We start from the raw sequence: 245,390 nt of genomic DNA, 5'->3' as shown, positions 1-245,390 counted from the left end.
AGTACTTCTTTTAATAAGTAGTTTCTCAGTGTGCAACTCAACGTTTGAGCTACCCTTCCAGATTATTTCAGAAGTTACTTGGGAATGATAATGTAGAAGGCTGAGCCGCAGCTTTGACGCAACACTGGATGCAAGACAAGCAGCATTGTAAGGAGGAGTTCAGAAAAACATGGTCACAGTCTCTGTCCTGGCAAGTGAAAATGTCCTCAGAGGGATTGCCAGTTACAGTGCAGCTGCCTGCTAAGGCAAAAGTTGCCTCTCATACACCTGGAAGCTAGGCTACTTTCCTCAGAGAGAGCTGTGGTCCCACGAGGTAAAGAAGGGAATCGCTCTCCCTGGAGCAAATGTTTTTAGCCTGGTTTTCTTTTAGCCAGTTTTATATGTTCTTTTGCAAATGAAGTGTTTACGAACCTAACTGAAAAATCACAGCCACAAGTTTTCAAGTGCAGGAAAAATAACTTGCCTTTCATTCTCTTGGGCTGCCATGGATTTAAAATGTTTTCCTTCCACCTGCTTGAGCTGTCTCCCTGCCCAGTGTGCTGGCTTTCTTGGGTACTGGATGGTGGTGTGTGTTGCCTCGGACTGCTGCAGAAGCTGGGTACTGGAAGGTGAGTACCCAAAGGCAGAAATGTTTAGATTCTCGCTGTGCGGTGAAGGTGCCAGAGAGCCAGTCGTGCAGCGAGGGTCTTGAACATCAGCCCTGGGATGTGGGATGCAGTCATACCACCTTCTCCTAGGTAAGGCAGTACACCCAGTTCTAATACGAGATGTGTCAGTAAGGTCATAAAAGTGACGACAAGAATGTGATTTTAAGGAAGAAAGGTGACGTGTTTCCACTCGACCAAGTCCGTTCAGCCTGGAGAGTGGGAGCCTTACGCTGCAGCCCTGAGGAAAGGGTCAGTTTGAAGTTGCACTCAGGAGCGCAGGTCTGATGGAGGCTGGCAGAGCACTCCGAACTCCTAACAGAGGTCTTCGGTACGCCGTGCCGTGAGGCTGCCTGCTTGCCTGCCTGGGTACGCATGCCGTTCTGAACCCCTGCCTTGCAAATGGCAACGGCACGCTTCAGGTGTTGCTTGAGCTGTTTTCCTGCCCCAGTACTGTCTGTCTTAACCCAGTCAAAACTCCTGAGGGTGCTGCCGTAAATGGCTCTGCGGCCCTTCTGTTAATAACCTGCTATTTGCATGGTGACCTAGCACCTCTTTCTCCCATCTGTTGGTCTAACTGTGCAGTAATAACTTCCGCATAGTTTGGAAGTTAGGGAAAGAGGCTTGGAAAAGGAATAAGTTAATTACAAAATAAATATTCAAAAGGTGAACAGATGTTGTTTTAATATATTTTCAGCTTTGCTGTGACACTTAAGATGAATACCTGCACAAGCATTTGGAGTGGAAAACTGAGCTTTCAAGAGCTGTTAGCAGTTTTAGCAGTTTTAAACTGAGTAGCAGAAAGAGGAAGGGAAGCAGATTTTTCTGACATGACATTGCTTTGTTAACAGCTTTCAGTGCTGTAAAACTGGCAAGGTTTGCAAATCTTTCACTTCATTGTGAAAACAGGAACATGAGGTAGCAAAAGCATACGATTGGCCAAAAACCAGTTGTGGTTATAGGCTCCAAAGTTCAGATATTTGACTGGAAGATTTCTGAACAATAGTGGTGTTGGCAATCTTGAAATACTTGAATGGAAAGCAAAAGCAAAGCTTGGGTTTTTTATTCTACAGTGTGGCAGGATCAGGAGCATCTCAACTGTATGTTGCAGAACAGAGACTTGTTTGCTCTGAAAGAAATTCCTGACTAAGTTTTTGTAGGGCTTTGGTATTATTAGTATTAAGGTGGGTAGTAGGAAAAGTTAAATTTTCCTTGCTGGATCTTAACCTCTTTTTGTCTTGGCTGTAGGCATACAAAACAGCTTGTTGCCATTTTCTTTGCAACATGTTGAATGTATCTGAAGAGCGTCTCCAGGCTCTGTAGTTTTTAGGCTAAAGAATGAATCCAGCAACTCTAATTTCTACATGAAATCCAATACGTGAAGTCCTTTCTCTACATCCTGATTTTTGGTTTCTGTTCATTTTGAGAAGCTTGGGGTTTTCTGCATATTGTTCATTTTGGTCCTTGTGGTATTGCAGGCTGTCATGATATTAACATAGTGCTAGGCTTTCCTTATGCTAATCTCTGGCCCTGAATGCTATAATATTCTCTAGCATTGTCTTAATCGGCAATTAGGAGATTTTGGTTATAATTTTAAAGCCTGTACTAAATTAAGGAGGGAAAAAACCCTAACTGCTAGGTATGTGTGCCTGATGTTATCCTTCTCTACTGAGAAGTAGGCACTGGGAGTGTACAAAACTGAAACTTTTCTGTATCCTAATGATGCGGACCAGCCAGCAAATGGATTCTGAGCTAAGAGCATTCTGGCATGAAGAGTCAGGGCCTGCTGTGAACTTGTCCAGGGTGATAAGCTGGATCCTTGTTATCTGACATACTTGTGCCAACAGCAGGCACTTTGTTTAGCAGTACCTGGTAGGCGTTGATGTCAGTCGAAACTGGGGAGGTAAAACGTGCCATGCTCTCTTCTGCTAGGAAGTGCATGTTATGCTTTTTTCCTGCCTGTTTTTTCCATGTGGAGGAAAAGTCGGAGTTGACAAGGCAGCTGAAGCTAGGGGTCCAGGAGGAGAGCTTACCCTGTTTTCAGAAGCACTGAAGTGCATCTCACCTCTCCTGCTATGCACTGTTGAAGATGGGATGGTAGCTAATGCAAGATCTATGCAAGCATTTTCTTTACGTCCCAGCAGTTCTCGGGGGGGATAGGTAGTATCCTCCACAAAGCTAGCCAGAACTTCTCATAGAGTATCAGAAAAGCCTGTGTCATTCAAGAGCCTGTTGAAAGTTCCTGTAGGCATGGACTGAGTATGAAGAGTCTTTTAACTGTCATCCTTTAACTGTCACAGGTGCCAGGAGTAAGCTCATTTGCAGAAGACAACCTGAGAAATTCTGCTAAGAAAGTAAATCCCATATGCTTATGAAGAATTGAAGGGCTGGTCTGGTTCAGAGCTTTGCTGCAAAGCAAAGGAAGAGATTGCTGCGTAACTGATTCTCTGGGTGCAAAAGAATCTGTTAAAGTCAGTAATGAGGATGTTTCCTGTCCCAGTTCATTACTAAACTCAGTGAGCCATCATCTTGCATTTAAGAACTTGTCTACCTCTCCTTAGCGCTTTCAGCCGGATACTGTGGGCCTTGCAGTCCTACCAGCCGCTGGTGTGATCAGTTACTCTACCTGAATGTAAATGAAGAGGGTAGAGAGTGTCAGTATGTAATTTTCCAAAGAATAAATCCTGCTACTATATACTTCACCCTCCTGATAAGATCCTTCCAGACATAGCAGAGTTGCTACTCTAATTGTAGCTGCAGACACGGTGTGGTAATGCAATGCCTCGGTCAAAACACAGATGATAAGGTTGAGAAAGAGGGCAGTAGCAGATGCAACCTTGGCAATCCCACAATCAGGGATTGCTGTTCCAGGAAAAATCAAAGTCACCAACAAAAGAAAGAGGTTCCAAGGCTACCTGTAACCGTGGATTTTCACTGCAGATGATGGATTTGCTACAATTGTGGCTGTCTTCGGTGGTGGAAAACATGGAAGCAGCAACTATTACTGTGTCCTTTGCTCAGAACCTCTCATAGTCTATTCATGAAACTGTTAGAAAAAAAAACCAACCACCCTTCAATATGGCTATTTGTGCCTGCCTGCAAGGTTCAAAATGCTGAGAGGAAAGTATCAAGTGCATAGGTGAAGCTCCCTGCTTACCCACCAGGGTTTTCATCTTGTTCCTCTTCCCAGCTGCTACACAGAGTAACTGATTGGGTCAGCAGAAGGAAGACAAACTGGCTGCTTTAGCTGCACCGATTGGGTCCAAACAGAAGGTGAAGTAAGGCAACACTGGAGTCACATGTAAAGGAGGATTCTTCACGTGTGTGTTTTGTCTGGAACCAAGGTGGGACAGAAGAGTTCCTGTTGTAGCAGCGCAGGGGAAGGTATGCCATTAAAACCAATTATCCAGAGAAGACATGGGCTAGCCTGTAAGAGAGGAGTTCTTATGGATTTAAAACCTGAGCACAGAAGATGAAAGTGCAAAACAGAAAAGATAAAGACTTTGGGAGCAGTCTATATAATCAGGATGGAAAAGGTCTGACAGCTAATTTTGTGGGGATTGAGAGCAAGGAAAATACATTAATATCTCTACTAAAAGCAATGGGGAAAGCAGAAGAAAGTGTTCTTTCTGAAAATGGCTGAATAGTGGAAGCAGGAATCAAAACGAGTCCTGTTTCTAAGGGACAACGTATGGAAAGGGCAGGGTATACTGAGAAGGGATGGAATTAAAAGCCTCTTGGATAGCTACCAGCCGCATGTATCACTCTCAGCGGTGTGCAGAGCACCCCTGGTGCTGGGCACGTCACCTCTGTCGTGTCTGTTGTGAGAGGCTGTGCACTGCCCTTGCGTGATCACCGTTTGGTAAGGAGAGCAAGTCTGAGAGAAAGAGCTTCATAGTGATACTGACCTCTCACAAGTCTGTGTCTGTATAAAGCTCTGGTGCAAGTACAGCTATGGTCCATTTATGTACCCAGAACCATTGCAGAGCATTTTGGTGCCAGAGCTGAACCTGCTGCCCTGACCCTGGTGCCTCCTCCCAGGCGCTGCAGACCTCACTCTACAGCTGCGCAGCCACCACCCTTTTGCCCGCACAGCAGCAGATGCTGGCATTTAAAAGCATTTTGTCTTCATTTAACGCTCCTTACAAACCTCCTAGCTATGGGTCTGCTCGTGTCTCTCACCTTGGGGCATGCAAGCCCGGAGAAGCCCAGATTTGCAGAAACCTGCTATTTCAAACTGATATCAGTCTGGAATTCAACAAGTATGATGTCATGAGTATTCAGCAATGCCCAAGATCACATATTAGTGACTATATTTAGTATTATTACTTCTCCTTCACAGCTTTCTGTTTGTAAAAGGGATTATGGAAAAAGTCTGCCTGAGGTCTATGAAGTGCTTGGTACTGTAGTAGCAAGCATCATGAAAGAAGCCTTCAGAGAATAGAAAGTGCTGTGTCTACAGCAGGATTTCAATAATAGGCAGCAAATGAGGCCAGGGGTACGTACTGAATAATGGGGCTGCCAGGTATCAACTGGCGCTTCGGTGCAAACACACCTTTTTCTCTTAACGAGCCAGTGGGGTATGTGAGAGAGAGATGCACGGTGCTTCCTGGGGCTGAAGGCAGCAACCTCGCCCCTGGCTAAGGCCCTCTAGTTACGCTTGCTTGGCTGCGCAGTAAATTCAGAACTGTGTGATAAGACATAGTAAGTGGGATATAAGCTAGCAGTAATTTGTGACAGGGGAAGTCATTTTACTTTGGGCTTACCAACACTAGCAGGCGTGAGAAGGATGAGAATCTTCTCGGACCAGGTGGGACTTCATCACCTTACTCTTCTGCGTTCTTCACAATCAGGAGGCTGAAACACAAAAATGTTACATAAAAGCATATTGTAACATAGAATTCACCTGGGTCTGGGTTTGGCTAAAGAGCACACAACCTATTTGAATAATGTAGATGAAAAGAGAGATGAACTGTTCAGATTAATATTAAGAGGTGAAATCAATGACGTAACAAATGAGAGCATCCCGCTTCAACGCAAGATATGAAGTCAACGCCAACATTAATACCAAGCTTTTTTTGGGGATGTTGGGCAACCCAGGTGTCTGTACCAGTGGCAAGCTTCATTCTCTCTTTCCTGGACCTGCACGTGCAGGGCCACCCAGGCTGCAGGGTCTGTCAGCTCCTGCTAACTGCGCAGGAAATGTTTTATAGACAGGGGCTGCGTTCCCCAGCCACCTCAGAAGTGAGGAACACTGCCTGTGGGGTTATTCTGCTGCTTCATGAGTGTTTAGAGGGTGGGTTAGCTTAAGTCTTAGGCTAGGCTTACTCTGAAATCCCACTTTTGCAGCCGGGCTGCTTTTACTGAAGAAATGGCCATCATGGCTTTTCCTTTCCAGAACACTCTCTCCTGAAGAGACGACATCTTGTCTGTTGACGACAGGGTTGTCAACTGTTCAGGCAGAGATTACTGGGTATATTTTTTCACTACACATCAGTAAATATGTTCCTCCTTTTCCCATGATATTATAACCTAAATATAGTGAGGTTAATGTAATTTTGGATAGTGATTGCATCATTACCAAAAGGGGAGGCAGGATGGACTGAATGCAAGGATCCAGTGAGAAAGGAATTTGGATGTGAAGAACGACTGCTGGGTGCAGAAGAGACAATGCTGGTTCACAGCATGGTGAACCAGCAAGAATATAGATCAAGCAAAACGGACCGAAGGGCAAAGGAGGAAAGAAAGTAGGGTATGATGAAGCTAACATGTAAAGCAGAAATTGTTCTGTAGCCCGAATTTGAAGACAAGATCTCACGAAGACCTTCATCTGTGGGGAGAGAAAGAAGATGAGGGCTCCATGGACTGCAGAGAGAGGTTTTCCCAGCCGTGATGTACTGGATGGATGTGAAGAGGTGAGACAAGCAAGCCAAGGAGGAATGAATTGTGTCAGGCAAGGCAAAAGGATATTTTGGTAGCTGGTTTTGCAACGGTTTATCTGTGATAGAAGGAAATTGCCTGACGTTTGGATGCTACCTGCTTCCATGGTAGAGGATGTACTGTTTGCTCCATCCCTGTCTGCCTGCAGTCAGAGCTGTTCCTGTTCTCTGTAATAGTTGCCAGCCTCCAGCAGCAATAATTATCTGTACATGACTCAGCACTGTAACCGCTCAATTTCCTTCATGTGAGTTTCTGGAGATTAAGTGAAATGTAACTGTTGGTGGATTTCTGTGTTTTTACTGATACGTAGCGAGTAAAGATGTTATGTTGACAAGTGATAGGAGAAAGATGAACTATGTTCTGCTAATTGCAGATTTCAGAGGAGGTGAGATCTTTTTCTCTCTTACAATGGTTCATTTATTAAATATAGTATCAATGCTCAGCAAATTAAAGACCGTTCTGAAAATCTTTCTTCTTAAGAAAAAAGAGACAAGACACCAAACAGCAAAAAAATTCCGCGTCTTCTCTATTTTCTGCACTCACAAATGCATCTCCTTAAGAAAAGAAAGAGCAGATTTACTGTTTGGCTTCAGTCCAAGGCATGAATGTTGGGAAATGAGCTCTTGTCCTTTTCCTCAACCTAAATGGGCAAGGGAGACAACAGCACTGGTTCCCTCTGGGCTTTTCACCATCTGTCTCTGCCTCCCCATTTCTCCCACAGCCTTGTTTGCCTCCTGCGATGTATGGAACGTGTGGATGCAGGTGCCAGACTGACTGCTGAGAGCTCTTTTTTGACCAGGGGTGAATCTTGCAGCTCACATGACTCCTTTATGAATCCTAAGCACATACCATCTTGTACAAATACTGACGTGCCTCGCTCCACCACCTGGTTTTATAAAGGAACTTCATAAAATGTGTCAATAAATGTGTATGTCCACTTGCTTCATAAAAATATGTAAGTGCTACTGGGGGATATTTCCATAGATTTAGAAAAAATATATACATTTCAATGTGCTTTAGCAATTGTGTGTATTTGGGATGGGCCATTCTACCCCGCACTGATGCTTCAGTGTGCTGATGGTCAGGTTAGAATTCCCAGCTTATTTTTAGGGATGAAAGTCATTTGTTAGGCAAAAAGCAAAAGAAGAAAACAGGTTTGGGGCTTTCGTTTGTTTGTTTCAGGGCTTGGCGTTTTTTTTCTGGTTAAGATTATTTCTAACACTACTTGAAAATACTGAAACGCTGCTCTGAGCTGCACCAGCTATTTGGTAACACTTTTCTTTGCCCTGTCTTTGCATTGACACCGGACTCTTAACTGAGCCGGTTTTAACTTGTCTTGCAATTAAGGCAGCTTGTTGGTTGATGTTCTTGTCAGTAAAGATCGTAAAATGTCTTTCAGGTGGTCTTTCTTCCCTCCCCTACAACTGCCCAGGCATGTTCTAGGTCACCCTGTTTTCTGGCAGAGTCCCCCTGCCCATGGACAACCCCTGGGGTTAGGGGAGTTTGCCGCCTTGTTGTTTTCTCCATCCTCCTCCAGTTTAAGCAGATCTCTGGGAATCTGAAGGTTCAGTTCCCTCAAACTCAGCTCCCCTGCTTTCTGAACCAACAAAACGGGCAGAGCTTCATCCCCATGTTCCCACCTTCGTACTGATTTGGAAGTAATGAGGAAGATGATTTTTTTAAAGGTTTTTGACAAGTGGTGCTCGAGGCATATGAACGCTTATTTGACTTCTCTTCATTAGTAACAGTGGCATGCTTTTAAAGATGACTGTCTTCCTTTAAGCCAAAGAATATTGCTGTAGTACCATAATATCTCACTTTTAAGATGGGGAACAGAAACTTCAGCCTGGGCACGCTGTTCAGAAGTCTGTAGTTTCATACTTTTGAAATATCTTTGTTTTAATGAAAGTACTTTGATTAAATTGTAAATTAATCGTGAATTTGTGCTTCAGTCTTTCTTAGCATACTTTCAGTTCTCTAGGCTGTGACTAAGGACCGTACGCTTTAGGTGAAAACAGATTTTTTTTTTGTAGTGTTTAAGCCATTTTATTCAGACTTCGGTATGTCTGAAAAGTGCTGGGTATGGGATCCCATGACCTCTCCTTCAGTGCTTTCACTCGCATTGGCATGCTGTTTCTCACCATCACTGATTTCAGTTTAGACTGCCATCTCCAGTTCAACCCTGATATTGTTTAATGTGCATCTGATACGTTTAATAAGTGCACTATATGCATATGTATTTATGTGTATATAGACACACATGTAATTATATGCATGCATACATAGGTGCGTGTATGTATATTGTTTAATTAATATCTAGACTGAAAGGTGCTGGGCATGACAGTTCTCAGCTGGATTCAGTTGCTAACCAGGCATCAGCTGAAGGTCAGAGGGATGTCTGGCTCCTTTGAACCATGCTGACAATGTTTTCCAGTGCTCACAGATGTCTGCAGCCAATGTGGGTCTTGTTCATGCCCTTTCTGAATGTCCCTGACAAATGTGCCTGCCCATTTCTCGGCTGCCAGGAAAGCTGATGCAATCTTATTTTATAGCCAGGCTCCAAGGAGATTGTACATTGTGGGCCTAGAGAAAGTTATTGATCTCTGAAATGTTCAGACAGAAGAGATTTTAAGGTTTATTTTAAAAAAAAGAAAAAAAACCCAAAATAAAAAATAATAATAAAAAACAAAAATAAAAACTAAAAAACAAACAAACAAAAAAAAAAACCAAACCCAAACATTAAAACCACCACTAGTTTGGATCTTGACCCATAAAAAGATCTGGTGGGCAGAATTTTCAAACTAGATTTTTGCTGCATACTGGTCCTACCTTGCCAGGACCCAAGTTCAAGGGCATTTTTTCCTTCTGTAAAAAAACAATAACTTCATTGTACCTTCTGTTTAGTAATTCTAGTTGCTTCTACTTCCTGATTTCATTTAGCAAAGTCATCAACAGTCGTATGAAAAACTAGGAACCCTGAACTCAGTTTATAGCAAACCAATTAAGTGCAAACACTATTACAGGTGTTATTTTGAGGTAGAAACTGAGGTACCTGAGGGGCTGTGTGAGAAAACACTTAAATGAGTGAGATAATTCAGTGGAAAATCTTAGCAGAAAGGTAAAAGATTTTTTTCAAAATCATTTTTGTCCAATCATCAGCTATATTCTGTCATGTCTTGACTTAGCAAATGAATGCCTGGAGCCAGATGACGCTTAATAAAATAGTGTCTTTTCATAGTACTGAATAGTTTGCTGCTCTGACTTGTGAAATGCAAGTTTTAAGGCTTTTTATTAATACTTGATACTCCTTTCAAACAGAATTGAAAGAGAGATAATTTGTGGTAAACAGAGCCTAAGCTGTGAACTTGTCCTGAATGGCAACTTAGATGCTTCTTTAACAGGAACAACAGAAATGTGATTTGTTGTATGAGTGCACTGAGCTGGTTATGAGTCCAGATATCCTAACAGGGAATTGCTCTTCACCTAATGCAGAGATTTGGGGTTTGATATACCCTTCTTCAGTTTCTGCTTCTTCCGCTTCTTCCACTTCTTCCACTTCTGTTTTGCCGCCTGCTGCTTCTGCTTCTTCTGCCTCTTCTCATTCTTCTGCAGCTTCTTTTGCTGCTTCTCCTTCTTCTTCTACCTCTGCTTCCTCTACTTATTCTGCTGCTTCTGCTTCTTCTTTTACGTCGTCTTCTGCTTGTTCTGCTTCTTCTTCCTCCTCTACTTCTTCTGCTTCTGCTTGTTCTGCTTCCTCCTCTACTTCTTCTGCTTCTGCTTGTTCTGCTTCCTCCTCTACTTCTTCTGCTTGTTCTGCTTCTGCTTCTGCTTGTTCTGCTTCCTCTTCTGCTTCTGCTTGTTCTGCTTGTTCTGCTTCCTCCTCTACTTCTTCTGCTTCTGCTTGTTCTGCTTGTTCTGCTTCCTCCTCTACTTCTTTTGCTTCTGCTTGTTCTGCTTCCTCCTCTACCTCTTCTGCTTGTTCTGCTTGTTCCGCTTCGGCCTCTGCTTCTTCTGCTTGTTCTGCTTGTTCTGCTTCGGCCTCTGCTTCTTCTGCTTGTTCTGCTTGTTCTGCTTCGGCCTCTGCTTCTTCTGCTTGTTCTGCTTCGGCCTCTGCTTCTTCTGCTTGTTCTGCTTCGGCCTCTGCTTCTTCTGCTTGTTCTGCTTTGGCCTCTGCTTCTTCTGCTTGTTCTGCTTCTGCTTGTTCTGCTTCGACTTGTTCTGCTTCGGCCTCTGCTTCTACTACTTCTTCTTCTTCCTCTGCTGCTTCTCCTTCTGCTGCTGATTCTCCTTCGTCGTCTTCTGCTGCTGCTTATTATTTTGCTTGTCTTCTGCTTCTGCTTCTTCTGCATCTGCTTCTTTTTCTGCTTATGCTTCTGCTGTTTCTACTTTGCTGCTGCTTCTACTTTGCTGCTGCTTCTCTGCTGCTTCTCCTGCTGATTCTTCTACTCCTGCTTCTTCTACTCTGTCTTCTTCTGCTACTTCTTGTTCTACTTCTGCTCTTTCTTCTCCTTCTTCATCCTCTTCTGCTGCTGCTTCTGCTTCTTTTGCTACTTCTGCATCTGCTTCTGCTTTGGTTTTTTTGGCTTCTGCTTCTTCTACTTATAGGTCTGCTTCTTACACTTTTGCTTCTGCTTCTTTTTCTGGGTTTTGGGTTTGGTTTTTTTTCTGCTTCCCTTTCTGGTGTTTTTCTGGTTCTTTATCTGCATCAGGTTTTTTTGCTGCTTCTTCTGCTGCTTCTGCTTATTTTGCTTCTTCTGTTTCTGCCTCTGCTTCTGATTCTTCTTCTTATGCTTCTTTTTTGCCGCTGCTGCTTCTGCTTCTTCTTCCTGCTGCTGCTGCTGCTTCTGCTTCTTCTACAGCTTCTTTTGCTGCTGCTTCTTTTGCTTCTGCTGCTTCTACTTATTCTGCTTCTTATGCTTCCTATACTTCTTGTTGTTTGTTCTTCTGCTTCTTCTTCCACTGCTTTTTCTGCTTCTGCTTCTTCTGCTTTTGCTTCTTCTGCATATTCTTCTGCTTCTACATTTTCTTCTTCTGCTTATTATTTCGTTTGTTCTTCTACTTCTGCTTATTTCATTTATTCTTCTGCTACTGCTTCTGCTTCTTATGCTTCTTCCTCTTCTGCCTCTTCTGCTGCTGCTTCTGCTTCTTTTGCAGATATATCTGCAACTTCTCATGCTGCTTCTGCTGCTTCTTCTGCATCTTCTGCTTCTTCTTATTCCTCTTCTGTTCTTTTATCTTCTTCTTTTACTGCTTCTTATTATTCTCTTCTGCTTCTTCTCTGTCTCCTTCTGCATCTCCTTATTCTTTTGCATCTGCTTATTCTTCTGCATCTACTTATTCTGCTTTTACTTTTTCAGCTTCTGCTTTTTCTGCTGCTTCTTATGCTTTTACTTCTTCTGGTTCTTTTTCTGCTTTTTTCTGCTTATTTTTCTGGTCTTTTTCTTCTTTTTCTGCATCTTATTCTTCTGCTTCTTCTACTTCTTCTGCTTATCTTTTTCTTCTTATGTTAATAATTTTCCTCCTTCTGCTGCTTCTGCTTCTTCCGTTGATTATTCTGCTTTTTATGCTGCTGCTTCTGCTTATTTTCCTTCTGCTGCTGCTTCTTCTACTGCTGCTTCTTCTGCCTGTTCTCATTTGTTCTGCTGCTGCTTCTGCTTTTTCTGCTTCTTTTTCTGGTTCTGCTTTGTTTTCTGCTTGTGCTTTTTCTTCTTCTGCATCTTCCTTGTTCTTCTACTTCTTCTGCTTCTGCATCTTCTTACTGTGTTAATTGTGATTCTTCTTCTGCTTCTTTTGCATCCTCTGCTTCTCCTTCTCCTTTTTCTACTTCTGCTTCCTCTTCTTCTGCTTTATCTTGTTCTTCTTCTCCTGCTCCTTCTTTTCCTTCTTCTTCTTCTTGCTGCTTCTGCATCTTCTGCTTTATCTTGTTCTTCTCCTTCTTCTTCTTCTTTGTCCTCTACTTCTTTTACTTCTGCTTCTTCTTCTTCATCTTCATCCTATACTTCTTTTGCTTCTTCTTCCTCTTCTGCTGCTGCTTCTTATTGTCCTGCTGCTTCTTATTGTCCTGCTGCTGCTTCTACTTCTTCCGCTGCTTCTTCTGCTTTTGCTTCTTATCCTGCTGCTGCCTCTGCTGCTGCTACTACATCTGCCTCTGCTGCTGCTGCCTCTTCTACATCATCTTCTTTCTTCTCCTTCATCTGCATCTTCTGATTCTTCTCCTGCTGTTTCTCTGTCTGCATCTTCTGATTCTTCTCCTGCCGTTTCTCCGTCTGCATCTTCTGATTCTTCTCCTTCGTCTGCAGCTTCTCCGTCTGCTGCTGCTTTTGCTTCTTCTTGTTCTTTTTCTGTGCTTTTTTCTGGGATTTTTCTGCTTGTCATTCCTCTGCTGCTTGTTCTACTACTTCTGCTTCTTGTTCTGCTTCTGCTGCTTCTTCCTCTGCTTCCTCTCCTGCTGCTGCTTCTGCTTATTATTTTGCTTATGCTTCTGCTTTTTATGCATCTGATTCTTCTTTTGCATCTGATTCTGCTGCTTCTTACTCTTTTGCTTCTTCTGCTTTTTTCATAATTTTTTTCCTGCTTTTTTTTCTTTTTTTTTTCTTCTTTTTTTCCTGCTTCTAGTTCTGGTTCTTTTTCTGCTGCTGCTGCTTCTGCATCTTCTACTGCTGCTGCTGCTTCTGCATCGTATTCCCCTTCTGCGTCTGTTTCTACTGCTTCTTGTTCTGCTGCTTCTTCTGCTTATTATTTTGCTTCTGCTTCTGCATCTGATTCTTCTTCTGCGTCTGCTTTTGCTTCTTATGCTTTTGCTTCTCGTTCTTTTTCTGCTGTTTTTCTGGTTATTTTTCTGGTCTTGTTCTGCTTCTTGTTCTTCTACTTCTTCTGCTTATTGTTTCTGTTGCTTCCTCCTTTGCTTCTTTTGCTTCTTCTGCTTCTTCTGCTCCTTATCTTTTTCCTCTTTTGCTTATTATTTTGCTTCTTCATCTGCTTCTGCTTCCTCTGCCTCCTCTCATTCTGCTGCTTCTGCAACTTCTGCAGCTTCTTCTGCAGCTTCTTCTCCTTCTGGTTCAGCTTCTGCTTTTTTCTTGCCCTTCTTGCCCTTCTGCTCCTGGTTCTTCTTCTGCTTCTTCTTGTTCTTCTGCTGCTTCTGCCTCTGCTTCTTCTTGTGCTTCTAATTATTCTGATCCTGTATCTTCTTCTACTAGTACTTACTCTTTTTCTGCTTCTCTTTCTTCTGCTTCTCTTTCTGCTGCTTTTTCTGCTTCTTCTACTTCTAATTTTTCTGCTTATTGTTTTGCTTATTCTGCTGCTGCTTCTTCTGGTTCTTCTGCTTTTCCTTATTCTGCTTCTCCTTCTTTTGTTTCTTCTGCTTCTGCTTCTGCTTCTTCCACCTCTCTTCAATCATCTGCAGCTTCTACCGTTGCTTATTCTGCAGGTTCTTCTGCTGCTTTTTCTTCTGATTCTTCTACTGCTTCTTATGGTTCTGCTTCTTTTTCTTCTGCTGCTTCTGCTTATTTTTCTGCTTCTTCTTCCTCTCCTTCTGCTTCTTCCCTTTCTGCTTCTGCTTCTGCTTCTGCTTCTTCTTCCTCTCCTTCTGCTTCTTCCCTTTCTGCTTCTTGTGTTACTTTCACTTCTCTTCTGCTTCTTCACCTGCCTCTGCTTCTTCACCTGCCTCTGCTTCTTCACCTGCCTCTTCCTGTTTTTCTTCTAATTCTGCTTGTTCTTCTGCTTCCTCTGCTTTTGCTTTTACTTCTGTTGCTTCCTCTTCTGCTTCCTCTGCTTTTATTCTGCTTCTTTTTCTGGTCTTTTTCTGCTTCTATTTCTTCTGCCTCTTCTGCTGCTGCTGCTTCTTCCTCTGCTTCTGCTTATCTTCTGCTTATTATTTTCCTTGTTCTTCTGCTTCTGCTTCCTCTGCCCCTGTTTCTTCTGCTTATTCTTCTGCTTTTCCTCCTTCTTCTGCTTGTTCTTCTTATTACTATTTTCTTCTCCTTTGTCTGCTTCTGCCTCTGCTTCTACTTCTGCTTCTTCTCCTTATTCTGCTTGTTCTTCTGCTTCTTATGCTGCTTTTTCTGCTGCTTCTTATTCTTCTGATTTTTTTGCTTATTATTTTGCTTGTTCTTCTGCTGCTTCTGCTTCTTCCACCTCTCTTCATTTATCTGCAGCTTCTACTGCTGCCTATTCTGCAAGTTCTTCTGTTGCTTCTTCTGCTGAATTTTCTGCTTTTTCTACTGCTTCTGCTTCTTCTGGTTCCGTTTACTTTTCTTCTTCGGCTTCTTATTTTTCTGTTTCTCCTTTTTCTCCTTCTTCACCTCCTCCTTCTTCTTCTCCTTCTGCTTCTTTTTCTTCTTTCTGTGTTACTTCTGCTGCTGCTGCTTCCCCTTCTTCTGCTGCTTCTTCTCCTTCTAGGTACTTCTTTTTCTTTTGCTTCTTCTGCTTCTTCTGGTTCTTGTTCTGCACCTGCTGCTTCTTCAGCTTCTTCTCCTTCTGCTTCTTCTTGTGTTGCATCTGCTTCTTCTGTGTCTGATTATTCTTCCACGCCTGTTGTGTTTCTTTTGCTTCTGCTTCTGTTTCTTCTGCTTCTGCTACTTCTTCTTCATCCTCTGCATTTTCTTCTGCTGCTGCTGCTTCTTTTGCTTTTGCTTCTGCCTTTTTTTCTGCTGCTTCTTCTTTTTCTTCTGTTGCTGCTTCTTCTGCTCATGCTTCTTTTGCTTCTGCTTCCTATGCTTCTTCTACTTGTTCTTTATCTTCTGCTTCCTCTTCTTCTTCTTCCTCTGTATTGTTAATGTATGTTGTTATTAATATTATTAACATCTCTGTGTGTAGCAAGCAATAGGGAATCCATCGAAGTGTGCTACTGGGAGCCTAAAGAGGGAGGTGGACTTTGTTGGCAGCTTGGTTTTTAAGTACTTTATGCTCACTGCAAAAACACTGGAGATCCAGGAGTGAAATGTATAACATTACTGGAAAATATTAATAACTGCTGGAATTCCAGGGGAAGAAGAAACAGTAGTGCTTAAAGGAAGAAAGGCATGAAATTAATAACTATGCATTAAGTGGGCACAGTTTACAGTGTTTTGATCTTCTAGTAATACAGGGGACATAAGCAAAGCATAGCTGAAGCAACCAATACATTCCACTACAGTTTTTCAATAAAATACAGCTTAATAATATGAAAAGTTTATTATAAAGATATTTTTTTAAAAGCCCCTTAAACCACCTCCACCTTTTGTACATAAAAGGACATCATCGTAGTTAATTTTTAAGTATAAGCAATAATATTCTGGATATTAAAATATGCAGTGGAAAAAATATAAAAGTGAGAAAATGGCTTAGTTTTTTGGTTACTATAATACATAAGAGAACATAAGATGAATATTTTGATTTGTAAATAACTGCGTGATGGAATAATGTTGACTTTTTTCAGATGTGACTTATGTCAAGTATTTTTTGCCTTTATAACTGGAAGGGGAAGCTGAAATATTTGAAATGGGTTTTTTTTCTTTGGTATTGAACTAAATTATAAATGACCTTTTTGTAGTTAATCTAGTCTTAAAACTTTTGTGATTTATTAGCAGGAAAAACTTCTGCCAGTCTTGCACCAATATTCTATGTGGACCATGGTCCATTCATCAGAAGATCCTGTCACCATCAAATGCACAAGACACAGCCAGTGCTCCCCATCCAGCTTCAAGTCCCATAGCACAGTTTGGAGGAACAAATTTGGTGCCTTTGCTAACTTCAGAAAGCATCCATTTGTACAACTCCATGTTTATTTTGGTTAATGTTTTAGGTATTGTAAACATTCTGGTAAAGCTACAATGTTTTTCTCTATGATAACTTTTTCATTGGCAGACTAGAAAATCCCAGGACGGAATGGCTATTACCAGTTGGAAAAATTCGCCGGGATTTTTTGTTCTTATGGTACTGCTTAAGAAACACTAAGAATTTAGAAATGCATTTCTTAAAATGCTGGGAAGTATTATTCCAGAAACACTAGGAATTTAGAAATGCATTTCTTAAAATGCTGGGAAGTATTATTCCACTCGATAGAGATTGTGGAAGAGAGATCAAAACAAATTGCAGTATACGGTGCCTGTCTACTTAAGTATTTGTAACCCGTGTAACATAAAAAGTAGCGATGAGTTATTTTAACTGGCCCCTGATTTTTTGTCCCATTCTGTATGTATGTATGGTCTTATTTCATGGAGAAATACCTCATCAAGAGACTCATGGAAGAAGAAAAACATATTTCACAAAAGTACAAGCTTATGACCTGAAGATTATGCTTTATCCACACTGTTTTAATGAGACACATGTATTTCTTGTGCCATATAGTATCCTCCAAAGGGGGAGAGTTTTCCAGTTCAGGACTCTGATGGGCACTGTCCACACCAACACACACAAGCAAAGCTGCAGTTTTGAGTCTGTTATGTTATCCCAGCAAGACCTGCAGACAAGTAAACTGAAAAAAACCCAACCCAAACCAAACAAAACAAAAAAGCCAAGCCATCCTACAGGAGCCTTTTTTAGGCTTTAAGTCCTGTTGCATGTTGAAAACACCGCCTGAAATTCTTGTTCAAAATCGTAAAGACGTGGGAGAAGTTGCACGGCCTTTTGGCTTGCTTTTCTTTTTTTTTTTTTCCTTCGCCCCGTTTGCCCGCAGCCTCTCGCTGTTTCCCCGCATTTCATCATGCAGCTGCTGCCCGCGCCGGGAGCGGTGCTGGGGGCAGGTCCGGAGCTGCAGCCGCGGCACGGCCCGCCCGGCCCCCGCACCCCCCCGCCCCCGAGATTTGGGGGCCGCCGGGGGAAGTTTCTGGGCTCCGCTCTCCCTTGCCCGCCCCTCGGCGGCAGGAGCGGGGCGGCGGCGAGTTACAATGGAGCGCGGCTGTGCCTGCCACCCCACCCGCCCCGCCGGAGCGGCGGCGAGCGCGCAGCGGCGCGTCCCAGCGGGCCGGACCGCGGAGGGGGGCGCCGGGGGGGCCGGTAGCGCCGGGGGGGCCGGTAGCGCCGGGGGGGGCCGGTAGCGCCGGGGGGGCCGGTAGCGCCGGGGGGGCCGGTAGCGCCGGGGGGGCCAGCGGCGGCACGGCCGCTCCCCGCGGCGGGCGGGGCGTGCGGCGGGGTGGGCAGAGCCGGCGCGGGGAGGCGTGAATCAGCCCGCAAATACACGCTGGGAGGTTGTGGCAGCAGAGAGCAGGGTTTGGGTTGGTTTTGTGTGCGCTTTTTTTTTTTTTTTCCCTTCTCCTCTCTCTCTCTCTTTTTTTTTTTTTTTTTTTTTTCTTCTTTTTCCCCTCCTCCAAAAACATGGCTGAAGCTGGGACGGGCTTTTTGGAACAGCTGAAGTCTTGTATCGTCTGGTCCTGGACTTACCTCTGGACGCTGTGGTTCTTCATCATGCTCTTCCTGGTGTACATCTTAAGGGTGCCCCTGAAGATCAATGACAATTTAACCACAGGTAGGGTGCGATCCTCCCCCCCGTGCTCTCCTCCCGCCCCCTTCCCCTGTCCCCGGGGGGGCTGCACCTCTGCTGCTCTCTCGGCTACCCCGTACCCCGCCGCCTCCGCCTTCTCCGCGATCGGCGTAAAACCCGCGGTGGGGCGCGGAGGCGCTCGGCTGTCCCGTCCCGTTAAGGCCGGGGGTAGGGGAGGGGTGTCCCCCCTTCCCCGAAACGCGCCCGCCGGGGGGTGCAGGGGGTGCCGGGGGGCAGCCGAGGTGCTCTGGGCGTTTGCGCCTTCCCCGCAGCCCCTTGCGTGCTGGTGCGGGGGGGATTTGTGAGGGGCTGGCGTGGGCAACGGTAACTCGCGATGCACTGTTACTCGGTCCGGCGAGCCCAGGGAGGGCCTGCGAGTGCCCGGAGAGCTCAGCCGGGGGTTCCCTCCCGGCCTGGGAGCCTTGAAGGAGTTGTGCTGCGGCAGGAGCGGGCAGTGGGTGCCCCGGCGGCACCCAGAGGGTCCCTGTGGCGTGCAGCGAGGTGACCCGCCGGTGGGCCACCGCTCCCTCCTGCTTGCCCTCCCTGCTGGAGCCACTTACCCGAGGGATGCTGCAAAACCCTCTGCTTGGTCCCTGTGCCAGCGCACCGCGCTCTGCCTGCCGGGCTGGGAGGGCTGGGAGGCACTGGAGAAGCTTCTCTGTCTCCCTCACACCGAGTACAGGTGAAGGGATGACCAAAGCGGTATGGGGCACACTGTGGCCCATGCCCTGGCCGAGGCTTGCTGTTTTCGGGAGCTGTGTTTCACGCAGGGCTTTTGCTAAGGGAGTCAACGTCTTGACTTTTGACTGGCAAGCTCGCTGAGAAAAAATAATAATAATAATAAAAAAAGTGTTTGATTTCCAAGTACTGAACGCGTAAATGATAAATAGCAAAACTGCTGCTTCCCCCCACAATGTCATGCTTTGTGCGTCTGACTGGGAATTTCAGAGGCTTGAGCAAAAACGTGCGGCTTCTTCAATTCACAAGCCTAAGTCAGCAACAGCCAAAGTTAATTTACATCTCGTATGCGCCTGGTCTCGATGCATTTCCATAACAGGGTTATCTTTGATGTAGACCGAGTATGTAAATAAAGACCCGTCTTCAGTTGCAGGGCGCTTCATTCTTTCTGGGAGCTTTCTTAGGAGCAGGTTTGCAGTTTATGTGGCTTTCAGGGGTTCCAAAGGAAAATTATATTTGTGGAAAATTCTTTGGTTTTTTGAAGGGTGAGAAAGGACCTTGGTTGTTACGGGGAATATGTTTGGATTTGAGGAGTATATGGAGTGGAATTAATATCTTTGCCTGTACAATTTAAGTTACACTCGAGTGTTTTTTTAACAGGATTAAAACTTTTACTATGTTTCTGATGAAAACTAGCTATCAGCTTATTCTTCTGAGTTATAATAAATAGTAAGCATACAAGTCTGCTGGAAGGTTGTCACTGTTGCAATAGTCTTTGCATTGACTGTTAAGACTCACTAAGGAAGTATGCTGCTACTGTACTGAATCAGCAGTAACGTACGTAGTGTTAGCCAGTCTGAATTGGGCTGCTGTGACTTTATTTTGGAATTGCTTATTTTTCCTTCCTGATTTCTATGATCATTTAATTTTTACCCCCACCTTGGAGAAGGTTATTTGTTTGGGAGGCAGATGAGATGTAACACATGTGGCATGCCTGCTGCTGGGAAGCTGAACATTATCTGAGTGCTCTTCACCTGTCTTTCTGGCCTGTTCTCATTTGATAAGTCTTTGGCAAGTCTAGCATCAAAGAAGAATTAAAAAAAAAAGGTTCAGCATACTGCAATTTTCACTTTAAGCGTAAATGCAATTAAAATGACTTTTAAGTACAGTTTTGGTCAAATTTTCTCAATATGTCTTTGAACAAGTATCTTGTTTCTTTTGACATTGCCATATGCTGATTAGAACAGTATGTAATTCTTGTTGCTTGAGTTCTTAACAATTTATATAATGTTTATGTTCCTGGTAAACATTGCAGGCCATGGTTGTGAAGCAAAAATGTCAGAATGCTTTATATTATCATTTTCGCTATTGGAAAAAAATCACAGGCACCCATCTGATACCTAATCAAACCCTTCTGATTTTTTCCTGAGTTTCAATGAACTAATTCTCGATGTAGTTCTCATTTGAAATACTACTCCAGCCGTCTTCAGCTGAGTCATCTTGGTTTTCATTGAAATGTCCCAAAATGGAAGTAAAAGGACAGTATGAAGTCTGTAAATGGGAGAGATTTTCACAGCTGTGTGTTCTAAGCATTGAGGGGGTTAAAAAGACTGAAGAAATTACCAGAATTACCAGTAAGTCCCAAAGTGCGTGATGAAAATGAGCTACCAGGGGAGAACAATAGGCACAATATGGCCTTTATGCATCATCTGTTCCTAAATGGGGTTTATTAAAAAATCAGCACTGGCAATAACATGAGGTTGTTTTGGTTTGTTTGTCAAAGCTTTTGTGAATGGATTAAAGATGATCTGACTTATTGTGGATTATTTTTTTTCTCCAAATCGATCACAATAGGATGCTGTCATTGGTTTAAGGTTGGTCATGAGCTACCACAGCAGCTGGCCCCAGATGGGATACTAATCAAATGCATCTCAGCGATGTGAAAATAAAAGTATAAATCTCTCTAATAAAACTTCTGTGTGACGTAAAGAAATAATAAGGTGATTAGAAACAATGACCAGGCATTTTCCTAGAACAAGTTGGATCTCTTGGTGAGTTGAGGTCAAACAAACTGGTTTTCACAGACGCAGGCTTAGACAGCTGGTAAGAGAAATGCAGTTCTGCAGGTACGATTTGCACCTTGTGAAATAGTGATTTAGGAAGGTTTTAGATATTTAGATCAAACACCTTAACCTGAGTCCACAGTGGGCTGCTGTGATATGAAGGACTAGTGTGGCATGTAAGGGAGAGTACCTGCCAGAAGGACTAGCACTTCATGCTGCTGTATAATTTTTGTTTTCCCATGCCTGATGTCAGTAGTTTTAAAAGGAAGTTGACAAGTTGGAGAAGGTAGTGGAAAAATTATTTAACGGCTGGAGGGAAGCATCAGAAGAAGAGATTTTGCTTGGGAGGTGGCTTGGGTGCAGTGAGGAGGTGTTACCATGGGGGAGAAATAAATAGCCTTTTAACCATTAAAAAAATAGTAAGAATTGACAACTGGAAGCAAGAGGGCAAACTCTGTTTAGTCATAATCAGGCATTAACGTTTAACAAACCATGGACTGGCTGCTAAAGGAACCTTTGGGTTTCCCATGTCTGCAAGTCTTCAAATCAGCTGGCAAAACGCAAGTCACTGGTGTTCGTGTGGCCCGAAATGGGATTTCAGCCAGGACTTGGGCAGCGGGCTGTGCAGCGGCGGTGGTCAGGGTAGTTACGGAGAGTTTCATCAGGTAGTCCAGTGGTCACTTGTAGTGGGAAGTTTTATTAAGATGAAGTGTGGGGTCTTCCCCCCCCCCCCCCCCCCCCCTTTTTAATGTTGTACAGGTGTGCACACCCTGAGCGTTGGGTAGCTCTGGTAGTGGAAGTCAGACATCATGTGTGTTTCATTGGGCTTCCAGGCTTGAAAGTCCTCGCTGTTGGGGCAAATGTAATTTCAGTATCCTCAGTGGAGTACATTACTGTGATATAATCAAAGGGAAATCTAGCCTGTCACATAAAAATATTAATGTTAAAACTGATTGTGGTGTTTCAGGGTTTTGGTGTTTTTTCATTTCGCTCAAGCTCGATGTGCAAATCTAACCTTACAATCCTTTATCAGTAGCAATCTTTGGATGATTATAACTGTACCATACCAAGAGATGAGACTTAATATGCCAGATTTTATTTTATTTAATACAGAATAAGTAGTTGAGGAAGCAGGTGTTATAATCTTACTCCAAAATAATTAGAATAAACATGATTATTTTATATAACATGCTGTATTTCCTCCCATGTTGGCACTTGCACAATTTCTGAACGCCACATTAATCTGAACTAAGGCACACCTCTTCCAAAAATGTGCTACCCTGCTTGTTTTTCTTACATGTTTGGTTTTCTAGTCATATCTTAAGAAGGAGAGAGTCCCAGAAGTTAAACAGTTTCTGATTATTTTATTTATCCTTTCAAAGTGCAAGAGAAAGATTTAATAACCAGAGCAGTAAGTGCAACTGAGTTGTGATGAGGCAGGCAGCAGGGAAGCCTTTGGGTTGCTGAGGGTAGGAGAAACCAGAAAAAAATGGTTTCCTAAAGGTGTGAATAATAAAGGTATGGGTATGAGCTCAGGGTTGAGTCTAGCTCTGTTGGTGTCTGTAAAAAGCTTTCTGCGGGACATCCCACTTCAGCTGCACCGCACCGCGTACTGTTTCCAGTTGAACATCGAGAGAAAGGGAGGGCTAGAAACCTACAGCATGAAAACAAGCAAGGTCCTGCTGGGGCCGAGAGAACCAGAGCTGGAGGAGGAAGCCCACGTCACCTTGGTGAGGAGCTGGTGGTTGTGACAAAGTTGTGTTCTGAGGAGCACGGTGTCTTTCTTCATTATGATTTCATTATTATTATTGTGACGTTGCTCCTCGAGTTATTACCTAGGATTTTAAATAATGGGGGATTTGTGACCATGGAATAGGCTTTTCTTAAAGCCCACAGCCTGAAATGCCGTGCACGGTGCCAGCCGTCTGGAGAGGGGAAGGAAGAGGCTGATGTGCATCAACGCTTGCAGTGCTGGCCAACACCACGTTACTCAGTCAGGGTGTGGCACACACGGGCAGGAGGACACAGCAGAAGTCCTCTCTGTTCCCTGTAGGATTATGATAACAACACTTTCCCTTAGAATCTTAGTCATGTAGGTTGGAAAAGACCTTTAAGATCATCAAGTCCGACTGTTAACCCACCACTGCCAAGTCCACCACTAAACCATGTCCCTGAGCATCACATCTACCCATTTTTTAAACACTTCCAGGGATGGTGATTCCACTGCGTCCCTGGGCAGCCTGTTCTAATGCTTGCTCTTCACCCAAGAACCTCTCTGAAGACACAAAATGGATTAAAAATGAGTGAACAGCTTCGTTTGTTTGAGAAATACTGAAGGACAATTACATTTACGTTTGCGGACTTGCTGGTAGTGCTTGGCCTTCTTTCAGGGTCATCTCCCATCATTGTGATGGGTTTCCCTGTAAGTGTCTGCTTTGTAAACTACAGAAGTGAGTGTGGTGGTGTGTTCATGGAAAACCTGGGGCAAAACTCTGACACTACCAAAAGGAAACGGAAAACCTCTTAACTCCCTGCAAGTACAGTGTAGATTTTTCTTTTTTCTTTTTTTTTTGGTAAGAACTTGAAAGTAAAATTTTAAATACATGACCACTTCAGGTAAGGTCAACATTAATTCTCCATATGGATTTCACAGAATCAGTTACAGGTACATAGTTTGCCCACTGACCCCATATGACTTAATTTTTGCCATTTCTCAGAATGTAAATGAAGCCTTTCCTAAGTTTTCTGCAGTTCTAATGGAATTAAAGTAAACAGCGTTTTGTTTACTGTTAACCTCTGTCTTCAGTTGCATCAGTTACAGCACCATGAAGCACTCGTAGTGGCTGCTGAGCCTCCAGACAGGGTTTGGATGTTAGAGATCTGCCTTTTTGAGTTTTGCAAAAAATTAGTTGTTACCTGGATATAGACTAACATTCTAGAGGCTGTTTTAAAACGGATTTTAACCATTTTAAGCATGTGCATTTTCAGCACGGAAACTCTCCCTTTAATTTTTATGGAAAAGAATGTGATGTACATGAAAGTAGTGTGTTATTTTTGACAAAAATCTTTATATAGATGAAACTTGGGATTCTTGGGGAGAGGGGGGGAAGGCCCTAACAAAACTTGTTAGATCAATTTCTGATGGATGCAGTGTACAATGATACTTGTTTTCTATGAATTTTGGCATTTCTCCACGAATTTTGATTTTTTGATTGAGCTTAATTTTTCAGTCAGCATCAAATGAAGGAAACTGTAGCATTTGTAGCAAATGCAAAGTTTTCAGAAAATACTTCTTTAAGAAACTGACTTTCATACTACAAAAGCTCTAGAAGATCTGCAGCCAATATTTCAGGGGAAGTGTGTAAGCCAGAGCCTTCAAAATAATATTTGATAAAATCTTGAGTGAGCTTACTGTAACACTGGCTGATACGCAACCATGGAGTTGTACTGCCAGCTTCTAACTGAAGCCTAACGTCCTCCATGTGCTGATGAAAATCTTCAGAAGTGCTCCTAAAACTGCATGTGTGTAGTGGGATTTTCCCAAAGCATCCGCTGAGTGCCCGGATAAATTTAGCCCAAAAGAACATAAGCCCCATTGTTCACAGAGGTCATGGGTCCTAATTGTCTGGGAGGCCACGAGGATACTACAATTCTAAATTAAAGGAAAAAATTAAAATAGATTTTTTTCTAAATTTGTTTAATTTACAAGGTGTTTATTGTGTAAACAAAGCCAATGCAGAACTCCAGATCATAAATATGCGTTTGTGAAAGACACAAGTAGTGCTAAGTGGTGTCAGTGCCTACAAGACTGAAAAGAGGGAGAAATACATATTTCTGTGCCAAAGCTGCTCTCCGTTAAGTGAAAGGCAGAAGGACGTGATGTCTACCTTGAGAGCAGCACCTAACAGGAATTAGGATGATGATGTTGGATAAAACAGGGATTTTGGGGGCAACGATATGCTGGTGTTTTAAAATGGATTCTGAAAACTGCAGCATTTCTGAGAGGAGCTACGCAGAGTCTAGCAAAAACACATTGCCAGCGTAAGGAAGCTCAAACTGTTTGACTGATCACAGAGGAGCTACAGAAGCACCCTGATGGTAGCTAAGGAGGAGTAAGAGCCTTAATCTAGTTGACAAACATACTCCCAAATATTTGGAATTAAAATGCATGCATTACACTTGGCAGAATTGAGGCAAAATTATCAGTGGTCTGAAGCAGCAGCCTGGCTGTGAGAGATGCTGCGTGCAGTGCCCTCACTTTAATAGAAACAAAGAATTGAGAGGTGGTTGCACGCACTGTAAAGTATACGGTGGGAACAAACCAGCAGGTTCTAAAGTAGTCTTTAGTACAGGGGAGACAAATCTCACAAAAATGGGTGGCTGCAAGCTGAATCCAGAGGAATTCACGTACAAAGTATGTTTTAAAAGATTTGGAGATTTACGTGTTTGGACCCAGCTGCTATATGGCAAGTGATGCTCTGGCTTTGCAGCTTTGGCTATCGTGGTATTAAGACTGTCAGTGTGATGAGGACTGCTGAGCTCAGTAGTGGGGGAACTGGGACTGAAATCTAACGGCCCATGATAAACAGGAGAGCTGACTAGCAAAAACACTATCATGCTGAGATTTTAACAAAAAACCCCAACCAAACCAGCAGCCAGCTGGAAGCAATTTCTGAGGGTGTGCAGGTACATTCTGCAAGCGCAGAGGCTCCGGTAGTCCCTGGATGTGCCAGGTCTTCTGTGCACGTGTCGGGCCACTGTCCCCACCGAGGCCAAGGCTGTGCGTGTAGCTTGGCCAGCTGGCAAGCTCTGCGCTTCAGGGAGAGTTAATTTGGCTTGTTGGCAAGTGGTAAAGCAAACAAACCCGCTGAAGTGGTGACTTAACTTTGGATGACTGAGCAGTTTCTTCTGGACTACAATCTACAGAAATGAACAGCACCGTCAGAAAAAGATGAAGATGCAGTCTTTTGTGCAGCAGCCGCAACAAGTCAGGATTCAGCTTTTTAGTAACAAGGCTAGCTGTTGAAGAAGGTATTTTGTATTTAACAAAATAAGGCCCTGCTCCAGGTATTTGTTGGTATTTTGAGTACAACCGAGAGTTACGTTGAACTGTACAGGGAGAACTGAGGCACAGGGAAGTGAGACCCTGATCCTGCAAGTCTTTAATGGCATGGTTTGTTCTGCAAGCATGGGTCCAGGGGCTTGCTGCAAACGTAAGTAATATGCATGAATTCTTAACAACTGGGGCCTAAGTTGTTTACCAGGGTAGTGTGTGGGAAACCGGTAACAAAACTGGGGATAGAGTCCCCAGCCAATTTGGTCCAAAGGCAGTTTCCCCTCTTGTAATTTGATGGTCACATCTAGTTGTTACTGGTTTTTACCGGAGCTACTTCAGGAACGCATTTAGGGCATTTGTCAAAGAATTTAAGCTAAAACCTGGCTTGGTCCTGTGGCCAAACCATGAGCTGCTTGCTGGGATGTTACTCCTCTGTTGGCTGTTAAAGGGGGTGTCTGAAGGCCCTTCCACCTGTTTTTCAATTAGCTCTTTGTGGCGCTGGAGGCATCTATTGAAAGATTGTGTTATAAACTCCATCTCGTCCTCGTGCCTGTGAAGTGTCATGTGGACCAGTGATGCTGTGTAAATACTAATGAGTGAAAGTTGCTTTGTAAACTCCCAGCACAGGCTAATTAGATCTTTTTTTGTCTGTGTGTTTCTTAGTTGGGCACTGCAGAAGGGCAACCAATTTTAACACCGAGAACACTAAGCTTAAGCAATGATAATACATTTAAAGACAAGAGTTAATATCGTGCTTTCAGCAGGCAGAACAAACAAGTTGTTACTGTTAAGCCTGAGAAAAGGACCTAAATTCTAAGTCCAAATCAAATCTCGCCAGCTGCTGAGAGAAGACAAAGATATATTATTGTGGGGTCTAAACTGGAGATTTATCACTGTGGTAGATTCAATGCTTAAGTGATTAAGTGCACTTAAATATACCAATTAGAAGGATGAAAGCTATAGGGCAAAAATGAAATGCAGCCATCGTAAGATTCCTCTTCTGCACCGTGTGCCAACTTCAACCATGAGATTTAATTTCCAGCTCACTTTCTAGAAATAAACTTGGCTTATTAAATGTCAAGCCTGTTGGGTTGATATGTTAGGTCTTGTGCTTAGTGGCAAGACACTCAGATATCAGATTTAAAGCGCAAGAAATGTTAGCATTGTCATTTTGTGTTGTAAGGCTGCCATTTATTTCTCAAGAAAATATGCTTGTGACCTGGGAGTGTCATAGATACTGATCTTCACATAACTAAATGTTTTCTTGGCACTGCCTGTATCTTTCATGCTGAGGACTGAAAATTGTTTACAGCGTGGCTTTGTCTCGAGCAAGGTTATATGATCCGCTAATGCACTTAATCTTCCATGTGAAATTTCTCTTGCTATTTTTAATGCCGAAGTGAACTTGATAGCAGCCTAGCCAGCTGGTATGTTTTATACAAATCTCATCTTAAGAGTCCCAGGCTAGTAGTTTCCTCAGTTTTCGGAGAGGAGGTTAAACCAGACCGCAGTAGGAGAAGGTGTGCAGCTGGCCTGTCGTACCCTGTGCAGGGGACAAGGGGACAGAGCGCTACTCAAGCCACTTCTCGAGCAGAAGCTGATTTTGTGCAGCAGCGTGATGCTGCAGCTGAGCTGATGAGCCCTCCCTGCTGAGAGAAGGAGCTGAGGAGGCCTTTTGCAGGGCTGCACTGATGCAGACCTACAGCTTTCAGGAGCCAGAAGTGTCTCCTCGATACTGCTTAAACTTCATGGATTTACCTGCCTGCTCAGAGTAGGCTGCTGTGTTGGGTGGCATAGAAGTGCCTTCTGGTCCCAGTGTCTGTCTGTTCAGCTCTTTGGGTCAGAACAAAGGATGAGTGATACAAACACAAGAAAAAACCCCAGCAATAAATATTGCTCTACATATTCCTAACTTGGATTTCCTTCCAGAAATTGTTGTCCAGGACTCTGGTTATCAGTTATAGTGCTGATCACAGCTGTGTTAGGAGCAGCCCCAAAAGCCATGTAGTCTGGGGGAAACACAAGCCATGAGGAGCTCTCATTAGCTCCAGGACTTCTGAAGATGCCCAGACTGCAAGATTTCCCTGGACCTGGTGAGTGAGCATTTGGCCTGTGTTACAGTTGAGGGCATTTTGTCAGTGGCTATACGGGAGCCAGGGTTTTCACCCTCGATGTCGTAGTGTAGCTCCCCTGCCTCGTGTGAGGGGTAGGTAGGAGCTGTGCTGTGTGGGGCTGGAGAGATGGACAGGGCTCTCTGGGTCCCTGACTCCAGTCCTCGGTCATCTTTATGTTATCTTCCCATAAAGCACCACACCGAAAGATTTTTCCAGAACTTGATGACTCTTGATGGATAGAAACCTTGCTCTTACTCCAGCCCAGTTGTGCTTGTGGCTGGCTTGCACATGTTCATGCTCATGGCAGCTCACTCTTTTACCTTCAGGAACCGCACCACTGCCATGGGGACCGGTTCCCAGTGTACTCACGTGGGGTCTTCCCTGTTTGTCCTCCCCTTATGAGGTTGAGTCTGTTAGGCTGTTCCAGCCTGCTCTCCTGAAATGGCTGGATGTCCTCGGTCATACTAGTAATAGTCTACTTCAGTTTTCTGCCCGTTTTGTAATTGTGTAACCGGTGTTGTACATCGTATGCTAAGGTAAGGCTTTGTTAACTGCTTTATATAGTTAATCAATCTTTCTTGCCTTGCACTGGAAAGATATGTAGTCATACGGTTAAAACTGCCTGGGTTGGTGTTGGTATCTCCTTGGTGGAGCGCAACAGTATGTGGTCACGTAGTAGGTGCGGACCTGTCACACCAGCTGGTCAGCTGTGAGCAGAAGCCCTTGCTGGTCCCTTGCCCTCTGCACCATTAACTTTGGTCCAGCTTCTCTGGCAGCTCATACCAGCCACCTTCTGTACCCTTCTGGTTTTGGTAATGAAAATATTCAACAAGGTTCATTTGACAGCCAGGGGTTCTCCTCATAGCCCAGTGCTGCCAGGTAAGTTGCAGGTTTCTCCATTTCTGCCAGTTCCTTTCTCTCTTAACCATGTCTCCTGTTTTAACTAACTTCCTATGGCACTGTCAAACACTTTGCTGAAATCCAGACAGTTTAGAGCTGCTCATTTTTCTTGGCTGAAAAACTGGCTATTTTTAATAAAGAGACACATCTGGTTGGTCTAGCATGATTTATTTGTTTTGCATTTTATCCAATTTTTCATTTACCTCTGTTGCTTAATTTATCGTTATCTTTAAAATGTTGAAGTTTCACGTAATTCTGCTTTGTCAGTAGGGCAGTAGCTTGGGTCTGCATATTAAATATAAAAATATGAGATATTCTGGCATAGTTTGGGGAGTTTCATCAGTTTATTAGAACTGCCTTGGTGCTGGGCTTAATTTTTTCAAATGCCACTTCTTTCGGTAAGGCAGTTTGTGTATATCCCCTTCATCTTGCACTCAGCCATGTCTTGACATGTTAAGCTCTTTGAATTATGTCTCTCTTTCTCCTGTCACAATATCTCTTTTCTTGCACTTTTTATTATTTTTTTCCTCCACATTCAGTAGTTTTGTTCCCATTCAAAAGTGAAATAAGTATTCAGTTCGTTTTGAGGGCTATTGTATCCTATTTGTCACTTTGCTGTCTCATTATTTATGTTGTTGAAGTAATTTTACTGGTTTTCTGAGTTTTGATACATCTTAAGGGTTTTTTTATATAACTCTTAAGGTGTAACTCAGTCTGACTTTTAGCAGATACAGTTTTATTTCTGTGCCTTTTGCCCTCACCAAAGCAGAGGGGAATCTTTGAACATCCCGGGTCTTGTGGGTGTTACTTGTACATGCCTGATGATTGCTTTATTTTAAAGCCTGAGCTAACAGATTGATGTCTGTGAGGTAGAAATGGAATTTAACTTTCCACAGTTATTTTGAGAATGTCTGTGTTGCGGTTCTGGCCTCCTTGAAGCAGTCAGCAAAGTACCTGCTGACTCTTAATGAAACAACTGTGTTGCCAGGGGAGTTCTTGGACATTAGGTCCTGGTAGAAGAGGGCAATTTCCCAAACACCCCCCAGCAATGTGAAAAAAGTCTGGACGTTCGCTGCCTTCCTGTGTTTGGAACATCACAGGTATCAGGGAACTGAGAATGGATAGCAGTGCAGGTTAGGCAGCGTTTAAATAAAGATATTTAGTGAGTATTGTGTGTTAAAAAAGCTGACTTATCTAAACCTAAACTGCGAAGTTTCTCAGGTGCTTTTGTATTTACAGAGGTCTAGTCAATTCTCTTCACACACGTTTTTTTAAGCTCTTGAAGTTGCAAGATGAATTTTCAGTTTTACGAAGTATTGTAAGCTTTCTGACATGATGAATTTTACACAATATAAGCCGAAAACAGTAATCAGTAAATCACTCAGCTGAAAATTGCGTTTTGTTTCAAGTAATATTCTGCTGTCTTCTAAAACTCAAGTAGACCAAAAAATCCCAATTTTTCTATGGGCCACATTCAAGCTGGCACTGACTGGTTCTGGAACAACATCTTTATTAGGTAGTTCGTTTTATTTAGGTTTCTGAATAATTATATAGTACTGTCCCCTTGTGTTTGAGCGTCTAGGTCTATAAATACACAGCCCTACAGGTGCTCTGTAGTTGGGGTGCAGAGTCAGCGATGTGCAGGGCTACTCAGCATCACTTGCTACATCCCTTGGGTGAGCTAGTAATACAGGCTTGAAATAAATACCCTGTAATATCTTCACTACAGATCTGTTCTTCCCTAGATACGGTGGAGTTCCTCTTATAGATGGCAGAAGTGCGTGGGTTTGTATCCCGCTGGACTCTCAGCTTTGCTGCGGAGCTGCTTGGGGCCATTTTGTTTGTTGGTGCAAGTGAGAGCAGCTGCTGGTCGGTTATTGTAAGGCAGCTCGGTGGCTGTAAATGCTGATGCAGCTTGGTTCATTGGGAGGGCAGCTGCCACCCTGGGGATCACCCAGCATCTTAGATCCTCCACTCCAGGTTACAACCTCTTTGTATCTTTGCAGTGGACCCTTAGAGCTACAGGGTGAACATGGGAGACTTTCTTAGTTTAAAAAAACAAAACCAACAATCCCGAAACCGGCACAGAGATAATCTAGAGAGCCTCTCCAGCCATTGTGCTCCCTTACATACACAGCCCTCTGTAAATCACAGTCGTCCTCTTTCAGCGTGCACGTACGTGATCCTTCTGCACAGGGACAAAAATCAATAGTAAACAGTAAATGAATAACAAGAGGCCTGCCAACTGAAATCTCTTGTTTAATTTTGCATTTCTTTTCCTTCTCTAATCTAATGTGACAGAGAATCATTTAAGGGAGAAGAATGCTGAAAGCAATGAAATTTTACGAAGCCTTTTCTCACCAGTGCCTTTGTTTTGGGAGCAAAGGGGCTGGCAGTGCTCGGGGGGGCTGACATCCCCCCACAGGCACCGTGGGCTGCGGCAGAGGGGGTCCAGGGCTTAGCCTTTCAGAAACTTTCTCCTTGTGTAAGGATCAGGGGGAACCCGTTGTCTCAACAGAGCAGGTAGTGATGTGTCTTGTGCGGGATGGGCTCTGCAGTTCTCTGGATGTGTTTTCTATTTGTGTATGGAAGCAGTGCCATATACGTGTGCCCTCACCAGCTGTATCTGAGCCTGCCTTTTAACTAAGGGCTTCATCCTCTTCCTTCCCCCTCCTTCCTTAGATTTGTATCTGCCTTTGGTCTTTAAGGTGAAAATAAATTGGTATTAAAAGTATCTTCTCTCGTTGAAAGCATTAGTTTATTTGGGGTATGTGTTTTAAACATGCAGACTGGTATTAAATGTACAGGGCAGTGTCTTCAGAAGCACCCATGGTATTTCATCACCTAGATGCTTTAGTCAGCCATTAGTTTACTTATTAACATGCACTTACTTATATACTCTTTATAATAAGCATAGTAATACACCAGAAAGTGCTTTGCTAACTGAAAGAAAATATCTGATCTACAGTATATTACGTGCACATGTATATAGTGGCACAGAATCCTTTTATGCTAGTGTAATTCTGTACTGCACATTGTAGCTGTTGTTTTTGCAGGAAGTTACGCCGTCAGTTTGGAATAAAAGTTAATATTAATGAGAGGTGTAAGAACACCATAAAATAATAATAAACCAAAAATACACACCATTTCAAACAAATTTGGTTATGGTGTTTGCTCTCTGTGAATGCTGCAGTTCAGCAAGATGAACATCGGCTGATCTGGGTCCTCAACATTGTTCTTAAAATGTGGGGCCCTCTGGTCGAGGGATTGCCAGCACTGCATGGCAGTAGATGGAAATGATCTGAAATTTGAGTTTTGTTCTTAATTTATAGTGAACAAAATAAACTGCATCTTGATTTACAGAGACCGTTAACATTACTGCTTGTTTGGCACACTGCAGTTTAAGTTCAGTAGAAAGGATTCACTGAATTTGTTTGTGAAGGGGATGAAGTTACGGTTTCAACTCAGCAGATGTTTATCATGCAGAAAACTAACTAGAAGCCATAATAATGTACTTGCATTTCCCAGTGGTTGTTGTTCAGATGGAAACAGTAAGGTTAGACTTTTGTTCTATGCTGTTGGTTTGTAGGTATTTTTTTTTCCCCTTGTCTTTGTTAGTTCCTTTCCTTAGTGCTTGAGCTGGGCCCTGCACCGTGCCTTGCCTAGGCTGTCTGGAACAGATTTTGCATTTGATATGCAGTAATGTGGGCAAAAGTGGAGAAGACCATGTGCAGGTCACGCACTAGAGGGCATCCTGTTAAAGAGACAGGAGGCGATCCAGGGACAAGGAGAGGCGGCTTCGGTAATATGAAAAAAACATAGGTCTGATTGTGTGTCAGACACCTAACGGAGGGTTGTCGTCTGTTTCCAATGGCAGGCGTGTGCGCGCACAGGCAGCCGCCCCCGCAGTAAACTTGTGAATGTGATGGAGTGCCTTCGTAGGCAAGGGGAGACCCTTAACTGTCATTATATTGCATCAGGTTACCCACAGAGGAGAAGTATTAAGCTGAACACAGTCATGTGGTAGGTAAGAAATATAGTTGTAGGGCTGTCCTACAGCTGATGTAGCTGTAAGACAAAGTCCCACCTTTGACTTTTGGAAGTCTGCTTGCGACGTCATCCTCTAGATTGTTTTTGCAAGGTCAGATGGAAGGGGAGGTTCATGAGACCCAGGTCCTGGGCTGCAGTAAATTGAAGGAACAATGGTGGCTGCTGTAAGGCCACCAAAAATTTATTTGTGTAGGAAAAAAAATGGAAAATGGAGGACTAAATCAAGACTAATTACTGACTAAAGTTCTTATATTTATCTTCCTGAAGTGATTACCACAAAATAAGCTAGGCTGTGAGTTTGAAACAGTTGTGGTGATGGGTGCTGCGTCTGTGTGCTGGTGCCTGTGGAGCTGAGACCGTGAGGACAGTTCAGAGTGCTGAGGGGGTAACTGGTACCGGCCTGCCAGTCTTTGCTCAACCTACTGCCTTTGTTAAGGCCGCAAAGCATTTTTACAGACTTAATTTTTCAAGGTTTGGAAAACTCGCGCTCGTTTATCCTGCGGTGTGGGTGCAGCCTGCCATGGCGGAGGAGCTGCCCGCAGGCCCCGCAGGCCCCGCAGGCCCCGCAGGCCGCCTGCGCTGTGCGGCCGCAGCGGGTCGGGCAGCGGGAGGTGCGCCATCCCGCCATCCCACCGGGCTCACCCACAGCAGAAGGCTTTGAAGGCTTTGAAGGCTGGTGCAGAACACCTCTGCACGTACAGCCCTTTCCTGGACATGGCTCAGGGCGCTTTCTTGCAGAGCCCGTTACAAGCACAGCCTGATGCATGCCCGTCTCTGGCTGGCTTATTCTGTACAAACAGCAAAATTAGCTTAATTTCCTGGCGGTTCTTCTCCTCCCCAGTAGTTATTAGGTGGATCTTGTGTGTCATCTGTGTGACCATTTCTGTATACATTCAGACATATTTCTCAGTATTGGTTTTGTGTATGTACAAATTAAAGGTGGTGGCTCCCCCCGCCCCCACCCCAAATACAGCTGATCCATTCAGGCACCTGTTAACTGCGGACACTGATACAAGTCTTAAAACATGCCCCATTTGATTCAATATCATCTTTATAAAATAAGAATATGTGTGTCACTCATTTTTAGTATTTGACATTTTTTATTAGGGAGTTGTCAGGAAAGAAGTTGTTGCTTTACTTTGATTCTTAGGTCTGCCTTGCTAAAAGAATTGTATAGCAGCTTGTTCTTTTATAAATCATTGTTCTTTTATATATCAAATCAATCAAGCTCTAGTTCTGTTCATTCAGTTTGTTCTCTATCTGCTTTATGTTCTTTCTCTGGAGTGCCATTGATGTTTTGTGTATACATAATAGTGTCCTTCAAAAATGGAGGTGTTTGCAGCTGCTCAGACAGTTAAAACAGACTCTTCAGCATCAGGGGCCCCTGGAATAGCGCACATCTGCTTCATTGGGATTTTATCCATGAGCTTATTTGGGGAGTTTCTACTACATTGGGGCTCAGGTGACCAGTCTTTGTACAGCTGTGTATTAAATGCTAGCTCCCATCTTTATGTGATTTACCCAGACAGACTGGAGATAAATGTAAACGGTAAAAACTGAAAAATAACCCTGCAGGTATAGTTTAGGATAGGTTGCCAAGGGCTGAGCAGGTCTCAGTGTTTTGTTAATGCCAGGTCCCCACCTGCTTCCTGGTTATTAATTTTTTTTTTGTGCATGTGGCTTGTTGTAAGTGAACCACGACTTCAGCTAAGGAGACCTGTAATGAGGCATACTAGAAGCAATTTAAATACCTAAAATTTTTGTCTGTGAAGTATTTTAGTAAGAGCAACCTCAGCTGTAAATATTTGCTAATGTCCATCGAGGCAGCAGCTTAACTACAATTCGTAGAGAGATTTCAAAGAGAGAATACAAGAAAACAAATTTGTACAGCTACCAGCAACTCATATTGAATGTCAAGGGCATAGGGATAGGCTTTCTGTTGCGATGCGTCATCTCCTACATCTCTTTGCATGATATATATTTCAGGCTTTTTCTCTTTTGCATTTAACGTGGTATAAAATAATTTCAAGGGCAGTGACTTTGAAATAATAGCTGACAAGGGCAGACAAGCCCTTGACCCTTCCTTATCTTACCACATCTTCTAATGCTGAACAATGGCAAGGTCAGAAGAATTAAAAGAAGTTTACATGTAAAGTAGTTTCCTATGGAAATACTTTTAATGGCTAAATTTGTCCAATTGTATTGTAATATCTAAAGCTGAGAACATATAAGTGAATGTGAAATATGAGTGGGGCTTACTGCATATTTTTCATTAAAAACAATTCATATGTAAAGGAAAAGGCAAATAATGCCTGATTTATTGATTTATTTGTCAAACGTTAACCAGTATCATTTGAGTGTCAAGTTCTCCTTTACTCTGCAGATCTTAAATGAGTGCTAACTTTCTCACATGCTCTTCCTCCAGCTGTATTTGAATTTACTTTTTTCTCATTTCAGCCAGGTCAGCACAGCCCCTTCCCAAATTTGTGACACATGGAGGAACATGGAAGACGATATGGAAAGAGTTCAAAATCTATGCGTAAAAATTTTTTACAATTTTAAAACCAAATTTAGGTGAAAAGTTTTTAACATCTAGCTTGTAGGGAGAGCGAGAACATAACAGCTTTCCTTTCCATATTTGCGTCCTCTGTGAAACCCTTGAGGAGCCATCGCAGATGACATAAAAGGTATTGCCTCCTCGCTAGCGTTTATTTTCATTTCCTCTACTTCTGGTTGGAACTAGGCTCTCTGCTTTCCTGGGAAAGGTCCTTTGATTGAAAATAAATAGGCAGGAAGGATAGTGTTTAATTGCCATGAAAGTTCATTTCCAGTGGTCAGACACATGAGTTCATTGTGTTGTATGGGAGAATGGGAAATGATGCTTAATAAGCTGTAGACTGGCATCCAGAGGTTACCAAGAAGCAGTGTCTTTATTACCAAAACAGTGATTTTCCTCTTTTTGTCCCTTATGCGATATAATTAACACCTATTTGTAGTATTGCTGTAAAATCTGAGTGGAGGCAAAATGTTGACAGTTTCACTCCAAAGGCAGATGAATCCTTGGCTGTTGTATAGCCCTGACCTGAGAGAACAAAGAGTAAAAATCAGCTGAATAATGGTTAGATTTCATGCAGTGTGAAGGCGAATGTACTTGAAGCCTTCTGTGGGAAACACCTCATTGCTGTTGACCAGCAGACTTGTGCTGCAAAAGCAGGTATGCATCTGGACAGATGTGGCAAGATGAAGTGATCTCAGTTAGCTCAAACACTTTTTCCATAAAGTGGTTTCGCTTGGTTGTGGTTGTGACCTCAATTTAACAGTTAGGCTTGATAATCTTAAAGGTGTTTTTCAACCTAAATGATTCTATGATTCCACCCCTCAGGTAGAGCTGATGTGTAGATTGGCTTGCGTGCTGTTACACCAGCAGATCTTTGGGGCTTACCTCGGGTAGGGAGAGCAGAGACAACAGCCATTCACAGTGAAAAATCACTTAACACCTGACCTGCAGTCAGAAATACCTGTCAGACTACATTCTTAGTCTTGATTTTGCTTTTGTGGAGTGTGACCTTAGCTGGAGTAAGTGTGACAGATTGCGGTGCTAACTTGGGAAGACAAGACAGGCTCCTGTTCAAACGTAATGTAATGCATGTTGAAAACTTCTTCAGGTTAGTCTGGAAATTGTCAGTTTCCTGTTACCTGTAAAGCAAGGTTTTTAATGTGTTCTTGATATTTTCAAGCAGTCTAGGGGGTTTTGTGTGTTCTAGCCGGCTGTGCTCCAGAAACTACACGGAACAGAGAAACCTCTGTGATGGAGTCTCTCAGAGCATTTCTAGTGTTGTCTTAGGGAGATGGGGACTGATTTTTTTTCTCTTGGTGGTGTATTTTTTTTCTTGAGAATAGGTAATACCAGATGGGGATGCAGCAGACAGTGTAAAATAAGTTTTAATGAGCAGATGCCAGTTGTAATCAGCTTCTCCTCCTTCATCTCTAATTTACTTTCACATGTGAGGTTGCCACTTGGCTTTCCTTTTGTTATGCTTCTGGATAGTCTTATTGTAATTCTAACTTTGAGTTTTGCTAGTTCTTGACTTCAGCATCATCTTTTCATAAGGACCATTGCAAGTAAACTATGTGCTTAGTGAAAGCCTGTTTTCTTGTACCTTTCTCAGTTTGTCCCTTATTTTGTTGAGTGGCTGCTTTTTTGCAATTTTGCTTCTTTATTCTACATATGCTTACAGTATCTCCTCTCCTTTACATCTTATGTAACCCAAATGATACTGATTCTTTTAATCTTAACAGTTCTTATTGCCACTGCTACATCTCCCTTTGCAGTCATCTTTTTTGGGTAGGTGGTAGTACTCAGAAAGTATAAGTGAACTACTATACTTAAAAGAGATTATTTATTTCATATTCTTTGCCATTCCTAGTATTATGTTTGTTTGGCTGGTTTGAGATTTTTTGCTTTTGGGGTTTTTTTTCCTGGCTCTAGCTGCAGCTGTTCGTGAAGGGAGGGAATTCTGCTGAGCTATGTACAGCAGCACTCAGATTTTCTGCTCAGTCTGTTGCTCTGTATGGGGAGAGAAGGAAATGCAGTCATTGTGTTTTAAATTTAGTAACTTCTAGTAATTTTGATGATTGCTAAGACCACTTTTCTGATTATAAATAAACCACATTGTTTAAAAGTATTTTTGACTGGACTGAATTCTGTCCCAAAATTGGAACAGGCTGAGGAAAGTGGGAAAGAAATTACGGTCAAGTTTTTGCATTCTTAACCGTAAATGGAAACAGAAGGGCATTGACTGACCAGAAGCTTTGGTTTTATAGCTGTGGTAGCTAATAGAGAACATTATTTACTAAAAATGGTGTCAGCTTTAGTTTGTCATGCATCAGAGGTTCCTCTGGAGCTGCAGGTAGTTGAAGCCTTGGGCAAACTCTTCTGTCTGATGCTGCTTGGGCAACCGGGGGAGTGCTGAAAGCTGAATGTGAATAGGTGTTAGGTATCCTCTGGGGCAAGCGAAAAGGGTAATCCAGCATCACTGTCACTAGGAGAGTAAGGCCAAGCTGGCAGATGCTTGACAATAACCATGAGTTAATTGTCGTGAAGCCAATTTCAAGTCATTGAAAGCAAAGTCTGAGGAATTCAATGTCTGGCTTGTCCAAATTACTAGGCAAAGGCTGCAAAGTTTGATGAGTTAGCAAGGTGGTTACCTGAGCTGAAGCAGAGCTTGCCAAGCAAAAAACCTAAATCTGGTCACTGCACTGTAGCGGTCTGGAATCCTTTGGGGTGTCCCTTTGTCCTCCGGGAGACTGCTCTCCTCTGTGTACTGTGTTCACCTCTCTCTGCATGTTTCCTGAGTCTTACACTTGGGAGATGAAAATTAATCTCCTTCCACTGTCTGACCATTAAACACAATATATGTGTTAGGGTGTCACTTCTGATATGTCATCCTGGGGCCAGAACACCTCTGCTGTGAAGAAAGACTGAGAGCGTTGGGGTTGCTCGGTGTGGAGAAGAGAAGGCTCCAGGGAGACCTTATTGCAGCCTTCCGATATAAAAAGAGGGCTTCTAAGAAGGAAGAGGACAGACTTTTTACCAAGGCCTGTAGTGACAGGACAAGGGATCAGGGTTTGAAATTGAAAGAGGGTAGGTTAAGATTGGACATAAGGAAGACATTTTTTGCAGTGAGGGTTGTGAGATTCTGGAACAGGTTGCCTGAGAAGTTGGGGATGCCCCATCCCTGGAAGTGTTCAAGGCCAGGCTGGATGGGGCTTTGAGCAACCTGATCTAGTGGAAGGTGCCTCGGGCCATGGCAGAGGGGTTGGACTAGATGGTCTTTAAAGGTCCCTTGCAACCCAAACCATTCTGTGCTTCTATGATCCTGAAATTGGTCTCTGGAAAATTTTTACAACAAGGTTCCAAAGTGTTTTACAGTGTCAGGAAATTATAGATAATTGTGGATGTTAAAAGTTTGACATTGTAAAGTCATACACAGGAATGTTTCACCCATAACAAGATCTTGACTGTGTGTTGTGGTTTTGACTGCTTAATTTGTATGACATAGACATATAATGAATTTTTCCATTACTGATTTTCTCTAAAGCCAAGATTTATGCATACACCTTTTATGCACTCACTGCTAGTTTGGTGGACTTGGAAGAGTCCCTAATCTTGGAAGAGATTTCCAAACAGTAGGTTCTGCTTCTTTATCTCAGATCAGTATGTAGGACTCTATTTTAGTTCAACAGGTTTTTACCAGATGTTTGTCTTCTTTCTGCTGTTGGTTTTTTAACAGTTTCTCATCTTCAGCGTTAACCAGAAACAGAAACTTAAGGAATCATTGTTACTTTTTTCCTTAAAGTAAGTGAGCAGCTCAGGAGATTTTAGGCCTATTTATAACCATGTGTGAAATATCCCCATATAAAGTTATGAATTCTGTTCTGGTGTATGAAAGCCATTAGTTTAACCAAGATGTTAACTTGTGTTCTGGTTCACAACATTGCTGTCTCAGCCCAGATGTGATGCTTCATGGACAGTTGGGGCCAGAGGACATTTTCTGGCACAGCAGGTTACAGTTCAACTCAACAGCTTTTCCATACAAATGCAGCAGTTGCTTTCTGCCAGCAAGGCCCCTGACTTCAGAAAGTCTCCCAGTGCAATTTGGCAGAAATCAACCACACTCCTGAGCTGAGATGGATTCCTACTTTGTGAACTGCATGGACAGCAAGAGAAATGCCATTGAGAAAAGGAGGTCCCATGGGAGCAGAGTTCTTTTATCCTAATGGACAAAAATCAGAAGAGGCAAAAAGGGCTGTTGGGATTTGGGGTTTTGGGTAAACCCTGGGCTTTAGGATGCGATAAGGTCCAGCCGGTAGGGTGTGTTTAATTTATGTCATTTTTCAAGGTAAGACATTTGTGACTAGAAACCTTGTTTCATTTAGTCACTTTCTTTGGATAGATTGTCCCATGTAGGTATGAGTAGGGCAGTGGCATGTCCATACCCCTGCTCTGGGAGACATCTGCCTTAAAAACTCAGGGGCTCCGGGAGGTTCTGTCTTGAGCCCTGAGTCTGAGACTACTGGATTCTGCCAGGAATATGAGGTGAGAGCCTGTACATTAGTGATGACAGTATGTTTTCTGAGGGAATATAATTGCAAAATTAACTATGGAGGTGCAATTGCTTTTCTTATTTAATGTCCTGTTAGTACTGCCATGGAAGGCAGGTATTTTTGGAAGCTCCATGGCCTTGAAGACGAATATCCTCTTCTCCTCAGAGTACAGCAGGTACTCAAACAGGGTGTGATCTGTGGATGCGTAAATTCTAGGCAAAGACACGGATACTGTTTTCTGCAAATTCTCACGTGCAGTGTATTCTCTAAGAGAAATCCTGTTCTTTCCACTTGGCAAACCACGGTGTCAGTGGGGCAGCAAATGTTACAGCTTTTAAACATCAGACACGGTCCATGATTCTGCCCATGTTGCCTCTGTTAAGCCAGTTCTAGAAGACAGAGTATTTATAACTGTCTTTAACCTTTTGATGGAGTTGAGAGAAAATGCTTAATATAGATCAGACCATTGTACGTTTTGATTACCACTTGTGTTTTTTTTACAGAACTTACTTAATTCCAGGGTGACATTATCCTGTTACCTTTTTTTCTGAATGATCTGACCTGCTCACAGTGGTATCAATGGCTGATTTCTCACTGGCTTCTATAGGTAAAAGTTCATGGGAACATGAATAAAAGTGTATTTCCATGTTTGGTCATGAATTTGTGGTTTGAACCTAAGTTGTGTGTATTTTTGAATAATTTCATAAGAAAAATAGCAGCATAACTTTTGTTATTTCACATACAGCCTGTTCCTACTTGGTTTAGTAGAAAGAACTTAAAATCAAAAAATCATGACAGTGGGCAAAGCCAAAGTAGTAATTCAACTCAAGGAAAGAAGAAATGTAGCAGTTTAATGGGAATTTATTTGCAGTAGTACTTCCTATTTCTCCCCTAGATGCACACAGTAAGATACGTTTAGTTGATACGATGTCTTAATACCTACAAGATCCCTAAGTACAGTGGAGAGATTCATCTGCTTATACATTATATGGCAGGAGCACTTTTGCACCAAAGTGTAACGGAGTAAGTAGGGAAGCAAGGAGTAATTCCTGATTGTGACCAAAATTGCCTGCCCAGACTTGTGGGGTACCTCCATGGCCTTGGCATTTATAAAAGTGTAATTTACAAAACCTTAAATTTTGAACCTGAGACTTCAGACCTGACATCTACCCTTCTGCATCACTGACACAAAACACACTTGACTTGATTTATAAGTGCTATAGAGAAAAAGAGGAGGAATTAGCTAGTTTTTTAGAAGTACCAGGCATTTAACCTCACTTTCTGTGCCTGTGTTTTGTGCTCTTAAGAAGTAACAGGGAATTATGGTAAAGGAGACCTTCTGCCTCCTCATCTGGGATAGAAGACCTTCCTTAAGAGAATGGACCCGTGGGAATCAGTGAGAATTTGTTTGTGAAAGGCGATCTAGTTTTAGAACTATATTATCTCCTATTAATTATTTAACTTTACTTATTTGAATACCTAGGTCTGTCATGCTCCTAACATGGACAGCAGAATTGAAGCATTCGTTTCAGCAGCTGACCGAACAATGTGCCACTGAAATACAGCGTCCTTTCAGAAAGATCTCCACTTGTTTATTCGTGTTATTGCAAAGAGTCAGTCTTCATCCAAGTTTTTATTACTGCAGTTTTTTATTATTGCTGAGATTTGAAATGAAGAGCTGTGGACACTTGCTAATAGAAAACTGTTGTTTTTTATACTGTTGCTGTTCTGAATCATATTTCCTGTGCAAGGGTTGAAATATTATGGAAATGTTGACTAAGAACATTTGTTTTAAAACATATTATGCTGCATTCTTAGCCATGGATTTAAAAATAAATTGTCCACCAAGGAAAAAATGTTGGGCATGTTCCAGTTTCACAACAGAAAGTGGGGGGTGTGGTCAGATACTCTGTGTGGGCTGAAAAGGGAAAGTGCAGAGGGGCTGGTAAAAGGCATTTAATGGAAAGCCAAAGGAGTCCAGCTGCACGTCTTGCATAAGGGAAAAACTTAAAAGACTCTCGCAATATTTCTGAAAGTGGTGCAACTCTCTCTGTATAATTGGAAAAGGAGAGTGCATAGATAAAGGTGGCAAGAACTCTGTCACCAAATTCATTCTACTTTTAATTTTTATTTTTCATGTTGCTGTTTTGAGGCTTGGTTATTTTGTGTATTGAGGTCATGATACAGAGAATGGAGTTAGTCTACGGGTAGAATGCCGTAATCTGGTATGTTCCGTGTCAAGTCTAACGTATGAAGAAACTCTTCTGCGAGTGTTGCAAAAGGTGCTTTAGTACTAAATGCTTCCAGCTTTTGGACGTCATCCTTCAGCCTCTGGTTTTAATCCTAGACCTTCATAGTTTGTATGATTTCAGTGGGCATGAACGCACAGACCTCTCTGGCCTCTGCAGCATTCACTTGAATATCAGTGATAAGGGATTTTGGTAACAAATGATACGGGTATGGGTCAGTGGTATGGGTGAGCTACTGGACTGGTTAATGGCTCTAAATGTAGTTTTTTCTGAATTTCCTTGCACATCATCCTGCATCTAAATCCTGTTTTCAAGTGATGTGACTTTCTAGGAAAGCCAATGGTACTTGAATAAAGAAGTTCCTAATTAACTTTTGAAAACGGCACTTGTGTTTCTAAGAGTTTCAATGACACAGCTGAACCAATATTTAAATAAATACATGTAGGTAAGGCATGAAATGTTTTTTGAAACAATAAGAACAGTACAATAAACAATCATGAAAGGATGACTGAGAGAAAAAGACATCTACCACATGAGGAGCACATGGTATAGCTGATTTTGATAGCATTGGACATTGTTCCTGACAGGACTGTAATTTCTTTCTGTCTGCAATATGTTGTGTTTGTGGGGGGTTCCCAACAGAAATCCAGTGGCAGCAGATAGGATGTGTGTAAAGATCCTACCGAAATGAAATGAGCTTTGAGTAGCGTTTTAGACTTTCTGCACACCTGAGCAAAACACTGTGAAATGATGCAAGAACACGCGAGGCACCTTTGGGAAGTCAGTCCTGCTGGGCTGGGCTGCGGGTGCTGGTGGCTGCATCCGGGGGGACAGGCGCCCCGCTTCACACCCCTGCCTTGCTGGGCACCGAGTCAGCTGAACTGGCCAGAGCAGGGGCTTGTCGAGGAAAAAGCTTTGATGGAAACCTGACTCGCAGTGATCCAAGGTAAAAAAAAGCAGATTGAAGGCATCTAGTCATCAAATAGGGTCAAGTCTCTGGTCTGCCTTACCCCAGGCCAGTGCTCTGACCAAGGAGCTCTGAGGGGGTCTCCTTGTTCCTCCTGGCTTGCAAGCCTGTCAGGGCTTCCTTGAAAAAGTGTCGTTGAAATTCATGTGCTTAGATGCAACACGTTGATACAGCTGAAAAGGCCGCCAGCAGAAAACCCCCCCTTGTTCTTCTAGGGAGACAGTGAATAGGAGGCTACTGAGAGATATTTATTAGAATTAGTCTTATAAACCTGTCACAGCATAATTTATGCTTTCCTGTCTGTGCAGGCTATGGCTTTCCTGCTGTAAGGGTTGTGAGAAAACATAGGGCAGTCCCAGACTGGAAGAAAAACAGAGTGGCTGTGAAATCCTGTTCTCATACAAATGCTGAGAAAGATTACTTGAAAAATGTGTAGGAAGAAGAGTAACAGTGACCATTACAAATAAGAAAAAAGGTCTGAGTCTTAAGAGGACATAAACTTTGCCACATATTAAGGAAGCTTAAAAAAGGAACCCTGAAAAAACATATGGAAATACTGTGGTGGGATTTTTAAACAGTGAAGCTTGCAGTGTTGTCTGCATGGCCGTCACCATGTTCCCTTCCCACTGAGAGATCTGTGAGATTGTACAGGTGAATAAAGTGCTTCAAAATCTTCTTCAGTGGTTCCGTTTCTTTTTTCCTTTCTTCTTTTTTTCCTTCCTTTTTCTTTTTTTTTTTTTCTTTTGGTCATATAAATCCATGAGGTTCAGACACTTGTTTTTGTCTAATGCTTGGGGGGTTCTGTCCTTTTTCAGCTTTCCCTTGAGTTTACAGCTAAGGTCAAGCTAGTTTGCTTAATCATTAGCCTTTTAAAGTTTATTAAGATCTGTTCTCCATTCTTCACTTGAGTTCATGCCACTGTGCTGGCCATGTGGTCAACTTGTATAAAGTCTGCCATGCTGTAGTGCAGCTAATAGAGCGTTGCTTCTCATCACGTCAGCTGATTCTCAGAGTTTGCTGATGGCTGAGGTTGGATGTTCTTTCTTCCATCTGCTGGAATCCTGGGGATGTTACAATGCAATATTGTTCCTGGCACGGAGTGGTGAATGTGATCCTTACTGTGGGAAAATTCCTCTGACGGCCGTGCTGGTTCGGAGGAGGTTGTTGTTGATGCTCCCTCCAGTCACAGGATGTGGCTCAGGCAGCTGTGACCGCACAGAGAGGGCAGATGATGCTCCCTGCCATATTGCTCTGTTAGCCTTCTCCCGTCCTCTGCCATTCTTCTCCTGTTGCTCACACCTGTCTGTCCTGACTGTCTGTCTTTCCTCTACAGTGTGTTTTGATTGCCAGGTCTCTGGCTTTTCAGCAGAGCCTGGTCCTTGAAGTGCAGCTCTGCATTGTAGTCTTACAAACATTTTGAATTCCTGTAGCAGTGAAAGCCTTGGCTGACCTGGAAACTGATGCCAGTCTGTTATGTGGATTGCTGCCACGCAGCAATCCAGCAACATTTAGCTTGGGGTCTTCACTATTTTCTGGAAAGGGCTCTGTGTTGCACTGCTGTGATGACACTAGTTAGTCTCTTGCATAGAGGTTTCATTAGCCTGTTATTTCTGAGACAAGGCTTTTGCTGTCTGTTGAGTCCTGTGAAGGTGAGTTTCGGTAAGAACAACTTGCAGGCAGGCTTTTTAGCTCCCTGTCAAAGCAAAATCAGGGATACGGAAAAACTGGGATAGCCAAGTCCATTGCAAGGCAGTGGAGGTGGGCTCTGAGGCGTGCAAGGAGGCTCATGATGTGAGCAGTTTTTTTGGGGGGCAGAGTGAGTGATGGTGGTTGGTGAGGAATCTCTGGACCCTGGCAGGGTGGGTGCTTGTCCCCCATTCCTTGAGCGGTCACTAGTTCCTTGTCTCAGTCAGAAGGTGGTTGTGTCTGAACTAAAAATGAGGGAGGAATGGGAGCACAAGGAGGAAGACTTCTATGAGGCTTCGATCATGTCTGTGTAAAGGGCAAGTGCGTACCACATGGGAGAGCTAATACTTATTACTGCAGAAGCACATGTTAGTACTTTGTAGAGAGCACAGACTTGAAATTTGACAACCCAGCTCCTTCTGGCAGGGTCTGAAGCTTTTAAATAGAAACTGTACTGGAGCTGTTGGGAAGCTGTTACCCAGGCTGGGGGTCTAGAGGTAGGGGAGGCACTAGGAGGCTCACTGCATTCTGCAGTCAACATTTTCCCATCAGTTGTGCAGGCTGTAGGAAGAGGTCTTGAGAGCTGTGGGGTGCAAGTGGAAAGAGAAATGGTTTCTCTTTCAGAGTAGGAGCAATTAGCTGAGACTCTGAAAGGGCAAAAGCCCTCCTAAGGTCCTGCTGACGGCTTGAAGACAGCGAACTCTGTGCATTAAATAAATAAATAAATAAATAATTGGAAGGGCAGAACAGTTAGAGTGAGTGATAGATGCCTGGTGAGCTCTCGCTCTGCAGCAGGAATTCAGAGACTGCACTGGATCCACCTTTGTGGGACTGTGCTTCATTTCCCTCAACTACCTTGTGCCTTTAGACCAGCTCTTGTCGTTTGAGATGCAGTACTCCGTTCCCGTTTAGGCAGCACCTTTACATCTAGAGAACCTTATGTTTCTTTTCAAACTTTATTCAGAAATGACTTCAACCAGCATTGAAATGAAAAAGGATGTTATTATATCTCCTGTAAGACCTGTACTCTTCTTAAAAAAATAGCTTATACACGCAGTCTGTTGGTATCTAAAGGCTATATTATCCAAAGGCTGAGTTCTGCCTGTTTGGGGAACAGTATGTTAGATCTGCTGGTCTGGTATGTAGAGGTACAAAGGTGACCAAAGGCTGTATTTTTAATGAACTTGATCATGACCACAACACTTACTGCAGGAATAGCATCCCAGGCAATGGGAACCCTCTGATGCCACAGGTCAGCAAAGATGGCAGAGGCGGCCGTGAGTCAGTGGTGGCTGTGCTCTGCTGAGCAGCTTTCCACGGGTGGGCAGCAGGTCTCACCGTGTGCTCTTCCCCACATTCTGCTCAGCCAGGTCCGTTCCCAGACTGGGTTCCCCACATGCCGCTCAGGAGAGTGAGCACAAAAAGGTGGGTGTAAGGAGCACCAGCTCACGCAGGCTCAGCGAGCACATGGCTGCTGGAAGCAGGGTAGCAGTGCTGGGGCACAACTGCATGCAATAAAACAGCTCTAGCAGAGCCTCTAAAGGCATGGGTTTGTGAACTTTTGGTGCTGAGAAATACGGAAATCCATAGCTGGCTGCTGCAGAAGAGAAGAAATTATGCCACAGTATTGCCAGAAGTATGGTTTTATGTGATTGTGAAAGGAAATTAAACAACTGAGTTTTCAGTATTCACCCTGAGCTAAAATGATTCTTCTTAAAAGGATGAAAAGTTTTGTTTGTTGCCAACAGTATAGTAATTCATCTGTCAATTGGAAGAAAATACCAAAGACTTGGTTAAGAAGATCCTATTTTTCTCTGATGTTAGTGATGCCTCAAAGCAAGGAAATTCAGAAAGGCTCTTTCCATTGTTTCACAGCAAAGGGAAATAAGTAATTTGGTTGTCTGATTATTTTCAAGAAACAATAAAAAGTAATGTAACTTTTAAAGAAATATAAACTGTTACTTATTTCTGAACTACTATCTACCTATTTACTGTGCAGTACCCCAAAGTATATTATGGAAAAGTCCTTGATTTGGGAAATCAAAGGTTCTAATGATCTTCCTTTATCTGCAGAAGCTTCAGAACTGCCTGACACAATCTGTTCCATTGGGCTTGATGACATCAAAATGTTTCGTTGTGTCATCAAAGCATGTTTGTGTTTTTTCGTTAGACTGCAGTGAAAGTTGCTTCTGTGCTGTTAGGTCTGCAAACGAGTCCTGTTAGTATTGCAATTTCTAATTTTTTTAAAGATGCTAAAAGGGGGAAAGCAAAGACACACTTCCTGTGGCTTACCACTAGTATTTATTAATGTATTAAAATCTATTTATTATACAGTCTAAAACCTAACTCAGGCTAATCATTAGCATTACTGGGATCTTAATTTGGCAGAAGCTGTGGATTCTTTGTTAAAAGTTTTCACTGTAAAATGTTCCTCACAGAGATCTATGTTTATGCTTCAGTAGCTCTGCATTAGGAGAAGGCACAGTGTTGAGCTCTCGGATCCAGGCTTCCTGCTCCTTAAAACCTGCTGACTTTATTACGTGTCTTTTAACTTTAAATGCAGTGACAGACAGAATACTTTTCTTGCATGAATACTCTTGGACAGATTACGGAAGCCTGAAAAATATTCAGCTGTTAAGGCTGAGATTCAGTTTGAAGTTATTTCGAAGTCAGGTGCAAAACCCCTTGATATTCTGATCTTAGGAAAAGGAAGACAAAAAGAATCAAGTTAGATGGACATCTGCTTTAAGTGCTGTGATTTAAATAAATCGTGCACATTATTGTCTCTTTTTTTTCCATCCAAGGTGCCTCTCTCTCTGGCTGAGATGGAAGGGTATTTTGATCAGGAGATTGTGAGGAACGGTGCTGTCTGGGCCAGAGGGGCTGCAGCCTTGCAGCTGGACTGGGTACACACGTTGGGTCCCTGGTGGAGCCCAGTAGGCAGGACAAGAGGCAACAGGCGCGTGCTGAAACACAGGAAATTTTGTCCAAACATGAGAAAACACCTCTTGACTCTGAGGGTGGTCAGACACCACAGCAGGTTGCCCAAAGAGTTTGTGGAGTCTCCATCCTTGGAGACATTCAAAACCCAGGTGGTTGCAACCATGAGCCAGCTGCTGCAGCTGGCCCTGCCTGAGCAGCGGTCGTGGGCTCCCTTGTAACCTGTGCTTCTGTGCGGTCATTAGGGGAGGCTTAAAGCAGAAGATATGGAGCAAGACAGAAGAGAGGGAAGATGAAGGTTCTCCTATGGGCTTGAGAAGAGGAGGGACTTGGCTGTGCATTGGGAAGGGCTCAGTGCTCCCCAAGGGGAGGGATGAACCCTGGTGCAGCAAGAGCTCTGGGTTAGGAAGCGCAGGGCAGGTCTGGGAAGAGGAGGGCTGGGACCTGAGCTTGGCTGTGGCTGGGTAGGTGGAACAAGTAGCCACCTTGCTATTATACACTTGTCATCTAACTTGGATTTTGGCTTGAGTAAAGACCTTCGGACATGACTGTCTTGCTCTGTTTGAACCATCCGCAGAGGGTGTTTTATCACTTCACCATGACTTTTTGCAAGGGGGCTCTCCGCATAGTCCATCACCTGGTCCTGTAGGTTTTTATTTCATTTGGTTTTGTTTCATGTTTACTGCTGGTGACATAGTCATTGTCTGTTATAAACTAGTGAAGCACACTGTTTTAAATGGGCAATACTAATAACAACAGAAACCAAGAAAAATGAAAACAACCGATTTTAAAGAAAAATAAATGCTTTAACTGCAGCTTGCTAACCAGGAAATTACCCCTCCAGAAAGCTCCTGCCCTGGAGACATCTCCTGGCTCTGTAGCTTAATGCATGTAAATCTACTGCACCTTGCAGCAGAGCTGAACTACGACTATGGCTATTGCAAGTAAAACATTCCAGTTCCCTTTTGGCTTCCACAGTGAGCGTGCCACATTTGTCTGTCCGCTGCCTGCGCCAGGGCAGGCCCTTGTCAAAGGACAGGTAGGGCACATTTCGACAAGTGGGTTTTTGAAGTCTTCCATGTTGTTTCAGAGCAAAAGAGGAGTTATTGGCATTCCTTTAAGCGACTGGTATCTAACTAGCTGCATTTAAATTGATGTTAATTCAAGCTAGTAAATAACAATGCAAAGTCGGTGAAGGGTTAGATTGCTGATGAAATACATATTCACATGTGTGCTGCTTTCATTTGCATTGTAATGGAGGGCTGAAGTTGAACTGAGTGAACTATTTTTTTCATAGAATATATTCTGTGAAAATAATTGCTCTGGTAAGAAGCAATTATTGCATACAATGAAAGCGGTGTTCCAGAAGAGTCTTAACTCTCTCTGCACAGGCATGAGAAAAACAGTTGGCATAAGGGACATGTTGAGCCCATGATTAAGACATAGTGGGACTTTCCACTGGGGTCTTTTCCCTGGGTCCTGACACTGCATGCCAGGGGAGACTGTATGTTCATAGTTGGACACTTGATATCACATACCCCTTTCTTATTAAAGTCCTTAACCCTTTGCTTTTCCCTACCTGTAGCGTGTTGTACCAATTTCAATCAAACACACAATTAGCTACAAGGAAAGTAATGAAGCCTGGCGGTCTGTTTTTAACCAGTGTATAAAGAGGTGCAAGGGTCAAGATCAGGGGAGGTGCCATACTGGACCACGTTCGTCCAGTGCACTGTTTCCAGTGGTGTTTGGTGTGAGCTGAAGAAAGACACAGTAGTCTGTCATTTTTTTCAGAATACATTTTTTTGAGAATTTTCATTTGAAATGATAAAACTATTTGCACAAAATGTGTTTCTCAGGCTGTTTGACAGAAGTTTAAAGGACCCACGAGCCTCTGCCCTCGGGTTCCTGCAGCAGGGCAGTGGTGGTGTGGAGCCAGCCTTAATCAAGCGGATGCAGGAGGTGAGTCACTCTCTTGTGCTCTCTTGTGCTTGAGATTGTGTTTTGGCCAACCACCAAACCGTCTTCCACGAAGGATAAGTGGTGTCAAACACTACTTGCCTGTAGTGTAAACAGGGCCAGAGGCTAAAGTGGATAAATAACACTGACAACAAGTAGCGCTGAGCGGAGCCTGCAGCCATCTGAAGTTTCATGAAGCATCAGTGAGGGAAGCTCAGAGGTGATCTGCCCACCCTGCAGGCAGAGCAGGACCAAATGCACGTGCTCTTCTACTACAAGATGAAGCTCTTCAGTCTGGTTTGACAACTGATCAGGTGGTGTTAAGTAAACAAATCAGCTATGTCAGGAGGGCCACAAACCCTTCGACTTGAAGAAAGGAATGCATCTACGTGCTTAAATTTGTCAGGAGGAGGAATGTCTCTGACGGTAGGGAAGACAAGCTCTTTAGTGAACTGGTGCCTCATGATTTTATCCACTTTGCATATCTGCAAATATGATATCAGCATGATCTTCCTGCCTGGGCTGATGGAAGTCGATAAACTCTGTGGGCTGCCTAGTGCTGGACACAAGCCCGAAACTTTAATGACACTGAAGGCAGAGGAGTGTCGCAGTGCTTCCAAGTACCAAGACATCGGTGGCATTATGGAGATTTACGCAGCTGCAGGGATCAAAATGATGTCTCTCTCAGCAGAAACCTGCTTTTTGGGTGACTCGATGATGATGAAGTCTGGGACCTGTTCAGGGGAACCCATAGCAGAGGTCACAGTTCAAGGTGGGTTTGGAGTGTAGGGATCTACTTCTCCTTCCTTGAATTATGGGGCCTCTGTCTTCAGAATAACCTTCCCTTTTTCCTATGCTTCCCCTAAAACTCCCAGCCACACAGAAGGCACATTTATGCACATGTAGAATCTGCATCTGAGCTGCTCAAGCCTGGCTCTGTGTATACTCTCTGTGTAGTCAGCAGAGAGAAACAGGCACTGCTGGAGTTAGCAACTGCTGAACTGACAACAAAACTATTCAGAAAATCAGTCCTCTCTAATCATGCTGACCAGGACCTTTTCCTGGGATGAGTGTTGTGGAGATTAGGAGCCGCAACCTCCATGTCTCCATCCTGTCCTCGTGCTGCTGGAATACAGCAGCTCTGCAGGTACCACCACCCACCCCTCCAGGGGAGGGGCCAGGAAGGGGGATGCCACCAGCCTGGTCCTAGGCAGTGTGGTCTGCTCAGCAGGAGGCTCACATCCAGTATAAAATTTCTGAGAAACTTGAATAGTGTTAATCTCTGATCATTTAATTGCCACTAAGTTGCTGATACCGCTTATCATGCCCATCTGGCGTCATGGTTCTACCATGGTGTTCATACGTTGACCATCACCAGGTAGAAGGCATCAGCCATAGTTACTGAGGCTCCTTTGTGTTCTGGCAACATGGTGGCTTGCTGTGAGAGGAACATTGTAAACCAGTAAGTGCCGTGAGCTCCTAGTAAAGGTCTGCTGTACGTCCTAAGATGAGAGCCCACATGGAGTTGGACTTGGGAGTCTCTGCAGTGTTCCTTTGTGACTGATGCCTGGTGGAAAGGATGTTGGTGCTGTTGACTCTGCCATGAGAAAGGCAAATGCCATCAGCCTTTCCAACCTTATTTTCCTCTAACTGTATACGTAAGCCTTCTGTTATCATGACTAAATGTCAAACGTTTTCTCTAGTACTTTGTTTAGGAGAGCATTTCCAAGGCGTCTGTCAAGTTTAAGAGCCTACTTCTCCTAAAAGCTCCCAGAGCTGAAGTGCTTTGGTGGGGTGTTTCCTCTGCACTGTGCATTTGTTCCTCAGGCTGGCCCTTATCCACATGTCTGTTTTATTTGATCTCGAGAGCAGAGCCTTGCATTTCCAGGAGGGATTTCACTTTTCTGCTGTTGAGTATTCAGCAAATGAAACTGCTGTGTCCAGGCTTGCTGCCTAGAACCTGCACTCTGAGCCTCATTGATGGATGTCTGTGCTTGCAGCAACCTAACACTGATCATGCTGCAGGTTCAGGAGGGTCTCTTGCTTGGTTTGTTTTATTGACTCTTAGAAGCCCTTTTTTCTCAAGAAAAGCTATGATAATCAAGTTATCCAGCCATTTACTAATTTTTGTGGTTAATCTTTTTTTATTCTAAGGGAGGAATTTTATATCTCCAGTCTGCAGGACTAGCATTGCATGGAATCCTGGAAGGAAGTGCTGGGACTTCACCAAAATGCTGCATCTTGACCACCAAAATGCTGCATCTTGGGAAAACAGTGATCCTTAAATGACCACAGTTTTTTCCGGTGGAACTAGTGAAACAGTTTCCAGTGGACTTGGTTTCCCCACTGACTGCGCAATTGTGTTATATATATGGCTGCAATGTCAGCGCATCCACTGTTATGCACAGGAGAGTCCACATAGGAAAACAAAAAAAGTCTCTTTTTAAGTTTTTTCCTCAATTTAGGTTGGTTATGTTATGGATTCTTTTATGTCTGCTGGGGGGTCAGCTCAACAACTCACTCACTCGTCCCGCAGGACCTTCCCAAGTTATCTGTTCCCTATCTGATTCCTAGCTCTCACATGGCATGGGGGATAATTTTGTTTCTCCTATCCCTTGGCTAGGTTGGGTTGAAATGGCTGGCAGGTTCCAGAGCTGCTAAGCAGGGCCAGACAGAGCACGTTCACGTGAACAGCTAAATTCTTTGGACACCTTCTTACCTTATTTCGTGGGTATTCCCTCGTAGACTTAGAAGTCCTTCTTGATTTTTCCCATATGTACGATGAAATCATTGCTATTTATGATGTCAGATTTAATGTTCTTACTGTGTTTACTCAGGGAAGTAATTTAAATTTGATCTCCTAATCATGAAGTTTTGGCATTAGATCAAAGAGTATTAATGCAGATTGCAATGCGATGTCGGCAACGTGTACTACTCTTCTAAGTCTGCCCAACTTATTTTTTATGCATATAATTTGGATATTTGTGTTTTTTCTGGGGCACACATGTTCCCTCTGATGCCGGTTTGCATGCGGTTTATTTTGACTCGGCCTTAATCCTAATTTGTGGTCCGTCAGAGCTGCATAAAAAATGATGACAATTTGTTTATAATCTGTTTTTTAATGTGTTATCCACCTCTGTTCACACTGACATTTGAGGCTTTTGTGTGCACCTTATGTGCAGTCCTGTGGCATAGATCCTTTGAAATTACCCTGATATTAGCATACAAAACCCCCAGGTATTTCCCTCCATGTAGAAAATACACACTTTTTTCCTTCTAATATTTTATTATTTTAAAAATGCATTTAAATAGCAGGTTATTTAAATACTTAATTTAACCATAGTGCTGATTTGGTTGCTCCGTTTATTTCTAAGTTCTTAGATCACATCAAAAGGGACTTGGAAGGTAAAGTTTAACTGATGTAATAAAAATTCTTACCTATCTTTGAGGACGATTGAGGTTATCCTTTACTTGCTGTCTAGAGATTTGAAGGTGTGGGACCCTTTCCATTGCCCCAGGGGGAGACAGGTGAGACCTCCCTTGTTGAGGTGAGCTGCTTAGGGCAGTAGGGCAGGAGAACCTCACAGGTGGGATGGATTTGTTCCCCGTTCCCTGCGGAACAGGGTTTCTCCTGTGGAAAAGGAGGTTAAGCTCAAAATGAGATGTTTCTCTAGTGGCAAGAGAGAATAAAGATTTCTGGTTTAGTGGATCAGCATAAGGCACATGTACAAACCTGCCTTTGTTGGTAGCTCAAATTTCCTGCTTGCACTGGTTTCCTTGAGAGAAATTACTCTAAAGCAGAAATGTACATCTGTATAAAAATTTAACATTTCATTATCCAGCTTCTTTATTAAAACGCAAACTGTGCTTTAGGGATTAGACACACATTTCCTTACAAAACAAAGTAAAATATATACATTATTTTTCTGCAGTGATAAACTAAGGAATAAAAACTATCTGTTCCAAGAGCACATCCCTTTCTCGGGAAAACGTGACCATATAGGAGAGAGCTTTGAATAGCATATGTATTTGCTGCTTTAAATATTTCATGCTAGCTTCTGGAGAAGTGTATGGAAGTTACATTGTAAATTAATCTAAAACACTTGAACAATGTCTTGCACACATTGTAAGCGAATCACAGCAATGCCAGCACTTGCAGGAGATTTCATTTTTGCATTCTCTATTCAGTAATTTACATTAGTTTCACTGCTGTGTAAGAGAGTGAAACTTTCTCATAGGAAGAGATTAAATTTGTTGACCTTTCTTGCAGAATAAACCAACAGCAGAACTCAGGGGAGGGAACAGAAATTTCTAAGTCTGCTAGCCAGCTAGCAAACGAAAAGGTTATGGTCTTAGAAAAGCAGCAGATCAGAAACAGATTTTAACACTTTAAGTCATTTTATGAAGTGTTTTAAGTAGACTTGAAAGAATTTCAGGGAAAGTCTTTCAGTGGCCTGTCAAGAGTCACCTTCCGCACAAGGCGAAAGTGCTGACCTGGCAAGCCTAACACTAATGAAATAGATTATTACGAAATCCTTCCACAGATACCGCATGGGTTGTTTAGGCTTCTGGACTGCCTACGTGCGTCACTGTAATGAGAACTTGGCGGAGCGCCTGGGCTCTGTGACACCTTCAAGGATGTCATTGGAAAGCCCTGAGGTTTTGCATCTTCCTTGGAAACAGTGCTGTGGGAAATTCAGATCTGCTCATCAGAGCAAAACTTATTCTTCAGCCATTGCATGTGCGCTTGGGTTTGTGTTCCAGAGATTTGTGTGTGAAGATGCTGAGAGACTTCCCAGTACATAACAGACTTGTTTCTTTTGTGAACTTGCCTTGGTTGCTGGAAAGCCAAGCCAGAACACTTGCTTTGCTCCGCACACTACAACTTCTTGTCAAGCTGTTTTGACTAAAGGAGGTGTAACCAGCCTCAAATAGTCAAAGTAACTGGTTCAGTTCTGGGAACAGCAAAACTATGGTCCTTGTCAGACGATCTGTGGCACTGTCATTAGAGCACTGTGATCGAAAACAATGCGGATGTGTCTTCCTGGCGCTGAGCATCCATTGCTCAGATATTGATGATGATATTGGTGCTGCAGATATTCATGATGATTGAACAACCAGGCCCTTAATTCAGGTGCTTAAGCACAGAGGACATCTGGTTAGTCACGGCGTAAGGGTTGATTGGAGTCACTGCACGCCAGTGCGCTGTCTGCCAGCGGAGACAACAAAAGTTGCCTGCTGGGGAGTGTGTTGTGAGATGTCTCACCCTAGGGTACGGCCTCTTCCATGGCTTTGTTCCAGAGGTGAAATGCAGGTAAACGCTCCCAAAAGCCTGGTGGTCCTAAGTATTCTCATGGTGTGTGCAAAACACAGAGACCATTCAGTGTGTGGGGTGGAAAGCAGGGAAACAGTTGAAGAGTGTTTTGCACCAACAGAGGTAACCAGGAGAGGAGCTCTGTGTGCCTTGCGGGTGCCACCCACGAGGAGGGTAAGGACAAGGAGGTCAGGCTCTGTACAGCCTCTTGATCTCTCTCCTGCCGCGCAGCACCTTTGAGGGTCTGTATGGATGTTTGTGGGCACGCACATTGTATGAGCTAGGGACTGTGTTCCTCATCCCCAGGAGCAGAGGGACTGGTGTGGCTCTGGCCCATACGTTGCTTTCCAGTCTCCTCGTAGGGCAGTGCTGCCCCAGCCAACACCGGCTCGGTTCCCTAATGATTTAAGCACGTTGAGATCCTTGGGTGGCAGGGCCTGCCAGCCTTCAGTGTAACTCATTTTCCAGCCTATTGCTCATGGTGGCATTGTGTATTCTGCAAACAGCACAAACACCCTTAGCACAGGAGCATTTGGGAATGGTTAACTCGTCAAAGTGCAGAAATGGGGTCTGTGTATGTGTGTGTGTTTCCTTAAGCGCTTCACTTAATGGACTTGTATCTGTCTTTGTTCTCCTCACTCATCAGCAGTGCTTTGCAGTCCTTGCCATCTTGGGGACTGCATGTACTTGTTCAGTGAGACTTAGCAAAAATATTATTGGGTTTCCCCCCTACAGACATACATGCATCCTATGGATGGCCCCCAGTGTCTGGTAGCTTCCAACCATCAGCTTACTGCTTGGCTGCTCTCAACAGCACAAGACAGGCAAATTCTTTTGTCTGCGGGAGGAAGATAAGGAGCCAGCTTAGGGCTTTGTTTCTATATTTGAAATTTTTAAATTACTGAGCATCAGAAAAAAATAACCTCAATGTGCTGAAAAATGCACTCGCAGAGGCTAAGAAACACTAGATCTAGATGGCTTAGAAGAATAAAGAAGAAATAAGGAAAATATTTATTTGGTTGGTAGGATGCCTTTTTATCACTGAAATTGGTGTGGTTTGGGTTTTTCTTTTTTATTTAGATGTGTGACTTATTCATTATGGTTAGAGCATTGCATTGCTGCAGTGTATTCTGACAATAGATTGAAGTTGGCTAGCACTTGGATGTGAAAATTAAGTCTGAAGTGTAGATTGGCCCAGGATTTTAATTTTTCTTTGAAGGGAAAATAACAAAGAGCGTTAGTAATAGAAATTCATGGTTATTCTTTATTGAAAATGCCATAAGTGTTTGTAGGACATTTGGCCCCAAAATGTATTCTGTTTGCACAGAAACACTTTACATCTCGTGCAACTGAGAAAAGGAGTGTGAATTCAAGGCAGATATTTTCCTGCTAGCGTTACAGCCCTAGGTTGGGGCTTTATCATCACAGAGGGAAATATAGGTCTGGTTCTTTGTCCTCTGCTTTTTGTGACAAAGGATTTCCCATTTGAATTGCTCTGCTCCGTTCAAGCCCCCTCTGAGCCTCTGGGTTAGCAGCCGTCAGTCTTTGCAGTGTCCTGACGTCATCCAGTGTATGCATAAGCTCTGCTATTGTTTTACTGAGAGCAGGGGCTGTGGATTGCAGTATCTGGTGGCTGCTACCTATTTCTGCCTGCCGGTATCACGGAAAGGACACTGGCCTGCCCATATCTCTTGGATTTAAAACAGAAGCTCCTGCTTTTTGCTTCCTGAAGAAGGACCTTTGCTGCAGTTGCAAGGAAAAGCTGTCTGCGGTGCGGAGCAGAGGAGGAGAGAGGAGGAGAAAGGAGAGAGGAGAATCTGGCAGCTTGGGTAGCCTGGACTGCATTGTCTGGCTTCATGACCCCTGCTGTGTAGCAGTCTCATCCCTGCTCTCCTACACTCCCTCTGTCTTCCACTCTTCTTTTCTTCTTTCCTTTTAAAAAGAGCAGCATCTGGGGCCAGCCATGTTTGGCACTGAATCTTCATGTAAGTAGATGCATCCCACTTACATCCTTTTTCTGTTGAGAATAGGACTTGTTTTATCCTTGCTGTAGCCACCACACTTGCATTCCCGTTGCTGTAGGTCACTGGCTAAAAGCTGCGGTCCTTGCCTGTTTACGAAGGGGCGAAATATGCTGAAAGGGGAAGCATCTACCTCCGAACTGTGGGTGCATCCTTGATGCCGGCAGCGAGGCAGTGTAGGGCTGTCAGTGCTGCTGAATTCAGGCCGCTGAAAGATGGGGAGAAAAAGGCAGATTTGCTTGAATATTTTAGCTGGTAAGATTTCATCTGTCAGTGATGTGGAGCTGCAAATGCTCTAATGACTGCGCAGCTGGGATGGTATGTTTGGGGTCTGGGAATGCTGCAGTATTAGATGGGTGAGAGCTGGGGGAGATGGTTTAATCAGCAGGGAAAGAATATCTGTATTTGCTTCATTTTTGTTTCTGGGAAAAAGGAGGCTTGCGTGGGATCCCTCCTGTAACTAGACTCTAAAATACAATTAGGTGGATTTCTAAATATGAGGTGAAAAATGCAGAATAACAGAATCATTTATTTCTTTCGTCCTAATCTTTGTGCTGGAAAATCTTAACTGAGGCAGTCTGCTGTATAATAGCAGTGCAGACACATGTCGTTGAAAGCAAGCCAGTTTTGCTTCAACAGGAACAACAATTACCTACCTGGCAAATCTGGCCGCGAAGGAAGGCTGGGGGTTTATGTATAAATAATGTTGCTGGTGACAGTGCGGCTGTGTGGTTACCAGTCTGATCCAGTGATTATCAGGTGACTGAAAAATAGAAAACAGTCAATTTACACTGTACTCTGTGTGCAAATAGTGCTGCATGTTGAAAATGTGCCTCATTTGAATATGAAGTGGTGGCTTTTTTAGAGGGTTTTAACATGCAGCATGGTGTAATGTCTCCATGCCAGTAGGCTGGGGCCACTTCTGCTGCTCAGCTCTCCCTGAGAAGTGATAAGAGCATCAGGATACCTCATAATCACGTCCTCCTGGCTGTCAAACCCCCATGCTCCCAAACAGATAATCAGTCCTGTTGCCTGGCTCTGGAAGCTCCCCCCTTCTTCTGCCACAACACCTGGTCAAGGTCAGGCTTCGTAAAAACAAAACGTGCCTTTAGATTTCTTTTGTTTGGGGGGCCATTTTTCATGCATGGGTGTAAACACGTTTGCAGCTCTGGGTCAGTGGGGCATGAGCAGAGATGCCAAATGTTGTAGCTGCATCTGTTTGTAGCCTGCCAGACCTGTAAGCCCCCCCCCCCCGCCTGGGTGTCTATGGGGTCTGCCTCTGCAGAACGCTTATCAAGGTGCTTTGAGATAAAGTCAGTGGCGTAACTGCCCTCTTGCAGAAAGTCAAATTGTCCAGCCTTGTTGGGTTTTGTGGTCCTCTTGTTTTAGGAGGTGCATTAATAAATGGCTTGCTTGTCACATCGGGCTTTGGGCAAAAGTCACGGGGTTTGACCGCCAGCAGCTGTGGCTGCTTTTGTTTCCATGGTTCCCACAATTTAGGAGCTTCTGTAACAGCCACTACCTGTTTCCCAGAAGGGTCTACCAGTATTATTTGCCTTTAAAAAGGGGGTTAAATGCCACACGGCCAGTTGCCATTGATGTGAGCAGAGGCTCTGGCCGGTGCCTGCCTGCACTCCCCGGTCTGACAAAGATGAAGGCAGCGTGATGGCCTCACCACCTTTGTTCAGATGTCCTCCCTGCACCTTTGCCCAGGCCTGGACCTCCTGCCCCAGGGGCCACTGGGAACACCTGGGTTCCTCTCCAGATGGGGCTGGCTGTCCCTTTGCCTGCTGCGGCCGGGTGCTGGCAGGCGGGCAGGGCGCGGGGTTGCTGGTGATGCCCCTCACGCCTGCCTGCACAGGGCAGCCCTTGCGTAACCAGCCCTGCCTGACCCGCTGCTGGGGGAATGGCGGGGTTGCTTGCAAAGAAAGCAAGCTGTAACAAAATCAATTTAACCAAAATGCAGTCGCAGCTAGGGGTTTTTTGTTCTTCCCTCTCCTCCTGTCTTCTGCGTATTTCCAAGCTGTTGGGTGACAACAGCGCGACTAATTATTAATATTTCTGTTTATCTAAAACACAAAATAAATCAAGTGAAAAATGAATGAGATACAGTATCATCTGGTCCTTGAAAGTGCAACATAAGCCACTTCTGCTGCTGTCCAAAAGGCATGAAATGAGGAGATTATATTTTTTTTAATCCTGCTGTTTACAGTTAGTACGTAGGCTTTTATTTCTCTTTTCTCTGATTAAAAAAACAAGAAAAACGGTCAGAAGCAAATCCTGGTTTAGAACCTTTATTTTATCACTCAGTGTCAAAATATTTTAAATGTCAAATCAACTGTCAGTCAGCAGTGCTGTTTTTTTTTTTTTTTTTGCTTTTAACAGCAGTCAGAAGGGCGATAAAAGATAGGCTGAGGGCCATTGTAGAAGCACAGGCATCTGCTTATCGCCTCCTGGATGCAGGGAAAGACAAACAGCAGGCAAGGACAGCTTGTAAAGGGGGATAAGGCAGCAGGCCATGCACAAACAGCTGCGAACACTGTGGCGCGTGATGAGCGAGGAAAGAGTACGCAGAGCAAAAACCCATGAAGTGTCCGTGGGAAGGGTTGTGCTGTGGCAGGGTAGTTGCCGTACAGTCATGCCCAGTATTTTCCATCAGTCACGTGCCTTCTTTATAATCGCCATGGGAAATGTATGCACCAGAGACCCTTCATCTTTGGTGCTTTTGTGTTGATCCACTTGCAGCTGCGTCGCCAGGCTGGTGGCAGGGGGCTCTATGCATGGGAGGGGGGTGACTCTGTCCCGTGCCACTTCTCCTGCTGACCTGACAGATTTATCTGCTCGCCATAATTGTTTCGTATTCTGGGGGGTGGTAAATAAAACTTGGTTTGATAAAGCATTGAGTTGAGAATGACTTTTTTTGAAGGTGGTGTTGCGTGGGGAAGCGGTGGCGCTCTGAACAAGCGACAGGCTGGTCCCCGTGAGAAGGATACCAGTTCAGAGAGAAGCAATAACCCCAAGCCTAGGGGGTGCAACCACCAAACATCCCTTCTCTAACTCATAGTACTGGCAGTTGCAGGCCTACAGGAGAGACGACACAGGCACAAATGAAAGCGAAATGTGAGAGCCGCCACAGTCAGTGGGGCTCACCAGTGCCAAGGGAGGTCATGGTGACGTGGCTTCACCAAATCTGTCTGTCTAATGGGGAGAAATGGTACAGGGTGCCGTTCAGAGCCTGTAAAGCGAGCAAAGAGGTGCTCAGAGAGCCATTTCATGCATGTCTGAGAGTGTGCACCACATGTGCTTCACGTACCCCTGCCAGAGTAAGTCAGTAGGAAGCTGCAAGCACACACACGCGTGTACGCCGCTCACCCCAGCACTGTTGAAAGGACCCAGATCCGTGCTGTGAAAGTCTGACATGATGTTTTCAGTACTGCTGTGCTTGTTCATGCTAGGGTATTTTAACCTAGCAGCAATGCTAAACTGCGAGAGATATATGGGAGGTTGTCTGGGAGGTGCTCTTCCAGCCTGTGCTGTTCAGGGAGATGCTTATGGTGGCCCCAGTCAGCAGCTGCACTCTGGAAAGAGCAGAAACTTTGGACTGAAGGAGAGCTGACCAAAGGGCAGGAGAAGCGCAAAATCAGGGGGAAGTGCAGGTTTCGTCCACCGCAAAGCTGATGCTGAAAGGCTGCTCTCCACAGGGAGCTGGGGAATGCTGTGGAGAAGGAGAAAACTTGTCCACTTAAGTGTGCCAGGGAGAGCTGCTGTGCTTGTCCCAGGCTCACTGTACTGTCTTCTGCTTTGTCTGTTCAGAAAGTGCTTTTGTTCCTGGGGATTTATTTCCTGAAACCCTCTTCCAGCCAGAATGTGATAAATAGGAAAGACTGCACAAAGTACTTGATTGGAAAAGTAGTTTTATAAACCCCTGTAAAACAGCAGCAGCCAACAGTGGAGAAATGAGACATCCTAGCATCAGTTATTAAGAGCAAGGACAATCCGATGGGCACAAGTGCTGCTGCCCGGGGCTGGTGTGCCTGCCTTCTCCTTTCTGCAGCATCAGTACCCACCCCAGCCTGCAGGAGAGTTGGCTCCCCAGGCTGGGTCACAGGGTGGTTAAATGAGCAGTGGCACAAGGAGAGGTGGGGCATGACTGTTGAAACTCTAGTGGGATGGCAGCACTGGTGAGAGCGGGCTCCACTGAACTGGCAGATGACGACATGGCTTCTTTCTTGAGCAGAAATAGCCCACTGCCATCCTGAATTTCCAAGACTGGTAGTAACAGCAAGTACAGGTACCTGGCATCAAGTGGCAGCCACAATTTCACAATGATGTTTTTCTGGTTTCTCAGGCAACTCTACGTCAAAGAGAGGTTACAGGAACATACCAGAAGCTGTAACTTTACACCCATCTATTTGGCTATTGAGGTTCTCACTGTTCCCCATAGAGTCAGGGTTGTTGAACGAATTGCAGAACCAGGTCAAGAGAGGCAAAAGAGGCAAAGCCTCCAAGAGAGGCTTGGCTACAGCAGCATCAAATGCCAGAGTAGACATAGATTATGAAAGGGATTGAGATTGCAGGAGCTGTAATAGACTTGATGAATTCATCAGTGAAACATCAAGATATTTGTGGGGAAAATGTCATCTCACCTCCTACTTTACAGTAGATTTTGAGGATTTACTGTGTGCCATTATTTTTATTTTTTAAACAAATGTGTTTTTACAAAACAGAAACATGAGATAAGAGAGGGTTCTGGAGGTTCTGAGCTTCTGCAGGGGCATGAAGCTCAGTCCTCCTTCTCAGGGAGCACTAACGGCAGTTGAATTTGTTTACAGGCAGGCAGCTGTTGGGAAAGTCTAAGTGCACCTTGCCCTTTCTTCTTCCACAAAGAAAAAATGAAAGGAGACATCTCGCAGGCTAGATTTGGCTCGTGCTTTTGACAGTGTTGGACAATTTGGTTCTTGCAGCTTGCTTCACCTTTCCTGTCTCGTTGGTTTAACAGTTGGAAGGATCTGATATAAAGTTACCGAATGCAGTGCTAGTCTCCAGTGTAGCTGTGTCCACACACGAGCTTTTGGACCGCGGAAGAAATCTCAGTGTTCATGGAGTGAATGAGCTAACCTTGTTTTTCAGATTGTCGAATTGGTTGGTCCTTGCCATAGCTAAAAGCGTGAGCTATAATTAGTGGAAGGGGTCTGTGATTGGTCAAAGGTGACAAAAGATCTTTCAGATGGAAGACAAAAATCATAGAATAAGTTAGGTTGACGAGACCAGCATCTCCCTCAAAGCAGGACTGATCTCCAAGTTAGGGCCGGTGAAAGATACCGTCTCAAAGCATCTGCCTGTTTATGAAATGGTATGAGATCAAAACAAGCTTCATCTTTGACCAGTTTGATTTACAGGACCAGAGATTGGGATAAATCTTTATGCCCAAGGACGACTGAAAGAACGTCCCTTTGGGCCGTTTGACCCAGATAGGGAGTGCAGTACATGCAGTGAGGACTGCGTCGTATTATTTGAACTGGGGTAGAAGCAGTAGAGTTTCATATAATTTGGGGGTAATTAATGTGTATGCCCGGTAAAAAAAACTTATTCATGGAACAATCTAAGTCCTCTCCTTTCATCTTAGCTAGAACACCCTGCTTGATCCCTGAAGCTCCAGGAAAAGGTCTGTAAAGTGCTACGAGAAGAGCATGTGGGATTCAGGGAGTTACCAGGTTTCAAGATAAATGGATATCTTTCCTTTTTGGTGAAAATACTGATGTAACGTCACTGTTTAGACCCTTTCATATGAAGGTCACTGTCTATAATGAAGAGATTACAGAATCTTAGAAATGCTATTATGTTTCCAATTTTAAAGAATAGGATGCTGAGGCTCTGTGTTAGGAAAGTAAGCTGTACAGCTACAGAGAAAACCACTTGCTACCCACAATCCAGTGTAGCTCAGTGGAAGACTGGCTAGCTTTGCTGTGTTTGATCAAGGTGAAGCTTATGCTGAAAGATCAACTTGAGATGCTCAGAAACCGGGAGTGGGAGTGCAAGTGAACCCATATTCTGCCTAGACCAAGGAATGTGCCATTGCTTCCCAGCATTAGACGGGAAATATTTTTGGGTGTTCCTCTTTTGAGAAATCCAGTGGTTGGGAAGATCTTTCCTTGGTGCAGTGAAACGAAGGATGCTGAGGTGACTGACCCTCAAAGCATGCTAGATAGCATTTCCAGCCTAAAGCAGGAGCCTGTGGTGAACGCGGTACAAAGTTGGTGAGCTTTTCAGAGAAAGTATATTGCTTTAGTGGGGACTTTGCACATTTGTATAGCCCTTACAATAGCTTTTGTAAAAGTTTGAACAGGGAAGGATGAGAGAATGAATGAGCTCTTGAAGAATGTGCCTTGTGCTCAAAAGCTTCTTTAGCCTAAGAAGCCGTGAGGAGGTTTCCTAAGATGCCAGTGGCAAGCTTATCCATCCCCCTTGGCCTCTCATGTTTAACGTGCCACGTATGAGCCCAGTGATTCTGCAGTCTACAGTGATTATATGGTTTCATACCATGTCATCACTCCAGCAAATGCCGACTTATTTGACTGCTAGAAACAGCTTGGAAAGCTGTTGCACATTTGGGTTCCCTGCTGTACCTGTCCAAGTGTAGAAGTACCCATTAAAATGTGCATCGAGGAGTTTTAAGAGGATATGGTCTTTATATTGATAAGATGTTGTACAAGTGCAGCAAAAGGAAAATGTACTCAATTACATATTTTAAAAGTTCCTGGATGGGAGTAGAAAAAGGAGATCAGATAGTCACTTAGTGCGTTTGCTGCATCTTTTAAGAGTAGTAAGCGATTGTATGATAAGGACACCCTAGAAAGCAAATTCTGAGGGGAAGGACATATGTTACAGCTCCATGGAGTTCAGAAGATGGCAGCTGACTTCACTTCTAAGATCTCTGCTACAAGAAGAGGAAGAACTGCTGTAAGAAGATAGCATCCCAAGCAGAACCTGAACTGCATAAATCACTGGCTTGCTGATACTTAATGTGTCACACTGACTCTAAAGTGACTGGGCGCAAGGTAAATACTGCCGGTCACAAATACGAAATTATAAATAAAAAATAAAAGAAAAGAAAGAAAGGAAAAGAAAAACACCATAATTAGCAATACTGAAAAATCCTAAAAAGGTATATTTAACATTCAGGAAAAGAGATGAATGTGGAAAATACTAGCACCGCTAACCTTTTTTCCTGACAGCTGCATTGGTAAGGTATCTAGGACTGTTGCAGTGGCAGTAAATTGCCACTACATTTGCATGGAGGTAATAACGAGTCACTCAATCCATCCATCTGCTGATAAAATACTCTCAGTCTTTGATTTAGATTATCAAAGAGAATACAGTAGATCAGAAATGTCAAATTAGCTGGTAAAGAAACATATCAAGCTGTGTGTGAAGATTCCGTGCTGTGCTTTGTCATCCATGAGGACGTGAGCCTGAACAGTCCAACTAAAAACCCTTGGAAGTTTTATAGGCAGTGAGTAGAGGCAGAGATCTGCTAGAGGGTTAAATAAGCCAGGGAAAGTGTTCCTGTAATTCAGCAAGGTCTAGCTGCCTGGCTGTTCTCTGTGTCCTCTGCTGCTTGTGTGGTCCACAGTGATAAATCCAGATAAGCTGTGGTTACTATGCACAGAGAGAAGAGGGTGATAATCAGGCTGCCTGTGCAGATGGATGGAGAAAAGCTCCAAATGGTGGAGATGAGCAGCCAGATAAAAAGCAGCAAGATCTGAGATGTAAGCATCACATTCAAGAGTGGAAGTTCCTCCAAGAAACCACCCAAGTGTGAGAGGCGTAAAGCATGAACATCGAACAGGAGGATATGGTGTCCCAAATCAGTCACAGGACAGAAGGGAGGCTCTGTGGCACTGCAAGGGGGAGCAGATTCCTTTACAGCTGCTGACCTGCTAGCGATGTCTTTCTGAGGCTTCAGCAGGAGTGTTATGGTAGCACAAGGAGATGGCAGTGAAAGGAAGGATTTCTCAAGTGTGGTAAGACATACTGCATCATCTTTAGTACCATTTACAGTTGCCGTGCTATAGTGGGACTACAGGGTGTTGCCCCAGCCCATAGGGACACAACAGCTATGATGACCAAGAGATTAAGTTGCCTACCCAGGAAAAAGCACTGGTAGTCTGTCACAACAGAGAGAGGTCCCACAAAGAACAGGTAATCAAAGGCCTTTACACAGGACCTTTTCTAGAGTTATCTTCGTAGATACAAATATTTTCACAGCTGGGGCTCTCACTATGCTAGGATACACCTCCATGCCATGGAAGGTGGCATTGCTGTGGGCACTGCGTGTCACAGCCTGCAGCATCCATCTGGATGCAGAGAGACATTAGCTTGCTCGCTCTGGGGCATTGCATGTATGCTAATGACTTAGAGTCTCTACCGATCTTGGCTGCGTGTCAGAGAGGGATGAAGCTGTAGATTTAAAATCAGTGCCCTGAACTGCAGGAGTTCAGTGAACTACGTGCCTGGCATTTAGTTAGGCTATGACTTGTTTGTGTGTCTATAGTGACATTCAGTTATTTTTTCCATAAAATATAGATAAATACACAGAATTATGAAAAAAAGACAAGAAGAAAAGGCTCATGTATGGACTTCCCAAATTTAATAGTATCCCCGTAAACACAGGGGCTTCCCTGGGGGAACAAAGCGATGTGACTCTGATCTGGAACATCGGTGCAGCCACCGTCACTGCAGAGCGAGTCTGGCAGTAAATACATGGCGTCTGCATTTTCAGTTATTCTCCGCTAGTTCACTGATTTGTATGTACTCCAAATCTGTTTTGGTTTGCACCCAGAAGAAAGAGGTGTCTGTATGTCATTGAACAGTCTAACTATGGATGAAGGACTTAAAAAAAGCTCCCAGTTTGTATTTAGGTATGTAGTATGTGAATAAATTTATTTATTTATTTTTACTTTGACAGCTGTTGTGAGTTAAAAGCAGAACTGCCTTGTTTTCGCTGGGATTGTAAAACAGACTCAGTTGTTTCCTAGTGAAGGAAAAGCCTGGAGCTCTCTCCCCATATAGCCTATAACTGGTGATGTGAAGATGTGGTCTTACTGCTTCTTGCCAGGGAGTTCAGCTCCATGGCAGGCAGTAACTCCTGTTGTTCCTGTGTGTGGGGAGCCCAAAAGCTTACATATATCTGGAAATTGGACTACCCATTCATCTCCAGAAGCGTTGTATAGTGACAGATGAGGGTGGAGGTCTGTTGTGGGCACCACGGGCAAGCCTGCATCGCAGCTGACTCATGTGCTGCCTTATGGACAGGTAAGGGAGGATTATGCTGCCAAATTGGCTTGCAGAAACTGGAATGTCAACTCTGAAAATCAGTTGCTCTAGGTTACTGATTGCTTTGTTGTTGGTTTGGGTTTCTTCAATGGGCTACAACGTGGCTGTTAGTCCCATCTTTATTTCAGAAGTTCAATCTAGAAATACCTTTCAAAGGGAAAGATGCGCAACTATTAAATCCTAAACTTGAATCATATTTGTAGGGCTGTGCTTCTTTCTAGCATCCAAACTCACAGAATTGGTCTGATTAAATAATTTTGAAGAAAAAAAATGAGGACTGACAGGCAAATAACAGCAAAAGTTATCAGTGGATATAGTCAGAATAAAATCTAATCAAAATAATCTTGTGAACAGCAATCTGAGACATTAAACTACAGAATGATTGGTGAACAAGATAGTTGTGATGGGCCAATAAATTATTTGGTAAATTTTTATAAATCACCTTGGTTTCTAACATTTCATTTGTTTTCATTCTTTGCAAGAAGAATGGTGTGCTAGTTATGAGCAAAAGTAGAGGTAACTTCCTTTTTTCTTTATAAAGTTGTTTTTTTTCAGGACCTTACACATGAGCCCAAGGCAAAACACAGCCTTCACGGACTAAAGTTTTATCTGGTCGCTTCTGTGCAAGTGACTTCACACCAGCTACAGCAGGATGATGATGTCCAAAAATAAGTCAACAACGGCGCTTTTCCTACAGTACAAGTCACTGCAGTCGAGTTTGAGTGTTGGCAGTTGGCACTGGTCACCTTTTCTTTGGGAACAGCATGCTGAGGTGGTTTGAGCCGTGCTAAATAGGTGTTGAAAACCTTTGTGCTGTGTTCTTAAGAGCTTAGGCTGATTGATGAGATCGGTCTTTTCTGTGATTACTGTTTTCAGAACTAGTACATGATCTCTTACAAGGTTTGTATGTGTCCTTACATAGGTTTAAATAAAAGTGTGGATATTTTTTTTTAACAAGGTTAATTAAGATGGTACAACCTTCAGAGGTTCTCGATGGACTTGATGGAGTTAACAAGCTGTAGGGTTTAAGGTTAATTGAAATAAACCCTCTTAGCTGAAATAAGAATATCCATGAACTGTACTGCATCAAAATGTGGGTTCAGGCAGATCAAGGTACTTCAAGGTTATATTAATGTAAAAACATCACCGTGGTTTATTGTTTGGTTTTTTAAAATGTCTTCCATTACACTTCTTTTAGTTTTCAGAAACTTGAAATATCACGTTGTTTGCTGTGCTCTCAGGTTTCTTAACAAGCATGAATGCCCTTTGATAAAGGGTTTAAAGTTCATTCACCACATTTGCTGAAGGTGAACTACCGTTTCTAAGCGTAACAGATGAATAACTTTGTTTTCTTTCATGTTGCGGCTGTGCAGTGAGCCCTTTGGTGATGTTTCTACAAAGCTAATGATACATATTTGGAGGGTGCCAAGAAAATGCATACTAGGTAGTGTTAATTGCCCAACCATTCTTCCCTGAGATGCTTGCTTGTGGGAAGGCCTAGAGACATGTCTATTGATCCATAGTGGCAGATCATCGAACAATTCTGAGCGCGCAGGGTAAAAAGGGCCTTCTTAAATTTATGGGGGTGTTATCTAATAGTTCAGCACTTAAACCATTGTTCAAGGTGGCATAAAAGTTAGTCTTTCCACCAAACAGCCTACTGTTTATGTTCTGTTCTGGATCTAAATACTAAACTTAAGCTGGTTTAAAAACTTTTGAGATTCTGACAAGACAGGAATTGAGCACAAAATATATTCTGCAAGCTGTTGCAAAATCAGGTATGGGCTAGTTGTCTGATCTGTGGAGACTGAAATAGGCTGAAGAAGAGGAACAGTTGGAAACCTGAAGGAGGAGGTCAGATCATCTTCATTCTTGAGCAACAAAAAAACCTGAGGAGGTGTGACGAGCTAGAAGAGAGAAGGAAGACTGCAACAAGGAATATCCTGGAATAGTAAATTCTTGAGTTGTGGGGGATTTGAAAAGTGTGAGAGCTAAAATCTCATATGCCAAATAGGCACCTGGAGTATATATGTGTAAGAGAGGGGGGAAGGTGAGAGAAGCGGTAGGAGGGGCAGATGTGAACAGGATTGATGGTGGAATGCTTAATCCTGCCCACCCTTCCGTAAAGAAGACCTGCTGCCATTCACATGAAGAAATCAAGAGACATCCTTAAGATGTAAAACGGAAATGGTGGAAAACGCTGGAAATGGTATTGAAGTGATTCTCGTAAATGAGGCCATTCTAGACATTAAAAGCAAGACATCAGTCTTTCTTTTCTCCAATATCTAGATGAGAAGGTGGATGGTAGATAATTCGCCATACTAGATGTTATCACACAGTCCTTGACTGCTGTGGGAATGTCCATGGAGCCAGTCCTTCTGCTCCTGCTTGGGGTGGGAAAATAGGCCAGTGTCTCTAGGACTGGTGTGGTGAAGCTGCGACGACCCAGGTGATTCAGAATTGAGGGAGTTGACGCAAATCCTACTTTATTTCCAAATCTTTTCAGCGTTTGGAGTGGAGGCAGGCTCCTTTTTCCTTCCCTCACTTTCTGATGGCTGCTTTTGTGATTTTTCTCTCGGTCTGTCAATCCTGACTATAGACTGTTTTACTGAAAGCACCAATTAAGTAGCCGAGCATTTGGTCTTCCTCCCAGATGGTTCCCTCTTCAATACAGGAAGCAATCTGTGCTGTAACAAAATGGGCAGGAGCCCAAGCTGTAATCTTGTCCACAGATCGGCGCAGCCTGCCGTTTGAAGCTGAATTAATAGTGGGATGTGAGTTAATGGTGTAGTTAGCAGGAAAGAGCAGACCTGGGGTAGGGTGGGAGCGGGGGAGAGGAGAAACTGCCTGATGCTGTTTTGTTTGAGCCTGGCTTGCTCCTAATCCTGCTAGCCATTCAGCCTTCATGGTAGCAATAAGCCTGAGTACCAGCTGTGCCTTCCCATGGGCTGCCGGGTTATTTTCAGCTCCTGTGAAAATAAGGCATTTCCATTTAATTTTTCCCCTTCTCTTTCTCTAAGGAACAAGCGAGTACAGGGAATGCATTTATGCCCTCTTTAGTGATGCCTCCCCTCCTTTCAGCTGCAACTACTGTGAGATCCCTTTCAATCCATTGCTTGCTTTAGATCTAGTATCGTGTAGTTCAGAGAAAGTAACTGAAAGTCTCTGCTTATTGAGATCTCCTGCAGCTTCCAGCTGCTCCATGGGCACTTGTATTCAGAACTCGGATTTCTGAGCATAAGCCTATTCACCCATTCAGCGTCACCAGTATAGCCCCAGGAAGATTTTCCTGCTGGAAAGTTTTCCCTTCACTCTGAAAAATCTTGCATTTTCAGCATACGCGGTAGGAACGTACTGGAAGACCTGCCTCAATTTTCTTCCCTGTTTTTCAGAACTCTGAAGATGACTGGAGGAAATCACTGCTCGGGCCACTGTTTCATGTGCTGTATGATCACTCCCAACAGTCAGTGTTTCAGTTTCTCACAGGAAGCTTGATCTTCACAGTCCGCAGCTGTAAAAGCGTGATGCTCTCCTTTCTGTTACAGCCCATACAGCATGCCAGATAGGTTGCCTGTACATAAAAAGGTGCACTGAATTAATTCAGTAAACCTAAAAAAGGCCATTTCTCAGTCTGTGGTGGACAGACCAGGATTAGAGAGCTTGATCTGCTACGGAGAGGGCTTCACTGGGTCTCTGACTTTCAATGTGTCCAAAGTGTAGGTAGCCAAAAGGTACATCTGTGTTTTTAATTAACAGGCATTGAGTATTTTGAAAGTGGATATAAATCTGTTCTGAAGCTAAAAGACTTACTCTTTTTTGATAGAATCCCTTAAAAGGTAAGAAAGAGAAGTAAGAGGAAAACAAGCCTGTCTTCCAGGAGAAGAGAAGCAAACAGGCATCTAGAGAAAAGAGTTATTGTTATTTATGACATGGCCTTCAGTTATTTGGCTCAGAGCAGCGTATCATATTTTTATCTTGAACCTGTCGCTTTTTTTATTTGCTGCTAGTGACTGACTCCTGGTACTGCATGTCGTTTGGCTGATGGGGCTCCATGTGATGCGCGGTGCATTTCAGACACCAGAGTTGCTCGTTTTGTCCGCTACAAACACATCTGGCTGGTTTTTACACTCCAGGCCTTGCTATGGCCACCCTGATTTGTGGAGTTACAGTTCATGATGTTTCCTTGGAAATTTTGTGGTGGATTATTTTGTTAAGCACCTAATTCTGAGAGAAGACTTTGCATCAAGTCCTGTTAGGTAGTTAAGTTCCCTGCTCAGTGGGACTTTCTGGTCTCCGAGCAGACTGGAAAGGGTCGGCTTTAGAAGGTAAGGAAGAGAATTTGCTCTTCAGCTACAGCTTCACAGCTGGAAGCACTTTCACCCCAATACATCTCTGCACAATGCGGTGCTTCTTCCAATTCCAATCACTAATTTCATCTGCTCTGAGCAAGATTTAAAAGTCATTTAGTAGCAAGGACCTGTACTTAGTAGAAGGTACCTGATGTGTTTGCAGAGCAGCATTTGCTTAAAGCAATGTCAGAATTGTATGTTGCAGTTATTTATAACCCCGTTTTTGTGTTCTGTGGTTGTTGTGGCAGTTACTGGGTAAAAGAAAAAGACCATGTTTATGTGCTCTGATTGTATGTAATATACATTTTACATATGCATACAATGTTTATTACATATAGCTTGTATGTAATAAAGAAGCTAGATGTTACCTTTTTACATTACATCTTCCTTCAGGGAGAAGGCTTGCTGTCACTTGTGGGCTTGGGGGGTTCTGCTGTCAACGTGAGTTTCGGGATGCAAAGAGGAATTGAGTCAAGGCTATGCAGTATAGTAAATTTGGAACTGAAAACAGCAACTTTAAATGCAGTCATTTCCCAAGCAAAGACATTTTAATTGTATTCCAATCAAATTTTAACACCAGTCAGCCAGTGGATGTTTCCATTGCTGAATTCTACTTTGATTCTTAGTATCACTTCCGATTGAAGGAAAACAGTGATTTTGTCATTAATTTGGTTCTATCATTGGAAATAAAACAGCAAATTTAAAAAAGAATCCGTTTCAAAATTGGCTGATTGTTTTAAATCATTACTTTTTAACAGTTCTTTTCCATTCTTTAATATTTCAGCTGGGCATTAATGTGGTAACAGCCTAGGCTGTAGTACTACTTGTACACTTCCATTATAGTTTTTCATCACACCTTGAATTTTATTCTATTACCATTAGACAGAATCCTGGAAAACGTCAGTGTTAGAGAGCTAAGCCAGGGAAAGAGACATATCTTCTGAAAAAAAGGTAGTCAGGTGCTTCCTGAAAAGCCGCTAATGAGATAGTAAATGTCTATCAAAGCATTCAGATAAGTACGTCTTCTCCTGTGGGCTGGTAGGGCTGAGATTGACCAACTAGACTTACCCTTGAAATAATGTCACAGGTGCTGATGGCTCACGCTGGGGTCGTTTTGCCACACTTACCTGTATGACCTGTAGGCTTGTTTTGTTACTGCATTGTCCTTCTCCAGCAGCAGGATGCTCTGGGATAGATGCCTGACTACATGGAGTCTTGAAGTGTTACCCTTTAGCGTCTTCTGTCGTTTGCCCTAACCACATCTTTCTTCAGGCTTGAACGCTGTGTTTACAAGATGATTCTCTTGGGTGAGACTTTTCAATGTCTCCTTGTATTCAGAAGGAATACTACATTTCTAATCTTTCTGAGTGATTTAAGAAGTGCTTCAAATGTACACACTCTACATATTTGTACTCGTATATTAAGTGCTTTTTAATAGCAATACTAAACCATTTTTATTTGTGGGTGATGCAGCTGAATAATGCAAGACACGCAGGTGTTTGTGGCTCAGCTCAGTTGCCTAAATGAGGCATCTAGAGCCATTTCAGATGCCCTAGGACATTCCTGTTTCACCTGGCCTCCAGCTGCCGGTCCCTGGGGGTATTCTGGCTGTGCCTTATGTCAGTGTATCAGCTCCCCTATGCATCTCAAACAGCTTTGGATGCACTTGCGTAGACAATCAAATCAAGCTCTTTTTGCCATCAAGAGTTGTCATTTATGTAATCCTAAAGAAGTCCAGTCATGTTAAGTAATGTGGGAATATGAGATTCCTGAGTAACTGCAGGGGTTTTCGGTGGTCTTTTGTTTTGTTTTGAGCAGTAGAGGGTAAAAGTCACAGTGGTGATGATAAACTTGGACTCTGGCAAGGTGCATGTGTCAACTGTTGCTGTTATTAACACTGGCTGCTCTGCAGCATGGGCTTGTGGCTTGGGGAACATGCTGTACTCAAATTATCTGGCTTAGAAATGCCCTCCACTTGCCATTTGCAAGCAGGGACAGACAGAAGACAAACATTTCTTCGCCTAAATATGGGACTTGTTATAGCTTAGTTGCTTGGCAATCCACTTGACTGTGAAATAAGCAGACTATTAAGCAATGCTACCGGTTTCCTTCCTTCTATGGCTTTGCGGGATATTCTGTGATCTTTGTACTGTTACAGCCTTTGCAACCATCTGTTTAACTGCAGTGGGAGATAGGCACTGCTGCCACAGGTCTGTCTTTGGGGGAGAGAAACTCACTGCGTTTTCAGGTGTTCCTTGTGTTGTTTTTCTCTATATGACACTGCGTTTCTATTCCCACCACTTCCCTTTCTCCTTTTAAGCTTATTGGCAACATCTGTTGCTGCTGTCTATAATTACACTCAGTACTGGGAGAAGGGGAGACACTGAGCACAGCAACTGCCTGTGTCTTCCCCACAGGTATTCAAAGTCATGTATTAGTATGATGAGACTTCTAGATTCCTTCATCATTTATTTCCCCCTGACACAAAACAAATTCTTCTCTCTCAACCTTGTATGGACTAAACTAACTCTGCCTCCTCCCTCGGTAGGGAAAACCAGAACCAGCCCAGCTACTGTCAGAAAAAAAAAAACCAAAACACTTTCCATATTGGATTATGTTTATATAACATACAAATATATTTAATTTTTATATATTCAATTATGTTTCCATTTGTATTTATTTATGTGTCTGTTCTGTGACTGAAGTAGTGTCATCCACATGCAAAACCTTGACAAGTCCCTGAAAGATGCAGGTTTATTTTTGATCCCAAGTGGATAGCTCTACTTTCTGTGATCAAAATAATAATGGTAATTATTAACAATTATTAATAGATATAGCTGCTAGCAATGGTTCTGAATAATAGTGATAAAATACACATAAAAGATTGCAGATTGTGAGCAAGGTTGGCCTCGGGACCATTGAAAGACAGCTGTTTTGAAAACCTGGTTTTATGTTTGTAGAAGATACTTCGGGTCCTGGCATACTTTATCTTGATATGCCCTTTTCCTCCTGTTCAATATAGTAAATGACCAGAGCATAATAACTTAACCAATAGATATAAGGAAAAGGAATAGACTAGAAAGGACAATTTCTATATGTTGCTAACTATGGGGTAAAGAATGACAGTCTCATTTGGTGCAAGTTCACAGTATATTCCTGTATATTTGACATTCAGAATTGAAAACTTGCTTTAATCTTACTACTTTCATATCATGTCATTTGACTTTCCCAGCCAACGAGCCCTGAAGTGTAATTACAGTCGCCGCAGGAAGTACTAAATGAAAAAGCATTCAAATATGGGAATTAGTAGAACTGTGGTTAGCTAATGACTGCAGTACACTTGGTAAGCAAGACATGCAGATTTGAGTAGGGGAACATCTTGTATCTCTCCGATAGCAGTGGGGAAAAAAAACCCAGTTCATTATTCTTTGGTACTCAGCCTGCTGATGCTCACACACAGAAATCCAGGCCATCTGTAGGCTGATGTTCCGGTCCAGCGGTGGGTGGGAGCAGGCTGCTGTGGTTGCACTTCAAGACAGAAAACTGAAGAATCTTGAAGATAAAGATTGGGGGGAGGTTCTGAACAGCAAAGCACCCTTTTAGGTATTAAACCAGCTCTGTGAAACCGGCAGTAAGATGGACGCTAATTAACTCCATTAAATGCAAAATCCATATAATTCATACACACACTTATATAATAAGTTTGTGTATGTTAATTTTGCAGACAAAATTAGTGTAATGACTACTTGTTTCAGTGTATTGCTCTTTAATACCAGAAAAAGATTTACTGTCAGAAAAGGAGAATACAGGCATGCTCACTTTCTACACATTTAAAATACACAGAGGGAGCCCTACATGAAACAGAATTGCAGATCTCACTTTTCAAATAAACACGACTTTAATGAAATCTATCAGATGCCAGTCACACGAACATGCTTTGATGCCCTTAAAATGATAGGTCATTATTTTTGCACAGGGGAAAGGCATATACAGAACATAAATTTTAATTATGCCTGAGAAGACTGAAAGTTTTTAACATTTCAAATAAATATGGATGTGACATTTTATCTGAGTTATTTTATGACTTTGGATACAGGCCTCATTAGATTCAGCTGCTGTTCATGGCGTTCAACATACAGCAGTATATTTAGCTCCAAAAAGCTGAAGATAGGAATTTAGTATAAAGGCTGAGGGACAAACTGAGTCAGAAGCAGTTTGGAACTTATTAAGCAGAGCTGTTTTTCCTGTGAAGGGCATATCTATGTTCTGCAGTGGGGAGAGAGAGCTAGCAGAGTAATACCAAAGCAATATTGTTCTTCAGCACCATACTCCAGCTAATTAGTCTGTCAAGGTGTTTAATAGGGTTTTGCAGCTGTCTTGAATGAAAATGAGCATCTTAACATGGCATTGTCCTATGGCACCACATGGGATTTTTGAAGCGGTAAGCAGTCGCTCAGGGCGCTCTGTAACACACCTTGCCATAGCATTTAGATGTTCTCTCCATCCTTTACAGGGGCAGGTTTTTTCAGATCCATGCTACATTTATATTGTATATAGGTTATATATAGGTATAGGTTGTGTGATGGCAGTTGGGTTTTGGCTTTTTATTTTCTGCCAGTAAATGTTATACCATGAACAAACCCTGCTGCTTTTCTTCTAAACCAACTCTTGGTGATCTTTTTTAATTCCCATTTTATTGGGTGCTTTATAGAATCATATAGAAGCATATAGAATCATAGAATGTCTCAAGTTGGAAGGGACCCGTAAGGATCATCGAGTTCAACTCCTTGTCTAAGACCTTCCAAAGGATTCTACTGAAGATGTACTCTGTTCCTCAAATTAGAAGTTTTTAAAGTGCCTTGGTTTAGACCTCTAAAATTATAAGGTATTTTCAAAAATCTTGATCTATGTTTGCTTCTTACTGCTCTTCTGAGAACCATTTAATCATCGAAATATGCTGATAATTTGTTTATTTAACGAGTTGGTTTGCATCTAATTTGCACGAGCTTGGATTGCCACACAGTTATAAATTAAATAAGCATTTGAAAACACCGAATAAACCTGCATTTTATTGTTCCTTCCATGGAAAAAAAAAATTGCTTATATCAGTACACTGAGTGAAGAACCAGACCTGGCAGGTTCTAACAATTGGTCTTAACCTAACATTTCATACTTCTGGTTGCTGTAATTGCTCATATTTGGAGTTCACCCAAAGTCAATGTGCCTCTCAGTAACATAAAGACAGAGCCATTATTTGGGGACAGACTTTTTAGTAGGGCCTGTACCGATAGGACAAGGGGTAATGGTTTTAAACTAAAAGAGCGTAGATTTAGATTAGCGATAAGACATTTTTTACAATGAGGGTGGTGAAACGCTGGAACAGGTTGCCCAGAGCGGTTGTAGCTGTCCCATCCCTGGAAATATCCAAGGTCAGGTTGGACGGGGCTCTGAGCAACCTGATGTAGTTGAAGATGTCCCTGCTCATTGCAGGGGGGTTGGACCCGATGACCTTTAAAGGTCCCTGCCAACCCAAGCCATTCTATGATGTGATTTTATGATTCTGTGATTCTATGATTATTTTTAACTAAAAGAGGTATGATCTTCAAATGTGTTCAGTTAGGGCCAAGAAAGTCTCCAAATTATTTAAGCTGTATTTCTTAGAACCCCTCTACAAATGTATGGAAAACCAGGCCATACTTAATAGGAGGAAATTTCCAAAACCAGAAGCTCTGACCAGCCTGGAGAGGCATCACGGTATTTCTCAAGCATTTCTCCTGAAGAAGGTGTGCACGTGTTTGCGCTCTGGTCACCCAGGCTGTTCTCCAGAAAGATAAAAGACAACATGAAATTAAGTTCTGAAGGTGAGAAACAGTCTGGGGAAATAAAATATGTGTCTGTAACCTATTTGTACTTCTCATGTCTTGCATAGAGATTGGCAGGAAGATTCTACGTTACAGTAAGGGTAAGATTGGAGGAACCTATCAGGTGTGATTGTAGTGATATAGTTGCAAGTCTTAGTAAAACAGATTGGCTTTCTAAGCTTTTTTGCAAAGACATCTTTACATATTGTTTTCCAGGATGTGCAATATAAGACAATGGCTAAATAAATAAACACATCTCAAGCTTTCTGTACTATAAATAAAGGCATCTCTCTCCTGCATGCCCAATAACGATCACGTATCAGAGGACCACTTTTCTTAGTTTCTCTGCTCAGGTAAAAGATGTCCAAGCGATCTTAAAAGCCTGTCTGTAAACTTATGCAGAAGACAGCTGTCTGAGTGTTTCCCAAGGACTCTTGCTGATTCCCTGACTAGGGTGGAGAGGGGCATTTCCTTGGGAGCTTCATCACAAAGTAAAGCTGCTGGACAGCTGCCCTGTGATTCCCCAGGCATCCCTGCAGGATGCTGCATTTCGACTTACACAGCTTTCCAGGTTCCGGGAAAGCGGGAAATTCCTGCCTTTTCATCAGAACTGGGAAGGCTTGAAGTGATCTTAGCACACCTTTGGCTTCATGTTCTGTATTGCTCTTAGAGGAAAGTGAATCAACAAGGCTTTGGTAGTATCAGGTATGAGGCTCTAGGATATGTAGTGAAGCAGGGATTTTTTGTGGTCGTTGTGAATCACTTGTAGATTCTTATTAGCATATAAGTACAGTAATCAATGTGTGATGCTTCTTAATATGTTACAGAGTAGGTATGTGAATGACTGTACAGGATACATGGGCTCATTTCTAACCAGCTGCGCTCAGCCAGTAGCAAATGTCAGAGTGGAAGAGGGTGAAGGTTTCATCCCCTGAGGATAAGAAGGGGGAGTTAAGTAGCTCTCCTTTCACTGAAGCATTACTGTAGACAGTCAATATCAAGAGAGCCTTGTCCCTCACTAGGATGGACAATGTCAGGAATGTAGGTGATGGAAAATGGAAAGTGAAGTGAAAATGACCATCAAAGTAGTAAATAAAAAAACCAAACCAACCCTAGAAGGCACCCAAACGAAGAAAGAAGGGAACTGCAGCTATCCCATTTTGTCTTCGTGATTTCCTTCACTGAGACATGCGCGTACTTGCATTCACACATCAATCATATAATAGAAATCTATATACGAGTGCATAACAATTGTATAAGGAAAAAAGAGTGCCCAAAAGGGAGCAGAAGGATGGGCTTCCCATGGTGGCACAAGAGGTCTTTCTTTAAACAAGGAGCTCTTGCATCTCAGTAAGGTTCTTCGGAAAAGTCCCTGCAGTGACTGGCTTGTTCCCAACATCTGCAGCATGACAGATATCCAGAAAAGGCAGCAATACAGAGAACAGTAGTCAATCAAGCAAATTATTATTCTTTAACAACTATTTCATTAGTAAAAGATTCTTGTGAAGCAGAGCGTATGAACATCAAAAGAAATGAACAGAACAGATGCACAAAATAATGAAATCAGCTCTGAAACAGATGGGTTTTTTGTCTATCAGGTCTGTCTTTCTGGGTGGTCTAAGATCTTTATTGCCTAGAAATAAGGCCCAGATGATGCTTTCTTCTGTTCCATGTATATGACTTAATCATAACTGATGTGCAAGAGAAAAGATACCATCCGAGACCTGTGCATCCTGCCACAGCCACTTAATTATTCCCCTGCATAGCTTACTGCTATGATGGCAGCCTTCTGGAGGCAAAATAAGCAAAATGGCTTTACCTGGATGAGATTTTTGTGGAGATGTTAACCCTACCAGGGAAATGGCAGAGGCATCAGATTGCTAGGATGAAATCCTGGTCCTGCTAATGCCAGTTGCAAACCTTCCCCTAGCTTCAAGGTGGGTAGATGGGTTTCCCCTGCGATTCCCTTCTGAGATCAACCACCTACTCAGTGTTTATACTAGTCTTTCTCTGTTTCTGTGTTTTCCCTTCTAAAATGTGAAGTTCATGCACACTGTTTAGCGATGCAGTTTGAGATCTACAATGGACAGGACACTGAAGTGCTAAGCAAAATTTATTAGAAGGGATAATCTGCTCAGACCAGTTGCTACAGCTGGAAAAAAACGAAGAAGTTTCCAGTCATGCAAGCCTTTCTAAAGCAGAAGTCATGTCACTTACTCTGGCTCCTTTTTCCTTTGAGTTGTAGAGGCTTTCTTATAGACATCCAATTCTGGTATCTTCCGTATTGTGTTTGCAGAACTTTTTTGATAGTGATGGCCTGAAGACAGAAATGAGGTTGAGGTCTGGAAGAATTAGTAGTCTTACGAAAGGGTGGTGGAAAATACAATAAGAGACTTGAACTTAACTGGAAGAGACCATTTGGAAGAGATGACAGGCACTTCACTGATTCTTTACCAAATGTCATTCAGTCCATTCAGATACTGCGATCTGTTTAGATTTTCTTGGATTTTCCCTTTTTACTTGGGCAAAATAACATACCGGATATGGAAATATGATGGCAAATTGCAAAGCATTATAAACGTGTTTAGTACAAGCAAAATGAGTAATTAGGCAAACACTGGGAGATTTTGGTTGGCAAGATCTTTCTGTACTTCATTTCTCCCTATACTTGCTTTTAGTCCTTTCTCCTGATAGACAAGCACGGATCCGAGTACCGCAAATCTAGGCAACATACCCTGCATGCTGTTTTTTCATTAATATTTCATGTTGTACTGTGAAGTGACAAAAAAAACGACAACAAAACAACTGGAGTATTCTGGCAGTTCCCTCAAGTCCCACATTTCCTTGCAAGGGACATGTTTCTGCACATGTCACTTCATTAATAAAGTTCCTTTTATTAGATATCCAGAAGTTATTCTTCTATTAGCTTTATATTAGAAAGCACTGTTATTATGCTGCACTCTAGCAGCTGCAATTAATCCCACTTTAGAAAGTGGCTTCAGACCAGACTAGAAATCTAAAAATAGAATTCAGCATGAGCACAAAGAAAGGACATCCAGAGTTTCAGCATGCACCTCTTAGTGCCTTTAGCTTTGATCATGTCATTTTGGAAATTGGCGTCATATTAGGCTATTATTGCAGGATTAGGAAGAGTCTTAATTTCTGTTTGCTAGCTGCTTTGAGCATTGAGTCAAAAGATGCAAGTGGAAAAGATGGTGTTTATTAACATTTTAGGAAATCCTCACCAAAATAATGACTGTCATCATTTCTTACAGGCTTTCACAATGTTGTAACTTATGAATTGAAAACAATGTCTATGTCAAGATAGATAACAGAAGTCTAGTCTGTTGGAAGATTTTTTTCATTTATTGTTGTATGAAAGGCCAAAATAGGGAAGTATCTTGCTGAAAACAATCATCCAGAAGAGGTTACAGACAAACAGATTAGGAAAAAAATTGGCATCAGTAAAATAGGTTATCTTCTTCATTTAGTACCAAGAGCTCTCAACACAATCTTCTTCTGTTCACTGGGAGAAAAAAACCCAAGTGCCTGTTAAGAAATTATTTTAGGATGGCAATGTCCCTTTAACTTGAAGCAAGACAGTAAATTATCCCATTTTTTGTGGTTCAGAAAAAGAGGGGGGAAAATTCTGCCCGAAGTCATGAGCCTGAAAACCATTGAGCAACTGCCCTTGGTAACTTGTGTGTATCACTAGCTGTAGAGCTGTCGAAGGTTTCGCCACTGGAGCAAACAGCTTTGGCGCAGTTCTTGAGCTGAATCAAGCAAACAAAAATCAAATGAAACCCCTCAGCTTAAGTAATAGTACGGGTGACTGCTTGGTGCTATGCAAAAAGGCTGAGCTGCTGAGTTGCCGGTACCGTTAATCGGAGATGGAAAACTAAACCCCTGGGCTAGAAGTCTGCTCCTTGGAGGCCGTCTGAAGCACAGATTAGTTGGGAAACTGCGTGGAAAGTGAGAAATGGATGAAGGGGAAAGACAGCTGGAGGAACAAGAAAAAAAAGGCGAGTAGTGAATTTGGGGGTTTCTAATGTATATTTTAACAAGTACTCTTTTGGCATTAGAAGGTGGGTTATAATAAATCCTACTGTTTCACTCTTTGAATCGTGAGTCAGGAATGAAGCTACCTAAGGTGTAGCGTGTGTGATTGATGAACTCCCCATGCCATTGTGTTTGCCCCGAGCAGTGACTGCTGAACCTGCAGCTACAGCTCCGTCCTTGGCAGCTCGCCTGCACAAAAGGCACTGTGCCCAGGGCAAGATACCGCACACATATGATAAGGGACCAGAGTTAGACCTTGAGCCCTTTGACACTGAACTGGTTTGAACTTCTTTCTCAGTTCTTTCTAATGAAGAAGGAGCACCGTGGCTCTCCGATTCCCTGGTAGGGCACCGGAGGAGCTACGTCTCTCAGGATGGCGTGGGAAATGGCACTACTCATAGGAATTTAACACACATTTGGAAAATCTAGGGAGAGTAGTCAAAACTTCAGGCACGTGCCTTTTCAAACAGATGGAGAGAAGTGAAGGTAAACAAAAAGTAATCTGCGATTTCTGCATCCATGGGGTTTGGGGGGCAGGGCACTGTAACCCATTGCTACAAGGCAGGGTCCCCCTGCACTGCTCCTCCTGCCAGCTGTGCTGCCTGGGTGGCATCACTCCCGTGAAAGGACCTTGTCCAGGGAGGGCCTGCGTTGTCCCTCACCTGGGCTTGGCAGATAGCATGTGGCAACTTTTTCAGTTACTGGTTTCAGCTTCTTGGGGCTCCCTTTCAAAGCAGGATGGAGTTGTACAGGGGCAGTGCTGCCCCGAAGTGAAAGGGGCAGCCAATGCCACCTCCCTGGGGTATTCTGATGGATGGTGCCTTCGTCGCACCAGGCAGTACAGAGATCAATCACAGACTTTATTCTTGTAATAGAGCCATTGGCAGTGACACAGTTTCCTTTTAACAGGGTTGTTTTCTTTCAAGGTCAAAGGAACTTTATATTCTTCCTTTAAATAAAGTAAGTGGCTGTATTTACGGATCATTCCCCCTTCTCCTTCCAATCTGTTTGTTCATCAACCACTTTCCTGGAATTTCTTGCCTGCCTTTTCAGCTGAACTACAGGGAGATCTGATTTTAGGGAAAGCTTTGCAAAAGTATTTTCGGAGAAGAAAAATAAATTTTTCTGTGTCAGTGGGGACTTTGACTAGAGATTTTGCCTATCAGCATTTGTTATTCGTTTGACCCATCATTACTTACCTTACGATTAGATTGTATAAGGAAAAGTAGCCACTTCTGCTGAACTCTTCAGATATGGGTGCTGTTATCTACTTCTGGCAGAAACAGAAGTTTTGCACTCTGGTTCCTTCTTTCTAAGCCCATCCCAAATGCATGCAGATCAGATAGGACAGAACAGGAGGATCTGTTCTGCTTTTTTCAAATGACATTGCAAATTGAAACTAAATCAAGCTAGATGACAGCCAGAATCTACAACTCGAAGAGGAAGGAGCTGCAATGGAGGCAAGCAAGTGGATGCACATCTCAAAAATGAAGGCAAGAAGAGGCTTTAAAACTACTGCAACATGAAGGAAAGTAAAAATGGCCTTATGAGCTGGAAGTTGGTGTGCTAGGGAAATGAACTTGGAAACCGTAGGTGTGCCCTGAAGAGGTGGGGGAACAAATAGTTCAGTCCTCTGGACCCGTGCAACCACCTCAGCTAATCTGATGTATGGAGAGCACTTAACATTTCCACGGATGCTGGCCTCGAGCAACAAATCTTAATGAGCCCATCTGCTAGCAGAGCCGCTGTGCTTTCCCCGTCAGCTCTGTGGAGTGTTCCTGGTGATCAGCATTTCAAAGAAAGAGCGTATAACCATGGCGAAAAAAAATCTGTCTGCTCAGAGTGAAACAGGGAGAGCAGCAGTGGTCTACACAGAAAGAAAATGGTACAGTTAATGACTGTCACTAGAGAATCCTAGGCTTGTTTCATTTTATTTCTTGATTTTGCTTTCTTTTTTCTGCTTATTTGATCTTTTCAGTAAGGATCTGGCAGAAATTACTTGGTTCCATATGAACTAAGTGTGAAGCTGCAGGATAAAAATTCTGTTTCCCCTTCGCAGCCCAGCTAAAGGCAAGCTGCGCTGCTTGGCATGGCTGCTCTGCATGCCAGGGAGGTTCTCTAGCCCCTGAGAACATCCTGGGCCACTTCAGTGAAGAGGCCTCTCCTTAACCACTCCTCGGAGGCTTGTTTTCAAACACCCAGGCAGCACGCTGTAACTCAGAAGGGCTTGCTTTAATTATTCATTTGAATTTCTGTGATACATGTTTACTTGTAATTTTGTGTCAGTGATGCTCATCTGGCATCGCTGCTTCTATAGTATTCGCCTGCATTTCCCAAAACTTCAGTATCGGAAAAATGTCAGCGGCATTTTGTGGCACTTTGGTTCTCCTGACATACATCGATGCCGTCAGCATTTTCTTGCAGCTGAACGGCATTGGCAGCAGTGGGACTGGGAGATGGGGCAGAGAGCACTTTGTTTTTTTAAACAACGTCCCCTTCCCTTCCTATTGTGATTTACCTCATAGCAGGAATCACGCCTAGGATTAAACATGTTTCCATGTTTTTGAAAACCAGTAAGAGCAACATATTTAAAATCACAGCAAAAAACACTGCAAGTTGTCTGCCTAGCTCTGGTTTGAGACTAACTAATCTCTGAAGGATTTACCTATTTGGCAGTATCACATTAAGCTGGGAAAACTGACAATATTAAATTAACTTGGGAAAACTCCTACAGAAAAAAACCCTCGGCTTTAGGGAAAACATAATGACTCTGTGGCACTTAGTTAATTATCCAAATTAGGAGTGTACTTCATGAGCAATGAACCCGGAGTAGTTTCCTCAGGAGTCTCACTTTTCAGCCGAAGGAAACCACCATTTCGGAGAAGTCTAAAAACCTATTAGAACATTTCCAATTCAAGAGGTGCATTTTTCCCACAAAGCCATGTTCATAACTCCCAGGTAAAAGAGGACTGGATTTATTTATTTAATCTAAAAATTAGATGTCTGCGGGGGAAAGGACTTGTAAAAGGGAAAAAAAAATTACGGGTTCTGAAAAACAGGTAAATGTATTTTTTAGTGTTATGCTTCAGTGAGAAATTTGTGAATGTTTTTGGGAAAGTGTAATTTAATATTTCTTTACTGATGCATTCATGCAGAAATCTTGCCCCACTGCATGTCAGCCAAATAAATTTTTGTAACATGGCTACAAAATAGTAACATTTCAACATTTCTTGATACCATTTCAAGCTTGCAGACCTAATGGCATCGCCTGCCTTTGCCTTCTGCTGCCAGTATCAGCTCTGGGCTTGGCTTTGCTGGTGAGCTGTCACAGGTATTTGGGCATCACACTGTGTCCTTCAGGCAGCAATGCCTTAACAAGCCCAGATGTTTTTTCTTAATTCCCCTGCCTTATGATGCTTCCTATTTTCAACATATGGGATCTTTCTCTCAGTGGCAGCTCTTCACCATATGAAATATTAATTGTATAATATGAAAAACAGCTCTTCAAGGGACCCATTCGTTAATAGTGCTGATGTTGCTAGAGCTCAGAGAAACCTCCTTTGGGGAGCTATTTTTCTTTTTTAAAAGTAACAAAGAAAATAGAGAAATGGTTGCCTAATACAGGGAGACCCAAATTCAACACAGTAGGTTATAATAGTCTTCACTTTTTCTGCTGTAGGGTGTTTTTAAGGCTGCAAAGGGTGTTGGGGTTTTTTTGTATAATCACTTTTACGTACCCTCTCATGCTCTAGTTCATATTCCAACCCCTTTATGTAATGACGGTAGGCAAGTCTGCTTCACAGACCACCATAGTGTACCACCATGCTGTCCTGGGACGGGCTGGACTTGAGGTCAGGTCTACTGGAAAGCGCTTCCTTTGGATATAATCAACTATTTTCTGTAACGCCTTCTTGGATTGGAGGGTGACACTACAGGAAACAGTCCTTGGAGAAGGCCAGAACAGTTCATTTTGCCAGTGTTGAGGAAGGTGCTACATTTAAGTGAAGAAACCAGCAGTGGGAGCTATAAATTGAGTGCAAAGATCTCTGCTTCTTCTGCACACAAAATGTTACCTTGGTCTCTTCCCAAAGCACTGGCAGGGAACCCAGGCCCCAAAACATTACGTTGAAAGACTTGCAGGCAAGCCAGCCATGAAACTGGGAGCAGAAGCCAAACTCTATTGCAAATTCCGTGTTGCTCTGGTATTCTATATCCCTAAGTGCATCTTCTAATGGGCACTTCTAGCCAGAAAGTTAGCTGCCCTTCTTTCAGTGGTATTGCGTGCTTTGAATAATGAGCGGTAAGTGTTTTTTTGGTTATTTAAATACCACAGTTCCAAGCACTTAAACACACTTAGCAGGTTCTGAATCTCTCTGTTTCTGAGCCAAGTGGCATTTTGAAAAGCATTAAGTTAAGTAGTCTCTCACAATAATTTTGCGTTCCCTCTTTGAGCTTTCTGTACCGGAGCATGCTTCGAATGTATCACTGTATTGATTTTGGTATTCTGCCATTCTCAAAGTTTTCTTCTGGATTTTTCTGTTGAAGCAGTTGCTTATTCAGATGTGTGTGTTCAGAGGGAAATCGGCTCCACGTGCCGCTCACTTGGAGATCACAGTGCTATTGCTCTTCCTCAAGGGCCTTTTTTTAGGTGTACACTACAGGTGTAGGGAAACCTGGGAGTAGATGTGAGGTCTCCCACTTGTTGAATCTTTTTGTTGGTGTCCCTCCCTGCCCCCTGGAAAAAAACAAAACAAAACAAAACCAAACCAGAAACTTTTGATACTGCATTAACAGAAAACATGGCAAGTTCAAAGACAATTTTTCCGGAGTGATCTGAGCAAGTCAAATTAAAGGCCAGCAGAAAAAAATCCCAACGCAGTGCTTATCATAATTAACCACCAGTATCTGAGAATTAGCATAGCCATGGTTACAAGTCCTAGATATACTAACAATGTGAATGGAAGGGGAACAAGCAGATGCAAGAAAAATACAGCATTTTGATGGGCTATTTTTGCAGCAAGGCCTTCTTTGGACATCAGGTGCAGCAGTGAAGTAGTGTTCAGTCATGTTCACAAATGAGTGCAGGTGGTGGTCGCCAGGTCTGCTCAGTGCTCAGGTCTTACCAACCCTTGGAGAATGGAAAGTTTTGCTCTTGAGGTTTGTCTCACCCTGGTGATTCACTGCCTGCCCGCCCAAACTTTCAAAACCAGTTTCTAATTGCAGACATTCTATTTGAGCTATCTTGGCCTGATTTTTGAGGAACTCAAAAGGGGGAAACTTGCAAAGAGGATCTTGCCGTTACTTGCCGGTTTTGAGCCGCCCAGTCTGCATGGTGCATGGAAGGGAAGGGCAGTGTTGCTGAATGGCCATGCTTCTGGCATGCCCTCCCTTTAGCTTAGTATCTTTCTCACAGGGCAATGCACAAAATTCAGTGCAAAACCTAAGACATAGCCTGTTAATCACAAAGAGAAAAAAATTACTTTTTTTTCCAAGCTGCTTTCTGCATCATGGTATCTGGAATCCAGCTATAGTTTGATGTGACGTGACATGCAGAATATTTTCCTGGAGTTATTTACTAAAATGTGGGGGTGCACTCTTCAGCTCCTTGATGTCCGCCTTGAGAATTCAGACAGGTAAACGGGCATTTACTTTCACAGGTTCCAGGCTGGACCTAAATATGGGAGCTTCCAGAGCTTCCAAACACAGCTTTGAATTAGAAGTTAGAGCCAATGCAGTATCTGACTGGTTCAACCACAGGGGTGAGAACACAGGTTATTTACTAAGCCCTGCACAGGTGTTATTTCTAGTACAAGCTTCTTGTCTATCGGGTGTGTTACATTTGGGTAATTTAGTCTTCCATTTTTCACTCCTCTCTCCATGCTGTTTGGCTTTAGAGGAAAAGAGATCTGACAGTAGCCATTGAGTAACACAGAGTGCTGGGGTTAGCGTATTTGTGCCGTGTTTCTGAACGACCTGACTGCTGCGATAGGTCGTGACCATTCTCCATGACGCTAACGCAGCCCTGCCAAGTTCTGCCTGCAAGTCCTGCCCCGCTCCTGCTGCAGGCTCTCCTACCTTCATGAGGGGACCCACCTCTGAAAAGATTTTTAACAGAAGAGAGGAAAATTAAAGAAGACACTATTGGACAGAATGCTATTTCACAGTTGTTTTCAGCCAGGTCAGCCCTGGCTCATGTTTGGAGTTAAAACCATCAAATATTCAGCAAGAAAAATAGTGGGTGTCTTGTGCTGCCTTTTATCCTGGGCTTTCATCAAAGGCTAAATCAAATAACATTGTTAATGTTAATGAGGTAGTCTAAGTGGCATTTTATTTGTCTTCTCATAAAACAAAACAAGCTTTAAAACTATAGACAGTCCAATTTTGTCTAGCAGACACATGAGACCTTTGGAGGAAATCACACCGGTGAGAGACTCACTGCTCAGAGGGACAGGGTGACCACCCGAGCCACGAGACGATCATGCTATACTTCTGTATATTCTGTATATATATATTAACTTCATGCTATACTTCTGTAAGGTTGTGTGAGAGGGCTCCTCCTTCAGCCTCTGCTGCACCATTTGCCATGCATTTGGTTGGAAATTCTTTCTCTGGAGCTGTCTCTACTGAAAATATTATGCAAAATTCTCCCCCAGAGTTTGTCTCCTCATCAGTAAGGTCCTGAATGCAGATTGCAGTTCTGTCTACAGAGTTACTGCAGAGCCTTTTCCATTTTAATAAGTTTTGGGTGTCCCGAGAGACTGGTAGGCGATGGAAACTATACAGCACTTGTCAAACCTGCTGCTGTGCTTTCCTTGAAATACCCCAAAATGGAGGCAGAGAGGTAAAAGTTACCTACTTAACTTGTCTTCTTTTCCATTTGGTACAATTACTGTGTGAGTCACTCAGCTTTAAGAATGCTTTCAAGGGGAAAGCTGATTATTAGATACATCAGAATAATGAATCACACTCGATGGAAAATTCTTTTTTCTTCTTCTTTTTGTGCCACATTAGCCAGTCCATCAATTACTGGGGAAAAAAATCCCTGCCTCATATAGAAATTTATCATAGGTAGAAATTTCTCCTAGGAGACAAATGGCATGAACACCCTATTGTTTTTTTAAGTAGGAACCATAGATGAGTTTTTCAATGACAGGATAATGATATCGGCTATTGTAGATCTCCATGGAGTTTTCATGAGGTTGCTGGCTCTAATTATGAAAATGTTTTCCAGTCACCTCTATTCCAAGAAGCACCTTGCAATTTCGTGTATGCAAAGAGATTAGCATCTTAGAGACTCTCAAAATAGATGTGCTACTTAGAGGGAGGCTATCAAGGCTAGAACAGAAATGTTTGGAATAGAATGCTTCTGCAGAATTTAAAAAAATACATATCTGAAAAATAGTAAAAATTTTAGTCGATGCAAAATTCAGCCATATTTTCTCAATTTTTTTCATTACTGAGATGATTTTCTTGAATGCACAAAGCATGATGGGCCTCATCTTTGTATGCCTATGAATGCGATGCACAAGCAAGGATGGAAGATGTAGCACTGCTGGTATCTGTAGGTTTAGGGTTCATATCAAATCCTGCCTGGAACAAAAGGAGGCACAAAAGAAAGCTGCAGGGCAGCAGGGAGTGCTTTGTTCATGTGCCTCTTTTTGTCTTAGCATGGGAATAGCTCCTCTGAGAGAGGTTCCCGGATAATGGGAACCCATGGGATATTTTCTCTTTTGTGGAATGCCAGTAGCTGGTGGTGAAAACTCTTAGCATGATTTGTCTCTCTAGAGTGGGTTAGCCTTTGTTATCTGTGGCATTGGAATTAATCACTGTGGCAAACTTTTAGTTTAGGGTATTCTTTAGACAGCTAATGAACCAAAGTCAAAAAGATTTAATGGAGCTGTTACCTCCCTGAATGCTGGAGGAAAGAAGGCAGCAAAACTTACCCTGTTCCATTGAGAGAACTATGCTGATCTGGCACTTGGAACAAAAGCCATTAATTGTCTTAAATGACTCCAGATAATGAGGTTTAGTAATTGGCTTTTGTTTTAATACAGCTTTGAAAGGCTAAACCACATCAATCTGTGTAATGCCTCGGAATAAGCAACAGTTAAGGTAAGGGATAGTTTGACTTCACAGTGCCTGTCCGGACTGGATAAAGCCATATCAGTTCAGTTACATGAGTGATTAGTTGATGTTAATAATTTTTATATATGGATTTATTTGAACACTTTGAGGTGCAGAGTGCGAAATAAGGTCATTTTGTTTCAATGCTTAGGTACATTTTTGTGATGAAATATGTTACTATTGATTTTCAGTAGAGCCCAATTGCTGTGTGTCTTGAAGATTTAAAATCATCTACCTCATAAAACTGCAACAGCTGTACTCTGAAGAGCTCGGTATACTCCTGCTTTCTCTTACAGGTGTTTATCCAAAAGAAGGTAAAGCATGCCCATACACGGTGATAACTCTGCAGTCACTTGAGAGACGTACATCCTCATTTGACTGTAGCATCACATCAGGATTTCCCCTGCTTTTGCATTGGGGAAATTGCTGATGCACACTCATGCTGATATGTGTGTTATTAGAATAGGAAACCGCAAGCTAACTATGAAGTTGCCCTCTCCAGTATCTGGGCTGGTTCTGCCTATAAAGACACCTTGTAGCATTGCACGGCGAAGGAAATCCCCGATCACAAACCTGAGAGAGCACTTACTCAGGCGGTGCAACACAAGTAAAAATCAAGACAAGGACTCATATGTTTCCTGAACTTTAAAATCTTCAGGGTAGACATGTATAATGACAGCGCTTCAAATCAGTTCGCAAGCAACCTGGTTTTAGAAGTGAGCTTGAAAGTGTTGCAAGAGAATTTGACTAGAACCAAGAACCAGGCAACATCCCGATTTTAAACATCCACATCTCTAAAAATCCAAATATTAGTATCTCTACTCAGTATGTCATTGCTTTTTCTTTGTGCCTCGTTCTTATTTGGCCCAGTTCCTCCCTTCCATTTATATATATTGATACCAGGAGTCTGCCTTTAGCATTAGGACACTGTGATGGTCATAAAGAAATGCAGAGTAGTTCAGTCCCTGGCAGCTAAGGGCTGTAAGGTCCATGGAAATGGTTTCTCCCTTGTTTTCTTTAAATGGAAACGTTGTGTGGGTTTTGGGTTTTTTTTTGAAACAGGATTTTTGCTGCCAATATATTAGAAAGTGGTGGTGTTCATGCCGTATGCTCTGCAATTAACAGGAGCTGTGTAATTAACTCATCTTACCACTGCATTGTGAAAGCAAGAGGAATTGTCCCTGTCCCTTTGCGGAGGCAACTGTGTGGCAGCAGATTTGCATTATAATAGCTGCTTTCATGGGGGAAAGTTGATCTTTTTTTCCTCCATACTTTTATTCTCCCCAAATCCACAAGGTCATGGTCTCAGACCAACAGAATAGCAAAATACTGTGCTTGAGTCGAGCCATCCTAAATTGCTTTTAGCATTTAAATTCACAAGAGAATGTTTTTCTCGGGGTGGGTATGGTGCCTCCTGTGCCTTACATCCAGCCTGCCTGTTCCTGGGGGAAGGTGTAGCAGCTGACCTTAGCAGGAAATTCTGGGAAAAGATAGCTGTGGGTAAGACTCTATAATAACATCTTGTGTTGAGTGCCTTAGTTTTTGAGACCATGCTTCAGGCTGTATTTGGAACCAGGGACTAATTTGTTGACAGTATCTCTTCCTAAATGACCTAAGTTGTCGGTGTTGGCAGTCTTATTTCTCCCAGTGAAAAGGTAATTCTGAATCACAAACCATCTTTTGCTAAAGTAAAAATAGCCTTTATTTACATTCATGTTACGTGTCTTTTTTTTCTTTTACTGTTCTTGTCTCTATCTTCTTTCTGCACGGGTTATTTTTATCACCATTCCGGTTTTTAATTTTCTTTTAACTCATCGCTGTATAATGCTTGCTTAACTCTCATCTGGTTTTCTTTTCTGTTTCCCAAGTCACAGTAGTGTCTAAGTGGGTTTTGTTCTTCCAAATCTGTTTTCCTTGATTCACCTGTACATACTTCTGCCCTCAGTTCTGTGATGGTTCTTGCCTCTTATCAGTTATGTTTGCCTGTATATTATTCTCAGTAGGGATGAGCAATCTTATTGTCTAACAGGCTGAATAGTTAATGCATTCTGAAGGACACAATGTATTCATGTAAGTCCCAAAAGCTCCAGAACCAGCACAGACTAATTCCTGCTAGGACTGAGCCAGAATTTTTACTGATCTGATAACTTCTGGACATTATAACATGAATATAGACCTGGTGTTGAAAAGGAGGCCAGCATTGGTCATTGTGTTACTTTGGCTTTCAGATACTTAATGCATTAAAATGTTGAGAATGTTTAAATTGAATTTGCTAGCAATCCTCGGGCAGGGTTGTTTGGGAAAAGATGGACTGAATTTACTAAGATTTGTTTCAGTTTTCTGTGCTGGACATAATTTGCTTAGTGGGCCACTGGGTCACAAAGTGGAGAGAATGTTATTGCCATCATGTGCAATGTTCAAAATTATTTTTCAGTTATGAGTAAATGAATCTGAATTATTTTGACGTGGAACTGGCACTGTATTGTTTTCCACTCTTTCTTCTCTTTGGGCTGTGCTTTGTGGCTGAAAGCCTCTCCCATGATACACAACTTCTCTGCAGACCGTTCCTACTCGCTCTCCTTTTTGGTTTGGTAAAGATACTCCGTTGAAAGGGGAAACCTACATTTAAGATGTGGAAACATGGAAGAGAGAGTGCAGTGGTCTTTAGTCCAGAAAGTTCTATTTCACTAACTAGAAATATCTGTAAGGGCAGAACACTGATTATGCTTAACTATGTAGTTAATCTGAGTTAATTATTTATCTGAAATAATAGGTAGCTTTTGGCACATCACCATTTTCTCTCACGTGGGCTGTGATCCAGCATTTGAAGAGAGCAACAGACAATTTCACTGGCCATTAGCTTAGGCTCCAGACATCGGAATGTGACTCTCATTCAGCCTTAGGACAAGAGTAGGTGGTTGAACAAAGTGAGTGGGCATCTGGATTTCCTTGTGTGCAGCACAGAGACACCAGCTGTTCCTGCCTGGAATGGCCATGTGTTCATTTCGGAGTGACAAATTTTTTCAAGATTTGAAAATGGACCTAGACAAAAGGCCTTACAGAAGGAAGTTGCATAGCATTTGGGACAAGTAAAAATGAAACTCGCTCCGCCGCATTCTTAAACTTTTGAATGCTTATCTCTTCTTTGGTAATTTCTTCAAGAACTCTGAAGAAGTTAAAAAAAATCTTGGTAGCTTCCCAGGGAAAACCCTGGTAAATGGTGAAAGTTGGGGTTTTTTTTCCTGAGATAATGCACTGTGCTAGCTTTAAATCTGATGGGGTTTGTATTTATATTGAGCTAGAGGACACCATAGTACATAATGCATATTCAGCCTGACCCTAGCATGCTTTTCCTGAAGTGTATTGTTAACGTTCTTATGTAGAATGGGTTGAGGGTTCAAAAAGGTTATGTATAAATAGTTCAATTAAAGTCAAGAGTACGCAGCGCTTCGTACTCAGGGGAAGTTTATACATTTATTAACATAAGTTTATTAAACTTTAATCTGCAGCCTTTGCTGACACTGTGGCAGAAGAGTTCTTCACTGCTGCAGCAACTTTGAATCAGGGAGCTGCTTTAATCCATGATGAAGCCCCCTGTGAAACAGGCCAGTCACTGCCGCATCCTCTGTACCATGCTTGAACACCAGCTTGAATGGATGGGTGCAGTGAGAAGATGCTGAATTGCTGTGTCAAAGGTCTGCAGCGATAGGTTTCTTAGCTTGTCACCTGTCTAAAGGATTTGGGCTCTTGGCACTGGTGTTACAAGAATTTGCATTGATCTGCATACCAAGCAAATATTGTGGAGGGTGGAGACAGAAAGTGCAGCAAAACTTCTTAGTGACGCAGGTATTGTAGCCATTAGCACTTAAGGACCAGTAATGCACTAGAATTGCTCTGTGACTAAAAGCTTTTCTATGTTTTCTGGCTATACATTCCTATAAAAGTTACTGCTGTACCCAGAAACCTTGTCTCACTTAGGAGCGTAGAGATACTGGCACAAAAAGACCTGTGTCTTTATGTGTATTTCAGTATATTTGGATTGTTTATGTTTGATTTTTTAAATTCTGTGCAGTGCATCTTTTTATTTACACTAAGTTGTTGATATATGTAATTTTATCTCTATTTTAAGACAATGTTCTGTTCAGGGAATTATATTTCCTCTTAGAAGTGCCATAAATGATGTGGTCCTGTCTTTGCTTGATCTGTTTGTGTATATGATTTATGTACCGTTGCTATTAATTTTTCTATTTGCACTGTACTGTGCAAGCTACATAGCCTCACATTCAGAAGTAGGTAACGGGGCTCTCATTTTAGTAGATCCACATGTGGGAATAGTAGGTAGTTTGCAGTGCTCCCTCCCCTAATGTTCCTCTAATGTAATTAACCGATACAGCAGCACAATGATACTTTGAGCAGTTTAACCCCAGGATTTCCCTGCTAGTGTGGTTCCTCACATGCTTGAAATCTGAATGCCTCAACTCCCTGAAGAAATTTGTAAAGCGACATAGTGTTTTGTCACCTTGGGTGACAGATTTTACATTATCTGAGGGTTTTCTTGCTTGAAAAATATCTGGATTTTCTTCTCTTGTTTATTCCCGTTTTCAGAATGAATCACGAGTATTGGCAGTGAATAATATATATAACGGAATGAAATGGGATCAGCTTTCAAGAACATTTCAATCACCTCTTTTGATTAGCCTCAACAGGGAATATTAAACATGACTTACGTGCTTTTTTACCTTGTCTGGCATTAATTGAATAGGATGTAAATTCATCTCTGTGAGCATACACAGTTAACAATGAAGTAAGAGTCCGTCCGTAGATACTATACAATAGGATAGAATTCTTTGCCCATGTAACTTAGGCACCTTCGGAAATGTAAATTGTGCCTTCCTGTGGATGATTCAAGCATGATTAAAATGAAAGCAATAAACAGAAGGGAAGAAAGAGGGGGTAGACATTTGTAAGGCCAGGAGCCTCTCATAAGCAGACATGCTTGTCTTGTTTAGACAGCATTTATAGGTCGTGCTGGTTTTCTTAAAAAAAACCCAAAACAAAACAAAACAGGCCGTACTGTCTTCCATCATCTCTACTAACACACCTAAAATAAATCATTGGTCGTCAAAAGCCTGTGGAAATAATTGGGATTTGACAGTAATTTTAGAAGAGTTGGCACTGTAGGAACATCAAGCAGGTTTCTTTCTCTAGATACTCATTAGTTGCCCTGTTTAAGTCCTACCAAGTTATAGACAAGAGATGACACTCCAAGCTGAATAGCTGCATCATCTTCCCTTTGTGGACAGAAATAATTAGGTATACACTGGAGTGTTACGAATTCAGAAAAAGGACATACACTACCACCTTTCAGTGGTGATTCTGCTTGGCTTATTTGTTCTGCAGTCATCTTCTCTGAGTATCTTCAGCTGTCATTTCTCGGAAGACTCTGCGTCTCAGTCCTGCTACTTCATCAAATGGAAATAGAGGAGAAACATAATGCTATCCAAATGGAGGCAGATGGGCATTTAGCGTTATCTAATGGCTCTAGTTTACTGCAGCACACTGAAGGAAACCTGAGTCCACTACAGGACAGAGATATTGAATATAATAATGATTTCTCCAGTGTGAGAATGCTGAATGTAAAGAAATGTTCTCTTTTGGATAATGACATAGATCAGATAACCCAAAAGTGGTTTGATTTTTACTTTTGGGTTAGTATTATGAGAACTAGGCCTTAATGTAGTTTCCATTGAAACAATGAATTCTCATTGACTTCAGAATAAAAATAGTCTGACCACAGATCCTCCAGTGCTTAGTTTTACTGTTTTGGGGATGTGTTTCCTATTAGAAAGTGTTTGCTTTTGTTAAAAATATTTACGTAGACAGAGGGACTGGGAGAGTAGTTAATAATTGGCAGAAGTTGATAATTTTCATAATGGGACACAAGATTCTTATATTTAATGAGTGGGATAAAGATGGGAAAAGAATTAGGAAGATACAGTCCATGTAAGCAGCTCTGGTAGTTGAGTGCAGCTGTAGCAAATGTACTGAGCTGTTCCAGGCAGCTGGGAGTCCAGCCCATACAATCTAAAAGCATCCAGCACCATACCTGTTTACCTTGCCAGTTCCATGACTAAGCTGTGAAAGTGAAGAATTGTAGCAGCCTGTAGTAAAGAGCATGAAGGAGCACCAGTATGCATGCAAACAAAGTAGTAGCAGTGGTGTAAATGACAGATAAATAAAATCCTGTCTCCGCTGAAATCCCAGAATTTGTCGATAAAATCAGTATACATTGCTTGTAGAGGAGTGGTGATAAAGCTGACAGCATTCTTTAAGAGCCTCAGTCATTCTACTCCATTGATGAGGTCCATGGAGCTAATTTGTTGAGAGGGCTCTTCCAAATGGGGATGTATTTCCCAAAGCCAATTTTATTGATGGCAGTCAGTAATGATAAGTAATGATAACGATTGATCACTGCTTGAGAAGCTTTGTTCTCTTTGCAGCATTTCTTAGTGAAACAGACATTAGAGATTTAAAGCAAATAGACTATATTCTTATTCAATGGATATTGTCATGTGGAATCTTCTGAAACACAGGAGACTGAGGTGGCTTCACAGCTTTGGAAATCAAATTTCTTCCAGGGTAATGGGAAATTTTTTTTCAGTTTAATAGGAAAAATTCCAGCATTCCATGGAGAAAGCACTTCTGTAACATCTCCAGCTGCTTCACTTTTCATCTTATTGTTGGCACTGCAACAGCACTGTGCTACATGGGGGACATGGACATCTATGTCCCATCATACCATATTCTCTCTCAGGAATATCCTGACCTAAGCAGATGAAGTAATTTCACTGAGGGTCTGAAATTTCCCCAGTGACGTAGTTTGACTGTGTCTTTGGCTTACATTTGCATTCCAGAATGAGGAATGTTTCTTGTAAAGGACTGATGGTGTCTGGTAGAAGCCAAAGCTATTTCAGTCTCTCCATTCTTCTTCCTAGCCAGTATAGAGGCTGGAGAAAGCAGGGAAGAAAGGAAAGAAAGGAAGGAAGGGAGGGAGGAAGGAAGGTAGGAAGGAAGGAAGGAAAGAAAAGAGCAAAAAAGAGAGAGGGAGGGAGGGAGGGAGGAAAGGAGGAAGGAAAAAAAAAGATGTGGGAAAATCCCAACTATTGAGCCGGAGCTGACATAAATCAGTAAAATTGGCAATATTGTACTGATTTACACTAGCTGAGAATCTAGCATCCAGCTCATTTGTGAAAGAAAATGTACTATGGAATTAAAACCTACCAAACCATTTCTTTACTATATCAGCTTGAAGCTTGATGCCACTCCAGTGGAGCAGAAAATGACACTTCCATTTTAACAGTTTATGGCTTTTCCAAGAAAAAAATGTCAAAAATATGCAGCCAAAACCCAAACAAAGCAGCTGAATTGAAGGCTTTCAATCTCTTTTAGTGATGCATTTCTGGAAAACAATTTTCTGTTTTACTGGTCATGGAAAATTAATCATATGTTTGATGATTTGTATCCTGCTGCTGTTGTCTTCTCTTCATTCTTTGGCTCCATATTATTTAATTTCAGTAAGTGTAATTTCTAAAGGGAACAGAATGAACTGAGGGCCTTCCACCTACATATCCAGGTCTTTCATCAGCATTTTGTAATGACTGGTAGTCTGCTACAAGACTTTTAAATTTACCTGCTAACTGTTGTCAGCTCCCTCTTGAGTCATGGATGCATGTATATATACAAATATATGCGTGTGTATATACATATATGTATATATGTATGAGTAATACTTCGGCACTGGTTAAGGATGAGACTAGTAGATTTTTTTACAGAAGATGTTCTAACTGTCCATGTAGTTTAACACAGAATGTTGTAATTTGTGGAAGATGGAGGTGACGGGAAGTTGAGGGTTTTCTTTAAACACCTAGAATTTAGTGGAAGAGCTTCAATTCTCTCTAGTAGCTTCTGTAGAGTGATCCAAAACCTATTAAAAACATTATTTTATTCTCTTAAAGTCATAGGGATTTTCTGTGGGAGGCTGAGCACAATTACCTGGTGATTCTCTAAGCAGCTTCCAAAACAGTATATGACTAGAAAAGCTCTTTTAATTTCCAGAAACCCATACAGATGGAATTGCCATTCCTTGCGGTTTGTCTGGCTTTGCTTCTGCCCTAGATTTCAGATAAGCTGGACAGCTACCATGATTTTCACTCCTAATTATCAGAAAGCCAGTTAGGTCCTAATCTGTTTTATGCATTTATTCACTGTTGGCATACTGAGTGGTCCACTAACTTTGATGCAGTGCAATGAGTTAGGGAAATGCTGTTATCTTCTACTTTATCAGTAAGGAACCAAGGTAATGAGAAGTAAAAGGCTTTAAAAAAATTGTCCAGATAGTTTCACTGAGGTCATACAGGATGTTGAGACAATGTTGAATGCAGGACATTGTGATCAACGCCTAAGATTTCTAACTGCAACAGAGTAGCAAAGGCAGATAATAAAATGTCTTCCATATATCATGGGGAATCCTGAATTTGGTGTCAGTGGAGTGCTGACTGGAATAGGGAAGACCCAAAAGTGTGTACAACTGTTTTCCAATGCCTTGGGATTGACTCGGTTGTGAAAACAGAATTCTGCATGTGGCAATCTAATGCTGTGCTTTATCAGAGGTTAGGCAGATGGGACAGGATGTTTTTTTAAACTGTCTTTTATATCAAAATTCAGGTAATAACTTAGCTGTAGTTGAAAAGCAGTTGGGAGAATATGTCCTGCTCTTGTACTCATGGTTTCCTCTCTTTTCTTTTTCAGTGAGTATGTTTTTGAACACATTAACCCCCAAGTTCTATGTTGCCCTGACAGGCACTTCCTCACTAATCTCGGGACTTATTTTGGTAAGTACTAGATATATTATATCACTTTAAAAATTGATTTCATTATCCAGAATGGCATTTCAGGCTTTATCCAGATTAATAGGTGTCTTTTTTTTTTTCCTTAAACTTGCCTTTCTGCAGTATAAAATTTGTATTTCTTTATTTGTACTTTTTCCGTGGGAACAACAAAAAAAAAGATAGAAAATGTTCCAGTGCTATGCCTCTGAATAAAACAAGTCTTGAAAGACAGCGTGCCCCACTAACAGCCCTATAGTAATTCATAGCAAGTGGTTGCATGTTTGGTATTTCTATTGACAAGTACTACAGAAATAAAAAGGCCAGTAAAAAGAAGAGAGGTACCAACTATCTCAGCTTAGCATGGTCCTTTTAGAAAGTTACAGCAGGACTTACCAGAGAAACAGCGAGCAGAATGTTAGCAACGAACCCAGTTCTGGTGCCAAGATTCCAAGAGCTAATTATTTCAGATCTTCACTTTCAAAATCTTTCAGGTACATATCTGCCTATTTACTTAAAGGTCTGAAGAGTATTTTTAAATCATTTAAAAAACCCTCCTCCCATATGTAATCCCCAAGGGCTTCATTGTGCAAATCAATGCAGTGGAATGAATCATAATACCATCACAATGCAGGAGTCCAAAGCAGAGCATTTGTTCTGGATTTTATTCAGTCTTCATAAAAACAAACAGAGGTAAAAAAATCTAAGAATCTGCATGGTATATGTAGGGTGTTATACTGGGCTGTTTTGTCTCCTCACTGCTGACAGCTGGCTTTCTACTTACGTGGATAGGGTAGGATAGGATAGGATAGGATAGGATAGGATAGGATAGGATAGGATAGGATAGGATAGGATAGGATAGGATAGGATAGGATAGGATAGGATAGGATAGGATAGGATAGGATAGGATTAGATGAGAGAAGAGAGAAGAGAAGAAAAGAGAAGAGAAGAGAAGAGAATGATCATCTAATCCAACTCCCTGACCAAGTCCGGGCTGACCAAGTTAGAGCATGTTGTCAAGGGTATTGTCCAAATGCCTCTTAAACACTGCTAGGCTTGGGTCACCGATCACCTCTCTAGGAAGTCTGTTCTGGTGTATGACCACCCTTTTAGTAACTAAATGCTTCCTAATGTCCACTGTAAACCTCCCCTGGTACAGCTTTGAACCATTCCCATGCTTCGTATCACTGGATATCAGGGAGAAGACATCAGCACCTCCCTCTGCACTTCCCCTTCTGAGGGAGGAGTTCTTTGTTTTAGTCTTGTTTGTTCAATCTGTCTTAGGTCCTTGTCTAAAAACAAGTTGTACACATTTAAAATATGCTGGATACAAGCTGAAGACCCTCCTCACCATACCAAACTAGGCATGTAATTGGGAGACCAATGAGACCAGTTGTGTAGGAGTGTAGTTACAGTAACGGTAAGTGGAAAGAGAGAGACATGGCTAGGTGCTTGTTCACATCGCCTTGGATCTACTGACCTCAGAGAAACTCGAAAGAAACTAGGTTCCTAATTAAACTTTATCAGTTTGGTGTGGGAAACGCACACCTCTCACTTACACATTGCCTGTAGTTGATGTAGACAAAGAAATGGTGTCCTTGACTCCTGAATGCCTGTGAGACTCTCATCACTTAGATGATGCCAGGTATAAAGCATCAGGTGCACTGCTGCTGTGCCTTGTTCTGAGGTTTCCTTGTAGCTAGCAGAAGGCAATTACTTAATGTCTGCACCTTGGGCATTCTTCATTCTCATATGGTTTGATCCTCAAAGCATAGGATGGAGCTTCAGAGACACCAGCAGATCTTTCAGAATATGAACAGAAGCCAGACCTGTAAGACTTGGATTCGGTTCAGCACAACTTACTCAAATGCATGGGAGGAAAATACTGAATGTTACATTCAGTACTGTCAGCCAGAAAGAAGAAATGTTTGAAAGGCTGGACCCCACCATCAAGATGAGAAGGAATGACAGAAATAACATGGGTCCCACAAGCACAATTCCAGATTTGTTGTTAGATTGAAGGCAGTGGGAGGAGGTTGCAAGAAAAACACAGTTTGTGCCCTATGGAAATACCTTACAGAATCAAAGTGGAGCAAAGTACCCTGAAGAGAGACTAAATTATCTGTGACTGAATTCTGTGTCCAATTCTGTTAGATTAGAATCTGTAGATTCTGTAGATTCTGTAACTAATTCTGTGCATGATTGCAAATGTAGGTAGATTTTATACTGTAGTCACGAAGGTAATTTCTGAGGAGCAAGCTCAGCAGGAGACTTGCGAGCAAGACATTTCTGAGTGCTGTACTTTGATGGAAAGTACAAGAAGGAAGTGGCAAGGAGTATTCAAGACTGTGATATGAGGAAGGGGCAAAAGGGCAGCATTAGAAGCCTCCCAGGAAGAGATTAGACTTAACTGGAAAAAAAATCACTAAATGCTGCATGACAAAGTCCATTATGAACAAGCTGAAGGAACAGTGAGGTGATGGAGGTGTAGACACAGACTGAAAGAAGATTGAAAGACTTTTTTGTGGACCTTCACTACTGCTATCAGTTGTTGCCTGCTGTTCCTATGCCATCATCCTAAGTGTGCAAAGGATACATAGGCCAGGAAGGTAACAGCCAGGAACCCTAGATTTTAGGGACTGGTGTCTGTGCTGAGAGGAACATGTGGTCTGTCAACTGGATGATGGAAAAGGAACTCAGCAGACACAGTCAAGGAGAGAAGAACCTGCAAGTTGAACAGACCATGTATCAGGAAAGACAGCTGAGTAAGTTCTAGTGAGGTAGTGCTAGCCTGTCACTAGCCCAATTGTGCTTCAGATTAATTATTCTTAATAATCTTGCTGTTTACCAATGGCCCGGTAACATGCTGTATTGCCCGCATTACTACACATTCACCTGTTACATGGTGTTAAGTGAAACTCTCTCATAAAATAAACATTCTATTGTCATATCTACATTGCTTGGGTATTTTCCAGACTAGATGTACTAATATTCCTTGGAATTTTCCACCATATGGTCTGGCAGATTTCTTTCCATTATCAGCTGGCTGCAATTCCTAATCAGAAGGAGAAATCACAGAACTGCAGGTTATGAAATGATGGAAAATTCCATCATTTCAGAAGTGTGGTAACCAATGAGAAAGTGAATGCTTTTCCTATTTCATGTTTGGGTTGTGAAGCAATGACTGCAGAGTTCAGCTTTGGGCAATTGCATGCTACGGGACTCCTTTGCAAAACACTACTCTCCCATCTTATTTTGTCTCTTACTTTGTTTTCATTCTTTAGGTAAAATTCTGGCCTTGCTGTAGGCAATGTGACTTAAATGAAGCAAGGATTTCAGACCTTTTTTCTTTTCGGGATAGCTTAGAACAGTACAGGAAATACTTTTCTGTCTCAAGCATTCTCAAGAATTACTTGACTAACATAGTTTAAAATGAACAATTTAGCATGTGTTCAATTTATCTGCACTATTTTTGGCAAAAATCAAAAACAGGAACCAAATTAAATCCCAGGCTCCATTAGAAATATTGTATTGCAAACTTGGTTCCACCACAATTACTTTTAATCCAGTAAAAAACAGGGTTCTGTCTCACAGAACACAATGAGCTGCATTGTATTCGGTGTTTGAGAGGCTAAGGTTTTCCACAGGTAGGGTAATAAAACTGTCATGAAACACAACTGATGTCCAGTAAATGCTGTGAACTGGAACTGTGTAAATGCCACTGAGATTTGCAAATAAGGCCATGTATTTAACATACAGTTATCACCAGAGTGAAAGTTGGTTAGCAAGTGTGCGTGATATTTGCTCTACAAACTGATGGAGTCTTCGTTCTAACAAAGTACAGGCAGAAGTGAACCCCAGTCTTCAATCTCCACCAGGAATGCCTCGTGATTCTACTGCAGAGCTTGGGACAATAATAAGAGTTTTCTGCTACACCATGAGAAACATTCTGCAATGCACAAATACCAGGTCTTTCTGAGAGAAGGATTAGAAAGCCAGTCTATGGAGGTGGAGCATGAGTGCTGAGTCTACATACTGGCTAGCACTGAGCAGCTGGGTTGTCTGCTACTACTCAAGTAAATGTATAGTATGCGAGAGTCCCAGCCTTTGGTAACCAATGGTACCAGTCCAGGAAGTCTGTGAGAGACTTGAATAACACAGAAGGGACCTGTCTTATTCTCTGTAGATATTAGTTGTTCTGCTTGTTTCAATACCTCTGTGTAGCCTGCTGCAGAGGGGCAGAAAGGTGACTGAGTTCTGGGTGTTGCCACAGGCTCCAGAAAGGTAAGACAATTGTGCAGGCACAATCTTCGGTGGCTGAAAAGCGATACGTGGCAATTGTTCAAAGTTTCTGCTCTGCTCAGTGGAGGCTGACAGGTCAGAGAGGGCAGAATCCTTATAGGAAGTTCTAAGAAACTGGAAACACTTGCCAAGGAGCAGATGAAAGAGGAAGGGGTCTGTAGGAAGGCAGGCTGTAAGCCAGTCCACAGATAAGAAAGAGTTACCATAAGTAGCTGGGCTCTAATTTGAGAGAAGTACTATACTTAGGCCAGGCAATATGTTATTTTCTTTCCCATTTTTGTATTTCCAGAGGTAGATGAAGTGTAAGCAAATAGCTATTTATTTTTAACAAGCTGCTTGTTAGCACTGCATGTATCTTCTCATGCTGACTCCTTGAGTTAAGACAAGTGGGGGTTCGGTAACCAGCAGCAGTCTAAGAGGATGCTAAATGGGTGCATTTCATCCAGAAGGAAGGGGGCTGCATAGCCTTCAAGACTGTTGGTAAAAACACTGAGAGCGTGGTCAGAGGTGTACTGTTTCCTAGAACTAAGCTGAGCAGGACAGGAGGATCTGCTTGAGTCACTGGCTACCCCTAACAGCTAAAATAAAACAGACCAGGGGCTTGCTTTGTCAGAAGGCAAGTAGCATTGTATAATCACACCCATACGGATAAACACTTGCCTACCGAAACAGGATGATCTTTTCTATACTTTCTCCTAGGGACAGCCCCTGGGCTGTGCTGTCCCTAGAGCATGCCCAGTCATTGCCTGGGAGAGTTGGCACAGGCCAGGCAGCGTGCTAGCAAAAAAACATCACAAATGACTGAGCCTGCCAAACCTGTGCTGTGGTCCTGTTTTATGTATCAAATAGGCTTAACCATGGAATCAAGTTGTGCTATCGTTATCCTGTTCCTCAAGAGAGTAAGTTTTATTTATATCCATTAGATCGGTTGTTAACCACCCCTTATATTAGAAGAGCGCTCCAAATCTTACTCCTCTGAGATGTGGAACCCTAATTACAAAGCTGAATGAGAACTTGGAGCTGTGGAAGTTGCTGGCAACTTTAGTGCTTCTGTTGAAGGCTCAATGCACTCACACTAGAAGAGGACTACAGAGGGTGTTCGCTGTAAGAGAGGATGCCTGTCTCAAATGTGATAGACAGAAAAGCATAATTCAGATCGCTGGTAGACATCACTACTTGGTTTAGTGAGAATTACTATCAAAATCATCCCTTGTGAATTGATGCATTTATGATGGAATATCTGTTCTGAAAAAACAGGCAGGAAGATCAGATATCAAAATGATGCAGAATAGATTTGTTGCTACAGAGAGAAATAAAATCTGGGATTGTCTGTCTGCAAGAGCAGAGATAAGAAAGGGAATGACTAATGTTTTCATTGCACAGGGGCAGCGAAGTACCTGCACAGAGAAGCAAAAGCAAAAAAAAAAAAAGTCCAAAGCAAGTATCTGAAATGTATTAAGAAGACTTATGCATGATTAACCAGCTCTCAACCCAAATATATTTGTCACCTACAAGTTGGTTTTTTATAGCCATGAAATTATCAGTAAGGATTTTCCAAAATCAAATACTCTTACGTTAAGCATTATCTATACCAGATTAAAAAGTAAAAATTCTAGATTGGGCTTTCTAAATACACAAAGCTGGAAACATTCAGAACAGGGTTTTAACTTGGCCTTTGTGGACATAATGGTTTCAAAGATCCCTTGAGGGTTTGGAGATCTTTGACCCTTTTCTGATTTCAAAGCACAGGCACCAACTAGAAAGATCCCAGAGAAGTTTGCCACTGCTGTGAAGGGGACAAGGTCTGTGAAGATGAGCTCCCTTCCCACTGTATGTATATGACAGAAATGAGGTGGCCTTTTCTTTCAGAAGTGGTGCAGAAATTATCTTTCCTTTTAATTTCCTCTCTGATCAAGATCTCTTTCAATGGGTAATTAATCCTCATAGTCAGCTATTACTCTGCCAGATGATCTCTCATTTGCTGAACCGTCAAAAGCTTGTTGACTTTACGTTGCTTTCAAACTGGCTGGTACAGTTAGAAATCAAATTTGATTTATAGAAATCAGGTTTCAAAACAGCTGATGCTGTCTGAGAAAGTTGCAGAAATTGTGGGAGAGAATGTATTGTTTTGACTTCAGTACCAGATTACAGATTACCTTCTCATACACCCCGAACAAATGACTCCAAGCAAAGGCTTATTATGATGATGATTTATGGCTTTAATTTCTAAGAGACTGTATGATCTGGCTGATGTTTCCTGGCACTGGATTCACTCAACATTGCTAATATTTTTCAAAGCTGCCTTAAACAATTTATGAGCTTTAATGCCATTGTTTAAAGTAATTAATATATATGTAAATCTAGGGAGGCAGACTTACAGTTGTATCTATGTTCTAGCAAGCTCTTGTCACTCAGCTGAACTGTAGTAGTGACCACATATTTATATACATTCTTTCTGCTTGTACTCTCAGTTTCATTGAAATTCAGTGTGACAGTTTTCCAGCCGGTGTACATTTGTGAAGGGCAAGTGGGCTCAAGCATGCTTTTGTGCTGCTCGCTCTCCTCTTCTGGGTTTTACTGACTTTTTGTCTAGAAGGTGATTAGCATTGAAAGAATGAGCAGGAATTTATTAGCACATTTTGAAATATAATTTTTTATACTTCTTCTAAAGAAAGTACAAAGTTTGTTAGATACATCTATAACTGCTAAGAATTTTGACCATCCAGCCTTCAGTCCCTCACTTACATTACAGTGATAGTCTTACTGAGTGTCCCTTGCCTCAATGTAAGACCGTGATCTTCGATTCCTAACGACCACTCTCTCTGAGGCCTTGGGTAGGTAGAACTGTGGCTTTGGTGCCTTGATTTGTTCAAGCCTCAAAGTTTCCAAAGATAAAACAGAAACATGCTCACAGCAGATCTGTGACTATCTTTATGGCACAGCCTTTCTGTAATGTTCAGCCACATGCTGCCTGCTTAGGTTAAGATGGTCTCTTAGATCATATTTAAATTCTAAACTTTTTAGTAGGTGGTGTGTGCCTAAGAGCATAAGAACAGCTAAAAAAGCTTGCTTACCTGTGCCAGCTCCTTGTCCCCTATATCCAGCATGTGGAGGCAGTGGTGTATACCAGGGGATGTGTATCAGCAGCACAGAGCAAGTGTTCAGTGACAGAACCTCGACATTCTGTCCCTAGCTCCCAGCCGTCCCACCTGGGCACTCCTGCAAGTGTGTGCTGGTGGACCAAGTACAGTGACAGACACACCGTGGTGCCTGTGTAAGGAGGAACTGTCCAGGCTGTGTGGGGTTTCAGTGATCTGCCTGGGATGTAGAGGTCACGGACGGCTGGGTGTCTTTCTGTTCAGGTTTCTCTGTGACCATCTGTTTATCTTCCCGGTGCTTGTGACCTTTATGTGTTCACGTAGCCCTTCTGTCTTCTCCTCATTAGACTGATCCATTCTTGTTGCTGATGTGCCCTAGAAGACCCATTAGACTGTTTTGGGGACCCAGTGATTTCCAGGGTTGCTGCACCCTCTTGTGTGAACTTGTCTCAGGTGGTGACCAGCTGCATGCCCACCCCATTCCAGCGCAGCTAGGGCCAGGCTTCCTCCATACGAGTGCTCTAGATGCCTGAACAACGTAGCTGAAGTTAGGGGAAGCCCCAGTGCAGAATGCCTTGGAGTATCCTTTGGAAAGGAACATTTTCTTGCTATGCCAGAAGGTTTATCTTCTGGTTTTCCCCTATGGAACGCTTTAAAGGGAGAGGGGAAAAAAAAAAAAAAAAAAGTATGTCTTGCCTACAGACAATCCCACGGACACAGAAGTCAGTTCAATTATTTAAAGAGATCAAGAGAACTTAAAAATGAAAAACTATTGTGGGAGAGCGTGGAGCCCAGCCTGAACCTCTCTGCAGCAGGTGGACTCCTAAGAGGTCTTCCAGAGCCTGCTGGCTCCTGGGTGGCCCACCAGGACCTGCTTGGCAGCACACTGATGGTGGCAATGATGTGAACACAATCATTGCACTCGCTGTTGGTTGTGTCTAGTTGTAGTAAGAATTAATAGATAACCATTTTTCAAAAACCCTTTGATTTGCTTTTGTTTCTGTTGGTGTATAGATGTTTGGGTGACGATTAAGGTGGAACTGCAAAATACACTCATTTTACAAACTCACTATAAGTGTCTTTACAGTTTTTACAGTTAAAATCTTTTCTCTGTTTACATGAAATAGTCTTCCTTTGCAGGTTTACATAGTTTCCTGAAATAAGTGTAATTTCTCTGTGAAAATACCACAGATACATATTTATGTATACAATTTCAGTTAAGCGTTTTTTTTAGGCTGTGGAATGATCTTCCGAGTAGAGCTCTGTAAATCTTTTCCGATTTGCTAGGTGAACCAAAAGCCTGAAAATAAATTTGGAATCAGCCCAAGTCAACCAAACAAAACACAGTGCAGTTAGGAAAAAAAATCGTAAAAGGAATAGGATTCAGCTTCCTGGAGTAACATTATTTTATTATTTTTTAATTAAACTCAGTTAATTCCTTTGGAAGCATTACTGGGAAAACAGGCAAACCTGCTTTTCCTCACTTTCCCTTGACTGCAGTGGGAGCTCGGGGAAGATGAGGGGAGAGTGTACTCCTGACTGCAGCATCCCATTGATGTCAGACGGGATGGAGCTGAGCTGCTGGGCTGTTGGTTTTTGGTTTTCTTTTCCCAAAAGTAAATGTAAAGGAATGCTCCTAACAATTTTAAACGCCTTTGAAATAAATAATTTCATTTAAGGTTCTTTGGGTAAAAAAAAAAAAAAAATACCCCACAAAAAAAACCCCGTTCAAAACAAAAAACTCCAACAACATTCTTTGCTGACGAGACTGAGATTTTTCACTCTCTGTAAACCAGGTTTTGAAAGCGAATTGCCGGATTCGGCACGAACTGTTATGAAATTCCAACTCGGCATGCCCCGGGGAGGCTGGCTGCTTGCCAGGGAGGCCGGCCCGCTCCTCGGGCAGGGCAGACGCCGGCCGGTGCCTCCCTCAGGGTCCGGGGGGAGGCCCGAGTCCCCGCCGGCCAGTGCCTCCCTCAGGGTCCGGGGGGAGGCCCGAGTCCCCGCCGGCCGGTGCCTCCCTCAGGGTCCGGGGGGAGGCCCGAGTCCCCGCCGGCCGGTGCCTCCCTGCTGAGGGGCGGGAGAGCGGGCTGAGGAGCCGCGCGGGGCGGGGCGGCGCGGGGCGTGGCCGCGCGGGGCGGGGCGGGGCGGGGCGGGGCGGGGCGGGCGCTGACGCGGCGCGCTCTCGCTGTCTGTTGCAGATCTTCGAGTGGTGGTACTTCCGCAAGTACGGGACGTCCTTCATCGAGCAGGTCTCGGTGAGCCACTTGCGCCCCCTGCTGGGCGGGGTGGACAACAGCGCGCCCAGCACCGCCAGCGCCGCCAACGGGGACGCGGACTCCAGCCGCCAGAGCGTCTCAGGTGAGGGGCGGCGGGCGGCGGCAGCTGCCGCCTGTCCCTCGGCTTCCCAGGCGGTGTAAAGCTGAAGGTTCCGTGCCCTGGCTCACTCAGTGCGGGGGGGGGAATGGCCGTTATATGCCCGAGGGGGGACCCAGCGGCCGGTTCGGGCAGCCGGCCCTCCCGCCCCACCGCTGCCACGGGCCCGGCTTGGCAGCAGCCCCGGGGCGGGCGCGGGGTACAAAATACCATCTTGTTCTGAAGCCGTAAGACCAGATGAGGCTTCCTTTAAACTTGTTCTCTCGTCAAATAAAAGGCAGAGCTGCTTCATTAATTGCTCTGGCTAATTATATCTTTCCAAATCCATGCCGTGCTCCTTGCTCAGGCTGTGTTGCCAGTGCATCTGTTCCCTCCGTGTTCTGAAAGCCCGGCGAAATTGCACATGCTCTTTCTGCAACATCGTTTCTAAAGGCAGGCAGTGTTTTTATTTAAATTATTTTGAATAATAACAAAGTTGTAACCAAAAACATCAGAAAAAGATGTGAAGAATGCCCATCTGCTTTTGTGTCGCTTGATTATTTAGATCGTGAAAGTAGTATGTAAACAACGTTTGGATTTCACTCGAGTAAGTGGAAGCGCAGTGGCTTTCGATAGCTAAAAGGCTTGTTCTGTACCTGACTCTGCTACTGATTTGATTTGTGACTTTGCACACATCATAACGCCTTCAGGTTTTAACAAAAGGCCTCCAGTTTAGGGGCCCTGATTTCTGGCATTTGCAATGTTTGTGAGCTTCCAGGCCTTCAAAGCCGCTAGAAGCTTCAGTGCAAGGAGTGGGTGCTGCAAGTCAGGCTGAAGGTGTCTGACTCTGAGCCATTCAAACCTTTAAAGTTGACTTTCTGGCTTCTTTTCTAGTGTGTGTGATTATTATGAATTAGCATGTGATTGAGGAGGTGTTTTGAGAGCCTTACATGACCAGTATAAATGTACAAGTTGTCATTTTTTCGTGCGTTTATGTATTACTGTAATGAACACATATTTACTTGGTCTGGTGAAGAAATGTTAAATCACAAGAAATGAGCTCTCATGTGATGGTGGGGAAGATGTCAGTGTGAACTGAGGCAGCTTGAGTCCTGTTGCAACTCTGCCACAGGAGGACTATCCCTGCAGGTCACTTTGGTCAGGTCACAGGGTTTGGGGTTCTGCTGAGGCACTTTGATTCCGGTGCCTGGTCGCCTGAGGATGGTTCCTCTGAGAGACAGGCCAGCCTGCCTAAAATGAATCAGCCCCCTAAGCACCGATCTTTGCAGACTGAAGAGGAGTCCCAGGGGAGCTTGTCTCTGTGCTTGGGTGACTCAGCTACCTGGGGGGGATGGTTTGAAGACCTAGCCCATGGGTGATGAAGGTGCTGAAGTGGTGTTGCTTCTGGCTTGAGCTGGAGATGCCCACTGCAAAAGGAAAGTCAGGGCAGGAGCATCTTGGCTTTTGTTCCTCGTCTGTGAAATGAAGGCCGCCTGTTTCGGCCCTAGCTTGCCATACAGGCCATAATCTTAATGCTAGAAATTAATTTGGGTTTCATTAGGGATGTGCACCTAGAGTCAAGTACAGTTTCATTAAATTTATTTCCTCTGCAGGCTTTTAAAATATATCAGAATTAACAAGTGCAGAAAACTGAATGAAAAAATATGTATTTTAGTTATTATTATTATTTTTTAGCAGCTGAGGTGCCTATTTCTGTACCTGGCAAATTTTATTTCTGCTCTTCAGTGTTCATGAAAACAAGCAAACAACAATTAGCTTTGAACTCACAAGTTCAATGAAATAGGTGGCCTCAAAATCCCTTGCTTTCTGCTGAGTATTTCTACTTAAGCACAGCAAATTCAGCTGCTGTCATTCCCATCCGAGGAGAGGCTGTGAATAGCAGCATTGCGTCGTCCAGGATATTAGATTTGGATGAACTGGCAGAAAGCATGGGATGGCTTGGAAACACCTGAAAACTCATCAGTGTGCTCAGTCACACTTCAGCAGCTCTGAAATAACTCATTGTTTTAAAGCAGAAGGCACAGTATTTTGACTAATGAGGTTCACCCAAGCATCTTGACTTTTCTGATGTAAAGAAATAGTTAAGGAGTGTGTTTCCTTTCAGTGCATTGGCACTTGAGTCTGTGAGTTGGGTCTCTCACAGTGTCTCTGGATAGTGTGTCTGTACAGATAGCTTGTTATTTGTGCCTTCAGAAAGATAGCATGCTCAAAACATGACCATTGAACAAGGAGCTGAAAGATTAATCTTCAGTAGACCCTAATTGCTTGTATAAAATAAGGGATACAGTTTTATTACTTGTAGCATAACAGGTAAGGCAGCCTTTTCAGTTTACCCTGCGTCAGTGCTGGGGTATTTCTTTCACTGTCCAACAAGGTGAAAATGGCTTTTTCACTTGGCGCACCCCGTTTTCCTATGTAGATATTTGACTATGGTAGAATATTGCAGTATATAGCTTTGTCGTCAGAAGCGTGGTTGTTGTACTGAGACCACAGTACCAGCAGATACCAAGACAAAAACAACAAAGAACAAACACATCATGTTTAACCAGCTAGACAGATGTCAAACTCTACCCCCAGGACAGGAGGTGGTAATAAAATCCCTTCTTCACCTCCTCTTTTTGTTCTCCAATTCCACCTTTCCCTGCTACAGTGCTGAAGTAGTGCATACTTTGGATAAAGTATAACCACTTAAATAAGATGAACAAAAAGAATGGTGTCACTGTGATAAAATAGTTGCCTAATCCTCTTGGTTGCAACTAGTAAGCCAAACCATTGAATTGTACCTCTGGAACTGAGAAGGCTGATGTGGATTTAATATTTATGATAGTTTGAAAGTCATATTATGTAAAAATTGTCAGATTGAAGCTTGTCAAACAGCCGTACTGTCTGGGTGCACAACAGAACAGCTGAATGTTGATCAAGCACTTCTGCTGAGTGAACCAGTGGAACTTTCTAATATTAGCTACCTCCTGAAGTGGTTAGTTGAAAGATGCAGATGTATAATCAATGCATTCGCTCTTCCCAAACCTCTTCCCATTCCCCTGTCTCTGTTTCACACATAGTTTTAGGTGATGTAGGCAGCAAGCTGAGGGCCCACCTCCTTTGCCACTTCACTAGTGTTTGTGTAGCTGTGGGTGTCATTATGTTACTGCAGATAATTTCTGTAAAATGCTTTCTCTCCATACCACTTTAGCCTTACACTTAGAAACGGGAGCTGCATTCAGGAGAAAAGAGAAGGTCTTGACTTGCAGTTCTGTATTTCTGTCCCTTTCTTTAATGGAACAGGCATAAAGGGAACAGGCATACACTTAGCATGTCGTATAAGAAGGCTTGATACCCTGCTGCCTCAATATCCCACCAGAAAACCGTCTCTATGATCTGTGTAGAAACAATGTCACAAGATTTTGTAGGGGAAAATGTGCTGGTTGACTTTTGGTACTGGAAAGCAGCTGGTGAAATGCTGGCAGGCTGTCAAGCCTTGGAGCAGGCTGTCCAGGGAAGTGGTTGAGTCTCTGTCCCTGGAGGTATTTAGAAGACGTGGTAGATGCAGCACTTAAGGACATGGTTTTGTGGTGGACTTGGCAGTGCTAGGTTAACAGTTGAACTTGATGATCTTGAAGGTCTTTTTCAGCTGAAACGATTCATGATTCTATGATGAGTTTTTGCAGAGCACCATGTGAGGGGTCATCCAGTAGCAGATCTGTGGTGGAACAACACTGCCTCTTGGTGAATATTTGTGCAGATATTGGGTTTGGTTCTGGTCTCAGCTTCACTGGAGTGAATTGTCTGTTGAAATGAAGAGAACAAGTCTAGTGTTAAAGGAAGAAAAACCAGAATCAAGACCTCAGCTTTTCAAAAGCTATAGAAATTCATTTTTACGTGTTTGGTTGGGTTTTGATAAGTTCTATTCTGAATTATATTGTTGTGGATTTTCTAGTTTCTTCCTGCCTGCATTGTGAAGAATTGACAGGTTTTTTCCCCCTGAAAGAAATGTATGAAATGCTTTTAGTGTTCCCAAACCTTTGCAATGCAATGAACTTTTCTCTGCCAATCACCTTCAACATCCTTTGTCAACTCTAGTATGCTTTGTAACTTAAGTAAGGTCAGTAGATGTTGCCATGTATTTTTTACTTCATGAGCTAAAGAGGAATTTGATTTGGCAAGTGTAACTGAGATTCTCGGTGATTTACAGTATTAACTGGACAGTTTTTCTGATTTTTTTCTGTGGAAATAACAAGTCCATAGGGACCAAGTTAATTGCTGTTTTTCACTGCAATAACCCAGTGTGATCCCTCTTCAATTCTGCATTACGGTAAATGTGAGTCCTGGCACTAATCAGTATTATCTTTTCATCTGGTGTTTGGAGCTTTGTTAGTGTTTATTTGTCTGGAATTATTATGTTTGTTGACACTAATCTATAATTAAATTATTATTTTAAAAGGGAAGAACAGTCTGATTACCTGCATCTCTATGCTCTTGATATTTTTTTCCCCTATAAATAAGTCATTTGGTGAGGCTCATTAGAAGATAACTGATGTTTCTGATAATCCTCAAGTACCATTGTAATGTGAAAGAGATTCATTATTGTGTGTTTCTGTTTATAACAGAATGCAAAGTCTGGCGAAATCCTTTAAATTTGTTCAGAGGAGCTGAATATAATCGGTAAGTGCTACAGTGTTACGGTTTTGGGCATAGTACTGGGTTAAGGACCTTGGCTGTGCACATCCATTAATCTAACTCAGAGATGGACAAACAAAACCAACTGTGGACATGTGCTCATGCCAGGTTTTTTCTGTCATTTGTAAAATGTTTCTGAATGAAAAGGAATTTAAATTCATGCTCATGCACTTGTTACTTCTGCAGTTTTTAGTGACCCTATAAAAAAAAAGGAAAAACCTACCAGGTGTACTTGGTACTGTTAAGGCAGTAATTCTGTTCAAATCAGTTATAGAAAACAACATAATGAATTACATCTAGGTTTCATGTAGTCTTAGTGTGTGAATATGTGTGTTACCAATTTCCAGTGTGTACTTTCCAACATCCTCATTAGCGTAGGTTCAACTACTGTCGCTCCATCACAGTACAGCGAAATGCAACATGTGTTGGTTGGGAGATTGGCTGGGTGACCTTACTAGGCTATGCCCATCTCTAATGTCTAGGATTCTTTTCTAGATTCATTTTGCCAAATGTGACCTCATTAACCAAAATGTCTCTTTTTTGGCATGTTTTCAGGTATACATGGGTAACAGGGAGAGAACCTTTGACTTACTATGATATGAATCTTTCAGCACAGGACCATCAGACATTCTTTACATGTGACACGGATCATTTACGGCCTGCAGATGCTAGTAAGAAACCTTGTGAACAACTGGTTTTGCTAATAGTTTAATGATTGTTTTAAACTGGTGCAAGAAAAATGCAGTCAGGCATCATTTCTCTAGGGAATAAGGAAAGGCAAAAGTCTGATCATGCCTGGAAAATCGTTGCTGTTGTATTTGTAGAATTCTAGATCTGAACAAATATCTTTGTAGGTATGAACTATCTAATTTGTGTCACTATTTTGTTCTGCTTTCTTGCTGAAGTCATTCAAGGTACCATTTGCAAGTGTAAAGATTTGGGGTTTTCCCTGTTTCTTGCAGCGGCTTCAAACATATATAGCTTAATTTGCCTCTGGCTGCAGTGTGGCATGTTAAGTTACATTATCCAGGTCCCATTTAGTCTATGCGGACAGAAGAGAGAGAGCTTATGTAAAACTTGAGTCCTGTGTTTCATTCCCAGATGTAGTTTGAAGCTCTGTAGAAAACGGAAACAACACATTTACAGCTGAATTTGATAGAAGTGGCTTTAGTTGTGTTAAGCCTTTATTGTTAAGTCCACACGCAGACTTTGGTTCTGTGACATGTTGAAATGCACGACAATGATTTTGATCATCAGAATTCGCCTCTGAAGAGACAAATCTTTGTCTCTTAGGAAAGGAGAGATACTGACAGTTGGGCACTCCATTCTGAGGGCATAATTACAAAAGAGAACATACTGTGCTTTTTTAACACGCGATAAACATGAATCCTAGTTTCTGAACTTGATGGGCTAATTATGAGGCAGTCTGATTAACCTGGATGTTGTTTCCATTTAACATTCACCTCAAGCAACAGCACAGTAAGGAACTAGAATAAGAATCCTAACTGTCCTTGTATTCTTTTGTGTCCTGTGGAATCTGCTACTCCAAGAGGAAAAAGCTGCTTCTCGCCTCTGTACGTGACAGTGCAGATGGCATGATCTCTCAGCCAGATTTTCCTATGAAAAAGAGTTTAATTAAGTGAAAGAGTAAAGCTGAGTATTTGGGACAAAAATATCATGTTGATTATGACTATTATGATTATTTTGAGGGATCACTGACCTCTTTGAGTGCTGTGGAGTGAGTCAGGCTGAGCAAAATAAATTCTGTTGTTATAATGCAGTAGATTCTGCTTGTTAATGCTGTAATGACTGATATGCCTCTGTTCTGCTTTGTTTATTGAACAGTAATGCAAAAAGCCTGGAGAGAGAGAAACCCCCAAGCCCGAATTTCTGCAGCACATGAAGCTTTGGAATTGAATGAGTGAGTGACAACAACATTCACATTTATTTCCTGTCATTTAAAAATCCATTTGATGATAGCTTAAGGCAGGGGGGGTTGCTACAGTAATTTTTAATGATGATTACAGGCCTGTCACAGCAAGGCCTGCAACGGGAGGAAAAAAGCACAGCTGCATGTTGTGCTAGCCACTCAGAAAATCCTTAGGGCAGCATTGACAATGGGAGTCTTCTCATTGATGTCAGTGGGCTTTGTATCAGCATAGCGAAGTGTTAATAAAGTTGTCTCCTAATGAGCATACGAACTATGCATTTATAGGCTAGAGAGTTCCCTTTGGGGTTTGTCAGTCATCCGGAACAGAGGCAAGAAAGAAGGGACTCATAAACACCTTCTGAAATATTCATTTCATAGTCTGAGAGAATATGATGTCATTTTGTGGGACTTTAGTCTTTGAGTCCATTATCTGTTTTCTCAGTAAGAAGCGTAGTATTCTGAGATCCCAAAATAAACTCAGTGCTGCGATGCTTTACTGGCATGGCAAACTGTATATATGTTGCCAAAGTGCACAAAGCGGAGAGAGTCCCTTAGGTTGCTGTCAGAGATTACACCATTCTCGAATTCCATAACCTGGTGCCTTACAGAATGTCCTTTACATGTTTCATCAGAAGGTCAAAAAGAATTGTTTGTTCCTGCACAGCAGTTTAACTGAGAGAGCATGTAGCAGAGAAGGCTTTTGCAGGAGTGAGCTATAAGCCTATCCAGTTCTACTCACGTATCAGAGAATGGCTGAGGTTGGCAGGGACCTCTGGAGGGCATGTGGTTCAACACCCCTGCTCAAGCAGGGCCACCTCCAGCACGTTGCACAGAACCATTTCCAGTTGGCTTTTGGATATCTCCAAGGAGGGAGACTCTCCAGCCTCCCTGGACAACTTGTGCCAGTGCTCAGTCACCCTCACAGTGAAAAAGTGTTTCCTGATGCTCAGAGCAAGCCTCTTGTGTCTCAGTTTGTGCCCATTGCCTCTGGTCTGTAACTGGGCACCACTAAAAAGAACCTGGTTCCATCCTCTTTGCACCCTCACTTCAGGTATTTACCAACATTGATGAGGTCGCCCTGAGCCTTCTTTTCTCCAAGCGGAACATTCCCAGCTCTCTTAGCCTTTTCTTATATGTGAGATGCTCCAGTTACTTAATCATCTTCATGGCCCTCCACTGGACTCACTCTGGTATGTCCATGTCCCCTTGTACTGGGCAGCCCAGAACTGGACAGAGCATTCCAGGTGTGGCCTCACCAGTGCTGAGTAGAGGAGAAAGATCACCTTCCTCAAACTGCTGTCAACAGTCCTCCTAATGCTGCTCAGGATACCATTTGCTCTTGCTGCAAGGACACATCGCTGGCTCATGTTGAACTTGGTGTCCACCAGGACCCCCAAGACCTTTTCTGCCAAGCTGCTTTTCAGCTAGGTTGCCCACAGAAAGTACTGGTGCCTGGAATCTTGTTTTCACCCGGACCTGTTGTTTCCTGTTCCTCAGCTGGTGACTCTGAAACACAATTAGAGGCAGCTGCAGCCCAGTTTTATTTCAGTATAAAGAATAATCTTATCAGCAGTGTGCTTTGTGTGAGAGGTGTTTAAACATGTGAAATGAATGGCTTTGTGAAGATGCACCTTGATGGAGGCAGGTAGTTAAGACATCTAAATTAGACAGCTAAAAGCTAAAAGGTGACTCCCGCCGTGCATTTCACCTTTCTGCGTATTCATAAAAATTCTGCTTTCTTGTTGGAGGAGGGTTTTTGGTTTGTAATCTTTACAATTGCATTTGTAATCTGTCCTTGGCATATGGCAAGTGTTATAGTTCTGTTGATTCTTTTCATACCATTACAGTAACAGAGGCATTTTCTGTTAAAACAATAGTGCGTAAAACTGGTCTTGGTTTCCAGAAGGAGCTTTAGTGATACAAGCCATGATTGCTTAGCGAGCCAGTCCTTTACTCTCTGGGGCAGTTGTCAGTAGGTGTACTCAAGTGGCTGAATGATACAGTACCTACAAATAAGAGTCATGGTCTGGTTGCCAGAATATTTATTCATCTGAATAGTTAATCAGAAAGGTATACGGACAAAACTCCATTGCCACTGTATTTCATACATCCTTGCCAGTCTGCATGTCTTTGTATAGCTTTTACTTCATACAACTTTCTCATGGTTTTTCATCTGGTATTTTTACAGGTGTGCTACTGCCTATATACTCTTGGCCGAAGAGGAAGCGACAACAATTGTAGAAGCAGAGAAGCTGTTCAAGCAAGCTCTGAAAGCTGGAGAGGGCTGTTACAGGCGCAGCCAGCAGTTACAGCACCATGGTGCCCAGTATGAAGCCCAACACAGTAAGTTTCTTTGGATGGAATAGCCATTTCTATAAATGGAGAGAAGTTCTGGGGAGTTCTTCGGGTTTGGGTTTTTTCTTTTCCCTCTCAGAACTATGTACTCAGTATTCAACACTGGCTGGAATATGGCCCTAGAGCCAGACTATTCTGTTTCAGTGTTTCTGTTTGATTCTGTTACTGAGATGAGCAATGCTCAGATTACAGATGCACCTTGTCTTTGTTGCAGCAGAAAATGTTGTAACATGTACTTAAAAGAAAAGGTAGCAGAGCCAAAACAGTTCTGATATTCAGAAAATGCTGGACACTGTTTTAGTGTCTAGTGCCTTTAGCCATTTTGAAAACGTGGGCTCATATTGTGAACAGGCAGTAAGGAACGATGAAAACAGGAGTGAAGTGATGCTTTACCAGCTTTTTTCCTTCAGCTGTGAGGGTAAATATATACCCTACATTGTTCTGTGTAAAATTTAATGACAACCATTAACCAATGTGACATTTGAAAAGTTAATTGCATATATTAATGAAGGTCACAGAAACATAAAAAGTAACAACTGGAATAATACAGTGCTCTCATTGAAAGTCTAGATTTTTATTATTTTATTTTAAATTTTGAATAAGCAAAATTAGCTGCTGTGATGATATTTATTAGATGCTTCGTAAACCTGAAAATACATGGGAGTTCACTGCCGGTAAATAAACAAAAAGATAAAAAAAGCAATCAGTCTAGGTTATTTCTAGTCTATGATGGCTACTTCAGGCAAAAGTAATACCGATTAATTACATAAGCACAAGCACTAACATACTTTGGGCATATTCAGGTTTCTCAGGACTTGCATTCACAGCCTCTAGCTATCTCGCATAATTTGAAGGTTACTGGTAAAAATTGTACATAGTGAAATTGTCTTGTGTTCTCCGGTTTCAAAAGTGTGCACATGTCTATACCTGAAAATGTGAGATTTTATAAAGCTTGGGGTTGTATTTTAAACATTTGTTGGTTATAAAACGGTATTTAGGATGATTTACTTATTTTTGTTAATAGAGCAGCTGAGCCCTTGAAACGATTTTCAGGCTCTAGCTTATGGTGGTCTGTGAAACCTTAATTTGTGCACTGAATTCTGAGTGCAGAAAATGACAGTGATTCTACGAAAACTACACAAAAAAAATAATTAAACACTGTCACGTTGCTTATGTCCAAGATAATGTCCTGGTTACGTTTGTGCAGGCAAATCTAAGTATGATATTTTTGTAACCTGTCTGTACTAGGTTGCTACTGTCATCATGAAATTTCACACCCTGAACCTTCAGTATCACAGCAGAGGAAGTAACGAGTTGAACCTCAAAACTGAGTGCATTGCCACAGGGCAAAAGGGGCTAAAAAGTGACTGCCAGCTCTGCCTGTGGCTTCAGGGGGGCCGTCAGGAGGGGCTAGATTGTCATACTTCTCTATACCACCCAGTCTCCCCTTGATAATGTCAGTGTGCACTCACAGAAGTTAGAGAAGGTCCAGCCTCAGACATTGCCTTGGACAACAGGGTCTTCAAGTAGGTTTTCTTGATTATATGCTGGACTTCCACATGGTTTACAAAGGTGGAGAGCTCAGCTTTCTTTAGAGGGGAAGGACCATGGACAGATGTGTTGCAGTTCCATGGTTCTGTCTGTCATTCCATTTCTGGTCCTTAAAGTTGACTTCGGCATGAAGAGTGGGCATTTCATCTTTTACAGGTGAAAAACACTATGTAACTGCTTGACCAACAGTATATTGCTCTATATTTCTGTTTATTCATGTATTCCGTCTCCATACAGTATTTTATGTTAGACTGTGGAGTTTAAGAGTAAATAATGGTATTGAGTAACCAATTTAACCTCTTTCAAAAGGTGCTAGTTAACAGAAAGCACAGGCAATCTCCTTTTTAAGGTGGCATGTGTTCATCACCCCAAAACATTAGCCACCTCAGAAAATTTTGACCTGAAAGGTTATCTTGATTTCATAGTAAGTAAATGGCTTTTGACCATTCCTTCTGGAAAGACTGAAAAGGAGCTTGGCCTGAAGTGTATACCTCTTAGTTACACTAAATAAACACGTTGAAACAGATGTAACTAATAAATTGTTTATTAAATATGTAGGAATCAATACAGAGATAAGGAATTACACAATATAAAATACAGCTAAAGAAATCCCTCCCTTATATATTTTTTTCTTCTAAAAAGTCAGACCTTTCAACCTGCTGCTTAATGTATCTGAAAATTGTAATCGCAGTTTTAAAACAATTTGTAGGTACTTGGAATATTTTCAGTGCACATCTTGTTCTTATTATGAAGGACTTGAAAATGTTAGGAACACACTAAAGTCTTCACAGACTGCATACTATACAGAAAGATAATTCGTAGCAGGTGTCTTATATTTTCATGATGTGGTAATTTTGTTGATGATTAGCTGTCCGCTCATTTCCTGTTGGTCCAGAAGCATGTCAAGAGTTCACATTTGAATTATAGGGAAGAGAATGAGAAATTAAATGAGTAAGAAATCTCCAAGAGAATAATTATTATCGCTGCTTAGTTTCTGTCATCTTCGCTGTTACGGCATCTTCCAGCACATAGGATTGTCTTACCTGCAACGCATTCGTTTGCCATCCATAATTAGTGGTTTGAGTGATTTGAAGACGATAATTGAGTAACAAGTAAAGGCTCTGTAAACAGAAAGCTGAGGGTATACTTCTTTTCTTCTGATCATTAAGAAAAAGACTGTTAGAGGATGGAGATTTGTTTCGCTACATCTCCTGTTAACAAGCATGGACATCGTAACAGACAAAAAAGGCAGGATAGAATATGCATTTGCATGGATACCCTTCTCTTAAGCATGTACGTGGTTTGGTAAGGAATTGAATGCAGTGTGTGACCACAGGGTTTTGTGCCAATGTTACCTCCATAGGGGTTCTCCTTGCCTCACTCGATTACTTGATCATCTGTACCCTATAGCATTGTCTGTACCTTTAGATCTGCTTATATTTCATAGGTGTAAGGTCAACGCATGGGTCCTTATTGATAACACTATGTATCGGGAGCAATTCCACTGATTATAAGTGGTGTTATGCAACTTCTAAATCAGCAGAATTTGGTAATTTTTTATTAAAATTATTGTGAAAGCATTGATGATAGCAAATAAAAATGGCAAGAAAGCTATGTTTCCTTTTGTGTTGGAATATTAAATGAACCTTTGTTTTATCTTTTTTATCTTAATGCTGTTTCTTTTTCCTCTTATACAGGAAGGGACACCAATGTGTTAGTTTATATTAAGAGGAGGCTGGCAATGTGTGCAAGAAAGCTGGGAAGGACCAGGGAAGCAGTGAAAATGATGAGAGATGTGAGTTTGGATTTGTTTCACATGTGATACTTAGATAATAGTAGCACAGAAATGATACGCATCTCCTTACAAGTTAGCATCCATTCCTCCTGCATGCGGCACTGCTAGTAGTGATTTTGTATGTGTAGTGTACATAAAGATTACGTTAAGAGATCATTTATTTATAAGATTGCAAAAGCAACACTTTGAAGTCATAAAATTCCAGATGGACAGTTGCCCATACAGACTGAATTTCCCATCGTGGTACACGTGCAATGGAATGCAGTCTTTAATTATTTGATCATGAAGTTACTAACATTTTTTCTGAAGCGTGTAATGAATGCTGCTACCTTATTAAACAGGTCTTAAGTATTTTCTTTCCTCCTCACAAAGGTGCAGTTTGTCTGTGTGCACTGCTTACATCACACTATTTAGACCTAAGGACAGTGTTATTTATTCATGCAAAACCTATTACTGAGAAGTCAAAACCAAGTAAATAATCTATAATGAACTGATTTCCCTCTGAGATGGAGGATGACTATATCCCTGTTTTGTAAGCAGGGAAGCCACCAGTGGTGGTCATCTGTCAGTAAGATACAAAGCTACAAATCTGAAACACCAAACTAGCTACTTTGGGGATGGCAGGAGGGAAAGCTGTCCACATAAGGAACAGCGTATGTTTCAGGTATGTAAAATGCTCGAGTTTAGTGATAGCTGCAAATGCCCAGCGTTTCTTCAAATGAGATCCCCTGGATGTTGATTAGGACCACAATTCTTTGAGGAGGTGACTTGCCTTACCTGAGGTAGCAAGCCTGTGACAGAAGGAGGAATGGAGCCCTAGAGTTCTGGACAGCTGTCGGTAAAACTGCTTACTAGTTTCCTGTGTTCTTCTAGAAAGAAGAATACTTCGTTTTCCAGCTCCCAAAAAAAAGTGAGGTAGAGATGAATCTGGCAAGTTACGCTGAAGGACCTAAATTCTAAATGCACAAAATGGAATCCCAGACGAGAATGAAGCACCTGTAAAGTGTGCTTTAGGCAGCTCAGATGGATGGTCCCTAAACCTGCGTAGTGAAAAGGGAAAGTCTCGCTGCAATCAGTGGGAATTTTAACGTAAAAAGCAAGTGGTTTTCTCTGGAGCTGAGGCACTTGCATCAATGGCCATAGGGCAAGTATGTCTGCCAGCTTGGAATCCAGCACCCAGCATCTTCTGCTGGAACTGGAGCACTCATGAATACTTTTTTTAAAAGTATTATTACAGAATTCATTGTAATAATGCAGGCCCTCATCCTAAATAATCTACCAGCTGGCAAGTGCTGAGTAACTTTGTTGCCTGTTTCTAGCTGGGATTTTTCAGGCAGGCAACTCTCACTCCCCAGAATCACTAGGCTTCCAGACCAGAGGTGTTGAAAAGGAACTTGTCAAAAAAACAGCCATTGCACATCTAGGAGTGTAGGAGAGAGGGATGAGAAAGACCTGGTTTTGCAGTCTTGTGGTCAGCTGGGAGAATGTTGATTTCAAAAGTGTTGTTTTCAGTCCAAGTAGTTCCACTGATTCCTCATGAATTTCATTACACGGGCACTCTGGGACAAATACTGAAATGTTTGGGGACAAACGTTAGAATTCTAAGTTCTGGCATTAATACACAGGAAAGATAAAATTTTGAATTTCACATTCAAATGTCACACATTATGATTATGGCAACTTCTGGAGCTTACTATTGGCTGCTGAATGTGTTCTGTGATCTGGAGATAGGGCTGTGTGGAACAGATTCTCTGTGAAGCCTTCTGCTGATGTCAATAGGTATGGATAATTGTGTATGCAGAGCACTGGATCCAGGGACTTGGGTGGTCCATGGAGGCCTAGATTTCTTATGCAAAGGGAGACCTAGAAATCTTTGATCGTAATGAACGGCTTATTCTGTAAGATAGAAGATTACGTGTTGTTGAAGCACAATGTGGGTCTCGAAAGGCAACGATGACAGGAAGACCCAAAGTCATTGTTCATTAGACTTGAAGGACGGAAAACACCCTCCTCAATAAGAATGTTTTGCTAAAATGAAAGGACAGGAGGCAAGACAAAGGAGGTATAAGGATAGAATTTTAGCTTCTAGAGCTTCAACTCAGATCAATGCATTCTGTATTTTTCCCCATACAGACACTGAGGCAAATCCTCAGAACAGAATTTAGATGCCTCTAGAGCTCTTTGTTGTGAGTAAGCAGAGCTAAGAATTAGCAGGTCCCTAGATGAAATATAAAAGCAGCAGTATCTCTAGGTCACAGCTCCAGCACACTGGGAACATGAGTAGGGTCAAGTAAGCTTTGCAGATGCTTTTTTGAAACTGACTTGGAGTTACTTGGTGCTGATGAATGCATGTCCTCCATTTTTTCATGGAAGAAGTAAGTAGTATACTTACGAAGAAGTTTGAAGAACACGAATGTGTCATTGAAGGTTTCTGTGTGATTGATGAGGGAGGAGATGAATTTATTCACCCTAAAAAGAATATGAAGAGTGTGTTGGCTGGGGACTGCTGACTCTAGCATCAGGGGACAGAGGGTGGAGGCCCTGTTTGTGTTTGAAAGATTGAAAACAGGTTTCTCAAGACATGGAACACGATGGAAATGAAGTGTTAAGAGGTTCATGACACCATCTGGGAAATATGATTGGGTTGTAGTGAGTCTTTTCTACTTTGAAAAAAATAAAATATTTGAGAGTGTTTAATTCATTGCATATATGAGGCCATCTTGAGGACATTACTGAAGGATTAGATTGTCTAATTTTATGGAAGAAAAGACTAAGATCCTGCTTAAAACGCCTTAATGGAAAGAAAATGAGTTGTTGGTGACTTAAATGAGATTTTGATTTTTTTGTTATATACACTACTGATAGGGAAATCATATTCTTTAATATTGAAGATATTTAAAACAATATTTTTAAACACTGTTTAAAAACAGGGGGGTTAATTTTAAAAAATTGGGTAGGAATTCCCATTCCTTCTGTGATTAATTTTGAGGTAGTATTTTATTGCTGGCTTTGCTGCTTGGATGTCATTCATTTAGTTGGGTTGAATTAATGCAAATTGCAAACCTGTAATTTTCATGGAAGCATGTAATTGACATCATTCATAGGTGTTGCTTTTACTTGTATTTCTGATGATAATTATTTACTATATTTTGCTATAGAAACCAGCAGCTGTCACTATTTGTATATATTGATTTAACTTGTGATCTCATTTTGATTAGTGGATTGTTGGAATAACTCCAGTCTAGTCAACAGAGTTATTCCTGTTTTGTTCTGGTTTATATAGAGCATGGTATGGTCTGGGAGGGAACTAGATCGCTTTTACTGTCCCTGAGGAGAAAGTCTACAGTGCTGGTTGTTTCATTCGTTTTGCTGATTATGTTAGGAGGTTTAAAACCAGTTTGTTCTAAATGACGTTGGAAAATTTGGTATGAGCAGAAGTGAAAGACCTTAATGGTGGCTGTGGGGTATGTTCAGTATCCCTTCATGTTGAATCTTTATTGTGGACAACGTTGCAAGCCGAGTAGCTACACGCTGATGAGCAAGGGTAGCCTTTTGTACTAGCTGCTCTCTTGTCAGCTCTTTGCAGATTCCCTCACTGTTAACAATGGAAGAAAATAGAAGCGTGCTGGATTTCTGTGTCATGTTTTTCATTGATTAAAAGCAGAGATGATGTGGAGGGTGTGCAAAGGCACTTCTGTCTGTACTTTGTGGGAAACTGGATCAGTGACTGAGCTACTGAATTCAGGAGCAGTCTGACACAGTATTTCCCTTGACTGGGTCCCTCGAGTATCCAGGTGAAAATGTATTGTGCAAGAAAGTGAATTGTCAAATTAATCCGAGCTTCTTGGGATTGTTCTGGAGAACATTTAGATTGCAGAACAAGCTTTCGTTAAAGGGTGATGTACATTTAGGAAACACCAGGGTGGCAGGCAGAAGGCACATGCAAAGGGAACAGAAGCTCTTAATTGCTTCCTCTTTCAGAGAGAAGAGGAAAGAAACTCATTCTAGAGTGTTTTATCTGCCAGTCCATGGCCCTGTGCCCCCTTGAAGACTGATTTGTAACTTTAACAAGTATACATTTCTGAGACACAGTGGAATTGCAGCTTTGCAGGTTTGTTTAGAAACAAGTGAGGTTTAGGGAGAGAAGAGACTCTTCAGACCTTTCCTTAGCTCTGGAGAAGGATAGAAACCAAAACACTTCTTAAGGGTCGGAAAAGTACAACTTATTTCTGGAATCAGTCATACCTGCTGAGGAATTACTCTTCAGATCACAGTAAATGACCTAGAAGTCTACTTCTATGTACCTAGCTCTGAGAACCTTGTTGAAGATATTTCAGTTGGATGTGTTTACGTGTTCGTCTCTGTACCCACCTGCTGTTTCTAAATGTGTATTCTATGCCACAGGAGACACTAAGGAATTATCAGTACCTAAGCAGCTTGTATTGTTAGAGTGCTGCATGCTTATCAACATGCTGCATAATGAGTTCTTTAAACACTTTGGCTGCTCTGAGCATTTAAAATTGTTTAAGAGTTTATGTCACTTGAAGGTTTCAAAAGGGTACTCAACCACACTAAATCAATTTTAATGATGTGGGAATGTTGGGTGTTTATCTTTTTATGGCCAGTGATATTGGTGATTGTGCTAGTGTGATGGTTCTGCAGATCTAGCATACTTTCTTGGCAGCCTCTTTTGCTGGGCTTTGAATAAGATTTTCTGTTCAATATTCTCTTAAATTCTGTATTCCTGTGTGCATTGCTGACTTCCACTTGGGTAATGGGAATACATAGCTGGGACAATGTTCTGCACCTTGAATTATCAGGCTGTACCAAACAAAGAGAGTACTAATTGCCAATAAAGGTGTTAGGATCCCTAGCAACTTAACAACACAAATTCTGCAGCTGCTTGCCTGGACAGCTACTGTCTGTCTCTCCCAAATGCTTCTGTGCTTGAGGCAAGGTTAGTCTTTGGCTTGTGTTACACAGATCAGGTTGAGCAGGCTGCTCTGCCTTGAGTGGGATTCTAGCTTTATTGACATCTGTAGCAGTTATTTAAAGTACCGTTTATTAAAATTTGGAGAAAAAGTACTTCTTGGTTGAATGAGACCAACAGTTATCTCGTAAGTTTTAGAAGAGTGCTACTCTTGAGAATGGTGACATTTTCGTTTCTGTACAGAGCAGTATCTTCAGTTAATTCTTGTTGTAACTTCAAAGCAGTGCAATAATAGCAAGTGATAAATTCCGATTTTAACATTTCCATATGTCCGTATATTCAAATGTGGTTTGTTCTGCTACAGATTCACGTTAAGGGTAAGTGGGAGGGGCAAGTTAGAACATCCCTCGTTTGAGTGGGTTCTTAAACAAAATGGAGGCTCCTTGTGATTCTCCTGATGATGTTTATTCCTTCTGTTTACCTGCACATGACTCAGACCCCTCACTTTTTGTCATAACTGTGATCCTGCGCAAGACCCTTAAAAACTAGAAATTTGGTGACTACTACCTAAAGGCGATAATAAAGTTTCTCATATAAATTATGGGTTTCCTGCATTGTGATTCTATTAAAATAGAACATAGTCTTAGAATATAGTAACACTGTCTTGGTAGGAGCCCTGGTAACTTGGACTCCTTTTTCTCTGCCCTCTTGCATCTCTCCGTGTTTTGGGGCTTTGTATTGTCCTGATCTTCCTCTCTGGAAGCACCTACCTAATTTTTCACCTACAAGATAATTTCCTCATTAATTTCATGTAAAAATCTACTTCTAAAAATATGGGAAAGTTCTTCAAGAAGTACTTTGGGATGATGCAAATAAGGAATGTTTGTGAAGAGGGATTTATTTTAATGCTTTATGAAGTTAGTAATCTTGGATGTAACAAACACAATTTATCACTGATAGTGCTTTTATGTGATGTGATTAGTAGTAAACATACATCTGGAACAACTTGCACTCTTCTGGTTTCATGCCATATCTGCCTTTAAAATTCTCATTATTCCTGAAATACATGCATTTTTACGACACAGTCCAAATAACAGTATTTTCATCATTATATTCCTTAAAGAACTCAAGTCATACTCTGAAGGCTTTAATCCTCCAGTTAGAAGAGAACATAAAGACTGCATGTTCTAGCATATTTCCTTAAAGATAAGATATTTTTCACTTTAGTGACTCATCGCTAATCCTGCATTGAAGAGAAGTCATATTATCTATGAAGATCATGGAGCACTAGGACTAAACTCATATTTGGCAAACTAAAAATGGAATGTCAGCAATTTTTATACCTGTGCCATCCCACAGTTAGTGTAAACTGGATCTGGATCTCTTTTCTGACACTCTGAAATTCAACTATTAGACGACATGTCAAATTCCCTGAATTCCACATATAGACAAAAATATGTGGATCCTACTGCTAATCATTTCCAAGCTCCAAAAGAACAGGATCTGGAAGATTTGAATTCTTAGCTTCTGTCCTTTCTGAGCTGTGAAAGTAACTGTGGAGCTGCTTCCAAACAAAGCAGTAATTATTTGCCAAAAGGAATGTAGCACATGGAGAAATTCATTAAATGACAGAATCCTACTATTGCTGTAATTAAGCAGAGCTTTAATTCAGGTAGGTCCAGTGTATTTCAGATCATTTTCCAACTCTGAGAGCTGTGAGAGTGTCTGTTTACATCACATGAATCCAGCTCATAATGAGACTGCACTGGAATGAGTTGCAGTTTTAGTACCAGGAGCTAGCCTAATTTTTAAGCACCTGGCATTGTTAACAGAGCCTTTTTGTGTGCTAGCCATAGTCTGCCAATGATGTTTCTCCCCTTCTGTCCTTGGCAGGTGAGCTGGCCAGGACAAAAACTTAAACATTAATGTATCTTATTGGACATCAGAGGGTCAATGTGGAGTGACGTGTTGCAAATGCTTTAAGCCCAGGATATGCTTCAGTCGGAGCTTAGACATCTGAAAGCCCAGCTGTAGACAATGAAGCCCACAGAAATGGAGGTTTCTGGGTTTCTACTCAGAAATGGCTTGGAATTTTGCCTCATCTACCTTGTTAGTTAACAGTTCTTACAGATTACAAGTCATATACCAGAAAGCAGTTTATGCAAAGCACTTGTGAAAATAACAGTGCTATCCATACTATGTGCTTGATTCTTCAATGGTGGTGGACATTTGCACCTGAAAGATGGCAGCCTCAGTCATTCCTCTTTTAGGAAACAGATTTTACCATTTCAGATACCCTCTGCAGGAACAGATACACTAGGAATGAAGGTTGTAAGTTTCACTGTTTGCATTGAATTTCCCTTGTTTGCTTATTGTGGATTCTTCATTTTAAACTGAATTCATTTTTCGTATTTATGAATCCATTTAGTTGAATACATTGATCTAAAAATATTTGAGTTTGTTTGCTGAGAAGATATGAGCATAAGCAGCAATGAACCGTTGCATGGACTGCCCGTAAAATATGTGACCATGCACACAGCCATAATGCAAATGGAGAATAAATGTGTCAACGCCAGGTTATATATAAGATCATTCATTTATCCACCTCCGTATTCCCATGAGTCCTATGGTCTGGTCATTTAAGCTGTAGCTTAAAGCTGGTTTCTACGCACAAAAAACTACCATTGCTAATTGACACATGATGTTAATGTCATCAGAGGGAGAATAACGGATGCAAGTTAAATCTGCATTCCTTGAAAATGTTTCAAAAATCAGATCTAAATGAGAAAGTGCTGATGACTGAAATATATCTCAGGGAAGGGAGTCCTCTTCATTAAACTGTTCTTTGAGAGACAAAACTTGTTTCTCATCCATTAAATCAGATGTGGTTTTCCTTGTACTATAAAGCATTTCTTGTGATCATCACATTTTCATACCTGTCACAAAATAATTGAACCTACATCCTACAGTATGGATTGGGCGAGTCTGGGAATATGGCCCTCCCAGGACCAGTGATAAGATATCCAATTGTGTCAGATTTATTTCCAGAATTTTTCTGCAAACTTATACTCCCAAAATACTATTTATCTAAAAATTTAAAATTCTTAATGATCTGCAAAAGTTACCATTTCTGTATATTTGCAGTATACCTAATGAATCTTTCAATGAAAAGCAATTTCGCTTTCTAAATATTTATCTATTTCCCCAAATGGGCAGAGCAATTGGAACAGAGTATGGGCTAACCCAGCCTCGAGTCTGAATTTCATCACTAGAAAGTATTTTGACCAATACAAGTTCAAAGTAAAATCCTTGTGAACATGGATTTGGTATGATCTGTTCAATAACTGTCTGAACACCCTTATATTGTAAGGAAGGAATACATTCATAGCCATGAGGTGTCTGTTTTCATATGGTCTGAAAATAAGCTTTGCTCAGTGGAGCAGAGCTCTTTCATACCAGCTGAGAAAGCAACTAACTGAAATCTTATGATGAAACTTTTAGTCCTAACTCCTGTTTATGTAAAAAGCTGTAGTGGCTCTGGTGAGAAATCTTGAGTGTTGAATTTGATGACTGTCTCTTAAGATCTTATGGTGTTGAGAAAGATGATAACAAGAACCTTTATCTTTTCTTTAAGTGCAGTGCTTGCCACTCAAATGAAAGCGTTTGTCAGGTTATGGTAAAGATGTAAAGAGAATTAAAATTTGTAAGTAAAATGATTTGGTAAATGTTAGTCTGTAACTTCACAGAAAATAAATCTTCGGGTGCAAAGGAAGGTCTGTTCCTCTTAAGTTAGAGTCACAGAATCACAGAATGGTTGGGGTTGGAAGGGACCTCTGGAGATCATCTAGTCCAACCCCCCCTGCTAAAGCAGATTCTCTAAAGCAGTTTGGACAGAACTGCATCCAGGTGCGTTTTGAATGTCTTCAGAGAAGGAGACTCCACAACCTCTCTGGGCAGCCTGTTCTAGTGCTCTGTCACCTTCAAAGCAAAGAAGTTTTTCCTCATATTCAGAAGGAACTTCCTGTGTTGCAGTTTGTGCCAGTTGCTCCTTGTCCTGTTGCTGGGCCCTGCTGAAAAGAGCCCGGCCCCATCCTCTTGACACTTGCCCTTAAGGCATTTGTAGACATTGATAAGATCACCTCTGTCTTCTTTTCTCCAGGCTAAACAGGCCCAACTCTCTCAGCTTTTCCTCATAAGAGGGATGCTCCAGAGCACCCACTTCATTCAGCAGCAGGCCCACAATTTCCCTAGTCATTCTTTGCCTACCAATGTACTTGAAGAAGCCTTTCCGGTTGACCTTGACGGCCCGCAGCAGATTTAATTCCAAATGGACCTTAGCTGTCCTTGTCATATCCCTGCATGTTCTGACAGCATTCCTATATTCCTCCCAAGTGGCCTGTCACTTTTTCTACATTCCATAAACTTCCTTCTTTGGTGCGAGTTTTGCCAGAATCTCCTTGATCATCCATGCAGGTCTCCTTCCCCCTTTGCTTGATTTCTTACTCATAGGGATGCACTGATCTTGAGCTTGGAGGAAGTGATGCCTGAATATTAGCCAGCTCTCTGGGACTGCCCTACCTCCCAGAGCCCTAACCCATGGGATTCCTCGAAGTAGGTCCTTGAATAGGCCAAATTTAGCTCTCCTGAAGTCTAAGGTTGCAATCCGACTTGTTGCCCTGCTTTCTCCATACAGGATCCTGAACTTCACTATCCATGGTCACTGCAGTCAAGGCTGCCCCCAACCTTTACATCCCCAACCAGTCATTCTTTGTTTGTTAGCAGAAGGTCCAGGAGCACATCTCGCCTTACTGGCTTTTACACCACTTTTATCAAAAAGTTATCATCAATGCTCTGCAGGAACCTCCTGGACCATGCATGCCTGGCTGTGTTGTCTTTCCAGCAGACAGCAGGGTGGTTGAATTCCCCCATGAGAACCAGGGCCTGTGATCATGAGACTACCTCCAGTTGTCTGTAGAAGGCCTCATCAACCTCCTTTCCCTGATCAGGTGGCCTGTAGCAAACACCCACAACAGTGTCACCCATGTTGGCCTGCCCCTAAATCTTCACCTGTAATCTCTCCGCTTGTTCTTCATCCACACCTAGGCAGAGCTTGATACATTCCAGTTGCTCTCTCCTGTGAAGAGCAACTCCACCACCCCTCCTTGCTGGCCTGTCTTTCCTAAAAGGTATGTAGCCATCCATGACAGCATTCCAGTCATGCGAGCTATCCCGCCATGTCTGTGTAATTGCAGTGGCATCATGGGCCCTGTGACCACTCATGGATCTCTAATTCTTCCTGTTTATTCCCCATGCTGTGTGCGTTGGTGTACAGGCAATTCAGAGAGGTAACCGACCATGCAGGTCTGGATTAGAGCTTAATGCTGTACGGGTCTGAGGAGCTCAAGGGTGCGTTCTTCATCTTGTGTTCAGGGAAACCATGCCCATCTTTACACCTCTGGGTAGGTATGAGCCAGCCTCCCTCTCCGTCTGCTAGGGTGGGAAGGGGAGCAGGCGCACAGTACCCTTGCTGTTGCTGCTCAGCACGACACAGTATCTGGCCTGCCCTGACCATTCAACAGGCTTATATTGCAACCTTTGTGGCATTTTTTTAAGTCCCCAGTGTTTACTTTCAATATGAGGCCTAAAAGATGACCTGTCATAATATTATTCCATCTAAGTGACTTTACTTTCTGGGAAGTTTCTCAAAAAACAATTTTTTACTGTGACTGAAAAATGACTTGGAGTGAAAACTATATACTGTACATCCTGAGATGACAGAGAAATGAGTTCATGTACTCTCTTTCTTTAAAGCAAACGTGCTGTCATTTGTGCACAGTCAATGTTCAAATAGCTGAGTGGCTACTTAAAGGGGTTTTATTTTTGTAACTACAATATCAACTGAGTTCATCGTAACTGGGTTGGATTCTTCATGTTCAACCTTTCCCAGATGAAACCTTTATTAACACTTGTCAGTTTGGAGGCCTGGCAGTCCAGTCAGTGACCTTTATTCTACTGGTGTCTTAGGCAGGGTTTATCACTCTGACAGAACCTAATTAAAACAGAAAAAAATAATCAGTGAGTGATGTCAGTGAGAAATGGAGAACCAGAGTAAGAACTTTTACTGGACACGGTACATCTGTAACTATCTAAAGCTCTTCCCTTTTCACTGGTGGAGGGAATGTTATTCTGCCAGCCATTATTCATTCTCAATGAGTGGGGATAATCTTTCTTAATCCCTTGGAGGGGTTTCTTTGCAGTATGTTCATTCTGAACTTTAAATCACTATTTACATAGGTCCAGATTCTGTCATGCTTTTTCCTGCCAAATAGTAGCTTCCATTGTTAAAAATGCAATAGTGAGTAGGGACAAGAATGAAGAGAAGTAGGCTCTATGGTAGATCTTTAACTGATAAGTTGAACTGTGAATTTTCACCTGCAGTCATTTTTCTTCATGGGCAATGACTTAATTTTTTTGTTTTATTTTCAAATCCTTACACTTACCTAAATGAACACCAAAACCTGTGTTCCATGTTTTATGGAAAAATGGAGAGGGAGAAAAGACTGCAAATTGTCCAGTTTTGTTGGTGTCCTTTTTCACAGGTTTAGCTCTACCATTGAAACTAAGAGCTTTATGACCATCCCCATGCCACTAGCATCAACAGTTCAGTGAGCTGTTTCTGCTGCTGTCTCAATGATCATGATTCTCACCAGAAATTTATATAATCCATTAAATAAAACACTGCCGTCTTTGCCTTTGATATTTTAATAATGCGCAAACTGCAGCAAAGTCAATACTGTCCAGATAGCCAAATTTAGACAGACCCATCCCTTAAGGTCAGAATAGTTCTTACATTAGCTTATGCCAGACCATTAGCACAACGGAAAAATTCTTTGCACTTTGCATCTCTGTTTACCTGTTGAGGTCTCTTCCTTAACAGAGTGAAGAAGCTCTAGTGCATTACCTGTTTCTCATATTCTAAAGTTCTTGGTGAATTTCCACACCTCTTGTTTCCATCTTGGCTTATTTTTGTTTATGTTACCTGTTTGTGAGTTAAGATTTGCCAGTTCTCATCAATTTATCTCTTTGTATCCTCAAAGGTAGGTTTATTAAGTGACAGTTTTCAGGTCCAGCTTATTATTTTCAAATCAGCAAGGCTGACTTTGAATCGTTTTCTTTACTTGGCTTGTTACAGTATTTCTGTTCTCATAAACCATCTCAGAGAGATTGTAAATGATAGCGTTCCCCTGCAAGTTCATGAAGAGAGCAGTAATATCAGCTATCCTGCTTCTATGTTGTGTGGGGCCTTCTTGTGCTGAATGTACATCCTATAGGCAGTTAAGGTTATAACAACCATAAAGAGGACACAGGGAAGCAGGAGTCTTTCAACACTTCTATTCTTTAGAGAATCACTCTGACAATAAAAAATATTATTTAATCAATTCTGCAGCAAAACCCCATAGATGCTTCTAGTAAGTGTGGCTTCAAAAAGGAGATGCAATAGAGTATCAGCCTCAGTCATTTGAATCTATGCAGGCACTGACACTGAGGATGTCTAAGAACAAATCTCTGATATCTCTCAAAGGGTTACTTTGTAAAGAAAGGCACTTACATGTAAAAGGATTACATTATTTTAACTACACATTTCATTTAGTTTGTCATAGAAGACACATTCTATAGTTATAGTGTTAGATTTGTACAAACATTACTTTTCCTGTTGTTGCTGTCTTTTTTTTTTTTCATATTGGCCACAATTGTAATTGTGTTCTAAAGTACCCACAATTAGAAACCTTAATATCACATTCTTGATAATACAGTTGCATATATGTGAGCTTCTCTTATTTGATTTTATTCTGATTTTTTTCAATGTATTTTCTGTTTTTTCCACTAATACACCAGAGACATGCTAGATTATTTCCTACTGTTATACAGGAGCTACATTGTTGGAAGATTTTTTTTCCAGTAGAATAAGATAACTCTTCTTCACTTGAAGAAGCCTGTTAATTGAAGGAGAGTTATGTATTCAGGCAGCTGTGTTCTTGGATTTGACTAATTACATCCTATGCCAAGCATGTCTTGTCAAGAGCTCAGAAATTTCTGAGATAATAGTGAGTTCTGGAGAGAGCCAAGAACAAGGAGAACTGGGGGGGTTTAACGTGGTTATTTCAATGTATTTTGAACAAAAACCTCTTTTTCATGTTAATAATCTAACCATTTTATATGTTATTGATTTTAGTTGATGAAGGAGTTTCCTCTGCTCAGCATGTTCAACATCCATGAAAACCTGCTAGAGGCTTTATTGGAACTGCAAGCATATGCAGATGTTCAGGCAGTCTTAGCAAAGTATGACGGTAAGTTCATATATATTTATGTTTTCTCTATATGGTAGACACAGAAGCAATGTTTCTAAGTCAAACTCCTAAAATTTAGAAAACACTTTAATTATGGTGGTTGGCATGAGCTTCATAGACGCCTTCACACAGTCCTTAATCCAAAGATTAAATATTGTGCATCTTTTCTGCCAACCCATGCTTAATTAGTTGTACAGGGTAATGGAATTCGCCAGCAGCTCTTCAGTGCTTTCTTTGCTTTCTGTAATGTTTAAAGAATGACCATTTAGGTTCTGCAGACTTTTTATTGCATGCTATGCAAGCCTTGTCTGAAGAAAGTATTATCAGCTCCCTTGTGGACTTTTCTATGAATGTTGACTTAGTAGCATGTAGGTGCTTTACAAACATTAATTGATTTAACTGCACAGCAGTCTAGTGAGTAGCAGACTTCATGTCTTATGTGGAAAACTTGGAAAGCCCAGAAGATTAGGTGCACTTTTTGCATTAATTTTCAATAAGCATTGTTTTACGCACCATTACGTCACTTTTTATGTTCAAATCACAGCTCCTTCTGACTTCAGCTCTGGCTCTTTGAACTTGAATTCAAGACACCAGGATCTCAAACAGAGAAAGGCTAGAGTAAGAAACGCCAGCTGGCATACTTTGTTTAGTTTAAGTTAGATGTGTATTCCGTGTATTGTGTAGAAACTTTGTGACAGAAACAGAAATACAATCTGGTTCTCTTGAGCAGTGTTGATCAGCCTGCACAGTGCCACTCTTCATCCTCTTCCTGCAGTCCCTGACTTACTCATTATCCACATTCCAAGTTCTTCAACAAGTGAATCAGAAATATTATAGCCATCAGTTTCCTGTTGTGTTACTGCACAGTCCTCATTCATCTTCAGAAAAGACTCACTCTGTGCACTAGAGTATGGTAAGGGAATTGATGAAAGGAATAAAAATAATGAGCTTATAACACGCATGAATCAAATAGCTGAATGAAGTGAAACTGGTACCCTTAATTTTCATGTTTCTTAAGTCCTTCTCTAGGCTGATCTTGTAGCCTTTAAAGTGTTTTTAATTACTAGCTCTTAACAGCCTTTCTGGTATTCACTGAACAAGAGATTTTAAGGTTTGTCACTTCCAAAGTTTTTGACAAGGTAGATGAGGTACTGTTGTATAAATGGCTACCAGTATGGGCTGTGGAGCCTATATCCACAGTGCTTTGGCCTCTTTCTCTTTGAATCTTTGAAGGAATTAGTGTCCTTTCCAGACTGCCCTTAGTTGGTCTTCTGCCCCATTTGTTTACTGAATTGTGGTGTTCTCTTTTGCATGGTCGGTTTCAGCTTTCGGTTGCTCCCAGTTCCTACCAGATGTTCTGTGTTCAGCCAGTACTGCTCATTCCCAATTCCATTCTTCTGCCTCTCCTAACCTTCTCTTCCTATCTAATTTAATCTTCCTACCTATCCCAATCTTCTCTTCAGGGCAGTGAGTTGTCACGATACATCTCCTCACCCGCTTTTCAACTCCTGTCTTACCAGACATCTTTTCCCTGTACCCTTTTCTCTGTGGCTTCTGGTTCCTCATTTGATATTCTCTGCTGCATTGCCTTGGTGCCAAAAAGCAGAACAGTAAGAGCTCACGCAGACAGAGCCTTCTTACTGTCAGCCCAGTACCTGGCCCCGTATCATCACATGGAACAGTGGCAAGGGGACGATGCGTAAGTTTATTGGAGCACTGAGATGTGTGTACTTGATGAGCAAAGAATCTTTGGAGTGTATAGTTGAAAAAATTGCAGAAGCTTCCACTGAATATGTGCTAACTGCTTTCTTCTAACATCTTACAACTTAGAAAGTTAAGATAAATTTTAATGAGGCTAGTAATAGACCATTGGCTTGATACTAACATGATCATCCTGCCAAATTTCAGACCCATGCAGTAGACTATGACAGAGCTGAGGTTATCTAATGAAAGCTAAATATGCAGATGATTACAGCCGACATTAGTGGTAGTCACTGCTACCAGTCCAGCCTGGAATGTTTTCAAGTCTTTATGGAGTCAAATCATTCTAAGCAGAGATCAAAATGTCACCCAGGCCCTGAGTACTGCCATCCAGTAGCAGTAATGACTCTGGGAGAGATCTTGGTTGTGCTTAGTCTGGCTGAAGAAATCTGCAGTTAAACTGGTAAAATCAGAGTCTTTTCTTGTAGCTTCTTGTGTTTCGGTAGTACCTGTGACATAGGTGTAGTTCCCCATGGACTTTTTTTTGGCACGTTAAGAAGCAAATAAATAGAAAAATGCCCGTTTTCATGCCTCAGGCACCACAGGATCTTGGCACCTTCTGGTCTGTAATGTAGTTATGAGATAATAGTCCTGGGAGATAGCAGAACTGTGACAGAACAGAAAATTAAGCCATACCCTCCCAAATCTCAGATTAAACTCCTGTGCCAGCTCTGCTTTTGCATACTAAAGCACTGATCCCAAGTTTTAAATGATACCATGGTGGCACTTTGTGTCATGGAAGTTGATAAAACTTGAAGGTAAGTTTTGTTTTGTTTTGTTTTGTTTTCGCAGAAGTACCTGCTAGTCAAAACTGAGGTCATAAATGTAACAAATGAGGCTTTTCAAAATAAAACTCTTCATACTTTGTCTGTTTGAACCCGTGCAGTTTCAACTCCTGCTTTGCCATATATGAACAAAGGTGTGTATACACTAGGTATACACAAGGACTCCGCAATCACAGGCTTAACCGGTGTAACTCTTAAAGTTCATGAGTCTCAGAAGGCCCATCTCAGGGAGTCTCAGCTCATTTTAGAACTCATCAGCTTCATGTGTTGTAAGATTTATTGGAATATAAAACAATGAACTCATTTATACTTTCCTATCTGCAGTTTCTGTTGGTCCCACTCCACTGCCTTTTTTTGACTAGGACCAAACCTGATTTATTGTATTTTGATAACATATGAACAAATTATTTCCTTGAGCAGTTTGCTCCCACCCTGGGCTAAATAGTTGGATCACATTATGCAAAACCTCAGCCTCTGCAGGCAGACACACTGCTTTACCAAAAGCCATGTGTTAAACTGTGTTTATATTATGTACCTGGCAACAGAGCTGATGTCTATACTCATTATTCATGGAAAAAGAGCCTCATTAGTGGGACAGCATGCACTGTTGCTGAGCTACATCATTATGGTTTCAGAGTTCAGTGTCTGTCAATAGAGTGCAGATGACCTAAATACTGATGAATTCTGAAAATATTTTTGGCTCCGATTTAACACATATTCATGTTATTTACAGCAGAAATAGTTATGGCTGCTAAAGAAACTATTCTTGATGGAATAAGCTTCTGGTATTCATAGTAGATAAAGTTTCTCTGCGCTTCTTTCCTTGCTTTTTAAATGAATTGTTTTCTAGTGGAGTAGGTCCGCTTTGTTGCAATGCTTAGAGCAAATGATTTACTAACTTTGCTGGGCAGCCAGTTGCTTTAATTGTTATTATCTGGTAACCTGGGCATTGTGTGAAAATGCAGACCTTTCTGGCAATTGAAAGCGGGATTTAGAAAGATTGGATGTCTATGTATTTAGTCATAGTGTTGCAATGGTTCCTCCCTAAACCTATCCTTGCTTTCCTTTTTTTAAATGACAGTGTTTTCCCATAAGACTACAAACCTTCTGGTTTGCAGGAGGAACACCTTAGATTCCCTTTTCACTTAACCCCTTGCAAAGAAAGAGAAAGACTATGTCACCATGTATACGGAGTCCCAAATTCAGAGTTCACTTGAGATAATTCAGACCAAAGGTTACATAGAAAGTAAGTTATTTTAAAATACAAAAAGTATCCTTCTGCTCTAGGCTATGGCACTTTATTTAGTAACAGCTTACTTCGAAGAAACCTACTTTAAATTAATGTCAAATCAAAATGCAGGCCCTTGAAGAAACACTTTAGAATCAGAGCCTTCTTTGTCTTGAAATACTTCCAACTTTGTGAAATCCAACAATTAATGTAGAGAAATTCATTCTCTAAAATGTAGCGTATTCAGGGCTACTCTCTTTTCTCCAGTCCCCCTCTGTCCAATTTCTTCTTGCCCTTACAGATGTACAAAATGGGTAAATTCTGTTTACGTTGAACTTAAAGACATCCCTTTTGCAGAGTTGCAGACTGATGAACCAACTACACGGAGCCTTCTGTTATATTAGCTATGGTCTCTAGGATTTTTGGATATGTGTATACGTTTGAGATCACACCTCCACTCCATCAGTTTCTTTACTTGCCATGGTTATGTTTGCTATTTTTGAGAAGGTGTTCTACCTGGTGGAGCTAACTGGGTAGATGTTCTAAGTGCAAGAAAGGGTTTTCTTCTGAGTTAAAGGTGTAGCACATGGCAGTATGGAAGCAGCCACTGCCTTATGCACACTGTTCTATAATCCTTTTGTTTCTTTGAAAGAGAGACCTTAAAGTTCCTTTTAGTTAAGATCATACCAAAACCTAGTCTGCCTTCTCCAAGAGATGCAAATCACGTAAGACCTCCAGTTTGTTAACAGTATTGAGAGAATAGTTTGTCTTTTTTTTCTTTATATCTTTTTCAGCTTCTGCTTCTAAGAACCAGTTTCTTTCCTCCATGTCAAAATGACTTGTCACTTCAGTTAGGTCTCTGCATCAGTTCTGTGTCTTCTTCATACCATCTGGTCTCTTTTTTTGCCATATGATTCTGGGGAGGGGGGTTGTTTCTCCTGTTTGTGAACAAGCACAAAAACTCTAAACTAGTTATGCTAATCTTGCTCTTTCTCATCTCCTGTAGGAGAAATTATTCCTTCCCCTCTATGTGCATTTAAGATTGAACTTGGTCAAATCAAAGGGGCTGACACCTGCCTGGTCACTGAGATACGCATCTCAGCAAGAGTTGCATATGAATTGTTTACAGTCAGCAGTGACCCTCAAAATCTTTCTGTATCTGAACAGTTTAGGTTTGAGTTGTGATCATGGCAAAATAAACATTGTTGTTTGTGCTGAAACGTTTCTCCCATCCTATCAGGGGACCAAAATCCAGGCCTTAATATACACAGTGGCTATGTGTTTGTGTTTGATTGAGGTGTTTCCCACCACTGAGGAGGAATGTCAAAAGTACAGAGAATCGGAACTGCTTTATTTTGCAAGCACAAAGTAAGCGTTAGATCATTGTGTTCATAGATTTGCTCCTTCCAGCATGTTTTCTACCGTGTTTTATGGAAAAATGCAATGACTGTTCTCATGGGAGATAATACTACAGGATATTAGATCTTTTTGACAAAGTGTTTTTCCCCTGATATTCAGTTCATACTTCAGTTTATTGAATTCCACCCCGTTACTCTTGCTTTTAACCATTTGTATCAGCTTAATTCACTTTCTTCCTTAATGTTTCTGTCTTTATAGACGACTGTGTCTCTCTTCTGTCATCACTGATCCAACCTGCACATATTTATTTGCTAGAGCACTTTCGATCTTTCCCATAAGCAGTGCTTCCTACCACTTCTGCAAGAACTGACAGTTGGGCCTCCAGGTGCAGAGAACTGGGGGAGTTCTGTACTGACAGGGCAAGTGTTGGCCGATCACTAGAGCCTACAGACAGGCTGAAGGAGAGACAAATCAGAGAGGGGGTTCACCCCCAAGCCATAGCCTAATATATGTCCTGTATTCCACCATTTTTTTGTTTTACCTCTTCTCATAACTCCTTCCAGATTGTTGATGTACTTTGAGTTACGTATTTGGAAATACGTGAATGATTCCAGCAGCTTAATGTAGTCTCTTTCCAGTGCTATATGAAGAAGAACTAGCAGTTTGACTGTAAGGATACTACTGCCCAAATTACGGCCCCCAATCTACAGCTTATTTCAGCAAATATATAAGGCCTATTAATGTTGATAAGGCTATTCACCTATCTGAAGTTAAGCCCATAGAAATCCATATTGTTGGTTTGGGAATAACATACACTTTGGGGTCAAAATAGGGTATAATTTCTGATCAGTGACATAGATTTTGCATTTATTAACAACTAAAGCAATTGCAACATGCCTATCTCACCACTTTTGGGGCCTTTGGATAACTTGGGTAGGGGGTGTTGTACCAGTCCATATCCAGATTCATCATTTCTTGGTTTAGTTGCTATTGTATAAGAACAATAGATCCCATGACCTATTTAGATCATATATGGCATATTGTGGATATCTTGAATGAGAGAAGTAGTGATATTATCATTGCAAGTCTCTATCCATGGCACCTTTCCATTAGTTCACTCTCACAGGCAACTGCTTAAGAAGGAAATGACCGGTAAGAATTCACTTTCCCAACCTTCCCTGTAGCTGACTGGGGCTAATGGAAAGAAAATGGTCATAAATCAAGTCTAGACTATTTTGTATTCTGCTTTAAGATACAAGCAATAAGGAAGAAGGGGAGCCTTTTTTAGACTGACCCATCCATTCTTATTAGGCAAAAATGTCCTGATGGATTTGACAACAGAATAGCAGTCACATCTTTCAGCACATTGTGGGAGCTCCATAAGTAATCACAGGAGGGTGGGAAACAGTACATGTAAAGATATTTTGCCAGATGGCTCACAGAACTGGACGTAGTCATTTATGAAAAACTTCACTTTGGTTCCTGACAGAGGATTTATCTTCTAGGGCTAGTTTAGACTTGATTCTCTTGCTAAATTCAAGTTGTAATCAGATATAACTTTTATGCTTTTGTCTAAAATACAAGGGTCCAGTTTTGGAGCTGAAGCCTAAATTATATGAGAACCAAATACTTCCAGTCTAATATGAAGCAAACAAAAAGTAAAACACTTTTGGAGGGAAACAGCACGGACCTAATGGAGGGCTATCTCCACAGCAACATAAACATGAACGTTTGTATGTATTTCTTCCACTGCCAAGGGACTGTAGGTATTATCCTCAAATATTTGCTGCTTGCTTATTAGGAGCACAGTACTGGAAGAGGCCTCCTGGGTGAGTCAGGTCCCCCTGCTGCTGAGTTCACTGCAGGATATTACACCTTCCATGAGCCGAGCAAGCTCCATCCTAGAGCAAGCTCATCCTGGTTGGTTTGTCCCATTATTCTACCTGAAAATCTGCCTCAAAAATCCACTTCTCAGAAACTTTCTTTTAATCTCCAGCTTAAATTTAATTCTGAACTGTTTATTCTTGTGCCAGTGTTATCCTTTAACTAAGCAGCCCTTCTTTCCTGTGTTCCTTGTGGGTATGCATAGGGAACAGTTCTATCTTCACTTAGACTTCATTTCACTTGGATTTTTACAAAAACAATCCGATCTTCCTGTTTACTTTTGTTGTTCTTGACCGTAGGTGATCAGGTTTGAACACAACATTCCTTGAGAAATCCCATTGCTTCTGCAAGAATGACTCAGGTGGTGTACTGAGCCTTACCTCAGCTCACCGTATTTCCCTTCCTTAGAGATACCAGCAGTTCATTGTGGATTATCCTGCCGTCTGTATACACACGTGTCCAGCTCAAGGAGCTGTTTTGCGATACGGTGTTTTGTTCTAGTGTATTTAACACTGTATCAAGCGCAGTTCCTACTTACCGTATGATATCTTAATCCCTTTGCCAAGAATTGTAATAATCCTCACAGTTCGGTCCATGCAAGGTCCACAACATTCTCCATTCAAGTATCAATGACCTGATGCAGAAACTAACCTTTATACATGTGATTAGAGGGCTTTTGTGTGTTGAGTGGTCTCACTGTTTCACTTCATGGATCGTGTATTAACAGCTGAATTCACATTTTCTTGCTGTCATTCTGACTTTTGCTGGCATATCTGCTTTCTTTGATGAAATTGAGCAAGCAGCTTTCATTGGCATAGCAGCTGTTTTTCCTCTGCTGCATGAGTTATATACTCCAGGCCTCTTGATTCCTCCTAGTTTTCAGCTCCTTCAGACAGATAGAAAAGTGAAGTGGTGCTCTTACTGCATTATGAGAAGAAGTCTGGGCAAACTTTCTCTTCTTGGTCCTTTTTTTACATGTGGAGTTTGCGTTTTGTCTGGGAAAATGTATTTCCAGGGACTTCTAGGTAGACCTTTTGTTCTGTGTCATTCATGCAAAATTTTGTAAAGGTCAGATCCTGAACCAACATTACTAGGTTTTTGGCTGATGCAGAGGAAAATATTTCATGTGAGGTAATAGTGGCTTGATGGCCCAGAGAAACGCTTGCAGGTAAGAGGAAAATAATGTATTATCTTGACCCATTGAAAACCTTATAAATGACAGCACATTGCTGGGTTTCTTGGTGTTTGTTTTTTTCTTTTGCATTCCTGTGTGTTTCACTCCATTTATTATTTAATGAGTGAGTTTTACACTGAATGACAGAGACCAGTATCTTCTGGAAAAGGTCATTTCTGTTTACTGGAAATAACTTTTAACTCCTGATGTTAAGGAAAGCCTGGTATAAGCAGGGTTATTGAAGGCACTCATAAATATTTTCTCCTCTTCTCATTGAAGATGTGCTCACATCTGTGTCTGTCGATAGCTTCTATTAGTGGGGTAATTAACATGTCTGTCACCCAGACTGCTTTGCGTGCTGTTGATTTTAATTACTTTAGCCACTACAATTACATACTCCAGTGAAATTATAGTTGGAATATATTACAAGGGAGCCTCCAACAAGATCTCTACATCTCATACTTGAAGTGCAAGTGCATACAAAGACAATAGAGAGGATTTAACAGGTAGCATTTTCAAAGTGCCTCAGTCATTTCTGGCCATGTTTTCTGTCTAACAGAACAATGTTCTACTTGTTTGTTAATAAATGAAGGATGGTGGTTGCTGAGATATGCCTTGCTTGTCCTCTTTAACTCCTTTTTGGAGCCCTGTGTTGCAAGGCACTGGGGTTCAGTAAATCGCAAGTTTCTCTTAACGCTGAAGTTACCAAGCTCTATGATCATTTCATCTTCCAAATCAACTTTAATGACAAACTGAGGGATAGATAATTTCTCAGAACAATGGTCAGATTAGATGCTCTTCACTTCTACAGTGGGCCTGCTCCAGTGCCTTGTGTTTACTGTGCTGTGTATTTGCTATTTACAATAGGAACCTATAACTGCAGTGTGCAGAAGGGTTTGCAGAATCCAGCCTTTTTTTTCCCTGTTTTTCCTTTCATTTAGCTTTATCTCTAACTTTTTAATGCTGCAATATTTCAGTCACTATATAATCGGTATCTGCTTAGTAGATTACTAGTGTGAGAGTCAATTCTTTGTAAAAGTGGAAACAAAGCTGTAACTCAAGTCTGTTACACAGCATTTGTCTCTACCTTTTGGATGCTTTTGTGCTAATCTGCTGGTAGAGAACAGGTATAAATTAAATTGAACTAATGGGTTAAGTCAGGTTTATGGCTCCTGTGTGTCTCTGGAACATCATAAAATGGCCAGAGACTGTCTGGTGAATATTTTGGTCCAAGATTTCCTTAAGAGGCAAACCACTTTATTTTAATGTTGATCTTTAACTGCAATAAATCTAATGGTTGTTTGCTTGCAAGTCAAATCCTTCGTACTTAAATAGCTGTCTTAACTTGTATAGCTGCCACATAGTCATATTAGACAACTGCTCCTGAGTGAAAACAAAAAGCGTGAATAAGATAGCCCTCAGCTACTACTTAGATGTTTTGTGAACTATGGAAAAATTAATGTATTCTGGGTTACCTACACATTTGCATATGAAGTAATGAATTCTTTCATTATGTCTCTGTCATGTCATTCTTTGAATTAGTTCTCTAGTGGTGAACCCTGTTGCTGCTTAAATAGCAGTTCCAGTGGTCATCAACACAGGTTTTAAAGCCTGTATATTGGGTGGAAATTTTAAAATCCATGTGACATGGGAGTACAAGTCCCAAGATCAGAAAGTATTCTGAATTCACATAATAATTTTGGGTATGCCATGATACTCCAAAGTATCAATCAAACACTTTTCTTTCTGCAGACTTTTAAATTTTCAGATGTTTAATTTTTTCTTTCTTTTCAACAGATATAAGCTTACCAAAATCAGCAACAATATGTTACACAGCTGCATTGCTCAAAGCCAGAGCTGTCTCTGACAAGTAAGTGCATAAGAACCACTGTCCAGCAAAATTCCTGATTTAACTCGAGATTTCTCTTAGCTGAGCCCACACCCTAACAATCCGCTGGGTTAGCAGGAGAATTCAGTCCTGCAGTAAATTCATAAAATTACTTTATATATGAGAAAAAATTGCAGTGATCAAACATTGCACTTCAAATATTACAGAAGAAGAAATGAAGACAAATAGCGTAAATTCAATTCTCGTTTAGTTTTATGTATACTGTCCGGGTGAGCTTTGGCTTCCTAGATAGTATAATGAAGATGGAAGTAAAAGGTGTTGTGTGGCTGAACCTCTTCAACTTTGTGTAAACCTGACAACAGAAAGGTAATAAATAAATGTGAGTGGACTCGTAGCAATGTCATTTTACAATGCTGCCAGAAGACTGCTCATCTACTTAAATAGTGGCAGGTGGATTTAGCGTTACTATGTTAGGGATTCTGAGAGGTAGATGATGTTCATATTTTTAGAGACACAAGTATCTGCTCATTCCTGTTACGGTTTTCTCTTGGGTCTCCACCTTCCAAGGTGCTGAGCACATCTACTTGATGCCTGTGGACTTGAGAGCACTGGCCAGCTCTGAAAGGGTGCTCAGCTCCTTGGGAAATGGAGCTCAAAAATCCCAATTCTGAGCTCAGATGCCTTCACACAAATCCCAGGCAGAGCTGTGTCTGTGCACCTGAGAGTCAAATGCCTCCCTAAAGTTGGAAAGCAAGTAGAGTGGAAAGCCATTTTCTTGATTGACATCCTGACAGTTTTTGCTTTTAAAGTGTATGTACACATCAAGATCTAAGTAATTTTCTTTCATTCTTTTTATCCTGTAGATCGCCAGTACCTACTGCAACATCTTTCCTCCCTACACAGCGACTCCAGCTTGGGAGGGCAGGGCTAAGGTTGTCACAGCTTTCCCTGTGGTGTCTGCCTGCCAAGTACAGCTCTGGAGTTAGCCGTGGGGTGTGAGGTGAGAAAGAGATTGCATGGTCTGGTTTTTCATTCACTGGGGCAGATGGTTTGCCCACAGTTTGGGCATGGTACCCTCAATGGTGCTGCGGCCAGTAGACCACCCGCTACTGCTGCTGCATCGTGCTTCCATCCCAACCTGACCCAGGGGCATTGGGTTGGGAACCTCCCTAAAACCTCCCCAACCCTGTTTTTAATAGAAACCCTCCAACAACAATTTGGCATTGTTGGGGTTTTTTGCTTTTCTTTTTTCTGCAACTTCAGCCTTGAATATGCCCCTTAGCAAGGTACCTAGAGCAAATTTAGATTAGTGACAGAGAAAGGACTGTTTGAACTGACTTTCTGCCATGATTAGATGCAAACATGCTTTCCACTTCTGCTGGGATTTTCATTGGCCTTGATGTAATAGATCACTCAGAGTTTCCACTTGCTATGGAAGTTTGGAGAGCATAGGAAATTGACTCAGTTTGGTTACATGGGCCCATGTTCTAGATTCCTTTTCTGGCTTTTTCGTAATTGCATTTCTGAGCTAATGTGTTTGTTTCTTTGCTTTTGTAGATTTTCTCCAGAGGCTGCCTCAAGGCGAGGGCTGAGTACTGCAGAGATGAATGCAGTAGAAGCTATTCACAGAGCAGTAGAATTTAATCCACACGTGCCAAAAGTGAGTATGGAGAAAGCATTGTTGTAGCTTTAACGCTGCTGAGGACCTAACTCCTGATTTCTGTGTTAGATTAGCAAGTGATGTTGTGGGAAGGGAAACAAACAACGGGAAGGGAAAGAAGTTGATAGTATGCACAGGTTTTTTGTTTGATCTTTCACATTTAGTGTCTCCTGCTCTGGACTGTGCAACTTGAAATTTTAGCTGAAGTGAGTCATCTACGTGAGCAACAATTACATGATGGATTGTGGTAGTAGACACCACTAAATGCTACACTGCAGGACAGAACCATATAAAAACACAGATTATTATTTACAAAATATCCATTAAAAATATTCTAGTTCAAAATAGCATGGTTTATTTGTTTTGATGATTACATGTAAGAATATATTTTTGGTATGCTATACAAAGAAACATGTTTGGAGTTCATGGTGTACTTCATAAAAGTTGCATTAGTAATTCTTTACGCAGCACCCTGTCATTAAGTTTTGAGAATGCAAAGCTCAGAGATGAGGAATTGCTGAGAACTACAAAGTAAGAAAAGGGATTTATGTTCTAATTCCCTAATCACCTCTCTAGATATGTATCTCAGCAGTAAGAATCTTGCCCAGGGGCTACTAAAAGCTAATGTATTTTATTATTTCATCACCTGATACTCAGTATTGCAGTCTGTAAGTTCATTGTAAAGGCAAATTAGAGGCAGATGCTTTTTGGCCCTTGGAGATCTGCCTCTGAAACTCACCCCACAAACCTGTGGACCAAGTAAGCAGCCTTAACTGCAGAGTGGAAGACTGGTGTGTGTTAATGTAGGGAGCCTATTCATCAGGTACAGCTGAATACCAAGTCTGGTCAAGATAAACCCAAACCCCCTGCCATATGTACACATGGATTGCAGAAAGTTACTTCTCATGTCAGGAATTAAGTATTTTCTCTTTGAGCTCTGTCTGTTATGCCAACCACTAAATAGCATGGTTTAGATACCTGAAAGTTAGGCTGTTTGTTTAATAAAATCATCTAGACTTCCTCTACAGGCAGTGGAAAGAAGGAACTATCTTAGACATCTCTAGACAGACTTTCCCTCCGAGGTGCCTGTTTCTACATTGACTATGAAAGGAGCAACAATTTTCCAGTAAAAGCCTGATTTTTAGACAACAAGATTTAGGTGAGATAAGTCCCTTTGTATTATTAGCTGATCTTCTGTTTTTGTGCCAAGCTATAAAATTAAAACATTAAATGAAGTTTGGTTCCAGGACTGCTTCTGTGGAACTCGGTTTACTTTCTTCCATCCCGGTGGTTCTTGCACCAACACAACCTTTGATATTTCTCTTCTGCCTGGGTGCCTGTTTAACTCTCTGTTCCAGTTCTGTTGTGGGTGAACCTTCCTGAATGTTTTACTGAAGCCCAGTTAGAGTATTCTGTCCTTGCTATCTAAAAAATGAGATACCTTTCCAAGCAAAGATACCAGTTTAGCCTGTCATGAGCAATCCTTGAGAGCCTGTTCCATTTTCCTCACTTACCTCCATGTTTTTGATAATTCTTTCCATTAAATCTTTTTTAACGGTTTGCATACTAATGTTTTCATATTAACACGTATTGTTTCCATCCTCTTTAAATGAATGGTATTGCATTTACTTCTCTCATCACTGGATCACTTGATTCTGAGTGGGGATCTTTTTGCTTTATGTCAGTCATGCTAGTCTGGCCATTTCTGGGACTGGTTCTTTCACTGTTCAGGGACAGAGATCATGGGCAGTGGCCTCCACTTCTGTACATGCTCCTCGTGTCCATCCTGCTGTTGTCTTCATGCTCTGCACTGCCACGAAACTGAGGCTAAGTCTTCATTTACTACTTTTTTGCTTGTACTACTTCTGTTTATACTTAAGAGTGTGCTCTTCATTGGTTTGACTGCCTTGGAAAAAATCTTCCTTACTCTTAAGTTGTGGCCATTCCTCCATAACCTCTGTGCTTCCAGACCTCCAAGATCCTGCTTTTCTTGTAGATCAGTACTTTTATTCATCACTTTTGATCTCCTTCTGACTAGCCAGCTTCTGTTCAATACAAGGCTGAATCTCCTTTCTGACCATTATCCCCATGTGTGAAATGCAGATTGTGTGTTAGTTTCGGTCCTTTTGATTTAAAGAAATTCCAGTCCTCTTTCTCACTTAAGTTCCTGAGCTTTTCAGTCAGTTCACATTGTTAATTGATTCCCTCAGTTTTTCAAAGTCCGTCATTTTGAAATTGACAACTTTTGTGAAACATACAAATTATGAAGATAGCAAGGTAGTAACAGGAGCACACCCTAGGGTTTTTGTAGTTCATATTTTAACATTAAAACAGTGTAGCCTAATACAGATTAATGTGCAGCACTACTAATTTCACATTCTTTCTGCTGTTAGGTAAAGGATATTAAGGTGGCAAAAATATATTTTTGGCTATAATTTTATGCACAGTATGGGTATTACACCTCATTTCCATTCAGTTAACGATTGAAGTCATATCCAATTTGTTCCTAATGAAATGGAGAGAAGTTTTAGCGAGCAGCATCACAAGAAATCTAACAGTGCCACAAAAATAATACGAATAAGTCTTCAAGGTTTCTTTAGGATTTAAACACTAATAAGTCTCTTGTTCAGACTGAGGAAGAAATAAATTACAAAGGTGACGAGGATTTAAAGCATTTGCAAAGTTCCCAGCAGAAGCCTTGAAAGCAGGCAACTGCACTATTAAAGAGAAGTAAATGGTTCAATATGTTTCTGGTTTATCTTAAAAAGAGATTTTACCATTTGCAGTGCAAATCATTAAAATTTAGAATTACCATGTAAAAAGATTATTACTGGATATGCATTTTCTAGACATTTAACTGGAAATAGCAAATTTTTGTTAATGAGATTCTGAGACAAAGGGAATGCAAGGAACACACTCTGCACACACTGAGAGATGCTGCTTGATCTGCATTTAGCAATAAAGGGAGACTGGGTCTCCCATTGTGACCTATTACAGATTTGTGTAAAACTACCATGGGATTCTTACCATGGTGCTGATTTTTCCCTTGGAGATTATGGCCAGATTGCAGTCTAGTGTTCCATAGTGATGTTGCAGAGGTCAGATATACTTCTTACGCTTCCTTTTAAATGTAATCCAAAGATATTGGAACTGCTTAAGAAGAAACAGTGTAAAAGTCCCAGATTCCCACTTTACAGAGGTGAGAAACCCTGCAAAAACACCTGCCTTCCATATAGAAACTCCTGCATATGCATGCTTCTGGGTTAATTCTCAGAAAGTCAGTCATGAAGATGTTGGCACCCACTTCCATTGGTTCTAGATGACTATGCATCACATTACTTTTGTGTCTGCACAAAAATGCCTTTCGCAGAGATCTAATATGGTTGACAGTCTTTCTTCAGGCAGCCTTCCAGCAAATAACCTTCTTTTGATGCAGGTGGCTTCTTCCGTTTTTGAGTACATTTCAATGACAGTTTAATTCCCAGAGGTCAATCCATTAACTCTTAGTCATAGGTGATAAATTCTCATTTTGGAATACACTGGTGTCAAGATGTGACATAAGAAGGTACTAAAATTTGGTTTCAGTGAAAAAAGGCAATACAGAGTTCAATACAGCCTGCCAGATCTCTCCAGCAAGCTGGGCAGCCGACCTGGCTGTGCTGTTTCTGGAAGCTGAGCTGTGCAGGGTAAGGCCAGCTCGGGTGTGTAAACACTGATCTTCTTGACTGTAGCAAAAATGCGACCGCTGTCATACTGATCAAGACTGCTGAAGACATCTTACCTGTAAAAAAGTTTCTGTTCATGAAAGTGGCTTAATTTTTTTAAGCTATACTGTGTGACTGATAAAAGATATGTCTATCTACAGTTTGTCTTGTTTATGTTACAGAAGCAACTCAGCTACACCAAATTGCAGCTTTATATTTTGGCAGAGATTTCTGATATAAAAAGCACTTCACCAGGCAAAGTGTTCTTAGGGTTCTTTTTAGTGGAAGAAAAACATAACCAGTAAAAGATTGAAGTCAGCGGTACAGCAGGAAAGAGAACAAAGCAAGGAGCTGTGAATTACACTATGAGAAGCATCACAACAAATTGTATCACTTGTTTGCGAAGATTTGTCTGCACTTTTTTCAACATCTTTGTCTTAAATGAGATTCTGTGGACTAGTATCCTTTTGTTTTAGTGTAGCGCCATGCACTGTGGAGTTTTGGTCCCAAGGAAGTGTGCTGACACTGTTGGGGTATCACTGAAATTCCAGAGGGTTTTGTATGGAGAGTAATGCATCCTATGTCATGGAGAGTACATAATTTGTGGAGTGGCTGGGAAAAAAAGTATGTGCATACACACAAATACACACACAAGGCTTCATCAATATTATTTAGATGTGTTTTGAGCTTCCCCACTTACATGTAATGCAACTATCCCAAGCTAATGCTGATAAAGTACTACAGCTATTTCTGGGACATTCTTCAGTTGTGGAATACCCTTTCTGAACTGGTTTGCAAGGCTCTTTCCCTGCATTCAAACTCCTTCTGAAAAGTCCCCTCTCTTTTCTGTGATCTAAGAGACACAAGCTATTCAGGAAAGTCAAAGGGAAGAGAAAACAGACGGTGGTCCGTATACCTGATTGTTAAAAGTGAGTCAGAAGTGTGCTCTGCATACAGTTGTATGGGTTTGCTCTGTAAGCCAGGAGCTGAGTTGATTTAAAGAGTACTTGCTGAAGTGTTCTGCATTTGAATCAGACAAATATTTCTATTACTTTAAAACATGCCAGTTTTGTTTGTAAACATATTAAAAGGATGTAACAAACAATTGACTTAAACACTTTTAAAGATTTATCTGTTCTCCATTTCATCCCTTCTCATTTCTTTCTTACTTAGTTTGTTGGGGTTTTTTTTAATAAGAACTGTGTCTGTATGCTTGTGTGGTTTCTAGTAAGTTGTAGTTGCTAATAGAAACAAATAATGTAAACAAATTCAAATACCAGATGGGAAATTAATCTATTCCACACACCCAATGATATTAGAGAGAAACTATTCCAGACCTGTTTAGGAGAGTTTTCAACTGTTCAGTGAGACAGTGATTTGGTTTTGTATCTCCAGCAAAAGGGCCAAAGTTCTTAATTGCCATCAATTCAATGAGAACTTGTAAGGTGACCTACAAGTGGCTTCTCTGGGCATGTAGGAACCAGTATTTTGGAACTGCTTTAAGCTTGTGCTGTTCATCCCACTGGGAGGAGGAGAGTTCTTGTCCAAACAATGTTAAATTCTCATATTCTGGCCTGGAGGGATGCTGTCACAGGTGCAGGAGTTGACTGTTGCCTGTTTGCAGCCTGAGCTGTAATTTCAGAGGTAAATTGCACAACTGAGGAAAAAGAAGGAAATCTGCCTGAGATAGGTCGATTTATTTTATAAAAGAGCACTGAAATAGGTCATTAATGTGGAATGTTAAAAGCTGTCCCAGCAGAGGAGAATTAGTAGCCAGAGTGCTGTCAATATTATGAAATAAATAATGTATATTCAATCAATTCATGTAAGAGAAATATAAACTCCGTGTTGCACTTCATGTGTACAAGGTCCATTGTCATCCTCCAAATGCTCGTTAAAAGGCATATAACCATATATGTACAGGATGACTATAGCTGAGCAATATCCATCACAATGTCATGTAACCAGCCCAGAAGCTCTGTGGAAGCACATGAAAAATACTTTTACCCTTGTTGTAACTCCTAAAATACAGGTTTTAGACAGGAAAAAGTTTGGGGTGAGAGAAGAGAGAGACCAGAAAAAGAAAAAAAGACAACCAAAAAAATCCAAACCCAAACAGTGCAGTAAAGAAGGGCTGATTGAGCCATCTGTTGATGACAGAAATAATTGTGCAGCTTCAGTATTCGCTTATGACTTGGTTTAAGACTAGGACATCCTAGCTGAAATTTTCTAGACTATCTTTTCTGAGCTGATTCCTTTTTTTTAAAGCAACATGATAACCTCAGATGGTGGTGACATGCTATTTCCTGTTCCAGTTAAACTTCTTCATTCATCATCAGAAAACGAATGCAGTTGGAGATGTGCTGGGCTTGCCATCTCCGTTTCCTTCAGGAAGACTAGCTCTTTGCTGAGTTTCTTATTTATCCTGTTATTCGACTCTTCCTCTGAACTAGAACCACGCTTGGGCTCAGAGCCCTGGTAGGGAGCCCTGTCGGGATGACAGAGGGTTCCCAAAAGGTAGCAGAGTTTAATTACTTAAATTGTAAAGGTCATGGTTAAATCTGAGGTGTCAGTGTATCAGGAGTTACGGTTAATAGGCAGTCTGTCAAAAGGTGTAGGTTCTTCTCTTGGGAAGCCAGGTGGAGTTCATGCTAGCGTGAATTTTAGCGTTGTGGTAGGTTCTTGTGTCCATTAATCCTATAACAACAAGGGCTGTGCTCTGGACTGGAAATGCTGAGGTATAAATAGTCAGATTCCCACACTGAAGTCTTTGGTGGCTGGAGAGAAGACTGTACCTGTCTAGTATAGTATCTTTAATTAAGTGCAATAGCAGCCTCTTGGAAACTACAATCTGATGTGTTTGGCTGATTTTCCCAAGAGCTGGAGATACTTGTTGCGTGCAGCCGTCCATCAGGACTGTGATTCACACGTTACGTAGGCAGCATGAGGACTGCAGGTTACTGAATGGTCTTTGAAGAAAGGGTTTTTTCATTTAATTGAATTTCCCTGGAATTTGTCTGCTTGTCCAATCCAAAATATTTCAGGAGCACTGTGATGATTTCATGACAACCTGCTAGAAACCCTGTAGATTGCTGGGACTCAGTCCTGCCTGTCAAGTATCTGGGTGCCAGTACCTGCAGTTACCGTGGAAAGGGGCTGCCCTTGGCCGTGCTGTCTCAAAGTAGACCCTGAGCCCTGTCAGCAAACCAGGGAATCTGAATGCCCTCTGGGCTTTTGAAGTCTCCTTGAAAATACAGAAGTTCTTGAATAGATAGGATATTCTAGGACATCAAGGCCATCGTGATTTTCATGGATAGTCATATCTCTCCTTTGATAATAATGAAGCCCTACCTGCCGCTAGGTACCTTTCTGGTACCCGTTACTCCTATTCAGAGAAGTTAGATGGAGGCCTTCCAAGTGCACTCTCACAAAGCAAGCTTGCCATTTCTTTGATTAGTTCTCTTCTGTACTTGTAGAATTTGATCTTTTAAATTTCTGAAAGTGCCTGACGAGAACTGCACAGTGTTCCAGAGGAGGTCTCTCCGGGGCTGCGTACAATCAGCATTCCTGCTGGAAATGCCTCCAGAATAAATTCATTGACAGCTTGTATGCCTGGAAGGTATGGCTGACCTTTGTGCACAGAACAAAAACTATTACGAGGCCCAAGTGAGACTTGAACCATCCATCAGCTTTGTGTTTGGATCTTCTTGATTATCACCAAACCAGATTTTGTACTTTTTGTTTGGGAAAGGAGCTGTGACAGAGTAATGAGGGAGGAGCGTTTCACATCGTTGATCTGAGGAACTTTTAAAATAAGTTTTTCATTCTGAAACTGAGAAAAATGCAGGCTGAAAAGCCAACACAAATGAGTGAGGACAAGAATGATTTGCAAGTGTCAAGATATATCCTTACATCTGCTATTTCCACTTGATTTGTTTTTAATCACTGGTAACAAGCAATACGTAAGAATCAATATAACCTGTTTTCATCTCAACGCTCCTAGAAATAGGACATTCTTTCCTAGTTTTCCTTTTCCTATAAATAAGACAGGGCTTTGGGTTTGGGATTTTTTTTTGTTCCTTTAATTGAAATATTCAAATATTGAGAACTTGCTTTATCATTTACTTTTTAAAAAAACACTGAAATAAGACGTGTATTCTAAATTAATAAAACAGAAACCTGCAGCTTTTGCAGCTGTATTCCATTCTGCTGAACAGGTATAACGTATGTTTTTAAAAGGGTGGCACATTCATTAGGGCAGTGAATTAAGAATGTTTGCTGTATTTCTGTAAGCCTGGCAGCTCCATCCCTCTTGTCAGCTCTTTATTCTGTTCTCTCTGTCACTCTTAATCCCCCATCCTGCCTACTAAATTGCAGCTTCTTCCATTAATCCACCTGCTCTGCAGCTCTCAGATTTTTCTGAAAGGCTTTAGAGAAAATCCAAGTATCACATTTACTACTCCCACTGCTAATTCAGTTTCTCCTCCTTTAATACTGTTACCTGCATCAGAAACACACATGATTTCTCTTTTCTCTTCGAAGTATTTTTTTTTTCCAGGTTTGACAGTTCTCTGTTTTGATCACAGTCTCTTCAAATCCTTGACCTGTTTGCTAGCTCCTTCCAGGCTCCTTCAGGCAAAGGGGTGACTAGCTCTAGGATGCTTTCCATCACATCATGCTGTTGGTGCTCATTTCCTTCTGGCCTTTCCTCTTCCTTTCCCCAAGGCTGATTTTCAATTCCCATTTATTTATTTTGCCCTCTTTCTCCTTTTTTCTTCACCAGCTCATCCCTTTCACAAAAGTCAGTGTTTAGGAGGAGCTGTGGAGGGTTAACATCACCCATGCCTCAGTTTCACCTCTGGTGTCAGGTTGTCTTCTTGTGGGTGCCTGCACTCACCGGGTTGTTGTCAGTCTCTAGGTCCTGTAGTCATCCTCCTTCTAGACCGGTGTGTAGGCACAGGGTAAAATGGAGGGGGTGCACACTCACTCTCTTTTTGCCAATGATTAAACCTTTTATCAAGCCTTTTGTGTTAACTGAAATAGTCTGGTGGGGAGAACGTTTGCTCTTGGACATCCTGCAAGGGAGCAACAGCTTCCCTATACTGTTGAAGAGCAGTCAGTGCATAGCTAGGAAACGTTACACTTCCTCAGAGGAGAACTGGCAAACAGAAGTTGATTTGGCAGCCTGTGATTTCTGTCTATCATTCCTTCCCTTGTACAGCATGCCAGCAAGTGGTGTATCTTTCCCCTCCGCTGTATCTTTCCTCTCTGCTAACTGGAATGTGGTTAACAGCAGTGATGTGATAAGGTCTGCTGAACTGGTAGCAGTCTAGTTCATGGTACGGGGGAGGAGAAAAACCACCTGCCTGGATAGTGTCCAGGACCTCTGTGGCGTGAGCGCTCCGTGTGTTTCATCTGCTTCTGCTATGGGGAATACAGTAATGGGGAAATTTGCTTGTGGATTTAGTCAGTGGCGCTTTTTGGTTTCATACTATTTTCAATATGACTGTTTCAAGTAGCAAGCTTAAACATCAAACACTTTTTTTTCTGGGAAGTAGGTATTTTTGACATTTTGTAACTTTTTTTACTTTGTATCTTGTTGGTAGCTACTTCGGTGGCTGCCAACCTTGTGTATTCCTAGACACAGCCACCAGCTGATGGCAATAAAGCAACCTGTGTGCAAACCGAGCACTGCGTGTTTCTTTATGGAAAGACTATGTGTGTCACACTGCTTAATGTCGTCTTCATTTTATTATAAACATTTTTAATTAAAAAGCTCTTGTAATTAGATTCTCTTTTCTGCTTTGAGCTCTTTTTTACATCTTTGATAAGAGAGACATCTTATTTTGAAATTCTCTGTAGTCCCCTTACTACAGCTGAAGAGCAGAACATTAACCATCTGTCAGCATATCTTAGTCTTTGGGAATAATTTGGTAATTGTCTTGAAGTGCAGTTGGTGATGTTACACATTTGATGAAACACTTACGAGTACTTCAGGGGAATAGACCTTTCAGTGTGCATTGTAGAACTGCAGGCAGCTTTTTGTGGTTTTTTTATTACCTCTGAAATAATTGTGCTCTGCTTTTTTGTTACAGTATCTACTAGAAATGAAAAGCTTAATTCTGCCCCCTGAACATATTCTGAAGAGAGGGGACAGTGAAGCAATAGCATATGCTTTCTTTCACCTTCAACACTGGAAAAGAGTAGAGGGGGCATTGAATCTCTTACACTGTACATGGGAAGGCAGTAAGTAATTCTCGTTTCTTACAAAGGAGCTGATCAAATATTTTTATTGAATGTCATGAGAAAATAATAGCTTTTGGTGAAGTATAGTATGTGGGAATTTTGGAGGTCAGTTATATCCTCACCAGCACTGAAATATTTAAATTTCAAACTGAAACCACAAACTTCATTTAACAAGAAAAAGGGTTTTGAAGTCTTGGATTGTGTTCTGTGTGTAATACTGAACAAAATTTCCCATCTTAGCTGAGACATGCTTTCTTACTCGGGAGTAAGGGGATAATAATTTACCTTCCTCGTTCCAGAGTTGTTTGTCATAATTTGAATGAATGGTTTCAAACTGAAAGAGGATAGATTTAGATTGGACATAAGGAAGAAATTTTTTACAGTAAAGGTGGTGAGACACTGGAACAGGCTGCCCAGAGAAGCTGTGGATGTCCTGTCACTGGAAGCATTCAAGGTCAGGTTGGACAGGGCTTCAAGCCACCTGACCTAGTGAAAGATGCCCCTGCCCACGGCAGGGGGGTTGGACTTCATGATCTTTGAAGGTCTTTTCCTAGCCAAACCATTCTATGATTCTATGAATGCTTTGATATTGGGGAAATTACAAAAGTGCCTTATAGGTGGATAAATATTAATGTGTGGTATAAAACAAAACAGTATTATATGACTTCGTTTTTAATTGACAAACTGGAGTGAGTCCAGTGGAGGATTACTAGGATGCGTAGGAGACTGGAACATGTGATGTAGGAAAAGATGCTGAGGGAGCTGGTTTTGTTCAACTTGGAAAAGACATCTGGTAGGTGAAGAGGGGATCCAGTTGCTGTCTTCTGCCACCCAACGGAGAGATGATGCGGAAAACGGAGTCAGAGTCTTCACAGAAAAGCACAGTGGAAAGATAAGAGGCAATACACACAGATTGAAATAAGAGAATTTTCATCTAGACATCAGAAAAATATTTTCAGAATGAGAGTGGTAATGCATTGGAACAGGTTGCTGATAGGTTGTAGGATCTCCATCCCCAGAGGTACTCAGAGCTCAGGTACACATGGCTCTGGGCAACCAAACCTCACTTCTAAGATGGCCCTGCTTTGAGTAGGAGGTAGGAGTAGATGACCTCCAGAGGTCAATTACTAACCCTCCAACCTGTCTTATCCTGTTTTTGAGATGTGCTTTTTTCAGGTTGCAGAGAATTAAAAAGTACTGTTTGTAATCAGCCTTTGTGGGCTTTTTTTAATGCAGATTTTACTTTATGTAATCTAATTCTCCTTTTCTGCTGCGCTTTATTCTGTTCTCTTTCAGCCTCTCCAGATGTTATTATACCACCATTTCTCCATTTGCTATTCTCATTTAGCTTTGTTAGAAAAGGTAGTTTGTCACCATGCTAATTCCTACAGAAATACACTTAATACCTTCATTGTAAAAGTGACTTACTGTCACCGTCACTGTATGAAATGGCCTGAACTTGCCTAATTTGCAATGTAGGCTTCCTGAAGAAGCAATAGCTTTATTTCTAAGTGTACAGAACACCTTGCTCAGTACTCCATACCACTGCCATCTGTGGTTTGCTCTGCTACGTTGTTCTCTGTCATACCTGCTTGCTCTTTCTTGCTGTCATTTCTCCCAGTCTGTTATTTTCTCTGTCATAGCTTCCTTCCAAATGCCTTATTTTCAGTGGTTGGCTTTTAGAGAGTGTTTCTTCTCCTCCCAATGCTTGCAGAAGTCCTTTAGCCCAAGGCTTGTTATCCCATCATTATGGAGCAATATTTTGCAGGGAATCCTGCGTAGATTCTTTTGTTTTTTCAGGCTGGGGAGTCCCTAAAGAGCTATTTACAAGGACCAGTGTTTGGCACAGGAGGCTGGCTGCCCTGCAGTCCTCCTGCCACTTAGGAAATCTAGGCATCTGTGAATGAAGGCAGTGTAGGGCCTTTCCATCTATCTATATTGACGGATTCCTCATTACCTCCAGCAATCTGAATCTGTACTTCATTAGCTAATAGTTGTAGAGTAGCCTGTAAGGTGTAAGTTAGTATTGTTGCATAACCTTTAAAGAGAAATTCACAGTTCATTTTGCACAGTGATTTCAGAGAGAGATGAACAGTGTACCAGTCCTCAAGAATTTTGTTCACATTTTGCTCACACATGAGGACTCCCCTGGATTTTAATGGTTTCAGTGTATCTGGTCCAATCGATAATCATAACTTTTGGTCCATATCTTAGTCAGTAATACTCTTTACAGATAAGAGTGAACTATTTATGCCATTCTTATGTCCTTTACTTGCAAGAGGTTTCCTTGGCATCTCTTTGTTATTGTTAAATTAAAACCAGTGGAAATATGTCAGAGAAATTAAATTGAATTAAATACTAGTTCTAACCAACAGTCTACACAGAGTACATGGTCAGTTGTCCTCGCCTTCTTTCTAGGTATTCACGTACTTGTCATGTCTTTGAAGCGTACTATTCTGTCAGTGTGCTTAAATAACCACAAGTCTCACTTTAGTAGCTCCTGTGTAGGAATGTAATGCTCATATAGACACTATTCAGTTCTGACCCTGTGGGAATGAGGCAGAATTAAGTACATTTAGTCAGTCACTTGGGGTTTACATTTTGAATGCTTCTGAGGAGAATAAGGTCACTCCTAATTAAGACAGCCTCTAACGAAATTTATGCAGGAATGTCTTTGTTAAACTCTGAAATTCTCGCAGAGTATTTTTCCCAAATTGCATTCAACAGTTGAAAAAAGTGAGGTTATAAAAACAACGATCATCAGCGAACCGGAATATTGGTTGTTTCCTTCTCTGTCTTCATTTGATCAAAGTACAGTTTTATTCATAGTACAACTGAAAAAGCCTGTGATGCCACATGAAAGATTGCTCTGGGTTTGGTCCAGGTGTCACCTTCAAGAGTCTGAGGCGCTTGTTCATCACTGTCCGTTTCTAAACTTGTGTCGTGTTTCCTGCTGTTTGCATGTGAAGAAAATCCTAGGGGTTCTCAAATGTTATGGTAGCTCTTACCATGAGCACACAGATGAATAGCAAACTGCCTCTGTGCTACCTGAATTGATTTACGTAAAACAGGATTAGATAATACTGATAAACACAGACTGATACAGATGAACCAGAGCACTTTCTTCCATGGCTAATAACATTGCTAAAAAAACTGTTTTGCTGTAAATATTCCATATTTGGTCTCATGTCAAAGATGACTGTTTAAATTCAAGAAAATTTATTCAGACATTTTTTTGTAAAAGCAACCTCTTTACCGTCCCTTTTTATTTTGATTAGAATCTTAGTACTGCTGTGCTTTAGGATAAAGCAGAAGAGGCTTGGTTGTTTAAATATTAAGCCAGATCAGAAGGAATAACTTCTGTTAGCAATTTTGAAGTAATGAGCATTGAACATCCTTCCATGTATGTTTTTGTATAGACACTCAAGTTTGTTGCCTGTGAAGATCATACAAGGCTTGGATTATTGTATTTATACTTAGTTTTTTGGGGTGCTGTGGAGGGGTGGTATGTTTAATATTGGAAAAGCATTACAGCCCAGGTTGGTGTACAATCTTTGAGGATTTCTGCCTTCTTTACTATTGCTTTAAACATAGAAATCAAGAATAAATACACTCACATAATTACACAAAAAATACAGATAACGTTATTGTAAATGCAGCGTGCACAACTGAAAATACTGGGTATTGGGTATTTTAAACCAATTTCTCAGTTGCCTTGTGAGCAAGAGATAATGGAGTGTTACCATGTGGCGGCTAGCTGTGCCTAACATCTAAAATATACAGTGCTTCTAGGTTTTCTGTGGAGGAAAATATTGCTTCAGTGAGTGATGTTCTTAGGAGTAGTGAGGATAACACGTGGATGACATTTTAACAGTGAAAATAATATATAGGATAATGGAAAAGATGCCTTGATTGCAAAGCTGTAATTCAGTCAACTATTCTGATGTTTCCATAAACCCACTTAGAAGGCCTATGACATCATCACCATCCAGATTTAGTAATCTGTTTCTCTTCCTCACTGTTATTATTTTCAATTTCAGAAATGCATAAGATTAAATATTATTTAATCCATGACCTGAAGATTTATATTGGAAACCTGACTTGATTTGCTGCATTTAAAAAGAATGCATGTGAGGAACCTGGTTCTAATAATTCAGTATTAATCTTTGATTGACAAATATAAAATGAAAACATGACTGCGTTGGAAGACTGGTTCTCTGGGCTTGAGTCGTCGGTGTGTCTTGGTTTGCTGGAGTGTGGTGGGAAAAAAGTACTGGACTTTTTTCCTTGCAAAAGTTCTATTATGCTTGATGCACAGAGATTGCAAGTAGTGGCCTGAATTCGCAAGCTTGACTGGTCATTTTTGTAGGCTATACCTGTTACATTAGATACACTTCTTCCCCCTGAAATTTAAAAATTCTGCAGCCTAAAAAGCTTGAGACAAAATGTGTAGATTTGGCTGTGTAATTTTAAATGCAATGAGTTCTGATCCTGCAAACATTTACGTATGTACTTGTAATGTGGTCTCACTTGATGCTCGTGAACCTTCTCCCAAGGATAAACATAAGTGTTTGCAGGATTAAAAGCGAAGTTTAGATTTATATTTTGGCATTGCATTAAGCAATTTATATGCTGTTTGCAACCAAATACAAATGTTATGTTTTGTCTGTGTTTGTTTTTCAAAATTTTAAATGTAGTGAAGTATGTGCAGTGATTACCACACTCACAGTAACTTGTGCATGTTGTTGTTTTCAGCTTTCAGAATGATCCCCTATCCACTGGAAAAAGGACATCTTTTCTACCCTTACCCTATTTGTACAGAAACTGCAGATAGAGAACTACTACCATGTACGTTCAACTTTTCACTTCTTACCGTTGACATCAAAGAATTGTTTACCTGAATCTTGCAGCAGTGATCTCCATTGATGCCTTTCAAATTGAATACGCTGGATTAGAATAATCAGGTTGACAATGAGTCTCTGGAGCTGCCCTGATGGTTTAAGAAGCAGCTGCTAGCCATAATTCATGACGATTAGCTATCTTCATTGTTGTTGACGGCGTAGGGACAGGGAGAGAGATTACTGAAGAGATATAAATCAGTTAGATCTTGCTATTCTCTCTTGCCAAGTCACTGGAAAATACATCTGAACTTTCATCTAGGGTAATATCCCATCAAACCAAAAGCACAGTGGCACAGCCTTGTTAGTCTTTCGTAGACATGCTTGCTACTTAAATTCCAAGGCAAGATCAAACCTGCTTGAGGACAGCTGGATCATTGACATAGCTGTTATTTTGACAGGTTATGCTGATGGTTTCTGAAAAGCAGTCTTAAACAGCAAGGAAGGGTTTTCTTCGTGTAATGATGTATGTGCTATTACAAAGAGATTGATGTGAAATTACCTCAGTCATTTATTGTATGTGTTTATGGCATGGGTTAGAAAAGCGCCAACAGTATTCCCAGTGCTTTGCAAGCTACAGGTATTAAGACAGATCCAGCCCTTCAGAAGCACTACAGTCCAAACTAACGAGCCTGATTGCAGTGCATGCAGTGAAGCACAGGAATGCAGAGGAAGACCCGAAGCAGCCCGTCTTGCAAACAGTTGCACTTCATTCACACGTATTTTCTCACAGTGGGACTTTGTGTGAGCACAAGTGGAATGCACACAACTGCAGAGGGGATTGTGGAGTGACTCAGGGCAGAGGGGGAAACACAAGTTAATTGAAGGAGGAAGACTCTTCTCTCACCCTCTCTGTCCTGAAGAAAGAATAAAGAGAAATCTGTTCTGCAAAACGTGAAATGCCTGCTTCTGCTGTGAAGGCTTGTTTTGAGGGCGTTTGCAGTCTTTGTAGTCTTTCTTTCAGAACCTCTCTGGTTTGGGCTGAAAAATGTGTTGCCACTTTTTATGAGCCTATGTGAGTAAACATTAGGTGAGAATAATACAGCAAATCCACTCATGGCGAGTCTCTCCTTCACGGTACATTCTCGCTGGTACTGCACAGAAATCCTTGGCAACGGACAGTATCTCCCCACCCCATTATAATCACCCTAATTATAACAACACCTCTTAGACTGCTTTGCTGGCTTTACTCAGAGGGATGCTGAGCTGGGGAGGGTGGAGTGTCAGGAGATTTAGGAATGACAAAGTCATGCAGAATAGCTCAGCATTCTCTTTTTAGATGCAAAACTAATCGCTCTTGTCAAATGTTAGAAGCGAGGGACTCTTTTAACAGCATATGCAGACAAGTCATGCTCTGCTCTAGCGGTTATGGGAAATGCCTTTCACTGCAAAATCTCTTGGGTTTGAGTAGGGAAGGGTTTAACATACCGTGACAGACACAGGTGGGTTAAAGGGGGTTTGCATACCTGTCCACACCCTTTAATTGTGTGTGGTTTAAAGTAGAGCCAGCAGGAATTGTATCAGAACACTAAGTTTTTATAGGCTATCTGAATTAAAAATATCAACCGCAAAACTTTTGCCATGACTGGATCACAGACCAGAACAACAAGTTTGAGCCTACGTCAAAAGCAAGTGCAAAAAACTGAGTACAAGATATCTTAGACTTATAAAGTCCATAATCTGGTATTTCCTGATCTCTAAATTTAATTTAAATCAAAGAGAAGTTACAAATTCTCTGTGTTTTTCTTTTTAAACTGATTGAATTAGGAGACCCCCAAATCATATGTATTTTTAGTTTCATTATGAATTCCTGCTGTTGGTTTTGGAAACTGCTCCACTCTGGATGAATGCAGTCAAGAATATTGTCTTGCCACATTGCTGGATTACCCTTGCTTATGTTATCTGCAAGTACAGTGAGGTCAGAGCTGGTCACTGAAGCAAAGAAAGTAGGAAAAATGGAAGAGTGATGTTTTGTGTGTATGGAGTAATGTTTTGTGTGTATGAATTAATCATAGGATTTGAGTCTATGGGAAGCCTTGAGGGGTTGGTCCTGTTTAAGAAAAAATGTTTCAAAATTTGCATTTGTCGTGACTGTAGCTCCAAACTATGGGCTGAATGAGTGAAGCAGACAGGTGAGAGTCCACAAGACCTTTTGCCAACCCAGCCAAATTTGCACCTTGAGTCTGAGCCAGCATATAAGTTTAAGGGATATATCCTTCCAGTAAAATACTCATTATCCTCTTCTGACCCTTTTAGTCTTCTAAGTGCTGCTTTCTCCAAAGCCCAGTGAGCAATTTTTCATACCAGAGTTGAGGAAATTCTGTATTCCTTTTAGTGTATACTAACAACCACCTTTAAAATTCATTATTAATTTAAATTCCAGGGTTTTAACACTTTAAAAAGTTGTATTGTTGTAAGTATACAGAGAATTCTGAAACTCTGAGTTTAAAGTACATGTTTAGATGTCCTACTTTGAGGGTAACTTTTCTTGATTCTGCAGATGAAACCCTCAGAATTTACTGTTACAGAGGCTGTAGTTTTACAGCCTGCTTAAACCAATCTACAGCCATGCTTCTGCACGGTTGATCTCCCTGCTGCTCCTAGGTGCATGTTTCTGCACTCTGTGTATTAGCATTAGCAATCATACAGCCATGTGGCTAGTCAATGACCTGCAGGAAAAAACCTGGATTATTTTATTTGCAGGTTAGTTTTCTGGGGTTAGCTGTTGCACAGCTGCATTATAGTTAGTGCTGACGCAAGGAAGGCAAAAGTAACATGTGCATAGGACTAGAGTAAGCCAGAAATATGATCTTTATTTGGCAGTGAGATGGCTGACACAGTAATGTTGGCCTTTGATGTTTCAGACCTTCTATGTATTTCTTCCTTCAAAAGCATCTTTGGGTGTCTCTGTTTAAACCACGTAAGAATGTTGGTTTGGTTTTGGTTGTTTTGTTTTGTTGGGGTTTTTTTAATGTATAATGCTTTTTTTTCTTCATCTTTTTTTCTACAGCATTTCATGAAGTTTCAGTTTACCCTAAGAAGGAGCTTCCCTTCTTCATCCTCTTCACTGCTGGACTTTGTTCTTTCACAGCCATGCTAGCCCTCCTGACACATCAGTTCCCAGAGCTTATGGGGGTCTTCGCAAAAGCTGTGAGTATTCTGTGCGGCTGCTCTCTTCTGGTAAATAGACACAGAAGCAGGAAGAGCTGAGCTAAATACTGCCAAGCATTAAACATCTACCTATTCAGTAGTATAAATAAAACGTCAAGAGATGTCTGAGCAGGGGGACATTTGAAGAAACGTTAAGGGAGTTAATCAGTAAAACACACTACTGTCTGTCTTCTCTGATTTATATGGCTCTTGTTTTAGGGTAGATCTCTTGAGATTTTGCCAAAAAAGGCTTGGTGGGAGAAGAAAATATCTGCGTTTTCATATATCATCCAGTAAAATAAACTAATAATGGCTTGCAGAACCCGTCTGTTTTGTGTAGAGCCGTAACAACTGTGCTGTGCTTTCCAGTGCAGTAGAGACTCTTAGTATGAGCAGAAATAGAGTGTACTTTCTGTTTCTTTCCCCAAACTGCCATGAAGGAAGCAATATCAGTATTTCCCTCATAACTTTCCTTAACTACATTCAGGGAAGTCTCTACTAATTCTGCTATTTTAATCCATCAAGGATTAATAAATGCTGGAGGATGGAGGGGAAAGACCATGAATTATGCTAAGACATGCTTTTTTCTTTGCAAAACCAAGAACACCACTACTGCAGTGTACTAGGATATGAAAAATTCACTTACAGAAAAGTTCTAGAATAATAAAAATACCTGTCTCCTTCTCCAAGAAATACTGAAAATCTTCTGTTGTAATATATTTTCTCAAATATACCTATCTCTTTTAGGTCTTGTGTTTCCAAAATAGCCTCCTGGCCTTGTTTTTAATGTCTTTAGTGCTTTTGATTTGAGGGGCATAGGGAGTGGGGTAGAGGAGGCAAGGCTGAAAGGCTTTGGCAAATTCCAGGTTGTAAGTACTTTCGCTCACTCCTTTGCAAATGGCAAGAGACTCCCTTTGCAGGTGAACCAGATCTTCTACTACCCAGGCTTGTGAGGGACAGAGGTCTGGTACAGCAACAGTTCTTGTATCAAGAATTTCCTTTCATTAGCTCTAGAAAACAGAAAGTAAGATTATTGGTAGCAAAAGGTAACACTTGTACCAGCAATAATGCTGAAACCTACCTGAAATATTATTACTTTCTCTTGTTTCTTGAGCGTATATGTATGTGTTTGGTGGGCAGTAAGTGTGTAACTTGGGCATATTATCTTAAACTTCTTTGTAAAACTTTTTCTGTGGCTTTTTCCTTAAGTCATTGAAATGCATGACCCTTGTTTGGGGGCTCTTTCAGTATAATCTGCAGTTTTGTGATACTGTCACAGTTAATGACCCCAAATCTGTCCCTGTTAGCCTTGTTCCTGTGTTTGTTAGCCTTGTATCCTGAACAAAGAATACATCTGAAGCTGGCAGAATGATAAGATTTTGTACTTAATGCTCCTGCTACAGGCAGTGAGCTACTGGAATTGGAGAAAATCAATAGCATGTTTTAATGCACTTAACTCACCTGGCTTGGGTTGCTGAGTGCAGTCAGAGATATCAGAAGTTACACTGGTGTGTCAGTAATTGTTTCTCCATGGTCTGGAGCTTACAGGTTCCAAAGCGATTTCGGGAATAGAGCCAGACCAGAAGGCTCTACTTCCCTGATGTGTAAGCGCAGCTGCCATTGGTGTTAATGGAATAGATACCCCAAGACTCTGTATGTGGTTATTAAGTTCTGCATGTCCAAGCAGATAAAGCTCCTAGTTAGTAAAATGAGCACAGACAAATAGAATTGGAGTGTGGGCTGCAGTACGTGCATAAAGTTGGCAAGATGACTTAAGATCTCTGAACCTGTATGGATTCAGTTAGTATGTAAGGTAACATGTATTGTGACATAGGTTTAGCTATATCTTAATCTTGATAAACCACTACATGCAGAAGCTGAGATTTATTGTACATAGAAAGGGCAGAATTTAAGCTTGTGACATTCACTTAGTAGCTTGTAGAAAGCCTTTGATTCATAAGTTTCATTTTGTTGTCTCCTCCGGGAAAAGTAGCCCAGGTGAGATTGAAGAAAATCATGGCAAACATCTCTGTGAAATGCAGCTGTGTCAGAACAGAACAGAAGAGGTTGGCCAGCCCTGGCTCTTCCTTTTCAGTTTTAGGGAAGACCACTTCATAACTAACTAATTTCATAAATAGCTAAAAGATGAATTTGCCGACTGTTGCTGTCGTTATGTGCATTGAATGACCTGTCCCTGTATGGTTGGTAGTCGTTATGACATGGTATATTACATTGTGAAACTGTGCACATACGCTTTAATTTTAATAGGTCAAAATTATTCCCTCTCTTATGCTTGCCAATCCCCAAACCATTGTATAGATGCAATATCGCCATCATGGCCCAGGTTTATGTCACTGGCGAGTTGATATTTACCATATTTCACAAAAACTGAATAGGTTAGTGTGATTGGGTGTTGGGAACTGGCTTTGACCTGTCCTGTAGGCATCTTCTTGCACATTTGTCATGAGTCTTTCAAGATACTGGGTTCTTCAAGGCAGAAAAAGACCTTGAGCGCTGAGGACCTCCCCCACATGTGAGACTGCCAAAGGTGGCCTGTGCCACTGTGACAGTCCCTTAGGACAGCCTGCATTCCCCCACTGGATGCAGAAGTCAAAGGTGTGTTAAAGCTACTTCCCTCTTCTGGGAGATTACATGTAGGATGGAATTCACCAAACTCCATCAGGGCACCCATGTTTTAAAGCCAGAACCTGCTCTGAATGCTGCCTGGCAGTTCAGTAGCAAGTTGAGATACTCCCCACTGCATCCAGCCAATTTTGTAATGTTGTACCTGGAAGTAAGCTTCTCTCTTTCCATAATGAAATTGAAATAATCCAGTTCTTCTTTGATTGTTTTGTCAGGCTGAATATAAGTAACTTTAAAATTACACTAGATCTTAGCATTTTCACTCGGTTAGGGAGAAGCATGTTGATAGCCTGTGGTTTCAATTTTTGCTAGGTTTTCTAACAAAAGGCTTTTGAAAGTCACTTAAGATATGAATACAAGCAGAAAAAATTTCTGAATGTGTGGCTTGGATAAAATTATCAGTACAGTCTTGGTAGTATTGAATTTCTTCTATTGTCATGCAGAAGTGTAACAATATCTGGGAAGTCATGAAAAATATGTAAGTGCTGGTCCTTTCATAACATAGTAACGATAAGAATGTATCTTAAATAAAATAAGAGCTGCGTTGACAAGGGGGATGTTAAATAATTTGTGTCAATAGTCATGCCTGAAAATGTGGGGCCTAGTTAAATTTTTAAAATGAAGCTTCAGAAAGACTAATTTTTCTGTCATTTGATTCCTTTGTTTGCCTGAGATCACTGACATGATCTGTTTCAGTATTTCCTATATGATAGATGAGACCTCAGTTCAGCAAGCAGGTTTGCTTAGGGAGATATTTCATCCGCTTGGACCTTGACAGATGCTGAGGCAGGGAACATGTAGATCTGATCACAGGGGCTGAGCAATAAATAGTCATTTCCTCTGTGCAAACACCAACCACACAGCATAAAAGCTTGAAAAGATACTTTTGTGTATCTGTTTTAATCAAATGGGGCTAATCAGAAGGTGCTCCCTTCTACAGAAAGCTGCTTTCTGCCAGGGTTGAGATAGCCAAGTTGATAGTTTTCTTTTAAAACACAAAATAATAATAACAAACTTTTTAGAGGTCTCCTATCACCAGTTCTGCCACCCTGAGTTGTTGCTTTACTGCTGGTGCTGGTTTTTTCATTTCCATGTGAAAAACAGTCTATGTCAAAAGGAAAGGCAAAAAAAAAAAAAAAAAAGAACAGAAAATTGACTAGCAACAAAATTCCTATGAATTGCAGTAAAACTTGCTGTCAGGCAAATTATTCTTGTTTCATTGATTTAACAAGTATGTAATTTGCACTGCTTACAAAACTGAGTTTTATCCAAGTAGATGTGATGATGCAAGCTTACTACACAGATCAAGCGCTACTCAAAAGCAGAAAATATCCTCTGGTGAGACTTTTGCGTTTGGCAAAGTAAAAAGGGTATATTTATTTAAACAAGTCACAGCTTAACCAGAGGGAATGGTTCTACTTGGGCTAAGCCGCTTGCAACAGAAATCGCAACCTCTAAGATTAGGTTAATCGGTGTTACATTAATTCAGCTGTGTTTCACGTTAGACATCTTTACCTTTAGCGCTACAACTGAAATACTCTGTTCAGTCAGAAGTTTTTCCTTCGACCTGTGCTTATGAGAAAATCTCATTACCAGCGATGTTGTTACCTGGTTTTTCCACGATGCAAAACTTGTCCGTGATGTAGTGTCTGTATTGTATGTAAACACGTGCAAGAGGGGAAAAAATAGTTTGATGCTTACTGTTGTCTTTAAAATGCATAAGCATCGTAAACATCATACATCTTTACAGTTAAACTCTCCACAGAGCCCGTTTTCTTAAACGGTGAAACTGTTTGCAGGTACTTTCTTGCTTGATACCATATAATCTCTAGCTGTGGGATATGGACATTTTGAAATGTTTTAAATACATCTGCCATATGTAGCTGTGTTTCAGCAGCACAGAGACCTGTAACGATTTTTGAACTTGCGTTTTTCATACTTTAGATGATCAGGAGCCTAAGTTAGAGACGAAGGACGTACCTGTATTACGTAATAAAGCATTGTTTGTTCTGTGGCTCCAAAGGCAAGTGACACATCACAGTTCATGTCTGTACCTCCGACCTCTTCTCCCTTCAGAGGCAGGGTGGCCCTGTCCTTGCTGGCTGCTGGGAACTTGCCCTGCCCTGCCCTGTCCCCAGACTCTGCCTGGGCTTTGTTGAGGAGAAACTGACTGGCATGGGCCAGCATTGCGTCAGGAGCTGTGCTGGGTCAGGGCAGCACCCCGCACTGGGCCACACTACTCCTTGCTTTACAGGAGAAGACAAAGCCCAGCTGTGCGGCCTCCCTCTGCCCCTGGGACTAAGGGGGAAGAGACAATTTCAAAGGGCAGTTCTGGTCCTGGAGTGGGTGGAATGACTCTCCGGAAGCACTTAGTTCTCTTCGCTGACTACAAGGGGACCAGACCCCCATGTCTGCATCCTTTTAAGTGCCTGAAGATATATGGGACAAATTCAAAACATGAAAAGGGATGTCAGTGTTTATATAAGAAGTCTGGTGCTCTCTTTTGTCAGGAGAGAGAGTTCTTCTGTGAAAAAAGAGAACACATCCAGCACTAGATTTGCTTTAATACTGACCTACCTTCATATACACATCAGTGCAGTAAGTGGAGTTTATAGGTTTTGTGCTGACTGCAGAGCAGTCACTGAAACAGAAACCTTTTGCAACTCTTTGCCAATCAGTTTCAAACAGAACGGTTTATTTTTTGCAAAGTCGCGCCAGCCTGAATGGTTAGAAGCCACAGGGTTCACAGTCTCGAGGTGGCTGACCTTGCATAGTATGGTACGCATGTATACACATGTATAGGGCCCCGACATAGCTCTATGTAAAGTATACAGTTGAATTGAAATTTAATGTAAAGCACAGTTAGTATGTATTTCCTAAAATTTTGGGAGGGCTTTGAGTACCTGAGTTCTGAGATGTGTAGCTGGCAGTATTTTTTTCCTGTGATAAAATGGTTTCTATTTACTTGATTTCTGTCATGTATGCCTGTCCTAGCACTAATATATTGAAACCTTTCAGCATTGCTGACTGTGTTCTTTAATAGAGGATGTTAAGATAAATTCCAATTACTGATGCCTCAGTGTATATAGCAGTTCTGTAGATAACCCAGAACCATTTTAAACCTGAATCTAAAGACACGCTTTTTTTCTCCGAGAGGTGGTCTGTCAGATTCTGCCATTATGAAAAAAGCCTTTCTTTCCTTTCAGTAGGTTTTGGTTAGAGCTTTTAGCGTCTTCAGTACGAGCCTGAGTCTAGGATGTAAGATACGTGAAAACCTTTGTAGTTCATCATTTTGATCTTCATAGAAGTGGAGCTCTTGCTTTCTTTACTGCAAAATCCAGAAACTTTTACATATGCAAGGCTCAGAATTTGACAGCAAGTCTTTATACATGAATTACGTAATTTCTGTCATGCTGGAGGATTTTACAGAGGAATGCAGCAAGTTTCTTGTTTTACTGGACAGCTTTCTCATGAGGTCTTGTCTCCTGGATTTTGATCTGAATGTGTATCTGTTTTCTTTGCAGTTTCTCAGCACCCTCTTTGCCCCTTTAAATTTTGTGATGGAAAAAGTAGAAAGTATCCTGCCCTCCAGTCTGTGGCACCAGCTGACGAGGATCTGAGGGAGCGCGCCTGCTGACTGACTGCCATGACATCTTCTGTGCCAACTTTTTGTTGACCACAAGAAAGCATGATAAAAAAGGGAAGCAGTTCTAAGACTTTAAAACTCTTCATGGATTGTCTGTTCTCATACAAAAACTGTTTTGTTGTACAAAATACATTGATGTTAGGTTCTATTATATTTTGCCTTCAGAAAAGAAAAACTTAAAAATAAACTTTTGTGTATTGCAGCATGGCTCTCTTTTGGCCTCTTCTTCAAAGCTCCAATTGTACTTTGTGGTCTTAAACGTGTGTGGTGTATATCTCCTTCACCACAGCTAGGGCTTGGCTTTCCGTTCAGTTAGTGAAAAAACACTAATAACTTTACAATTAAGCAATTGTATCACTGCCTTTTCTTACAGAGTTCAGTTCGGGTGAAGCCCTCAGCACTACAGACAGTCTAGCCAAGGCTTCTAGACAGTTAAAGCTCTTGCTTAAAGCAGCTTTAGGCTCTCCAGGCAGTTTGGATGGCACTTTGGGCTTCTGATTCCTGTCACTGCACAGAGCTCAATTTTATCCTCATTTGAATTTTCAGGAAACTCCACGTACTTGACAGATTTTCTTCACACCACTGTTTTCTCAAGTACCTCCAGAAACCCAATGCTTTGTTCTCTGGCTACAGAACAAAGCATATGTAATGGCAGAGAACTGAACACAAATTTACCTGTAGCGAGTGATCATTGCATTCATGCTTTTATGTATTTCTTGCTGAGTTTTTATTGCATTGCAAGTACTTTTCAAGTATGAAAAAGAAGGTACTTTTTCCTGTACAAATTAAACTGTTGCTTGAGACCAGAAGCTCATTAGCAAAATTGGTGTTAGTCCATGCACAGTTAGTAGAGAGGTTGGTGTTCCATCATCAGTGCTTACCTCAGGAAATCCTATCCTTGTGCTGTGTATTCATTTGTAACTTAGCCACTGTGGATGGTAACTTCCCACAGACGCCTCTGCTGATGCATGAGACCAGCTCTAAGATCAATAATTTGATCTGGAAGTTGAAGCAAGTAGTCCTGTCTGTCAAGAATTGAAAGTGCATCCTTACAGGTGCCTCAGAAATATTTTTTTTTTCAACTCCTTTCCCAGATAAGGAAGCATGAACCTGATGCAACAGATCAAAAATGCCACTTTGCCAGCTCAACTTTATTATTCTAAAAATGCTGAGCAGCTCGAGGGACTGTGATCACCAGCAGATAAGTTTGTTTATCAATGAGGATATGAGTAAGAAAAGGCAAAACTCCCGTTATTGGATTTGGTATAAAAGGAAAATGTTTCCTAACAGCAGGAGATGCACTGCGTTGTTTTTTGCCCTCTTGATTGCAGATACGTTAGTCTACATAGAAGAAAGATTTTTATCCAGGTGAGCAATGGTACTGCATTAAAGCAAGCACTGCTTTGCTGTGAGGAAAAAATACATCCCCGTATCAGGAGAAATCAACTGTTAAGAGTGAGGCTTAAGCGAGGACACAGGAGACTGGAGAGCCTCGTAGCTAAGTGTTAAAACTGGTGAGGTGTGTTGCTGTTGGGGATTTCCATACAGGTTTTTCATCTCTGGCCGTTACTCATGCAAAACAATTCGCTGTAATGTTGAGATTAGTATGGCTTGCATTTAATGTGGGACATGGCATAAGATTAGAAGACGGCGGATTGCTAGAGGACAACATGTGGAAGTGTGAAATGGGCCAATATTTGTTTCCTCTGCTTTGCATCTGAATTGCTAGAACAGCTACAGAGAACACCTTTACAGCAGGTGCTCCTGTGTATCTCTAGCTGTAAAACTAGGGATAATCGTATTCATTCATTTGCCTCAACAGCGCTGTCAGAATTATTTAAGGTTGATGAAAATCAGAAGGATCAGGCATAGTCAGGTCTTATCCTGTGCTGCTGTGTGTCACTTACTCCCCAGCCACCTGAAAAACCTGTCAAAGTTCATTTTTTATATACCCTACATTTCAAAAGAACAAATTGCTGTGATTAACAGTCCTAATATGTAAATGTTAGCATGTCAGTGTTTATCGAGCTATATACCAGCGTTCACGTTTGTCACCAACTAAGGTAGTAGCTTGGCCTAATGTTAGAGGAAGAGATAATGTGAATTATGACGTGTGGAAATTACTATCTGTAATAATCTGATAAAAAGGAATACTTAACTCCTGGAAGAATCAGATCCTTCCCTTGAACTATGGGGAACTTTTAGGAACTCAAAAATATCTTTAGGCAATTCTGTTTCTACCGTGTCTAGTATCCATCTCCCTTATAAGCAGTAATGAACCATGGATTTTATCTAGAAAATCTCTTTTCAGCTTCAATTATAATTCTAGGCATCTGGGAGACTTAGGCAAGTCAGACAAAAGGATTTTCTTTTTCATTGAGCAAAGTTTGTTGCCGTAGGCTTTTCTGCCTCTGACGTGTTTTTTCTGTGAAGTTCAGCATGGCTTAGATCAAAAGGCAAACACAGCCCGTGACTATAATGATGGAAAGCCTCTGGCTTAGTGCAGAGATGAGACTTCTGGAAATTTGGTTCAGATAATAACTCATCCAAATCTTCAGTTTGCAGATTTAGTGGGGGTGGGGTGGCTTTTTAGCTTGAAAAGTTAACAGTTCCTGGTTTTTTTTCCTTAAAGACAGCCTAATACAATTTGGATGGATGGTATTTCTTTGCACTGTAAGTTGCATAGAACCAAAAAAAGAGAGACACCCAGGAGCGTCAAATAAATCAAGTTGGTCACCTTCTGGCCTTCCCACTAGGTAGATTTACAGCTGCTCCAGAGTGAGAGCCACAGTGCTACACCTGGTGGAAGGCTGTTGTTTCCTCTGGCGATTAATTGCTGTGATTTGAAGCAAACGGCAAATACACCGACTCTTCTTTTTTTAGTGGGACAGCATAGAAATCCTTACCCCAGTAGAAAGGAGGAAAAAATACCGGCTTTGCTGTGTTGCAGAAGCCTACAGAAGGTAAACATGCCAAGGCAGCAGCAGCCTTCGCGCGCACCCCGCGTCACAGCCAGTGTGGCTGTCCCTGCACAGAGGGCTTGGACACCTCAGCGGCTGTGGTCAAGGCATGTGTGCGAGGCAGCCCCCAGCCTCACGTGCTGTTCCCACCAGGGAGGGTGGAACTCCTGGTTTTTCATCTCTGAGGGACCAGGGAGGCCCCCCTGGAGCAACACAGGAGGAGCAGTCAATATATTGATTCATGTATGTTTGCTTCTTCCACGCAAGAGCTCTTATATTATGAAGCCACATCCACGTAATCAGGCAAATGGGCTGTTAAAGAAAAAAAAAAAAAAAACCAAAACCAAAAAACCACAACCAAAACCAAGTTTGTGCTGCTCTATTCCAGATAATAAAACAAGTTAATTTTGTCTTGTTTGCCGTGGCAGGAGAAACCTGCAGGCTCTTATACGTGACCACAAAACTGCCTCCGCCCTCAGAGGCGGCCGTCACCTGCACATGAAGGCTTCAGGCCTTCCTCGGCATGTGAGACAAAATGCACGGAGATGAGCAAGCACTGGTACGCTTCATGCTGCCACGCTGGATTATTAGCCAGTTTTTCCTAGCAAAATCACCCTCCCCAGCCCCAGATCTTCACTAAACCCCAATAAAATGTTTACTACCCCTTTGCCACCATACACCGAGTCCCACGAGAGGCTGGGCAAGAAGCCTGCAGGCAGGGATCGCCAGCTGCTTGCTGAACGCGGGTGTGATTTGGGCATCCAGGCTGGATGCCCTTCAGCAGCTGTGCAGCACAGCACCAGAAATACGGTATTTTATTTCTAATTCACATCTGCAAAGGTTACACAGAGATGGGAGGTCAGGGTGAGATGCACAAATTGGGTTTAGATAGTTTTGCAGGAAAAAAAAGAAGCAGCACCACAATCTCCTGAGCTACAGTACCCACGTGCCGTAACATACACCACTGTTCCTAGAAGTCATTCCCCATTTTCCTTGTGGTAAAAGAAAATTACACTTTTTTAAAGTGAGATTTCTCCTAAAACAGCTCAACATACTTTTGGGGGCAAAGTTTGTTGAAATAGAAAACAGTGGGAAGGGAGCAACCCCAAAAAGTTTGACAGGCTAACAGCATCTCAGAGCAATGCTACATTCTGATTTCATACAGCAAATTAAAGGGAACTCCCTCAATTAGATTGCATATTTTTAAAAAATAAGTCCTACAGCCTTTTAAGCCTTTTACCTCAGCTAACATTATTCTGACACTAAAGTGTCTACCTAGGGACAACTGTTTGCTCTTCATGAATACGTACATAAGTAAATTTATTGCACAGAAGAAAACAGAGGATTATTTCATTTGCCTTGCCTGATTTCTGTTTCTTCTTTTTCTTTTTCTCCCTTTTTCTTTCTTTGTTTGATTAGCTGAAGGTCGAGGAGGTACCTTTCCTAGCAATATTTACATCTCTGGGCATCTTTTCCCTCTAAGAAATAGCAAAAGCTACCAGGAGTGTTTTGTTCATGGAAGAGGCAGCAGAAATGCTTACAGCTGTAAGAAGCCTACCTTGAGCTCCGTTTTTTTTTTTTAAAATCATAAATACAGAAAAAAAAAAAGTAATCAAATAAATGGCTAGTTCAGCAGTTACACATCTGTTGCGCTGCAAAATACTCCGTTTCTCCTCTGGTGAAGCAGGTTTGATGGAGGCATTGCATTACGTCTTATTGATATGGCTCTTGTGTGAAATACAAAATTCAGCCTGCTGTGCACACCTTTGGTGGGCTTGCTGCTGAACGGGGCAGGGGACCTGGTGACAAAGCACACAGAAAAGGCCAAGGTACTCAATGCCACCATCTTCGCCTTCAGGAACCCCAGGCCCCTGAGATCAGGGGCAAGTGTGCAGCAAGAAGATACACCTTGGTGGAGGAGGAGGAGGAGGAGGAGGACCAGGTCAGGGAATAGAAGTTCCATCTTTAATACAGCGACCCCGAAACACTTTACCTGGGACTGCAGAATTCAGGTGGGTTTGTTTATTGGTGTATTAAGCAAATGATGGAGTTAAGAAGTGATCTGATTTCGTTACCTTGTATTCAACTGCCTAGAACAAGTTCCCTTGTAAGAATGAGGCTTCCTTTTTTCCAGAACATTTAAATATTTTCAGCTTTATTAGATGGGAAACTTGTAGACTACTCAAAGGGTCCCTGAGTCTTTCAAAAAACTTGACACACAAAAAAAATTAAAATAATATACTACTTTTAAGTTCCTTAAGGCTTAAAATGTGGTATTGCCCAGGCTGTGAACTACGTGCGGATTTAATTTCACAATGAAATCATAATAAAAATTCTCCTTGGAGCTCACCTTTAAATACAATTAGGTATGAAATTTTCCTTATCCAGCCCAGTGCCAGAATTGCCAGCAGTAATGAGGCCAACAGTATAACAACTGAACTGAGTGTGTATACTTTGCACTGCACGTGCATGTGTGTGCAATGCACGCACTGTGCACTAGCACGCCGGCAGGGCTATTCCCACCAGCAGCTGGTTTATACCCAGAAGCGTGATTATTCTTACTTCTAGCCGGGACCATTACATTAATGCCATATACAGTAACAGAAACATTATCTTATTGTCCAAATAAATAGCTTTCTGGATCCTCCTAATCTTTTAATGCCAGCTGTGCCTTCTGGAGATGACTTACTCATATTAACAGTACAGACTTTTCCCAAAGCCTTTCAGATGTAAATGACTGCTCTCTCAAGACCATTGAATGCAAACCTCCATTCTTTTTACATATTCTTTTTTAAAACAAACAAAAAAAACCCCACATAACCAGAATACTCACTCCATTGCCACGGTATGCTGCTTGTATGGGGCTTTTTCATGCACTGTTTGCCCCTGCTAGGATTCCTCCACTCTTTTTCATTTTCATATGGAAATTTTACCTGAAGCTACAGTGTGTTCTATCACTCATTCAGCCTCCTTTCCCGTGTTGTTTTTTTACTACCTTGCCTGTCTCTGCACTTCATGGGTGCTTTTCCAGAGCCGCCTTATACTTACTGGCACAGGACCCATCTTTCATCTCGGCTCATTTGCTGGTCCCAGCTCTGAGCAGAGGCAGCTGGTCCCTCTCTGTGAGGGACCTTTCTCTGTGAGCTCCTTTCCAGTGAGGTTGTTGTTTCTGGGCCTCATGAGCCTGCACATCTTTCCAGCAATTTGTTGGTTTGCACTGATGCCAGCCCAGCATGGCACAACCTGTCACTGCCTCCTTCAAAGGCCAGCACACCCTTAATGATAGCTAGAAGTTTTTGCAGAAAGTATTCAGAGAAAATCAGATATGGAAGTCCCCATCCGAATGGAAAGTATCATTTGGAACGCATTTAATAGATTTATTAAATTTAAAAGAACATAGAATTTGATAGATTCTTTAGAAACCCGATCATAACTGAGACAAGGGATTTCCTTCTACATCAGCTTTCTGCAAACATTTTTATGCTTATTCAGTAAGTGAAAAATAGGAAACCTTATCCTTAGGTAGTTCAGTGTCCTATACCCAGCTCTCACCAAGCTGAGAAACAAATACTTTCTCTTCGATCCTTCAGATCACAAAAACCCCTCAATAGTTAATATTAATGATGTTTTAAAAGCTTTTAAGGCAAATTTGCGCAAATATGTAACTAAGACACTTGCTTTGACTCTTTAATAGTTTATGAAAATACTGTGGTTGAATACATCTCCTGCAGTTTCCTTTGGTTTTCGCCATGGGCCAATTGCTGCCCCACGGGAAGCTGCAGCATGCTCATGCTGGTCGGGGTGGCCTCAGGTGGACACTTTACTGCGAACTCCAGTCCACTGGGGACAGACGAATATCCCTCCAGTAAAGCCTTTCACCCAGCCTGGCCCCAAATTTTCTCTCATGGAGGAATCACCATGCTCAAATTCTCGAGCACTTCAGTATCCAGGGCATGACTGTGACCAGCACAAAATCCTTTGGAAGATGCTTGAGCAAGCTCAGCTTACACAGTTGTTGGTGGTGGTCTTGTACGAAATGCTCCATCTTTGCATCTTGCTGTGCTCCTGGGTGGCAGGAATGAATTGCCACAAGGAGTCCAGGGGAGAAATGCGTGTTGGAAGAGTTCTGGCAGAAGTACATCCTTCCAGAGATGCACCGGTTTATGCACAGACACCTGCAGCAACACTGTCATGCAGAAAGGGGAGGTAAATACTTCAAAGTTTGTATTAATAATTCAGCAGCTTCTGTGCAATGAAAGGCAAAGGTGAAACTGGTGTAAAAGTAGAGACCTCGGATGCATTCCCTGCATGGACCAGGAAGGGAAGCGGGCTGTGGTCATCAAGCATCTGTAGCCTGTGCATCATGTCCGGGAGATCCAGCCAGCGCTCTTCGGCGCTTTGCAGGTGTGAATATCTACCACTTCTAGGCAGTCCTGGCAGCGCACAGCACAACACCAGTGGAATTTGCACTCGCATTTTGTCATTCTGCTGACACGGGAGGTGTCGTAGCCTCTCCCACAGCACATCACTTCACAGCTGTCCATGCCGCGGGAGGTTTGGTTGCAAACCCGACCAGCTGTCCCAAGGGACCCTACAAAGGAAATGCAGTAAAGGTCAGGAGGTGGATTTTAAGGAAAGACAGAAAGCATATGAAAATAAGTATAGGAGACATAATTTGCAATGTATTTGATCTTTCGACATGACATCACCCAGGATTCATTATCAAGCCAGAGAAACACCTATAAGGTAAAGTTCCTCTCAAATTCTCAAATTTCTCCTAGAAATCTGGTCTAGAGATGAGAAGGAGTAAAATGGACCAAATACTTTGTGCTGGTTTTGGCTGGGATAGCGTTCATGTTCTTCACAGCAGCTAGTACGGGGCTATGTTCTGCATTTGTGCCGGACACAGTGTTGGTAACACAGGGATGTTTTTGTTATTGCCGAGCAGCGCTTACGCAGAGCCAAGGCCTTTGCTGCTTCTCACCCCACCAGCGAGGAGGCTGGGGGTGCACAAGGAGCCGGGAGGGGACACAACCAGGAGAGCTGACCCCAGCTGACCAAAGGCATATTCCGTACTGGATGAGGTCATGCTCAGCGTGTAAAGCTGGCGGAAGAAGAATAAGGGAGGGGACATTCGGAGTGATGGCATTTGTCTTCTCAAGTAACCGCTGCACGTGATGGAGCCCTGCTGTCCTGGAGATGGCTGCACACCCACCTGCCAGCTGGAAGTGGTGAATGAATTCCTAGCTTTCCTTTGCTTGTAAGCGCAGCTTTTGCTTTACTTCTTAGGCTGTCTTTATCTCAACCCACGAGTTTTCTCACTTTTACTCTTCCAGTTCTTTCCCCTGTCCCAGTGCGGGGGGAATGAGTGAGCAGCTGCGTGGGGCTTAGTTGCCGGCTGGGGTTAAACCATGACATACTTCAAGGCTCTGCCTGATTCTGTGACTATCATCACGCTTTGCTTCATCTTTGCATAGCACTTTTTCCTCTCCAGTGAGCAGATACCTTCCCTGAGGCAGCCGTGCAGCTCCCTCCTACCCCCAGGACGCAGTCCAGTCCCCCAGGGCTCTGTAGCATGGGGCACCCAAGAGGAGCATCCCCTGCGGCTCGGGACTGCGTGAGCTTTGCAGGGGAGCTCTGGGTGGCCAGGGGAGGTCTGGGAAAGAGGAGACTGATAAATTTGGTGGCTGCAGGGGACACATGGGCAGAGTAACTGTGCTGCCGGTAGTTAAAATTCTCTGCAGAAGTGAGTGCAGAAGCACCCTGACCGCTTGGCATCACTGCTGTGTCCACCCACAGTTCAGGTGGCAGCTGAAGACTGTCTGCTCTGTGCACCTCTCATCTCTGTGGGGTAAGCACCAAGGATTCTTCTCCTTTCTCTTGATAGAGATTGGAAGAAATTAATTTATAGCCTGCTGTGGACTGAAAGAGGGGTAGGGAAGCATATCACACCTCATCAAGTTCTTAAAACCCCTCTGGAGTGGCTAAAGTGCCTCTGCCCACCTCCACGTGGCACAAAATGCCTCTTTAAGGCCTGTTTTAGCCTGAACAGCTGCTGTACCATACACGAGCTGCTGCACCATACACGAGCTGCTGCTCATCTAACAAAGTTACTTTAGGGTACAATTTAGGACCTATACCACAGCTGTTGACAGATTATTACCAGCAATTTGAAAACTTCATGAATACTCATTGCTTCACCTAATTTCTTATGTACTGCTATTGTAAATCAATTTCACGTATATCCATGAGATTGATATCGTTTTGACATTTTCCCTAGACCAAATTATAGCGCTGTTCTTCTGTTATTGGCCAACATGGGATTTCCCTAAGTATTGACTGCGGTCATTAAATTAACTGGAAACATTTTACAAAGTGTATTCACAGGTGTACATAAACCATGAAAAATTTACCCTCTTAAAGAAAAAAAATGCATGCAGACATTAACTCAAGTTTGCATGAGCTAGGATAGCAAACCAATCTTAATAAAACTTAAGCTGTAATTAATCTGTAATTATTAAAAATCTAAGTTGCATAAATGCTAATCTTTTTTCCCCGCTATGAGGTTGTATATACTATTGCTGCTGTACTGAAGCAGCTCACAACATACGAGTATTCGCTGCTCCTCCATCCCCTGCTGTCCCCAGCGCCTGGGAGGCTGCATGGCTTTCCAGGCCTGGGCCCACCGCTGAGGCTGCAAGTGGTCTCAGGACTTGAGTAAAGTCACTTTCTCGGACTATGTTTTTTCATGTGACACATGATTTAGCCTCTTAGCCATGGCGGGGGAAATTTTCCTCTTCTTGCATCTAAGTCAGGGCAGGCTTCAGCTGCTGTCCTGGATGAGCGTTTAGGTCCCTAGAAAGCATCTCAGCCTTCCTGTATTTATTTAAATACTTAAATATTCATCGTGTAGAAATCTACACCTGGAAAGCTGCAATATCAAATCGCTGGTCCAGGGCTGCTGCGGGCAGAGCAGAAGAGCTTTGCATGGCCGCCCGCTCCGGGAGCCGCTCGCTGACGGAGACACCGGCCGCAGTCCAAGGGTCCAGAGCTGCACAGGTGCTGCTGCACAGGCCAAGCAGAGCTGTGCTGAGCCACTCGAGGGAAAAGGCAGAGGGAGGAGAAGACATGCTGAATGGAGCCACAGACAGGCTCCTGCACCTGCAGCCTGGTAAATATCGACCCCCTTGGGCTCCAAGGAGCCTGTTCACGCTGCTTCCCACGCAGCAGCACTCTGTGCAGCATCCTTGGGGAGGCAGCTGAACAGTAAGTCTCTGCCCTTTAAGGGAGCACCTCACTTTGATGTAAAAACCAGTGACGAGTTGCATCAGGCATGCCCTGCGCTAGGAAACCAGCAGTAACTCCTGGTCTCCTGTCCCCACAGACACTGCCAGCACCTGGGTCCTGTGCAGGGCATCCCAGGGAGGAGGAGGAGAGGTACCACCAGCAATGACCCACGCAGGCAAGCCCTCTGCCACGCAGCTCTCCCTGCAAGGCCACCTGCACAACAGGCAAAGCAGTGATGCCAAAGGGCCTTTCCCAGATCATTTTTTCAGGAATCACTCCACACTGGGGGAAGGGAGAATTCTGGTGGCCTCTGGTGCCCCAGATCTAGGCAGGGCTGAGGAGTTAGGAGGATGCAGAGCTATGTGATCCACCTGTGGTCCCGTAGGAAGCCTGTGGCAGAAAACCAAACCCTGCTTCCAAGCCAACATGTTCTCCTCCATCCACGATGCTGTGCAAACAGCTAGGACATCTAAATGTAAGTGCTCGTGCTTGTGTGAGCCCACAGCAATGTCAGACGCTTGTCCTGCCCTCTTTGCTCAGACAGAAAAAAAAAAAAGTGCAAAGGCTAAGCTCATGACTCGTATGACTAATGTTCTGCATCAGGAATTTGGTGTGAATTCCAGTTTACCTCCCTGCACGGGTTCCCCCTCACCTCCCTTGCCCTGCGCGCTGTCTTACCCCACTACGAGCCCCAGCCCTGAGGTCCCAGTGCACCTGGGCTGCATAATGCAACACGCCTAGAACAATAATCTCCAGCAACCATGATTTCAAAATCGTGATTTAGATTTCAAAATGCTTGGCGTTTTGCTCTCTGCATGCGGTTCATGTGACACAAGCCGGACACTTGGTGCCTTGGCTGTGCCACTGTCGCACAGCAGCCAGCCAGGCATCCCTCCTCCAACACAGGAAAAGCAAAGCCGCTGTGCACCTCAGCGTGCCTCCCGAGCGGGAGCAGAGCAGGGCCATGCTGCCTGGCTGCCGCAGGTGAAGGAAGACCCCACAGCCCCCACCTCCAGCAGGAGCTGCCCTAGGAAGGTCTGACCACATCCCTCAGCTGAAGCACAGGCTGGTTTCCAACTCCAAAGTTCTCATTTCCAGATGTTTAGGGAAATCACAAAGCAGTGAAGGAGAACCTGAGTGGGATACAGCTGCTGGTTTCAACAGGAGTTTTGCCACTGGCTTCAAAACCAAAATTATTTCAACCACTAACACATAGCCAAGAAGCCGGTATCATCTGATACTGCCCACAACACAACATCAACATCTACTGTGGCACTGCAAGAGGAGACTAAATTATCCACAGGATGTGGCAAAAAGAAAACAGGCTCATATAAAGGCGTAGTTTCTGAGCAAAACCAACATTTTTTAAAAGTTCAAACAGCATCTTCAGCATCTCTGCAGCTTCTCTCCTGAGAAAGAAGATGAGCAATAACTGACAGTAAGCAACCAGGCAAGTTACTGTGCTCCTTGGTGGGCACTGAGATACCCAGGTGATGAAGACAGCAGAAGACACTAAACAAAACAAGGCAGAGTTTTCTGATCTTTGCCTGCTACCTGGAGTGCACGTCCTCATCACTTAAGAGGCAGGAGTATGCTCAAACTTGTAAAAAGTCTTTGTTTTTATTTCATGTTGGAATTGCCATGCCGACACACAACATTATACCTGCCAAAACATCCACAGCTTTTAATACTACCAACTTTACGGCCCATACATCAAATCCTTTCTTCTTGGTTTACACGGTTGTTTTCTTAAGCAAACATGTGGTAAGCTGAAAAATATTTTTTCCCATTCCTAAAGCAGTAAAATGTATTTATTCCTTTACAAAGTGAGATTTTCCCTTCTCTTCCAATTGATTAAAAATCTGGCCTCAAGCAATAAAGTTCGTTATCTGACATTCACCTACAAAACCCCACAAAAACAGTGAAATCCCCAACAACAATAAACTAGTTTCCACACAGGCGTTTGGGGCGGGTGGGTGGAGAAAATAAAAAGGAAACATTCACAGAAAACTAGCTCTGAAGCTACTTCAAATCCAGAAGTTTTAAGTTAAGAAAGATTCATGTGGAACCTCCGTACAGCAGGGCTGGAGAGAACAGGGAGGCAGCCTTGTCGGGAGGGGGCTGGGATTTCCCAGGCCAGCAACGAAGAGAGGGCAATGGGCTGATAAAAGCCCCTTATCTGGAATCAGTTTAGAGCAAACATGTGTCTCGAGCCACCGATAGCTGTCATAACCTCTGAGCTCCCAGGGGCTCCTGGGGCGATGGCGCGGCTCCACGGCCGGACGGTGCTTGGAGGAGAGCTGCCCCGATGGAAGTCATTGCAAGCTCCACCGTCAGCTTGCACGAGGCTGGGACTGCACCCAACGTGTTTGCAATGCATAAATTGGGAGATACGGGCCAAGAAGTCACACAGGGACTGCCTGTATGCGGCTAAACTCAGTGAGAAGCTTTTGACATAGATCAGGATTGGTTTTCCTCCATGGGTTACATACCTCAAGTACTAACACATCTTGCACAGCAATACTTTGCAGGCCACATTTTAATCTCACATTTTTCTTTCACTCCAGACTTGGCCTCGTTCATCTCAAAAATGCAGCAAATGGCTTACGTGGGGCGGCAGGGGAAATAAACTAACACAGAAAGAGCCCTGCGAAGGACCCGAAGCAGGTCATCCCAGGCACGCATTTTGTCACCCAATGTGCAGCTCCAGGGGGCTGCCCACAGCACTGCACATGCATCTCCGCAGTGCTTTCCACCAGGAGACCAGGTGTGGAGGGTCCGCAAACACAGCCACAGCACCCTGTCAGCCTGTTGGAGCCACAGGAGATGGCCACCGCAATCCAGGTACGCGACCCCCACCCCATGCACAGGCAGAGGCAGTGACGTTGGCTTTGACGCCGCCCAAAGAGGAACCACGTCAGTGTCACAGAAACCTATGGATGACCTGAAGCACATGGCATGTGGGTTTGCAGCAGGTCCTAAGGGACTGCTGCAGCAGCTTGAGATCATCTACACACAGAGGTGCCCCATCTCTGCTCCACCACCATCTCCACATTGCCAAAGCCTCATTGCTACCAGAACAGTTGTGAACAGTCAGCGTGTGCACAGCACCACCATCCTGCCACTTGCTCACCACCCCCACCCCCCCCGCCTTGATGTCCTCGCCTGGGGACACGGCTTCCCTGCTCATACACACCACCTCAACATGCTCAGCTTGCTCTACACACTTTGGTGGGGGTCTCCCTGCAGGGAGACGCTTCACTCAAACACTGCCTAGAGTTTCATGGTAGCTCTGTACAAATTAATTTTTAATAAACCTGGTCTAAAATGTTTCCCTTTGCAAGACCACATTACACTGCTGTGATGGTCTCCATGAACAGCCTGTAAGGAAGGCTGGGCCAGCACGCGATGCCCACGCTGCAGCTGCTCCTATGTTTATTCCAAAAGCAGGCTCGGCTTGTCCGCCGGTGCATTCAAAACATGGTAAACCTGCAACAGCTTTCAATCAGCCAAGCCTGCAATCTTGCAAAACTTTAAAAGCTTCTAACAGAAGCTTATAATTTAGAGCATCTAGAAGGTGAAGTACCGTGTTCAGGGTAAGATAGTATGTGCGACAGTGGGACTGCCACTTGCAGAGCCATCACCTTAGCTCCCTTCACAGCTTTATCATTTCTAACAGGTCTCTCCCACTGCAGTCCTGGATATGCTTGTATTCATTTTGGGAGTTGGAAAATTATGGTAATATAAGAGAAGACCATGCAAATTGTGCCAAATTTTAAGTTCATGACAAGATTTTCAAAAGCCCTCTGGGATGTCCTACCTCTGTTTCTATCAAATTATGAGTACGAAATTGTGAGCAAAAATTATTTCAGCATCCATGTGAGCAGATTTAAGTGAATTCTGAACACTTCTGAAGATCTTCTTTTGGTCCTTTTCTAAAAGTTGCGAAATCCTGATGCTAGACAAGGGGTGGCCAGATTATTATGTTCGCGTGCTATTGAGTTGCTATTAGTGATTTCCACATATTATCTCTCTCCTGAAATCAATTACTCCTTTTTTCCTTCTAGGGGGGAAAAAAAAAAACCCAAACCCCAAACAAAAACCCCACCACATTTTACACGCTGTAGGGGTGATCTATGCATGTATGTCCAGCTGCCTCCCCCAGACAGACTGCCAGACCCGGTGGGGTTCACTCAGCCCCAGCACCCTCGCGTGACTGCCTGCCACCAGAGAGAAGACTAAAAGCTCCGATGGCAGAAGATGAGGTACATGCTTTTTTTGGGTAGACCGCTGATGATAAAACCCCTGAGCACCTTTAACTCACTGGTTCCTATGTGTTAGCACACCCATGCCACAGAAGACACTGGCTTGGTCATTTGACAGTTTGTGAAGCTGTTTCCTGGTCAAGTCATGATACTTCATAAGGTTTGCTCCGGGAATCCTTCGTTCAGTCCCAATACTAACCAATCTGCAGATATACCGCTATTTTTTTTACTGAAGCACTAAATTGCTTGAATTCCCCAGAAGAATGAAAGGCAGAGCTGTATTCAAGGACCCACTACAGTGCTGTGGTATTAGATTTAGCTGATGCCGAGATGCTCCCCACCTATTTCCAAACACAGACTTCCATAATCTCATTTCATTGTCAGTCATTTAACAGGGCTGACACTCTGGAGCACTTAACAGGGCAAACCAATGGTAAGAACAAAAAAAATGCTGCCAGCTGTTCAAAATTACCTCTCTCAAAGCCAGATCAGTTTTTGTTCGTCTGATTCTTTCTTTGCTCCACACAAGCAGCAGGGCATCCCGCATCCCATTAAAGATTTACTGCAGCTTGCCAGAAATGTGCTCTTCCAAACAGCCACGTTCTCTGAATTCTGGGCAGCAAAGAGCCACCACCTCACCCACAGCCATATCCTGAGCTGAGCCAAATGATGTGCCAGTCTCTGCCACCTCTGGGCAACCTTGACAGCATTGGGCAAGCGCACATGATACGCCGGGGTGAAAAATGCCCACCCTCTTCCACGATAACAAGACTGACAGATGAGGTTAGGCTTAGTACAGAGATTATTAAACAGCTTTTTGACATAGAAGTGAGGCATGTATGGTTTCTTCTTTGGGGGAGAAAGAAATAATGGGTTTTACAATGAACAAGGCAATTTCAACAAAACAAAGTTTTGAATAAGCCCTACTCTGCCAAGTAAGTCTCTGCACAATGGCACAGCATGCCCATTTACTCACTTGGATTAAAGTATTAGACTTTGCAGTATTGGTCACTATTCAGGGAACAATATGTGTTTGTGCAGGTAATAAGCATAACCTGCGAAAGTCATAAATAACACTTCAATTACCTTGACTACTCAACTAACCAGAAACGCTGTACAACATAAGCGTACTGGATGGAATTCTGGGTTCACTGAAGTCAATAGTACACGACCAGGATTTCACATATTGTTCTTATTTAAGTGCAGTTGTTTTGCAATGCTTATCCCAAGTAAACTTGGATTGTAAATACTCAGTGGTGCCAAAAAGAGTTGAGCTGCGTTGCTATCCAGATACTTATGGATATGTCACACCGGGTGCAATCTGGTGTGTTATACAACCTATTAATTAGTTCCACAACATCTTTCATGGATTACTCAGTCTGGCTCTCTTCTCCAAATTTCTGGTTTTCTAGTTGCTAGTTTTTAATTGCCACATCAGGAAATACTATACACGGGTCAAGAACTGTTAGCAGGATTCCTGGTGCTCGGCAGTGCCTTGAATGCTGTAACACCATTAAGTGTGTATCTATTGAAATCTCTGAAAGCAGAAAAATTCAGTGTTAACAGCAGCCCTGAAACTTCACCTCTTCCCACTGGGGCTGGCACAAGCCTTCAGAAAATGCGACGGTTATCATGGACGGGGTAACACTGTCTCGTAAAGAGGAATAAACAGCTGTGTCACTCAATGCAGTGTGCTGTGCCCCACCAACCGCTCTTCTTTCGTCCACCTGCATGTCCTCCAGCTGCCTCGCACCATGTTGCTGACAGCTTCATTGACCGGCGCAAGCACGGTTTGCGCCAAGCTGCTGTACCTCCTAGGTTACCGGGGGGGAGAGGCGTGTCTACAGCTTAGGGGGTCCACAGTCCACAGGGGGCTGTGGGGAACGTGCAGATAAAGGAGGATATGTGGTCCTTTGGGAGTCTGCAGCCGCAGCCTAACACTATGGAAAAGAAGCAATGTGACAGGAGGTGGTATCATGGGGACAACATGGGGCTGTAGTTCCATCGGGCAGCTCTGAAGTGAGCTGTGTGATAGATGTGGCTCTGTACAGTAGGGACCTGCCTCCAGAACGGAACTCAAACCTGTCCTAAAAGCAGCTTTTGCCTTGCAGTGTCTCCAGGGCTCCATAGCATCTGGGAGAAACCGCTGAACCGTTTCTTCTGCTGTTTTACAGCTGGCTGTTGTACATCTAGGGACATCGAGGAACTATTGTTCTTTTACAGAGCTATCCTTCCCAAACATCTTCCTGCCTGTTTCCTGCTGGTTACATGCATGGATTTGTATTTTTATAGATAGATATAGATATAGATACATGCAAAATTAATAATTTTTGGCCTTCAAAGTAGAAATGTCTGAAATAAAACCATTCACATGTAACAATAGAGGCTTACCTACATCCCTGTCCCTGATACAGTAGTCTGGAGAGCTTTCAAAGTATACCAGGTCATTCTTAGTTGGCTTCTTAAATCTCTTATTAGCCACGGTGAAACCCGTGCCATCTTGATTCATGACCACCTGAATGGCTCCATTGTATTTCTTCCACAGATAATCTCCTGTTTTCCTAAAGTCTGCCATGGCCAGCCAACAGGTCCTTAGAGTGCACGATCCACTCACACCGTGACATTTGCACTCCTGTTTCAAAAACCGCTTCACGGCCTGTTTAGAAACGCAGTAAAATACACACAGGTGAAACAAACTGTAATTTATGCTTCTCGGCCCTTTTCCGTTCGTTCTGTGGTGCCAGGAGCGCAATGGGTCTCCAAATCACGGTCTGTAGTGACACCCACTGGTAGCATCAAGTCATCCCCGCATGGTTGGTCTGCTCTGGTTGCTTCACTCAACCACACACCCCCTCCTCCTCTGGCCGGTGGGCTTACCTTCCCCCCTCCTGGCAGGCATCCCGGGGACCGAGATGGTCCATAACGCTAGGACACAGGCTGGACAGGAGGAAACGAGCTGGGAAGCGGACAGAATCTCTCAGCCTCTTGGTAGGCGAAGGTACACCCTTTCCCCATCATTCCAGCTGAAGCATCGCCCTGCTGACCCTCTCTAGCTTGCCTTCACGAAGTTGCCCTTTGCCTGAACAGTGGTTCAAATATTGCCCAGGAACTCATAGGCACTTCATATTTCAATGATTTTACAGAAGCTGTGCAAAGCATCGTACCTGGGCTAGGCATCAAACATGCAAAATTTTAAAATATGATATCTTTAAAATGCTTATAAACCATTTAACAAACATTTTCGAGTAAGACCTTCATTAGCTTGCACTGGAGAGATCACCTTCATCATTAATTTAATGTCTGGGTAGCATTAAAGCTATTTCAGCTTCATCTCTGACATTTGAGCCATCCGTATGACATTGGAGAACAACAGATAGGTTCATAGGCAATAAATAATTCAATGCTAATTCTGAAGATATGGGTATTTGATCTATAAATATTATGCCTTCAGGGTTCATGAAATATGAACATTCTGGCATTTGTACAAGAAGAGCAGCATCGTGGGAGGAAGGTAAGAGAGAGGAAAGCTCCATGATTAGAAGTGAGACTGATGCACAGCGGGGCAGCATTTTTCAGTCAAGCACTTAGTAATAAAGCAAGAATGTTTTATAAAACCAAAGTACTTTTAATTTTCTTTCCAACTTGTAAACGATATGACTACTTCAAAGCAGTCACTGACATTCCCACAGCCCCTACTAACACAAAACTGGGATTTAAGCAGATGCTTGGGTTTAAATATCTGAGTAGAAATCAATTTAACTACTTGTGCATTTAAAACAGTTTGTTGGACTAGTGGAAGAAGCACATAGGAATGCAGGACTCTTTGTCAGTGATGTTCCTATAGTGATACATAGCATATTATTTTGTATGAATCATAGGGGAATATTATAGATTTATATTCTATGTGGGTTTGAAGTAGTAAAATTGGAATAGTCTAGTTTTAAAAGAAACATAACACCACCCCTTTCTGGGGGTGAGAAAAAGCTGAGGGCACAGCTGGTCTTACCCAGTTCCAAATGCCAGGCTTGTGGGCAGGCTGAGGTAGTGAGATCCCGGCAAAACTAAACCTACACTGTCGCACTGGGGATATAAAGCAGCATCCCTTTCTATAAAGCAGGTCCTAGAGCATATGAGAATGTCTTGATTATTTTTAATCAAACATATTTATTAAAGTCTCCTGATCAGTTTCTAAAAAACCTACCTGGTTACCAATACTGTATTATTTGGCATATGTATTTTTTTAAACTTAATAAGATACTCAACTATTACAGAAAGTACTTCCCATCATGGAGCTCATTCACCCCTATAAAGCCTTTGCTTGTGTTGTAGACTGCAGTCTCTTTTGGACAGTAAAATAAATACAGCCATAATACTGCATATGCGTATCACTGATCTGAATAGCCTCATCTATCTGTATTACATATTAATTACACCTGCTGGTAATAAACAGGTGGAGAAAAGATGTTGAAGGGGAAATATTTGTCAGGAAAATCATCTACTTGCAGTACAAAACATTAAAATCGGACCTTTTCTTCTAGTAAGAGTTAGTTAATATAGAACAATCTTACAGATTACAAAAGGAACTTTTTAAAACAAACAAAAAAAAAAATCTGAACATGAACAATTTACTTCCTACTGAATACATATTAAGGAAAACCAAAGACAAGAAACAACTAGTCTCTGTGAATCATTTTAGAAGTGATTGGTCTAGCATTATCAAATATTTTTCTGCATTATTTTAAAGGTGGTGGATTAGGCAAATTTTGAATACATTTTGAATAATGAAACAACGTATTTATTGCAATTTCACACACTATGCGCCCAAGAAGGCCAATGGGACCCTGGGGTGCGTGAGGAGGATCGTGGCCAGCAGGTCGAGGGAGGTGATCCTGCCCCTCTGCTCTGCACTGGTGAGGCCACATCTGGAGCGCTGTGTCCAGTGCTGGGCTCCCCAGTTCAAGGGAGACAGGGAACTACTGGAGAGGGCCCAGCAGAGGGCTATGAAGGCGGTTAGGGAACTGGAGCATCTCCATCATGAGAAAAGGCTGACAGCTGGGCCTGTTTAGCTTGGAGAAGACTAAGAGATGATCTTATTAATGTCTACAAATACCTCAAGGGCGAATGTCAAGAGGACGGGGCCGGGCTCTTTTCATTAGGGCCCAGCAACAGGACATGGGGCAATGGGAACAAACTGCAACACAAGATGTTCCATCTAAATATGAGGAAAAACTTCTTTACTTCGAGGGTGACAGAGCACCGGCAAGGCTGCCCAGAGAGGTTGTGGAGTCTCCTTCTCTGGAGACATTCAAAGCCCGCCTGGACATGACTCTGTCCAACCTGCTCTGGGTGAAGCTGCTTTAGCAGCGGGTTGGACTAGATGTTCTCTAGAGGTCCCTTCCAACCCTGACCATTCTGTGATTCTGTGATTCTTACTATTTATAGCTACTACCACAAAATGTTAGTACATGTATTTCTTAGCCCTTGCACCAGCAGTGGGCAATACACCCGGCCACTACTCCTTCTACTCACCTACAACAAAAAAAGTAAAGACTTTTTGTGAAATTCAGGAATGGTATTTTCATACGATGTTTAGAAAAGGGATTTGTTTAGAGCAGGTTATGCCCCAGAACCAACGCCTTTTGGAGGGACACATATTTTGGATATATTTTCTTAAAAAGTGAATAAATTGTATTTTATTTCTGCTCATTTTGTGTTTAGGTTTACTGTGCACATACAGGAATGGATGGGATGGTTTTTTTCTCCAATGCTATTTCAAAATTGCTCTTTAATAGTCAAGCCTGTTTTTCAGTATGGTCTTCAGCCTTACTTGGGAATTTCTGTGCTATATTAAACAAAAGTAAAACTCCTCCAAATATAAGGATTAGGCTCAAAACAAAACCTCCATCCAAACTGATCCTGCAAGGGCTTGGGCTCCTGCTTGCCTTTCCACAGAAGGAGCCACTGAACTGACTCAGACGGGAGCACTGTCAATGAGTTGAATTCAGTCTGTTTGGAGATCTCTGCCACACCGAACCGCCAAGGGAGACAGATAGAGCATCTCTGGCTCCTGCTCATCCCATACTTCTTCCTGACTGCTGAGACCAGTCAGCAAGGGCCAACCATTACCTGCCCCAGACCCATCAGAGCTCTCTGAGAGCATCTCCAGGCATCTGCTGGAGGGACACCCACCTTCCTTCCAGCTCTGTTGTTGTGAAGGTTCATCAGTGCCCTTGCGTCTTTTCCTTTCCGTTCTTTGGCATCCACAAAAGCTCTGGCAAATTTAATGCCGTAGTCAATGTTATCACTGCAGCCACCCCAGTCAAAATGGCCCTTGCTGTCCTTGGCAGAGCCTTTCTTCTTGGGATCGCAGGAGCAGGATTTCAGCTCCCCTTGGCTACATGCCCTGGTGATGGCAAAAACAACTCCAGCAGAGGAGATGGCATGTACAAAAGCAGATTCACGGCTACCTGAAACAAAAAAAGTCACTTTAAATATGTTTGAAGCAGTTAGTTTGAGTGGCTATCCTAACTCCAGCCAGTTAGCCTGGACTTTTTTTGCTGAGCAAAAGATAAAACTGGGCTGAAATCACAAAAATACACATTCCCTGGAGCCAGAATTAGTCATGGCTTAAACTTGGACCCCTCCCTGGTAAAAGCTCATCAATATAGTGTTAGAGTTGGAAAACATTAAACATTTGCTCCTGATATTGATTAATATACTTTCACGGATGGGTTATTCTGTACAGATATGTGAATAGGACACCTGGTATTTCTATCATGTTTCATCGATTTAGAAAAATATATGAAGTGCTATTTCAGAGATAGGTTTAAGAAAGTATTAAGTAGGGACACTGGAACAACATGTACATTGCAAAATACCGCAAAGAACTCTTGAAACTAGCTTTTCCTCTTCCAAAGCACTCGGAATAGACTTTCCTGCTTAGAAGGCAGTAGGGAGAAATCTTGGGTGTTATTTTCTGAAAATAAGTTAAATTTAGGTTTTCTGCCTAGAACCAAGCCCAGTAACAGTAATTCACACAAACAAGTTCCATTAAATCAATGGCACTGGTTGTGTCATGCTTGAGGCAGGATTTGGCCTGGCAGCTGTGACTTCTACATGCCAGCTGCTCGGGCAGTTTTCCCTTCTCTTGACAAAGATACTTTATTATACCAAAGATTATCTGCATTTCTTTCTAGATTATGCCTACTCTTAGGCTATTGGGTACATATTTCAATGTAGTAATTGCTTATTTTAAGATGTAGTAATTTACAATACGGAGCTATGTTATCTTGGCACACAACACTATTTATGGTTATGGGGTATTTTCATGCTTTAAAAGTTTTTTAGCATGGCAAGAGTGAGAAGTAAGATTTTTATGCAGTATCTAAGACCATTAGCAGTGAGACCTGTTTGGAGGACTTGTAAGCCTTAAGTCATGTTAGCACAGTAAAGTAGGACCCCAACGAGGGAATGTTATTTGTGATCTCATTGGAGGGGCAGCACTACGCCATATACCTTATTATTTAGTATTTCTATTCCCGTAGCATCTACATGTTTTAAATAGGAATGGGCCCTGGACTTCCATGTGCTGTGCAAACCTTCAGCAAGGGCAACTAAAAGCTTGCAAAAAGACAAGGGTGAACCCTGTCTTCCCTACACTGCCTTCAAAATCAGGCAGAAGAAATCGAGGCTTGCTACAAGTCGTGCCCTTTTGAAGACTTACTTCTGAGAAAATGTACTCAGAAACATCAAAACTGTAAAATGTTAATTAAGAAGAAAGACTTGATGTTGCTGGAAGAGAAATGTTTCGTTTGAGTTTATTAAACTAATCAAAACCACCTCATTTCAAATTAGAGCAATATCAAGCTGTGTTTCCCATCGCAATCACTGCCTGATCAGGCTCAGCGTGGAGCTCAGAAGCCTCATTCTCTCCCATGAGCCAACACTGAAAACTTCACTTCTGGAAAAACTGCATTTTTACTGCTTTTATGGAATAGCCTCATCAGAATTAGGCCATGTTCTGCCAGACATGTTTTCCTGAAAGTCAGACAAACCTCATCGAAAACTTCGGCTGATGGTTGACGTTACTGGTTACTCACTAATAATTGCTAAGGGAACACGAAGCTGGTTACGGAAACCAACGACTTACCAGCAGCAGAGCCTGGCACTGAATGATGCTCCATGGATGAAGTACCACTGGTCAGGTCAGTGTGCCCAGTGTCTCCTAACCTCCACCCCATCCCCACCAGTGGAGCAATGGCCCCGGGGTACCTTCCTCCTCTCCCTGCCAGCACCATGCTGCTGACAGCCTGGAGAGGCTGTCTCAAAACGTGCTGGGGACATCTCAGGGGCACAAGTGCCAGGGCAGGGTCAGCCTCACCAGCTGTGCACCAGGGCTGTGTGCCCCGTTGTGGCCTTTGGCGAAAAGAGACACATTTTAGAAGAAAAATCTCAGCACATTTATCACTCGGGTAGGGACAGCCTGGCATGGTAACAGATCTCAGCCATTTCTTTGAGTCAAAAGGAACATACAAGCTGTCTGAAGACTCACTAGATGCCTTAGTCCAACCTTTGGATAGCAACACCACCCTGCTTAACCATCCTCCCCCAGGGTGGGAGGCAGAACGCAGACCTCGGTTGTGTGGGGTCTGCACAAGCCTGGCTCATCCCTATCGGATGTGTCCCCGCTCATGTCTCCCCTGGAGCCTGATCTGAGGGACCCGCTGTCTCACCCCCCGCAGAAGGCTGAGGGCCTGAGAGCACCCAACGCCCTGCCCGGGAACCGGCCCACCGAAGGGGCTGCCGGCTGCCACCCCAACACACTGGGATCCTGTTTGGATGCGAGCTGCTCCTTTCAGCCCCCCCGAGTACCGGTGTCCCCAGATGGGGTGGGCTGTGCTGAAGGCCCTCTGCCCAACTGCATTCTGGCACCTCAGCTTCTCCGTAGCCCTTTATTTGTGGGTTTGGGGTCCGTTATGTCCCCCAAAACTGAGAAGCTGAGAATTGCAGGGCCAGCCCCTAATTGCCAACCCTCCCTTTCTGAAGCTTGTCCATGTCTTTCTGCTTCGAGGCAGGTTTTGAAGCAAAGTAGCGCTTCTCGGTATGGTACGGTATGGTACAGTATGGCACGGTATGGCACGGTATGGCACGGTATGGTACGCGCTGTCCGGCTGCCTGTGAGCCCCCGGGGGTAATTTTGCATTTCCCCCGCCCTTCCTCCTGAAACGGCAAACAAAGCTTCACCGTTGGTAGGACCGAGGACAACCGGCGGGGGCCACCGCTCGGCGCTGCCCTCCCGGCCCCGCCGCTGCCCGGGCAGCGCCCCCGCACCCCCCCACCCCCCGCCAAGCCCCTTCGCCCTGACCCCGCAGCGGCGGCCCCCCCCGCGGGACTCACTGCGCAGCAGGACGCGGCCGAGGAGGCGCTGCCCCCGCTCCAGGGCGTTGCAGTCCCAGCGGTGCCGGCGGAACTGGTGCTGGCACTCGGCCGTCCAGGCGGCCACGCCGCGGCCGATGGAGAGCATCGCCTCGGGGTGCCGGCGGCACAGCTGCCGCTGCCGGCTCACCAGGCCCGGCACGTTGTCGCACATCACCCGCGACGAGCCCACGGCCCCCATGTACCTGCGGGAGGGAAGGGGCAGGGCAGCGCCGGGGGCCCGCGGCCACCCCCGGGCACCGGCTGCGGGGGAAGGGGGTCCCCAGCGCCCCGGCTGCGGGCAGGAGCCTTCCTCAGGCGGATCCAGAGCTGCAGCCACCTCTGCCTTTTTGGTGGAAATCCTTCAAAATGAGTCTCCGGTGCCGTGTTTTTTTGATAACGTGAAGCGTTTGGGAGAACCCCAAACCCCGCTATTACAGCTCCGTGCAGTACTTAAAAAAAAACAAAACCAAACAACAAAAAAACCAAGCCAAAAAACCTTGACAAAAAAATAAATTACATCATCATCTGTTTCCAGATGGTCTCTATTAGTCCTGAAATGTTTCGAAAGGTACCTTTTATAAAGCCCAAACTCCTATAGGTGTCTTTTGAAGGGATCAAAAAGAAGAAAATGTCCTTTTCTTGTATTTTCATTATTTTATACGATCATAAAATCGTTAAAGCCCTGCCTTCCAAAAAAATACATATTTAAGTGGCAGTTAAAAGACACCATGACAGAAAGCCATCGCAATAAATAACGTTTATACGGCTACGGACACAGATAGTCGTTTTATTGAAATAGGCTCAGCCCGATAAATCAGGCTTTGATCCCGCGTCAGGCCGGTGTCGAGGTTAAGTGTGTTCCCCGGGTCTGTAAGAAGCGGTTTAACTCCTCTCCTACGCCAAGACTCTTCAGCCTGGGCTTGGTTGGGGTCCCCAGTTTGAGGGGCCGGTTTGTGCTCCCACCCTGCCCAGTTCCAGGGACCCGTCCTGCAGCTGGCTGCCTCGCAGCCCCGCACCGAGACCCGCCACCACCCGCAGCCGGGTCCTGCGCTGCCCGCGGGGCTTCCAACCCCTTTGCGCTTGCAGTTCGCACTTCAGCGAGGAGAAACTTTGCAGGAGGGAGGGGCCGGGGGAGGGCGAGGACGAAGGGGAAAAGAAAAATTAATAACAACAACAAAAAAAAAAAAAAAAAAAAAAAAATCCGTGCTGTAGCCAAATCCCAGAGCCGCCGGGGCGCGGAGGGCTGGCTGCCAGCAGCAGCGCTTCACCCGCGCACCTCGGGCGTGTTCCCGCCGGCGCGCCCTCCTCCGCGCCCTCCGCGCCCTCCTCCGCGCCCCCCTCCGCGCCCCCCTCCGCGCCCCCCTCCACACCCTCCTCCGCGCCCCCCCCCTCCGCCGCCCGGGAGGTGCCCCGCTGCCCCCCGGGCCGGGCCGGCCCCCCCGCACCCCTCTGCCCTGCCGAAAGACCCGCTCAGCCCTGGCAGCTGCTCCGTGCTTAAGCCGGGAGGCAGGGACGGGGTGTGGAAGGAGATGCCGAGACCGTCTGATCCCTCTCTCCTTCAGGCCGGGCTTTCTGGACCGGAGCAGCTGGCAGCGGCGAGCGCCGCTTGTACAAGCCTGAGAGGGAGAGGCTCCCCCCCGCCCCCCTTCCCTTCCCTAATTTACAATTAATCCGACCCCACCTTCCCCAAGAGCAAATAAAAATTCCTGGAATTGCACAGCTTACCACCATGAGGAGGTGACTGGTGGGGTCGCCCAGACCAAGACCAGGGGAAGAGACCACCAGATCCCAGAGAGAAAGTTCATGTTAGAAGCGCTTCGGTCCACATCAGGTCAGTCGCGGGGGGCAGAAGAAATCCCAGGGAGCAACGGTGACCGGCAGGAGGAACCGCACCTTGAGGGATTCCATTTTCCGTGGGTCGAGGTGCCTCCGCATCCCCACGCACGGCCGCAGGGCTTATAGATCCCCTCCCGGGGTACGGGGGATGCCGATCGGTGCATCACTCTGGATTCCCCTCGACTTCTCCCGCACTAAATCCTTCAGGACAAGGAGCTCAGCCCCGCTCCCATCCTTCATCTTTGCCCTGATCCAGCTCTTCCCTGCAGTCACAGCAAAACTGAGGGGCTGGTGCGGGCTGCTCGCAGACTGGGTGGGTTCGGCTTTGGTTGGTGGTTGTTTTTTTTTTTTTTTTTTTTTTCCCCTGAAACTCTGATGGATGAAATGATGTCAAGAGACACTGGGGGAACAGGAGGAGGTAACACCTCTGATTAAGCAAGGAATCCCGAGGAGCCAGCCGCTTCCCAATAACCCTACCAGCGGACGGGTAGTTCAAACGCGCCAGCAGACGCTGCGCGACCCGCTGCGGAGCCTACAGCGGCGACCACCCCGGCTGTTCAAGACCAGCAGCACTTGGCATCTCTCGGGGCTCGGCACGACGCCGCTGCGCTTCCCCGCAGGCACCGAGCACGGCAGGCGCCGAGCGCAGCCCCGGTACCGGGAGCGCCGCCGCCCCGCCGCCCCCACCCAGCCACCCCCGGTCCGACCACCGCCTCCCCACGGGCACCAGCGCCGGGACAGTTCCGCCCCGAGCCCCCCTGTCCTCCCGTGCCCCGCGGGGACCCCCGGCCGGTGGGCTCCGGAGGCGGGGGCCGGGCTACGCGCCCCATGGCGGCGCCCAGGGCCCGGGCGGGGGGAGCCGCTGCCGCCGCACCGCCTCGGGCAGCGCGGGGGAGGGGGGGGGAGCGGAGCGGGGCGATGCCTCCGGGGCTGGACGCAAGTTCAAGAACAAGGAATTCTGGAACTTTTCTGCTTGCTGTCATCCGTGTAAGGCAAATCCAGGATAACGGATAGTGCAACCAGCGAACCATCGTTAACAAGGCGGAGGTGCCCCCGCTCCAGGTCAGCCCTCGCCGGCTGTAACAAAGACACACGCTGAAGGTTGCTGCGTAACTTAGGGACTGCACAGTCCTTGCTCCTAAAAGATGCCTTCAGTTGTCAGCTCCGGGCGAAAATCCTGGAAAAGCAAGCTAGGAGGCACCCTGCGAGATCTGCTCTTCAGGCAGGACACGACTGTGCACAGAGAGGGTACCAGGCTTCCAGGCTGGTGCTCAGTAGAGCTTGGAGATCACGGATGTATAACCAAATGTAAGCACCTAGTGTTTCTGAAAGAAAACAGAAAAAAGCCATTGCACCAACTTTTGAGGTAGCAACATTCTCAATTTAACTTAAAAACAAGCCCCCAAACCCAAACAACCCCACAGAAACCAGCCAACCAACCAGCGTGCACACACACACACAACCACCCCCAATATCAGAAAAGCTTTTGGCTTTAAAGATTTTGGGTCATGGGCAATTGAAGCTTGGAGTACATTACTGCTTCTCCACAGTACTACTTGCCCAGAGGCAACTACAGTTCCAGTTAGTAACTCCAGCAGGTCTTAAAAGCAACAGAGGAGCATTCGACATGTATTTCATAATCAGTGTGAAAAAACACACTCCAATTTTCAGCTGCTGGCCAACTTCAGTTTCTTAAGTTTAACAGATACACCTTGGATCAATTAGCAAGGAAGAGAAAGAGAAACGCCAGGGAGAAAACAGCAAACTCTAGGAGTACTTCAAACCCCTCTGAGCAAAGGTTACAGCCCTCCCTGCTACCAGCCTACTCAGGTCTGCAGTAAGACGTTGACCTGTTTGGTTTTCCTGAGATACCCACCTGTATTAACAGGAGCTCCTTTACTTGTGGCAACCACACCAACAGCTTATCAATGTCGTCTTCCTCTCCAGAACAGTCATCTACCACATCTGCATTCCAGCTTTATTGCCGTCCAGATTCCCTCTCCAAGTCCTCCACTCTGTGCTGGCCTTACATGAATTCGCCTTGGATCCATTATTTCTCCCCATTAACCACTCTCTTGTTACACCGAATGACAGAATGGGCAAGGCTGAAAGGGGCCCTGAGGGATTATATTGTGTTGGCATGGCAAGGTTTTGGTAGTGGGGGGGCTAAAGGGGTGGCTTCTGTGAGAAGCTGCTAGAAGCTTCCCCCACATCTGATTGAGCCCATGGCAGCCGGCTCCAAGGCAGACCCACCGCTGGCCAAGACTGAGCCCGTCAGTGATTGTGGTAGCACCTCTGGGACAACATATTTAAGACGTGCGATGAAACCCCATCCAACAGCAATTGCAGCCAGGCAGAGAAGTGCGAACCTGTGAGAGAACAACGCTGCAAGGTCAGTGCAGAAGGAGGGGCAGGAGGGGCTCCAGGCCCAGAGCAGAGCTTCCCCCTCGGCCCGTGGAGGGTAACGGTGGGGCAGATCCCCACCTGCAGCCCGTGGGACCCCACGCCGGAGCAGGGGGTGCCCGAAGGGGGCTGTGACCCCGTGGGCAGCCCGTGCTGGGGCAGGGTCCTGGCAGGGCCTGTGGCCCCGCGGGGAGAGGAGCCCGGGCTGGGGCAGGTTTGCTGGCCGGGCTGGTGGCCCCGCGGGGGACCCCGGCTGGAGCCGGCTGTGCCTGAGGGGCTGCGCCCCGCGGGGGGACCCCGGCTGGAGCCGGCTGTGCCTGAGGGGCTGCGCCCCACGGGGGGACCCTGGCTGGAGCCGGGCGGGGTGTGAGGAGCCCCCCTGAGGGGGAAGGGGCAGCAGGGGCAGCGTGTGAGGGACTGAGCACAGCCCCCAGGCCCCGTCCCTGCGCCGCTGGTGGGGAGGAGACAGAGAATTCAGGAGTAAAGCTGGGCCCAGGAAGAAGGGAATGGTGGGGGAAAAGTGTTTCAAGATTTGGTTTTATTTCTTACTATCCCACTCTGATTTGATGGATATTCAATTTAACTTACTGCCAAGTTCAGTCAGTTTTGCCTGTGATGGCAACAGCCAAGTGATCTCCCAGTCTTTATCTTGACGCCCGAGCCTTTTGTTACATTTTATCTCCCCAGTCCAGCCGGTGGCTTTGGTGGGCACCTTGTCGTCCAGCCAGGGTCAACCCACCATCGGTACCTCCCCCCGTCCCAGTCCCTGCTCAGAGCCAGGTCAGCCAGCAGGCTGCCCGAGGACGAGTCCAGTTTTGAGTACCTCCACGGACAGAAACGCTACAACCTCTGTGGGCAACATGCTCCACTGTCCGACCCGGGATGAATTTTTAATCCCTTATGTTTAAATCTGTGCCCATTGCCTCCTGGCCCACCCCTGGGCGCCACTGAGAAGATCCTAGGTACATCTTCAGTCCCCCTTCCAGGTATTCATCCACATGGATAAGATGCCCCAGAACCCTTTCTTCTCCAGGCTGAACAATCCCCGGTCGGTCTCTCACCTTCTCCATGTAGCTCACATGCTCCAAGCCCTTCAGCATCTTCATGGCTCTTCACTGGACTCACCCCAGTACGTCCATGCCGCTTTTGTACTGGGGAGCCCGGGACTGGACCCAGCACTCCAGCTGTAGCCTCCCCAGTGCTGAGGAGAGGGGAAGGATCACACCCGCAACCTGCGGGCAACGTGATGCTGTTCCCAGTGCAGCCCTGGAGAGGCCGTCAGCCTCCTCTGCCGCAAGGGTAGGCTGGACTTAGAAAGCTGTTATGTGCCTTCAACAAGTACTAAGCACACACAGTTTCTCATCCAGTCAAGAAATCGTGCCATGCGCGACACAGATGACAGCGGAGTAGCCAGGAGCACCGAAAGCCCAATTCTTTGAATACACACCTTACGAAAGTGAGGTGGGTTTTTTCGATAAAATTGTGAAAATAATACAGTTAAACCTGTATTCCTAGATTCAAATAAAGACTGTTTTCAGAAAAGCTGAAGGCATGCAAGGCTCGTCTGAGAATGAGTGAGAACCCCCCCCCCAACTCCACCTTAAGTAAAGCCATCTTCCCATATACTTCGCACTCAGCAGCACAGCTTAAAAGCGAAAGAACCAACAATCAATCCCAGAGGGATCCCTGTAAATCCCACTTCCAGGGACTACAGCTCTATACTATGTGAAACCACACCACTTCGATCAGGATAAAAACTAGAAGTAATTTAACAGCTATTAAAGGATACACATCATGTTATTCATTTAATGCCAGCAATAACCCATTTCACATCTCACTGCTTGTGATTTCGGGTCTGTAAGGTACAGAGCCCCATTACCTGGAAATTCCCATTTCTAGGATAGGGACATACAAACTTCCAAATACACATTTCCCCCATGCCTCCAGAACAAAGAAATGACAGCAAAAGTCTGTAAAAGCAGAAACCTGCAGTTGTGATACCTGCTAGACCTTCAAGGCTTTTTATCTGTGTAGAAAGATCCAAAGCAACATTTGTAGTACTTTATTTGTAACATAGAAGTTGTACTCGGGGAAGATGACCTGGAATTTTTGCAGAATTGCTGGAACGGAGAAGGCAAATGCAAGCAAACACCTGCTCACACTTACAAGTAGGTTACAGCTTTGGGGAACACCTGAAGGGATTCAAACATGGCAAGAGGAAAAAGAATAAACTGTGTAGCTCAAGCATTAAGTCTTGTCCCCAACAAGGCAGCTGGATGAATTAGGAGAAGAAAAACTAAACACAGACTTCTTTAAGTCAATGGAGAATGTAATAAAAAAGTTCACTCCTCGATTCAAGTATGCACACCCCCAAAATTATGGTCTATTATTTGCAACTGGTGCCCAACAGGAATAACTGGGCAATGCCTTATGACAGGCCAGGTACTCCACAAGTCAAATTTAAAGAGCAGGGCAAATCCCAAAGCACAGGAAGGTAAGACGCCACACATACAACCAGCAGTTTGTCTTGGACAAGACAAATCAGAAATAAAATTTTTTAGGTTCTTTTAGATCTCGACAGGAACACCCCAGACCCAAATTTTACATAACAGTCTAAAGATTCAGGAAAGGCCACAGTATGAGTATTCATCTGTACCAAGAGAAGTTAGGTATCCAATGGTATTGCAGGTAGGAACCTCACTGCATCTTTTAGCCACTATGTATGGGCAGGATTTGGCCCCAGGTCCAATCCACTCAATCCTCCTGCATCTGAATTTGCACTACTAAGAGGAGAACAATACCTCACAGGGCTGCACAGTTTACCTGCTTAATGCATGCAAAGCTCTTTAGCATTCTCCTCCAATCCCCTCATAGATGTGCAAATCATTGTATTCTTACTGTTCTGGGATAGACTTTAATTTGATGATTTACAGAAGGAGGCCTCTCAGCATGGATATTTTCATCTGAAGGCTCTCTGACCCGGTGCTGGTGGGGGTGAGAATTTAGACAGCATAGCTCCAGGGCCAGATGGTGCAGGAATCTTTTTCTTTGCTTCCTGCCCTATCACAGGTACCTTCACAAATAGAATTTGAAAGACACTGGAACAACATGAAAGTGAATAAAGGACCTTGAAACTAATTGTTTAAGCCTGAATTTGGAATCTGAAGAGGAAAACACGAATTTTTTTATGATATGGTATGTTAAAATATTCCCTATTTGGTTCTTAACGTATCTTACTCATGCAACACAGTTCACAACCGACCAATGAGACAGCTTAAAATGGCTACTCCGAGCCCCTTGCTTCTCACGTGTGGTTTATGCCATTTTGAACACTGTCCTTAAACAGCGCACCATGCTAAGGATGCTGCTGGCAGAAAGTCTATGTTTAAGCAAAACAGAGTTCACATGCATGTTTGCAATCATGATTATAAGCATCTGAAATAGGTGATCCATAAGGTAACTTAACAGGACCAGCTTCTCTCAGTTGTGTTTTGGAGGTCAGCTCCAAGTGTTCAGACTTCTAACTCATTTCTGCAAAGAGTATTTTTTTGTAAATCTCAAACTAGAAAAAAAAAATTATCAGCAACTATCTTGCATTATTTTTTCGCCTCATAGGAATATCATCATTCACGTTGTTATACCTATAATTTAGTTAAATACTGATAAAACTTTTCTGGAGCAGATTTCCTTTCCAACTGCAAGACCACCAAGGTTAGCTTAAAAGGCCTCCATGTAAATGGACCTTTTCTTGAAATTCATGGAAAAAAATAATTCACATTTTTACTGTCTCAAATGGCAAGATTTACTAGTGGTAGGGAATGCATCTGCTGAAAAAGAAGGTACACTCAACATCCTTTGAAGTGGCTTCATTAATGCAAATTCTCACTGAAGTGGAGCAGTGAGGAATAGTGAACCTAAGTAACAGTCTTTTCAAGGGCAGTATCACAGAAATCTTAGTAGTGGTTGAAATAATTCCACTTAACTAAAGAGAAAGTACGTGTTGGAAACAGAGTCAGATCAAAATGCCTGCCTACTCCTCCTCCATCCCCAAACCCCAACACCTTTACCCAACAGAAAAACCCAAAAGATGTTAGGTGTCAAAGTTCTAGCAACACTCGTGAGCCATCCCATCACCGGACAACTGCATTGGAGCTTTATTTCAAGCCCATCAGAGGAGGAGTGCTGTGGATATATAAGGTTCCATGTGTATGACAAGCAGTTAAAACTGCACTTTACAGATTTTTGTATTTCCATGGATTCTTCCTGTTGTGATATGCATCCTGTTAGTTTACATTTATAAAGGTACATTTTACATATACACCTTATAATTATAAAGTAATATGAAGAAATAGAGTATTATTTTTAAGATATTTCCTTTTCTATACTTTGTTGGTTCAAGTCAGTATGCTGATAGCATGGGTGCACTTCTCTACTTGTGCTGGTGAAGGGCGGTGGTGGTGAATACTGCTTATCCCCTCTGACTCAAAGTTGGGAATAGAATGGAAAAAAACCCCAACTTATGTTGTATTTGCCTCTGGCCTCATCACTCTGTAGGATGTTCCTTGCATTGAAGGAGAAACCTGGGAGGAAAGGAGGTAAAACAATTGCAGTAACAACAAAACATACTAACACCCAATGTAGTTTTCTGAAACAAAAAAGCAGAGAACAACTGACAACAATTGGAGTAGCATTCAAGTTTTTGTTTTCTCCTTACTAGTGTTTGGAAGGAACATCAAAGATTAATAAGAGTCCACACAGCATCTCTGAAAACAGCACTCTAAAGCATGACACACCCATTGAGGTTTAGATGTTTTAGAATCCTTTTGTTTGATTTTGATAGAAAATGTCCATTCAGAAATATTCAGCATTCTTACAAATGTTTACTGAAGTTTCCAAAAACGTAACTGATTTGAAGTAACTTACACCAATTCCCTTTCCTCAACGTAGCTGGTTTGGTAACCAGATGAAATCCAGGCATTAATGTTTTCACTCCATCTTTTAAAGTGGAGACACTATTAAGAAAAGATTACTCCAAGTATGAAGTTGTTGTAGTGAAAGACCAGACCAAGAAAAAAACATGTTGCTATGCCTTATGAGTTGCTTGCATTCTTATAGCAAAGGACTCCTATAATCCTTTTAATACCTGTGCTGAAACCCTTAATAGAAGTAAGTATCCCTAAAGAAACAGACTGCAGGCATAATTTGAGTATCACCATTCAGTGGAAAATGACTTTTAGGCAATGCGTAACAAGATCTCTACAGTCCTGTGATTGTGACAAAGGGGAAAAAAAAAGTATACCTTACTGGGAAGTTTTTCATAGGATAGATTCATATGAAAAACTGTAAGGGAAAAGATCTTTAACATAAAATTGCACGAGATAATTAAAATATTTTAAACCCTCCCAACCCCCAAAACATACCTGCATCATAATTTTAAACACAAGTGTGTGATATAATCAGAATTACTTGCTTATGTTCACACCTGAACAACAGCTAAAGGTAAAAATGAAACTAGTAATTAGTAAGCAATAATTACAGTTTTGTGCCAAAAAAGAAAAGCAGCTTTCACAAGATTTTAGACCTACATTCTATATACAAAATAATTTGAAAACAACCCCCTAAGATACATTTAAGTAGCAGTTTTCATTTTTAATAACTTTATGTCTAGATCAAAGTACTTACTGGATGCAAATACTACAGATACAATGAAAACTGTTTCACGTGACCTCAGCTCACATGCATATATTGAACAGAAGCATAATGCAACCAATTTTTCCAAAAGTACTCATAGCACTAAACTTCAAGTCGGGTTTTCTTTACCACTAATGTAGTTATAAAGAAAAAAAACCCAAACCCAAGCAATGTCACCGCTCCCATTTTTACTAATCTTTTTTCCAAGGTGAGTGCTTTTTCTGGAGGTTTCAGTTGGCTGGGGTCATTCCTCTGTTCATGCTGAGGCAGATGTTAAGTTCATGTAAGAAGTGCAACAAAGAAAAAAAAGTTAGCGTGAAAACTTAAGTATATGATAAAGTATCCAGTCCTAAGAATTTGCATGCATCTACAACTGATATTATTTCTTTCTCACTGTCTGTCTTCTGCCCTACTTCAATGGAAATAAACAGATGCAAACCTTTCCCTTACCTGATGCTTAATCATTCTGCAATACGCATTAGAAAAACTGTTTACGAAGGTAATTCCTCAGAAGTAAAACACGTTGCTAATAGATGTTACAAACATCTAGTAACATAACATTTTAACTCCAATCATCAAAATATTTTAACCAGAAATTTTGTCATTTAATTACTAAAACAACTGTTCATTAAAAAAGCAAGTTACATATGTAACAGATTAGACTTCCTTGAAATTAAAGGGAGAGTGGAAAGTACCTTACAAGTGCCTTCTCGAGTACATGTTGAAGCTGGGTGGAGCCTTGTCATGAGATGCAGCAGGGTTACGTTCCGATTCCCTACCTTCATTTGTAATGCTTAGAAGGCCACCGCATTTACTGTGCTTTTAAAAATTCTATGCTACAGACACAACACGTACTGCTTGCAGTCGTGTAATAACTAAGCTTGGCAAACAGTCCTGTGGATTTTAAGGGAATTTATACGAACTTATTATCTAAGGGGTTTAACTGTTTCAGTTGAATTTGCACTTTTCATAATAAATGTTTCAGTGCTCTACTGATTCGAGTGCCCCATCATAAATTAAGCAGCACACAAATGTTTTGTATTAAAGCCTTCATCAGTGAAATTCATAAACCACTATACAGTATTTTAATAGAACAGGAATTACATTTTTTAAGTAATTAGAAGGCTAATGTTTAAACCCCCTGTTTAACACTAAGCCACCATGCTTCATCTTGACAGCTAAAGATGAAGCAAAGTACAGATGACAGCAAAGTCAAGTGGCACCTAACTCGGATCTCCTCAGCCCTTGTAACTGGCCTGCACATACAGAAGGCAAACATATACATACAATTTATTTCTGCATATGCGAAAAAAGGTACACAAATAGCTAAAAAGTTATTTGCCACAGCCTCTATCTACCTCTTAAAATACCGTATTTGGTGTTAAGTGATTTATTGGGAGAAGGCTGTTATATCACATTAAATTTACTTAAACTACAGGAAATTGCGTTAGTAGCATTATACTAAAGGTCTGAGATCCACATGGCTTCGTTCAGCAACAGATTCCTTTCTGACACTGATGCTCCATTTACTCTATCCCAGCAGCCATTCCTTTTACTAGCCTATTACTTAAAATGACCCCACCTGACAAGAGCGTGTCATTGTGTTGGTTTGAGAATGACTGATGTGGTGCTAACATCTAGCCTTGACCTCTCCCACCCTCTTCTTTTGTCACTCGGCAGAGTTATCTGGGATGCCTCCCATTCAGTCCATAAAACCTTAGTATCTTCCTTGTGAGTCAATAATTCCAAACAAAAGATTCCTTAATTAAGAAGTAAGAGTGCAAGTATTCAGAGTGGCATTTCTGCCACACTGGTTGTCCAAGAGCACAGGGATACACTGCATTTAATTCTTTCCTGCGGTACAAAGAAAACAATTGACGGTGCCTTTCTGTGGAGACTGTCCATGCTGCTGTGGAATATTCTAGAGTATTTCTCATTCTGTTCATGGAAATGTGGAACGGGAGAGGTGGATGCAATGTCCAAGCTACAGCTAAAGAGCCTGTGGCAGACCAAGGTACGAAACATTCCACTGATGGATGTTGCATTTGAAGCTGCATGCAGAAACCTGGACACAGTATTTAGCAGCCTCACTCACACATACCCACCTTCTCCACCAGGTCCTTCAGTTTGGTAACTTCTTCTCCCAGCTTTTCAGCGCTGCAAACCAAGTCTTTGCAGACTTCAATAAAACATTCAGTCGGTGCCCACTGCAGTACTACCTGTTAATAGTTAATTGCCAGAATTACTGTAGATTATTATTTAATATTCTTTAGTTAACATATCATAAAAGCCAGTGTCAGAAAAAGTCTGTAACTGTATTTATGCTGGGTTTTCATTGTATGATTTATGCACAACATAACCTACTACACTCTTATCAGCCTTTGTGGGAAACTTCTGTCACCTTAAGTCCCCTACCACGAGAACCACAAAGAAACAAATCTATCTCTTTTAATTGGGTGGCCTAACTCTTTGAAATAAATTATTTTCAAAAGTGTCCTTCAGCGAAAGAACATTGGACAGCTCTGTATAACTATATAACAATCAAGACAGCTGGTAAGTATTCATATTTTTCATTTTACAAGGTAGAACAATATTCTACAAAAGAATAATATACTCTAAATCAATCTTTTTTTCTTTGGTTGAATACCTTGTGAGAATTTTTGAGAAAATGATTATTCATGGTCTGTACAGGAACAATCAGCTTAGCACACTCCTTATTCAACTTCTGAAGAAACTTGAGGAATTCATCTTCACTACAGAAATAAAACATTAATCTGTTATTTGTTACAGGCTGTAACGTTTTGCAAGCTAAGTATTATCTATGCATTACCAACATTGGCTAGTGAGTGAGACCAACATGCAGTTTCATTGCATAAAGAAGAAATCCAGTGTCGTTTCAAGACAGGCTAGTAAAACAGTACATTTAACACCTTAGCAAGTTTTTGGATTTTTTGGTTGTCCTCCCCCTTCTTTGGGAAGCAAAACAAATCATTAAGTTATCTGGAATATTCAGCTGGTAAGACGCACCGAAAATGGAAAAAGTGTCACCCAGAATGTTTTTGGAAACATTCTATCAACTTCCACTTTTGTTTCTAACTCTCACCAATCCTGTATTATTAATGAAAATATTTCATTACCTGCTGCATGAGCAAATTTTTAATACACTAGGCATAGTAACTACAACACTGTTTTCCAGCACATGCGTGCATATAGATCACAGTCTTGCAACACCAGAAACAGAGAATTTATAGTAAATTTTATGCTGACATATTAATATTCCTGACTTGCAGCTTACATTTTTGAGGCAGATGTGGGAAAAAAAATAATCTGGTTTGTACTTTGGAGCTAGGACTGAAATGCCTAATTTAAGAGTCATTTAGTCTCCAGTACAGTAGAGGAAAAAAGAATCCAGTAATACTGGCTTGGCCCCTGGATCTGGAAATATACTCCTCAAAGCCTAAAATATCTGATGTTACCTACTTTGAAGAAAATTTATACTTAGTACTCAAATCCAAGTGGGAAGACAAGTCTGAAAATTAGTTTGATCAGCATCTCTGAAGAACGGAGAAAAGGATAGAAAAATTTCACAGATTAATTTCAATGCTAAATTTCTAGAGCTCCCACATGACACTGACTCGATTTATTTTATTGGAAGCCTCAGAGCGCATTAGTTGTAAGTCATGGTGCTGGCCAGAAAGTTGTTGCCACTGACTGGGCAGAGGAAAAGGGGGCAAGGAAAATCATCTGTTTGCTTTTACACAGTGAGATCGCAAGCCCTGAAACTCCTGAGAAGTACCTTTATCTCCAGTAGAAAAGTTTCCACTAGCTATAAGCCATTCATGTGAGTAACAAGCAAGGGCAAAAGAAGAAACAATTTTAAGTTACTACTGCAGGACTTCCCGTTTTATTTATGGAAGAAGCTGAATAAATTAATTCAGACCACAACTTTCCTCTTTTCCTTAGGGCAACCTGCTACTAAACCTATATGCAACGTACTTACACCACCTTACTTGCTGCTGCTTCCGAAAATGGTATACATGGAATTTGCCTAACAGTTAAACTAAGCTAGATGCCAGTGTGGTGGAAGTGTCTAAACAAGAGACTGAATTTAGCCCACAGTGTCTTCCTTCACCTTTGGCACAAGACAGTTCATAATCAAAGTTTCCACCACTGCTCAGGACATCTGTGATTTGCAACACTGCTGAACTGTTAAGATTTTAACACTTAAACTAGAAACATATAGAAGCACCAGTACGGATGCTGGAGGTTAAAAAGCAAGACTTTTCACAGTTTCTATAGAAGAGGACAAGGAAGTAAGAAAGCCTGTAAGCTTGTTTTTATAAAATAAATTAGTATTTATTTCAAAACAAAAACTGAACAGAATATTTAGGGTAAAAAACCAAACCCTAAAAAAAATAAACAAATCTGGAGATAGTCTGAAAGTTTTCCCACATTACTACAGTCAAGCCACGTTCATGAAAATTTCCTTCTACTTACAAACAACTTTTTAGCTGGCTAGGATCAGTTACAGTACCTTCTGTGTTCTGTCACGAAAGAAATTATTTTTAGGAATTCTGGAAGGATTCTCAGTGAAAAATAAAATATGTCATAGGCATGAAACGGGGAGGGGGGGAAAAAGGAAAGACTAACATTTACACTTCTCATACTTCATTATTATACCAATAATAGGTCTTAAAAACCATTTTCATAGAATCTTGTATCTGTTGCAGTGACATGTTCTTAAATTTGCAAATGGAAATAAAGTTTTCAAAAAGGAATCACTTTTTAAAAGAATTAATGGCTGTCAAAACACCAGTGGCTAAACAGTGCTAGACACTATGAGTTTATAATCAATCAGTTCAACATTTCCTACTATGTTAGTTTTTCTATGACTTAATGACTGATTTTCCTTCTCACAGAATGACTTTGAACCAGTGGGTAGTAAAATCTTTATATAATAGCATGTAAACATAGCCTATAATTTTAGTCTCTAGGTCAGATTCCTAGAATACATGTCAAGCCATTTTCTAGAAAACTATGCAGTGCTTGCCATAACTGAAATGCTGTCATATTTTGTGTACAATCTTTAATCAATCCATTATTTTCTGGTCTTGAGAACTACATATGTTCTAAACCCATATTGTACTAGGAATTCGCTATGTCACCGGTGTGTGAGACTGTACCAGACATCATGTAGGTTTTTTATTGTATTTGGCCACACACGCACTGAACTGCTAACTTTTTATATTTCTCTGCTTAGTTCCTCTGTTCACATTTTTAAGCTGTTCTGCTTCAATGTGTATACTAAACACCACTATAGAACAGTCTGAAAAAAGCATACATTGCATACATTTCTAGCACAAAACCGCATGAAGCTTGAACTAGGCAAAGTCAGCTTAAAGTGCAGCTAATTATCCCTTGCTGAAGAGTCAACACCCTTTTCTAAAGGTGTCTAACTTGGACAGCCGGACACCTAGATGCCTGGCCTACTACCTCAGCTCAGCAGCAAAGCCTATATTTTAACAAGAACAGTACAGGTGCTGTCGACAGGATTTATGGTGTATCCATATCATACTGGTTTGTACCCTCTTGTGTGCTGGAACTTTAGTTCTTCACTCTTACAGCATATGTACTAGTTTGTACTTGGATTGTCTTCTGAAAGTACACACTTGGTTTTGATGGAGAATCACAGAATCATAGAATGGTTTAGGTTGGAAGGGACCTTAAAGATTATCTGGCTCCAAGCCCCGTGCCATGGGCAGGGACACCTTCCACTAGACCAGGCTGATCAAAACTCCATTCAACCTGGCCTTGAATACTTCCAGGGATGGGGCATCCACAACTTCTCTGGGAAACGTGTGCCACTGCCTCACCACTCTCATAGTAAAGAGTTTCTTCCTTATATTTAATCTAAATCTACCCTCTTTCAGTTTCAAGCCATTCCCCCTTGTCCTAGCACTACAAGCCCTTGTCAAAACTCCCTCTCCAGCTTTCCTGTAGGCCCCCGTCAGGTACTGGAAGGCTGCTCTAAGGTTTCCCTGAAGCCTCCTCTTCTCCGGGCTGAGCAACCCCAAGTCTCTCAGCCTGTCTTCACAGGAGAGGAGCTCCAGCGCTCTGGTCATCTTTGTGGCCCTGCTGTGGACTCACTCCAACAGGTCCACGTCCTTCTTGTATCAGGGGCCCCAGAGCTGAACGTAGTACACCAGGTGGGTTCCCACGAGAGCGGAGTAGTGGTGGAGAATCTCCCCCCTCAACCTGCTGGTCAGGCTTCTTTCGATGCAGCCCAGGGTATGGTTGGCTTTCTGGCTGCAAGCGCACATTGCCAGGTCATGTTGAGCTGCTTGTCCACCAATACCCTGTCTTTCTCCACAGGGCTGCTCTCAGTCCACTCTTCACCCAGCCTGTATTTGTGCTTGGGATTTCCCTGACCCATGTGCAGGACCTTACACTTGGCCTTGATGAACTTAATGAGGTTCGAACAGGCCCACCTCTCAAGCCTGCAAGGTCCCTCTGGATGGCCTCCCTTCCCTCCAGCATGTTGACTGCACCACACAGCTTGGTGTCATCGGCAAACGTGCCGAGGGCGTACTCAGTCCCACTGTCCATGTTGCTAAGAAAGATGTTAAACAGTGCCCGTCTCAATACTGACACCTGAAGAATGTCACTCGTCACTGGTCTCTACTTGGACATCAGGCCACTGACCACAACTCTTTGACTGCAACCACCGAAGCCAATTCCTTATCCACTGAGTGGTCCATCTGTCAAATGAAATCTCACAGACTAGAAGCAGCATCAAGTCCCGCACTAGAACATGAACACCCTGCTCTCCCAGTCCACCGGAGTCTTTCAAGACCTTCCCCAAGTGCCTTGCATGTCCTCCCACATCCTACAGCTCAAACTTGGCATCATGCTGCAAAAACGTAACTCAAGCAGGCTGCAAAGCTTATTTTGTATAAACACAGTAATGGATAGAGATACAGGCACAGTATCCGCATAAGGAGCAATCAGCATATGTAAGAATGACTAGATGGGAGTGGAGTATATACTAGACAGACTCATAACTAAAACACAAAACACAATGCTGCAGTAGGGCCACACCATGACATGACGGCTAATACACACAATCAGTGCAATTCAGCTGCCTCCAAAGGATGGTGACGTGTACAGAATGAACTTGAACCCAAGTATGGACATTCTTTGGTCCAACGAACAATGTAAGTGATGAACAGAGTCTAGCCTTACGGTACCTAAATAACGCAGACATCTCTCCCCACTATTCTGGAAGGGGAAGAAATACCTAGCAGAGTTGCAGCACAGCTGTCAGGTCACTTGTCAAGAGGGAGATACACACACTTTAAAGAGGAACTGAACCTTTACTTTTCCAAGAATAAAGTTACTTAATGAGCAGACTGGATGCAAGGAGGAGTTGTTTCCCCCAGTACTACTCTAGCCAGGCCACTTCAAGTAAGGCAACACAATGCTATTCAAACGGTGGTGGGACTGGGAAGAGAGAAACGAGCACAGAGAACCTAACTTAATAGTGATGCAGCTATGGTACGAGGAAGGAGCAGTATCTCCAAACCACTCTTCTCTACGTTAAACAAACTGTGGTTGAACTGTGGTTCAGCTGACTAAAGCCTCTGAAAGGCGAGCCACCCTTTTCTGCCTGAGTCCATTTCTAAAACTTTTGCAAATTGAAGTATCATAATACTCCTATTTTCAGGAGCTATTCTGCTACAGTTCTGGGAAGAAGAAGAGGGAATATACAAGCACAGAACCTAAATTCAAGCCTATGTCTCTCTTCTGGAAAAAAATGATATTTACACAACAAAATAGAGGATAAGAGGTTCAACAAATCTTAAGACAACTCCATGCTTAATATAGCCTTCATTCTACTTTTTAAGCTGGATGTGGGGAGTGCTCTACCAGGGCTTAGGGGACTGATGAAGTTTAATAAGGTTGCTAAGGGACGTCCCTCTCATCTCAGGCCTGGCTTTCATGAGACTGTACAAGGCTATACTAGAAGTATGACAGGTATTGCAGAGCTGATGCTTAAGGCTGTAAAAAAGAACCTGTAATGGGAAAAATATCAAGTTGGAATGAAAGTCTGAAGGAGTAACACTTTCTGAAAAAAGTTTCCTTATAAACCTATTTCTACTCATAAATATAATCCATGATAAGGAAAACAGCTCAGTAAGTTTTTCACTTGTAATATAATAAAAGGGTCTTTTGGAAGCCAATTAAAACTGCTTCCAGTGGAAGAGAAAAACAAGGAAAAAAATCCTGCATCTCTACAACAGTCGCATTTATGATTTCAGACATGTACAAGTAATTAATTTATTAGTTGAAAATTAAACTCCTATGCAGAAATTATAGGCATCTCTCCCTCTCACACATCTTTTTATTGCATCTTACAATCAGAAAAAATTGAGACTAACAGAGCCTGCCTTGTCTACAGACACGATGGAGAATTTCAGAGACCACATCATATAGGGTTTGTAAGGATCCGTGCCATGACAATCTCGAAGCACGGAGAAGCAAGCAGGGCAAGACCCCATTTCCACAGAGAAATAAAAAAAAACATGCTCATTGGAGCCTATCAAAGAAATTAAGGAATGAGTTAATATTAGAACCCAAGAAGCCAGTTTCATAGTTTATGATATGAACACCAGGCAGTAAAAAACCGGCACAGCAAGGCCATGAAACCCTGTCTGAGGTACAAAGAAAGAACCAATCACTAAAAAAGATGGCCAAAGTAATGGCATAAAATGGCAATATAACCCATCAAAAGATACCTACAGCAGGAATCTATGCTTCCAGCTTTCTTTGTACACCTATCACCAGCCCTCATAATCCACTAACTGGCATACACCCTCATGAATGTTATGCATGGGATAAGGCGTGAGAGAATTTTACCTTTGAGTTACAGAAAAAAACGCAGGCACCTTAGATTGTTCATATTTCACTTCCATTTCCTTAGGTATACAGTTATTACCTCAGTTCCAGCTTCACCACTTCAGGGAGGTCTCCAATACTTATTTGTTCCACTTGTAGCTCCTTAATAGCATCTAGGAGTTTCTGTTGATCTCCAGGATTTGTAATGCCAATCTAAATTTAAAAAGTAATTCCAACTATAATTCACTTTTAATACTTATTAGACGTAACAGTATAGTACCATTTATTGTGTGAGCTTCTAATTATTGAGTCAAAAGAAGTTGTTTTAAAGTTATTGCAAAAAATACAATGTATATAACTGCCAAGAGAAAAAAATAAAAACCACAGAAAATGTTCAATGATGCGAAACAAAACTGCAAGAGCTGAGGAAAAGCCAAGCTGAAATTGCACAGGATATTCTGAAAATCTGTTTAAGGATTATAAAAAAAATTCATAGCAGTTTTTATAAGTATCCCTGTGTTGTTAGGATGTTATACTCATCTATTTCAGAATCATCTCAGTCATCTCTTACAGCAAAATAACCAATCATCATGATTTTTACTCAGAAAGAATGGAAACTATATAAATCAGCATCAAATGAAGAATTTTACAGAAAGAGGCCAGATTTTAAGAAGGGCTTTTACAAGCTTTTTGGTTTATATTTTTTTCCAGTTAGAGAAATTGATCTCATAAGATATGATGCCTTTCTAAAACCTTCTTTTCTTACAGAATCTCATTTAAAGTATGTTACATCTACAAAGAAATCTAGTTGGTTCATACTACCTCCAAAACTTTGAATGATCAGAAACCAGTAGAGAGAATATGATCTGTTAAAGAGACGTTCAGCCAGATGTTTCTACCAAGAAACAGCCTGTAAAAGCAGCCTTTTTACGTACTTCAAGGACAGCATACTTATAAACTCAGAATAGATTTCTCACCTCAAATTAAGACCAATCCCAAATACTACTTGACGTCAGTTTATAAAGTCCCTAAGCTCAAATCAGGTCATCTTCTATAGTCCTGGTTAATGCTTCCAACAACAACAGAAAAGTTCTGAAGTGTTCAATGCTTTTTGTCTTTTTTAGCTGAAGAATTTTCTTCAGGAGATAAACACTATGTAACTGAGATTCTCCAAGTGATGCCTGGGACACAAAACATTGTCAGCTGTGTTATCCATCAACTATTTCAGATGAAAATTTAACTCGTACTTAAATTATAGGCTAAGAGTTTTCTTGCAGAACACTCAAAAGAAAAAAAGTTCATTTCTTAAAAGGGAAGTGCTTCTGTGGCACATTCAGTATTCTCCCTTGCTCGTCTAACAGGCTGCTGTGCAACACAGGACTTCTGATATTAGCAGCCCTAAGGATGCTTCTCCACACAAGTGAAAAACCTCATAATGCCAGCTTCAAGTAGGACTTTGTTCCTAATTCTCCAGCTGAGCACCTGGATTCAGGAGGAGTGGACCACTCTGGAATTTGAGACTGCAAGGATCCCACAGTGTCCGAAGCTAGAATATATGGGACTCTCACTGATGTTTTGAGGGCCTCAAGTTCCCTGCTGCAGCCTCAGAAATCTGGAAGATGTTAGTGTCTGCAGTCTCCCATATTTCTGTAATTATTGCAGAAAGAATTTTGAATGAATGGCTGACAACACATCAGATCAAAAAGCCAGACAGTCTCACTTTCTCGTATAGTGCCAAGCAGCAATTCTAGGGAAGAGAAGGTGCCTAGAGAAATGCTCGCTTTGTGTGAAAGTATTGTTTCTTTATGCTCAGTGTTTGTCATGGCTCCATAAAACAGTCCTCCAGGTTCTCTACCAGGTGTTCAAAAATCACAGGTAACATGCTACTCTGGGTTCACAAGTGCATCTTGAAACATTTCAAAACCATGTTGTAAGTCTATAGACAAGTAAGTTCTTCAGAAATGTAAAATCCCAACAAGATTTATTGGGAGTTTAACCACAGGTGTCAAGAACTTTTGAGTTTCTGATAGGTTGCCATGGGTACCTGAAGAAATTGTACTCTACTTTCTTTGGTAAATATCACTAGCAGCCTTAAGAAAGAAAGATCTGGGCTTTCTAGAAGTTATTATGTCAAGCTGTAGGTTTGCTCTATTTATTAGTTTTCAAGTTTGCCTTGTGGAGCCCTATCTGGTACGAACTAATGCTTTCTTAATGCTTATAAAGCACTACAGCAGTCATTTCATGATGCAGAAGTAAGCTGATCTATGCAAGAGCAGGAAGTTTCTTTTTCAAGAAAAACTTTTCAAGATTTAACAAATCAAATGAGCTCTTCCAAGAACAGAATGGTAGTTATTCTTTAATATTAAAACTATCATGCTTAAAGCAGGAACTACGGTGAACGTGGGGTTTGCTTTTGACTCCATCTTCCCGTTCCTGAACTAGCAAATCATGACACAGCTTTGACTAGCGTATCAGGAAGACACTGTACTTTGCTCCCCTATAAATAAAACACAATTTCATCCTTCTGCAAATGAATCTGAGACTGAGCATCACCACATCTTGAAGATATGGTTTAGGAAGTAAAGGATGTGATAAAAGTCATCATAGGTAAAGCCTTCCACCACCACAGTAATTCTGAACTCAGAGGTACTAGGTGCAGAACTTAAGGGACAGAAATATATAGACCAGTTCGAACTACTTCCCAAAAGCAGACATATTTCCCTTTCCAGGCCACCTCTGATGAACGTGAGGGTTATCCAGAACCTGACTACTCATGCAGTGATTAATGTATGGAACATTCACAGTGCAAGAAGACCTTCTTCCTTATGGATAAGCAAGGTTTTAAGTTGGTGTTGGTTTAATTATACTCTACAGTCCAAATAACGCAAACATTATTGTGAAGTGGCCATATGTTTTAAGAAAGTACAAGCGGTGTACAAGAACTTGCTTGTATCTGTAAAACAATTGTGCGCAGTCTAGATTTTGATTTTAGGCACAACAACTCTAACGTTAATCACCTATTTTATTCTTTACTTAAATAAATACATAAATAAAACCCAGCTCTTGAAAATCCATGTCCCAAACTCATGCTCCACCATCAACATGATTTTTCTGTCATCCTTTAGATGGAAACAAAAGAAAAGGTGAATAACAGATTGCCTCAACACATGAAAGATGACATGCTTCTCAGATAAAAGCCGTGAAGTTATACATGGACTCTTACATTCTTGCCATCTTGCCCAAGTGGCCACTATTTTTAATAACCTGACATTTTCCTGCCAAATATTAAATGCTTTCTTGTGCGGAGGGAGGGCAGAGGAAGGAGATTCTTGGAACTGTGATACGGAAGCACACAGACCAGATAATTCTCTAATGATGAAGTTAAACTTCTGGGTTATATTTTGAATTCTGATGTGTCAACTTTTCATTATGCATTCTCAAATCCAGAAAAGGATGCAGATTTATTCTAAACTAATAAACATGAGAGAAAGAAACCTTCCTAGTCCTAAACGCATCCAGAGGAAAAATTACTTCTATTGCTATCTTGTGAGACCAATGTTCAACACACCCCCCCCCCCCCCCAAAAAAAAAACCAGACAAAAAAGATCTGAGTGTTATGAGTAGCATAGGATCAGACAAAAACCTTCAAATGTTGAATGGACATGTCACAGCATACTGAATAGACTTGTCTCAGTATGGAAGAGTTTATAAACTTGAGGAATGCAAGGATTTCAGCTTGAGAGTCATTGTTTAGGCACTGTGTAGAATACAGATAAAGACATTTACAGAGAAAATATCTTTCTGATATAGTTTGATGAAGGCAAGCGTATCATGTTAGTGACAGGATTTCTCCCTAGTTCTCCGGATACAAAGCAGCTTGGTTCACAGGCATCCATCAGAGGTCATCATTAATCTTCGTAGTAATAAGATCCAGGCTCTTTAAAATAGCTGGCTGTTAGCTGACGATCTGCCATCACACTAAAAACTTTAACTCTGGAGTTACAGATTAGATTTATTCTATCAGTAGTGTGGGGACAAACTGTTAGCAGAGCTCTAAAACTAGACTGCATCAAGAATTTAGGATAACTTATGAAGTGCTAATAAGCCAAGAGTGTTATGTAATTTTTCAAATTCTCTATTGAAGACTCACTAATTAATTTATGTCCATGCACAAAGCATGACTTATTTTCCAGGAAATGCCTCCTGCTGTTGCAGAGCTAAGAGGCAAGACACTTCTGCTCCTATAGGTATTATCTTCCTGTGCAAGAGGAGCCCCAGATATTTACTTCAGTTTGTCCAAAAAAGCCCTCTTTAAAATAGGGAGCCTCAAACATGTTAGAACACAGAAACAGAAGTTGGAGTCTGGTGAAGGAACAATAAGGCTTAGCCATTCATTAAAGTCCACAATTCTCTCCCCTTCCTGCAATGTCCCTTGGACAAAACCAAATAATGATTACAGCATCAAAACAGGTGATGAGTATGAACATATATGCAGTCAGATTTGCAGTTTAATGCAATTATAACCAACACAGCAGCTCACACAGTGATGAAAGACACAAAAATCTCATCTAAGAGCAAAATTCTTGTCAACAGGGGTTTTAAGATTCATATAAAGCCCACACTGGGATCCTCTTCAGTGGGCATGATTCTGAGGCTTCAGAAAAGCAGTAACATCAGAACATGCTGACATGCATATTTAGGTCTAAGAGAACTCTTAAAAATCTCTTAATTGACAAAGCTCCCTATAGATGCTTCCTCTGAGAACACAGAAGTACTTCCGAACTCTGTCAAAACTCTTAAACTCTACTCAGTTACAAGACTAAACTTCACATAAACCATCCTTGTTACACCAACTCTGAAGGAGTATTAACATCTGTATGCAAATGTTGGTTCCAGCCGCTAGAACACACACCTGCTTGGTGCCAGAATAAGAGGAAAAAAGATGTTGCTGAAGACACGGTTAGCATCAGTAGCAGGGTGCAGGCTTGAGGCAGCTATTTTAATGAGGCATCTTTGGTATCCCAGACCAGGTACAGAGTGCTAGAAGAATCCCTCATCCTGAAGCACTGAACATTGTTCCAAAGAGACTCCTATAATTGGATTTTATTATGGCATCCTTCTGTAAGCACAGGAAGTCTTTCATTTCCCACAGGAATAATTCCAGTAAAGACTAAGGAAAAGCAACCACCCTACCTCAAGTGGAAACTGAAACTTCGTAATAATGCATCACTTAGTCCTGGCTAACAGTGAAATACCAACCTTCCCAGCTGCAGTAAACTGTAAGAAACCAAATCTACTCTCCTCCACTTTTTTTTTGGGTGAAGTTTTACAAACCTGTGTGGGATATGAGATTCCACAATATAAGAGAGTTCTTGTTTTTCCAACAGAAATTACCGCCTCACAAAAGAGGACCACATTTAACAAATGTGGTTTAGTTAGTTGTTTAGGATTACCTACTGCTAGTCCTGTCACTGATTTCCTTTCAGGGAAAACATACTTGAATACTAAAAATGGTAACAATTAAAATTTTAAACAGAACTATTTCCTGCTCACACCCCAACTCCCACATCATTGCAGCAAAGAAATACTGGGGAATTCCACTTCATAGTCAGATCTAGCCAGAGCAAGATGCAAGAATTCAACTCACAGAATTCAAAGCTGATCTGTGGGATTACATACTTCAGAAAAGGTCTGTCTATATTCACAGTAAAATTCAAAAAGTTGAAGTCTGCAAACAGATATTAAAAAAAAATTCTTACAAGGTTAAGAGAAGTTAAGATATTAAAACATTTAAGAAAAAAGAAAAAAACCAGATTAAGTTCTAAAGTATTAAACTGACCTGTATTAGCTCATCTTTCTGCATGATCAGAAGTTGTCTTAAAGATATATCTCTTTCCTGCATAAAACAAAGGGGTTTCTACCATCAAAAAGAATTTCAGAAGAAATTTTTACTTGATTTTTTCCAGTTATGTTTTACTTCAGTTTTCAGAAGCAAAACCAGCTATACAACACCATTATCGAATGGGAGAGTTCTCTAGTTTAGAAACATCATGTGGTGACTAACACACATAATCAAAATTAAGCAATCCAATTCAGTCCACTGCAGTTTAACTCAACACTTTTTATATAAACTTATATTTAATAAATTTATCTGAATTAATTTAATACATTTATTTGAGTTAATATACTAGTAGTGACAGAAATTTCTTTTATGCTGTAGGTGCATTTTGCTTTCATGGGTTACTTTACAGATAGCAGATACACCACAGGCTTACCTTCAGTAATCCTATTATGTACTCTAGACCAAGACCATGTAAAAACACTTCCATGTCATCAAAAGCTGAAGAGGAACTGTAAACATAAGTAATGAGATTTGAGATGAAAAGAGTGGAAATCGAAGCGGGGGGGAGACATCCAGAACAGAATACTACAGAAAAGCTCACCAGACAAAGCACTAGGAGCAACCTGAAGTTGTACACACCTACTGATAATAGTAGTATCTCACAAGCATCATGGGGTACAATTTTATCTATCAAAATCTTTTAAGTGGCTTTTCTGTCTAATGAGTTGAATTGAACCTAAAGAAAATTATTTTCATAAATAATAGTCATTTTAAGTAGCAAAATTTTCCAACCGAATCTTAAAGTTGTGTTGAAAAGCCTGAAAAATTTGGAGGTGGAGTTAAGGAAGATAACTATTCTTATCAGATAACATCCATGTAAGTTGGATTCAGCTTACAACTGTTACCCTTCAGGTTCCATTTAAACCAAAAAAGGTTATCAAGAAAACAGGAATGTCTGTAATTAAAGATAGTGGAAATTAGTCTAGTAAGAAAGTTGTCGTCAGGAGACTACTGTTTGGAAGCTAGACTGAGGAAGTAGTATAACCCACTCTAGGTTCAGAGTTTAACATTATAAACAAAGATAAAATATAAATGTTGATTCCACACCCTATCAAAAGATATGAAGATATAAGGAAGAAAAACAAATTTAACTTTCAACAAGCTTTCAACAATCAGAAGAACAACTGTAATGAACAGAATTAAATGAAAAAGCAAATCATACACAATGCGGAAAGGACTACTGCAATTGCTACAGTGGACTCTTTGCCAAAACCTCAAGTTAAAGAGGTAAGTTTGCTTTGTCTTATTGTAGGCCCTGAAATGGGCTGCCTGCTTTTCACATCAAAGACTCAAAGAGCTCCCATCAAAACCTGTATTAACAAACAAAAAAACCCAAAACAAAACAAAACAAAAAAAAAAAAAAAGAAGAAAAAAAAAAAGCAAGCAACCAACCTCCCCCTCCCAGGAAAAAAACAAACCTCTCTGATAATTGTTCTGAATACGTGAGAAAATATTTCAGGTTTGCACATTGTGAATCTTGCATTCCAGGATTTCTGGTATTTAAGTATTACTATTCCTTTACAAGGATGGACACCCTAAATCACACATGAAGGAGTTTATGCAACTTCCACACTGCAGTAAGTTAATAATTCTGTGAGCATGCCTTCATGAAAATACATGCCTTCAAAAAAATACAAAAAGTTTTAAATAGTTTAATAGAGTTTAAACCCATCATCCCTACAATGAAGTTGTGTAGAATTGTGTTATCTTCCGCTCAACTCCTCCTCCCTCAACACACAGAGAGCAACAACCAGTCTTTGAAGTAAGCAATTCACATATACACCCAAACACTGTATGTACAGCCAATGCCCTTCAACTGGCAAGAGGAGACAGTGTGTGAATGACCTGCCATGGCAAAGGGTTGTTATTTAGGCACCCAAAGTGCCCAGTTTGCAAAGGTTTTGGAGCTCTTGGGTAACTCAAGACTTTTTGTTCCGTTAAAGGTGCAAGGAAAGGACATTCTCCCCCAAGATCAAAGAACGGGCTATTCAACATCCAGACAAAAATCTGAAAGCCTCTGAACCAGAAAAGGACCTAATCCAGGAGCTGAAGAAAGCAAATTCCTGAGAGGTATGTGCATTTCCTTGCATAGTCCAGGGCTCTGAAGTCAGGACAACTGTCTAATCAGGATGGCAGACAGCAATGACTGAAGCTACACTCATTACCTAAGGATGACAAAAGGATGGTAACAGCAAGAAAAAGTTACACTCACTGACCCTGCATGGTGAGCCACAACTGATATCAGTACCAGATGACGCATTAGGAGCAACTGAAAGAACAGGGACTTCAGAAGACAACTGGGAATGCCTGTGATGAAAATTATACAGGCAAATGGCAGGAAGGAGACATCCAGCTCAAGGAACTACGATGGAGTAAACACGGGCATCAGTGTACCTCTTGACTACCACTAGGTGAAAAAAACCCAGCTTACTAGGGGCTGGGTATGTACGTGTGTGGAAGTGGATAAGCTGTATTTTTAAGAACAGGCGTTTAACAGCCAGACATCTAGTATCTCTAGGGGACTGTCTCCTGAAATCAAGAGTTCTACTAATTACCAGAAATGCTCAAGGTTACAAAACATCAGAACTAGCTATTGCAAATATAAAAAACCTTGAACTTGACAAAAATATACAAACAAACCAGTTTCTCATCAGATGCAGAGAAAACCAGTGAAGTTTAGAAAAAGACTACTGAAACACTGTGAAATCCTGGAAGCCCAAGAATTGCCTAATACAGAATTACATTTGCATAGCTAGACATCTAGCTGTCACAAAGTACTTTAAGCAGGCTTCAGGATTTTACTGTCTTATTTTAAAAGCTTATCAAGACCTCGCAAATACTGGTAGAACATCCTCTAGCCACTGTCATGTTTCAACAGCACTAAATCCACGTTGGATAACTGCTGCACAGTGTTAAGTTTATTTCTTTATACCAGAAAAAGCCTGGGAAATGTCCTAAAAAACCTAAACTTATTAAAAAGAGAGAGATCTGTTCTAACACTGAGGCCATTACATACAGATGGGTACTAGAAGACCAGAGATCTTCAAAGCTGCTGAAGCAGGGGCTTATTTCAGTCACAGGACACCTGCAAGCTTCAGGGTCAGGGGCACACTATACAAAAAGCTCTAGAGCTTAACTGATGTTCATACTTAATTTTGACTCTCACATACACTGAAAAAAGAAAAGGCATAGCTCTTCCTGGCGACATGAAGCTGAAAACAGGCATTCAGTGAAAGCATTAAAAATTAACATCAAATGAAAATAATCACACAAGGAGAACACAACAGGGGAGCATACAAATTTAACAGAGTTGAAATGAAGTGCCATTGGAACCTGGCTCTACTGTACTTTACACTAAGTAAGAGGAAGAAAAGATCTAGAGCATGTTCTTTGTTTATAATGCAAAGGAACTTTGCAATATTGAAAAATTAATAGTACATTAATATATTTACTGTGGACTCTTGGAGTGCACCAAACAATATATATCAGTACAACTTAATCATTGATATGAACAAATACAATCTCTTAGGAGTGTTTATAAGCTGAAATTACAGTCATAGTGTATTTACCCAACTCTGCGGTCAGGGGCAGCTGTCAGAAATTTGTACATAACCTCTTGCTTAATTGTTTCATGGTATCTCCCTTGAAAGTGATTTGCAGCCAAAGAGAGTAAACTATGTATCTGGAAGAGCCAAAATGAATTAATTATTATTCAAACTCAAAATGCATAAAGAAATACACAGGAATAAAACTACAAAGAGTTCTACCATAAATTACTATTTACAGGGAACACGAAACATCTGCCACTTCTTCTCTAAAGCATGAGAAATTAAGACAAGGAGTTAACTTCTCTACAATGAGGAGTTAACACAATGCCCACAGAGTCTATCAAGAGCATTGCTGAATTAATCAAATCCCAGCACAACAATGAACTGACACAAAGCAAAACAGTACATATAATGAAGTCTAAGGAAGTTTGCATCTACCCCTACGCAAGCAGCAATACACCAACATACTCATTTTTGTGGTTTGTAGAAAATAGTTCTACATACTCAAGGCAATAATCTGTCTAAAAAAGCATGAGGCATATGATTATTTTAACATCTCTGTTTCCAGTGTATGAATGGACCCAACACTTAGCAATTTATAACTGACAATCTAAGCTAACTGTATCTGACAGACTGGGATTCTTTCAACTGACTAAAGAAGCAAACCTTCTGTCAGACATCACTATGCAGCAGTCACGGACTCCAGAAACTGAATTGCCCCTGTGTGAGTTTTGAGATAGTTACTAGAAAATTCAGCGTAACAAGGAGAACCTCAATAAAGCTAAAGGAATAGTGAAACCACTTCCCTGAAATTCAGGTGAGTAGCCAGTTTTACATACATATACAACATATACACATACATGTATGTGTGGTGCTGATAGGGGAGAATCAGAAGGGTAAAAGTAAGAAAAAAATCATGGGTTGAGATGATACAGTTGAGTAAGTAAAGGGAAAAAAAAACCCCAAGTGATGCAAAGGCAGTCACTCACCACCTCCCACCAACAGGCCAAGGCCCAGCCAGTCTCCAAGCAATGGCTACTTTGGAAAAAACTACACTAACACTCCCCCCCGCCCCCCCCCCCCCCCCATTTTAACACTGAGCATAATGTTATATGGTATGGAGTATCCCTTGGGTCAGCTACCCTGCCTGTGCCCCCTCCCGACCTCTTTCTCACTCCCAGCCTTCTTGCTGGAAGCAGGGGGGGCACAGTGAGAAACGGAGAAGACCTTGATGCTGCACAAGCACTGTTCAGCAATAGCTAGAATACTGGCGTGTTATCAACACTGCTTGGGTCAGAAACCTAAACCACAGCATCATACAGGCTGTTAGGAAGAAAAATAACTCCACCCACTTCAAATCCAGTACGATAATTAAGAAAAATACCTCCCCTCCCAGACACAGTTTCTGTAGACAGTCTATATGACAGCCCTTTGGGCTGTCAACAGCCTAAAAAAGCAGACCCCCAAGCTGGAAGAAGCTCATGACCATTAAATATCTTAATACCATCTGGACGACTTTGCAGTAACTGTGTGAGAGTCAGCGCTTCACAGGTCAAGTGAAGTCCACCTCTGAAGTGTGAGAAGCCTGTATTCCCTCCATGTCAGAGGAAGTTGTGTTATAAGATTATATGGCTACAGCCTGCTGAACAAGTCATTTATCAAAGGCAGAAAGCATCCATACCCTCTTCAAGTAACCTGAGCTAACAGATCACCGAGTCACAGACACTGATCTTGCTAGCCTACACTGACAGCTTTGTGCATAGTTACCATTTTTGCTCCTGCCTAGCCCTGGAGTCTGGTGGGAATAAAAAAACAAAACAGAAAGAAAGAGGAGAGAGAAGGGAGGGAGAAAGGGAGGGAGAAAGGCAGAAAGGGAGGGAGAGAGGGAGAGAGGGAGAGAGGGAGAGAGGGAGAGAGGGAGAGAGGGAGAGAGGGAGAGAGGGAGAGAGGGAGAGAGGGAGAGAGGGAGAGAGGGAGAGAGGGAGAGAGGGAGAGAGGGAGAGAGAAAGGGAGAGAGAAAGGGAGAGAGAAAGGGAGAAAGGGAGAGAGAAAGGGAGAAAGGGAGAGAGAAAGGGAGAAAGGGAGAGAGAAAGGGAGAAAGGGAGAGAGAAAGGGAGAAAGGGAGAGAGAAAGGGAGAAAGGGAGAGAGAAAGGGAGAAAGGGAGAGAGAAAGGGAGAAAGGGAGAGAGAAAGGGAGAAAGGGAGAGAGAAAGGGAGAAAGGGAGAGAGAAAGGGAGAAAGGGAGAGAGAAAGGGAGAAAGGGAGAGAGAAAGGGAGAAAGGGAGAGAGAAAGGGAGAAAGGGAGAGAGAAAGGGAGAAAGGGAGAGAGAAAGGGAGAAAGGGAGAGAGAAAGGGAGAAAGGGAGAGAGAAAGGGAGAAAGGGAGAGAGAAAGGGAGAAAGGGAGAGAGAAAGGGAGAAAGGGAGAGAGAAAGGGAGAAAGGGAGAGAGAAAGGGAGAAAGGGAGAGAGAAAGGGAGAAAGGGAGAGAGAAAGGGAGAAAGGGAGAGAGAAAGGGAGAAAGGGAGAGAGAAAGGGAGAAAGGGAGAGAGAAAGGGAGAAAGGGAGAGAGAAAGGGAGAAAGGGAGAGAGAAAGGGAGAAAGGGAGGGAGAAAGGGAGGGAGAAAGGGAGGGAGAAAGGGAGGGAGAAAGGGAGGGAGAAAGGGAGGGAGAAGGGAGAAAGGGAGGGAGAAGGGAGAAAGGAGAAAGGGAGGGAGAAGGGAGAAAGGAGAAAGGGAGGGAGAAAGGGAGAAAGGAGAAAGGGAGGGAGAAAGGGAGAAAAAAAGCTGTGAAGTGAATTACAATTCACTAGAGTGAATTATACATTTTTTTTAAGAGCCACTGCAAACAGCCACATCACTGGCAAGAGCTACTCAAGGCAAACAGACAGAAATCTGGTCTGATTGATCCACCATACATGATCTGGTAACAGCAGTACACAGATTTATTTTAGAAGAATATATGTTGTCTTCAGCAGCTCACTCTCTCCACTGCTAATTAGTGGCTGCTCTTCCAATGATCTGATGACCACCTTACATTATTTTACACCTTCTTCCCTCCCAAGAATTGATTTTGAAGACGGCCAGTACCAACTCTCCCCCTTCTTAGCTTTAGCCTTTTCACTTCCAAATTCTATCAGAAACTATACACTGCAAATTAGTTTGATATCTGCATTCTCTCACACACTTTGGCAGACAGGAAAAAAACAACACATTTTTTCCATTTTTTTTTCTACTTCTCATATCAACATTAGTAACATGAATAATCCCCTTGCTCTGTATTCTAAATCTGAAGTACAGGATTCTGATAAAAAAATAATGGTTCCCAAAACATTATTATATAGCATTTAAAACCCTGTGAAAAGTTGCAATATAACAGAAAACAGTCTATATAGATGTATAGATGTAATAGCAAAAGTATTCAACTAGCCACTATAATTTAGTTAATAAAGTAACACTTCCACAGAAAATTATAAAATTAATGAACAGATTTTTGAGGTAGACAACAGAACTCCATTTCAAAGAGAAATTAAATACCTCTGAATGTCTATTGATTTTTGCTAGCTCTGCTGCTGTTTCCTCACGTTTCGTCTTTAGATTTTTGTCAGCTCCCAGCTGAAGCAACTTCAAAATTACACTTTTATGTCCATGCTGTGCTGCCCATATTAATGCCTGTAAAGAACAATTTTGTTTTACCAAGCTTACATAGGGAGCAAATGAGAACAGAGGTTCAGTCAATAATGCAACCGTTGTAAGTTCTTACATGGCAGAATCTGGAGACAATTAATGCAAAAGAATCTCAAAGCGGTGTTAAAGCAAAAGAATATACTGATGAGTATCTCTGATAGTTGTACTTAGAAGCAAGTTTCTGGGGTTTTGCTTTTTAGAATTTTTACCATTAATTCCAACACAGAAGTAAATCGCTTACCGAATATCCATTTTCATCTTGGGCATTTATGTGTGATCCGTGAGCAGCGAGAAGAGCAACAACTCGAGGATAGCCTTTTCTAGCTGCATACATCAGTGGAGTCATTTGTTTCCTGAAAGAAAAGGGAATGGGCATAACAGTTTTCACTCTATGAAAACCAGTGAGTATCAGCAAATCACCCATTTTTCCCCTCAATTAAAAAAAAAAAAAAAGTGGCAAAGACTTTAATTTTTACTTCAAAAATTATTTTTAAAAGACACAGCTTAAGTGACGAATTCTATATGCAGTTTAATTTAAATCCTAAGTTCTGAAAAGAAACATGCAGTTCATGGAGGGCAAGCTGTAGATCACAACCAAATGTTTAAGAGGAAGAATATTAAGAAGAACAACTACATACTTGCAAAACTCTCTCTGGTAAAAACAGCGTAAGCAAAAGAATCACAGGTCACACACCTCTTGCCCATGTGCACAGGTGCAGTGACACAGCACACAGTACACACATATTATCAACATTTAGACCTGTCTCCCACCAAGTATGCCCAACAGTAGTCTTCAGAGAATTACATAAGATTTTAAGTATGGTATTTTTAACTTTTCAAGTACTAAAACTAATTGTTTATAAAAATATTTTTGTCCTTTATCCCATTCTTGTTTTCTGTTCCCAGAAGTGTTTGTGTTGACTCTTTCTCTCCTACATATACTACTATTTCTTACAATTGCTGAAGAAGCGAGTACTTAGACACCACCTTTCCCATTATTGTTTCATTTTTTTATATCCCCAAACCATGATGACAACAGTCCATTGATCTTATGCTTCTATTGAGATGCTTGTAAAATTGTGAAATTGTGAAACCATTGTGAATTGCTCTGCATACTTTGGAAGAAAAAAAAAAATTGCTCAAAAAGCTTCTGCTAGAAAAGATCTTTCCAGACGCCTGACACTTCTTATTTGGTGGAATAAGATTGTAGAATTTTAAAAAAATGCAGTATTGGAGGAGAAAAATGTGGAATTTCTGGTCGATATGAAGTAATCAATTTAAGCTAAAGTATTTTACTAGTGATGTTCAATTAAAATTTATTGTCTCTTAAAATGCAGTATTTTTTCCTGAAAAACTATCATGTATTGCTTTTAATGTAAAGTTCTGTGTCAAAAATCCGCTGTCGGAAGATTATTCTATCTTATTAGTATACACTTGAAGGGAGGATTGTTCTTTCCAGTGTTGTTTCTTAATAGTAAGTTCAGTATCGAGCACTAGAGGGACCCCCAAAAGCATATGTATACCAGAGTATGTGTCTCAAAATACAGACTTCTGCCTCCTTCCTAAGTATGGCTCTAAGACTTCGCCCGCCTTTCCTTGTTATTGCTTATTCACAAAAGGATAATATTTTGTCTTATGCAAACACAGGTAAAAGGTCACTGGAAAAAATCCAGTCTATTACAAACTGGAAAGAGCCTTATGATGGGGGGAAAAAAACCACCAGTAAATTACTTGGAGATAAACAAAATGAAAGGTAATCAGGCCTTCGAGACATACAGTCAATAAGAGAAAGGAACTTGCTCATGAATTGAAGAGACTTGCATCAGTCTATAACTAATTCAGTCCATCAATACTGCAAAAGCAGAAGTTCTGATTGAATTTAAGGAGGCATTTTTAATATGTCAGTCAGTGAAACTGGTCGCTCAGAGAAGTTCTGTAGTCTCCACCTTTGGTAGGTTTCGAGATCAGACGGCAACCTAGCCCAATGTCATCGCAGAGGTGGCTTTACGGAAGAAGTTGGACTAGAGACCTCCTGAAGTCCCTTCTGACCTGAATTACCCTGTGATCTTATGAAGATTACCATAAAAACAGAGAAAAAGACTCCACAATCTGCCCCTGTAACTTAACTGGTAAGATAGCAATATAGGTATCTATCTATCTATCTATCTACATATACAGAGATCTATAGATCTCTGTATTTTAAGGAATGAACCAAATTTGATTACAACCTAATAAACTGGAGCAACAGAAATCAAATTTGCTTGCCTAATGTGAACACTCATTCCGGCGCGTATTTCTATTCAGTAGCTTTTGACACTTTGCATGCTATCACCTTTGAAGTATTTACATCTGACTGCAGAAACAGTCCGTTCATGCCTGTTTTCATTTTTGTTTCTTCTGCTTTCAACTTTCTTTTTTTTGAACTTGCACACTACTAGCACCTCCTGCTTTTTCAAAGGAAAAATACTGAACAAAGTTCACTGGCTACAGAAGATTCTTCTCCAAGAAACACCATGTAGCGGTTACAGCTGTACAGTACTGCAGACATGGTATCTGAAATCAAAGCAACTCCTCCATGACATTTAAAGCCACTGAAAAAGTTCCTCCATTTTTAAAGTAAAACCCAATAAACATGACATATGAAAGATCCACTAACATAAATATGCAAAAGTTCCAGCACTCCGTTTTAATGTTTTTTTCAAAGGCTACAAGCTGTTTCAGGACAGAAACATACATGCAGCTGCATAAATCTGCAACTGCATTTACATACCACTGTATATGAGGGTGTACCATTTAATGTCTTGGACATATGCTGCACCACTTCAGAAAGCAAGGTTCATTTACGTCTATGTCCACAGGAGGGAGACCAGAGCATTAGGGAAAACAAATCTTGTTTTCTACAAATACAAAAGATGCAAAATCCACTGTTCCTTGCTAAAGTTGAAGACAAATTAAATGTATTGGTTCATCTTACTGCAATCTAAAAATGTACACAGAAGCTGTAGTGATAACCATCCAGATAAAAGATCTGAAGAATCCTTTTGTCATTTTGACGAACCACGCAGACATCCACATTTCAGCCATCTGGCTTGCAGACGACCTTCTTGTCCAAGAACCTGTGAAGTCCTTTTGCATGGCACAGTTTGCCACATGACATTTCCCATATTGAACATGATACTCAAGTCACAATCAGTAAGTAAAAGAAAAATAAATCTTAAAAGTCATATAAATAATTTATTAATTAAGCATGATGTCTGTTCCAACTATGTCTCCTGCCAGCACCTAAATATAAAGCAAGGAATTCGCTGGTCTCACACAAATGAAGTGGGGGGTTTTGTTTGTTTTTATCTTTAGGTCTCCCAGCTTTTATGTTAAGGCTGGAGAAAAAGACAAAACCAAAAGGTTTTTCAGTTTTTAGGGTGATCCAAAACTTTGTATGTGACATCCACACAAAGGTACAACCAGAGGTTCTTACAGGCTCACTTCATCTTCATTCTGTCAAAAAAACCGGGCAAAACATAACCACAAGTGAGCAACCTGAGTGGAACAGTCCTAAAAGCCATAATTTGGAGCCTCCTACCCTGGATAACCACAAGCCATGATAAAACCAGGTGATAACAGCGATACCTAGCTATGTCACCAAAAATGTCCCAAGTACCTGTCTGTTATCACTAAGCTGAATCTGCAGTGCAGGATTCACCACACTTGACAAACACACATTCTTATGTTTGGGATCATGCTCTCAAGCAAAAGTTCATCTTCCTGGAAAATTCCTGAAGAAGGAGGAGAGGAAGAGATGACATCTTCCATCTAGACCCAGGTTTCTGTCCACTGGGGAGATATCTATAGAAAACTCAGTATTTCGGGTTGGTGATCTTGAGAAATACAAGATGTATGTGAAGTCTCATGACTGGATGTATGTTTATTAACTACACCAGTGTATTACTAATATAAAAAATACAGTAGGTAGAAAACATTTTAACCTTATGGTTTAGTCTCAATCTTTTACTGAGACCCCAAAGCAAGGAAAGGATGCTACAAGACACTAATATTTTAGTTTATTGATCCTCAAACTGAACACTTCTTCAGATAATCAGGAAGTCTCTTTGGAAGCTTTTGGAGCCAGTTTCACCACTCCAGTGCTGTACATCAAAAGCCTGAAACTGAGAAATGAAGCGGTAATAGTGTGTCCACAGCAAGAGAATGAAAGCTACTTGCCCATTTTATGGTTTATTGGGGTTTTAAGTGGTGAAGTGGGAAACACTATACATCAAGTAGTAGTGGAAGAACATACTTTAGTGTACTGTGAGCTGCAAGATGCTTTTTCCAGGCATTATCTGCTGGAGCAAGTAGGAGAGTCCTCAACCTTCCTGAAGCAGAACTTTTTAGGAGAATGGAACATACAGCTCTAGTAAGAAGGCTGAGCTGGAAAAGCTGACATCTTTGTTTCAGGTTCCCTAGTTTTAGGCTTTATTGCCAGTTCTTGTACCTTCCTGCTTCTGAACTCTGTTTGCATGATTGTTTTAAAATTAAAAACCGGCATCTATGTAAGTTGTACAGCACGCAGAGGTGGGAAGGTAGACAGCTACAAAGCCATCTTCATATGACTAGAAAAATACAAAGAATACGATTATAAAAGGGATTAACATAAAAATTAACAATAGGGATGGCAGTACTCTATGCTATGACATTCCCAATTATCCTACACTGTCCTCCTACATCCTCACTCCACCACATTTTTACAAGCAAGTTGGCTTAGCTAAAAACACGCACACTTGGACGTAAAGTAGAAAAAAGAAAAGTTATTCCCATAATCAGAAACTTCTCAGACCGTTCTCAACTTTACTTTCAAAGTGGGGGTAAAGTCTGCAGTCCAGAAATTCAGCACATACATGTGAAATCTACTCCACCTTTCTAATGAAAAGGGCAATTCCCTGTCATGTAATGCCAATCCCGTTCAAATAACCCATAATCAGGGTAAACTAGTGGCAATGATAGGAACTTTAATATACTTGGGATAGAATGTTGCTGATATAATGCTAACAGATTTCAGTGCAGGTTTTGTTTCTGTTTTACGCAACCGCTGCTCAGGTGACATTCCAAGACACCACAAGACACTGTCAGAATGCCTCCGTTAAAAATAGCACCTAATGTGGTTACTGTCCCCTAGTATTTTATACCTCTGCCCAGAAACTGTGATTAACAGTTGTGAGCCTGTCAGTACCACCGTATGGTCACTACTAACTGGGAAAAGTACAATCATCAACTTCAGTATCTGGACTCCTTCCTCCTACCAAAAGATCTGATGAACAAGACTCAACACCTACATTCAAAAGCCACTCTTCCAAACTCACAGAACTCATGTATTTACCATGCTTTTGACTTCTCCTTAACTCAGATAAGAAGAGAGAAGAGATTTATGGACATAGCCCAGATGAATACAGTGCTTTGGTAAATGTAATTTTGCATGTAATTTTTTATATTTAGTCCCTCTGTACTGATGTTTGACCAACATGATAAAGTAAGTCTTTCTGTCCTGAGTTCATGGTGCTAGAATAAAAAACGCTCTGAAAGGCATGAAATATAATAGAGCATAACATCACAAGGTATTTTTTTTGCTCTGAGGTGGATCAAAGATCTTGACTCAAGTAGCATTAAATTCTTTCATTTTCTTGGCCCAGTCATAAAATGCACTGTAGCGCTTTAACTTTTCCTGGGCTATTTACCATTACTGAAATGTACTGTTTGTAATTTGGCATGGTTAACTATCACACAATGATGTCAAGGTCTCTGAAATTATTATGTGGCAGTACAGACCTACTATCTTATCAGCAGCAATAAATATCTTGCTAAAATTGAGGTGTTACACAATTGCTTTATTCTGAGTATGCAACCTGAAGAGAGAACTGGGCAATACTGCGATGAAAATTTTCCCCCTCTATTATTGTCTTCTCAAGAGGGCAAAACAGACCAAAAATTTCATCATGAAACCATTTCTGATATTCCTCAAAACTGCTCTGAATGTAAGCATAAGTGAATATACATAGTCAACTTAGTATCAGACCTGAGCAGTGATTGTATTTTCATGTATATGCATTCATGTACATTACAGTACGCTTCAAGCTCAACTTTTAATCTGTACAATGACAAAAGAGTTAAAGGTCTAGTTCTTATAATACTCACCCTGAAAAAAAAAGAAAAAAGAAAATCAAAAGACTTTCTGAAGACTTTCCTTTAAACATACATAAGATTCATAATCATTTTAGAGCAGAAACACTGAAGACAGGCTTGGTCATTGACCAGGACTCAATTTTGCCAGACATTTTAGAAGTGAGAGAAAAAAAGCCACACACAACAAAATCAAACCTCCATATATACCATACAGAACAAGAGACAAAGAGCTTATATCAAAATAAAGGAGGTTTCAGTCATTCACCTATTTGTACCTTCTTCTAACAAAGAGCTATTGGCATGAAACATCAACTCAAAATACTCTGCTTACTGGAAAAGCCATTAGGTTTCTTTTACTCTATGTAAACAAAAACTTGGAGCATGTCATTGCTAAAATCCATATTTACTGAACAACCTATGACATGCAAACCTTAGCAGCAGTAATTTGGTTATCAGTTGGCCATGCCTTCTCCCTAAAAAGAAATCATAGCTTAACATTAATAAAACCAGTGTACCTTTAAGAAAGCACTGCAGGTTAAGAGATGTTAAAAAAAAAAAAAAAAGACTGCTTAAATATTTCCAGGCCTTACAAAAGGATATAGTATATAATTTACATTTTGGAGCAAGAGGGAGGTGAATGATGCAAGATAAGCAGAACAAATTTTTCAAGGTAGCATTCACTTAAATGAAGCATTCAGGCTACAGTAGCTCTACAAAGGCTATACAGAGCAGGTCTTACAATGCCTTGTTTTTTTCACCTAGCCATGACGTTGCTCCTTACTCCTCTTTCAAAACTCTTCAGCTAGCACTTATGCTTTCATACTTCACGTTCTCATCAACAAAACTGTTTTTACAGCCATCAGTATGCAGTTCCCAATTGTAATTTAGCAAAAATATCGGAAGTTACTCTACTGAATACTTTCTCCTCAGTACTGTATCCTATTGCAAAGAAACCACTTACTTACTCCAGTCTTAAGCACATCTTCTTTCTTAGACTACATTTCAAAAATGAGTTTATTTCTCATTAGTCCTCCCCCACTCCATGCATGCTTCATGAATCACACCAAAAACATTGCAAGTTTCTGTGTATCATCTCCAGATGACATGAAATAAAAAAAGTCTACTGGCTGTCCTGACAGTGCAAAGGATAAATAGTAAACCCTACCTTACATGCAAGTGAAGTATTCTGCTCTGCATTCACACACATTCCAGTTGACAGAGGACAAAAGAGAAGCATCATTCTGGTTCTTAAAAGCTGAGACAGCCAAATAATGGGAACCTTGTTTTTAACACCTGCGGTAAACTGATAACACAGGAAGTACTCTCACAATAACCTCAACTCAGTGACAGTTCTGATGCTCTCCTACAGAACGTCCTGCCTGCTCTGATGAAATGGGTGAAATGGGACTGCTGTGCCACATAGAGGCTGTGTTTTGTTCCCTTATCTTCACAGAAGATGCTTTGATGCATTTCATCCCCCTGTTTCAGAGCACAGTGGAAGAAGCCCACAAGAAGCAGCAGCTGCTGCCTGCTCAGATCTAACGATGGAGTGGTATACACAAATGTCAAATACTGGAAAGGAATAAAGGAGCACAAAGTTTTTTGAAAAATCCAGACCTTGTCATCTAATTTCTACTTTTGTTTGGTACAAATATGACATTTCTGATTGTCAATTTATACTTTCATTTGAGAAAGATTACTATTGTGAAAGTGAAAAAACCACAACTGGACACTATATCTGATGCATGGAAGTATAACTCATATGTTAGCACAACGTCTCAGGAAACAAAGATAGCAAACAAATATTTGTATATAAAGACCAACTATGCATAACATACTCTAAGCTTATAAAGTTTTGCCCTTAAAATTCCCATCTCTCGTGTCAGAACCCAAATTCCACCCCCCCCTTCAAATTTTAGCCAAAGGCTTTTCCAATTGTAAACCTGCAGCTTTGTACTCTGGCTTACATTTTCAAACACCCAGGACAAAGTTTAATAATGCAAAAACTTCTCCCATTTTTAAAAGCAGGATGTTTACCCCACCACCCAGCTATCTGACAGCAAGAAGTGTAATTATTTCAGAGTCTGTAGCTTTCTCTTCTTTCATGAACAATTTTTAATCTTTCTGATAAAAATAAATGAATGGCATTTAAATTTGGTACTAGATATTAGTAGCATTTCAGCACAACTATGTTTCCTCCTTGTGTATCAGTACTATGCTTGCAGTGAGGTTCAGGCCCCAGAGTAATTGAATTCTATTAATAAGAACCAACAGGCCTCCAATTCTGTTCTTTTTAGAGGGTTAGACAGTTCACATATCTCAGGTAATGCGATAACAAGAGCTGTGGTGTAAAAAATGAGTTTCAGTTAGTTGAAAAACAAAGTTTCAATTGGACAAAAAAATATCTTGTTTTTCTAGCAGAGGGAAGACATCTTATCCTGGGTCAGGCCATAATTTCTTTCTTTTTTATGCAAAATGAAACACTGCATCAGACTAGGCAACTACAGGTATCTCACAATGCTCTTCTTCAGACTGCTGAGATACAAAGGGTAATTCAAGAAACAAGCTGTTACTTGTTTTTAAAAGGAGATTTTATCTCCTTTTAATCTGGATTATTTGAGATTGCACTGGAATATATGTATTTTATTTACAGAGAAGTTTTCTTTTTCCATTGGAGGCTAGCTATATCCCTTTCACACGCAGTACCTACAAAAAGCTAAAAAGGAGGACATGAATTTAAATAAAGAATAACTGATTTAATTTACATCCTTTTAGAGAAGAGGCAATATGATTTTGGAAAGGCAGAGGACATATTTCTTCCCCTTATACTGCAGTCAACTGAAGTATTACGATTAGTTTTTATCTTAAATTTATATCGTCAGCTGAGGAACGTACTTAAAATTTGATAAAACTGATCACAGCCTTACTCAGATGAATGACTACAGTAGGAGAAATAAATATCTGGACACTAATCTCTCCTTATACAGACAGCAGCGAAGCTACAAAAAAGCTAATGAAGTGCACATCATCTTAATCAACAACAGCTACATCTATAGATATGTTGCAATATATTAGTATTACATTTTATGCTGTATTCACAGACTTGAGGTTTTCTGGTACCTGCAAGTAAGGTTAGGGTCAGCATTCCTTGATAGAAGCAGTTCTACAGTCTTCAAGATGTTTTCCTCTGAAGCATGTGCAGTACATGCTGCCATCAGCACCGTGTACTTATCTGTTTTGAAACTTGCAGTTAGAGAATTACATACGTAAATGTAAATACCATGCTAATCCAGAAGTTCCTTTAAAAGCCCTTACATTTACTAGAGTTGTTAATTGTGTTCTGATACTCTTTTCTAAGTATCTTACGAGTAAAAAACCTGTTTTCCTTCTGAGAACTGAAGACACTCAAAAAGATGAGAGTGAATGGCACTAGTAAAGCATCCATTCCTACTGAAGTTTAGGACACTTCTTAGGTACCCAAAAAACCCAGTAGAAGCTTATCTATAGATGTTTATTTCTCAAATCTTGTTCCACACCAGTAGATTCACTCCCTGTTCCTCCCCACCTCTCCCCAAAACACAGTCAAGGGAAGAAACAGCTTACAGGAAGTTAACTGCAATGGATAAAAGAAGTGCATGAAATGTATTATAAGCACACAGCAGCATCAATTTTAGGGAGAAAGAGGCCCATAAAAAGGACAGTATAAGTAACAGGCTTTATTATATAGGGCTTCAGGAAAAAAACTAAGTTCGCTCAACTAGACTACCAGGGTGCAGCAGTGGCAGGAGGAGGATTAGAAGTTTTAGATGTGGATTTAAAGAACATCTGCACAGTCCATAAAGGAGGAACCAGTGTATTTGCTCCAGCTTTGAGGCCAGCTGGTGTTACATGCCACCTTTGCTCACAAATCAGAACTGTAAACCACTGCTGTTTGCCCACAGAACAGGGTAGATTTCCTTTCCCATGGTTGTCCTAGAGAGATATGGGAAGCAGCACACCTCAAGGACCTCAGTGAGTTAGCTGGCCCTAGAGTCTATTAGAAGACTGCCATTTGAGTAACTGCCTGTTTTGCTTATTGCACAAACTTGTTCACAAGTTCAAACATGCCTTTAACCATCTGTTTTAACAAGTATACTTTTAGCTGTACCTACTTCAGACCATACCATGAAGTGTTACAACATACTTTCTTTCTTTTAGAAGTTTTAAGACCATGTATACATTAACACCTTTATTGCTAACTGAGGTCAGATTTTATATTTAAACATAAGAAGTTTGTTATATACTTTATCCCCCTCTGCCCCACTTTATTTCTCACCACTTCTTCTCCCCCACCCCTCCAACCAAAGACCTTAGTTTTGCATTTAAGTTTGTCTGGGTTTTAAATACACATTTTCAACTACCTCATGTAGAAGTTCTAACACACACATAAATCAGTATGTTAAATGAAAAACTATGTTTCAGAGTCACTTAAACTCCTAACAGTAATCAATTAACATTTCAGTAAATTATCTGATACACTGACAGACTTTTACTGAAAATGTTTAACCTGGTTATCAGTAACATGAATAGAAAGATAGCAGGACTTTGAACAAAGGTAGTGATAAGCACCATTAATTTGGGAACGATACTTAAGAAGAACCTGTAGTTATATTTGTATTTGGTATTTCAGGTAGGGAGAAAGAGTGGGAAATTTATTTCTGTTAGTGTTAACTATAGCTCACACATGTCAGCAAGAGAAGAAGGAAGAAACACCTTAAAATTCTCAGGTTTCTCTTGCAGATAAAAACTGGTAAGAGACTGCAAAGAAGATCAGTTTATGTTCAGCTTAGCTTAAACACCCAGAAGAGCCAGTGAATTTACTCCTCAAGGATGTGGCACCGATCTCATCCCATAGTGAATGCTACATCAGCTCCCTGTTCTTCACAACTACCAGAAACGGTTAAATTAAGTAACCACTTACGAAGAATGACTGAAACGTTACAAAAGGGGATTAACAGTATAGCTGTTATTAGGATTCAAAGATTACAGGATAATTAGTATAGGATCACTTATGTGATTGCCTGCTGATGTAAAAAAAAAGCAGCAGGACTAGCGACATTTAGTACCACTTTAGGATGGCACAGTTTTACTGAATATATGTGGTCTCACATAAATCAACGACTTGCACCGGCGTTCCTGACTGGACAGTACTCTGCTGTGCATATGCCCTAGCTACTGTTTCCCTACACAGACTAACAGAGAAACAAGCCTAGAAACCTGATCCAACCAAGGTGCCACTTAGGGCAAACAGTGGATCGCACACTGAAAAAAAAAAAAAAAAAAAAAAAAAAAAAAAAAGCCATGCATGTTGGTTAACCAGTCAGCCGAAACTGCTGTCCATGGCAGCTTCTGGCTCATTTATAGCTCTCTACAGCTATAAACAAGCACCAGGTCCGAGGCGCAGGCTGCCACAGCTGTAGGCAGCCACATGGAAGTTTTCTGAAGTTGGCTACAAGGCCAGTTATTCAAGGGCATGATTGCTTTTGGTGTAGACAACCTACTGCAATCTCATACTCTGATCAGCTGCTAAGAAGTTCAAGAAAATGTTCAGAGCCAGATTTGTACCATCAGCATTTCAGTCTACTACTATTACAAATACTGGCAAGTTAACCACAGTTTAAGTAGGAAAAAGTTATTATTAAGCCATAAAAATTGACAGAGGAACTGGTATTACTTAGAAGCTCCACTGAACTCTTGCAGAAAAAGGTGATCTAGCAACACACTGAAAAAAAGTTTTCACTTAACAGAAAAATTCTCTTGTTTCGGAGAAGTCTACATTACTTTCCCATGAACTGGAAGCTACCTGTTGTTTTGGATTCTAGCTGGTTTCTGCATGTGCGTACTTCATAACAGCATGTAATAAAGGAAGTTTTAACTATATAACTTTATCCTACAATTCCTGAACAAGGAAGTAGTTGGGCCTGGGAGTACTTGGGGTGGGGGGCGGGGAGACAGATTGAGGAAAAACAAGAAAACCCATCAACTGATTCCAGATCAGTTCCAAGAACACAATTTTTACTTTAAAACTCCTACTTTTCCTTCAAAACTGTGAAAGCTACTCTAGGTCTCAGTTCCAATGTGAACTTTGATTTTTTCCGCCCTACATATGTAAAAAGAGAATAAGGATAGGACAATGTCTGGTACTGAACATTCCTGGCCAGTATTTTTCATTTACATCTTACCTATTTCAAAAGATGCATTAGCACCTCTGTCCAGAAGAAGACGCACTACTGCAAAGTCAGCCACACTGGCAGCACACATCAGGGGAGTCCATCCAAACTGAAAGCTAGATTCTACGCCTATACCTGTCAAAATTTAAGACACTGAAATCATAAAACTGCGCCACAATAAACATGCTTTTTATAAACCTTACTCTCAATATGTATCATTACAAAGGTTACACACTGTTTGCATTTAGTCCTAGGGAGAAAAGTTTTTTATACCATTTCCATTTTTGTAATACACTTTATCTAGAACATCAGAAAACTTCTAAAACTGACAGCAAGGAAGCTCAATTCTCAATCCAAGAAGTTAAGTACCACAGAAAGACTACGTTTAAGAAAATGTAACCAACAAATTTAAGTTTCAGGGAAGTGCACAGAATCTCTGTTTTCTCCACTTATGTGTAATCGCTTTCTTCAATCAAAATTAAAAATTTTGATTCCTGCCAAGCCAAGTGGACTGCTGTGGCAGCAAACTGTTTGTCAATCAATTAAGATCATAGTGACTAGGGTTTTCCTGCTCCACATTTCCTTTAATTCTCTGCCTTGCAATATCATTAACTAACAGATACAAGTTTTGCATACAGTACTAACAAAATATTAGTTCGACAGAAAGAAGAAATAGAAGATTATTCAAGATTCAGTCACAACCACCGGATCTGTTTGTTACTCTTTGTAATAGCCATGTCTTCCTTTGCGGCTAGAAGTAAGCTTGTCAGACAGCCTCCCCCAAATTCACCAAGAACCAAGTACCAGATCAAGACAGTGTTCTAACAACTTTCAAATAAAAATCTCTCTACATTTTTGCAATAAGAGGAATCATCTTTCCTTCAATTCTTCCTCAAATATTACTTCCTCCAGAACAGTTTCCATCAGCTGGTTCCAACTTAGTCCAACGGTGATTATGGATAATCAAAAATACTTCTTTACAAGAGACAGCTCTGAAAAAAAATCAGAACTGTCCTAAGAAATTTGTGACAGTCAAGCTACATGCATACCTTCTCATGCAAAATTTGTATTTACTTTCCCTGCCTTGGTAGTTTGTCAAAGACATGCTCAAGTCAGTGTAGCAACCTACAGTCATTCAGGCTAAGGGAGTAAAAGGTCACTGCTCTTGGATTGGTTCTTCAACTGTTTAAGATCACTGGAACTGTAGAAGCAATCAGAACAGAGGTAACATTCAATGAAAGCCAGGTGTTGAAGTGTTCTAACACCTCTAACACCTGCAAGCCACAGAATTCATGATCAAATCTTAGTAATGCATACATACTAGCTGCAGTCCTTACTGTCACAGCATGCCAGTTTGTCTGCAGTATACAAACTGTTTCATTGAAGCCCACAGCCAAGTTCTACAAGGGGAGCCAGCAAGCATCCCTTAGAAGTCGTATCTGAACTTCCATGTAGATGAGTCACTTCAAGAACTTAGAAAGTCTTGATATCCAATAGTCCACTGAAGTAACACTAGCAAGAAAGGAACACCAGAAAGCTGGCACTCCGTCAGCCTTAAGAAGTCCCTTCTCCTCTTAAGAAAAGCAGTCCATGTAACTAGATCTCCCATTTGAAGCTTTTTATTTTACTATGCATCTGAATAATAGTGACAAAAGATCTATTTGGCAGGCATATAGAGACTTAATAAACTCTAAATACTGGAAGTACAATGGTCTAAGCTGTGTTACAGCTTGTTTGTTCTGTGTGGTCTCCTGCCATCTTTGTAGTGACTGCCTTGAAGTACTACACAGTGTGAAAGTCACAATGCAAACCAGCTTGAGTCCTAAAGGAAGACAAAGAAAGGACAGCTGAAACTGTAATGGTTGTGTTGCTTCTTGGCTGCATGGTTATAGTTGCTGACTGAACCAGAAACGTCTCCCCTTGGTTACTACTCAGACTCCCTCATTACATGAGTTGTTCTTGAAGTAAATTGTGTTAGTTTAGCATTTAAAAAGGGCCTTAAGAAGGGCCTGAAAAAATTTTTTAGTGAAAAATCAGGCCATATCCAATAGCCAGAGAGAGGCAAGGCTGCTGCAGCTCCACAACCCCAGGTCCAACCAGTGTCAGTGCTGTGCGTGTGTTCACAGCAGGCACACACATACACACACACCACACACAAAGACAGACAGTGCACTCGTATGAACACCAATAGCACCAATGGTCCCATCCTGCTCCCCTCTGGGGCAGATCTACCTCCTCCAGCTACTGGCATCACAGACAGACCAGGCCTCTGACCCCTGGACCCAGCTCCTGTAGCTGACATATCCTTTCACTCACTCCTGTCTCTACAGTCACTGCCACCCAGATGCAAGGGCCCTATGACGGCCCTGGGAGTTCCTTCCTCTGAGTCCATAACTTGGGTTCCTGCCACCCCTTGGGCTTCTCTGCTCCCCTGGGCTGGTGCAGATGTGTCTGTGATGGACTGATTGCTTCCATGATGGGCCCTGGGTTCCTCCACCTCCTTTGTGGGCATGAGCAGAGGAGCTTTTCAGTCACATAATCTCACAAATTATGTCTAGGAGGCAAAGCAGATACAATGCTTTCTTACAATCTGAGTTACAGATAAATATTCTCCTCTAACTAGGAATGCGGAGAAATACGTTCCAGACCCAGATGAACTCTACAGCAGAAATCACATGAAGCATGTAAATAAATGGTGAAGCAAAAGAACAGCAAAGGAAGAATTATGCTCTTTCTGTGATTACCACAGTTCCTCTCATATTGCTTTCAGATATTTTGTTGACTGTGGCTAGTGATAGTTATGGTATAGAGGCTGGTTTTACACAGAAAATGTAACCTCAATTTCAAAAAGGCTAACAAGGTAATGTCCAAAAAACTACAACCAACCTCTATCTACAGCTTTCTATGGTGAAAAATTCCATGCTTGATACCAAAAAAATAAGGTCTTGAATAGTTTAAGAACAGCTCTTCATATTATAATCCATTTACATTCACACATTCACACCCAATTTAGCTGAGGAAAAAGTTCTAAAACACTCGATTCTAGAATCCTTCTCTCTCATAGACATATTGATTTAAGTCTGTCAGCAGTTTGTGCTGTGGTTCCACAATACCTTAAAACTGACTTACACCAGATCTGCTGCTGTCTCCCACTGTTGGGCCAGCTATGGTTCTCATCTGACTCAGCCTTCAGAGTTCCTAGACTGGTTGAAAAATTATTTGTGCACACATCCCTCTCACTCCTATAGTTTATTGATACTTTCATTCCCTGCACCAGATCACAAAAGATCAGATGAGCTTCAGCACTCATGCAAAGACAGGAGTGGAACTGACTGCTGAATGAAAACTGGCAAGAGGATTTGACTAGCTCCATCTTTGATCAGCCTAAACTGTCATGAGGTCCTAACTTTTAATTCCATCTGAGGAAAATGAACATATTAATTATATGGTGTTAAATATTCCACTCCCAAAGCAGACCAAAATGCTCGTCATCTTTGACCCTACTACTTACATTACTTTTTGTGACACATACTTCAGAAGCTTACAGAATCATAGAATGGTTTGGGCTGAAAAGGACTTTAAAGATCATCTAGCTCCAACCCCCGTGCCATGGGCAGGGACACCTTCCACTAGACCAGGCTGATCAAAGCCCCATCCAACCTGGCCTTGAACACTTCCAAGGACGGGGCATCCACAACTTCTCTGGGAAACCTGTGCCAGTGCCTCACCACTCTCATAGTGAAGAGTTTCTTCCTTGTATCTAACCTAAATCTACCCTCTTTCAGTTTCAGGCCATTCCCCCTTGTCCTAGCACTACAAGCCCTTGTCAAAACTCCCTCTCCAGCTTTCCTGTAGGCCCCCGTCAGGTACTGGAAGGCTGCTCTAAGGTTTCCCTGAAGCCTCCTCTTCTATAGGCTGAACAATCCCAGGTGTCTCAGCCTGGCCCCACAGGAGAGGTGCTATAGCCCTCTGGTCATCTTTGTGGTGCTCCTGGACTTGCTCCAACAGGCCCATGTCCTTCTTATGTCGGGGGCCGCCCTAAGAACCAAGTTGTTCTTAATATGTTGCCATTTTATAGTCGGGGTAAGAGAAGACATTGCACTTGTTCATTTCCTAAAGGAGCTCTGTACAAAGATTCTTAAGGCAATGGCTAAGCAAGCCAGAAGACAGGCTCTCACACTGTCTGCAAGAATGGCCCCAGCTGTTGCTAGGTAATCCACTTCCAACACAAACTCTGAGTTTGGTTGAGTGCTGGTAGCGAGCCTCCTACAAGCTCTACTGAACATACACTAAAGGCAACTTTGGAGGCAAAGATTTAATCTGACTGAGCACCCATGCTCTGAAGGACAATGTTACCTTTCTTCAGAAAGGCCTCCTATTAGAGAGGCACTGTGTTCTACTGCTTTGCAGGACAGCACTGCATGGGTCAAAATTTACTGTTAATAGTATTTTCAGGAAATCATAGATTCTCTTGTGATAATACCTTGTGCATTTCAGGAGACAGGCCACTAGACTACAGGAATCTTTGGCCTGACCTTATGCTCTTACAGACATCTATCATTGTCTTCCGACAGCACAGAACTGCTCAGTATGTACCAGGCATTAACACAGAAAGTGAAATACTGCAGTATGACTACAATAAAGCAATTAAAAATGGAGGGCTGCTACAAAAAAAATTAAGCAATCTGATGCACAGACACCCCTAAACACTCTACCTATAAATAAGAACATATTTTCTCAAAGCAAGGGAGAAGATGCATTTTACTCTGTATTACATCTCTATGTTTCATCCTGTGCAATATTTTTTACTTATTTTAAAAAGAAAACCATTCCCCCACTGTAGTGACAAACAGTATTCTAAAAGGGCAAGTAATGTAATTGTTTAAAAACTCATAACAAAATCACTGCTAACTAGGAAACTAATTTTGTCCAGCCATAAAACAGTTTTTTCTTGGAGAACAAGCTCTTGGCTACCATATTCTGCTTGCTTGCCGAAGCAGAACTTCCTGACAATTATCACTAGGCAGGTCAACTCAGCTATGTGGTTTTTGATTGCTGTGGATGCTTCAATAAGTGATCCAATCCTCCTAACACTGAGTAACAGAAACACATTACAGACAAATACTGAGTAACAGAACAGGAAGAAAAGCTTTTAGCGTTAAGACAAACTACTTTTTAGAGAGAAATGCCACATAAACCCTATTAGACCTTTCAGAATCACAAAATCTTTGTCCAACTGATGTTGCCAGGACAGCAGTATTACACAGAGCACATACCAGAAACCTAACAGCGCTGTGAGTGACAAAAAAAAAGCAATTTCTTAACTGGGGGGGGGGGGCATTAAAACAAAAAAAGCCAGTCTCCCCTCCCTACCTCCCCCAGCAACCTTCCAACACCAAAGCAAGACTACCCACTGAATTCTCACTCTCAGTTTAAACCACCTCAAATTCAGTAATTGATATTTTCAGGTTAAGGATGCATCTGAAAACAAAGTTTATTTCATACATTTCATAGTTCACACATTATAGTTTTCTCAATTTTCAGGGCTCCTGACTGACAAAGGGAATATAAATTAGAAGGAATTTGCTGGAATACTGCATGCTGAGTCACTGAAAAAGTAATTCCATCCTTAAAGTAAGAGCTTATATCATGTATTGGAAACATTCACATATCCCTACATGCACTTGACACGTTATTTTAAAACTAGAAACTCTGAAGCTTTAGAGTTCTTGCCAAGTTCAATTAAAAATATTCAACTACATAAATGACTGTCCTCACCGGAGTTTAAGAGTTCTTCAATTAATGACACATCACCACAAAACACAGCCTTCTTTAAAGCTTCATTCTTGTTCGCCTGCAACATTTGATCCAACTCCTAGATCAGCAAAGAAAAGTTAAGTCAAAACCTAGTAAATGTTTCACAGTAAAAACTTGGTTTCAGTATCGAAGCACTAGTGATCTCTGTAAGGACAAAGCAAAGGAGGGGTGGGAGAGGAGCAAGGTAAAACTTTCCTTCTTCTATACACCTGCTTAGGCTCTACTGTAAAACTGAAGTTTTAAAATTAACTTTTCAGAAAGTTTCCATTCTTTGAAAACGTAAATAACTTCTTTCTCAACAGATCTGCTATCTTCCTACACTGCTCTCAGTTTTTCCTAACGGTAATTCATTTAAATTAAAATTCTTTTTCATCTTCTGGCACTTGAAAAACATAGCAACACATTTCTGTACCTTTTTTGTACATTTCACAGGTTGCATCAAAAAATGTATCAGACATAAAAGTTCGACTTTGGGGCATCGGAGCTCAAATGACTAGCTGTGTGCCTTAGTACAGCATGAATCCATCGCTGGAAAGGGTTACCGTTCCTCTTTTCTCCTACTCCTGTGTGACAGCAGTGTTTGTGTTGCTGCATCATAAATGATTTGGCTGAAAAATACCCTGACCAGAAGGCTAGTTTATGCATCAGGCAGTTCCCTGAATCAAGTTCCTTTCAAAAGCATCACAGGGTTGTTCTCTATTAAAGCTGCAAATGCAGCTGAAGATTGGTGGTGGCATTACCTTACATTATACAAAACATACCCAAGTACTTCATACAAAGCACTTACATACAATGCTAAGCGGAGGACTATTCACTAGTTTCTTTGTTGACAGAAGCGGGTATGGGAAGAGAAGTTGTATTTCATGTTAAGTTTTGAAATCATAACATGACAACTCAGACTTACACAATTTTCCCCAGCACACTGTAGTCTATCTTTCCAACACCTTTTGTAAAGATTTTAGTAAATGCTCACTGTCTAGAAAACCAGAGGTGAGAAACTGCCAATATAATAATTTAGCCTTATTTTTGTTCTACTCAGCCAATGATTTCCAAATAATGTGCACCTTTGGATAGGAACCAAGTTAAAGATGAAACCCCCTGAAAAACTGACCATAACCTTTAGCATGAATATTGTCAATATTCAGTTACTTCCTTCTTCCAATTCCAGGCACGAAACAAACTGATGGCTAAAAAGCCTTGTAGAATCTCCCTCTGCCTCACACAACCATATGCCTCACACCCATTAGATGCGATAAAATCACTTAAACCTTCATATTTGCAAAAAAACGCTCAGAAGTTTAAGATAGACAACAGTTTTATTGGCTCCAGTTGCTCTCAAGTTTATTCTCATACTGACACAGGAACTAGGGCCTGTTATTAAGGGGGAAGAGAAGCGTTTTGAATAAACATTAAGATTTTACATAAGACAAAGCCTCAAAATTTAGGTTTTATTTACTCCTGGGTTGAAGGTACAACGCTATTACCCTGCTAGGAAATCATCAGAGGAGGCACCAGCCGCAGCCCCTCCCGAGGCCACCCTCCCCAGCCAGGCCCGCCGAGCCCCGCGCCCCTCACCGCGGTTTCAGGCCAACACCGCCCTCCCTCGCCTTACGCCACCCTGAGGCCACCCGGCCGCCAGCCCGCGGGAGCCGGGAGCAGAGGCTCAGCCCCACCTCAGGCTCATGCCTCACGACGCCGATATCCCAGCCGTCCTCGTCGCTGTCGCCGTCCTCGTCGCCGCCCGCCACGACGCGGGACCCCCAGGGCACGCCGGCCATGGCCCCCCGCTCCGCTCCGCGCCAGCCAGTCACGTGGCCCGCGGCGCCCGCGCCGCTTTCCCGCGCAGGAGGGCTGGGCGGCGCGCGGACGGCCCGCCGCGTGCTGCGTGCGCGCCTGTGGGAGTCAGCGGGCGGGCGGTGGGGTCCTCGGCTCCTCGGCAGCCGTGTGAGGGACACACTCCTCTGCGCCCGCTTCGGGGCTGGGTAGCTGTAGTTTGTGAGGTGAAGGTGGTAGCCCGGTCTGTGCGTTACAGTGTTAGGTAAAAGAAACCAATAAAAACCATGGTTATAAGTATATGGGCACGTAACACAGCTTACGAGCGGCTCAGCTGTTTTGTGAGGTGTTAGTTAAACCTGGCTGGGCTGCGTGTGAGGTTGTCTCTTTAGATCTCTGATTGGTATATACGTGTAAATCTAAGGTA

General features: G+C 42.0%; 3 protein-coding genes across 10 annotated transcripts; 1 reads left to right on the top strand and 2 right to left on the bottom strand.

Moving 5' to 3' along the window:
• The first annotated feature begins 17,645 nt into the window (after nucleotides 1-17,645).
• ST7 (suppression of tumorigenicity 7) lies at nucleotides 17,646-169,308 on the top strand. 8 transcript variants are annotated; one of them, XM_055808580.1, is made up of 16 exons: nucleotides 17,646-18,027; nucleotides 97,681-97,763; nucleotides 103,809-103,889; nucleotides 107,359-107,518; nucleotides 112,141-112,195; nucleotides 112,766-112,881; nucleotides 114,056-114,131; nucleotides 116,329-116,483; nucleotides 119,744-119,841; nucleotides 133,005-133,119; nucleotides 143,108-143,180; nucleotides 144,717-144,819; nucleotides 154,619-154,769; nucleotides 159,525-159,617; nucleotides 162,678-162,817; nucleotides 168,985-169,308. In XM_055808580.1, exons 1-16 carry the CDS (start codon nucleotides 17,877-17,879, stop codon nucleotides 169,078-169,080), a joined length of 1,746 nt encoding a protein of 581 aa, XP_055664555.1. In that variant the 5' UTR covers nucleotides 17,646-17,876; the 3' UTR covers nucleotides 169,081-169,308. The 8 variants fall into 8 exon arrangements, with proteins under 8 accessions (XP_055664555.1, XP_013158747.2, XP_055664557.1 ...); XM_055808578.1 differs by lacking the exon at nucleotides 17,646-18,027 and adding an exon at nucleotides 49,933-50,580; XM_055808583.1 differs by lacking the exon at nucleotides 17,646-18,027 and adding an exon at nucleotides 56,728-57,107.
• Nucleotides 169,309-176,388: 7,080 nt separating this feature from the next.
• Nucleotides 176,389-195,003, bottom strand: WNT2 (Wnt family member 2). The gene is made up of 5 exons (XM_055808311.1): nucleotides 194,761-195,003; nucleotides 193,015-193,238; nucleotides 189,808-190,085; nucleotides 186,010-186,274; nucleotides 176,389-176,657 (listed from the first exon to the last, which is right to left on the bottom strand). Exons 1-5 carry the CDS (start codon nucleotides 194,838-194,840, stop codon nucleotides 176,428-176,430), a joined length of 1,077 nt encoding a protein of 358 aa, XP_055664286.1. The 5' UTR covers nucleotides 194,841-195,003; the 3' UTR covers nucleotides 176,389-176,427.
• Nucleotides 195,004-203,021: 8,018 nt separating this feature from the next.
• On the bottom strand, nucleotides 203,022-244,968 carry ASZ1 (ankyrin repeat, SAM and basic leucine zipper domain containing 1). The gene is made up of 13 exons (XM_055809019.1): nucleotides 244,864-244,968; nucleotides 243,152-243,248; nucleotides 237,386-237,508; nucleotides 234,285-234,396; nucleotides 225,235-225,346; nucleotides 224,844-224,978; nucleotides 221,332-221,444; nucleotides 218,136-218,211; nucleotides 217,700-217,756; nucleotides 211,961-212,073; nucleotides 205,613-205,718; nucleotides 205,071-205,184; nucleotides 203,022-203,226 (listed from the first exon to the last, which is right to left on the bottom strand). Exons 1-13 carry the CDS (start codon nucleotides 244,966-244,968, stop codon nucleotides 203,068-203,070), a joined length of 1,422 nt encoding a protein of 473 aa, XP_055664994.1. The 3' UTR covers nucleotides 203,022-203,067.
• Nucleotides 244,969-245,390: the final 422 nt, after the last annotated feature.

This window comes from Falco peregrinus, chromosome 6 (genome assembly GCF_023634155.1).
Source record: "Falco peregrinus isolate bFalPer1 chromosome 6, bFalPer1.pri, whole genome shotgun sequence".
NCBI classification, from domain to species: Eukaryota; Metazoa; Chordata; class Aves; order Falconiformes; family Falconidae; genus Falco; species Falco peregrinus.
This window is presented reverse-complemented; position numbering and strand designations above follow the sequence as displayed.

Coding starts and splice junctions, on each gene's coding strand:
- ST7 (XM_055808578.1), top strand. CDS start 50,148: ATGTCAGGAGGGCCACAAACCCTTCGACTTGAAGAAAGGAATGCATCT. Junction 116,484..119,743: donor CCAGTATGAAGCCCAACACA/GTAAGTTTCTTT, acceptor CCTCTTATACAG/GAAGGGACACCAATGTGTTA. Junction 133,120..143,107: donor AGTCTTAGCAAAGTATGACG/GTAAGTTCATAT, acceptor TCTTTTCAACAG/ATATAAGCTTACCAAAATCA.
- ASZ1 (XM_055809019.1), bottom strand. CDS start 244,968: ATGGCCGGCGTGCCCTGGGGGTCCCGCGTCGTGGCGGGCGGCGACGAG. Junction 224,979..225,234: donor AAGATGAAAATGGATATTCG/GTAAGCGATTTA, acceptor TGTTCTTTACAG/GCATTAATATGGGCAGCACA. Junction 205,719..211,960: donor GTGGTGAAGCTGGAACTGAG/GTAATAACTGTA, acceptor TTATTTCTGTAG/TGAAGATGAATTCCTCAAGT.
- WNT2 (XM_055808311.1), bottom strand. CDS start 194,840: ATGAACTTTCTCTCTGGGATCTGGTGGTCTCTTCCCCTGGTCTTGGTC. Junction 193,239..194,760: donor CCAGTCACCTCCTCATGGTG/GTAAGCTGTGCA, acceptor TCCCTCCCGCAG/GTACATGGGGGCCGTGGGCT. Junction 186,275..189,807: donor ACAACAGAGCTGGAAGGAAG/GTGGGTGTCCCT, acceptor GTTTCTAAACAG/GCCGTGAAGCGGTTTTTGAA.